The 243,793-nt window shown below is 44.2% G+C and overlaps 2 protein-coding genes across 2 annotated transcripts; both read left to right on the forward strand.

Annotated features, from left to right (window-relative positions):
- The first annotated feature begins 60,315 nt into the window (after positions 1 to 60,315).
- Positions 60,316 to 63,351, forward strand: LOC143974162 (zinc finger MYM-type protein 1-like). The gene is made up of 3 exons (XM_077475283.1): positions 60,316 to 61,853; positions 61,939 to 62,041; positions 62,526 to 63,351. The coding sequence occupies exons 1-3, from the start codon at positions 60,358 to 60,360 to the stop codon at positions 63,051 to 63,053; spliced, it is 2,127 nt and encodes a 708-aa protein (XP_077331409.1). The 5' UTR covers positions 60,316 to 60,357; the 3' UTR covers positions 63,054 to 63,351.
- Positions 63,352 to 133,198: 69,847 nt separating this feature from the next.
- On the forward strand, positions 133,199 to 240,572 carry LOC143974163 (stimulated by retinoic acid gene 6 protein-like). Its single transcript, XM_077475284.1, has 18 exons — positions 133,199 to 133,395; positions 149,920 to 149,995; positions 153,763 to 153,863; positions 155,750 to 155,880; positions 157,602 to 157,722; positions 158,765 to 158,810; positions 159,007 to 159,135; positions 167,412 to 167,479; positions 182,518 to 182,626; positions 187,224 to 187,374; positions 191,817 to 191,892; positions 196,380 to 196,461; positions 206,781 to 206,829; positions 206,911 to 207,028; positions 219,083 to 219,202; positions 221,707 to 221,870; positions 223,312 to 223,452; positions 240,203 to 240,572. Exons 1-18 carry the CDS (start codon positions 133,376 to 133,378, stop codon positions 240,442 to 240,444), a joined length of 1,944 nt encoding a protein of 647 aa, XP_077331410.1. The 5' UTR covers positions 133,199 to 133,375; the 3' UTR covers positions 240,445 to 240,572.
- Positions 240,573 to 243,793: the final 3,221 nt, after the last annotated feature.

A 243,793-nucleotide genomic window follows, 5' to 3' on the forward strand; every position in this document is an offset into this window, starting at 1 on the left:
AGTGGAGGACAATTGTGAGGAGAGAGGAGAAGGAGAAGTAGAAGACGAGGCTGGACGGTGAGAGCCTGCAGTGTGGCTTTGTGTGTTCCGTTGCTCCCACTGGGCTCGGTGATGGCTGCTCATGTGCCTTCTTAAGGCGGTCGTCCCTAGGTGAGTATTGGGCTTACCGCGACTAACGCGTTGACTGCAAAGATTGCAGATGGCAACGCTATTGTCAGCAGCGGACACGTTAAAAAAAGCCCACACTGCGGAGCCATGTGCCGGTGTCCTGGGAGCGCCAGATGTGACCGTACATGGTCGATGACTCGCTCCTGATACATTTGCAGTCTGCTTTGTCCCTGCTGTGCAATGTAAGTCATTGCTGCTTCTCCTCCCTATCTGCTGGTCCATATCTCCCTCTGAACTCCCCTCCTCTTCCTCTCTTGTGGGCACCCACGTGACATCACTAGACACGTCATCATCAACGTCACCTTCCCCACCGCTATAAGTAGAGATCTCGGAGTAGGCAGCAACACCGGGGACCAACCTCCTCCTTGGGCTGATCTGGGTACTGGCGTCAGACTGCTGAGTAGCGCTTGTTGCTACCTCCTCTTCCTGATCCAATACCAAGAGTGGCTGCGCATCAGAAATGTCCTCTTGATATGGATCGGAAAATAATTCCAGTGACTCAAGCGGAAGGTATGTGGTGGTGGTGGTGGTGGTCGTGTTGTTGGTGGTAGTGTCTTTGGGGGTGCACATAGCAGAGAGTGAAGAAGAGGGTGCAGATCGAGAGGATGAGGAGGGTGCAGAAGAGTAAGGCTGAGCGAGCCACTCAACCAAGTCTGGTGCATCCTTTAAAGTAATTGAACGCACCTTCTGCAACTTCCCACTTTGGCTCAAGCCTGTTGCTCCTGCCCTACCCCTACCACCCCTGCGGAAGGGCCTGCCTCTTCCTCTGCCTGTCATTTTTTAAATGACCCTGTGACAAAACTCTTAGTCCCTATACCGCTGAAGGACTGCTGCAGTATAGGTGAGCGGTCAGCAGTGGTGCACGTCAACCCTATCTATTGTGGACCTATAGCGGTCCTTACAGAACAGCAGACTGTACCGCACTCAAGCCTATGTACCGTAGCACCCTATACCAAGTTACCAGTCCTTATAAGAACTTTTGTGGACCAAGCAGGTTGTGTATTAGTGTTTAGCAGACTGTACGTCAGTCCCTATACCGCTGAAGGACTGCTGCAGTATAGGGCAGCGGTCAGCAGTGGTGCACGTCAACCCTATCTATTGTGGACCGATAGCGGTCCTTACAGAACAGCAGACTGTACCGCACTCAAGCCTATGTACCGTAGCACCCTATACCAAGTTACCAGTCCTTATAAGAACTTTTGTGGACCAAGCAGGTTGTGTATTAGTGTTTAGCAGACTGTACGTCAGTCCCTATACCGCTGAAGGACTGCTGCAGTATAGGGCAGCGGTCAGCAGTGGTGCACGTCAACCCTATCTATTGTGGACCGATAGCGGTCCTTACAGAACAGCAGACTGTACCGCACTCAAGCCTATGTACCGTAGCACCCTATACCAAGTTACCAGTCCTTATAAGAACTTTTGTGGAACAAGCAGGTTGTGTATTAGTGTTTAGCAGACTGTACGTCAGTCCCTATACCGCTGAAGGACTGCTGCAGTATAGGGCAGCGGTCAGCAGTGGTGCACGTCAACCCTATCTATTGTGGACCGATAGCGGTCCTTACAGAACAGCAGACTGTACCGCACTCAAGCCTATGTACCGTAGCACCCTATACCAAGTTACCAGTCCTTATAAGAACTTTTGTGGACCAAGCAGGTTGTGTATTAGTGTTTAGCAGACTGTACGTCAGTCCCTATACCGCTGAAGGACTGCTGCAGTATAGGGCAGCGGTCAGCAGTGGTGCACGTCAACCCTATCTATTGTGGACCGATAGCGGTCCTTACAGAACAGCAGACTGTACCGCACTCAAGCCTATGTACCGTAGCACCCTATACCAAGTTACCAGTCCTTATAAGAACTTTTGTGGAACAAGCAGGTTGTGTGTTAGTGATTAGCAGACTGTACGTCAGTCCCTATACCGCTGAAGGACTGCTGCAGTATAGGTGAGCGGTCAGCAGTGGTGCACGTCAACCCTATCTATTGTGGACCGATAGCGGTCCTTACAGAACAGCAGACTGTACCGCACTCAAGCCTATGTACCGTAGCACCCTATACCAAGTTACCAGTCCTTATAAGAACTTTTGTGGACCAAGCAGGTTGTGTATTAGTGTTTAGCAGACTGTACGTCAGTCCCTATACCGCTGAAGGACTGCTGCAGTATAGGGCAGCGGTCAGCAGTGGTGCACGTCAACCCTATCTATTGTGGACCGATAGCGGTCCTTACAGAACAGCAGACTGTACCGCACTCAAGCCTATGTACCGTAGCACCCTATACCAAGTTACCAGTCCTTATAAGAACTTTTGTGGAACAAGCAGGTTGTGTGTTAGTGATTAGCAGACTGTACGTCAGTCCCTATACCGCTGAAGGACTGCTGCAGTATAGGTGAGCGGTCAGCAGTGGTGCACGTCAACCCTATCTATTGTGGACCTATAGCGGTCCTTACAGAACAGCAGACTGTACCGCACTCAAGCCTATGTACCGTAGCACCCTATACCAAGTTACCAGTCCTTATAAGAACTTTTGTGGAACAAGCAGGTTGTGTGTAAGGCCGCGTACACACGGGCGGACTGTTCGCCCAACCTTGTCCGCTGAACAGTGTTTGGGCGGACAGTCCGCTCGTGTGTGGGCTTTCAGCGGACAGTTTCAGCGGACAGTTGGACGGACAAAGTCTTTCGGAAATTCCGAAAAACTGTCCGCTGAAACTGTGTTTGAGCGAACAGTCCGCCCGTGTGTGGGCCTGTCCGCTGTACTTTCGAAATGAGCGGACTGTTCCCGCTCGGAAAGTCCGCCCATTTCGAGCGCGTGTACAGGTAGGCGGGGCCCGCGAAGGAGACGTCGCGGGCTCCGCCGCCTGGAATGGGCTTAAAGGGGAACCCCAACGCCGAAAAAAATCGGCGTGGGGGTTCCCCCCAAGTCCACACCAGACCCTTGTCCGAGCACGCTACCCGGCCGGCCAGGAAAGGGGGGCGAGCGAGCGCGCCCCCCCTCCTGAGCCGTACCAGGCCGCGTGCCCTCAACATGGGGGGGTGCCTTGGGGAAGGGGGGGGCCGCGCGGCCCCCCCACCCCAAAGCACCTTGTCCCCATGTTGATGAGGACAAGGGCCTCTTCCCGACAACCCTGGCCGTTGGTTGTCGGGGTCTGCGGGCGGGGGGCTTATCGGAATCCGGGAGCCCCCTTTAAGAAGGGGGCCCCCGGATACCGGCCCCCCACCCTATGTGAATGAGTATGGGGTACAATGTACCCCTACCCATTCACCTGTGAAATAAAGTACAAATAAAAACACAACACAGGGGGAAAAAATATTTTATTGCACAGCCGGGGGTCTTCCGTCTTCGGGGGTCTTCTCGCCGGACTCCTCCGCTATGTGTGTGTAGCTCTTTTGCCAGCGGAGGAGTCCGGCTTTCTTCCTCCCCGCCGCCGGCCTCTTCTCCCGACTTCGGGGGTCTTGTCCCCCTCTTCGGTTCTTCTGCCGGGCCACCGCGCCTGGTCCGGTGGCCCGGTCTTCTGTCGCCGTCTTCCGTTCTTCTGTCGCCGCCTTCGGTTCTTCTGCCGGGCCACCGCGCCTTCTTGTAGCTCTTTTACAGGCGGTGGCCCGGTCTTCTGTCGCCGTCGCCGCCTTCCGTTCGTGTTCTTCTTCTTGTTCTTCTTGTTCTTCTTGTTCTTCTCCTGGAGATGTTGACTCGACGAGCTCTCCGGCCGGAATGCCGGGGACGCGCTGTGCGGTCACTTATATAGTGACAATGGGGCGGGGTCACATGGTATATGTCACATGGGTTGGTCACATGGGTTGATGTCACATGGGGACTATGACATCGTAAGGGGGCGGGGTCACCATGTGACATCAACCCATGTGACATATACCATGTGACCCCGCCCCATTGTCACTATATAAGTCACAGCGCAGGGCGGCTCTGGCATTCCGGCCGGAGGGAGCGACGTGTCAACATCGCCTGGAGAAGAACAAGAAGAACAAGAAGAAGAACACGAACGGAAGGCGGCGACGGCGACAGAAGACCGGGCCACCGCCTGTAAAAGAGCTACAAGAAGGCGCGGTGGCCCGGCAGAAGAACCGAAGGCGGCGACAGAAGAACGGAAGACGGCGACAGAAGACCGGGCCACCGGACCAGGCGCGGTGGCCCGGCAGAAGAACCGAAGAGGGGGACAAGACCCCCGAAGTCGGGAGAAGAGGCCGGCGGCGGGGAGGAAGAAAGCCGGACTCCTCCGCTGGCAAAAGAGCTACACACACATAGCGGAGGAGTCCGGCGAGAAGACCCCCGAAGACGGAAGACCCCCGGCTGTGCAATAAAATATTTTTTCCCCCTGTGTTGTGTTTTTATTTGTACTTTATTTCACAGGTGAATGGGTAGGGGTACATTGTACCCCATACTCATTCACATAGGGTGGGGGGCCGGTATCCGGGGGCCCCCTTCTTAAAGGGGGCTCCCGGATTCCGATAAGCCCCCCGCCCGCAGACCCCGACAACCAACGGCCAGGGTTGTCGGGAAGAGGCCCTTGTCCTCATCAACATGGGGACAAGGTGCTTTGGGGTGGGGGGGCCGCGCGGCCCCCCCCTTCCCCAAGGCACCCCCCCATGTTGAGGGCACGCGGCCTGGTACGGCTCAGGAGGGGGGGCGCGCTCGCTCGCCCCCCTTTCCTGGCCGGCCGGGTAGCGTGCTCGGACAAGGGTCTGGTGTGGACTTGGGGGGAACCCCCACGCCGATTTTTTTCGGCGTTGGGGTTCCCCTTTAAGCCCATTCCAGGCGGCGGAGCCCGCGACGTCTCCTTCGCGGGCCCCGCCTACCTGTACACGCGCTCGAAATGGGCGGATTTGCCTCCTCCTTACGTGGGCGAGTCCGTTCATTTCAAAAGTTGAGCGAACTGTTTGCCCAACCTTGTTCGTCAAACAGTCCGCTCGTGTGTGGGCAAGTCCGCTCATGCAAATTTTGAGCGGACTGTTTGACAAACTGTTTGCCGAACAAGGTTGGGCGAACAGTCCGCGCGTGTGTACGCGGCCTTAGTGATTAGCAGACTGTACGTCAGTCCCTATACCGCTGAAGGACTGCTGCAGTATAGGTGAGCGGTCAGCAGTGGTGCACGTCAACCCTATCTATTGTGGACCGATAGCGGTCCTTACAGAACAGCAGACTGTACCGCACTCAAGCCTATGTACCGTAGCACCCTATACCAAGTTACCAGTCCTTATAAGAACTTTTGTGGACCAAGCAGGTTGTGTATTAGTGTTTAGCAGACTGTACGTCAGTCCCTATACCGCTGAAGGACTGCTGCAGTATAGGGCAGCGGTCAGCAGTGGTGCACGTCAACCCTATCTATTGTGGACCGATAGCGGTCCTTACAGAACAGCAGACTGTACCGCACTCAAGCCTATGTACCGTAGCACCCTATACCAAGTTACCAGTCCTTATAAGAACTTTTGTGGAACAAGCAGGTTGTGTGTTAGTGATTAGCAGACTGTACGTCAGTCCCTATACCGCTGAAGGACTGCTGCAGTATAGGTGAGCGGTCAGCAGTGGTGCACGTCAACCCTATCTATTGTGGACCTATAGCGGTCCTTACAGAACAGCAGACTGTACCGCACTCAAGCCTATGTACCGTAGCACCCTATACCAAGTTACCAGTCCTTATAAGAACTTTTGTGGACCAAGCAGGTTGTGTATTAGTGTTTAGCAGACTGTACGTCAGTCCCTATACCGCTGAAGGACTGCTGCAGTATAGGGCAGCGGTCAGCAGTGGTGCACGTCAACCCTATCTATTGTGGACCGATAGCGGTCCTTACAGAACAGCAGACTGTACCGCACTCAAGCCTATGTACCGTAGCACCCTATACCAAGTTACCAGTCCTTATAAGAACTTTTGTGGACCAAGCAGGTTGTGTATTAGTGTTTAGCAGACTGTACGTCAGTCCCTATACCGCTGAAGGACTGCTGCAGTATAGGGCAGCGGTCAGCAGTGGTGCACGTCAACCCTATCTATTGTGGACCGATAGCGGTCCTTACAGAACAGCAGACTGTACCGCACTCAAGCCTATGTACCGTAGCACCCTATACCAAGTTACCAGTCCTTATAAGAACTTTTGTGGAACAAGCAGGTTGTGTGTTAGTGATTAGCAGACTGTACGTCAGTCCCTATACCGCTGAAGGACTGCTGCAGTATAGGTGAGCGGTCAGCAGTGGTGCACGTCAACCCTATCTATTGTGGACCTATAGCGGTCCTTACAGAACAGCAGACTGTACCGCACTCAAGCCTATGTACCGTAGCACCCTATACCAAGTTACCAGTCCTTATAAGAACTTTTGTGGACCAAGCAGGTTGTGTATTAGTGTTTAGCAGACTGTACGTCAGTCCCTATACCGCTGAAGGACTGCTGCAGTATAGGGCAGCGGTCAGCAGTGGTGCACGTCAACCCTATCTATTGTGGACCGATAGCGGTCCTTACAGAACAGCAGACTGTACCGCACTCAAGCCTATGTACCGTAGCACCCTATACCAAGTTACCAGTCCTTATAAGAACTTTTGTGGAACAAGCAGGTTGTGTGTTAGTGATTAGCAGACTGTACGTCAGTCCCTATACCGCTGAAGGACTGCTGCAGTATAGGGCAGCGGTCAGCAGTGGTGCACGTCAACCCTATCTATTGTGGACCGATAGCGGTCCTTACAGAACAGCAGACTGTACCGCACTCAAGCCTATGTACCGTAGCACCCTATACCAAGTTACCAGTCCTTATAAGAACTTTTGTGGAACAAGTGAGTTGTGAATGTTTAGCAGACTGCAGCAGAAGGGCAGCAGTCAAGTATAATATCCTTTCTATATTTGGAAGAAAGAATATTATACATGTACAAGCCTATTACTGTACCACTGATACCAGTCCTGAAAAGAACCTTTGTGGAACTAATAATAACAGCAAGTCTTTAAAATTACCCTCACTGCCTGACAACACTGCTTCCTTCCTGTCCCTATACAAATTGGCAAAAAAAGAGAACGATTAGTGGTTACTGGAACAGCTCTTTTGTGGACCTTGATAGTAACAGCTAATGATGATGATGATGATGATGATGATGAAAGACTAATCTGGCTGTCCCTGTAGCATACACCGTCCTTTCCCTTTCTCTAAACTAACAAAAGACACTCAGGCTGCTGCAAGAATCAGCAGCACAGCAAACCTATCAACACCTAACACCTATACCAGTCCTGAAAAGAACTTTTGTGTACCAAATAGCTAGTGGTTTATCTCTCCCTACTCCACACAGGAACCTGTCCCTATCGTAACAGAAGAAAGAATGTAAAATGGCCACCGGATCGGGTGTATTTATAGGTTAGGGGGAATGTCCAAGTGTCCATGTGCTGTCATGTCTCAATTGGCTGTCCTGTATCACATGATAAACGTGTCACCAAAGGTTAAAGTTCTTGTATACATTAAACACGTAAGTCCGCCGCGGCGAACGACGGAAAAAGGCGTTCGAACGTGCGGACCGCGAATGTCGGAAATTCGCCGCGAAACGACCGCCGGGCGAAACGTTCGTCCATCACTACGGACGTGTTCACGGGATCTAAAGCTCTGGTAAGCGGCCCCTCTTCTCACTGGTGGAGGATTGTTTTTGAAAAAAATTTTTTTTGTTTTATATACACGCATTTGTGGATATTTTTGCACCTTAATGTCAAGTTTGAAGAACCAATATTAATCTTGGGACTATAAAAAAAAAATATTTTTTTCTTCATCACATATGAACTTTTTATGGTTTTTTGAATATTATTTTAGTTAATACTATTCGTTTAAATCTAGCACACATTATAACCCTTTTTTTGTGTCAATCTACATTAATTATTGTGGGGGTTTTCTTTGTAATATTCACATCAATGTTATTTTAGGTCTAGTATACACTTTATTCACTTTATGACAATACGTTAGTATTCATGTATACTATTCACTAATCACATTTTTTTGTCAATTTAATATTGTTTTTACGTCTATTGGTATAGGTTGATTAGGTTTTTTGGTGTTTGATTATTTTCTAGTTTCATTGTTTTTAGCGCAGCTCATTTTGTTCACCTATTTAATTAAGAATATATACTTTTTATATTTTACAGTTTATTTCATGTTATTGCTGTTAAATGGATGCTTTTTTCATATTTCTAAAACTTATATTAAGTCTAAATTTCAAGCTGAACTGATACATTTTGAGGTGCAATAGATAGCAATCTATCTAAAACCACAAGAGAGTTCTACACTACACACATATGTTTCCTCTCTTATTTCATTAGGTAAAAGTGTATTGTCTTAATGGGTTAAAGTGTGCCAGATTTCCAATTATGCCTGAACTGGAGGTTCTGTAATCCTTGTTGTATACCACTGTCTATCCTTAAGCCAATCATAGGCAGTGCGATTTTCTTTACGATGGATCAACTTAGGTACAATCAGCCTGCCCATACATGGTTCAAATCGTGGCCGGTTCCTGCTGAACAAGCTGAAATTAGAACCACCTATGGTTGGCTTTTAACTGGCCATATGTGACTCAAAGCATTTAAATGGGTGCGCCCCCTCTGTCTGTTTTCTCACGACTCAAATTCCAGCTGATTAGAGGCAGGGCCTAATTTAAGTACCTTGAGTTGGGGGTAACCAGCCACACAGTTCATATAAAGCAGAGTATTCTTTATCTGAATTCTTGTTATTATGGAATACACCCAGGTAAATAGTCTTTGGCACAAATCTGCAAGTTTGTACAGAATATGCAAAGCAATGTATAGTAATGGATTCATCAACTGCATTACCAAAGGACAGCTTATCAACAATAGTGATGGACGAACTTCCGACGGGACGTTTTGCGAACGCGGCCGATAGTTTGCGAACCGTAACGTTCGCGGCAGGCCCCATTGACTTCAATGGGAGGCGAACTTTGCAAACCTACAGGTCAAATTTGCAGCCACAAAATAATTACTAGCTGTGCAAACATAGTCCCACCACATGGCCAATGACAAACACATGTATGAGGTGAATCTGGGATCGACAACTACAAGCATTCTTTTTTTATATGTGAAATTGTTGTGACAATTCAGGACTGTGGAGCGCATGAAGGCAATGGAGGAGAGGGAAGGTCAGGGTAGGCAAAGAAGAGGGTGTAGGAGATGACATACAGCAATGACACCTGCACCGTGATCAAGTGATCTGACACCAGCACCGTGATAGAGAGTGCTGACATCAGCAGCATGACATACAGCAATGACACCTGCACCGTGATAGAGTGATCTGACACCAGCACCGTGATAGACAGCACTGACATCAGCAGCGTGACATAAAGCACTGACACCAGCACCGTGATATACAGCACTGACACCAGCACCGTGATAGAGAGCACTGACATCAGCAGCGTGACATAAAGCACTCACACCAGCGCCGTGATATACAGCACTGACACCTGCACCGTAAGCAGCCCCAGGAGGAAGTCAGCATAGCACAGGGATGGTGGGAGCCCCTCATAATGAGCATAGCACAGGGATGGTGGGAGCCCCTCATAATAAGCAGCCCCAGGAGGAAGTCAGCACAGCACAGGGATGGTGGGAGCCCCTCATAATGAGCATAGCACAGGGATGGTGGGAGCCCCTCATAATAAGCAGCCCCAGGAGGATGTCAGCATAGCACAGGGATGGTGGGAGCCCCTCATAATAAGCAGCCCCAGGAGGAAGTCATCACATAACAGGGATGGTGGAAGCCCCTCATAATGAGCATAGCACAGGGATGGTGGGAGCCCCTCATAATATGCACAGCAGAGGTACAACCCCAGGAGGAAGTCAGCACAGCACAGGGATGGTGGGAGCCCCTCATAATGAGCATAGCACAGGGATGGTGGGAGCCCCTCATAATATGCACAGCAGAGGTACAGCCCCAGGAGGAAGTCAGCACAGCACAGGGATGGTGGGAGCCCCTCATAATAAGCAGCCCCAGTAGAAATATGACACCGCTCAACCTCTTCAAACAGGAGGGTACGGGCATATAGTACGGTGTGGACAAGGAAATGAGCCAAATGAAGAAAGAAGGTCTGTGTGCTCGATTAAAAAAATCGTTTATAGACATATACATGGTCTACTGGTCACATGTGTTGAATTCCTCCGAGATCCATGCCTCATTCATTTTTAGAAATGTGAGGTAGTTAACACTGTCATGAGCTAGGCGAGTACATTTTGTGTTTGTACCGGGGGTCTAAGTACATTGCCACCCAGTACTGGTCCTTGACCCTTATGCTTTTTATACGGGGGTCCCTATTAAAACACTGGAGCATGAAGGCCCCCATTTGCACTAAACTGGAAGCGGTGTGGTGGCCTGGCAGAGTTCATACAGGTAGACGTTAACTGCACGTTTCTGCTGGAGCAGCCTATCAAGCATATAGAAGGTTGAGTTCCATCGCGTCGGGCAATCGCAAATAAGACTGTGTCGATGAAGATTGTGTCGCCGCTGAATGTCAGCAAGGCGAGCCATGGCCGTGTAAAATCTTCTGAAATGGGCCGAGATTTTCCTTGCCTGCCGCAATATGTCCTGGACCCCAGGGTATTTGACAAAGAATCGCTGCATGACCAAGTTTAAGACGTGTGCCATGCATGGCACGTGCGTCATTTTGCCCTGTTTCAATGCGCTAAGCATATTGGCACCGTTGTCACACACCACTTTACCAACTGTCAAATTGAGCGGGGTTAGCCACTGATCTGCCTGTAAACGCAAAGCTGAATGGAGTGCCGGGCCAGTGTGGCTCTTGGCTTCCAGGCACAACAGACGCAGCACGGCATGGCAACGTCTCACCTGGCATGTCGAATAGGTTCTGGGGAGCTTGGGCGGCGCAGCGGAAGAGACGCTAGCAGCGGAAAAGGAGGAGTCAGCCGAGGAGGAGAGGGAGGAGGATGGAGTAGGAGGAGGAGGTGGAGAAGAAGAGCCAGGCCTGCATGCAATCCGTGGCGGTAAAACCAAATCTACACGGGTGCCACAGGTTACATGCTTGACGGCCGTCAGAAGGTTCACCCAGTGGGCAGTAAAAGTGATATACTTTCCCTGCCCGTGTTTGCTAGACCACGTGTCTGTGGTCAGATGTATCTTGGCACCAACACTGTGTGCCAGAGATACATTCACTTGCCGCTGAACATGGTCATATAGCTCTGGGATGCCCTTCTCTGAGAAATACTTCCTTCCTGGGACCTTCCATTGTGGTGTTCCAATGGCCACAAATTTGCGAAAGGCCTCTGAGTCCACCAGTTTATATGGCAATAGTTGGCGGGCTATCAGTTCTGACAAGCCAGCCCGTCAACCGTTGGGCAAGAGGGTTATCCGGCGTCATCATTTTTTTACGCTCGAACATTAGGCACACGGAAGCCTGCCGTTTTGCAGAAAAACGTGAGCTTGGCGTGATGGAAGGTGGAGTGGAGGACAATTGTGAGGAGAGAGGAGAAGGAGAAGTAGAAGACGAGGCTGGACGGTGAGAGCCTGGAGTGTGGCTTTGTGTGTTCCATTGCTCCCACTGGGCTCGGTGATGGCTGCTCATGTGCCTTCTTAAGGCGGTTATCCCTAGGTGAGTGTTGGGCTCACCGCGACTAATGCATTGACTGCAAAGATTGCAGATGGCAACGCTATTGTCAGCAGCGGACACGTTAAAAAAAGTCCACACTGCGGAGCCATGTGCCCGCGTCCTGGGAGCGCCAGATGTGACCATACATGGTCGATGACTCGCTCTTAATATATTAGCAGTCTGCTTTGTCCCTCCTGTGCAATGTAAGTTATTCCTGCTTCTCCTCCCTATCTGCTGGTCCATATCTCCCTCTGAACTCCCCTCCTCTTCCTCTCTTGTGGGCACCCACGTGACATCACTAGACACGTCATCATCAACGTCACCTTCCCCTCCACTATAAGTAGAGATCTCGGAGTAGGCAGCAACACCGGGGACCAACCTCCTCCTTGGGCTGATCTGGGTACTGTCGCCAGACTGCTGAGTGGCGGTTGTTGCTACCTCCTCTTCCTGATCCAATGCCAAGAGTGGCTGCGCATCAGAAATGTCTTGATATGGATCGGAAAATAATTCCTGTCACTCAAGCGGAAGGTATGTGGTGGTGGTGGTGTTGTTGGTGGTAGTGTCTTTTGGGGTGCACATAGCAGAGAGTGAAGAAGAGGGTGCAGATCGAGAGGATGAGGAGAGTGCAGAAGAGTAAGGCTGAGTGAGCCACTCAACCAAGTCTGGTGCGTCCTTTAAAGTAATTGAACGCACCTTCTGCAACTTCCCACTTTGGCTCAAGCCTGTTATTCCTGCCCTACCCCTACCACCCCTGCGGAAGGGCCTGCCTCTTCCTCTGCCTGTCATATTTTAAATGACCCTGTGACAAAACTCTCAGTCCCTATACTGATAAAGGACTGCTGCAGAATAGGGCAGCAGTCAGCAGTAGTGCACCTCAACCCTATATATTGTGGACCTATACCAGTCCTTAACCACTTTCAGACCGGACCATTTTGCTGGTAAATGACCAGAGGTCTTTTTACACTTTGGCACTGCGCTGCTTTAACTGGTAATTGCGCGGTCATGCAATGTTGTACCCAAACAAAATTTGCGTCCTTTTCTTCCCACAAATAGAGCTTTCTTTTGATGGTATTTGATTGCCTCTGCGATTTTTATTTTTTGCGATATAAACGTAAAAAGACCGCAAATTTTGAAAAAAAATGATATTTTCTACTTTTTGTTATTAGAAAAATCCAATAAACTCAATTTTAGTCATACATTTAGGCCAAAATGTATTCAGCCACATGTCTTTGGTAAAAAAAAAGTCAATAATTGTATATTTATTGGTTTGCGCAAAAGTTGTCACATCTACAAACTAAGGTACGTTTTCTGGAATTTACGCAGCTTTTAGTTTACGACTGCCTATCTCATTTCTTGAGGTGCTAAAATGGCAGGGCAGTACAAAACCCCCCCAAATGACCCCATTTTGGAAAGTAGACCCCCTAAGGAAATTGATAAGAGGCATGTTGAGCCCATTGAATATTTTATTTTTTTGCCTCAAGCGATTGAATAATGACAAAAAAAAAATTTTTTTTTTTTTTTTACACAAAGTTGTCACTAAATGATATATTGCTCACACATGCTATGGGCGTATGTGAAATGACACCCCAAAATAAATTCTGCTGCTTCTCCTGAGTATGGGGATACCACATATGTGGGACTTTTTGGGAGCCTAGCCGCGTACGGGGCCCCGAAAACCAAGCACCGCCTTCAGGCTTTCTAAGGGCGTAAATTTTTGAGTTCACTTCTCACTACCTATTACAGTTTTGAAGGCCATAAAATGCCAAGATGGCACAAAACCCCCACAAATGACCCCATTTTAGAAAGTAGACACCCCAAGCTATTTGCTGAGAGGCATGTTGAGTTCATGGAATATTTTATATTTTGCCACAAGTTGCGGGAAAATTACAAACTTTTTTTTTTTTTTTTTTTTTTTCACAAAGTTGTCACTAAATGATATATTGCTCACGCATGCCATGGGCATATGTGAAATGACACCCCAAAATAAATTCTGCTGCTTCTCCTGATTACGGGGATACCACATATGTGGGACTTTTTGGGAGCCTAGCCGCGTACGGGGCCCCGAAAACCAAGCACCGCCTTCAGGCTTTCTAAGGGCGTAAATTTTTGAGTTCACTTCTCACTACCTATTACAGTTTTGAAGGCCATAAAATGCCAAGATGGCACAAAACCCCCACAAATGACCCCATTTTAGAAAGTAGACACCCCAAGCTATTTGCTGAGAGGCATGTTGAGTCCATGGAATATTTTATATTTTGCCAAAAGTTGCGGGAAAATTACAAACTTTTTTTTTTTTTTTTTCACAAAGTTGTCACTAAATGATATATTGCTCACGCATGCCATGGGCATATGTGAAATGACACCCCAAAATAAATTCTGCTGCTTCTCCTGAGTACGGGGATACCACATATGTGGGACTTTTTGGGAGCCTAGCCGCGTACGGGGCCCCGAAAACCAAGCACCGCCTTCAGGCTTTCTAAGGGCGTTACAGTTTTGAAGGCCATAAAATGCCAAGATGGCACAAACCCCCCCCAAATGACCCCATTTTGGAAAGTAGACACCCCTAAATTTAGGGGTACACTAGTGAGACTAGGTAATAAATGGCGGGTGCCCTGAAACTATAAAAAAATAACTAACCAACCAGCGTCACCTGTAACAGTTATATGGTGATCACTGGTGAAAGGGTTAACTAGGGGGCAATTAGGGGGCTTTATGCGGTAGTATATGGGGGTCCCTGGCGCTATAAAAAGCTGCAGCGAACCTAAATACCTACCTGCCTAACTAGCGTCACCTGTGACACTAATACAGCGATCAGAAAAACGATCGCTTATTAGGCTGGGTTCACACTGGAGCGATGCGGGAACGCCACGAATGCGCGGCGGGTTCCCGCATCGCATGCCTACCGGCGGCAGTTCACACTGCCCTATGCGAACTGCTGGGAGTGTCAGTGAAATGTTACTGACACCCCCAGATCAGTTCGCATATCGCAGTGCGATCTGCAAACTCGGATCGCATGGTGTGAACACCCATGCGATCCGATTCTGCTGCGGGCCAAAAAAAGGGTCCCGTGCGAATTTGCGGCGGGTGCGGCGATTGGCTGAACTCGAATCGCACAGAGATCGGATGTGATTTGCACTGCAGTGCGGTGCGAATCACATCCGTTCTCATAAACCGCTGCAATGTGAACCCAGCCTTAGTGACACTGGCGATGGGGGGTGATCACGGGGTTAAACCTTTATTGGGGGGGTTAGGGGGGTACCTTAGAACTAAAGGGGGCTAACCCTAACTGCCCTAACAGTTATTAGTCACAAATGACACCCGCCGGGTGATCAGGGGGTTAAACCTTTATTAGGTAATAAATGGCGGGTGCCCTGAAACTATAAAAAAATAACTAACCAACCAGCGTCACCTGTAACAGTTATATGGTGATCACTGGTGAAAGGGTTAACTAGGGGGCAATCAGGGGGCTTTATGCGGTAGTATATGGGGGTCCCTGGCGCTATAAAAAGCTGCGGCGAACCTAAATACCTACCTGCCTAACTAGCGTCACCTGTGACACTAATACGGCGATCAGAAAAATGATCGCTTATTAGGCTGGGTTCACACTGGAGCGATGCGGAAATGCCGCGAATCTGCGGCGGATTCCCGCATCGCATGCCTCCCGGCGGCAGTTCACACTGCCCTATGCGAACTGCTGGGAGTGTCAGTGAAATGTTACTGACACCCCCAGATCAGTTCGCATATCGCAGTGCGATCTGCAAACTCGGATCGCATGGTGTGAACACCCATGCGATCCGATTCTGCTGCGGGCCAAAAAAAGGGTCCCGTGCGAATTTGCGGCGGGTGTGGCGGGTGCGGCGAATGGCTGAACTCGAATCGCACAGAGATCGGATGTGATTTGCACTGCAGTGCGGTGCGAATCACATTCGTTCTCATAAACCGCTGCAATGTGAACCCAGCCTTAGTGACACTGGCGACGGGGGGTGATCACGGGGTTAAACCTTTATTGGGGGGGTTAGGGGGTACATTAGAACTAAAGGGGGCTAACTCTAACTGCCCTAACAGTTATTACAGTCACAAATGACACCAATGCAAAAAAAAAAAAAAAAATGACATTGGTGTCACTGTGACTGGGGGGCAGGGGTAATTGGGGGGGGTGATCGGTGGGTAAAGGGGGGGTGTGAGTGTGCCTGGCATGTTCTACTGTGTGTGTAGAGTGTTGGTGCAACTCACCGATCCGCTCTCCTCCGTGTCGGAACGGAAAATACCGACACGGAGGAGAGAATACATCACTTCCTCTCCTGTGTTTACATTACAGGAGAGGAAGTGATGTCACGCTGCCATTTCATTCGTCGGGAGCGATCGCGAGGGGGTGGCCATGAATGAATGGCCGTCCCCTCGTCCGGGATCGCTCCCGAACCAATACCGACCGCCGCAGGCACCGGGTGGGGGCCCGATCGGGCCCCCGACCCGCGGGAGGCAAGGGACGTACATGTATGTCCTTATGCCTGCCCGTGCCATTCTACCGACGTACATCAGCGTACGGCGGTCGGCAACTGGTTAAGGAATAGCAGACTGTACCTCACTCAAACCTATGTACTGTAGTAACCTATACCTTACCAGTCCTTATAAAGACCTTTGTGGAACTAGTAGGTTGTGAATGATTAGCAGACTGTACCTCAGTCCCTATACTCATAATGGACTGCTGCAGTATAGGGCAGCAGTCAGCAGTAGTGCACCTCAACCCTATATATTGTGAACCTATACCAGTCCTTAAGGAATAGCAGACTGTACCTCACTCAAACCTATGTACTGTAGTACCCTATACCTTACCAGTCCTTATAAGGACCTTTGTGGAACTAGTAGGTTGTGAATGATTAGCAGACTGTACCTCAGTCCCTATAGTGATAAAGGACTACTGCAGCAGAAGGGCAGCAGTCAGCAGTAGTGCACCTCAACCCTATATATTGTGGACCTATACCAGTCCTTAAGGAATAGCAGACTGTACCTCACTCAACCCTATGTACTGTAGTACCCTATACCTTACCAGTCCTTATAAGGACCTTTGTGGAACTAGTAGGTTGTGAATGATTAGCAGACTGTACCTCAGTCCCTATACTGATAAAGGACTACTGCAGAAGAAGGGCAGCAGTCAGCAGTAGTGCACCTCAACCCTATATATTGTGTTCCTATACCAGTCCTTAAGGAATAGCAGACTGTACCTCACTCAACCATATGTACTGTAGTACCCTATACCTTACCAGTCCTTATAAGGACCTTTGTGGAACTAGTAGGTTGTGAATGATTAGCAGACTGTACCTCAGTCCCTATACTGATAAAGGACTACTGCAGCAGAAGGGCAGCAGTCAGCAGTAGTGCACCTCAACCCTATATATTGTGGACCTATACCAGTCCTTAAGAAATAGCAGACTGTACCTCACTCAACCCTATGTACTGTAGTACCCTATACCTTATCAGTCCTTATAAAGACCTTTGTGGAACTAGTAGGTTGTGAATGATTAGCAGACTGTACCTCAGTCCCTATACTGATAAAGGACTACTGCAGAAGAAGGGCAGCAGTCAGCAGTAGTGCACCTCAACCCTATATATTGTGGACCTATACCAGTCCTTAAGGAATAGCAGACTGTACCTCACTCAACCCTATGTACTGTAGTACCCTATATCTTACCAGTCCTTATAAGGACCTTTGTGGAACTAGTAGGTTGTGAATGATTAGCAAACTGTACCTCAGTCCCTATACTGATAAAGGACTACTGCAGCAGAAGGGCAGCAGTCAGCAGTAGTGCATCTCAACCCTATATATTGTGGACCTATACCAGTCCTTAAGGAATAGCAGACTGTACCTCGCTCAACCCTATGTACTGTAGTACCCTATACCTTACCAGTCCTTATAAAGACCTTTGTGGAACTAGTAGGTTGTGAATGATTAGCAGACTGTACCTCAGTCCCTATACTGATAAAGGACTACTGCAGCAGAAGGGCAGCAGTCAGCAGTAGTGCACCTCAACCCTATATATTGTGGACCTATACCAGTCCTTAAGGAATAGCAGACTGTACCTCACTCAACCCTATGTACTGTAGTACCCTATACCTTACCAGTCCTTATAAGGACCTTTGTGGAACTAGTAGGTTGTGAATGATTAGCAGACTATACCTCAGTCCCTATAGTGATAAAGGACTACTGCAGCAGAAGGGCAGCAGTCAGCAGTAGTGCACCTCAACCCTATATATTGTGGACCTATACCAGTCCTTAAGGAATAGCAGACTGTACCTCACTCAACCCTATGTACTGTAGTACCCTATACCTTACCAGTCCTTATAAGGACCTTTGTGGAACTAGTAGGTTGTAAATGATTAGCAGACTGTACCTCAGTCCCTATAGTGATAAAGGACTACTGCAGCAGAAGGGCAGCAGTCAGCAGTAGTACACCTCAACCCTATATATTGTGGACCTATACCAGTCCTTAAGGAATAGCAGACTGTACCTCACTCAACCCTATGTACTGTAGTACCCTATACCTTACCAGTCCTTATAAAGACCTTTGTGGAACTAGTAGGTTGTGAATGATTAGCAGACTGTACCTCAGTCCCTATACTCATAAAGGACTACTGCAGCAGAAGGGCACCAGTCAAGTATAATATTCTTTCTATATTTGGAAGAAAGAATATTATACGTGTACAAGCCTATTACCATACCAGTCCTGAAAATAACCTTTGTGGACCTAATAGTAACAGCTACTGATTAAACTGACTGTCCCTCACTGCCTCACACAGCTTCCTGCCTGTCCCTATTTAAACTGACAAAACACAGGCTGCTGGAACAATAACTTGAACAGCACTCAAAACTATATCCTGTACTACTTTACCATACCAGTCCTTAAAAGGACTTTTGTGGACCTAATAGTAACAGCTAATGATTAAACTGACTGTCCCTACTGCACACAGCGTCCTGTCCCTCTCTTTACACTGACAAAAGACAGGCTGCTGCAACAATCACTAGCATAGCAGTGGCTCAAACCTATATCCTGAACTACACCTAACACCTATACCATACCAGTACTGAAAATAACTTTTGTGGACCTAATAGCTAGCGATTTGGGTCACTGAAGTCTCTCCCTGCTCCACACAGCAACCTCTCCCTATAGTGACATACGAAAGAATGTAAAATGGCCGCCAGATCGGGTCTATTTATAAGTTAGGGGGAATGTCCAAGTGTCCATGTGATGTAATGTCTCAATTGGCTGTCCTGTACCCCATGATGGATGTGTCATCATAGGTCAAAATTATTTTACACAGTAAACACGGAAGTCTGCCGGGTGAACGGCGGCAATAGTCCGCCGATCGGGCGGACGGCGAACAGCCGAAATTTGCAGCAAAACGACCGCCGGGCGAACCGTTCGGCCATCCCTAATCAACAATAACCAGGTAGCCTGCCCTGAGCTGTCCCTACTCCACAGAAACCTTTACCTATACTGTACACTCTCCCTCACAAAAGGGTCCTGTTCCTGACCATATACTCACCAGAGGCATGCTAAAGTGATGTGGTTCCTCTTAATTAAATGGTTCCTTCACTCAAAATGGGAGCAAAAGTCTGCGGAGAGTCCAATCAGACCACTTCTACTGGAGGGTATGAGGAATTTGATTATAGTGATGGCTGTTTAATCCCAAATAAGGAGTACAATAGCAAACTTAGAGAAATGGTCCACAAACAACAGAACATACAGGTACCAAGAAGTGGCTAAAGTTAGTAAATCCATGGTTACCAGTTTATATGGCTCTGGACTCTGATATAGAGATTTCCAAAGGCATAGTTTTTCCAGGAGCCCTTTATGAAGGATACAGTTTTGACATTCTTTACAAACATTGTGCTGATCATGAGGTTCCATACGCTCCACTCCAAAATGTACAGTTATATTATGGATCACTTGACAAATCCCCATGGCAACAAACTGTGGGATCACCAACTGAAATATCTCTCTTTGTTCTGATGGAATATAAGTTCTCCTGTATAGCAGTTTGTCTCATATTTATCATTTGCCACTGAACTTACATGGAGGATCTGTGTCAGGGTCCTTCCGTAGAGGATTGCTGCCTTTCAAAACTTGACCTAACTCCTACTTTACAGCGGAAACTTTCTGCCACATGGAAGAGAGAGCCTCAGCCAGCCCTTGAACATCCACAGATGCTGCAGCTGTCTGAATACAATTGACAGAGGAGATTCCTCCATCCACCGTATTTAATGTGTATAAGGGAATCAATTTGATTTCTTTTGCTCAGCCAGCTAGTTTTACTGGCTAGCTTTAACATACTCACTAGTTCTGTAACATCTGCTGTCATTTGTTTTGCTAATATTGAAAGGGCAAGTGTCATTTTTAGATAATTGCATTACCTCATTAGAACTGTAAGTTCCTTTTTGCAAAAACTGTTCTTTATCCAAGAGAATGAAATATACAGATTTCAGACCCGTAATACAGTTTGACATGTAATGTTTTATCTCTCATAGGATATGGAAACAAGGCTAAGCAACTCAACTAAGCACGAAAAAAATAAGCCTCATAAGTAAAAATTAGACATTTTGGCTGTAGCAGGGGGCAGTTTGTTTGCTGAAGGGCTTTAGAGAGGTACAGTAATGAGTATCTGCAGGCAACAGTGAAGCATGGTGGAAGTATTTTGCAAGTTTGGGGCTGAATTTCTGCAAATGTGTTGGAGATTTGGTTAGGATCAATGGTGTCCTCAGAGCTGAGCTATACGGACATATATGTATGGAAATGTATCCAGTTCCACAGGGACTGGCCAAGTTTTGATCCATGTATGGGCAGGCTGATTGTACCCAAGTTCATTGATCGATCAACTTGGGTACAACCAGCACATCAGATTTTTCTACATACGGTTACTACCAGCAGCTATAGCTACAGCATTGTATTCTGCTGGCTGGAATTGCTCCCTGCTTACAGAATACAATAGCGCAGCAGGAGGCATTCCCCCATCAACTCTGACTAAGTTGGGTGAGTCAAGTGTTTTTTTTTTTGAACTTCCACCTGTGTTGGAAGGGAAGAAAATCATATCATCTATGGCCAGCCTTATCCATCATGCTATACCATCAGGAAAGTGTGTGATCGGCCTCAAATTTATTCTGCAGGAGGACAATGACCCCAAACATACAGCCAATGTCATTAAAATTCTTCAGTGCATGTAAAGAAGAACAAGCAGTTCTGGAAGTGATAACTGGCCCCTGCAGAGCCCTGATTTCAACATCATCGTGTCTTTTTTTTATTACATGAAGAGGTAGAAGGATTTGAGGAAGCCTACGTCCACAGAACAACTGTGGTTAGTTCTTCAAGATGTTTGGAACCACCTACCAGCTGAGTTCCTTCAAAAACTAAGTGTCCATAGAAGAGTTGATGCTGTTTTGAAGGCAAAATGGTGAAACACACCAAATATTGATTTGATTTGGATTTCTATTCTGTTATTTTCTTTTCCATTTAGTTAATAGATATAAAACGAACTATTAACACTTCTATTTCTGAAAGCATTCTTAATGTACAGCATTTTTTTAAGCTTGTCTAAAACTTTTCCACAGTACTGTATGTAGCACTGACCCCCGAAGGAACTGTTGGTTTAATTGGGCTTACCGTTACCTTCTGGACCTCGTGTGCGTCTAGGGGTTTCCCGTGGTAGATAGCCCAAAGAATTGCAAAAATTGACACTGAATCCTCTTTTTGGGATATTTATTGCAAAAGATAACACAGTTTATCAATGAAGGGTAGAGGGTTAGGAAAGGTAGGTCAGGTACTTTTGGAATTGCAATGAATAGGAAGTCTCTCACAATAGAAATCAAGAGAACTGCTGTTTCACAACTGGATTCTCACGACTACTGGATATGCCTCCTCTCACTAAGCGTAGCAGCCAATAGAATGTTAAGTAAAGCAAAAGTCTCTGCCACAGACTTGAATGTAGAACATTGGAAAAAAGTCTCTGCCACAGACCTGGATGTAACTGAGGGATATAGATAAATTTAGAGAGCTATCATATGGTACCAGTATCTTGCAGCCGGTCCGACGATACCGTATGAGTGTAGATCGACTTAATTTCCTTCAAATAAGCCTCCAGCCTCTTTCAGAGAAGCCAGCCTTATGCAAGGCCTTCTCCCGAAGAGTCCTCTCCTGGGTGCGTCTCCAGTTGCTGGGCCTCTCCTCAGGCGAGACGGCACCAGACCACCTTTGAATCCTCCTCTCAGTTACTTTGCCTCGGGCTATCCAGCCCAGAGACTTGGAATTTGGTGGATCCACACCCCAGGCTATGAGGGCCATGGGGGCTGGTCAGGAGGACCAGGACCAAGCCGACAGAAGGATCTTCTGGACTGGAACACAGAAGCATGTGATGTCAGTACCTTACATACCCTCTCCCAGAATGAACAGCAGGGTGACACTCCCACTGGGCTGGTTCCGAGAAAGAATGGCACTCAATACGCCTAGCTAAACTGCTTTCTCACACTTGCCAGGGGTGACAGCGACACCTGTGGCCAAGGAGAACCCAGTGCAATCCAGCTAGACTAGTACTGAAACCATAATTTGGCATAATTAACCCTAAAACCCAACTATGGTTTTAGGAACATTAAATTGAAAAAAACACATAGCACGTGCTTGTCAGGAGCCGGCGCTACATGTATATAGTTGACAGACTGGGGTTTATTTACTAAAGCTGGAGAGTGCAAAATCAGTTCCAGTTCTATATACAAACCAGCTCCCAGTTTGTGTTACCAAATCTGAAGTTAGAAGCTGATTGGTTTCTATGCAGAAGTGAGCCTGATTTTGCACTCTCCAGCTTTAGTAAATAAACTCCATAGTGTCTAGATCACAAATTCTCTCCCCTAGCCCCCGCTGCCTTCTCCCCCATAGGTCGTGCTGTAGGTAATGTTTTAAGTTGCAGTTTACTATTCAGGAAAAAAAAAAAAGAATTTGTGCGAATATTATCATATTTGTAATACCTTTTCAATTTACTAAGAAACATTTTACGTGGAGTTGGATATCTAAAAAAAAAATGAACACGTCTTTCTGAATATACGCATCAATAGAATGCTTTAACTTTCCACTTTTGCAGTCAAATTCAAGAAAAAACTCTCTATTTGTGTTTTGTGTTCCTATTCAACCAGCATACTTAAATATATGTATATATTTTTCTTACCTTTTAGATGCTTCTAAGAGAAGGTGTTATGGCTGGGGGGCGTGGCCGGTGCGTGACTGGAATGGCCACCTGAGACTTGAGCTCTCCGCATCCACAGCGGCGATAAGCGACTTCCCGCACACCTCAGCCCATACCGAGACCTTGGAGACCAGCGCAACCTCCCAGTCTACCTCGAGAGGATGTCGCTGAAGCGGAAAGATTCCAGGCCGCCCCGCAAACTGACGGCTTTTATGTATCAGCCATCAGCGCGGCGAGGCCAAGACGGCGCCGCTCCGTCCGGGAGCATTACATACGCAGAGGCCGCATCCTCCCCTCACAGAGGAATTGAATACAGCAGTTCACCTGCAGCATTGGTAACTACACACAGCTCGGTCAAAAGCAAAATGAGACTGAATGCCTCAGAGTCAGTCAGAGAGGGATGTAATGCAGGTGAGCTGCCCTATGCCTATCCATTGCAAAGCCCCCAGCCAGACGCCATCACCTCTTTCCCCACCATAGGACAGGCTGTCATGGATACTACTCTTAAAGAGATGCCCATATCACTCCGGAGCTCCTTACAATCTGACATGCTTTCATTCATGCAAGGCTTCGGCACTAAAATGGGAATAATGGATAACAGGGTCACTCACTTAGAAACTAACATGGATGCCATGACTGCCACTATTCATGACATAATTGACTCACAAGAAGCACAGGCCCAGGAAACTAAATGGCTGACTGACAAGTTAGCAAATTTAGAGGACAGAGCCGGGCGCAATAACTTTAAGATTAAAGGAGTGCCAGAATCTGTGCAAAACGCTGATTAACCCGCCTTTGCAAAAGGTCTCATGAAATCTGTGCTGCCTGAGGCAAAAAACATGGAGCTCCTTGTGGATCGTATACATAGGTTGCCAAAACCTGCGCTTCTGCCAGACTCAGTACCCAGAGATGTTATTCTCAGGGTACACTTCTTTCACATCAAGGAACAGTTCATGCAGAAGGTGAGAGCGATGCCAACACTCCCTGACCCATATGCTCACCTACAAATTTTTGCTGATCTCTCCCAGCATACCCTGAGCAAACGAAGACAACTCAACAACATTACTAAAACCCTGCGCAATAACCAAATTCAGTATCAGTGGATTGCGCCTGCCAAAATCTCAATTAACCATGCAGGTTCCAAACATCTACTAACCTCAGTGCAACAAGGGTTGCAGTTGCTGCAGGACTGGAATATTGTCCCGTCCAACAACAAAGTATTGTCTATGGATCAAAGCAACACGGGCACCATTTTGCCGCACCCCCTACCTCTGAGGGGTCATGGTCAAACTCCATTTCCATAAATAACTGAAGCTCGCCTACATTGTATGCTGTGTGGATGTGACTCCTGCTCACGCTCGGTTTGACTAGACTTTTACCCCCGTCCAGGGTCCCTAGACGCTGTTGTGTCGGGCTTACACCCTGAGAACTGTTGTGTTTGGAATTATTTATTTATTTATTTATTTTACTGCAGTTTCCCTGGTAGCTTGGGAGCACCTTTGTCTCATCAACCAATCTCAGCGTTAAACACCCCGCCAATTGCTTAGCTCCCTATTGTGACTTTTGTTTCATCCCCCTCCTCTTCCTACCCCCCCCTCTTTTTTTTTTTTACAGGTACCTCGGATCTGCTACACACTTCTCTCCCAGATCCTGCTGTTGTCACCTTCAAAAGGACACCACAAGAAATTAGTTGCAAACCTTCTTCCCAACGACACTGATCTCTTCAAGTACCACTCGGTTATATGAGACTCTGTTGCCGTCTGACCTACCGACCAGAATAAAGGTACCTCTACTCATCACTGCTGTAACCCACTATACACCATGACAACATTTTTTTTTCACTATTAACACCAAGGGATTAAACCATCCTGCAAAAAGAGCCTCTCTATGGGCCTTGGCTAAACAATCCAAATGCAACATTATTTGTGCACAGGAGACACACTTTTTGGCTAGTAATCCTCCTTCCTGCACAAATAGAAATTTTAGCAATGTTTACACTGCTAATGCACCTCAAAAAAAGAAGGGAGTACTAATTGCTGTTAACAATTCTCTGTAATTTCAAAAAGATCACTGCCTTTCAGATCCTAGTGGTCGCTACTTAATTCTAAACTGCCATATCAACAACGTACCCTATACCATTGTTAACGTTTATGTCCCGAACACCCACCAAGTCCAATTTCTTCGGAAACTACATAAAAAAGTCCAGTCACTACAACAGAGTACAACTATTTGGTGTGGTGACTTCAATTGCACCCCTGATCCAGAACTAGACTCCACTTTTTGCTCCAAAAGAGGACATCCAGAATTTAACTCTTTTTTACACGATCTGGGACTTTATGATGTATGGAGATGCACCCATGAAGATGAAAAGGACTTCACTTTTTTTTTCCCCTGCCATAATTTGTATTCCCGAATTGATCTCTTCCTCACAGACCAATGGACTTTACAAAAAATCTCTGCTTCTACTATACATCTAACATCGTGGTCTGACCACTCCCCTGTAAGTATAATTGTTGAGGACACTGTCAGAAGTGCTCCGACCTACCTGTGGAGGCTGAACACTAAAATTCTGCAATCTTTGCCTTATGCCCAAATACTAGAGGACAGTCTGATCCATCTGTTTTATGGTCCGCACATAAGGCATTTATGCGTGGACTCTTTATACAATTGGGAGCTCGAGATAGGAGGCAGAGGAGGCAGCGAATGAACGAGCTACTAGCAGACATACACTCTACTGATCTCCTTAACAAGCAGAATCCTACATAAACGCTTAAATCAAAACTTATTGCTCTCAGACTGGACCTTAGATCTGTACTCTTAGAATCCCATGACAAATACCAAAGGCCGCTTAAAATGAGGTTCTATGCTGAGAGCAATAAGCCAGGTAGATTACTCTCCCACCGGATCAAGGGATACTCCTCTAAAACCCAACCGCCCTTCATTTACCATCCTCATACTAATGCTAAATTGACCAACCCACAAGCCATTGCCAATGCTTTTAGTGCATACTACAGCTCACTTTATAACTTAAAAGACAATCCAACTCAACCCCAACCCTCATCAGCGCAAATTAAAGCATTGCTAGACTCAATTAGTCTACCTAGCTTAACCTCCCTCCAACTAGATGAACTAAATGCGCCATTCACATCAGCAGAAATCACGAGGGCTACCCAATCACTACCCAACAACAAGGCACCAGGCCCTGATGGTTTTGTTTGAGAGTATTACAAAAAATTCGATCACATTCTTACTAAACACATCACCCCATTGTTCAATTCTGCTGCCTCCTCGGCCTCTTTCCTCCAGGAAATGTTGAAAGCACTAATTGTCACTATACCGAAGCCAGGGAAGGAATCCACTTTGACACAAAATTTCCGACATATTTCCTTACTCAACCATGACGTAAAACTCTATGCCAAAGTTATAGCACATAGACTAAATTACTTAATGCCACTATTGATCCACCCTGACCAATCCGGATTTATTAATAGACATGTGCATTCGTTTTCGTCCGAATGCATTTTCGTCCGAATTTCAGCTATTTTCGTTTTAGTTTTGACAAACGATAACGAAAGCACAAAATCCGAAAAACGAAAGATCCGACATAAATAAATGCTTTATTTTCGTTTTCATTGTTACAACAGTTCGATATAGAATAGGAGATTCGACATGTCCAAGATTATATAGAGAAAATATTCGACAGAGAAAAAAGATTTGACAGAGAGAAAAGATTCTGCAAGATACTGTCCTAAAAAGTGTTTGGGGACCCGGGTCCTGCCCCAGGGGACATGGATCAATGCAAAAAAAAGTTTTAAAAACGGCCGTTTTTTCGGGAGCAGTGATTTTAATAATGATTAAAGTGAAACAATAAAAGTGTAATATTCCTTTAAATTTCGTAGGGGGGGGTTGTCTATAGTATGCCTGTGAAGGGGCGCATGTTTCCCGTGCTTAGAATTGTCCCTGCACAAAGTGTCATTTATGCAGGAAAAAAAGTCCTTTAAAATCACTCGCAGCTATAATGAATTGTCGGCTCCCGTAATACAGAGAACACTCATTGAAAGTCATTGATAAAAAAATAAATAAATAAATAAAAAAAAAAGCGTGGGGGTCCCCCAAATTCAATTACCAGGCCCTTCAGGTCTGGTATGGATATTAAGGGGAACCCTGCCTCAAATTTAAGAAAAAATTTGACGTGGGGTTCCCCCTAAATATCCATAACCAGACCCTTCAGGTCTGGTATGGATATTAAGGGGAACCCCGCGTCAAATTTAAAAAAAAATTGACGTGGGGTTCCCCCTAAAAATCCATACCAGACCCTTTATCCGAGCACGCAACCTGGCAGGCCGCAGGAAAAGAGGGGGGGACGAGAGAGCGGCCCCCCCTCCCTCCTGAACCGTACCAGGCCACATGCCCTCAACATTGGGAGGATGCTTTGGGGGTCTGTGACCCCTCAAAGCACCTTGTCCCCATGTTGATGAAGACAAGGGCCTCATCCCCACAACCCTGACCGGTGGTTGTGGAGGTCTGCGGGCGGGGGGCTTATCAGAATCTGGAAGCCCCCTTTAACAAGGGGACCCCCAGATCCCGGCCCCCCCCCCTGTTTGAAATGGTAAGGGGGTACAAAAGTACCCCTACGATTTCACAAAGAAAGTGTAAAAAATGTTTAAATAAAACAAACACACTTTTGAAAAATTCCTTTATTAAAAATAAAAAAATAAAAAAAAGATTCCAGCGGCGGTAATCCACTCTTGCTATCCAGCGACGGACGGTCATCTCTCCAGCGATGTCTCATGTCATCCAGCGCAGCGAATCCTCCGTCCTTCTTCTGTCTCCGTGGAGGAGACACTGCAAGGATTCCGGCGGCTGACGTTTCTAATATACGGAGGGCGGGGCCACCCGTCACCTGACCCCGCCCCCCTCTGACGCAAGGGGAAACCCGGGTTCCCTGTGACGTAGGGGTGACCCGCACCCCTCTGATGTAACACAGGCAGGTTTCCGTTACATCAGAGGGGGGCGGGGTCACCCATACGTCACGGGGAACCCCGGGTTTCCCCTTGCGTCAGAGGGGGGCGGGGTCAGGTGACGGGTGGCCCCGCCCTCCGTATATAAGAAACGTCATCCGCCGGAATCCTTGCAGTGTCTCCTCCACGGAGACAGAAGGATGGATCGCTGCGCTGGATGAGATGAGACATCGCTGGAGAGATGACCGTCCGTCGCTGGATAGCAAGAGTGGATTACCGCCGCTGGAATCTTTTTTTTATTTTTTTATTTTTAATAAAGGAATTTTTCAAAAGTGTGTTTGTTTTATTTAACCATTTTTTACACTTTCTTTGTGAAATGGTAGGGGTACTTTTGTACCCCCTTACCATTTCAAACAGGGGGGGGCCGGGATCTGGGGGTCCCCTTGTTAAAGGGGGCTTCCAGATTCTGATAAGCCCCCCGCCTGCAGACCTCCACAACCACCGGCCAGGGTTGTGGGGATGAGGCCCTTGTCTTCATCAACATGGGGACAAGGTGCTTTGAGGGGTCACAGACCCCCAAAGCATCCTCCCAATGTTGAGGGCATGTGGCCTGGTACGGTTCAGGAGGGAGGGGGGGCCGCTCTCTAGTCCCCCCCTCTTTTCCTGCGGCCTGCCAGGTTGCGTGCTCGGATAAAGGGTCTGGTATGGATTTTTAGGGGGAACCCCACGTCAATTTTTTTTTAGATTTGACGCGGGGTTCCCCTTAATATCCATACCAGACCTGAAGGGTCTGGTTATGGATATTTAGGGGGAACCCCACGTCAAATTTTTTCTTAAATTTGAGGCAGGGTTCCCCTTAATATCCATACCAGACCTGAAGGGCCTGGTAATTGAATTTGGGGGACCCCCACGCTTTTTTTTTTATTTATTTATTTATTTATTTTTTTATCAATGACTTTCAATGAGTGTTCTCTGTATTACGGAGCCGACAATTCATAATAGCTGCAAGTGATTTTATTTTTTTTGTTTACAAACGATTTTTATTATTTGTAAGGTCAGAGTATAAAACAGTTAAGTGAAGGTACAGGTATAAAAGTATATGATAATAACAATAAATGTAGTACAGGAATATAACAAGGATTATGGTTGAATGAATAATAGAAAAGAATCTGTAAATTTGCACATTGTTGTATTATTGGCTATATATAAGTGGTAGAGGTGGGAAGGGTTATATAGTAATTGATACTTGAATGTTGCGGCGGGGGGGTGGAAGATAGTAAAAAGCTGAGCCTAGGTTCCCCTTTTCTCACCCCATACCTCCCATTCTCTCTTAAATTAAAAGAGCGGTATCCCATGGCATCCACTTCTTTTGGTAAAGGGGCATTGAGTCGTATAGCATGTGGTGAATTCTTTCTGAAAGTTTGATGTTCATCATGCGGTTGAGGATTTGTGGCCAAGGTAACGTAGTGGAGCGCCAATTAAAGGCTATGGCCCAATGTATTGTGCTTAGGAATGTATGGATTAGGGTAATGTTGTTCTTTGGGATATCTTGTAAAGGGAAGAATAGGAGACATATTTGGGGCGTAAGAGAGAGCTTTTTACCGGCTATTTTTTCTATAACTTTGCTGGCCTTATGCCAAGTGTTTTTTATGTGAGGGCAATCCCAATAGATATGTAATAGGGTTCCCTGGGAGGGGCAACCCCTAAAGCAGAGAGGAGAAATTGAGGGATAGAAAGTGTTAAGTTTGGCAGGGGTAAGGTACCATCTATGTAACAATTTGATGGAAGATTCTCTAATTGAGGTTGTTTTTGTGCATTTATGTAGGTTTGTAAGGATAGAGTCCCACTGCTCAGAAGTATATGTGGTATTTAGGTCAGATTCCCACTGTAGCATGGGGAGTGTTTTCTCAGGCATATTGGACTCGTTTAAGCACTTATAAATCTTGGATATTATGCCCCTATCTCGAGGGAAGGAAATGCAAATTTGCTCGAATTGTGTGTAAGGGGGGTGGAGTGTGAGTGAATAAAATTTCTGATAGAAGTGCTTTATATTGGTATAGTTCTCTAATTCCGAGGGTGGGAGATCATATCTTATTTGTAGACTAGTGAAGGTGAGAAATGAGTTATTGTGAGAGAGTGATTTTAGGTGCGTTAGATTATGTAGCTTCCAATGAGATAGAGAATTATGATCTTGGGCTCTTTCTGGGGGGGAAAAGCGAGGGTCGCCTAGAAAGGAAGCAAGGGGGGGAGTATCAGAGGATAATTTAAATTTAGTGACCTGTTTATTCCATAGTTGAAGAGTGTGAGTGACGATAGAGTTTAAATGCCTTAGTTTCTGTGGAGGAATAGATTTGGACCAGAGGAGTAGTGATGGACGAACGTTTCGCCCGGCGGTCGTTTCGCGGCGAATTTCCGACATTCGCGGTCCGCACGTTCGAACGCCTTTTTCCGTCGTTCGCCGCGGCGGACTTACGTGTTTAATGTATACAAGAACTTTAACCTTTGGTGACACGTTTATCATGTGATACAGGACAGCCAATTGAGACATGACAGCACATGGACACTTGGACATTCCCCCTAACCTATAAATACACCCGATCCGGTGGCCATTTTACATTCTTTCTTCTGTTACGATAGGGACAGGTTCCTGTGTGGAGTAGGGAGAGATAAACCACTAGCTATTTGGTACACAAAAGTTCTTTTCAGGACTGGTATAGGTGTTAGGTGTTGATAGGTTTGCTGTGCTGCTGATTCTTGCAGCAGCCTGAGTGTCTTTTGTTAGTTTAGAGAAAGGGAAAGGACGGTGTATGCTACAGGGACAGCCAGATTAGTCTTTCATCATCATCATCATCATCATCATCATTAGCTGTTACTATCAAGGTCCACAAAAGAGCTGTTCCAGTAACCACTAATCGTTCTCTTTTTTTGCCAATTTGTATAGGGACAGGAAGGAAGCAGTGTTGTCAGGCAGTGAGGGTAATTTTAAAGACTTGCTGTTATTATTAGTTCCACAAAGGTTCTTTTCAGGACTGGTATCAGTGGTACAGTAATAGGCTTGTACATGTATAATATTCTTTCTTCCAAATATAGAAAGGATATTATACTTGACTGCTGCCCTTCTGCTGCAGTCTGCTAAACATTCACAACTCACTTGTTCCACAAAAGTTCTTATAAGGACTGGTAACTTGGTATAGGGTGCTACGGTACATAGGCTTGAGTGCGGTACAGTCTGCTGTTCTGTAAGGACCGCTATCGGTCCACAATAGATAGGGTTGACGTGCACCACTGCTGACCGCTGCCCTATACTGCAGCAGTCCTTCAGCGGTATAGGGACTGACGTACAGTCTGCTAATCACTAACACACAACCTGCTTGTTCCACAAAAGTTCTTATAAGGACTGGTAACTTGGTATAGGGTGCTACGGTACATAGGCTTGAGTGCGGTACAGTCTGCTGTTCTGTAAGGACCGCTATCGGTCCACAATAGATAGGGTTGACGTGCACCACTGCTGACCGCTGCCCTATACTGCAGCAGTCCTTCAGCGGTATAGGGACTGACGTACAGTCTGCTAAACACTAATACACAACCTGCTTGGTCCACAAAAGTTCTTATAAGGACTGGTAACTTGGTATAGGGTGCTACGGTACATAGGCTTGAGTGCGGTACAGTCTGCTGTTCTGTAAGGACCGCTATAGGTCCACAATAGATAGGGTTGACGTGCACCACTGCTGACCGCTGCCCTATACTGCAGCAGTCCTTCAGCGGTATAGGGACTGACGTACAGTCTGCTCACTTCCTTGACCCAAAAAAGCACACCGTACTATATGCCCCTACCCTCCTCTTTGAAGAGGTTGAGCGGTGTCATATTTCTACTGGGGCTGCTTATGATATCCCTGTGCTGTGCTGACTTCCTCCTGGGGGTTCTTATTATGAAGGGATCACACTATCCCTGTGCTGTGCTGACTTCCTCCTGGGGGTTCTTATTATGAGGGGATCACACCATCCCTGTGCTGTGCTGACTTCCTCCTGGGGCTGCTTACGGTGCTGCTGTCAGTGCTGTATGTCACGGTGCTGCTGTCAGCGCTGTATGTCACGGTGCTGCTGTCAGCGCTGTATGTCACGGTGCTGCTGTCAGCGCTGTATGTCACGGTGCTGCTGTCAGCGCTGTATGTCACGGTGCTGCTGTCAGCGCTGTATGTCACGGTGCTGCTGTCAGCGCTGTATGTCACGGTGCTGCTGTCAGTGCTCTGTATTACGGTGCTGCTGTCAGATGCCTCTATCACGGTGCATGTGTCATTCCGGTATGTCACGCTGCTGGTGATCATCTCCTGCACCCTCTTCTTTGCCTACCCTGGTCCCTGACCTTCCCTCTCCTCCATTGCCTTCATTAGCTCCATAGTCCTGAATTGTTAGAACAATTTCCCAAATAAAATAAAAATGCTTGTAGTTATCGATCCCAAATTCACCTCATACATGTATTATGTCATTGTCCAGATGGTGGGACTACGTTTTACCCCCTAATAATTACCACGTGGCCGCAAATTCGACATGAAGGTTTGCAAAGTTCGCCTCCCATTGAAGTCAATGGGGCCCGCGGCGAACGTTCGGTTTCGCGAACGTTTGGGTCCGTTCGCATTTCGCTTTCGCGAAACGTCCCGTCGGAAGTTCGTCCATCACTACAGAGGAGTCCTTGTAGATTATAGGGTAGGATAGATTCTTCTTCAAAGCGAAGCCAAGGGATATGAGGTGAATGTGCATACCATTGAGCTAATTGGGTGAATCTGGCCGAAAGATAATATTGCCAGAGGTTAGGGATACCTAGACCTCCCTTAATTTGGGGTCTAAACATAAGAGAATTGCTAAATCTATTTTTTTTGTTAAGCCAAATAAATTTATTGATGTCCCTTTGTAGGGAGTCTAATGTTTTTTTAGCTAATGCAATGGGAAGAGCTCTAAAAAAAAACAATAATTTTGGTAAAATCATCATTTTCACGGCAACTATTCTGCCCGAGAATGAGATGTGGTATGACGACCAAAGTTTAAGTAGATTTTTAATCTTGTTGATTAATGGGGGGTAGTTTGCTTGGTATAGTGATTTATATAATGGTGTAATCTGTATACCTAAATATCTGAATGAGTCCTCATTCCAGTTAAATGAGAAATTGTCTTTAAGCAAAGAAATTAAGGTTGGGGGAATATTAATCGGTAAAGCCGAGCACTTGGACAAGTTTACACAAAGACCTGTCAAGTCATGAAAGATGTCTAGGGTTTTTGTAAGGTTGGGAAGAGAGATGAGAGGGTCGGTTATAAATAGAAGCACGTCATCAGCATAAAGACTTAATTTATATTCTCTGGTTCCTTTGGAGTATCCTTTAATATCTAGGTTGTTTCTGATAGCGCAGGCTAGGGGTTCTATTGCAAGTGCGAAAAGTAGAGGGGAAAGGGGACATCCCTGTCTTGTGCCTTTGGTCAGGGGGAAGAATTCAGAATTGTTGCCAGGGAGTTTAATACGTGTTTGTGGGTTGTGATACAGAGCCTTAAATCCATGAACGAAGTTATTGTTAATGCCATATTTGGGAAGTAGAATGTCTAGATATGACCAGGATACGCTATCAAAAGCTTTGTGTATATCTAGGCTAAGTAGTAGAGTGGGTTTGGAATGTAAATTGGAATCTTGAATAATATTTGAGGTCAATCTTATGTTATCTGTAATTTGCCTGTTTGGAATGAAGCCTGTTTGATCAGGGTCGACTAAAGGAGAGATAACTCTGGATAGTCTATCTGCCAAGATACGACCAAATATTTTCAAGTCATTATCTATCACTGATATTGGGCGGTAGTTTTGGGGGGCCGTATGGTCTTTATTTGGTTTGGGAAGAAGGGACATGTTGGCTAAGAGCATCTCAGATGGAAATTGGGCGCCTTGTAAAATATTGTTATATAGTTTAGTAAGGTGTGGAGTAATAATAGAGGAAAATTTTTTGTAATATGACGTGGAAAAGCCGTCTGGGCCAGGGGCTGTGGATATCTTTAAAGTGCCAATGATTTTATTGATTTCAGTGTCAGTGCAAGGGGCATTGAGAGATTCAACTTGTTCCGTGGAGAGGGTAGGTAGTGTAATGTCATTAAGCCAATCTAAAGAGGTTTGATTAGGAGAGGGTTGTGGAGTAGAGAGGAGATTTTTATAGTAGTCTAAAAACAGTTTCATGACTTCTTTGGGGTGAGACACTGTGTTTCCAGATGTATTTCTTAATTTATATGTGTGGGGTGGTTTCATGGATTGATTTAATTTTCTAGCGAACATAGTGGAATATGAATTACTGTTAAGTAGAAATCTAGCTTTAGACCATCTAAGGGCTTTTTCAGTATCAGAGGTTAATAATGAGTCTAAAGTTGTACGTTTCTCCTGGATTTGTTTAAGAAGGTCGCTAGACGGGTTCTGGTTATTTCTATGATATAGATGGTCTAGATCCTTTGTGAGGGACCTGATGTCTGCTAGCTTGGACTTGTTTTTGAATGAGGCGATATTAATCAAATGGCCTCTAATCACCGCCTTATGTGCCATCCAAACATTTGAAGGAGACATGTCCGGTGTTACATTATTTGCAAAATATTGCTCAAGGTGAGATCGAATTTGCTGGATGCATAAAGGGTCAGTAAGTATAGAGTCGTTAATTCGCCATGAATGTGTAGTTTTGGCTAGACCTATGCAAGAGGTGTCAAAAGAAACTATGTGGTGATCCGACCAGGAGCATGTGTGGATGTCAGCCTTGGAGGAGTTGGCAAGTAGGATTGGGGAGCAGAAGATATAGTCTAGACGGGCGAAGCTGTTGTGTGGGTGGGAATAAAATGTGTAGGATTTGATGCCAACATTGTGTGCTCTCCAAGAGTCTATTAATTGGTGGTTATATAATAATTTATTAAGAGACTTGGGGAAGGCTTTTGAAGATGGGACAACTCTACTTCTGTCAAGGGCAGAATGGGCAGCTAGATTGAAATCACCTCCCACAATTAAGTGCGTGGAGTGATATTTATCCAGAGTGTCAAAAAATGTATTGAAAAAGTTTGAATGGGCGTTATTGGGAGCATAAATCGAAGCAATGGTGATGGAGCGGCCCTTAATTGAGCCTTTCAGAATTAGATAACGACTATCAGGGTCTTTATAGAGACTCTGAATTTCAAAAACTACTGAGTTTCTAATGAATATGGCGGCTCCTCTAGATTTCGTGTTGTAGGTAGTACAGTAATATTGACTAAAGCTTTTGTCAAAAAATTTGGGGTGTTTTTCTGTAGCAAAATGGGTTTCTTGCATTAAGATTATGTCCGCCCCCAATCTTTTGTAGTGGCGAAAGGCTTTCTTCCTCTTATGAGGTGAGTTAATGCCCTGGGCATTGTGAGAGATCACCCTGAGACCCATTGTGGAGGCATTAATAGGCTACAGAGGTTATTAAATAGTGGCAGGGGGTCATGGGGCCCAGGGATTGATCTGAGGCTGAGTTGATTTGATATTGGTGATGTGGTTGATTCCTTCAACAAGGTGTAAAGCAAGATGGAGATACTACCTAACGAAGGGAGGAATTCTGTGGTAACTATGTGGCCGACTGTGATATCAAGTGTATATATTAAATACTTCATCAAAACCTTGTGTATGTATATTCTAGTTATTCTTTTAGTAAGAGATATATTGTACCTATACCCGTAAACAATGTACATAGGGGTTCTTAAAGTGTAGAACCAAACAAATTCTAAGATCCTGAACAGTGTGAGTGCTACCCAGCATAAAATCTCACCATCATATTGCATTAAATAACGTAGAGAATATTTGTTTGACCTAATCAAATGTATCAGAACATAAAGTATAATACTGTAAATAAATGAATTATAGTCATTAATAACATGGGGGTCAGTGTGAGAAGCACTAACTGACCAAAAATAAAATTGCTGCGGACAATAATGTCCATAACTCACAAATGGAGCATCCTCCAAAAAAAAATGGAAAGCAGGTTCATTAGTAGAAGCGTATCCACCAGGTGAATCATGCTTATGGAGTCCTTTGTGAGTAGGGGAACAAACTAGCAGAGGCGGAGAAGAACAGCCTCAGCGAGGATTTTATAAACTATAAAAAGAATAAACCAAGAGTGTGCTATTACCCTATGGAGAGAGGAAGAAAAGGGGAAGAGAAAAAAACAAAAAAAATTATATCTTTATCTTTAGGAAATTCCCCTTCTCTTTCACCATACCACAGGTGCACAGTGTCATATAGAAACATGCATAGGGGGTTATATAAAACCAACTCGAAAAATCTTAACGGTGTGTAACTGCTAAATATAGATCATAATGATACAAATATTAAAATTTAGAATCATTTGGGCTATAAAGGTTATGTTTTAGGGACCAGTAGGGAATGGGGGAGAAAAAAAAAAAAAAAAAGGGAAGGAGGGGGATGTGATAAGTGTATACAAACACATGAAATCCCATAGAAAAGATTATGTAAATACCGAACTGATAATTTCTGAAGGAATAGAGCTGCTAAGTACCAATCGCAATAAGTCAAACTTTAGTACTTGCTGAATAAAAAACTGTCTTAGGATCAAGCGTAGAAAAAAAAAAAAAGGGGGGGGGGTTTTCCACTGCTCCTGTAAAAGAATGGAGACAAAGCAGTCGGCAGAGCGTAAATATAGCTTCAGGGGTCTAAATTTCTGAGTGAGGGGCGCCATCTTCCTTGTCCTCGACGTGTGGCTGGGGTGGCCCAGATAGGTGAGGTATGAGGAGTAGAAGGTGGTCTTGCAACTGTGCCCGGGTCCAGGAGTCCCAACTTTACTAGAAGATCTTTGCCTTCTGAAATGTTGAAGACTGTGTAGGTAGTACCATTGTGAGGGACTGTTAATTTAAATGGGAAACCCCACCGGTACCTGATATGAGCTGATTGTAATACCGATGTTATCTCTTTCATTTTGCGTCTCCTCTCCAGGGTGGCTTGTGAGATATCTGGGAATATTTGGATTCTTGAGCCATCTAATTCAATATTTTGCATGTTCCTAGATGCTCTAAGTATACTTTCTTTTACTATGAAGTCTTTCATGCAAAGTATAATGTCCCGTGAGGGTTTATCTGGGGGAGGCTTGGGACGCAGGGCCCTATGAATCCTATCACACGTGAATGAGGATGGAGGTAAATCTGGGAGGAGGTTGTGGAACAGCTTGGACACCGCAGGTAACAATTCCGTGACAGACTCTGGGATGCCACGAATCCGCAGGTTATTTCTGCGGTTGCGATTGTCCAAATCCTCCACTTGTGATTGTAAGTAAGAGTGGTTTTCTGCCAAGAGTTCAAAGTCCCTTCTAAGATCGTTGTGCGCGAGTGAGAGTTCGTCGTGTTTGGTTTCTAGAACATCTGTGCGATTTCCTAGAGTAGCAATTTCTTGAGTAAGTGTGTTTGTAGTCTTTTGGAGTTCGCACTGTATTTTGTCTACAAGTTTTTCGTAGATCTTGGTTAAACTGGAATCTAGGTCAGCCTTTGTGATCTGGGAGGGGAGATCGCTGATATTTTGTTTTGAAGGAGACTTTACTTGAGGGCCAGAAGCGGCCGTGCAGGGTTGCTCCTGTGATGAGCTGGTGCCTTTTTGAGCCATATTCCTTTGCTCTTTATTGCGTAGTGGGTATGTGGTTAACAAGTGCTGTTGCGCACGGCGATTGTTCGCCTTCCTGCCCGACGGCATGCACTAGTATGAAATGTATGGATTTTTATATGAAATATCACTATTAAAGGCAATAGAACACTATCTTTCGTATTGAATCCTCGCTGAATCAATGAGGTTATTGGATACGTATGCTGAACTGCATCGCGGCTCGCAAGCGTCCCCTATTGTATGTGAATATATCTTCAGTTCATTTTATTTCACGGTCTCAGGGTTATAGCCTGTATCCGGATCATTGTGCGACTACATTTTGCCTGATGAGTATAGGGTAAGAACCAGTAGCCAGGGTTTGTGGTAAAACAGTCCGGGAGATGTAGAGTAATAGCGGTCACTGGTCGCAACACAAAAGGGAGTTCTCTCCAAGAAGATAAACTTGGGGGTTGCTCTTGGGGACCCACAGAGAGCAATTCCGGACTGTTATGGTGGCTGCAGCTGGTAGTGGGGATAGGGTAGGGAGGGGGTGTGGACTTGTCTGCGCCTTGGCCCGGGAGAGCCCCCAAGGTGATGTATTGCTGTGATATATCAGGGAGAGGATCTGATTGTGATGGGGCAGAGGGGCTACAGGTGGATCAGGGTGTACCAAGATGGCCGCCTCTCACCTTGATGTTCAGATGTGATGCTCTGCTGTTGATCCTCCAGCCGACCTTGGGGTTCAAGGGAGATGAGATGCTGGACCTTTGGTGCGGGAGAGTAAAGGGGGGCCGCCGCAAACCCCACGGAGCACAGCAAATAGGCCTAGAGGATGCCTGGTAGGCCGCAAAATGGTGGACGGCGCCTGAAGGCCTGATGTATGAGCGTGTCAGCAGCCTTAGGGCGCAGAGCCCCCTGATCACCTGTCGTGGTGCGGGCGCTGTTAGCAAAGGGTAGCTGTAGGTCCGGATAGTGGCTACAACAGGCTTGGAGTCTGCAGTAGGCCCCGATGGCCGCAGGATGGAGGCCGTGTGTTGGGGGATGGATCCGGCCGCGAGCCGGGGTGTAAAGTGAATGTGCCGTCCGGTGCCAAGAAGACCATCTGTCGTCAGGGGGCCGCCGCTGATGATGAAGATCCCCGATGGTCCGGCCGAGCGGTGAAATCTAGCCCGGTGGGCACGGAGGCCTCATAGGCCGCAAGATGGCGGCCGGAGGTCCGGAGAAGGCGCCGGCCGCGGGCCGAGTTAAAATGCGGGGCGGTAGGTAATTTGGCACTGATCGGGTCAGGGGAAGCCCGGACTACAGTGCGGTGGGTCTGTGAACTCGAAGGGCTGTCCGATGGCGGTGGATGGCTCTGGATTAGGTCCGGGGTGAGGGAGCCTCTGCAAGGTGCGTCTGATGTCTTCTCCGTCCGGACACGCCCCCCCAGCTGCGAGTGATTTTAAAGGACTTTTTTTCCTGCATAAATGACACTTTGTGCAGGGACAATTCTAAGCACGGGAAACATGCGCCCCTTCACAGGCATACTATAGACAACCCCCCCTACGAAATTTAAAGGAATATTACACTTTTATTGTTTCACTTTAATCATTATTAAAATCACTGCTCCCGAAAAAACGGCCGTTTTTAAAACTTTTTTTTGCATTGATCCATGTCCCCTGGGGCAGGACCCAGGTCCCCAAACACTTTTTAGGACAGTAACTTGCAAATTAGCCTTCAAAATGAGCACTTTAGATTTTGAACGTTGGAGTCCCATAGACTTTAATAGGGTTCTAAAGTATGCTATATACTAGCTCCGTCGAATCTTCTTTATACATTCGACAGACACCATAAGCCTTCAAAGACAGATTCGACCGTGATTCATGTGGATTTTCGGACGAATGCAATTTTTGAACGAAAAACAAAATAAATAAAAACGAATTTCGGGAGTAACTAAATAAATTAAGTTTTCAGACGAAAACGAAATTCCGAAACGAAATATTTTACTCTGCACATGTCTATTTATTAAAGGATGCCAAACATCTGATGCGAACTTCCGAATGATTAATATCATTCACTATACAGTGACCCATCGAGTGCCTTCTCTGCTTCTATCTTTGGATGCAGAGAAGGCATTCGTAGGCAATATCTTAAACAAACATTGGAAAAATTTGGATTCCAAGGCCATATTCTATTAGCCATCTTAGCCCTTTACTCCTCCCCATCAGCACAGGTATACTGCTCATCCATGCTATCCAATGAAATCAGTATAACAAATGGCACTCGTCAGGGATGCCCCCTCTCCCCCTTAATCTTTGATTTACTAATAGAACCCCTTGCAGCTAAAGTCAGATCCCAACCAAATATCTCAGGTATTAGCATTGGAGACAGAGAAAATAAAATTAGTCTTTATGCCGACGACGTGATCCTCTCATTGACCAACCCTTCCTCTTCCCTGGCTTCGGTACAAAATGTATTAAATGAATTTGGTTGTGTATCCTACTATAAAATCAATGCATCCAAGTCTTACATATTGCCCTTAGCATTACCTCCAAAACAGCAACAGCACCTATGCGACCACTACCCTTATACATGGTCTGCAAACTCCATCACTTATCTGGGCATTAACCTAACAAGCACTACCAAAGATCTATACAAATCGAATTTCATTCCTTTCCTCCCTCACCACACTTTCCACTGATCTAGCGAACATCTCCAAATTCACACTATCCAGCTCAGGTAGACTTGCAGCATTCAAAATGCTCAAGCTTCCCCAGCTGCTATACTTATTTCGAGCATTACCCATACCTATACCGACTTCCTTCTTCAAACAGATTCAATCAATACTTCACAAATTTATATGGCAAGGGAAGAAATCTAGAGTGGCGCGACACATACTCATGAAACACAGAAAAGTAGGTGGCCTGGGATATATCATAATTAGAGACTACTACATTGCGGCTCTCCTGGCTCAGCTCAAGGCCTGGTTTACTCCTGACCCTCACACTCACTGGAGTGCCATAGAAGCTTCTCAGGTATTAGGTAATAATTTACATAATTGGCTAATATCTACTTCTCAGAATTAAGTTATCTGACCATCTACTATCACCAACCATAAAAGCATCGGTAACAGCATTCACTTACCTATCATCGCACTTTCATACTTCGGCTCCCACTTGCACAATCCCCCTCCCCATTGAAGCACTTTCCCTTCTGACCCAAGACATACAACTTTCCTCTTGGAAAAATAAGGGTATTAGACATATAACTGACCTATACGATAATGACTTCGTTCATTCTTTCACCTCCTTGCAAAATAAATTCTCGCTCCCTGCTAAGGAATACTTTAATTATATCAGAATATCACACTGCCTAATTCGAACCCCCTCCCTACGCCGTACTATATCTAAAATGGTTTGGGCATACTTTTCCAACGCTTCAACGTCTACCAAAGGAATTTCCCTCTTCTATACATTATTAGATGGTAAAGACATCTTCGAGAAATTACCCCCTATGCTAAAGTGGGAAAGAGAGCTAGGTACCTCATATTCCTCACAGCAATGGCGTACTGCACTGCAAGCCACTTTTCTAGCAACAAAATCAGTGAATTTATGGGACCTCTCCTTTAAGATAAATCTTAGGTGGTACATCACCCCAACGCAGATTCACAGATATAGCCCCACAACAGATCCTGCCTGCTGGAGACTATGTGGCCTCCCTGGCACCTTATTTCACATTCTTTGGTCCTGCCCTAAACTAACCCAGTTTTGGAAAGTTATCTTCTACATCATATCAGCTCTCACTCACATTGCCTCCCCACCTAACCCAGAACTGGTGCTCCTGAATATTGGAATTGAAAATGATCCACACCATCTCCATTACATAGTTACACACATATGTTTAGCAGCAAGATTGACCATTGCACGTAGCTGGAAATTCCCAGACCAACCATCACACACTGAAGCCATACGAGCGACACACTTGCATGGCATGTATGAAAGCTTGTATGCCACAGCGGAAGGTTTATTGCCTAAGTCAATCAATAGCTGGACAACCTGGCTGGAATGGTATAAAACGACCATGCCTGTCAACCCTTGAACATTCATACTATTTAGTGAGAGAAGCCTATCACACGTGTCCTCATACGCCTCTCCCACTTCCCCCTTTTTTTCATACACCTCTCCCACTCCCCCCCTTTTTTTTCTCTTTCCCTCTCGCCATTCTCCTCCTCTCCCCTCTTCTTAAATATAGAACCCGCACGATAGCCAAATGGCCACTAATAGTTCATATCATTCGGGTATCTCTTCCTTGTCCTTATCCCTTGGGTTTACTGTTACTGTTTCCTGTTTCATATCCATATGTTGATTTACCTTTCTCATAACAATTACAGAATATACCAGGGATGTTACAACTAGTGATGGCCGAACGGTTCGCCCGGCGGTCGTTTCGCGGCGAATTTCCGACATTCGCGGTCCGCACGTTCGAACGCCTTTTTCCGTCGTTCGCCGCGGCGGACTTACGTGTTTAATGTATACAAGAACTTTAACCTTTGGTGACACGTTTATCATGTGATACAGGACAGCCAATTGAGACATGACAGCACATGGACACTTGTACATTCCCCCTAACCTATAAATACACCCGATCCGGTGGCCATTTTACATTCTTTCTTCTGTTACGATAGGGACAGGTTCCTGTGTGGAGTAGGGAGAGATAAACCACTAGCTATTTGGTACACAAAAGTTCTTTTCAGGACTGGTATAGGTGTTAGGTGTTGATAGGTTTGCTGTGCTGCTGATTCTTGCAGCAGCCTGAGTGTCTTTTGTTAGTTTAGAGAAAGGGAAAGGACGGTGTATGCTACAGGGACAGCCAGATTAGTCTTTCATCATCATCATCATCATCATCATCATTAGCTGTTACTATCAAGGTCCACAAAAGAGCTGTTCCAGTAACCACTAATCGTTCTCTTTTTTTGCCAATTTGTATAGGGACAGGAAGGAAGCAGTGTTGTCAGGCAGTGAGGGTAATTTTAAAGACTTGCTGTTATTATTAGTTCCACAAAGGTTCTTTTCAGGACTGGTATCAGTGGTACAGTAATAGGCTTGTACATGTATAATATTCTTTCTTCCAAATATAGAAAGGATATTATACTTGACTGCTGCCCTTCTGCTGCAGTCTGCTAAACATTCACAACTCACTTGTTCCACAAAAGTTCTTATAAGGACTGGTAACTTGGTATAGGGTGCTACGGTACATAGGCTTGAGTGCGGTACAGTCTGCTGTTCTGTAAGGACCGCTATCGGTCCACAATAGATAGGGTTGACGTGCACCACTGCTGACCGCTCACCTATACTGCAGCAGTCCTTCAGCGGTATAGGGACTGACGTACAGTCTGCTAATCACTAACACACAACCTGCTTGTTCCACAAAAGTTCTTATAAGGACTGGTAACTTGGTATAGGGTGCTACGGTACATAGGCTTGAGTGCGGTACAGTCTGCTGTTCTGTAAGGACCGCTATCGGTCCACAATAGATAGGGTTGACGTGCACCACTGCTGACCGCTGCCCTATACTGCAGCAGTCCTTCAGCGGTATAGGGACTGACGTACAGTCTGCTAAACACTAATACACAACCTGCTTGGTCCACAAAAGTTCTTATAAGGACTGGTAACTTGGTATAGGGTGCTACGGTACATAGGCTTGAGTGCGGTACAGTCTGCTGTTCTGTAAGGACCGCTATCGGTCCACAATAGATAGGGTTGACGTGCACCACTGCTGACCGCTCACCTATACTGCAGCAGTCCTTCAGCGGTATAGGGACTGACGTACAGTCTGCTAATCACTAACACACAACCTGCTTGTTCCACAAAAGTTCTTATAAGGACTGGTAACTTGGTATAGGGTGCTACGGTACATAGGCTTGAGTGCGGTACAGTCTGCTGTTCTGTAAGGACCGCTATCGGTCCACAATAGATAGGGTTGACGTGCACCACTGCTGACCGCTGCCCTATACTGCAGCAGTCCTTCAGCGGTATAGGGACTGACGTACAGTCTGCTAAACACTAATACACAACCTGCTTGGTCCACAAAAGTTCTTATAAGGACTGGTAACTTGGTATAGGGTGCTACGGTACATAGGCTTGAGTGCGGTACAGTCTGCTGTTCTGTAAGGACCGCTATCGGTCCACAATAGATAGGGTTGACGTGCACCACTGCTGACCGCTGCCCTATACTGCAGCAGTCCTTCAGCGGTATAGGGACTGACGTACAGTCTGCTAATCACTAACACACAACCTGCTTGTTCCACAAAAGTTCTTATAAGGACTGGTAACTTGGTATAGGGTGCTACGGTACATAGGCTTGAGTGCGGTACAGTCTGCTGTTCTGTAAGGACCGCTATCGGTCCACAATAGATAGGGTTGACGTGCACCACTGCTGACCGCTGCCCTATACTGCAGCAGTCCTTCAGCGGTATAGGGACTGACGTACAGTCTGCTAAACACTAATACACAACCTGCTTGGTCCACAAAAGTTCTTATAAGGACTGGTAACTTGGTATAGGGTGCTACGGTACATAGGCTTGAGTGCGGTACAGTCTGCTGTTCTGTAAGGACCGCTATCGGTCCACAATAGATAGGGTTGACGTGCACCACTGCTGACCGCTGCCCTATACTGCAGCAGTCCTTCAGCGGTATAGGGACTGACGTACAGTCTGCTAAACACTAATACACAACCTGCTTGGTCCACAAAAGTTCTTATAAGGACTGGTAACTTGGTATAGGGTGCTACGGTACATAGGCTTGAGTGCGGTACAGTCTGCTGTTCTGTAAGGACCGCTATCGGTCCACAATAGATAGGGTTGACGTGCACCACTGCTGACCGCTGCCCTATACTGCAGCAGTCCTTCAGCGGTATAGGGACTGACGTACAGTCTGCTAATCACTAACACACAACCTGCTTGTTCCACAAAAGTTCTTATAAGGACTGGTAACTTGGTATAGGGTGCTACGGTACATAGGCTTGAGTGCGGTACAGTCTGCTGTTCTGTAAGGACCGCTATCGGTCCACAATAGATAGGGTTGACGTGCACCACTGCTGACCGCTGCCCTATACTGCAGCAGTCCTTCAGCGGTATAGGGACTGACGTACAGTCTGCTAAACACTAATACACAACCTGCTTGGTCCACAAAAGTTCTTATAAGGACTGGTAACTTGGTATAGGGTGCTACGGTACATAGGCTTGAGTGCGGTACAGTCTGCTGTTCTGTAAGGACCGCTATAGGTCCACAATAGATAGGGTTGACGTGCACCACTGCTGACCGCTCACCTATACTGCAGCAGTCCTTCAGCGGTATAGGGACTGACGTACAGTCTGCTAATCACTAACACACAACCTGCTTGTTCCACAAAAGTTCTTATAAGGACTGGTAACTTGGTATAGGGTGCTACGGTACATAGGCTTGAGTGCGGTACAGTCTGCTGTTCTGTAAGGACCGCTATCGGTCCACAATAGATAGGGTTGACGTGCACCACTGCTGACCGCTGCCCTATACTGCAGCAGTCCTTCAGCGGTATAGGGACTGACGTACAGTCTGCTAATCACTAACACACAACCTGCTTGTTCCACAAAAGTTCTTATAAGGACTGGTAACTTGGTATAGGGTGCTACGGTACATAGGCTTGAGTGCGGTACAGTCTGCTGTTCTGTAAGGACCGCTATCGGTCCACAATAGATAGGGTTGACGTGCACCACTGCTGACCGCTGCCCTATACTGCAGCAGTCCTTCAGCGGTATAGGGACTGACGTACAGTCTGCTAAACACTAATACACAACCTGCTTGGTCCACAAAAGTTCTTATAAGGACTGGTAACTTGGTATAGGGTGCTACGGTACATAGGCTTGAGTGCGGTACAGTCTGCTGTTCTGTAAGGACCGCTATAGGTCCACAATAGATAGGGTTGACGTGCACCACTGCTGACCGCTCACCTATACTGCAGCAGTCCTTCAGCGGTATAGGGACTGACGTACAGTCTGCTAATCACTAACACACAACCTGCTTGTTCCACAAAAGTTCTTATAAGGACTGGTAACTTGGTATAGGGTGCTACGGTACATAGGCTTGAGTGCGGTACAGTCTGCTGTTCTGTAAGGACCGCTATCGGTCCACAATAGATAGGGTTGACGTGCACCACTGCTGACCGCTGCCCTATACTGCAGCAGTCCTTCAGCGGTATAGGGACTGACGTACAGTCTGCTAAACACTAATACACAACCTGCTTGGTCCACAAAAGTTCTTATAAGGACTGGTAACTTGGTATAGGGTGCTACGGTACATAGGCTTGAGTGCGGTACAGTCTGCTGTTCTGTAAGGACCGCTATCGGTCCACAATAGATAGGGTTGACGTGCACCACTGCTGACCGCTGCCCTATACTGCAGCAGTCCTTCATCGGTATAGGGACTAAGAGTTTTGTCACAGGGTCATTTAAAAAATGACAGGCAGAGGAAGAGGCAGGCCCTTCCGCAGGGGTGGTAGGGGTAGGGCAGGAGCAACAGGCTTGAGCCAAAGTGGGAAGTTGCAGAAGGTGCGTTCAATTACTTTAAAGGATGCACCAGACTTGGTTGAGTGGCTCGCTCAGCCTTACTCTTCTGCACCCTCCTCATCCTCTCGATCTGCACCCTCTTCTTCACTCTCTGCTATGTGCACCCCCAAAGACACTACCACCAACAACACGACCACCACCACCACCACCACATACCTTCCGCTTGAGTCACTGGAATTATTTTCCGATCCATATCAAGAGGACATTTCTGATGCGCAGCCACTCTTGGTATTGGATCAGGAAGAGGAGGTAGCAACAAGCGCTACTCAGCAGTCTGACGCCAGTACCCAGATCAGCCCAAGGAGGAGGTTGGTCCCCGGTGTTGCTGCCTACTCCGAGATCTCTACTTATAGCGGTGGGGAAGGTGACGTTGATGATGACGTGTCTAGTGATGTCACGTGGGTGCCCACAAGAGAGGAAGAGGAGGGGAGTTCAGAGGGAGATATGGACCAGCAGATAGGGAGGAGAAGCAGCAATGACTTACATTGCACAGCAGGGACAAAGCAGACTGCAAATGTATCAGGAGCGAGTCATCGACCATGTACGGTCACATCTGGCGCTCCCAGGACACCGGCACATGGCTCCGCAGTGTGGGCTTTTTTTAACGTGTCCGCTGCTGACAATAGCGTTGCCATCTGCAATCTTTGCAGTCAACGCGTTAGTCGCGGTAAGCCCAATACTCACCTAGGGACGACCGCCTTAAGAAGGCACATGAGCAGCCATCACCGAGCCCAGTGGGAGCAACGGAACACACAAAGCCACACTGCAGGCTCTCACCGTCCAGCCTCGTCTTCTACTTCTCCTTCTCCTCTCTCCTCACAATTGTCCTCCACTCCACCTTCCATCACGCCAAGCTCACATTTTTCTGCAAAAAGGCAGGCTTCCGTGGGCCTAATGTTTGAGCGTAAAAAAATGATGACGCCGGATAACCCTCTTGCCCAACGGTTGGCGGCTGGCTTGTCAGAACTCATAGCCCGCCAACTACTGCCATATAAACTGGTGGACTCGGAGGCCTTTCGCAAATTTGTGGCCATTGGAACACCACAATGGAAGGTCCCAGGAAGGAAGTATTTCTCAGAGAAGGGCATCCCAGAGCTATATGGCCATGTTCAGCGGCAAGTGAATGTATCTCTGGCACACAGTGTCGGTGCCAAGATACATCTGACCACAGACACGTGGTCTAGCAAACACGGGCAGGGAAGGTATATCAGTTTTACTGCCCACTGGGTGAACCTTCTGACGGCCGTCAAGCATGTAACCCGTGGCACCCGTGTAGATTTGGTTTTACCGCCACGGATTGCATGCAGGCCTGACTCTTCTTCTCCTCCTCCTACTCCATCCTCCTCCCTCTCCTCCTCAGCTGCCTCCTCCTTTTCCGCTGCTAGCGTCTCTTCCACTGCACCGCCCAAGCTCCCCAGAACCTATTCCACATGCCAGGTGAGACGTTGCCATGCCGTGCTGCGTCTGTTGTGCCTGGAAGCAAAGAGCCACACTGGCCCGGCACTCCTTTCAGCTTTGCGTTCACAGGCAGATGAGTGGCTAACACCGCTCAATTTGACAGTTGGTAAAGTGGTGTGTGACAACGGTGCCAATCTGCTTAGCGCATTGAAACAGGGCAAAATCACGCACGTGCCGTGCATGGCACACGTCTTAAACTTGGTCGTGCAGCGATTCCTTGTCAAATACCCTGGGGTCCAGGACATCTTGCGGCAGGCAAGGAAAATCTCGGCCCATTTCAGAAGATCTTACACGGCCATGGCTCGCCTTGCTGACATTCAGCGGCGACACCATCTGCCGGTCAGACGTCTTATTTGCGATTGCCCGACGCGATGGAACTCAACCTTCTATATGCTTGATAGGCTGCTCCAGCAGAAACGTGCAGTTAACGTCTACCTGTATGAACTCTGCGAAAGAAACGGTTCTGGGGAGCTGGGTTTTTTTTCACCGCGCCAGTGGCTGCTCATGCGCGACACATGCAGACTTCTGCGGCCATTTGAGGAGATCACCAAACTGGTCAGTCGCAGCCATGGCGCCATCAGTGACATGGTACCTTATGCCTTCTTTCTGGAGCGTGCATTGCGTCGTGTCATTGATCAGGCTGTGGAGGAGCAGGAGCGGGAAGATGAGGAAGTCGCAATGCTGGATGAATTCCCAGGGGGGGCTACTCTATCTGAGACAAGTCAACAACAGGAGTCTGATGAGGAGTCAGAGGAGGATGGTGCCGGGGCGGATGAGCAGGAGCAAGAAGAGCATGCTTTAAACCTTTCTGGGATCCCTGTTGTGCGAGGATGGGGAGAGGAGAATGAAGAGGACGACATTATCCTGGATGATGAGCAGGAGCCAGGCCACCACACCGCTTCCACTTTAGTGCAAATGGGGGCCTTCATGCTCCAGTGTTTTAATAGGGACCCCCGTATAAAAAGCATGAGGGTCAAGGACCAGTACTGGGTGGCAACGTACTTAGACCCCCGGTACAAACACAAAATGGCGGAAATGTTACCGCCGTCGCAGAGGGCTGTCAGAATGCAGCACTTCCAGGCCTTGCTTCGAGAAATGCTGCATTCTGCTTTTGCGTGCGCTGGCAGAGGAGCAATTCCCACTCCCAGAGAAGGATTTGCGGGTACCAATCCAACAGCGCCTGCAAGAAGAGGCCGGTTTGAAGATGTGTTGGTGACTTCGGATATGAGGTCATTCTTTCAGCCGACCCATCGACAGGTGTCATCCGGATCCAGCATCAGGGAACGCCTAGACCGTCAGGTGTCCGACTACATTGGGTTAACGGCCGATGTGGACGCTCTGAGGAGTGATGAACCCCTAGACTACTGGGTGGGCAGGCTTGACCTCTGGCCAGAGCTTGCCCAATTTGCAATCGAACTGTTGGCTTGCCCCTCATCCAGTGTCCTGTCCGAAAGGACGTTCAGCGCAGCAGGGGGGATTGTGACCGATAAGCGTACTCGCCTAGCTCACCACAGTGTTAACTACCTCACATTTCTAAAAATGAATGAGGCATGGATCTCGGAGGAATTCAACACATGTGACCAGTAGACCATGTATATGTCTATAAACTATTTTTTTAATCAAGCACACAGACCTTCTTAATTCATTTGGCTCACTTCCTTGACCCAAAAAAGCACACCGTACTATATGCCCCTACCCTCCTCTTTGAAGAGGTTGAGCGGTGTCATATTTCTACTGGGGCTGCTTATGATATCCCTGTGCTGTGCTGACTTCCTCCTGGGGGTTCTTATTATGAAGGGATCACACTATCCCTGTGCTGTGCTGACTTCCTCCTGGGGGTTCTTATTATGAGGGGATCACACCATCCCTGTGCTGTGCTGACTTCCTCCTGGGGCTGCTTACGGTGCTGCTGTCAGTGCTGTATGTCACGGTGCTGCTGTCAGCGCTGTATGTCACGGTGCTGCTGTCAGCGCTGTATGTCACGGTGCTGCTGTCAGCGCTGTATGTCACGGTGCTGCTGTCAGCGCTGTATGTCACGGTGCTGCTGTCAGCGCTGTATGTCACGGTGCTGCTGTCAGCGCTGTATGTCACGGTGCTGCTGTCAGCGCTGTATGTCACGGTGCTGCTGTCAGCGCTGTATGTCACGGTGCTGCTGTCAGCGCTGTATGTCACGGTGCTGCTGTCAGCGCTGTATGTCACGGTGCTGCTGTCAGTGCTCTGTATTACGGTGCTGCTGTCAGATGCCTCTATCACGGTGCATGTGTCATTCCGGTATGTCACGCTGCTGGTGATCATCTCCTGCACCCTCTTCTTTGCCTACCCTGGTCCCTGACCTTCCCTCTCCTCCATTGCCTTCATTAGCTCCATAGTCCTGAATTGTTAGAACAATTTCCCAAATAAAATAAAAATGCTTGTAGTTATCGATCCCAAATTCACCTCATACATGTATTATGTCATTGTCCAGATGGTGGGACTACGTTTTACCCCCTAATAATTACCACGTGGCCGCAAATTCGACATGAAGGTTTGCAAAGTTCGCCTCCCATTGAAGTCAATGGGGCCCGCGGCGAACGTTCGGTTTCGCGAACGTTTGGGTCCGTTCGCATTTCGCGTTCGCGAAACGTCCCGTCGGAAGTTCGTCCATCACTAGTTACAACGATAGACGTTATTGTTACCCTCCGAGCGGAGTTGTTCCCTTGCCCTTGCGTACAGTGTGTTCCCATTTGGGGTACCTGGGGCGAAGGATTGATCTCTTTTAATGCCTATATTCTGTCATGTTGATTTTATGACTTTACTGACATCGTGCTATGTTTACTCTATGTTTTATAGCAAGTTGTTATCTTATCACATGTTGTATTATTATGGACACTTTGCGAATGTAACTTCCTTGTCCTGTAACATGCATATTTACTTTCAATAAAAAAATATTGAACATTAGAAGGTGTCATGGCTGACTGCAAGCGTTTCTCAGCTAGCTCGGATTGATCTGTCCCAATAGCTGGGCTGGGGTTCAGTTCTCATTAACATACAATGGAGAAGTCTAGTTCTAAACCTTTAACCCTTTGCTAAGACAGTCAGTTTTGAAATATAGTACAACTGATAATATATCTGCCTCCAGACATGGTTAATTATGGCGAAAACAGCTTCACAGCCCCCCTGATAATAAAGAGCACAAAAAGAATTTCCAGAAAGTTCCAGAAAAGATCTTACAAAAAGATAAGTTGCAATTTTGACATTTTGCTATTTGAATGGGGACACCTAACAATAACAAATATGAAGAAACTATTGTCCCAATTTGGTTGAAAAATAGAAAATACCCTTTAAAGTGAGTCTGAGGGCATTTTTCTCAGGACAGAGTTTTGTAATTTTTTTTCAATACAACATACAATTCAGATACGCATATATTTATCTCTATACATACACAGTATACTGTATATATATATATATATATATATATATATATATATATATATATATATATATATATATAGATATAGATATAGATAGATAGATATATAGATAAATATATATATTTATACAGTGTCTTACAAAAGTGAGTACATCCCTCACATTTTTGTAAATATTGTATTATATTTTTTCATGTGACAACACTGAAGAAATTACACTTTGCTACAATGTAACGTAGTGAGTGTATAGCTTGTATAATAGTGTACATTTGCCATCCCCTCAAAATAACTCAACGCACAGCCATTAATATATAAACTGCTGGCAACAAAAGTGAGTACACCCCTAAGTGAAAATGTCCAAATTGAGCCCAAAGTGTGAATATTTTGTGTGGCCACCATTATTTTCGAGCAGTGCCTTAACCCTCTTGGGCATGGAGTTCACCAGAGCTTCACAGGTTGCCACTGGAGTCCTCTTCCACTTCTCCATGACAACATCACGGAGCTGGTGGATGTTAGAAACTTTGCGCTCCTCCACCTTCCGATTGAGGATGTCCCACAGATGCTTAATAGGGTTTACTGCTTTACCCTTTAGCTTTACCCTCAGCTTCTTTAGCAAGACAGTGGTCCTCTTGGAGGTGTGTTTGGGGTCCAGGGGCTGACTGACCATTCGGGCACTCGGACACTGCCCGAGGGCCCCATGCCACTAAGGGACCCCATCAGGGTTGCCATCTCAATAAAACCAGGGACAGTATGTAAAAATCTGTGTTTTTTTAAAAAATCCCAATATTATAGCTGCCCCGCCTCTCCAGTACCTTTTCAGTGTGTGTATGTGTATTCTGTGTGTGTATTCTGTGTGTATATTGTGTGTCTGTGTGTGTATACTGTATGTGTGTGTGTGTATACTGTGTGGCCCCATAATCTCCTATTGTCTAGGGGCCCCATAATCGTCTCCTATTGATCAGGGGCCCCATAATCCCTTATTGCCCGGGGGCCCCATGAGTTGTCAGTCCGCCCCTGTGGGGATCATTATCATGTTGGAATACTGTCCTGCAGCCCAGTTTTCGAAGGGAGGGGATCATGCTCTGCTTCAGTATGTCACAGTACATGTTGGCATTCATGGTTGCCTCAATAAACTGTAGCTCCCCTGTGCTGGCAGCACTCATGCAGCCCCAGACCATGACACTTCCACCACCATGTTTGATTGTAGGCAAGACACACTTATCTTCATACTCCTCATCTGGTTGCTGCCACACATGCTTGACACCATCTGAACCAAATACGTTTATCTTGGTCTCATCAGACCACAGGACATGGTTCCAGTAATGCATGTCCTTAGCCTGCTTGTCTTCAGCAAACTGTTTGCAGGCTTTCTTGTGCATCATCTGTAGGCCAATTTGATGCAGTGCGCGGTGTATAGTCTTAGCACTGATAGGCTGACCCCCCACCGGGAAACTGCATAAAAAGGCTTAATCCCTTACTAGCCTGAGCAGCCTGTCTTACTTGATAACAGAAAATGTTTCCCGTGTAGGCAGCCTGCCTACATGCCCATTGCAGGCTTCTTGCTGAATCTTATATATTTAACCACTTACGGACTGCCCACTGTGGATATACGTTGCTATTTTAACATGTTAGCTGATAGCTGCCATAACCCCTGTATTTTTTTTAATGGCGGGCGGTCCGCTTTAAGATAAACCCACCCCCCTCCTGCCGCATCCAGGTTGTCTCTACCGCTTACTGGATCCATCAGTAGTGTCGGAGACGACCCAATGGCAGGAAGTTGGGTGAGGGAATGACGGCTCCCACTCGACTCTATGTCATTGGATGACAGGAGCGACGTCAAACGTCACTTCCACCCAATGGCCTTAAAGGGACAAAAGACTTTTCTTTTTTTTTCTATTGCTTTTAAAGTGTAAGTAAACCCCTCTATCGTTTTCAGTCAATGAAGCTGCCATCTTTGCTTCTGTTTAAGCTACAACTGCCATGATGCTGCAAAATATCCAGCCATTGGATATTTTGACAGTTTAGTTGAGAGCACAAGCATTTCCATCACATGCCAGAAATAAAACTGTTTTATGGATGAGTTTACTTCCGCTTTAAGTGTAAATGTCAGATCTGAGGTCTTTTTGATCCCAGATTTCATATTAAAGAGGTCCTGTCATGTTTTTTTTCTATTACAAGGGATGTTTACAGTTTAAAGTGATCAAAACACAGTGCAAAAATAGAAAATTAAAATTAAAATAAATAAGAAAAAAAAATATTTAAAGCGCCTGTCCCTCCGTGATTGCGCTAAGAAGCGAATGCACTACGCAAGTCTCGCTCGCATATGTAAATGGTGTTCAAACCCCACATGTGAGCTATCCCCACGATCGTTAGAGCAAGAGCAATAATTCTAGCAAAAGACCTCCTCTGTAACTTAAAACTGGTAACTGTATAGATTTTTAAATGTCACCTATGGAGATTTTTAAGTGTCAAAGTTTGTCGCCATTCTACGTGTGGGCACAATTTTGCAGCATAACATGTTGGGTATCTATTTACTCGGCTTAACATCTTTCACATTCTAAAAAAAAAAATGGGCTAACTTTACTGTTTTTTTATTTTTAATTTTAAAAAAGTGTAATACTGTGCAAGTATTGCAACGACCGTCATTCTAGGGTATCTTAAAGATATATATATATATATATATATATATATATATATATAATGTTTGTGGGTTCTAAGTAATTTTCTAGCAAAAAAAACTGATTTTAACTTGTAAACACCAAGTGTAAAAAAAAAAAAGGTTTGGTCTTTAAGTGGATAAAAAACTTTGTTATAACATGATATACTGTAACTAAGACATTTCTCTCTTTCACCAGACTGAAACATGATTGGAGTTGTTAATGTGACTTATGTGGTTATACAGGAAACATAGAAGGAGGTGATCAACCTTTCTCAATTTTTTAACCCCAGAGGGACTATTGAAATAATTTGCAGAATCTGAATTCTGATACAATACCTTTTAGCTCTCTTATGGCTTGTTCAGATATGCAGCCAATGGTCAGTATAAACTGGTTAGTGAGCCACAGTTTTACCTCCCCGTACCACCCACCAAAGTCTCTTGTCAAGACTATATACATGCCAAACGGCCATGGTAAAAACAAAACCCCCGTCACATTCATCAACTGGTACTGCCACCAAATGTAGTTAATTATATTATTAATTATTATAGTTAATAGGGCCATGTTGCAACTTCCCCTACAAACACATGCAATGCATGCAATTGCTGCGAGGTAGTTTGCCCTTTTTAGTGCTAAAACAGTTGGTGAAGAAGCAAAATATTGCCTGACAGCAGACTGTCAACCTCCCCCTTAATAGTCATCCACCAAACTGCTTTTCAAAGGGGCAGCAAGGGGTCATGCAACATGTGAGATTGAGCCCTGACTCATAATTCCTTTCTACTGGATTATGGATAAAATTCAGTAGCGCTGCTCATGAAAAATCTGGATTAGAGGTATCAGGGGATGCAGAATTTCATGACAGATATTATTTTGTGAAGCTAAGCCAGAGGGCTGGATAAAACAGAGCAAATAGAGTTATACACAATTACACAAATCTCTTAATATTCATCAAAAGGCAGAAGGGTGTTTGTGACATTTTTTTTTATAGATTTATTGTCACTGTCCGGGATTTACCGACACAATTTGTCTTGGCTATAACAGAGCCATGCATTTGATTATTGACATAGTTACTTTAAGCCCTTGTACACACGGTCGGAAATTCAGACGGAAAATGTCCGATCGGACCGTGTTGTCAGATAATCCGACCGTGTGTGGGCTCCATCTGACTTTTTCCGTCGGAATGTCCGACCAACAAAGTTTGAAAGCTGGATATAAAATTTTCTGACAACATGATTCGATCGGACTTTGTCTGATCGTTTGTAGAGAATTACGATCGGACAAAGTGCCACGCATGCTCAGATCAAATTACGAGACCAAAGCTATTGGCTACTAGCTTGAACGTAGTCCCATCGTAAAAAACGAACATCATCGCGTTCCGAATGATCGGATTTTCCAACCACTTTTGGACAAAATCCATCGGAAAAAATCTGACGGATTTTGTTATCGGAATGTCCGACCGTGTGTACAAGGGCTTAGACTTAATGTGCTTTAATTGTGTAGAGATGACTCCAGAGAGGGGCTGCTGGTAATTTTGGGTCCCCCTAACTGTCCATTGGCTACCTGACCTGTCACTGGTCCTAATAGCCCACCAACAAACTCAGGCTCCAGTCCAGAGGTCTTTGTATGGTTTATTGCTGAACACAAACAAATGCAGGGAAGAGGGTTTGGAGCAGTGGCGGCCCGCCCATAGGGGGCGCCCGGGCGCCGCCCCCCCCCCCCTCCCCCAGGTGTAAAAAAAAAAAAGTTAAAAAAAAAAAAAAAAAAAAAAAAACGGGCCCTTTAAGACATTTAAAAAAAAAAAAAATGTCATTTAACAATTTTACATAGTGTACTGTGGCGCCGGTCACAGTGCACTATGAGAAACGCCACGTCAATGCAATCACAAGATTGCATCCATGTCGCTTCATTTGCGGGTTAAAAACCCGCCTTGCGGCGCACTGCAGAACGCCGACTGGCTTCCGCCCGTAAAATCACTGTGATTCTACGGGCGGGAGCATTGTCATTCTTAGACAGGCACGTCACTTCCGGCTTTCGGCTGCTTTGCGAAACCCGGAAGTGACGTCGGCAGCTCCGTTCCTCAGCCCGAGCGGAGCTGCAAGACAGGCAGGAGGTGAGTCAAGTCACCGCATAAAGACCTTAGTTTCTACTTTGTTAAATGTTCATGCATTTAGCTGAATGAATGGAAAAAAAGCTTTCACACTTCAGCCAGAAAGGTTTCCCCAGGCCAGGCGACTTTTGCCGTGGCCAATCAGAGAATGAGCTCTGAAAGGGAAACTCCTCGCCAAATTTTTGAAAAAAAATTGGCGTGGGTTCCCCCTCCGAGAGCATACCAGGCCCTTAGGTCTGGTATGGATTCCAAGGGGAACCCCATATGCCGAAAAAAACGGCGTGGGGGTCCCCCCCAGATCCACACCAGACCCTTATCCGAGCACGCTACCCGGCCGGCCAGGAAGGGGGGTGGGGACGAGCGGGCGGCCCCCCCCCTCCTGAGCCGTACCAGGCCGCGTGCCCTCAACATGGGGGGGGTGCCTTGGGGGAGGGGGGGGCGTGCGGCCCCCCCACCCCAAAGCACCTTGTCCCCATGTCGATGAGGACAAGGGCCTCTTCCCGACAACCCTGGCCGTTGGTTGTCGGGGTCTGCGGGCGGGGGGCTTATCGGAATCCGGGAGCCCCCTTTAATAAGGGGGCCCCCGGATACCGGCCCCCCACCCTATGTGAATGAGTATGGGGTACAATGTACCCCTACCCATTCACCTGTGAAAAAAAGTACAAAAAAAAAAACACAACACAGGGTTAAAATATTTTATTGCACAGCTCCGGAGGTCTTCCGTCTTCGGGGGTCTTCTCGCCGGACTCCTCCGCTATCTTCTTGTAGCTCTTTTGCTAGCGGAGGAGTCCGGCTTTCTTCCTCCCCGCCGGCCTCTTCTTCCGACTTCGGGGGTCTTGTCCCCCTCTTCGGTTCTTCTGCCGGGCCACCGCGCCTTCTTGTAGCTCTTTTACAGGCGGTGGCCCGGTCTTCTGTCGCCGCTGCCGCCGCCTTCCGTTCTTCTTCTTCTTCTTCTTCTTCTTGTTCTTCTTCTTCTTCTTCTTCTCCTCCAGGAGATGTTGACTCGACGAGCTCTCCGGCCGCAATGCCAGAGCCGCGCTGTGCTGCCACTTATATAGGGACAATGGGGCGGTGTCACATGGGTTGATGTCACATGGGTTGGTCACATGGGTTGATGTCACATGGCGACAGTCCATGTGACATCAACCCATGTGACATCAACCCATGTGACACCGCCCCATTGTCCCTATATAAGTGGCAGCACAGCGCGGCTCTGGCATTGCGGCCGGAGAGCTCGTCGAGTCAACATCTCCTGGAGGAGAAGAAGAAGAAGAACGGAAGGCGGCGGCGGCGACAGAAGACCGGGCCACCGCCTGTAAAAGAGCTATAAGAAGGCGCGGTGGCCCGGCAGAAGAACCGAAGAGGGGGACAAGACCCCCGAAGTCGGAAGAAGAGGCCGGCGGGGAGGAAGAAAGCCGGACTCCTCCGCTAGCAAAAGAGCTACAAGAAGATAGCGGAGGAGTCCGGCGAGAAGACCCCCGAAGACGGAAGACCCCCGGAGCTGTGCAATAAAATATTTTAACCCTGTGTTGTGTTTTTTTTTTGTACTTTTTTTCACAGGTGAATGGGTAGGGGTACATTGTACCCCATACTCATTCACATAGGGTGGGGGGCCGGTATCCGGGGGCCCCCTTATTAAAGGGGGCTCCCGGATTCCGATAAGCCCCCCGCCCGCAGACCCCGACAACCAACGGCCAGGGTTGTCGGGAAGAGGCCCTTGTCCTCATCGACATGGGGACAAGGTGCTTTGGGGTGGGGGGGCCGCACGCCCCCCCTCCCCCAAGGCACCCCCCCATGTTGAGGGCACGCGGCCTGGTACGGCTCAGGAGGGGGGGGGGCCGCCCGCTCGTCCCCACCCCCTTTCCTGGCCGGCCGGGTAGCGTGCTCGGATAAGGGTCTGGTGTGGATCTGGGGGGGACCCCCACGCCGTTTTTTCGGCATAGGGGGTTCCCCTTGGAATCCATACCAGACCTAAGGGCCTGGTATGCTCTCGGAGGGGGAACCCACGCCAATTTTTTTTTCAGAAATTTGGCGTGGAGTTCCCCTTTTAGGGGTGACCTGAAGTCGGATCGCAGTCGCCCCTGTGAGAATCGAGCCTTATGGTGTGTGTCCAAGGTCATGGGTGGAAATTAATCGCTTTAGAAAACTGGTATCTCATGATCTGCTTGTCTAGAACATTTTTTGCACAGAGGTTGAAGAATCTTTTGTATACCACATTGAAATTTAAGATAATAAAATACTATAGACACCTTTTTTCCACTGAAGAAAGTTTTTACTGTTTTAAAAAAAATGTCTTCAGTCAGGACTCCTGGCCTCCCTTCTTGCCACTGCTCCTAATCACACGAAATATACATTTTAACCTTTGCTTGTCCTTAATAATACCACTATGTCACCTAAAGCTCTCCTGCTACATGCATCCCATTTAGGAGTACTCAAGAACTTGCCTTATATTCTCCTGACCTGAGTGCTGTTCCTGCTTTGCAGCATGACATGGGAAATCCCATACACAGGGCGAGCAGTCTAGCTGTATTGGGTCCCTCCAGCTCTAAATCCCCTAATAGTTCCCTCTGAGGCTGGGTTGTCACCGCTGCGGCAGCGAGAACCGGATGTGATTCGCACCGCACTGCAGTGCAAATCACATCCGATCTCTGTGCGATGCGAGTTCAGCCATACAGATAGTATGGCTGAATTTGCATCACACCCGCCGCAAACTCGCACAGGACCCTTTTTTTGCTCCGCAGCAGAATCGGATCGCATGGGTGTTCAGACCATGCGATCCGATTCCTGTCCGAGTTTGCAGATTGCACTGCGATATGCGAACTGATCTGGGGGTGTCCTTAACATTTCACTGACACTCCCAGCAGTCCGCATAGGGCAGTGTGAACTGCCGGTGGGAGGCATGTGATGCGGGAAAACGCTGCGGATTCGCGGCGTTCCCGCATCGCTCCAGTGTGAACCCAGCCTCAATGCGGTATTCTTATTCAGCAAAGTGCAAAAAGTAATGGTGTGCTGATGCTCTGTTGCTTGTTGTTACTCACAGTTAATTTGCTGGCAAAGACATTTTATAAACCTTTTTTGTATTTTAGTGTAAATGTGAGATCTGGGGACTTTTTGACCCAGATCTCATATTTGAGAGGACCTGTCATGCTTTTTTCTATTACATTCCTTGTAATAGGAATAAAAGTGACACCATTTATTTTTTAAAACTGTGAAAAAAATGTTTTTTAAAGCACCTAGTCCCGACGATCTCGCGTGCATAAACGAACGCATACGTGAGTACTGCGCCCGGCCGCCCGCATATGAAAACGGCGGTCAAACCACACATGTGAGGTATCGCCGCGATCGTTAGACTGAGCTCAATAATTCTAGCCCTAGACCTCCTCTATAACTTAAAAGATGCAACCTGTAGAATTTTTTAAACGTTGCCTATGGAGATTTTTGAGGGTAAAAGTTTGACGCCATTCCATGAGCGGGCGCAATTTAGAAGCGTGACATGTTGGGTATCAATTTACTCGGCGTAACATTATCTTTCGGAATATATCTAAAAATTGGGGTAACTTTACTGTTATCTTATTTTTTTATTTAAAAAAATTATTTTTTTTCATAATAAAGTGTGCTTGTAAGACCGTTGTGCAAATACAGTATGACAGTAAGTATTGCAATGACCGCAATTTTATTCTCTAGGGTGTTAGAAAAAAAAAAGGGAAAAAGGGGCAGCTGCCCTGGGCCCTGGCATTGTTGTATGTCCCCAAGCAGCTGACTCATACTTGCAAACTATCCCAGTTTAAATTCCCTTGTCCCTTGAGGTTTTAGTCCTGTGCTTTGTCCCAATATCTCAGTGTGAAGTTCTGTTACTAAAGCTGCCCAGCCCTATTGTTGTGTACAGATAACTCACCTGCAGAGTGCAGACCCTGTGTTTACATGTAAATACAGGCATTCATATGTAAATAGCGGCGGACTGGTGGCATTGATATGTAAATAATAGAGTGGCCATTCATATGTATATCATACCAAATACAAATTTTTGCCCAGGGTCCAATCAATATTAAAGCTTTTTTATTTATTTATGTATTTATTTCTTTTTATGTAAAAGGATGAACTTCCGATGCAAAAGGCTGGACCCACAAATCTATATATGATGTGCAGGGTCCTGTGTATAATGTAGAGCCTGGTATGGTGTATAATAATAACTGATAGCTATTGTTTTTCCAAGATAAACTTCAAATTTCTGGCTGTGTTTTTCACATGGCAATATTGAATAAACATGCATCCAGAACAGCAGGAAAAATGTTGTGATCAGATTGAACCTACATTATGTACCCTGTACACTAGTCCTCTGAAGTCTATTGCCACTGTATAAAAGCCAGCCAGGAACTTAGCACAGGGATGGGGGGAACCCCTTATAATGGGCACAGCAGCCAGCAGCTGTACAGGCCCGGGAACTCAGCACAGCCATGGTGGGAACCCCTCATTATGGGCACAGTGAGGCTGCAATTGATGGGCAAGGTGAGGCTGCATTTGATGAAATAGACACTTGCATTTGGCAGCACCATAATCTCTCTTTTAAACTTACCCATACTTTCATTTGACTCATAGGTATTGAACATTGTGCAATTTATTTTCAAAATGACTGAAAATTCGGTTCCATCTTTGAAACTATTTCCCTTCACAAGGCGTACAGATGAGGAAAAAATGAGGTTAAAGGAGCTTGGACCATATCAACCCAAACTGCAAATTCAGCAGAGGTCAAGTGATCGTGGTCGAGTTTACACGCGAAGCTTTTCCACCACTTCTTATAATAAATGGAGTTGGCTAGCTGGATGTGATGTGACTCATGCATATTATTGTTTTCCATGTTTGCTATTCCAAAGTCATGGCACCGACACGCTGTGGATATCAACAGGGGTTAACGACCTAAAGCATCTCACTGAAAAATGCAAGCGGCATGAAACTACCCAAAGCCATCTTGACAATGTTATGAGGCTCGAGTTTTTTGGAAAGCGTAGCATTGGTGAACAGCTAGATGCAGGCTACATAATTTCCATTAGAAGACACAATGAAGAGGTCACAAAAAATCGACACATCCTGTCTAGGATAATAGACTGTGTGAAATTTTGTGGTGCATTTGAGCTGGCTTTGCGTGGTCATGATGAGAGTGAGAGCTCCGAAAATCGTGGGATATTCCGTGGCTTGGTTGATTTTGTTGCTTCTCTTGATGGAGTTTTGAAAGAGCACCTTGAGAATGCCACTGTTTTTAAGGGCACTTCAAAAACTGTGCAGAACGAGCTGTTGGACTGTATGCTGTCTGTAGTGAAGGAGCACATTATCCAAGAAGCACAGAGCAGCAATTTCATCTCAATCCAGGCCGATGAGACCACTGATATTGCCACCCATTGCCAACTTGTGCTTGTACTGCGCTACATAGATGACAAAAACAATGTACAAGAGAGGTTTTTTGAGTTTATTTCTCTACATTCCGCTAATGCAGATTCCATTGCTACAGCACTACAAGAGCGCCTTGCTGTCATCCTTCCAGGGGATCAGAAACATAAGCTCATCTCCCAAGCATATGATGGAGCCAGCGTGATGAGGGGTGCCACTTCAGGGGTTCAAAAGAAGATTCAGGATATTTACCCAAATGCCCATTACATCCACTGCTATGCACATCAGCTCAATCTGATAATGCAACAGGCCACTTCTCAAATGCCCAAAGTGAGACTTTTTTTTTCAAACCTTGGAGGATTTGCCAGCTTTTTTGCCAGATCACCCAAGCGCACAGATGTACTTGATAAAGTAGTTGCCCATAGACTACCAACATCAAGCAGTGTTAGATGGAACTTCCACAGCCGTGCCGTCCATACAGTGTTTGAGCACAGAGAGGACCTCATCCGCTGTTTTGAAACCATAAGAGACTCAGGTGATTTTGACTCAGTTACCATGAGAGAAGCAGCAGGCTTTGCCGTGCTGCTGGAGGATCAGGATTTTAAATATTTTCTTGCGCTTTTCCACAACATTATGCCGCATGTTGACCTCCTTTATGCCAAACTCCAGAAGAAGGACATAGATTCAGTCCACATTAAGGGGAGCATCCAGCAGTTCCAGCGGGACATACAGATGATCAGGTAGCAGCCGTAATCCTCCTTTTCCATGTGTTGTTGTTGTTATTATTATTATTTTTTTAATTATTATTGCTCATACATTTTGCAGAGATTCTATCCCATGCCTGGTTGACGAAAGCAGTCAAGGTGGTTCTCAACCGAAGAGGCGGGGCTCACTGAATCCAGGAGACCATAAACGCATTGCATCTGAGGTGAGTGTTTATTTGTTGCAATATTTGTCTTTTTGATAGCTCCCTTATAGATATGAAGATTGGAAAGAAAAATATTTTTCTTACAATAGTCATATAAAAATGATGTGATCTAAAAGGATTTGTTATTCCCTCTAGTGGATAACATTAGTATTACAACCTTCATCTGTGTTAGCTGCCTGAACATCAGAAATGCATGAAACTTGACATATTTACTAAGAATGTCTTGTTGTCCAATGTCCATGTGTATGGAGTGCTGAGAAATTATGGATTCCAAACCACTGAAACTGATCTCCCTTTATAACTTTAAAGTGAACATTTTAAAATGACCAGTTTTAAGTTATGACTCCATACACATGGACAAGAAATTCTTAGTAAATATGTCAGGTTGCATGCATTTATGATGGTCAGGGAGCTAACAGAGATGACATTGACACCCCTAATTGACATCACTGCCTAATTTTTGTTTTTATCCTTCACTCTATAGGTCTGTGATACCATACTATTGCACACCATGCAACGTTTCTCCTTCACAAAACACCTTGTTAGTGCCACTTTGCTTCAAGCAGACAGGTTTGAACAGTACGCAGTGGAGTTTCCCGAGGATGCACTGAGTGAGACTTTGAAGGCCTATCCAGTTCTGAATAAAAATAAGTTAAAGACAGAGCTTGGTCTCATCTACCGCACACAAGAGTTCAAAAAGTGTAATGGTGCTTTGGACCTATTCAGGCTGTTTGTGGGCAACAATCTTGCTCATGTATTTAGAGAGACTGTGACTTTGCTAAAGATCCTCATCACCACACCCATGACCACAGCAGAAGCTGAGAGGTGCTTCTCAACCTTAAAAAGAATAAAGACTTTTCTGAGAAATAGCATGACCCAGGAAAGGCTGAATGCATTGGCCATGCTGTCAATGGAAAAGAGAGTGGTGACAGAGATGACTGACTTCAACCAGAAGGTCATTGAGAAATTTGCAAGCCAGAAAGAAAGGAGAGCAAAATTTATTTTCAAATAGTTGGACTGTTGCTAACGTGAATTTGTATTCAGTCACCTTTACTCTGAGTCTTTTTGTTGTTTGTTGTACAATAAAGTTTGTTTTCTGTTGTAAAAAAAAAATCACTGATTTGTGGTACTTTTATTGCATTCTTTAACAGTTGGTTTAAACATTGACATTTTCAATATTTTATCCAGATATATAATCTGTCCTGTGATTCTGGGGCTGTATACTCTGTCCTGTGATCTGAGCTGTATACTCGTGACACTATGGGTGGAAGGAAGTGGAATACAGGGGACGGATTAGGTGGATTACATAAGGGGCGTGGTTTGTGAGAAGTGGGAGGGGCCAAAATGATGGGCGGGGTCATGATGGGTGGGGTCTTGCGCCCCCCCATCCAAAAACTTCACCAGCCGCCACTGGTTTGGAGTGCAAAATGCCTTAGACTCAAAACACAAAAGACAGCTTCCTGAGAATCCCAGCAGCAAACAGTCAAGTATCTATGACTCTGTAAAAGCAGTCACAGCTCTCCCCTGCAACACTTTACAACAAGAAGATCCCTTCTTCAGCCCAACTTTCACAGGTGTCTTTTCCTTAAGCCCCCTGCCCATAGCACATTCTGAGGCCTAATACAAATAGCAGCTTCCCACATACAAGCCTCATCCTAACGGACGCCTCCAGGAGAAGAGAGCATTGACAATATACTTTAAAACATTTAACAGGCAGGAGTATTCAACCAACAAGGATTAGGAAGAACCCTGGAAAAATTGATTTCCGCTTAGCTTGTTACAGCTTAGCCATAAACACTTTCAATTCAGCAGATGTGCTACAATTAATAACTTTAATTTGGAAAATGTCTGCTTTTCTTATGAAGTCAGCAGGACTAATTACACTGTTAAATTACAGACCAGTACAGGGCTGGCTTATAATTCGGCAAAGTTTTGTTACCAAAATGAAAGCCCCCCTACATTGAAATGAAAAATGCATGAGCTTCCCCTTAGTGTTCCAACAAGACCCACCTTTCATTATTGGGGGATTACTTGAGGGAAGACATTGCAAAGCCTCCCTCTGCTTGCAAAGTACCTTTGTCCCAATGTTGAGGGTGGAGAGGTTCTTCCCCACCTTCTTATGCCCCCAACAGGAGGTGGGGGTAATAGTAAAATTGGGAACTTATAGTGGAATCTGGAAGCCCCCTTTATAATAAGTAGGCAACCTGATATCCAACCTCCTTTCAGGGCATTGACTACAAAGATATGTTAGTACCCCTATCCCATTCCCAAAAAAAACAAATAAAAAATCCTTTAATAAACCAAAACATAAAAACATACATATTGGCTTTCAAAATATTTTTTTTTTTTAGTAATCTTTATTTTACAAAACATTTTTTACAACTTTTTATATAACATTTACATATTCACCTGTTGACTATTTACTCTATATGGATTACTTTCTATTATCCTCATATCATTAGTCATTTCCTTAAACATATTAACCTCTATTTGTGTATTTATGTTTATTTACTTATTGAATCCATATCTATAATGATACTTCCAATTATTTCAACATTCATCCCGCTACTCACACCCACACATTCCTATCACATCACTTCATTCTCCCTTCCACTACATCTAACGAGAAAAAAAAAAATTTTTAAGAGGGGGAGAGGAAAAAACCCTCTTCTCTCCTCTTTCTCCCATGCCCACATTTAACGCCCCTTGTCCTATACCTCCCTCCACATCGCCTGTGAGGTACTAAACTCTTTTCACCTCTGCCACACTGTTATCTGTTTTTTCCATCCTTTTTCCATCTCTATCCTCTCCTCCAGGACACACATTTCGCCCATATCGGACTCCCATTCCTCTATACTTGGTATTGTTTTACTTTTCCATTTCCTGGCTATGATGGTTCGTGCTGCAGTTAAAAAATATTTTAGAATGCCTTTTTTATGTTCTTCACTGAACCCGGGATCATTAATAATACTGATATTAATATAATCGGGCTGTAGCTGTATCCCTGTCATTGCAGTATATATTTTATATATTTTTTCCCAAAAGATCTGAACCACAGGACAGTAGTACCAGATATGTGACATTGTGCCTCTAGCCCCTTGACACCTCCAAAAACGTCTTCATTCTCTGGGCTAATTTTATGCATATCTACTGGGCATCTATACCATCTGGCTAAAATGTTGTAATTCCTTTCTTGATGTCTGTTGGATATTGATAGTTTATGTGTTGCTGTAATTCCTTTTTCCCATTTAACTTTGGGGATAGTGGCCCCTATTTCTTCCTCCCATTTTTTTTTTATACATTATCTCCTGTATGTTATTCCTTGAACTTAAGTACTTATATACATTAGACAAGGTATGAATTGTTCTCTGTTCTTTTACCAATATTTTTTCAAGGTCGGTAAGTGGTCTATTAATTACTCCCTCCTTCGTTAGAGAGAGCATGAATTTTTGCAGCTGCCAGTATTGCATCCATTTAGCTTTATATTCCGTACCCAAGGAATCCAATGAGAGAAATCAATTCTGCTCCATTGTCTCTACCAGCCTAGTATCTTCTTGTCTCTGCCATTTCAAAAAAGATCCTATTTCCAATGCTGGTGGGAACTCTGGGTTGCCGAAAAGATGGGTCATTGGGCCTATATACGTTGACCCTATCCCCTGTTTTAGCAATCCATCCCACACTTTCATTGTTGCTACAACCAAGAAGGGTATATCCTGATTAGGGGGACGTTTCTCTCTCCTTATCCATGGTAATGATTTTAATTTAATAGCTGTAACCTCCTCCTCCAGTTTCACCCATTGCTTACAATCTGCATTATGAAACCAGTCCGCTATTCTTGTTATAAACACTGCTCTAAGATATGCCGATATATCTGGGAGGGCCAGGCCTCCATCCTTTTTTGGCCTAATTAATGTATGTCTGCTAATTATAGCAGGCTTACCCTTCCAAATGAAGCTCCCTATAGCCTTTCGTAATTGGTTCAGGATATTTGTTGAGGGAAATATTGGGATGGTTTGAAATATATAAAGGATTTTGGGTAATATGTCCATTTTTATGATATTTATCCTACCCGTCCACGAAAAAATCCCCCTATCGTATCGTTGGAGTGTCTTTATTATTTTTTGCGTGATTGGGAGATAGTTGAGTTCCTGAAGCTTTCCTATTTCTCTAGGGATAAACGTTCCCAAATATTTGATTGCGTTTACTTGCCATTTGAAAGAAACGTTTTTTTTAAGAAGTTCCATTGTATTATTTGATAATGTTATATTCAGCGCCTCTGATTTATTATAATTCACTTTGAAATTACTTACTCTAGCAAAAAGTTTAAATTCCTATATTAAACTTGGTAAGGTCACCTGTGGATTTGTAATATATACCAGCAGATCGTCCGCATATATGGACATTTTGTATTCTTTTTCCCCCACTTTTATTCCTTGTATATCTCTGTTGTTATGAATGGCTACCGCTAGATGTTCCATAGCTAATACATACAGCAGAGGAGACAATGGACAACCCTGCCGGGTTCCGTTGGCTATGGTGGTTGATTCAGGTATGTCTCCATTTGCACCTAACCCTAGCAGTGGGACTGTGATAAAGAACCATTATTTTTTCCAAGAGCCTAGGACCCAGTCTCCATTGTCTTAACGTTTCCTTGAAAAAACACCATCCCACACTGTCAAAAGCTTTCTCTGCATCAATTGTAAGCAGACAGGATGGGACGGTGTGTTTCCTGACGTATTCCACAAGTGTTAATGTCTTCAGGGTGTTATCCCTTGCCTCTCTTCCTTTTATAAATCCTACTTGATCTAAATGTATATATGTTTAGAGTATCGGAGTGAGTCTATTGGCTATGATCTTTGAATAAATTCAAAGATCGACGTTTGTCATGGAAATTGGTCGATAATTTCCACAATTAGTATGATCCTTTTTGGGCTTCGGTATACGAGAAATATATGCTTGCATTCCCTGTGGAACAAAGGGTTGGGATGCAGATACTGCATTAAAGTTTGTTTCATTATAGGGATTAGCTGTTCTTTAAATTTCTTACAAAATCGAGGGGTAAAGCCGTCTGGACTGGACTTTTCCCTAGCGCTAGTGAGTCAATTACTTTTTGTACTTCCGTCTCTGAGGAATTCCTGTTCTAGATGCTCCACTTCTACTGCTGTTAAAGTTGGTATAGGAGTATCCTTGATACATTGGTATATATTTTGTTGATATAGTTCAGGGTCCTTCTCTACTAATGGGTTTGGTATGTTATAAAGTCTAGAATAAAAGGTATGAAATGGTTTCAATATCCCTTTTGGATCATATACCATATCTCCTAATTCGGTTTTAACCTTGACTATTCATGCTCCATTTATTAGTTGGCGGAGTGCTCTAGCTCGGAGTTTACCAGGTTTATTTCTTTGTTGATATATAAGGACAGCGTTTTATCTCTAATCCATGTTTGTTCATTCAATGAGGTTTGTAGCTCTGTTCTCTTTGCTGTTAGCTCTACTAATTTCTCTTGTATAGGATTTTGTTTATGTTGTTTTTCCAGTTTGATTATATCCTTTGATAACTGTACTACTCTAATCCCCTTTATCTTTTTTAGCCTTGCACCGTGTTTTATAAATAGCCTTGTATTATACATTTCAATGTTTCCCACTGGATAGATAGAGAGGTAGTATCCTTCAGATGGTCCCCCATAAAGTTTGTTATTGCTACTCTAATCTCTGATGTACATACCTCATTGAATAATAGATGGTCATTTAGCTTCCAAGAGCCTCTTGCCCTATTTCCTCCAGACATGTCCATCCTCAGAAATATCGGCATATGGTCAGACCATATGATACTACCTATCTCAGAAGAAGAGGCTACAGCCATTCCTAATTGGTTTACCAAAAAATAATTGATTCTGTGGTATGCTCCATGTACTTTTGAGTTAAAAAATAGAAAAGACTATCATTCGGACCCCAGCATTTTTCATTCTTGTCCCAATCATTTTTGGCTATTACTGTCTATTGATATGTAAACCTTTAACTTTGTTAAATCAGAAATTTGTGATCAATAACAACTAGTTAAAACCATTCAGTTTTTGACAAGAAATATGTTCAACAATGCTATACCTGGGTCAAGCTGAGCTCCTCCACATCTTCTTCCTGTTTTGGTCTTCAAATAAGTGATGTCTGCTGTGGGATATACAGGCTCCACTAATTCCAACAGTTTCTCCAGCGTTGCCTTCCTCTTTAGCTTGTTGGAACAGTCCCTGCATTGTACTTGCCAGAGACATGGCAGCTCCCTGTAGTTTTCAATAAAGTCTGGCAGAAAAACTAGGGCTGTAAATTTATCAACCATTTTATCTGCAAGACACAACACAAGACAAACCCTAATGTCAGGCTAAACTCTCCTAATCTTGTCTTAATATAGGCCTCAATCTATAAGCAGTATAGGCCACTAACCACTGATGCCTCAAGTTACACTCGTACCTTAGTTTGAATGATCAGCGATAACGATCCTCCGTCCTCTACTCACAGATCGTGCATACGTCCGTTACATCGCCCACGTGTTATGCTTTATATACACTGCACATGTGTGAAACTCCGCCCTGTCTTTCTTTCTAGTGTATTCCCCACCTCTTCTCTTTCACTGCCTCATCAGATGTTCCCCCAGAGCAAAGGCCTCATCCGCCACAAACACGAACTTGAGGCCCGCAACATTCTCCTCGGAAGGTGGCAAGGTACCATTTTGTGGATAAAACTCCATCTGTGCAATCACTCCTCCATCAGAGATGCAGCCATTCTTCCCTACATCCAGGTATATGAATTCATAATTTGCCATCACCACCGACAACATCACTATACTACTGAACCCTTTATAGATAAAGTAGTACGACCCCAAGTTGGGTGGTGGAACGATCATGACGTGCTTCCCATCGATAGCCCCACAATTGGGAAAGTCCCACTGGTGGTGAAACTGGGAAGCCACAGTCTGCTATTCCTGTGGGTTGGAAGGAAACTGTGGAGTCAAACAACAAAAAAATTAGTACTTTTGCACATAACATTGCAAGCAGATTAGACACAAACATTCTTGCTCAACATAAGTATAACATGTTTTGAAATGAATATTTAAAGACAAAAGTATAAGGTCAACTTATCAGATTCCTCACCCCCTCTGGTGGCCCATTGTAAAAATTTTATAGTGGGGGGTAGATGTTTTGGACAGGTAACCCTCTCCACTTCATTGAGAGCTGAATGCATAAATAATGTGTGTTACTTTGGCCAGCCCCTCCTTACTTACACTATTGGCAGCCCACTGGACAGGTAAGAAGTGTCATAGTCCAAAAATATGAATACACACTGTCCAAATTGAAGCACATTTTTACATTCTGCAATTACCTATCAAGATAATAGGAGAACGGAACTTTAAACGGTACCATTTGAAAGTATTCAGGCAGGCACATGCACTACATGCTTTGGTGAATTAATCCATAAATATTAACACAAAAGGGGTAGGTATAATGTATATGGGTTTGGCAAAATCAGAAGATAGAGTATTGGTATCGGTTGACTTAGCGGTTGGGGGGAGGGTTCCAAATGAGTTTGGGGCCCAAATAAAAAGCCTTATGCCCTCTACCTGTATTTAAAGACAACAATAACATTTGGAAACATTTTAGGAGGTGTTTAGGGTAAGCACTACAATGGAGCTGACAAAATACATTGTTAAGTGATTATTCTAGATGTGTATGGGCCCAGGATAGCATGCTGGGGAGGTTAGTGAAGGCAAATATTCATGAAGGACAAAACATTAGCAAACATTAAATACATAGAATGTGATGTTAAAGGATAAAACTTACCCTAATATAGTCCTTCTGCAGGATTTAAATTATGGCAGAACAGGTCTCTGGAATAATGATTCCCAGATCCTGGGGGGAGATCCCACACATGAACTTGACGTCCTGGAGATTTCTCCCCATCGCCAAGTACAGCAAGGTGGCGACGAGCCTTTACTCGGGAGAGCTGGCTTGCCGCATGCAGGTGTCCTGCGTCCTAATATAAGTTGACAGCAAAGCCAATAGATGGTAAAAGACAGGGTCTGTCATCTGGAGATAATCCCTGAAATCATCAGGATTATTCTCCTGGAGCTCCTGCAGCAAAGGCATATGATAGAATTGGTCATGATTAAGCAACCAATTCTTGGACCAAGAACTCCCCCCCCCCCCGTTCATGGACTGGACATGGGTCAAAACAATAACACCAAGCCCAACAACAGCACTATATCTTCGAGGAGAACACAACCGTAACATGGCTAGAAAACAAACGGCTGCTCAGAACAAACTGACAGAACGCACTGAAAATCATAAAAGAACCTGACAAGAATGGCTTGACGATCGGAAATGACCGAACAAGCACGCACTGAAAATCAGAAGCGAACTATAAATGTAACACACTGAAAGATAGAAACGACCTGACAAGCACGCACTGAAGAAAAGATATGAACCGACAAGCACAAACTGAAAAGCAGAGGCTGAAAATCGTGAATCGTCACTCACCAAACGTTTACTAACATGAGATAAATATGAGATTAGCAGAAGGAGCCCAAAGGGTAGTGCATGACTATTGAACTTCCATTTTATTGGCTCGTCATACAACTTATGCAACGTATGCAAGACAAGTTGGAACCAACCGTCTTTGAACAAAAATCCACGATTTTGTTGTCAGAAAGTCCGATCGTGTGTATGAGGCATAAGGGTTTTTGTGAATTTTTGGCCTGTTGGACCAAACTGACAATGAATCAGACAAGGACATTTTTATGCATTATCAATTATTTCCTTATCATTAATCAATGGCACACAAGTATACATTGGCTGGCGTGATGCTAAAGTTCTGGGGAAAACCATGCCAACCTATGATGACTACAAATTCCACAAAGCTTGTAAAAACCCAGTATTTGATAAATGATTCATTCTGACAGTGTGCACACAGTTGCCTGTAAGGTCTTTAACCTTTCCCTGTAAGGTTTTTTTTTTTACTTTTTCAACTTTCTGTCCAGAATAACCTGTAGCCGTATTTGCTAATGTTTTTTCAGTGACAGAAAGTGATGTCATATTGAAAACGTTTCTCATTTGTAACATTTTATAATAGCTGTCATAAATTCCTGCACAGACAGGTCAAAATAAAGAGCATATTACTGTTTTGTGATATGTACTGTGGTATGGAATTTATGAAGGAAAATTCCAGTTTATAATGTGTGTTGTTTTAAGATGTTTGGGCAGTAGATCCCTTACTTGTAAAACAACATTTGCTATTCATATTTCACCCTGTCAATGGTGCTGATGTTTCATATCACTTGGAGAAAATATCACATTTCTAATAGGACCCTAAATCTGTTAGCATTGTTTAGGTTCATAAGTGAGACTGGATGAATTATGATTTTGTATACATCTTTTGAGCAAAAACATACCAAGATCACATAGAGATACTATTCTATAAAGGAAACTGGAATGGTTTGGGGTTGATCACATTAATTTGTTTTAAAATTCATATATTTATTTAAATTATATTTTATATATTTTTTGCGATGTATGTAAAACTTTTTGTTTTAAAAATGCATATTTAAAGCAGGGAACACCTTATTAATGGATCACAGACAGTGCTGTGTTTTGGCCCAGGCCTAGGGCAGCACTTTGCGGGGGGGGTCAAAAAAGACGCCCCCCGCATGGAAAAAAGCACCCACACACGACTCCCATCTCCCACACACAGGGCCGCTATCAGGAAAGTACAGCTGAATCCCAGAGCCCAGTGCCACAACAAGGTCTGGCACTGAGCTTCAGTAACTGGCCAGACAGAGCTGCTCTAGTGTGAGGCACCAAGGATATTTGCCATCCGGGGATCCACAAGCTAAATGTAAAATATGAGGGTTCTTCAAAATGTTTTGGGACTTTTTTAGCACTGTTATATACGGTTTATAAAAGTGCATAAAACTTTTTGAAGAACCCTCATATACAGTTGTGCTCATACGTTTACATACCCTGATAGAATTTATGATTTCTTGGTAATTTTTCAGAGAATATGAATGATAACATAAAAACTTTTCTTTCACTCATGGTTAGTGTTTGGCTGAAGTCATTTATAATCAATCAACTGTGATTACTCTTTTTAAATCATAATCACAACAGAAACTACCCAAATGACCCTGATCAAAAGCTTACATTCCCCAGTTCTTAATACAGTGTATTTAACCCTTTAACATCAATGACAGCTTGAAGTCTTTTGTGGTATTTGCAGATGGGGTTCTTTATTTTTTCAGATGGTAAAGCTGCCCATTCCTCTTGGCAAAAAGCCTCCAGTTCCTGTAAATTCTTGGGCTGTCTTGCACAAACTGCACTTTTGAGATCTCCCCAGAGTGGCTCAATGATATTGAGGTCAGGAGACTGAGATGGCCACTCCAGAACCTTCACTTAATTCTGCTGTAGCCAATGACAGGTCGACTTGGCCTTGTGTTTTGGATCATTGTCATGTTGGAATATCCAAGTACGTCCCATGCGCAGCTTCCTGGCTGATGAATACAAATGTTCCTCCAGTATTTTTTGATAACATACTGCATTCATCTTGCCATCAATTTTGATAAAAGTTTGTAGACTCTATACCTTTCGCACAGTCTAAATAATATAAACTGATTATTTATTTATTTCATTTTTTTACGACAGCTTTAAGACATGAAGTAGAATATAATTTGCCCTACATTTTTAAAGAAAGATCATTTATTTGAAAGGTTTATAACAGAAACAAACATTTTTATTTTTTATATTCTTTACAATTCCTGTGTTTTTCCCTTTATATAATAAATAATAAAAAACCCAGTGGTGAGTAAAGATCACTAATACCGTGCACACACGGCCGAACTTTTTTCAGCAAAGGTCCGACGGAACGAATCCGTCAGACAATTCGATCGTGTGTGGGCTTTATCAGACCTTTGCTGTCGAAAAATCAGACAGACTTTAGATTTAGAACATGTTTCAAATCTTTCCGACGGACTCGAGTCCGGTCGAAAAATGCATTTGTCTGTATGCTAGTCTGACGGACAAAAACCGACGCTAGGGCAGCTATTGGCTACTGGCTATGAATTTCCTTATTCTAGTCCGGTCGTATATCATTACGGTCAAATCCGTCAGACTTTGGTGTGATTGTGTGTGACCAAGTCCATTCATTCGGAAAGTCCGTCGGAAGTTCGCCGAAAGTCCGTCAGGAAGACTGTCGAACCTAGTCTGCCGGAAAGTCCGGTTGTGTGTACACGGTATATATAAAAAAAAATCTATTTAGGTACAGTGTTGTATGACTGAGCATTTGTCAATAAAATATTAAAGTGCTGAAAAATGAATAATGGCTGCACAGGAGTGAGATTTAGCATGTTGGATGCACTCAACCTATGTGAAATGTTGCATGTTTATGATGTCTTATGCATGTCTTATAAACCAAAACTGACATTTAGAAAGGAAAAAAAATGTTGTTTAAATTGCAGATTAAAGCGATTGTATACCCCGCTTTCACATTTTTTCCTATAATAAGGCTTACCTGTAGGTAAAATGAATATCTCCTAAACGTGTACGGTTTAGGAGATATTCACCTTGCATGCACCTGTACGGTTTATGAGATATTCACCTTGCATGCAGCCGCTGACGTCAGTGGTGCATGCACTCTGAAGATCCGGTGGATGCGAAACCATTGCGCCACTCACAGCACCGGAGCCCCGAACTGGGAAGAAACACAGAGGGAACATGTCAGCTCCCTCAGCGGTGACCGGGTGGCCCGTGGGAGCTTTGTTCTAAGTTATTTCATAATGAGCTAGTATGTGGTGCATACCCCTGCATACCCCTGATCAGGTCCACATGAAAAACTGACAAGCAGACCTTTGTGTTAAAGGGGCCTAATCCTAGATGAGGGTCTGATATAGACAATAATTGGGGATGCCACACACAAAAGAAAAAAAAAAGCATAGGAACTCCCTAAAAACACATACTAGACCTTTATTCTTGAAGTCTTGGTATAGATGTCAAGGGTGACCCCACACAAACTAAAAAAAAAAAACTCATTGGGTTGTGAGCCCCCCCCCCCCCAATATCAATGCCAGACCCTTGATCTTAGCATGCAGCCTATCAGGTCAAAGAAAGAGGGGGTGGTGGTCCTGGACCATATCATGTCACAAGATCTCAACATGAGGAGGTACCTTGCCAGGGGCAAAACAACTCACCCACATGTTGATGTGAACAATTGTCTCTTACCCACAACCTTGAACCAGTGGTTGTGGGGGTCTGGAGGTATGGCACTTATCAGATTAAAAAAAATAAGGAGCCTCCAAACACTTCCCCAAAAACAATGAGGTACAAAAGAGTTAAAGGTAGAGATACATGGTAACACCATTCATTGACACAAAAAAACTGAAATTGTAAATAAAACTCATACATTTTAAAAAGTCCTTTACTAAAAAATAAATATACCCAAAAAGTCCCACAATGTAAATTCATCATCAATCACATCATCCAGCGATGCAGATTCCCCTAAATCACAATAAATAATGCCCAACACCTGCTGAAAAATAAAACCCTGCCGACTGACGGACACATCTGATCTCATTGCTATATTTCCCATGAATGATATGTCATAGCCCGCACCACTAACTGTAAACAAGGGACATGGGTCCCCCAGGTGATATGATTGAGCTGATATGGCAATGGCTATATCAGGTGAATATCATTGCCCAAAGATATAGCCATGTGGCCACATTTGGTCATAAATTTCATTGTTATACCTACATTTTTGTTAAAATGGCCAGGTTACTAAATTAATGGGTAACCAAGGATGCAGTGGGTGAGCCTTGAGTTCATCCCCAGTTAGGGCATACTGTATATATGGCTAACATTTTACTTGAGTTACAATATGTGTGTCATGAAATGGTGTAAGAAATGCATTTCTCTGATGTTTTTTAAAGTATAACTATAGAAAAAACTTTTTTATTCCTTTTGGATAGAGCAAGGGAGGGTTATAATCCCTGTCAGAATTATTTTTACTATCGGTGTCCCATTGCAGAGATTTCCCCTCACGTTCTGTCCCATAGCCAAACAGGTAGTAAAAGGAAATCCCTGCAAATTAAAGTAATTCTTTGGGGACCCCCAGGTCACCAGAACTAGTGTCCCCATTGGAAGATTTCTTCTCTATTACTTTTCTGGGGACAACCCAAAATTTGGGATATTATTTTACTGTCCCTTTCAATGATAATGGTAAACAGGACAAATAGAGAGGGTGAATCTCCCTAATGGGGCTTAGACAGCAATAAAAACTGACAGGGGTTCTAATACCTCTCCACTCTATCCAAAACTATAAAAAAAAGTTGTGCCTTTAGTTATGCTTTAAAGCCTATGTTTAGCTAAAGTCAAAAAGCAAAAAAGTCATCAACAGGGACATAACTTACAGTTAGTATGATGTGTCCCTTGTGCTCATTCTTCTTCTTTTAGGAGAAGTCTTCCTCTGTGCTACTTACCCACTTCCTATGTTGTAATTTTCCAGTGAGGTGGTGGTTAATACAACCAAAGGGCTGTCAGGAGCTCTCATAAAGAGAACTATGCCCATCCACCCCAGATTTTTAATAGAGACATTTTATAAAAAGTTTAGTGATTAGCACAATTCGTCAGATACAACATATTGATATTTGTTCCACACCTCCTAGGTTGTCCCATATCCAAAAGAAGGAATTTGGTCTTTTCAGTTATAGGAATACATGTCCATCTCATCACCCTTTGAAGCACATGTTGTGTATAACCCAGGGGCGGACTGACAACTCATGGGGCCCCCGGGCAATAGAAGATTATGGGGCCCCCAGGCTTACAGGTGGCCGCCATGCCAGGAGTAAGTAACATACAAAACAACAAGTACAGTCAGGATGAACGCCAGGCTCACATCAGCCCTACCTTACACCATAGTCCTAACATTCTCCCTATATATCACAGTCCACAGAGTACTAACTTATGGCAGAGCCCCCCCAGTGTGTCATCTTCTATCAGTGTCCCCTTACACACACCTTTGCACCTTAATTTAAAGGCCTTTCAATTAGAAAAAAAAATCCACTGTTCCATCTCTGAACTGTGCAAGTGAGTCTTAGCCCTTGTACACACGGTCAGAGATTCCGACAACCAAATCCGTCGGATTTTGTCCATCGGATCTTGTCCGAAACTGTTGTATACACACGGTCGGACAAATTTGTCAAAAAATCAGATCTTTCAGAACGTGATGACGTAATTTCGTTACGATGGGACTACGTTTAGGCTAGTAGCCAATAGCTTTGATGTAGGAATTTGATCTGAGCATGCGTGGCACTTTGTCCGATAGGAATTCTCTACACATGATCGGACTATGTCCTATCGGACCAGTTTGTCGGAAAATATTTCCAGCAAGTTGGAAAATTTGGTCCGACGGATATTCCGATGGAAACAGTCCGATGCAGACCACACACAGTCGGATTATCCGACAACGCGGTCCGATAGGACACATTCCGACGGATTCTCCGACCGTGTGTACAAGGGCTAAGAGCCAGCGAAATAGTGAACTGCTGTGGTTGGCCTCAGATCTGGCAGTGGGGCGTGTGAATAAAAGCCATACTTTATGTGTGCCAAATCACGGCACGCACCCAGACCTGCCCTGCTGCCTGATCCGAGGCCGGGCTCAGCAGTTCACCATTCAGCTGCCTCCGAATGGCTGTGGATTTTTCAGGGGCATAGGATTGTTAGATTGACTTCTGTTTGGTGGCAGTAGGCACAAATGAAACATACAGTATACATATACACACACACACACACACACACACACACACACACACACACACACACACACACACACACACGCGCACATTATACATATATACACATATACACCAGTGGTGGCTGGTGCTCAAAATTTATGAGGGGGGGGGGGGCACAAACAAACTGAAAAACACAAACAAAAAAAAACCCATCAATTGCAGCCACTGTGCCCATCAAATGCAGCCACTGTGCCCCATCAAATGCTGCCAGCGTGCCCATCAATTGCCGCTACTGTGTCCCATCAAATGCTGCCAGTGTGCCAATCAATTGCTGCTACTGTGCCCATGAATTGCTGCTAATGTGCATCGCCCTGTACTTACCTGTCTTGGAGCGGGTCAGCGGCGGTGTCCTGTACGCCCCTTGATGTCTTCTTCCATCCTCTGTCAGGCATCCAATCACAGTGCCTGACGCTTCAGCCAATCAGGTGACAGGTAACAGACCCGAGCACCTGATTGGCTGAGAGGCGGTTCAGTGTTAGCAAAGTGAATTCCTTTGCTTTTCTAACACACACACACACACACACAGCTGAGTGAACAGTGAACGCCCAGCATGACGCCTGCTGTTCACCTTTGTGGGCGTCTATTAGAGCCCAAGGCTCTAATCAGGTGCTTCCCAAAAACACACCCGCCGCTGTAATTCAGGTGCCCGAAAAGGAGACGGGTATCTGAATAGGGGGTGTCAGCGGCAACCATAGATAGATTCATGCAATGCATGAATCTATCTATGGTGATAGAGAGGTGCCAGGAGAGTGGGGGCAGCGCCCAAGCGCCCCTTATGGACGCACCGCCACTGATAGACACACAGTATACACATAGACACACAGACACACACCATAAACACACACACATATATATATATATTAGGGCTGGGGGAAAAAAATCGATTTAAATCTTGAATCGAGCTGAGAGGTCAAATCAATTAAAAATGTAAGAAAGCATCGTGGACTAAGCCAAAGCCGTAGCCTCGCCTAAAAACTCCTGCCCGCAGCTCCTCAGGACCGGCGCAGTGTCCATAAAAAAAAAACAAACAAAAAAAAAACAACAACACCTTGATTCAAACCGTGTTTTTTTTTTTTTTTAGTTATCGCAGATATTTTTTTTTTTTTTTTTTGAAAAAATCGCCCAGCTCTCATAATAAAAAAGAAAAAAATAAATAAATAATTAAAAAAAAAAGAAAAAAAAATATTATATATATATATATATATATATATATATATATATATATATACATATATATATATATAGACACGAGCACTTTTCACCCAATGAATCAGCCTAAAAAACACACTGCTGCCACCATCTCCAGGCATGCTGGGACTTGTAGTGCCCCAGCAGCTCACAGACACTTTAGGTGGTAATGCAGGAGAGGAGGGGACTGTGCCTGTGTACTGGTGGGCAGCTAATGAGTAGGCAGGGTAGCAGAGATTGGGGGAGGAAGTTCCTTCCTCCAGAAGCATGGCACTTCTCACATAGAAAATCGATCTAACAGCTTCAGAGCCCTGCTAGAGGAAAAACACATCCACCCTCCCTCCTGCTCACTAGGTTAAGCCACTGACACTCAGTTCATCTCAGCAAGCTTACCTTCCAGCAGGTTGCAGCCCTTCCCACACTGCACGTTGTGTCCCCTCCTCCAGCTGTTGGCAGTCTCCTGCTCTGAAATCAAATGAGCCGCGGAGAGGAAGGGGGCGTGTACACTGTTTCCATTGGCTGAGGAGGCAGTACAGAGGCGGGGCATCTATAGCTTCCTTTTTTTTGACAGCAAAATTATGTCGGCATGGGACATTTCAGGGACAGATGTAAAAAAACACAGATTTTTACATACTGTCCCTGCATTTACCGAGGCTGGCCAGTCTGATGGGGCCCCCTAGTGGCATGGGGCCCTCGGTCCGTGACCGAGTGCCAGAATGGTCAGTCCGCCCCTGGTATAACCCAAAATAAAATAATGGTAATAAATCACTTTCAATTTTTAACAGCTGGATAATTTATTTTGTTACAAAGTTGATGAAGGTCAGTAGCTCTAATCTGCTGTAGTGATTTCAGTACCATTGAAATAATAAAGAGGATAATCTTTATAGATAGATAGATATAAATCCAGACAATTCATTCTTTTTCATGTCAGGAATTGTCCCTCTTATTCTGCATGCAGTACTTGGCAATTAAATGGAGTAAAGCAGCAAAGGATAGAACCATAATGGGGAGATTTGTATCTGCTGTGCTTTAAATTATCCTGCATATGAAATATGTACATTTTATAAAGCTGCATAAATGTGTATTTTTTTACATTTTGGAAAAATGCAGTTAGTGATTTATGGGGCGAATAACTCCACTTTTATACTTAGTTAAATGACTTCCCTTTTAACATCACTTAACCTCCACACAAGGCATACTTATCTCTTGTATATGTCTATCAATGAAGAAGAATGCCTTTAAATAACCTATGAAAAGCAGTATGATGAAAAGGATGTGTGCATAATAGGTCATCATTGATGTCAAACTGCAGCATGGCCTTTCAGCTCAGTAAAAGCTTAAAACATATACACATCATTGTGCGCAGCTACTTAGCATTTTAGATGTGCCTTGTGATCCATCAAAACCAATTCTTCCTTCCAAGTTAAAAAAAAAACTTTGAAATTGCTGCAGAGAATTCAAACTGATGGGATAAAGTGGTGCTATAAAATTGATTATGCTTTCATGTTGCTGAGGCCCTCCTCCACCCCTGGACTTTGAAAGATTTTTCTAGTCTAATGCAATTAGGTGATGTGAGAAGATCAGAGACTAAAAATATATGTATGCATAGTTTATATAGGAGACATGGAAATTGATATGAAAGGCATACATTACTGAATTTTTTTTAGTAAGCTGACTGGGTGAAAATTGTTTAAGCTCAGCGGTTTCATATGGACCAACCACTTTGTTATGCTGATAAGAGACAACTTGATTTCCCAACCGGGAGTAAAGGCCATTTCATTAATCTTTGTAAGTGTATGGAATGGGACCCAAAATATATGATGATCATTGCCTGTTCTGGATTAGCATGCATATTTATACCACAGATTTTTTGATTTTTAAGCAGCTGTTTGTCGGTGTGTACTTTTATCTGACTGTGATCTTGCAAACTATCCGCAAGTGTCATTTTACACACGGCTGGCTGCATTTTGACCGTCTGGCCTGCTATGTAAAATATGTGTGACATAAAATGGTGTAACAAAGGTATTTTCTAAATGCTTGTTAAATTCTAAGTTTAGATAAAAATAAAAACACAAAAGTCAGCACCGGGGACATAACCTAGAGTTAGTATGTGATGTGTCCTTTATATTGATTCTTCTCCTTCCAGTAGAAATCTTGCTCTGTCCTAGCAATCCTATTGGCTGCAGGGAGGGTGTGGAAGGAACCAAAATATATTGCATGGCAAATATACACTCTCTCTACTTAATAAGAGGTCTCTGATATACTCAAGAAGGGATGATGAAAAGTCTATAGTTTCTGGGGATTTTCTGCCAGTGAAATTGAGCTTACCAAGCCCTCCCAGAGCACCTGCAGTGGTGACAGCGGGGCCGTTGCTAGGTCTACAAATGATTTGGGGCTAGAGCCCATAGCAGCGAAGTAAAGAAAGTCATACACATATATACACATGTGTGTGTATGTATCTGTGTATGTTATATATAAAATATTGTTACATATCTGAGTGTGGATCCCCACTTACATCAGAGCCCCCCTCATTACATCAGAGTCCCCAGAGAGCCCCCCCCTTACATCGGAGGGGTCTGCGGGTCCCAACAATTATATTGCCCGGCAGATTGGTACAGAAGTGGATGCCTAGACAATGTTTAAATTGTATGAACTGCTGAATATAGATAAGAACTTGTGCCTGATAACATTAACTAGTCATGTTCCTCCCTCGGCCACCAGCGGAGCAGATGAAGCCTGAGCCAACCCTAGTTAAGAGGCCCAGGGCTATGGGCCCCAGATTCAGGGCTATAGCCCAGTAGCCACCCTCTACTGGGTGACAGTAATAGCAACCCAACAGAGGTTCCAAACCTTGCCTACAAAAACGAATGTACAAGTATTGACAAGCGGTCTATGAACATTAGTAGTTCCACTTTAAATATTGGTACAGATAAGGAAGCCATACTGTCAATGCATGCAGTAGTGATTGGAGTTGTAAACATTAGAAGAACCCACTGCCCCCAAAAGTCACATGAAAAAAAAAAAAGTTTAGATCAGTAAGTGATTTATTTTATAAACAAGTCTCTTTTAGATTTGCAGGTAAATTCAAAGTGTATATAAAGCCAAAATGTTTTTGGAGAGAGCTAGGACATGGCAGGTGTGCAGGGGCTGTGCTAAGGAATTTTCTCTTCCTGGAATACACTCAATCATTTTTTAAACAGAATGCTTTCTTTAAAAAAAATGAAATGCAGAATATAAAAAGATAATTCCTAATGTGTTTATTTGGTCACAGTCTGAAATGTGCATCCCTTCAACCTAAAACCTTAGCTTTAAACCCTTCCACAACTTCTTAATCTCTGATTTATCTAGCCGCAAAAGCAATATATAAGTGCTGTTGGGTACAATCTGCACTTATATTTTATGTAGTGTGGATCCAAGCTATTCTGCATCATATACATTCACATATAAAGAACGATCATAAAGGAGGGAGCTTGGATGTGGCAGTACTAATCCCCATCTGGCTTAGATTCCAGGTGAAAGCAACACTTGACCTATATTTCTGTACTGAGCTACTCCAGACAATATACTCATGTATTCCAGCATTGCAGATTAGGAAATAATTAAAATATTTGCCTAGATTTTGAAACCTTTCAACTCTTGCCATTTGTTGAGCACATAAGGAATGCTATGAAGTCTCTTACTTACAGTACAAGGGACTACAGCATAATCCCTTTGGGATTAAGGAAATATATATATAAAACTACATACATTCACCTACGACACAAAATGCCTTTTAAAAAAATTGGAAAAACTGGACATTTTGAAAAGGCAAACATCAGTCTTCAAGAAATATTTAATAAGGTTCAGTAAGATTCACTCACTCAGTCATACAGCAAATTGCTATATCCCTAAAAGTTCAGGCGTTAGCTTCTTGCTAACCATTAAGCCACAAAGCATAAAAAAGGAAAAAGCACATTGTTGTAGCGCTACACTCAGAAGAGTCCCTAAATTGCTTTGTGATTTCTCTGCACACCTGAAGATGACACCTCTCTTACTCAGCACTTACCAACATACCTTGAGGTATGTCAAAGAATTTATTAGGCCAAGCATAGCCTAAAAGGTGAAATGACTAGCAAGTGTACATATGCAAACAATCAATAAGACAATAACATTACTCTGAGAGATATCGTTAAAAACCTGCAGTTTTATGAGCAACTGTAATTAACAGAACTTAACTGCATTAACATAGCACTAGTATATAAATAGTCTTAACTTGCTATAACAGTCCCGGTTTTGTCACACTGACTAGTAAATGCTAATTAAAAAAAATGTGGGGCCCTTGAAGAACACACAACAGCTCACAGCAGACAAAAGAATAACTCGTATGATGTTCATTTCTTACCAGACCAAGGGCACATGCTTCTGAGTCTCTGGACATGTGCTCTGATTCAATAAAAGTCAACTCTAAGGCAGACAGGTATAGAAGTTGCTGTGATCTCTCGCTCTTTCAATCCAGCTGAGACAGTCCCTCTTTTCATTCCTTACAAGTAGTGGAAGCACTCTCTTGTACAGTGTTTGTAATATAAAGGGGCACTGGATTGTTCCCTAATAAAGAGGAGTTAAGGCAGCTCCAGGTGGGACAGAACTATTTCACAGAACCAAAAAGCAAAAAAAGTCGGTGACAGTAGGAACTCAAGCATTTCCAGGTAGCTTTTTGAAAGGGTCCTCTTTTACAAGCTAGTGCCCTTCAGTAGTAGTCAGTAGTCCGCTCCTGATGGTCAGGGATCTGCTGATGGTCACAGTCACTCACTCTCCGCATCCAGAAAGTGAAACACTGATCTCCAGTGTGGGTTCTCAGGAGCCAGGTCACTACAGATATAGCATTGCACAAAGTACATTGGCAGCAGCAGTCCCTGATCGGCACTTTTCTCCTAGGCAGCACAGCATCAGATAACTCCAACAGACCCTCTCCCCTTGTTTTGTTGCCTCCGCCAATGACTGTCCTCTAGGAATTAGACCCAGCCAAGATGGAGGTCCCCTGCACTGGAGATACTCCATAGATGAGCATTGCAAAGTGGTCTCCTTAAAGCGGAGGTCTACCCACCCCATGAAAAATTAAAAGTCAGCAGCTACAAATATTACAGCTGCTGAGTTCTATTATATGTGTCCATAGAGCCCGCAATGTCAGCACTGCAGCTGATCTTCGAATCGGCTGTTGGGTGCAGCCGCCACCATTGCTGGTAAGGGAACCTGGCAGGGAAGCCTTTCAGCTTCACAGCTGGTTCCCTAATACACTTGGTCAAAGCGTGCTGCACTTTCTAATTGGCCTGGCAGCGGAGGAAGGAGGAGGGGGCCAAACTTCTGAGAGACAGCACCGTTCCCTCCACCCCCCTGAAAGGTGCCAAATGTGGCACCAGGAGGGGAAAGAGACAAACAAGTGGAGGTTTCACTTTTGGGTGGAATTCCACTTTGAAAATGGTTGCTGCACTTCTGCATTAATGAATATTCAGTTTAACCCTGTCCACACTGCAGAAGGATTATACAGTGACAACAAAGGAAAAAGTTCCACAACAGTTATCAGGTAAAGTCCAGGTTACATACCCGGCACAAAATAATCTTTGGTCCTCCAAAGAGGTGGAAGACAAAAAGGAAATAAGTGCAAGTTATTAAACAAGTTACCTAGAAATTAAACAGACACACATTGGGTAAAGGAGGCCTCTGGCTTTGTTATGGGTAGCACTGAAGCATCAGAGAACTGATGCACAGTCAGGATCATCTCTTATGAATAGGGATGAGCTGCGTGTTGGAGTCGAACCTATGTTCGACTCGAACATCGTCTGTTCGCCCATTCGGCGAAATCCGAACATTATGGTCCGTTCTCACCAAATTCGAGTGGCGCTCATGGCCCATAATTCACTACGGCATCACAGTGCATTGCTGGCTGATGATTGGCCAAGCATGCACTATGACCCACATGCTTGGCTAATAACACCGCCGTCAGCAAAGAGAACCATAATTGGCCACAGGCAGGATGCCTGTGGCCAATTATGGTTCAGGGGGTTTAGTACACACTCCACACTATATAAGGCTGCCTTGCGTAGTGTGTTGTGTCGGCTAAGAGAGAGAGAGATAGACGGAGAGACAGTGTATGAATTTCCTTTAAAGCTGTTGCAATTACAGTCGGTGTATTGTGCCACCTGCACAATGTACACCTAAAGCTACCCCAATTGCTGGTGTTCTTCTGATCCTATACCACAGGCAGCTGCTGCATCAATTATAGTTGGTGTATTGTGCCACCTGCACAGTGTACACCTAAAGCTACCGCGATTTCTGGTGTTCTTCTGGTCCTATACCACAGGCAGCTGCTGCAGCAATTACAGTCGGTGTATTGTGCCACCTGCACAGTGTACACCTAAAGCTACCGCAATTGCTGGTGTTCTTCTGGTCCTATACCACAGGCAGCTGTAGCAGTTACAGTCGGTGTATTGTGCCACCTGCACAGTGTACACCTAAAACGACCACAATTGCTGGTGTTCTTCTGGTCCTATACCACAGGCAGCTGTAGCAGTTACAGTCAGTGTATTGTGCCACCTGCACAGTGTACACCTAAAACGACCACAATTGCTGGTGTTCTTCTGGTCCTATACCACAGGCAGCTGTAGCAGTTACAGTCAGTGTATTGTGCCACCTGCACAGTGTACACCTAAAGCTACCCCAATTGCTGGTTTTCTGCTTGTCCTATACCACAGGCAGCTGTAGCAATTAGTCGGTGTATTGTCCCACCTGCACAGTGTGCACCTAAAGCTACTGCAATTGCTGTTGTTCTGCTGGTTCTATACCACAGGCAGCTGGAGCAATTACAGTCAGTGTATTGTGCCACTTGCACAGTGTACACCTAAAGCTACCTCAATTGCTGGTGTTCTGCTGATCCTATACCACAGGCAGCTGCAGCAATTACAGTCTGTGTATTGTGCCACCTACACAGTGTGCAGCTAAAGCTACCCCAATTTCTGGTGTTCTGCTTGTCCTATAGCACAGGCAGCTGTAGCAATTACAGTTGGTGTATTGTGCTACCTGCACAGTGTACAGCTAAAACTACCCCAATTGCTGGTGTTATCTTTGTCATATACCACATTCAGCTGTAGCAATTACAGTCAGTGTATTGTGCCACCTGCACAGTGTACAGCTAAAGATAACCCAATTGCTGGTGTTCTGCTTGTCCTATACCACAGGCAGCTGTAGCAATTACAGTCGGTATATTGCGCCACCTGCACAGTGTACAGCTAAATCTACCCCAATTGCTGGTGTTCTGCTGCGCCTATATCACAGGCAGTTGTAGCAATTACAGTCGGTGTAAAGTGCCACCTGCACAGTGTACAACTAAAGCTACCCCAATTGCTGGTGTTCTGCTTGTCCTATACAACAGGCAGTTGTAGAAATTACAATAGATGTATTGTGCCACCTGCACAGTGTACAGCTAAAGCTACCCCAATTGCTGGTGTTGTGCTGGTCCTATACCTCAGGCAGCTGTAGAAATTACAGTGGGTGTATTGTGCCACCTGCACAGTGTACAGATAAAGCTACCCCATTTGCTGGTGTTCTGCTTGTCCTATACCACAGGGAGCTGCTGCAGCAATTACAGTCGGTGTATTGTGCCACCTGCACAGCGTACAGCTAAAGCTACCCCAATTGCTAGTGTTCTGCCTGTACTATACCACAGGCAGCTGCTGCAGCAATTACAGTCGGTGTATTGTGTCATCTGCACAGTGTACGCCTAAAGCTACCCCAATTGCTGGTGTTCTGCTGATTCTATCCGCAGGCCGCTGTAGCAATTCCAGTTGGTGTACTGTGTCATCTGCACAGTCTGAACCTAAAGCTACCCCAATTGCTGGTGTTCTGCTGATCCTATACCGCAGGCAACTCCAGTAATTACAGTTGGTGTATTGTGTCATCTGCACAGTGTACGCCTAAAGCTACCCCAATTGTTGGTGTTATGCTGATTCTATCCGCAGGCAGCTGTAGCAATTAGAGTCGGTGTACTGTGTCATCTGCACAGTTTGCACCTAAAGCTACCCCAATTTCTGGTGTTCTGCAGATCCTATACCGCAGGCAACTCCAGTAATTACAGTTGGTGTATTGTGTCATCTGCACAGTGTACGCCTGTAATGCTTTTTTGGCTATCTATTAGGTTCTTGTGGTAAAACCAAGGAAGCTTAGACTTCTGAAGTGTATCAATGCTTTACTAAACAGGGAAAAATCTGCACATACAAACTGTAGGATGAACAATACAACACAACTTATAGCTTACAAAATATATGCCTACACATATAAGTATGTACAATTTGTACACATTAAGTAAACTAATCAATTACTCAACTTAGGGGTCAAGATGTCCTCCAACGTCCTTTTGCTCAGTCCAACTCACAAAGTTCTCCAGCTTCTGGCAGCCGTGTCTCCTCTTTGTCCTTCCAAACACCACTCCGTTATCCGAACACAAGTTTCTTTCAAACCCTCTCCATGCCCCTCCCACCCATTTCCTGCATACACCAACTTCCTCTGCTCAGCTCCAAAACCTATCCATCTGGTTTATTTACATATCAATGGAGGGGGAAGGGCCTCTGTAAACATATGCTCTTACCAAACCTATAATAACTATATTATTGCTATCAAGACAATATACAAAATTGGCCATAGCAACACAACGCCTAAAGCTACCCCAATTGCTGGTGTTCTGCTGATTCTATCCGCAGGCAGCTGTAGCAATTACAGTCGGTGTACTGTGTCATCTGCACAGTTTGCACCTAAAGCTACCCCAATTTCTGGTGTTCTGCTGATCCTATACCACAGGCAGCTCCAGTAATTACAGTTGGTGTATTGCGTCATCTGCACAGTGTACGCCTAAAGCTACCCCAATTGCTGGTGTTCTGCTGACTCTATCCACAGGCAGCTTTAACAATTATAGTTGGTGTACTGTGTCATCTGCACAGTTTGCACCTAAAGCTACCCCAATTGCTGGTGTTCTGCTGATCCTATACCCCAGGCAGCTCCAGTAATTACAGTTGGTATATTGTGCCATCTGCACAGTGTGCACCTAAAGCTACCCCAATTGCTGGTGTTCTGCTGATCCTATACCTCAGGCAGCCAGCTACAGTCTGTGTATTGTGCCATCTGCACAGTGTATACCTAAAGCTACCCCAATTGCTGGTGTTCTCATAGTAATAATACTACAGGCAGGCAGTTGATTCTGCTAGCTGCAATATAATCACTATATTCATCCCAGTTTTGTGCAGCTACATCTCCCTGCAGGCCATTAGTATGTCCGGAAGGCCAACAAGGACAGGCAGACAGTCATGTGCCAATAAAAGAGGGCAAGCAGGCTCTGTGTCTAGAGGCAACAGTGATGGTCGTGGACACGGTGCATCCTCATCAGCACGTGGCCATGGGACACGCTTGTCCTTAGTTTCGGCAGCTGGACGTAATGAGCTGCAACATGCCGAAGACTTGGTAGAATGGATGACCAAGCCATCCTCATCCTCCTCATTCTCTCTCACCCAGGCTCAGGGTACTGGCAAAGCAGCTGTTAACACGGCCTCTTCCCTCGTCTCAATGGTATCAGTCATTCCTTCCCTAGCCCCATCATGTCCTCCTCCTGAGGAGTCCCCCGAACTGTTTGAGCACAGTGTTGGGTACATGCTCCATAAGGATGCCCAGTGTTTTGAAGGATCTGATGATGATACCCAGCTAGAGGAAGGCAGTAACGTGAGCCCAGAGAGAGGGGATGCCCAAGAAGGACAGCAATCTGGCAGTCATGTTCCCCCAGCTGCAGCTTACTGCCAGGTTTGCTCCTGTGATGAAGAGGGAGGGGATAATGAGGTCACTGACTCCACATGGGTGCCTGATAGGAGAAAGGAGGAGGCACATCTCCAATGAGGCAGGATACCCTCCAGGGGCCAGCTTAAGGGCATCATGCTGACTGCATCACACCGCAGAGCTCCGCCTGTGCAGGGCGCTGCCTCTGCGCATTATTCCAAAAGTTCTTTGGTGTGGGCTTTTTTTGAGACAAGTGCATCAGTTCGCACCACTGCTATTTGCAACATATGTCTCAAGCGTATCTTGCGTGGCCAAAACATCAGCCGCTTGGGCACCACATGCTTGACCAGACATATGTCGACCTGCCATGCAGTTCGTTGGCAAGCGTACCTGAAAGACCCACACCAAAGAACAAAGCAGACCTCTCCTTAATCCTCATCAGCTGGGATCTCCAACCCCACTATGCCTTCAGTCCTCTCTGAAACCTGCACTGAGAGGAATGAAGGTGTAGAATTAGGTGTGTCACAGCCAAGTACTTGTGGGCAATCTGCTAGCGGTACACTGACGTCCGATTGTACCAGGCAAACATCCCTGCCCCAGTTGTTGGACCATTGAAAGAAGTTCACTCCCAGCCATCCACATGCCCAGCGGTTGAATGCTAGCTTGGCTAAACTGCTAGGACTTCAACTGCTGCCTTTTCAGTTGGTAGACTCTGCCCCCTTCTGTGAGTTTGTGCAGTGTGCGGTTCCTCAGTGGTAGGTTCCCAAACGCCACTTTTTCTCACGGAAGGTGATTCTGGCTCTCTACCGACATGTGGAAGGCAATGTCCATGCCTTGCTGGACGGGGAGGTCAGCGGTAAGGTGCATATTACCACTGACTCATGGTCCAGCAGGCATGGACAGGGGCGTTACCTATCTTTCACGGCGCATTGGGTGACTCTTCTGACAGCTGATAAGGATGCAGGACAAGGTGCAGTAGTGTTGAAGGTTGTTCCGCCACCACGCCTCCAAAATGCTACTACTGGTGATTGTGACACACCTCTCTCCTCCACCCTCTCCTCTTCTTCTTCCTCCATGGTCTCTTCCTGTGCTTTTTCCTCAGAACCAGCGGTGTTCCGTAGGTGTTCAAGGGGCTACGCAAGTACGCAGGCAAAAAGATGCCATGGCGTGCTTGCACTGGTGTGCTTGGGGGACAGGAGCCACACTGGGGCAGAGATTCTGTCATCTCTGCAGGGGCAGGCTGAGAGGTGGATGACAGCATGCCAGCTTAAGCCAGGAATGGTGGTTTGCGACAATGGCACCAACCTCCTCTCTGCCCTCCGACAGGGACAACTGAACCATGTGCCCTGTCTGGCTCACGTCCTTAACTTGGTGGTGCAGCAGTTCTTGGGTAGGTACCCGGGTTTACAGGATGTCCTGAGGCAGGCCAGGAAAGTCTGTGTGCATTTCCGCCAGTCATATAATGCCAGTGCTCCGCTGTCTGACCTCCAAAAGAAATTGAACCTGCCCAAGAACTGCCTAATCTTTGACTTGCCCACCAGGTGGAACGCAATGTTGGCCATGCTGCAGCGGCTGCACATGCAGCACAGGGCCATCAATGAGTACCTGTGCAACTACGGCTCCAGGACAGGGTCAGGGGTGCTTGTTTTTTTCCCCACGCCAGTGGGCCATGATCAGGGATGCATGGACTGTCCTGTCACCATTTGAGGAGGCCACGAGGATGGTGAGCAGTGACAGTACATGCATCAGTGACACTGTACCTCTTGTCCACCTGTTGGAGCACACGATGCATGGAATAATGGACAGGGCACTTGAGGCAGAACAGAGGCAGGAAGAGGAGGACTTTCTTGCCTCTCCCCCTTTATCCAGACAGTGTTCCTGCTGGCCCACCGACAGGAAGAGGAGGAGGAGGATTGTGTCAGCATGGAGGTGGAGCCTGGCACTCAGCATCAGCAGCAGTCTTTTAGGCATCATTTATAGTCCCAAGGAAACCAAGGGACTTGTACGTGGCTGGGAGAAGGTGGCTGCGGATCATGTCATCCTTAGTGACCCAGAGGACTCTGGACCAAATGCCTCAGCTAACTTACGCTGCATAGCCTCCCTGATACTGCAAAGCCTGCGGAAGGATCCTCATATTCAGCGGATCAAGCAGAGGGATCATTACTGGCTGGCAACTCTCCTTGATCCACGATATACAAGGTTAAGGTTGCGGACCTCATCTTGCCGTCACAGAGGGAACAGAGGGTGAGACATCTTTGGGAGGCCTTGCAGAAATGTCTGTGCAACGCGTTCCCAGAGACTGGGAGGTTACAAATTCCTGGACAACGTGTTGCTGAGGTTTCGGTCAGTCAAAGAAGGAGCGGTGGAGAAGGTGACCGTCTGACCGATGCGTTAAGACAATTTTTTAGTCCGCAGCCCCAAGGTATGATTGGTTCCAGCAACCATCGCCAGTGTCTGATTTATATGGTGCAGGAATACCTAGGGGCAAGATCAGACTTGGACACCTTTCCCACCGAAAATCCTCTGGGTTACTGGGTCTTGAGGATGGATCACTGGTCAGAGCTTTCACAGTATGCAATTGAGCTACTGGCCTGTCCTGCATCCAGCGTTCTTTCAGAACGCACATTCAGTGCTCCTGGTGGCTCTGTAACCGATCACAGTGTGCGCCTGTCCACTGACTCGGTTGATCGACTCACCTTCATAAAGATGAATCAGTCTTGGATCACCACCAGCTACCGGGCACCTGAAGCTGATTTAACCAAATATTTTTTTTTTAAATGTCAGATCCCTTCAAGACTGCCTATGCTAATGCTGAGTGATTGTCCTGTTATGCTGACTGACTATCCTCTTCCTCCTCAATGATCCTGCTGATATGTTGGAAGAACATTTTTGGTTCTGGGCACCGCCACCAGTGGCTAAGGCCCAATTTTTCAGCCCCTGTTTAACAGGGGTGTGTAATTACAGTTTTTGATGCAATACTTTGCAGCAGGGCTCATTCCTGTGCTCCAACTAGAGTATCTGTAAGGGGTTGCAGTGTCGTGGCACCAGCACCAGTACCTAAGTCCCAATTTTTCAGCCCCTGTTTAACAAGGGCGTGTAATTATAATTGTTGATGCAATACTTTGCAGCAGGACTAATTTCTGCTCTCCAACTAGAGTTTCTGTGAGGTGTTGCAGTGTTGTGGCACCAGTGCCTAAGGCCTAATTTTTCTGCCCCTGTTTAACAGGTGCATGTAATTACAATTCTTGATATAATATTTCACAGCAGGGCCCGTTCAGTGCCCACCATGAGTATATAAAGGAAGATATGGTCCAGAAATACTTAGATAGAATAAAGGTGGATAAAGCACCTGGCCCTGATGGCATCCACCCACGGATCCTAAAAGAATTGAGCTCTGTAATTTCAGAGCCATTGTATCTAATTTTTAGGGACTCATTAATGACGGGAATAGTCCCACTGGATTGGCGCAGGGCGAACGTGGTGCCTATATTTAAAAAGGGATCAAAGTCTTTACCAAGTAACTATAGACCTGTTAGCTTAACTTCTATAGCTGGGAAGATACTGGAGCGTTTAATAAAAGACCACATCGACGAGTTCTTGCTGAACAAAAACACTTTAAGCAACAGACAACATGGATTCATGAAAGACAGAAGTTGTCCGACAAATCTGATTTCTTTTTATGAGGAGGTAAGTAAAACCTTGGACAGAGGGGTGGCGGTGGACGGGGTATACTTGGATTTTGCAAAAGCATTCGATACAGTTCCCCACACACGGCTCATGTGTAAGGTAAAGTCTACTGGTTTGGAAATATCAGTTTGTAAATGGATAGAAAATTGGCTAGAAGACAGAATTCAGAGAGTAGTGGTTAATGACTCTTACTCTGAATGGTCTAAGGTTATCAGTGGTGTACCCCAAGGTTCAGTGTTGGGACCCTTACTTTTTAACATCTTTATAAATGATATTGGGTCTGGGATCAAAAGTAATATTTCTGTCTTTGCAGATGACACCAAGATATGCAGTGGAATAACGTCTTTACAGGATGTCTCCAATTTACAAGCCGACCTCAATACACTGTCTAATTGGGCGACTATGTGGCAGATGAGGTTTAATGTTGATAAATGTAAAGTTATGCACTTGGGGCCTAAGAATATGCATGCATCATACATGCTAGGGGGAGTACAACTGGGGGAATCCATAGTGGAGAAGGATCTGGGGGTTTTGGTAGACCATAAGCTCAATAACAACATGCAATGCCAAGCTGCTGTTTGCAAAGCGAGCAAAGTCCTTTCTTGTATTAAGAGAGGTATGGACTCCAGAGAAAGAGATATAATTTTGCCCCTGTTCAAATCATTAGTAAGACCTCACCTGGAATATGCCGTTCAGTTTTGGGCACCAGTTCTCAAAAAGGATATCGGGGAACTGGAGAAAGTGCAGAGAAGGGCAACCAAACTGATAAGAGGCATGGAGGAACTCAGCTATGAGGAGAGATTAGAGGAACTAAATTTATTCACTCTTGAGAAGAGGAGATTAAGGGGGGATATGATCAACATGTTCAAATACATTAGGGGTCCATATAGTGAACTTGGTGTTGAGTTGTTCTCTGTACGGTCAACCCAGAGGACACGGGGGCACTCTTTACGTCTAGAGGAAAAGAGATTTCATCTTCAAGTACGGAAAGGTTTCTTCACAGTTAGAGCTGTGAAAATGTGGAATAGACTCCCGCCAGAGGTGGTTCTGGCCAGTTCAGTAGATTGCTTTAAGAAAGGCTTGGATACTTTCCTGATGGTACATAATATAACTAGGTACTAACATAGGTAAAGTTGATCCAGGGAAAATCCGATCGCCTATTGGGGGATCAGGAAGTAGCAAATTGGAGCATGCTCTGCTGGTTTTTTTTTTCGCCTTCCTCTGGATCAATTGTGGGCATAAAATTGGGTATCTGGATTGTACGATTATTTTTTATTTAATTTATTTGTTTTTAAGGTTGAACTGGATGGACTTGTGTCTTTTTTCAACCTGACTAACTATGTAACTATGTAACTATGTAAGTTCCACAGCAGTTATCAGCTACAGTCCAGGTTGCACTGTTTGCCAAACATGAATGTGCAATATACAAGAACCCAAATGGAATATTGCTGTACAGTGTGTACTATAATTAGAGTAATAATATAATTAGATTAGTGCTTGTAATAGATCACTGCCTTTGCATTTTCAAAAACTTGCACCTGTACATGAGAGTATATAATATATGATGAATTATTTAAGTCTGCTACACATTAGATATAAGCTTAATACAATGTTATCATACCTTTATTCTATATATACTGTATATATGACTACATTTATGCTAACATCCTCCCTTATTTAAAGTGGTTCTAAAGGTACAAGGTATTTAACCTTAATGCATTCTATGCTTTAAGGTAAAAAACCTTCTCCATGCAGCTCCCCCTCCCCAATACTTACCTGAGCCCGATCTAGATCCAGCAATGTGCACGAGAGTAGCAGCTCTCTCAGCTCGCTTCCTCCTCATTGAACAGAGAGGCAGCATCGAGAGCCATTGGTTCATGCTGCTGTCAATCACAGTCAGGAGGGAGGGAATGGGGGAACACACAGAGCTGGCTTGAGAGCAAGCATGCATGAGAGCCCCCAGGGTCATTGGTCAGGAGGGGGAGCCAAGAGTACTGGCAGGGGACCCAGAAGAAGAGGATTGGGGCTGCTCTGTGCAAAAACCATTGTACAGAGCAGTCAAGTATGACATGTTTAATATTTTAAATATATATATATATATATATATATATATATATATATATAAAATCCTAGATGGTAGCCCGTAATCGTGTAATCTGGCCACCTAATATTCTTTCTGGTGAAAGATTATTGAATACATAAGGGGAAAACCTATACAAAAATGTGGCAGAGCAAAACTGGCTGAACAGAATAGCAAAACCTTAGATCAGGGGTCAGCAACCCACGGCCCACGGGCTGCACCTGCCCACCATCGCTAAATCTCTGGTCTTTCAGTGCCCGTGATTAATTCACGGGGCGACCCGGCCCGTAGAGAAGTGCGTCTCAGTTTTCCAGATGACACTTTTTCAGATGACATTATTAAATGCTGGGCAAGCATTTTCTTGTATCCTCCATCCACAGCCACCACTGTACCCCCCCGTCCACAGCCACCACTGTACCCCCCTGTCCACAGCCACCTCTGTACATCTCCCTGTCCACAGCCACCACTGTAGCCCCCCCTGTCCACAGCCACTGCTGTACCCCCCTGTCCACAGACTCCACTGTACCCCCTGTCTACAGCTGCCGCTGTACCCCCCGTCACCTCTGTACCCCCCTGTCCACTGCCACCGCTGTACCCCCCATCCACAGCCACCCCTGTATCCCCCCTGTCCAAAGAAAGCACTGTACCCCCCCATCCACAGCCACCTCTGTATCTCCCCCCATCCACAGACACCTCTATATCTCCCCCGTCCACAGCCACCTCTGTACCCCAATGTCCACAGCCACCTCTGTACCCCCCATCCACAGCCACTGATGTACCATGTACCACCCCTGTCCACAGCCACCTATATCCCCCCTGTCCACAGTGACCGCTGTACCCCCTCCTTTCCACAGCCACCTCTGTATCCCCCCCCCCCACAACCACCTCTGTATCCCCCCACAGCCACCTCTGCATCTCCCCCTGTCGACAGCCCCCTCTGTATCCCCTCCCCACAGCCACCTCTGCATCTCTCCCCTGTCCACAGCCACCTCTGTATCCCCTCCCCCCGCACAGCCACCTCTGTATCCCCCCTGTCTATAGCCACCTCTGTATCCCCCCCTGTCCACAGCCACCGCTGTACCCCCCCCCCCCCATCCACAGCCACCTCTGTATTCCCTCCCCAACTCCACCTCTGTATCCGTCCCTGTCCACAGCCAGCTCTGTATCCCCCCCCCCGTACCCCACCATCTTCATTTGTTGGCAGGTGAATGTGGTCCTCCATTCGTTCACATACATTGATTTCAGCCCTTCAGTGGAAAAAGGTTGCTGACCCCTACCTTAGATAGGTAAAACAGTAATCACATATGTATTTCAACTGTGTATTTTGCTACAAGAAAAACAGAACTGGAAGGCGTGCACACTTAGTGCATTACCAGAGATAATTTATTAATAATAAATGTTTTTATAAAAGTGGGTACTCACAAAATGCAACTGACAAAAGGCCATAAACACAGTGCATGGACATGCACAGAACACGGGGTGCATCTAATGCGTTTCGGGGGCGCACCACCTTCCTCATGCACTGTGTTTATGGCCTTTTGTCAGTTGCATTTTGTGAGTACCCACTTTTATACAAAAAATTCTTATCATTTAATTATCCCTGGTAATGCACTAGGTGTGTGTGCCTTTCATTTCTGTTTTTCTTGTAGTTCCTTTCGGATTGCCCCATCAGAGGAAGGCAGCATCCACCTAGTTTTGGGATACAATATATACCTTTCACACCACCATTTTATCTGACATCTGTTACTCCTCACCTTGGAAGACCTATTAGCGCTGGAAGTGACTGTGTTTTGTGTATTTTGCTGTTTTGTAGAGTTTTACAGTAAAGCCCCATACACACTATCAGATTTTCTGCTGAGTTTTTCCTTCAGATTTACCAAAACCATATAATATGAGATCAAACCTTAGGAGTTTCAATGTGTATGTAATCAGGTAGGCCCTTCTACTACATGGTTTTGGTAAATCTGAAGGAAAAGCTCAGCAGAAAATCTGATAGTTTGTATGGGGCTTTAGGATCACAGATATCCATGGCTAATCTACAATGACGCTAATTAGGGTATTTAGTGATTGATGACCTGAAGAATTGCAACCTTGTGTTTCCAGTACAATATTTTTTAGCAGTCAAAGGATTTTACATAGGTAAGTGGCCTGGTGTCATAATGTTGCTAGACTAGGCATGTAGACTTGGTTCCCTATATAAATATATAAAAATATTTGTCCACATCATGCCTTTAAATATGTGTATTTATTATATTTGCCATCCCATCTATCATATCTGGTCTCATAGTTGACTTTTAATATTTTCTCACATTGCAACTTAGGGAGTCATGCATCTTTAACAACTTTTACTGCTAAATATTTGTAACACAAGCAATGTGCTTTTTGAGTGTGCTATTATGAAGCTTTGCCTTATTCCTACAAAGTCCCTTTATAAAATAGTGTAAATGTCATCAAAGACATCACAATTCTGTCTACAGCATTAATGTCTATCCCTCTAAATGAAAGAATAAAATTCAGTGACTTGTGGAAGGAAATTACTCATATGACTGCTATTCTGTTTGACTGCTTGAGAAGGAAGATATGGAATGTAGAAACTCATTCACAAAGAATAAATGACATCTTAATCCAAAAGAAAGAGGATTTATGTACAGTAAGTGCAATCTTCTCTACTGTCTTCCAGAGATATCAAGTAGTAGAAACTAAGAGCTGACATTTGCAAATGGAACTGCACATTTCTATACAAGAGTTGCACAGTGCGATGTGCGTGTCATGTATGCACATGTCATTTGATTGATCTTTTAGGGCTAAGTCACACTATTGTGCTTTACATGTGTTGGTGTGATGTACCATTCATTATAAATATCACACCAATGCACCTTGCGCACAGTGCCTTGTGATGCCGTGTGCAGCCAAAAATGCTACATGCACCTTATAAGTGCCTTCTGGTGTATTGGACAACGCAAGCAGAATTATGACATTTTCATCGGTGTGAGATTGCAAAAATTCCAAATGAAAGATTGCTTGTTTATGGGAGTGTTTTATTAGGTGTTATTTAGAGCATTTGTACCTGTGAATTAATTGTAGAAGGGTCATTTCCAGATTTTTTTTTTTTAAATCTCTTTTTTATCTTACCTTTTCTTTATATGTATCTGATTCATACCAGAGTAGTAAAATGTCATAATCATCAAAAATCTACACTGGTACTTCTACATAATTAGGTTTGCCATACACTAACAGATTTTTTGAATGAACATTTATGTGAACATTCTTACAACCATTCATACAAAAATTCTCATCAGTACATTCAATGATAAATGTAATTTGAAAGTACTTTAAAAAAGTTAGTTAAGTGATTTTAAATGCTTTTTTTTAAAAAAAGGAACAAACACATACTTACGTGCTGTGTACAATGGTTTTACACAGAGTAGCCCCAACCTACTGATACACGCAGCACGGTTCAGCCTTGCTCTCACTCCCTCCTCACAGTATTTGGTTGACAACAACAGGAGTCAATGCCTCCTGCTGCTGCCTCAATGTCTCCACTCCAGTGAGGAGTGAGAGAGAGGAGAGTACCACAGCTCTCGGGCACAGCATTGGATCGAGATCTGGCTCAGGTATGTTTTTGGGGGGCTGGGGGAGGTGATCATAGAAGGTAAACCCCTAAGCCTTTTCAACCACTTTAACATTCGATTTGGACTGAATGGACTTTGACAAATGAAAACCACATTCATGTTAGAAATTCTTGAATTCAAGAAAATTCCATCCTGCTCTTTCAATGTTCTCATCACTGTGGTCAAAAATAAACATTCATTTGACCCCACTAATCAATAGAAAATCAAACAAACATTCTTTCTTCCTATGTTGATGGGGACAAGGACCTTTTCCCAACAATCTTGGCCATTGGCTGTGGGGGTCTACAGGTGGGGGCTTATCGGAATCTGGAAGCCCCCTTTAAAAAGGGGGCTAAACAGATCCCACCCCACATGTGAATGGGTATCGGGTACATTGTACCCCTACCATTCACCGAAAAAAGTGTCAAAAATTAAAAACCACAATAGACAGTTTTTAACAATTCCTTTATTAGAAAAAAAAAAAAGGGTCCAGCAATGTCCATCCATCTTCAAATCCCTGTTTTTAATGCAGACTGTTGGACGGGTTAATTCAGTTGTACAACAGACTGGTTGGTGAGTTGAGCTATGGAATATTCTGTTTTTGTCTTTTATGCATTTGCCCTTCCATGTGATCATTGCTGTGAAGGCCAGATATAGGTGGGAGCAGTGGCCATTTGTTTGTTACTGGTGTAAATATGATCCGAGGATACACTGGGCACCTTTGCTGCCATTGTGCTACGTGCTGGTTGTCCAGTGTGCTCCTCTTCCTTTAAGGGAGATTGGGCTGCAAGGGAGATTTAAGGGAGATTGGAGATTCAATCTATCCATTGAATGCATGTGCTCCCACCATGGAGACTCTCATAAATTCAGTAGCGTTTAGGACTGCAAGCATACACAGGGTGCCGTGAAGAGGCCTTGCAGCATATGCATTCGTTTGCTAACTAAACCCCTGTTTTTTAACTCAGACTGTTGGACAGATTAATTTGGTTTGTCAGCAGACTGATTGGTGAGTTGAGCTATGGAGTGTTCTGTTTTTGTTTTTTACACTTGCCAACCACTGCATGTACATTTACGTTGGCAGAATGGCACGGCTGGGCAAATGGGAGTACAGGTATGTCCCTTTGAATTTGCTGGCGCATGGTCATGTGTGTGCCAGCGGTGGCGCACATGCATGACCCTAACAGGAGCTCCATTATTAGGATCGCGGGTCCTGCGGACTCGATGTCCACGGGCATACCTGTGATTGCCTCACGGAGCTGAGAACGGGGAAATGCTAATGTAAACAAGCATCTCCCCATTCTTCCTAGTGACATTGTCACTGATCATAGTTACCTGTGATAGGGAGCTATGATCAGTGATGTGTCACACACAGCCCCTCCCTTAGCAGCTAGAATTACTCCCCAGGACACACTTAACCCCTTCCTAACCAACTAGTGGTTAACCCCTTCACTGCCAGTGTCATTTTTACAGTAATCAGTGCAATTTTATAGCACTGATCGCTGTAAAAATGACAATGGTCCCAAAATGTGTAAAAATTGTCCAACGTGTCCGCCATAATGTCACAGTCCCGATAAAAGTTGCTTCACTAGTAAAAAAAAAATGAATAAAAAAAATGGCGTAAAACAAGCCCCTATTTTGTAGATGCTATAACTTTTGCGCAAACCAATTAATAAACACTTATTGCAATTTTTACAGTAATCAGTGCAATTTTATAGCACTGATCGCTGTAAAAATGACAATGGTCCCAAAATGTGTAAAAATTGTCCAACGCGTCCGCCATAATGTCGCAGTCCCGATAAAAGTTGCTTTACTAGTAAAAAAAAAATGAATAATAAAAATGCCGTAAAACAAACCCCTATTTTGTAGATGCTATAACTTTTGCGCAAACCAATTAATAAACACTTATTGCAATTTTTTTTTACCAAAAATATGTAGAAGAATACGTATCGGCCTAAACTGAGGAAAAAATTTTTTTAATATATATTTTTGGGGGATATTTATTATAGCAAAAAGTAAAAAATAATGCGTTTTTTTTTCAAAATTGTCACTCTATGTTTGTTTATAGCACAAAAAATAAAAACTGCAGAGGTGATCAAATACCACCAAAAGAAAGCTCTATTTGTGGGAAAAAAAGGATATCAATTTTGTTTGGGAGCCAAGTCACACAACCACGCAATTGTCACTTAAATCGACAAAGTGCCTAATCAGAAACTATGCTCTGGTCTTTGGCCAGCAAAATGGTGGTTAAGACTGGGCTGTTGCCCGCTCACCACACTGGAAGAGGAGATGATGATGACGATGATGGTTATGTAGATGATGATGATGATGATCTCTCAGGAATGTGGCTCAAGGACCGCACCCGAATCTGATACCACTGCAGGATGAATTGAAGGAAAGCTGTATTCTGCGAAGCAGACCGCAACTCAGCTGCAGCTCAAACCATAACAGATTCCCTGCATACATATCCACACCAGGTCCCAAGAAAGTCCGCCAGGCCTCAATCCCTCCTTCTTATAGTCTCTCCCAGTGGTCTGCTCTTTCCCATGAGCCAGCTGGTAGTTGTAGTTCCACATCACACGCACATCCCATCCATACGGACTGCATGTCCCAAGGTGCTTTACTCTGGCTTGCCTCTGAATAAGAAGGTAACAGGTCAGCATCAACTCAACACTAGAGAAAAATAGCTCCCCCCTGCAGCAATGCCACACAGTGTCTCCTGATTGCAGGAATAGGTAGATATCCAGCTCCTGGCTACATGTGTTTTCGTGCATTCAAAAACATGCTTCTTGCTTTGAGCATTTGGGATGTTGTTAAGAATGAATGGCACCTCAAACATGTTTTTGTGCATATCACATGCTACACTAGTGTTAACATGGGCATTGGGTTGCACTTGCAAGTGGACCTGACAGTGGCTGGTGCTGAAACACAAAAAGACAGCAAAAGGGAATAGGGAAGATGCAGTATTTTTTTCAGGGTGCATTCACACTTGCACCCTGCCTGCAATTACATGCAAGAACCTCAGTAGGGGTACCTGCGATGAGAGGCAATCCCATTGAAAGCAATGGGAAGCTAAATGTGCCCTCTTGCATGTAATTGCTCTTGCGAGTGATCAGCCATGGTGTGCAATTAGCCCAAGATGGTTGGAGAAAAGTGATCAAAGCAGAACTCTGCTGGATAGCTCTGTTTTATGTTGCACAGCCGATAACAATCAGAAACACCACTGAGGCCGGTTGAGAAGTACATTATATTTAAAAAGAGTTTTAAATATTACATCCTTCGCTAAATCTCCAATATAGTCTTACACTACACACTACTTCAGGTCCATTATAATTTATTGATTATGAAACATTCATAGTTTCATTGCTAACTTGGTTGAAAAGAACATATCTAAACTCTCAACCTTTTAGAAATCTAGCTGTTTTGGTCGACTGAAAGGAAATACAATCCCCCCCAACCCCCCCCCCCACACACACACACACACACACACACACACACACCTCAGGCCAATTATGCAACACAAGAGAAAAATCAATTCCTTCTAAACCCCCAAAAAGCAATCAGATCAATGTGTTGGATCCATATTTGGTCATACCAATATTATAAATGTGGATACCCTAATGATGCCATACACATAATCGATTACATTATCTATATTCTGTTATGTCATTCAATCATTTTGAGTGAAAAATCATTTTAAAACAGCTAATCCATAACTGATTGATTGTTTATTATGTTGTATTAAGTACATGGCCCTCATTAGCCTAAAGAAAATCAACTGTTTTATAAATTTTGTTATTGACGCTACCATTACTACCTCATAAGGTAGAACGTTCTCAAGCTTAAAGAGGAAGTAAACCCTTTCAAACCACTTTGACCTACAGGTAAGCCTAGATTAAGGCTTACCTGTAGGTCCAAGCAATATCTCCTAAACCTATATGGTTTAGGAGATATTTGCCCGAAAATGGGCACCGCTGTCTACGGCGCATGCGCCGTAGACAGCGGCGCACAGGCGCACTAAATGCGGCAAGTCCAAGAATGGATTTGCCTAATTTGTCGACTCCCGTGCGCATGCGCGGGAGTGACGTCATCGCGGCTTCGCCGAATGGCAGCGGCGGAGCTGCGAGACGCGACTCCCGTGCGCATGCGCGGGAGTGACGTCATCGCGGCTTCGCCGCTGTGATTCATCGGAGCTGCGAGACGCCACCAGCAAGATGGATGCGGCGGACTACAGGGGACAGCGGCGACTTCGCTGGCTCCTGTGTCAGGTAAGTGACACATAATGAGCTACTATGCGATGCATAGTAGTCCATTATGCTTTACCTTTGCAGGGAAAAAAAGAGGAAGTAAACCCATCAGGGTTTACTTCCTCTTTAACTACTTTTATCTAAAAAAAACGTCCTGTCTATACTATTGGTAAAGCATCATTTCTTCCATAGGCAGTTGATGTTATATTTACAGTATATCCCATGTATTTATAAGTTTACATCAGTCTAAACAATAACAGTTTTTCTCACTTTCTCAATGTTCCTCTTGTGGCACTTATAATTGTATTGAAAACTTCAACTTTTATTGTAGATATGACCTTATGAGTTATTTATACAGCTGCAATGCTACAGTTGAATTACACTTTGCCTTTTTTTTTTGTACTTCTCAAGATTTTGTCTCCTTTTGCAGTTGCTTCTAGGCATTTTGTAGTATTTTTGAGCTTACTTAAAGGGGTTATAAAAGGGTTTTTTGCTTTTTTAATAACATGTGTTATACTTACCTGCTCTGTGCAAGGGTTTTGCACAGAGTGGCTCCAATCCTCCTTTTATGAGGTCCCCCCAGCGGCGCTCCTCTTCATTGAGTGCCCCCTCAGAGACCTGCATTCCCTGGGGGCACTTGTGCGGGCGCGCTCCTGAGTCCTGCTGCTGCGTCCATTGACACAGACAGCAGGACTAGGCCCCGCCCCCCGACTCCCACGTCATTGGATTTGATTGACAGCAGTAGGAGTCAATGGCTCCTGCTGATATCAATCTATCCAATGAGGACCCGAGACAATGGCTGGAGCTGTGTGCTTGTCCCAGTCACTGGAACGATCAGGTTCAGGTAAGTAAAAGGGGGGCTGCTGCACTACAGAAGGTTTTTCACCTTAATGCATAAAATGCATTAAGGTGAAAAACCCTGAGGGTTTACAACCCCTTTAGGTGGTCTATACACTAGTATTCAAAACATTTCAAAATCCAAATACATAAAAAATTCAAATTCAAACATTTTGGTTTTAAGAACATTTCTTCAATTTTCTAATTGTTAGTGGGATCAAATCAACAATCGTTTTCTACCACAGCGACTAAAAATTTGAAGTAGCAGAATGGAAACTTTTTCTTAAATGGATTGTGTTTCTTGTGTACTGATGAGAATTTTCATACAAATGTTCCTTTGAAAATATACTACTGTTTGGATAGCTTTAATGTTCCCAAATTGCAGTGGGGCTATGATCAGCAAAAGAAAAAAAGCAAAGAAATAGTTGATAATAGATTGTCTTAGGAGTCCAAAGTCCTTTAAAGTGATTGTAAAGTCTCCTTTAAAAAATAAAATAAATTAATAAACATGTTATACTTACATGCTCTGTGCAGTGGATTTGCATAGAGCAGCCCCGATCCTCCTATGGGGGTACATGAGCTGAGTCCGAGCTCTCTGTGTCCATTCAGACACAGAGCTGTGGCCTGGCCCCCTCTCTCTCCTGATTGGCTGGCTGACTTTGATTGACAGCAGCAGGAGCCAATGGTGACACTCAGAAGGGAGTGTTTTGGATGAGATACTCATGGACTTCGCTGGACAGAGATGGGACTTGGGTAAGTATTCGGGGGGGGGGGGGGCTGATTGGTGCTGCTGCACACAGAAGGCTTTTTTTATCTTAATGCATAAAATTACAACTCCTTTAACTTTAGGTCTTTTAGGTAACTACAGGGTCACTGATAAGGCAGTACAACCAGCCCTCCTGTACTGGGCCTGAGCACCATCAGTTCAAAAGGGGGACCTAGGCACCTGTTGAGCAGGAGGGCCGGCTGTACTGCCTTACTGCAGACACCGATCCTCTTCTGCCTCCCTCTGCAGCTATGCCAGCTTCTCCTCCTCTTTCTCCCTCTGGCTGCACTACAGGAGGGGTTGATGCTAGCACATTCGCCTCTTCCACCTGCTGTCTGGGCCCCCCGTGAGCCCCTTTCCCCTGCAGCGCTTCGGCTTCCCTCCTCTTCTCTCCCGCCGGCAGCTGCTGCGGGCGCACAGGGGGATGTTTTAGGATAGAGAGTGGAGGACTGGTAAATATGTAATTTACTTATTTTCCTGTAAGAACACAGTGAGCGATTGGTATCAATCACTCATGTGTCCATTCATCAATGAAGCACAGTATTGAACAGGAGGCCTCAGAGTGTTTCCTATTCATTCATATGTGCTGCTGAGGCTGCAGAGAAAGGGACTGATAAATCTATGTTGTTAGTCACTTTCGACCAGGGAGGGCCCTGTCAAGTAGGCTGTATGGGGCCCTGTGAGTTCTAACAGTAGCCCTGGGTAACTAGCATTTTCTGACATTGCAGCATGATGAGAGGTATCTGTACCCTAAAACTATTATTTTGTGTTATGTGTGCTGTATATTTTAATGCATTATAGTGCAAAGTCTAATAATAAGCAGTGGTAGCAGAAAAATAAAAGCAGGGGGGGGGGGGGATAGGTAGTAGGAAGGTAAAGGAATTGAATGAATTAACTTTTATTTTAGGCTTTATGTGTTAGCAGATGCATGATCTGTATTGAATTATATTGTAACTGTACTGTCCCCCTCCATTTTTTAAAGTGCTGCACAAACTGTTGGAGCTATTTAAATCCTGAATAATAATAATAATTATTATAATATTAGCTTGGGAATAGGCTATGGAGATGGGAATGTCAGTGGAACATTGCTTACTCAAAAAAGTAATTGTCCAGTCATGACTTTTATCAAGCTAGTTTTCTATTATACTCACTGTGTTACAATCCCTGACCCTAAATAATGGCAATTCATAGATTTAGAACTACACATTTTGCATTTGATTAACAAATAACCTTTTTACCATTCTAGTATTACACACCCCAACTGTATCCCTGTTAACAAATGTTATTTTTCAATCTCTAACTTCCCTATTTTGCCCATTTTTTATTATTCCTGTCTTCCCCAGTTCCTAGCCTACTTATTGGCCAAACTGCCAACAGTACTTTTGGATGGCTTTAGCAGGCACTGTGATGCACCCATAGGTTGCTCTGCTCTTGTGCACTGGTGCACCCCCTGGATCATGCACCAGTGCAATCTGTGACCCCCTTACACAACAGATTGCAGTACAGATGGTCCCCTAGTTACAAACATCTGACTTACAAATGACTCCTACTTACAAATGGAGGGAGACAACAGGAAGTTAGAGGAAATTTACCCCTAGGAAGGGAAATTCACTCCTGTAAGCCCTTGTACACACGGTCGGAGATTCCGACAACCAAATCCGTCAGATATTGTCCGTCGGATTTTGTCCGAAACTGTTGCATACACACGGTCGGATAAAGTTGTCGCAAAGTCCGACCTGATGACGTTATTTTGTTACGACAGGACTACGTTCACGCTAGTAGCCAATAGCTTTGGTGTAGGAATTTGATCTGAGCATGCGTGGCACTTTGTCCGATCGGAATTCTCTACACATGATCTGAGCATTTTGTTGGAAAATTTTACCAACAAGTTGGAAAACTTGGTCCGTCGGATACTCCGACGGAAACAGTCCGATGTAGACCACACACAGTCGTAATATCCAACAAAACGGTCCGATCGGACACATTCCGTCGGAATCTCCGACCGTGTGTACAAGACATAACAGTTATTATGGGAAAAGGGTACCCCCACTGATGCTTCATCACCAAGGCACAGTAAAACAAGTGTTACAGGGGTGTTAACTCTTCTCTATGCTATCCAAAAAGCTTAAAAATATTTTTTTGGCTAAAGCTACACTTAAAAAATGTACCTCTGACTTACAAACAGATTCAACTTAAGAACAAACCCTTCAGACCCTATCTTGTTTGTAACCAGGGGGCCGCCTATACTTGGTTGTGGGCCGCATTGACAGGCCCAGATACCACTTAAGCCATTTATGACAGTTCAAACAATTGCTGTTACAGTGATTATCACTGTAACAAGCAATCACGGTGTAAAAGCAAACAAAACTACTCTGATGACAGTAAAAAAAAACTGTATATAGTACAATACTTTGTAGACTCTATGACTTTCGCACAGACTAAATCATTTACACAGATTTGAGTTATTTTTAACAAAGAAATTCAGTAGAATATATTTTGGCCTACATTTATGAAAGATTATTTGTTTGCAAAAGTGTGTAACAGAAAAGAAACAAAGAAAAATTTGTTTTTTCAAAATTTTCTGTATTTTTTTGTTTATATTTCCATTAGCTTTTGCCAGTGTGCACCATGACAGCTTTGTCCCCCACAACCTTATGCAACAATTTGTGCATCCAGTCTGCAATATATCAGACCTGAACACCACACCTATGCCGCGTACACATGACCAGACTTTCCATCAGAATAAACTCTGACGATCTTCCCGATGGAGTTCTGACCGAACGGACTTGTCCACACACAATCACACCAAAGTCAGTTCATTTCGAATGCGATTACGTACAACGGGATTAGAAAAGGAAGTTCAATAGCCAGTAGGCAATAATTGCCCTTGCGTCGTATTTGGTCCATCGGACCAGCATACAGACGAACGGTTTTCCCGATAGAAATTGATTCCGTCTGAAAAATTTAAAGCATGTTCTATTTCTAGGTCCATCTGAATTTTTTAAGAAAAAAGTCAGATGAAGCCCACACACGATTGGAATATCTGACGGAATGATTCCATCTGACCTTTTCTGCCGGAAAGTCCGGTCGTGTGTACGCAGCATTACAATTACAATCACGGAGGCAGATTATTCCTTTCCTCTATAAGCGTTATTAGTGTGTAAATATTTTTTGGTTTTTGGTTATAATAGCAAAGGATATTTAATAAAGAATAATATGTATATGCATAAAATATATAAAATTTGGTATAAGTCAATTTTATATACAGAACCACAGTTTTTAAGACCCATTGCCTTCCGTATCGAGACCTCACTTTATGACTTACAGATAGCCATCTTCTGCAATTTGCTTTTTGAACATCTTGCACAGAGAGTGATTTCCTGCATCAGCTCTATGTCAGATCTTCTGTGATAAGCTGTCTAAAATACATGACATTAAAAGACCTCATCTTTGACAAAATACCAAGGGCAGATAAGAGATTTTTTGAATCTGCCAGTCTTGTATTCTCAGTCACCTAATATTTTTCTTAACAAACATGTTCAGACAATTTGGGAGGTTTAAATTACTACACTAACTATAAGGTAGAATGACAACTTATTTAGGAAAAAGCTTTTAAGTCAAATGTGTTTTTTCTTTTGTATGCAGTTTGTACATGGTCACCATCAATGACAAAATAACGAATGTACCTTAGTCTTGACAAAGGCAGCTGTTCACTTGATTTCCAACCAGGTCAGATGCCCTCCACAATCAGGAACAGCATGTGGGTGTAATACATGGATCGGTATTCATTTCCATTTATTGTTGGTTTTTCCATACATCTTATTGCTTTGCTTTGATTCATACATATATATCAATGTGAAAGCTTAATGAATGCATCTTAAACACACCCTCAGCTGACCTCAAACTGATCTCACTTACAAGGAGCCTTTCTGCAGAGTTGTACCGGTTACATTGCTATAGTGCCCTAGTTTATTCCATTCCATTGGAAATCTGCTGATCCTGTAACACACTTGCTTGTGGTGTTGGTACAGAAAAAAATACAGGTAGCACTACACCCCTAGGAATATTGTCCAAGTCCTCCCCAAAAGCTTTGCCCCACAGCCAGGTACACAGGTTCATTCACACATTTCTTTAACGATCAGTCTAGGTGTTTGGTTTTTATTTTTGGAGGACTTGGAAAGAGTTGAGGGAACTGAGTGGGATACTCCAAGAACAGGAACTATGTACAACTTGAGGACTTATGCCGCGTACACACGATCAGACTATCCGGCGGACTTAGTCTGGTGGACAAACCGCCGGTATAGTCTGCCAAATTTCCGAACGAGCAGACCTGCCCACACACTGGACTTTCCGGCGGACTAGGTCCGGCGGACTATGGCAGGAGTCCACCGTACTTTTGAAATTAACGGACTTGCCCACACACAGAGAAAAGTCAGTTCATTTTGAAGGCAGCTCCAGGTAGCCGGGACTAGCGAAGGAAGTCAATGTCGCCGCCTTCGGTGGTGAGATTGACACGTCGCTGGCCCCGTCACCTGGTATGGACTTAAAGGGGAAGCCCTACACCGAAAAAACAGCGTGGGGGTCCCCCCTAAGTCCATATCAGACCGGCCGGTCAGGAAAAGGGGTGGGGACGAGCGAGAGCCCCCCCGCCTCCTGAGCCACACCAGGCCGCTTGCCCTCAACATGGGGGGTGCTTTGGGGAAGGGGGGAGTACCTTGTCCCCATGTTGATGAGGACAAGGGCCTCTTCCCAACAACCCTGGCCATTGAGTGTTGGGGTCTGCGGGCGCGGGGGCTTATCGGAATACGGGAGCCCCCTTTAATAAGGGGGCCCCGGATACCGGCCCCCCACCCTATGTGAATGAGTATGGGGTACAATGTACCCCTACCCATTCACCTGTGAAAAAAATGTAAATAAAACACAACACACAAGGGTTTAAAATAATTTATTGCACAGCTCCGGGGGTCTTTTTCCATCTCGGGGGGTCGTCTCGCCGGACTCTTTCGCTATCTTCTGCTCTTTTACTAGCTCTTTTACTAGTGGAGGAGCCTGGTTTTCTTCTTCGTCACCGCCGCCCGGGGGTCTTCTTCCAACTTCGGGGGTCTTGTCCCCCTCTTCGGGGGTCTTGTCTCCCTCTTCGGTTCTTCTTGCCGGGCCTCCGCGCCTTCTTCCAGCTCTTTTACAAGCGGTGGCCCGGTCTTATATTGCCGCTGTCGGGAAGAGGCCCTTGTCGTCATCAACATGGGGACAAGGTGCTTTGGGGTGGGGGAGGCCTCACGGCCCCCCTTCCCCAAAGCACCCCCCATGTTGAGGGCACGTGGCCTGGTACAGCACAGGAGGCGGAGGCGCTCACTCGTCCCCACCCCCTTTCCTGACCGGCTGGGTAGCGTGCTCGGATAAGGGTCTGATATGAACCTAGGGGGGACCCCCACGCTGAGCATACCGAGCAGACCTAACTTGTAGAATGCAGCTGCACTGATTACAGTGAGCAAACTAAATTTAACCAAAAAAATAATTACAGCTAGACTGGGTACAGTGAGCCAGCTAAATTTACCTATCCAAACACAGCTCAACAAAATACAGTGAGCCAACACTAAATCTATCTAATCTTAGCACCTATCTAGAGGGGTGCTACATACAAAGATTTTTCTGACATTCACTAGGCAGTCATTCTGCTTTTTGACGTCTAAATGTGACTGATTATGTAGGAAAATGAGATGCTACCAACCACATACTTCTAAAGTACACTTAATCTGCTCTCCTACAGACTCTGAGGTTGTCTGTGTTTGCCGTTGAAGCAGTGAATCACATATAACTATAAGCATAAGGTGAACTGAGTGACAATTTTATTTTAGTACAGCTGCATTGTGCTAGAACACATTTGCAGCTCAATGATTGTTTTCATCTATCAATGACTTCATTTGACAATGACTATCAATCTCAAAGTTTTGATGTGAGAGACATTTAAGCTGGCTATACACAAAGAGATTTTTGTCTGGTTCTTTATGAACCTGCCAAAGTTCGCTCAGTGGATGGCCCTGCCAACTGCCTCCTGCCCAAAATTCTTTGAAAAACCAAAGGAGCCAGTCAGATACAGGCACTGTTTGGGTATTATGACAGCTGGCGGGAGGGGCTTTCAAAGTACAATAGCTTCAGTAGGAGATTTATCCATCCACACTGTAGCATGAATGGAGGAATCTATACGTGTATGGCTTTAGGGAAACTAGCATTTTTGGAAGCAGGCCATCTACCTCAGTATTTCTTATAGTACAGGCTTCCTTTACAAACGGATTCATGATGATGAAACATATGCCAGCCAGTATCTGGATCATTACAGACATATAGAAAAAGTCCCCAATTAGAAAAATTTGAAAAATTTGCAAACCCTTTAACCACTTGCCTACTGGGCACTTAAACACCCTTCCTGCCCAGACCAATTTTCAGCTTTCGGCGCTCTCACACTTTGAATGACAATTACTCAGTCATGCGACACTGCACCCAAATGAATTTTTTGTCCTTTTTTCCCACAAATAGAGCTTTCTTTTGGTTGTATTTGATCACCTCTGGGGTTTTAATTTTTTGCGCTATAAATGAAAAAAGACCGAAAATTTTGAAAAAAAACGCATATTTTTTTGTTTCTGTGACAAAATTATGCAAATTATAAATTTTTCTTCATAAATTTTGGCCACAATTTATACTGCTACATATCTTTGGTAAAAATAACCCAAATTAGTGGATATTATTTGGTCTTTGTGAAAGTTAGAGAGTCTACAAGCTGTGGTGCGAATCGCACAAAATTGATCACACCTGATGTACTGGTGGCCTATCTCGCTTCTTGTGACCCGAACAAGTCAGGAACGTACAAATACCCCCCAAATTACCCCTTTTTGGAAAGTAGACATTCCAAGGTATTTAGTAAGAGGCATGGTGAGCTTTTTGATGTTGTCATTTTTTTCCCACAATTCTTTGCAAAATTAAGATTTTTCGTTTTTTAATTTTTTTCCACAAAATTGTCATTGTAATAGGTTATTTCTCTCACATGGCATGTGTATACCACAAATGACACCCCCAAAAAAATTCTGCTTCTCCTCCTGAGTATTACAATACCACATGTGTGGGACTTTTTCACAGCCTGGCCACATAGGGGCCCAACATGCAGGGAGCGCCATCAGGTGTTCTAGGAACATAAATTACACATCTAACTTCTTGACTACCTATTACACTTTTGAAGGCCCTGGAGCACCAGGACAATGACACGTGGCACTGATGACAGATGGCACTGATACGTGGCAATGATGAAACGTATACGTGGCACTGATGACAGATGGCACTAATATGTGGCACTGATGACAAATGCACTTATACGTGGCACTGATGACACGTGGCACTTATACGTGGCACTGATGACAGATGGCACTAATACATGGCCCTGATGACAGATGGCACTAATACGTCACACCGATGACGCGTGACACTGATGACAGATGGCACTGATAAGTGGCATTGATGACACGTGACACTGACAACAGATGGCACGTGACACTGACAGGTGGCACTGATATGTGGCACTGATAACAGATGGCACTAATATGTGGCACTGATGACAGATGGCACTATGTGGCACTGATGACACATGGCACTGATGGCAGATGGCACTTATACGTGGCACTGATGACAGATGGCACTGGGGACAAATGGCACTGACAACAGGTGGCACTGGGGACAGATAGCACTAACAGGTGGCACTGGGGACAGATAGCACTAACAGGTGGCACTGGGGACAGATAGCACTGGGGCGGATGGCACTGGGGCGGATGGCACTGGGGTGGATGGCACTGGGACAGGATGGCACTGGGGCGGATGGCACTGGGGCGGATGGCACTGGGGGAGCATGGCACTGGGAGCGGATGGCACTTTTTTTTTTCCTGTGTGAGGAGGGAGAGCGGCGCTGTGAGAGGAGGGAGAGCGGCACTGCGAGATGATCTCATATGTTTACATATGAGATCATCTCACATTGCACAAGCCGATCGCGCTGTAAACGGCCGCTGTGATTGGCCGTTTACAGCGATCTGTGTTTGCCTGTCTCCGGGGGACACGGCAAACACAGAACTTCCCCGATGCGCGCCCGCGGCGGCGCGCATTGTGGAAGTAAACATCAGGATGTCCAGGGACGGCCACCCGGATGAGAGCATCTGCTCTATAGCCGTCATTCGGCTATAGGGCGGGCGCGAGGAGGTTAAAGCCCAACTCCAGCAAAATGTTTTTAACACATTTTAGTAGAGTGAGGAAGGGTATAAACTGAAAATATTTCTATTTCTATCTGTGTCTTAAATTTATGGAGATATCCACACCCCAAATTTTCTAGCGCTAAAGTGTCACAGGGACAAAAATTGAGTGAAAATACCACTTACTGTGGACATGGGTAGAAATGCGTTGCAAAAACCTGATAAAATTTGTTCCCTTTGTCATGTTATCCAAAACTAGACTTCCTCCAGAGGTGGTTCTGGCCAGCTCGGTAGATTGCTTTAAGAAAGGCCTGGATTCTTTCCTAAATGTACATAATATAACTGGGTACTAACATTTATAGGTAAAGTTGATCCAGGGAAAATCCGATTGCCTCTCTGGGATCAGGAAGGAATTTTTTCCCCTGCTGTAGCAAATTGGATATTGCTTTTCTGGGTCGTTTTTCGCCTTCTTATGGATCAACTGTGGGTATAGGATTGGGTATATGGATTGTATGATATTTTTTATATTATTTATTTATTTATTTTTTATGGTTGAACTGGATGGACTTGTGTCTTTTTTCAACCTAACTATGTAACTATGAAACGTAAAAAAAAAAAAATGACTTCTTAGCCTTCAAGTAGGTATTGGAAGACAAAATACTAAGAAAGGTAAAAAACAGAGGTAATAGGAATCTTTAAAATTGATAGTAGCAGCAAAATGTAAATTATCATCTTCAAAAATATTTTTTCGATTAACAAACATTTTTATATATCTTATATTTCTAAAATAGGATACCACCTAATGAGTTGCTTGAAATGACTGGATTGCTCTACAGCCATAAGCTTGTTTTAACCTATTGAGTTCCTTGATATATCCCATTTTGGGCAAGTCATATTATCTCTATAAATCTGAGACTTTGGAATTAATGCATAGTACAATGTATACTTATGAAAGCAGAAAAACTAGGTTATGCAAGTCTCACATGTAAGTAGCTACTGCCATCAAGTGGTCATACAGCATTTCATATAGCACAGTACTAGTTTATATTCAGAGCAAAATAGTAGCCCTTTTTTAAACATTAACATTATTATATATAATTTTAAAGGGTAACTATCATTAAATATATTAAACTGTTCAAATAAATATGGTGCTATGAAAAAAGTGAAAGTGAAGAGAAAGTACCTGTTATATTAATCATAAAGTAAAAGTATTTAATCTGCTGAGATAGGTCAGTGCAGCAAGATCAACTCTGCACGTGGATTTTTTTATTTTTTAAATTTTTTTTATTTTTTTCCCCAAAAGTTGATGTAATGAGCACTATATAAAGCTATTTGCTAATTTAATTTAATGCAAAACCATACAGATGTGCTGTCCCTTTAAAATTTTATATCATGATATGACACTTTAAATTGTTATACATGTAGCCCCGAAGGAGCTGCTGGTATTTGAGTGGGCTTACCATTACCTCACCATTCCACCGTGTCCGTCATAGAGGTCCCATTAAAGAATTTCTCACAGATTTCAGCTCCGACACTTAGTCCTATTTTCCAATGCTTTACTGACAGAAAAGATATTTCAGTAGAGGCACCTTATAATTGTGAGTCAGGGATACTTCTTGAGTCTGAGGACAAACAGCTCCACAACTGGATCCAGCAACCACTGGATAGGCCTCACTCACTGATCTAGCAGCCAATGTGATGCTCGGTCATAGTCTCTGCCACAGACTAGAAGAATTAGTAGAACTGTTGCACAATCCTCTGCCACAGGATTGTGTAACCAGCAACTTTTGCAATATCAAAGAACAGTCACACAGTACCAGTTTCTTTCAGCCGAGTCGTCGATACTGTGAGGTAGATGACCTTGGATGCATCCTCCAACTGAGTCTCCAGGCTTTTCTAGAGGCACCAGCCTTGCTGCTTGGTTCTCTCTCGGAAAAGTCCTCCCCTGGTTTCTCCAATTGCTTGGCTTCTCCCTGCAGGCAAGACAGCTCAGGACCACCCCTGGATCGGTAGGCCCCAGGACATCTGGGCCTACCTTTCAATAACGAAGCCTTGGGCCAGCCAGCCCTGAGACAATTTGACTGGCAGCAGCACACCTTAGGCCAGGAAGGCCATAAGGTCGGAACACACCTTATCACAGGGTCTGTCCCATAAGTACCTTCTCCCAGAATGTACAGTGGGTAGACCACTCCCACTGATTGTTTCTGGGCAAAGAGGCACTCCATACACCCAACTTGTTCCAATTTCCAACCTTGGCCAATAACGAGACTGCCACCCCTCGGCCAAGTGGAAAACCACACAACCCAGCTGAATTAGAACAGAACCAGGATTTTGACATAATCAGTCTGAGCTTAAACTACAGCTCAGACAAACTAGCGTCTGCCCATCAGGAGCAAGGTGCTACATACATATAACACATGTGTTAACGCCATACGTGATACATGCTGTATGCCTAAACACAAACAGTGCAATAAAAAGTCCACACGAATAGAAAAATATTTTTGTGACACAATCTTGTAACAAGTGAACTACAGGTGCCAGCAATCCTTGATGCAACCCCAGTGCTCCTTCACCACACAGGGAAATTAAAGTAAAACTAAAGGAATTTTTTTTTCCTTTTGGATAGAGCAAGGCAAGGTTTTACATCGCTGTACTGTTACAGAGATTTCCCTTCACTTCCAGTCCCATAGCCAAAACAGGAAGTGAGTAGAAATCCCTTCAACATGAGGGAATGCCTGGTTGTCATCAGGGTCATCAGAACTACTGTTCCCATTGGAAGACTTCCCTTCTATTCCTATTCTAGTGAGAGCCCAAAATTTGGAGTTTTCTTTAACTTTCATTCTCTGTGATAAGGGTAAACATGACAAATAGAGAGGATGCATCTCGCTAAGGAGGATGCAGACAGCAATTCAAACCTGACAGGCATTCTATTCTAAAAATGTAACACCACCAGCACTCCAAAGATGTTTTTGTGTGTTTATTGTGAAGACAGTGTAACATAAGGCTTAAGAAACCAATGTTTTAGATACTTGCTGGGTGCTTTGAGAAATTGACGGTGCAAGGTCTCAGAACATAATTTTCTTATACCTTATATGACTCTGTCTTCAAAATAAATGAGTGAAAAACATCTTTTTGGAGGACTTTTGGTCCTGGCATGGCACCATCAATGGCAATCACTTGGCGCACCCATTATCATATTGTCAAGAACAGCTTCTATTTGGACTTTATAGGTGTTCTAATCCCTCTCTACTCTATCCTGAATTTAAAAAAAAGTTTTCCCTTTAGTTATACTTCAAGCCTGACATGCATATAGAGAACTCACCCTACACACTTAGTAGTTCGGTATTTCAATAAGGAATTGTTGTAGTGCACCAAATCCGACCCAGTCCTTATTGTAGCTTATATAAGAACCCTTTTGCTCATTTGAATGGGCTGCTGTGCCCATGTTTCCCACAGGAAAAAGGCTCATTCACCTTTTTAAATACACGGCAGCAAGGAAACCGCATGGTCTTTTTGACTATGCGAACGCGCTGCTGGCTGACATGTGTGGGGTTTCATTAATTCTGAATGGCAGCCCTGTACATCTCACAATAGCAGTGCGATTTGGCTGCGGGTGGGTGTGGGTGCCTGAACAGATGCTATTCCTGCACCTACAACCAGCCTGAACACTGCAGGCAGGTATGAACTGAGCCTAACTGGGTCTACTAATACAAAAAGCCTACTATAACAAAAATATCAATAAGACCCCTTTCACATTGGGGCCGCCTGTGCGTTAGCGGTAAAGCGACGCTCATTTTAGCTGCGTTTTACTGCTTTTAACCCCCGCTAGCGGCATTTAGCTGCGTTTTACTGCTTTTAACCCCCGTGTTGCAGCGCTTTGGAAGAGCTTTTCAGGTGCTTCAGAAGCGCCGCCCATTCATTACAAAGGGTAGGGGCGTTTTAGTTCTCCCAAACCGCCCCAAAAGATGCTGCTTGCAGGGCTTTTTCTAACATTCGGGCAGCACGAGACGCAGTTTTCAGATGCTTTACAGGCGTTATTTCTGCCTCAGTGTGAAAGGGGTCTAAGCCCTTGTACACACGGTCGGAGAATCCGTCAGAATGTGTCCTATTGGACCGTGTTGTCGGATAATCCGACTGTGTGTGGTATGCATCGGACTGATTCCGTCTGAATATCTGTCGGACCCAATTTTCCAACATGTTGTAAATATTTTGCGACCAACTGGTTTGATTGGACATACTCCGATCATGTGTAGAGAATTTTGATCGGACCAAGTGCCACGCATGCTCAGATCAAATTCCTACATCAAAGCTATTGGCTACTAGCCTGAACGTAGTCCCATCGTAACGAAATTACGTCATCACGTTCTGAATGATCGGATTTTTCGACAACTTAGTCCGACCGTGTGTATGCAACAGTTTTGGACAAGATCCGACGGACAAAATCCGACGGATTTGGTTGTCGAAATCTCCGACCGTGTGTACAGGGGCTTAGACATTTCTCACCATCACTAGTCAGATTCACACATGCCTTGGAAGGGAAGAATTTACTCAGCATAGGCATCATGGAAAATTGTAACTGGCTCATGCTTAACTATACTCTTGATCTTCCAAAATGTTACCCTAAATTTAGCCATCTTTGGACACATTGAATTTTTTCAATAATTAATTAATTATGCTATAATAGGTATTAAGATGTCATCGTTTTTTTTAGATGGCATAGTAGCTATTGTGATGTTATAAATAGTATGAGTATCAGTCACTTTATGTGGTGACGGCTTTATCATATATTATAAAATCACAGTTATTATTGCACTGTTCCTGTCAATATTATGATGTCATGTCAAGTTTTGTGATTTCAGAAATTGTACTTGTAGTCTCTGTCGAAGGCATACTTTGGACTACAGATGCACAGACCGGACTGTCACTGACAGTCTCACAAATGCTGCAGCATTTCCAGGGCTGTGTGCAGCCACAGAGAGAGAAGAAGAAAGCCCCACCCACCACCTGGGAAAGGACCAAGGCTGTGCAGCCTGGGAAAGAACCAAGCCTGCTGGGAGAAGCAAGGACTTGTGGGCAATATAGCCTCCTGAGAGACTGTACTTTTGAAACTACAGATCCCAGCACTACCACTGGAGGAGAGGAAAAGGAAGGACACTTCCTGGTCTCCGGTTTGTCATTGGGAAGACATTGTAGAGCACATACTATGCAGCAGGCCAGCGATGCAGATTTTCTGCAGTGTCAGAGATACAGAGAGGCAGAGTTGCTGGTCTGTGGAAAATGCCACTGTCCCATCTTGCATCACCACCGGGTCGAGGGGGGGGGGATAATAGCAGCTGGCATCGCTGAGCCCCAGATAGAGAGCAGGAGTCATCATTCTTTGTGTTGGAGAAAGGTCACTGGCCATTACCCTCTGCACACTATTTAAGGAACAGTATCGCTGCTTGAGACACCATTTAGGATCACCCGGGTTTGTGGAACTCACTTTTGAGCGATCCAACGCCGGATTTGAGCTGCAATGCACTGGCCAATGGGAGAGAGTGTTTTCTATTTTTCCATTTCCCATTAGTCAGGACTTTTTTTATTATAGAGGTTAGGGGTAAAGTCAATTGATATTTACTGATTAGCACATTCTTTTGTAACTGTTACTGTATACTTGTTTATTGCTACTTTTCCATCCTTTGGTTATTGCTTTACTGTGTGTTGCAGTCAGCCTTGGTGTGTCAGAGGGTGTGCTATTGATGCCAAAGGCATTTGGAGACAGAGGACCCAAACATTTGCGGCTCCTTTGAGGGTAAGCTCTACATGCTCTAATGTCACTGTTAGTATTACGATACCAAAGTATTTATTGTGGTAAGCCATAAAAAGCAACCACTTTTGAAGATAATTTCTTCATGGTGAATACAGGATAAAAACCATATAGATGCTCAGTGGCATACTAAGCATATCTTCCACTTTGGGCAAATCATTTTTTAACACCCCCACTCCAAATAAATGAATCACAGTAATGAAGCACCACGCTGAATGCTGGATGTGGCCAGATTGGGAGGGACCCAAAGGGGTACGGTTATATAAGACTTGATCCTACTTACTTTATGCACAGCACAGATATGCATTAGTCCTTTTAGGGACAGGTGTGCTCTGATTTCTGACACAAACCTAGGCCTAATCAAAGTTAAAAATTAAACTATTCCATTATTATGCTTTTCTTTACACAGCTTACCTTTAGGAGAAAATAATGTACTTAGAGTGCAGTGTATAGAAAGCGGTGGTCAGAAGAATGGAATGTATAACATAGTGTCGATAGTGAAGGGCTCAGGAGTGTGTAATGCAAAGAGTGCAGGAGTGCATATCACACAGAGCACAGAGGTCAGAAGTAGGCAATGCAGAGAGAGAATAGGGGTCAGGAGTGCATATGACAGGGTGTTCATTGCTCAGGAGTGTGTAACACAAAGTATAATGCAGAAAGTGAAGGGCTAAGAAGTGTGTAACACAGAGAGTCAGTGCTGTTTCTTGGCCTAGGCCAACAAGGCCCAGGCCTAGGGCGGCACTTTGCAGGGGGGGCAGCAAAAAAAGAAACAGCCGCCTGAGAAAAGCCCCCCCCAACCCATCCTCTCGTGTCCTGCCTTGCACGGCTGCCTCCTGCACATATACAGTCCCCAGTGGCCGGGGGCATGCTGGGCATTATGGAGCATACTTGGCATGGTGGGGGCAAGGGACTGGCCATTCAACTGGTGGAGGCAGAGCCTAATGCTCTGCCTACCCTCCTCCACTGGCATCCTTACACATTTTAACTCCTCCCCGGGGCAGGGTCTGTCATGTAGTCCCATTTTTCTCCAGAGGGAGCCAACTACACCCCCCAGCATGCACTCTGCTGGGGGAAGAGAGAGAAAGAGAGATCCCAGGAACAAGCTGACGGAGTGAGTGCCACATTGTAGCAACCGATTACAGGAGACAGGAAAAATAGAGGACTGTGCTGGGGGAAGCCAGAAAGAGTGCCACACTGCCCAGCGCCACCAGAGAGAGCGCCACACTGCCCAGGGCCACCAGAGAGAGCGCCATGCTGCCCAGCTCCACCAGAAAGAGCGCCACATGGCCCAGCCCCACCAGAGAGAGCGGCACGCTGCCCAGCGCCACCAGAGAAAGCGCCACACTGCCCAGCGCCGCCAGAAAGAGCACTACACAACACAGGGTGAGCAAACATCCAGCCGGGGGGATCATTGCTGCTGTTTGCTGGGTCTGGTAACAGGGCCTGCCGGCCATTATGCATTACTAATCCTAGGGTCTGAGGAGGGGTGACACCATGTTTTACCGCACCAGGTGACATTCGATCTTCGCATAGAGGAGAGCGGGGCTCTGACAGGTTCATCTCAATGGATTGACCCCATGTGAAAGGGGCCTTACAGTGTCATCTCATGAGATTATTTACGAGATCGTGTTTAGGACCAGTGCAGGGTAGGGTTTGGGTGGGGCAACTGGTGGCGAGTAACTCTTAAGGCCTAGCTAGTGGCTCAGGACTTGAAATTTTGAGGCTTGCGTTGTACATTCACATCAGTCCCTGCCCTCAAGGAGCTTACAAGTAGACACTTGGTACCCACTTTTAATGTACAGAAAGGAAGAGGTGGAGCTCTATAAGGAAAAGGTGGAGCCTAAAGAGAAAGGGGTGTTGTTTACAGATGACCGGGTGGGTCTCAAACAGAAAGGGGTGTGTCCTTGACAGGAATGAGTGGGTCATATTTAAATTAGGGGGTGCACAAGTTTAGTCAGGCCTATAGAAGCACAAAACCTAAATACACCACTGTAGAGCATACAGGGCTCAATTATGTGTAACGCACAGTGCTCAGAAGAATGTAGTACAGAGAGTGTAGGGTTTCGTATTATTTAACACAGAGAGTACAGGACATGGGAGTATGTGACACAGAGAGTGCAAGGTACAGAATACAACCCAAAATGACCCTATCTTCCCAAAGTAAATCCACTCCCCCATCCGAGTCCATATCCCATAAAGTATAGATCTCCCACAGCAGCCCCATCTCCACCCCCGCACAGTTTTCCCTACACAGCTTTAAATTGCCACTTAGTACAAATCAGTACAGACCCCTCTCCCCCCCACGATATGGACCCCTCCTTCAATACAGACACACTTCAGTACAGACTCTCTCCTAGCTCACCCTTGCAATACAGACTCACTCTCTTAATGCAGACCACCCTTTCTCAGTATAGAACCCCCTCCTTGTTCATTACCACCTCTCTCAGTATAGACCCCCATCTCTTTCAGAAAAGCCCCCTCTCTTAGTTCACAGCCCCTACTAGCCCACCTTCACACTAAAAAATCCCCTTCCCTTAGTACAGTTCACCCCTCCCTCAGTATAGCCCCTCGTCCCTCATTACAGACCTCTCTTAGCCCACCTTTGCAATACAATATGCTAGCCCTGCAGCCCCCCTCGCCAAAGCGCCGGATTGCATCCCTAAGGTATGTCACTGCAGACGCTGACACAATTCCACCAACCTTGGCATTAGCCGTAGCAAATTATGCATGGATTCCCCTATTTTTATATTCCCACCCGCTAAGATAGGCAATTAAAGATAATGGTCATCACTGAACCTGATTACCAATGGGATCCCAAAACACACATATTTAAAAACATCAACTGCTGGGGATATTCCTTGACTCAGAACTAGATAAATTCACCATGAAATATTAATTTTGGCTAGGAAAATTATAGCCAAACAATGGATGAGACAGTTACCACTCCGCTTTAATGATTAAATGATAGAAATAAACAATACGTTACCGTATTAATAAAAAATCCTGTATATTAACAGAGGATGCCCATCCAAATACAACAAAATTTGGGACCATTGGCTAAAAGCTGCGGAAACTTGTGTATCAATAGTGCCTTAACCATCTTGGAAATGTTATACAGCTTATTTTTAAGTATCATCTCCAATGATACGTGGGAATCGACAACTTTTTCTTAACAGGTGCTTTTGATCTAATGTTGTGTTTAGATTCTGTTCTTTATCCCAGATGTATCCTTGTATTTTACATGTATTTGATGTATTGCATCTTGAATACCCAATGTTATATTGAATATGTATATTGTTTAATAAAAACCTTTTTTGGAAAAAAATAAAATAAATCAACACTATGGGGGCAACTTACTTAAGGCAAAGCACAGTGGTGTAGTGGTTCGCACTCTCACCTAGCAGCAATCAGGTTGCTGGTTCAAATCCTAACCATGATACCATTTGCCTGGAGTTTGCATGTTCTCCCTGTGCCTGCATGGCTTTCCTCTGGGTACTCTGGTTTTCTCCCACACTCAAAAGACACGCTGGTAGGTTAATCAGATCCTGTCTATAAATTAGCCCTAGTATGTGTATGTGTTTGTAAGCATGTCAGGACCCTATGGGGTAAAGGACCATGCTATATTAAGATTCAACTCAAATCCACTGTGCACTTGGAAGTTCAGTTGCCGTAGATCTGAGGGGAAGCTCTGCTGATTTTATCATCCAATTATGTGCAAGCTAAAATGCTGTTTTTTATTTTCCTTGTGTGTCCCCCTCAGATCTACAGCAACTGCACTTGCAGTGCAAAGTGGATTTGCCTTTAGTAAAAAAAAAAAACCTATATACAGATAATATTGCAACATTGCATATGAACAAAGGGAAAGTATGAGACACATAGCAAAATTAGATATGGGGATCGATATTCTACCTAAAGTGAAGACATAGAAGCTTTCTGGTTTTAAATTTAAAGATCTAAATTGCTTTTTAAGTGAATAATGGCCTGAATCTCCCCCACATACAGAACCATCAATATGTTCAATAGCGTAGAAAGAAAACAAATCCATATTGCCTCCATGCATGTTTCAAAAATGTTTAGATTTTCAAGACATGGTGAGGCACTGACCTGAACAATAATGCAGGCACTGTTTCATCTCTACATACATGCTGAGCTGATCATGTGAATTTTATTGTTTGCTGCTGTTTTCTGCATCATGCTGCATGCTGCAGTGGAAAAGTGGATTATCTCTAGATGGAGACACATTAGAAGAGCGGCTGAATAGATAAACAGTATTTGGACAAACTGGTTATTCAGCTGAATGTAGCACTGACCCCCAAAGGAGCGGTTGGTTTTAATGGGCTTACCGTTACCTTCTCTCGCTCGCTCCTCGTGTCCAGGGGTTTCCGGTGGCCCAGAAACTTTAGAGACTGATGACAGATCCGCTTAAAGGGGTTTTTATTTACTAAAACGTGGTTAACAACAGTCTCTAGTGTAGGATCAGAGGGTTAGGTGAAAAGTCCAGGTACTCTTATGCCATGTAAACACGATCAGACAGTCCGGACTTTGAAGCGGAGGTCCGCCGGACTTTCCGAACGAGCGGACCTGCCGCCGGACTATGACTATGGTGGGAGTCCGCCGTACTTTTGAAATGAACGGATTTGCCCACACACAGAAGAAAGTCTGTTCATTTTGAACGCGGCTCCAGGTAGCCGGGACTAGCAAAGGTAGTCAATGTGGCCGCCTTCACCAGAGAAATGGTGTGGGGGTCCCCCCCAAGGTCCATATCAGACCCTTATCCGAGTATGCAGCCCGGCCGGTCAGGAAAGGGGGTGGGGACGAGCGAGCGCCCCCCCTCCTGAGCCGTACCAGGCTGTGTGCCCTCAACATGGGGGGTGCCTTGGGGAGGGGGGGCCGTGCGACCCCCCCACCCCAAAGCATCTTGTCCCCATGTTGATGAGGACAAGGACCTCTTCCTGACAACCCTGGCCATTGGTTGTTGGGGTCTGCGGGCAGGGGGCTTATCAGAATCCAGGAGCCCCCTTTCATAAGGGGGCCCCCAGATCCCGGCCCCCCACCCTATGTGAATAAGTATGGGGTACAATGTACCCCTACCCATTCACCTGGTGAAAAAAATGTAAAAAAAAAAAAAACACCACACAAGGGTTTAAAATAATTTATTGCACAGCTCCGGGGGTCTTCTTCCGTCTTGGGGGGTCTTCTCACCGGACTCCTCCACTATCTTCTGCTAGCTCTTTTACTAGCGGAGGAGCCCAGCTTTCTTTTTCATCACCGCCTGGGGGTCTTCTTCCGACTTCGGGGGTCTTGTCCCCCTCTTCGGTTCTTCTTGCCAGGCCTCCGCTTTCTTCCTTTAGCTCTTTTACTAGCGGTGGCCCGGTCTTCTCCCACTTTCAGACCGGACCATTTTGCTGGCTTAAGACCAGACCACTTTTTGCGATTCGGCACTGCGTCGCTTTAACTGACAATTGCACGGTCGTGCGATGTGGCTCCCAAACAAAATTGATGTCCTTTTTTCCCACAAATAGAGCTTTCTTTTGGTGATATTTAATCACCCCTGCAGTTTTATTTTTTTGCACTATAAACAAAAATAGAGCGTCAATTTTGAAAAAAAAAACGCATTATTTTTTACTTTTTGTTATAATAAATATCCCCCAAAAATATATAAAAAAAAACTTTTTTTCCCTCAGTTTAGGCCGATACGTATTCTTCTACATATTTTTGGTAAAAAAAATCGCAATAAGCGGTTATTGATTGGTTTGCGCAAAAGTTATAGCGTTTACAAAATAGGGGATAGTTTTATGGCATTTTTATTAATATTTTTTTTTACTAGTAATGGCGGTGATCAGCGATTTTTATTGTGACTGCGACATTATGGCGGACACATCGGACATTTTTTACACATTTTTGGGACCATTGTCATTTATACAGCAATCAGTGATATACAAATGCAGTGATTTCTGTGTAAATGACACTGGCAGTGAAGGGGTTAACCAGGGGGTGGCAGTGTAGGGGTTAAGTGTTCCTAGGGGCGTATTACTAACTGTGGGGGGCTGGGCTTTGTGTTAGTGAACACTGATCTCTGCTCCAATCACGTGGAGCACAGATCAGTGTCACTTGTTGCTAGGCAGAACGGGGAGATGCTGTTTACAACGGGATCGCGACCGGACTCACGGGGTCCCAACCGGCACGTGAGCACGCCGCCGGCAGGGCGGCATATGAAAATGGACATACCTGTACGCCAATATGCCTGCCCGTGCCATTCTGCCGACGTACATCGGCATGCGCCAGTGGGGAACTGGTTAAGTACCCTCTCCCAGAAAGCACAGCAAGAGTGACACTCCGACTGGGCTGCCCCCCGAGAGAAAGTAACCTTAAAGCACCCAATCAGACTGTGCTTCCATGCCTGCCAGAAGAGACAGCACCCCCTATGGCCAGGCTGAACACCCTATAGCTCAGTCAGACTGATGCTGAGGTCAAAATTTGGAATAATTATACCCAAACCAAACTGTACTTCAGGTGTAACGTTAAATTTCAAAAACACATAGCGCGTGCTCTTCAGGAACCGGCGCTACATGAAGATTCCATAGATACCTGTAGTGTGTATGTTATTCTTGCCAGATACAACGTCCATATCTCTGATATAATTATATTGAATAGTTGCCAAACAGCTAATTGGCATGTGAATTTACTACGTATTCAACTGAGAGTTGTTTTTGTGTCTGTGCTGTGTAAGCTGCAGAAGCTAATTATATGTGAGTTCACCGTCTGTCTCATTGCAAGTATAGATGAGCTTGGGGGGGTCCTCTATATGCATCTCTAAAACAAACTCCATATTCCGGCCTGCAACTCACTGAAATACAAAATAATGGGAGCACAGAGTTTGAGTTAGAGGTGAGTTCAGAGGTCATTTGAGCGCATCTCTGATTGCAAGCTGCATTTGCGTCTGTGCTGCATTAGCCATCAGATGAACAGGTTGTTTCCACATGTGCTGTATTAATACTGTTACTACTACCGTGTTTCTCCAAAATAAGACCAGATCTTTTATTAATTTTGACTAGAAAAAACACACTAGGGCTTATTTTCAGGAGATGTCTTATTTTTTTAAGGTATGTACAAAAAAGTTCCTGCGTCTCCTGTCTTCTATCCCCCTGTCAGCTCAGAAGTAAGCATTAAGACATTCTGTAATACAAAATCCTTGGTTAAAGTCCTTTAAAAATTATGTAATCCGCTCTGTAAAAGGATTATATAATGTGCAGTGTGTCTCCTTGTGTAACTTTATTGTGGAAAATACCTTATTTACAGAACCGCTGAGCACTCACGTGACCTGCCGGGGCTCTTCTTCCACGCTCTGAATACTGCAGATGGAGGGGCCGCTGACGTCAGCCAGCAGAAGAGGAGAAGTTCTCCAGTGGGTCAGGTGAGCGCTGTAAATAAGGTATTTTCCACAATGAAGTTTCACAAGGAGACACACTGCACATTTTATAATCTTACACATACATACAGAACGGATTACATGTTTTTACAAGGACTTTACCCCCAAAATGTATGCTAGGCCTTAATTTTGGGGTTGGGCTTATTTTCAGGGAAACACTGTAATAATAATACAACTAGAACTTATTTTATATAGCACCTTCAAAGGTACCTTTTCAAAGCGTTTTACAAAAAAACAAAAACAAATGATACAAAAGAAAAGGACATGCTGTATTAATAATATTGGGCAAGTACAGGACTAAATCTAATATAATTCAGTAAAATTGCATATATGAATGTAGAAAGAATATACAAAGTATTATTGTACCCAAAGAATAGCTGATGCTTGAAGCAGACTTCCAGTAGAGGTAGTGACCAAGTCAACAGTTGGTGGATTCAAACATGCTTGGGGAAAACAAAGATCTACACTCAGACAAAAAATCTAAAAGATATATATAGAGATAGATAGTTAGATGGTTTCCTGGGTCACAAGGGGGCACTTGTCAGATTGGATTTTGGCACCCCATATGGCTTTGGTGGCCATCTTGGGTCAGACAGAGTGCACTTAAGATCCTGGCTTCCCATCTTGGTGTTCGTTCTGAGAGTGGAATTCTAGGGACAGGATACTTGTCTGTCAGGGACAGGGCTTAGCATCAGGGAAAGTTAAGGCGGAGGTTCTTTGTCCATAGGCAGCAAGAGGACAAAAGCCTAACCCACTTTGCAGTAGCACTTCAGAACCTATGGAAGCACAGAGAGAAGAAGGATGTATGCAGCTGTGCCAATATAACCACCTCAGACCATTTACCAAGGGATCAGTTTGTTGTGGGCATGAAGGCCGGGCCAGTCAGGAGAGCTCTACAGGAGCGGATCAAAGCGTAAACCCACCATCCCATTCAGCGATACTGTTGAGGACATGGTTGCGTGGGAACAGGAGGATGCGGAAGAAACTGTGGCAGTGACAAAAACGCATTAATCATTACACCTGAAGTAAGAGGCCTTGGCTTCATCACCCTTGTCAGTCATACAGATGACTTTAAGGGAGCTCGCCCAGGACATGGCTTCCTTGAAGCAAGAAATGTCCACATTCAAACAGGTTACGGCCCACCCCTCTAAGGGCGAGAATCGTTGCAGAGGGACCTGGAGGAAGACCGGAAGTGTTAGCAGTGTGGCTGCTTTGACTATGTATCACAAGAACTGTGGTCGGCCTGAATCTAAGAGTACCCACAGGCCACCAGCCACCATTAAAATAGTGGCTCCCGGGGCAGAGGCAAGACCCCTGGGGCTGTCAGCATAAAGTCCCATCAGATCAGAGGCCATGGTTGTACTAAATCCAGTAGTGAACATTCTCGTCAATGGGCAAGAGGTCCCTTGCCTGATCGACATGGGATCTGAGGTCACTGTCATGAAATACGAGTTCTACACCCAGCAGTTTGGGACGTGGGACTAGTTGAACCCTTTTGGCTGTTCCTCAGGGATGAAGGTCTGCCCAAACTCTCCAAAAAGGACTTGCAGAGAGACCAGTTAGGAGACACTCTTTGTAGCTTGGCATTGAAGGCTTTGGAGAGCCCTGTTGCACGCCTGTTGCACAGAGAATGGGTTCGGGTGCAGCTGCACCAGGGAGTGGTCTACTGAAGGGGCCCCTCTGATGATCCTAAAGAAAAATGGCAGTTATATCTACTGGAAAATCATAGGGAGACAGTATTAACTGCCCTACATGACAACCATGGCCACCTAAGGCCTGAGGACTTTTCACCTGGTGAGGGACCGGTTCTACTGACCCTGCATGCTGCTGAAGTTGAGGGTTATTGTTGCCACTCCTGTATCAGATGTATCTAAAAGACTTTGCCTCACAGAGCTGCCCCAATGAGCAATCTTCAGAGTCAGGGACCCATGAAGCTGGTGTGCATTGACTTTCTATGCTTGGAGCTTGATCTGAGCGGGCAGGGAAACATCCTGGTGGTGACTGATCATTTCATTCCGTATGCCCATGGTGGCCAAGATCTTAGTAGAGAAGTTCCCCCAACTAATCCACTGTGATCAAGGGAGAGACTTTGAGAACAGCCTCATCAAGAGACTTTTAGACCTGTTAGGCATTAAGAAGTCCAGTACCACCCCGTACCATCCTCAAGAGATCCTAAGCCACAGAGGTTTCATTCGAACCCTCCAATATATGCTTGGGACTCTGTCTTCAGAACAAAAGCAGCACTGGAGCAAGCATATAGCCACTACCATGCATGCTTATAACAGCACCGTAAACTATGCCACAGGATTCTCTCCCTATCGTCTGATGTTTGGACGAGAGGCCGGCTGCCATTAGACTTGGCCTTTGGCATGTCTTCAGACCATACCTCAGAAACCTCCCACAGAGGGTATGTGGGCCGCTTACAGAAAAGTCTGAAGACTGCCTATGACAAGGCCCAAGCTACCTCAGATGCCCAAGGACAGAGAAACAAAAGAAACTTTGACCTCAGGGTATGAGTGCAGGACTTGCAACCAGGTGACAGAGTATTGCTGACAAACCTGGGTGTCCCTGGAAAGCACAAGTTGGCTGACCACTGGAAGTCGCAGCCCTATGTCATTTGCAAACAGCTGCCAGGATTCACAGTGTATCAAATCTTGCCAGAAGGGAGCACAGGCCCACTGAAGACTTGGCACCGCAACCACCTGTTACCTCTGTCGGAAGCAGTTCATGTGCCACCACAGTCAGATTTACAGTCCACATCCATAGCCTCTCAGAGATCCAGAACAGTGGCTAGGTCCCAGTTGGTGCCTCTTGCTGAAAAGCATGAGACTAGCGAGGATGAAGAGATGGGGATGGATTGGCTATGGCCGTCCCAATGAACAGGACCTGCCACCCCCCCCTCTACTCCTCCCAAAGTGACTGACATCAGGACACCCAATCTTCTATGCTGACAGCAGATTCCAAAGACTTTCCATCCCTCATTGAAGAGGAAGCTGAATTTGATGTGCAGGAAGAAAAAGATAAAGCTGTTGAGGAAGAAGAGACCAGTGTGCCTATAATCTCAGAGCCTAAAGAACAGCGAGAGCGAAGAGTCATTCAACCACCAAAAAAGACTAACATATGACACTTTGGGTGAAAGCTCTGAGGAGGTTGTTCTTACTGCAAAACAGACTCTTGGAGCGCCTGGTCCTTCCACAGTTGATTACCCCCTGGCACATCTATACAGGACACTTCAGTGTCAGTGGTGTGTGGACAGAACAGCCTCTCTTCCTATGACACTTGGTGGGAGGTTCCTCCGTCAACTCTGTGCCATGATATGAGCAGTTTGAGTTTGGACTCTTTTTATGCAAATGCAAATTGTTTAATTTCTTGTGTGAATAAACCTGTTTTCCTCCACGTGTAAATATAAGGCATGTAACAGGTCAAAACTCTTTCCTTCCTTTGGGGACCAAATGTCTTTTGGTGGGGGGAGTGTGTAGCTGGTGTCCCACTCTGTCACCCACTACCTCTCCCAGCTGGCCATTGCGAGTACACAGGCTTTCCACTAGAAGAGTCAATTATTGAAGCCAGTATCAGGAGACACTGCAATATTGCTGCAGTGAGGCTTTTTTCCCTCTAGTGGCAGCTAAGACTGGGTGTCATCATATCCTGCCAGCAGAAGCAAAGCATACAGGGAATTGTAATCCCAGGGCTGAGGGAAGACATTCTATTTAACTGCTTGGGAACTACAAATCCCAGCATGCACAGCACAGAACAAGAGAATTGTGGGGGAGGTTAAAAAATGGCGTGGTGCAACAGCTAGATCTCTCTCTGGGGACCCGACCTGGATCTGTGAGCAGAGACTATGTGATCGCGTGTGCTGTGGCTGAGTCACAGCCTGTGCGAGAGGAGTCATCAAGCGGGTGATCAGAGGAGCATCTGTGGGCAGCATCACCTCACTGTTTGGTGGCAGCCGGGAGGCCATTCCAGCTCTTCTGTACTACCACCACATCAGATGCGGGTAGGCCATGCTGCGGTGGAGGTCAGCGCTATCCCCTGAGCCGGGACCCTGAGGGAGGATCCAGAAGGAGCCACTTTCATCCGGAAAACCTTCTGCATCTTCGGTCACAGGATTGGTGAGCGGGCATTTGCCCATTTAATTGTAATAGAGACATCTCTGTTATTGTTGCTTTGCTGGTACCAATAGTGCTACAGGATACAGATTCATTTAAACCCATAGACACTTTATACAGAGATCTGTGTTTCTATCCATACTGCTAGCATTTACAGTCCCTTTGGATACAATACCTTTCCAGCAAGCAGTCACAGTGCCACCTTGTGTTTAGTTTACACAGGAAGATCAAGCATTTTCTTTTGGCTAAGTTCATATCAGCTTAACTGCTTTGCTCTACCATCCAGGATTACAGTTTTCTTCAAGTGCTAGCCGAATATCTGCAAGATTCATTTTTATTGCGGAGTTACTGTTTACCCCCTTTTGCTCTTCCTTACCCTTTTCCAACATATTGTTGCCTAACCTAAAGGTGATCCTTCAGGTAGCTGGACTCTGCTTAGAAGGAGCCAGTCAAGCCACGGTTATAACTGTTCTTACTGAATGTTTGTTATTTGCCTTGTTGTGGACCTGTGGGTTGAGGTGCAGGGAGAAGAGGTTTGACAGCTTAAAAGAGTCGGTCCTCAATAGTGTGAACTAAGGTTCTGTTGTGTTTAATCACACTGTGTTTCCCTGAATCATTAACAGTAATTTGTCACTTAAATTAAGATTCTTATCTGACATACATGTTTATGTTATGTATTTCTATGTGTCATTTTTGTCTCAGTAACTATACCTTCTGGTTTACCACAGTTGTTTTTTTTTCTCTACTGTTGTGTTCTGCACTAATACTTCAGATTAGGTGTGTCAGAGGGGTTGGGACTGATTTTGGGGTTGAGAGGCAGTGTACGGAAACAAATATACTTAAGCGGCTCCTCTGGGGGTAGCGCTACATAACAATGCAGTTAGCAGGCTTGAACATGCATTGCAATATGTGTGAATCCCCATATGTTAATGTGTATTAGGCAGGGCCGTCTTTAATATTTATTGAACCCTGGGCAAACATTTTCTTGGGCCCCCCTCCCCGCCATGCAATTTCACTCTCCACCTGCTCTGAGACATGCAGTAAATAGCAGCTAGACTCAAAATCAGTTTACAGAATCAGATCAGGCAGCAATTGCGAAACCTTTGGTTGCCAAAGGTTACAGTGTATGATTACTGCTCACTGACTGGCTGCTAGAGGTTACAGCACACATTATGGTTCACTGATTTTTTGCTAGAGGTTGCAGTACATGACTTTTGCTTGTTGATTGGTTGCTAGAGATTACTTTACATCAATACTGCTCACTGATTGGTTGCTTAATGTTACACACATAATCTTCTCACTGCCTTCACACCATAGATAGGGGAGGTGAGGGCACCCATCAATAGACAGAAACCTCCTAGGGATCCTAGGACTCCTGGGATCAGTGGCAATGCTGGGGGGGGGGGTGTAATCAGAGGCAATTTGGGGAGATTGCTTGGATCAGTGGCAGTGTTGGAGGATGAGATTTGTTAGGAGGCAGTACACTGTGGCAAATTCTGAATCGTGTAGAGTAAAGCTGGAAATCTTTGGCAAGTATATAGTGGGGATTCTACACCGATCACCAATGTGATGGGGAATTTACAATGAGGGGGGTTTTATAATGACCACCAATGTGAGGGGGAATATGCACTGACCACCATATAAAGGGGATTTTACACACCCACCAATATAAAGAGGGATTTCTACACTGACACCAATGTAATAGGAGCATTCACACCAACCCCCATTGTATGACGGAATATACAATGACCTCCATGTAAGGAAGAATTTACACTGACAACCATTGTCGAGGAGATTTGTACTTACACTTTTACACTGACCACCAATGTTAGGGGAGATTTACACTGGCCACCAATGTTAGGGGGGATTTACACTGACCACCAATGTTAGGGGGGATTTACACTGACCACCAATGTAAAGGGGGATTTACACTGACTACTAATGTAAGAGCAGTCCTACACTTACCACCAATCACCAATGTAAAGGAAAATGTCCACTCATCACCAATATAATGAAGAGTTTACACTGACAACCAATGTAATGGAGGATTTTACATCAACAACCGATAAAGGTGGATTTCTACACTGGCCAGCAATGTAAGGGGGGATTTACACTCACCACCAATTTAAAGGGGGCTTCTACATGGACCACTAATGTAAGGACGTATTTGAAACAGACTACAAATGCAAGTTTGAATTTTTTTTTACTGATTGGAGTTTCTCCACTGGCCACCAATGTAATTGGGATTTACACTGACCACTAATGTAATAGGAGCATTCACAGTAACCACCAATGTAATGGGTTTTTACACTGACCACTAATGTAATAGGAGCATTCACAGTAACCACCAATGTAAGGAGGGATTTACACTGACCACCAATGTAAGGGGGACCTTCACACTGGCCACTAGTGTAAATTAAAGGATTGTACACCAAGCTCCAATGTAATGAGAAGATTTACACTGACCATCAATGTAACTGAGACATTTAGCCTGTGTTCACATTTGTGTGTGTTGGGAATGCATGCAAAATCCCTTTCCTGACACTACGGAAACGTGCTGCCCTTTAGCAGATACACAGCATTGTCATTAATTGTTAATGACACCCTTATGCATCTGCTAAATGCTCGTATTCACATGCACCACAATTCACTGTGCTGTGGCACGATGTTATTTTGAAAAAGGCTTCCACCTCAAATTTGCTTACCTTTGCAGAACAGGCTCATGTTAGACCTAATGACCACATTTGTAGGCAGGACTTTCCAGCATCCCTCCCCAGTGGGCAGCATTCAGCAGAAACTAAAGTGGATATGACCTCCAGTCCGCGACTATTTAAATATTAATGCTACCGCTATTTACATATCAATGCAAGTTGTTTACATATAAACACAGGGTCTGCAGGTGAGTCATCTGTACATGGCAATAGGGCAGAGCTGGGCAGCATTAGTAACAGAACTTCACACTGAGATATCGGGACAAAGCAGAGGACTAAAACTTCTAGGGACAAGGGAATTTAAACTGGGATAGTTGGCAACTAGTATGCGGCAGTTGCTTTGGCCTCCACAACAATGATGGGGCCCAAAGAAGCTGCCCCTTTTGCCCTGCCTTAAAGACAGCCCTGGTATTAGGGTGTGTATTGGTGTATTGAGACAAGGCCAGTCTGAAGAGAAACATATCTGATTGCTGCATAACTGCTCTTTTATTAATACCTAGCACATTTTCTGCCAGGTAGCGTTAGAAATCTCAATGGCTGCATAGAAGATAAGTGTCATGATCTTGGTAGGAGGCAGAGATGCCAGGAGGGATCCCCTTGCGGGCAAGTACAGCACAACCCTGAAGATGACACAGGGATGCGGTGCCCACAGAAGCATGGGTTGCCTGGTAGTAGCAGCTGGTGCCAGGAACTGGGTAGAGCAAGTCTCTGGAGGCAGTCGTGCTTAGGATGTCCAAAAGAGAGGACAAACGGAAGTCCAATAGCAGAGTCAAGGCCAGGCCAGGGGTCAAACATGGTAAGTCAGTCCACAGATCGGAGCCAGAAGTCCAGGAACAAGAGACAGGAATACTCGGAGTCCGTTAGCCAAGCCGGGATCAGATGCAGGGAGCAGACAAGGAGGGGTCGGATGCAAGCCGGTAAGAAGAGCCAGGAGGTCAGCAGGAGCAGGTCAAACAAGCCGGATCGGTACACAGGAGATCAGCTAACAGGAATCACGAACACAGGTATTCAGAAGAAGCTGATGATAATCCAGCAATGCAGCACTGTCAGAGCAGTGTTTAAATAGACAAGGCGCCTGTGTCACGTCGTGTGTGCGCTGTTGCGTACGTGTGTTCGCATGACCGCGGCGATGTTGCACACACGCGTTCGCCCAATCGTGGCACCAGGCGTTCGCTTGGTAAAGACATTGCGCATCCGTGTGCGCTGATGCGCGTTAGTGCGACCTTGCCTATGCTGATTCACTAACCTTGTGGAATTGCGCATAGGGATGCGCCTATTTCCCTGGCAATAAGTCACTGAAATTGTACTAGTATGACCTTATTTACATGGACAACTGGGACAGCTGTGATTTTACCATATCCATCCACCCAGCTTCAAGTTAATATGGCCACCAGCCCTGTTAGAACACAATGACCCGGTGCGGCAAAAATTATATCACGGGTCTCGTTTCTATCAATGTGAATGGGCCATGCCACAACTGCCCTGCAACCGTGTGTAAGGCACACTGTGGCAATGTGGTGCTGTGGGCTTTAAAGGGTTAAAAAAAAGTGCCTCAGCGACGCCTGTCATGCATCTGAAAAGTGGTTCAATACAGATCACTATTCAGAGGGGCAGCAATGGTGGTCTCAAGTGTAAATGAGCCCATATCCTAAAAACTGGAATTTACTTTGATGCAATCTTTACACATTCCACACAATGTTCTTCTTAAGCTATTATCGACTGCACTGACAAAGAGGAAGAGTGAGGAAATTCTGATCTCATAGTCTGGTAAATATTTAACTGTATGTTTACTTTCACATTATGTGTCAACAAGAGCAGCAAAAGAAAAAAAAAGTTAATCCTTGTTGATATTAACTTTCAGAGACACCGATACCTTGCTCCACTGTATCACAGACTAGAATGAAAATGACCTCGGAATGACTATTTTCAGCATTTTCAACAAAGGGACGTGAACATCTTCGGCCATTCCCCATGCATGGAACTGTCCTCCGTTACAGCTCTGCATATATAACATAAAACGATGGACGTCAGTAATGAAAGGTAATTCTTTTCACATATGAACAAAACTCCAGTGTACTTAATATATAACGTATAATAATTTGTGCTCAGGTTTTTTTTTTTCTTATTATATGTATTCATTGTATTTTGTGCATTAATAATAATAAGCATTAATGATAGACATATGAATTTGAAGTAGTAAATTACACCAAGTTTATTCACTAATTGCCTTTGGTAGAAAGTATCAATTAAATGACAGCCTCTAACAGGAAAATTCATGATAGGTAGAGCAATTAGTGTATCCAGTAGTATAAAGTTCAAGCTTTCTATACTTTCTATACTAAACAATCTGGCAAACAATCTGCCAGACTTTATAACGAACGGACTTGGCCACACACGGACGCTCCAAAAGTCCAGCGAGTTCTAACGCAATGACGTACAGCACGTACGACGGGACTGGAAAAAGAAAGTTCAATAGCCAATAGTCAATAGCTTACTTCTCGTACTTGCTTCAGAGCATGCGTCATTCTTAGTCCGCCAGACCGAGTCTGCCGGACAATTCGATCGTGTTTACGCGGCATAAGAGGAATAAAATGGGCACAACACCATGTTCATCATCATTTATTAATTCTGCATTTCAGGAAAGTTCACATTGAAAGAGCCAATACAATGTTTATATTACATTTAAAATAATATATGTAATATAAATTAACATTTACATTTTTTTTCTTTTTCTTAATTTTTCAAGTAACCTTATCACAGGGTATATTTGTATATTTGTAGGTTTATGTACCTAAAAGGTCCACTTTCCTTTTTTCTGTCTTACATTTCATTGGAGTATTTATGGGGCTGTCAATTAGAAACCAGGAACTCCCAGGACATCTAGTTTCTCAGCTGATCCACGCTGAGCAGACAGATAACAGGTCCATGTCCACTCTGCACAGCCCACTGCTCTCTATGGGGCGGTCAGATGGAAACAGACTGCATGTCCATTTCTATCCGATTGTCATCCGATCCGTCAGACAGGTGCTGAATGTATCCCAATCCATCTGTTTTTAGCAGATCGGATCGGATGCCAGCGGGTTACAGCTTACCCATGTCAGCTGACATCCTCCACTCCATAGAGAAGAATGGGTGGTCCAATGGGGTCCGCCTAAAAAATGGTGGTTCTGGTGTGAAAGGGGCCTTTTTCAGAACTTCCTGGGCACTGCAGGTCCTAGGACACCTGTCAGGTTCTATTGCTGTCTGTGTCCCTGTTAGGGATAATCACATTCTCTATTTGTCTTTTTGACCATTATCACTGAAAAAGTTAAAGAAAATCCCAAATGAGTTGAGTTGTTAAGAACATGAATAGAGGAGAAATCTTTTAATGGGGACACGAGTTCTGGGGACACTAGCTAATACCAGGGATTTCCCTCATTTTGGAGTGATTTGCTCTCACTCGTAGCTATGGTGGCTATGGGACAGGAGATGGAGGGAAATCTCACCAGTGGGGCACAGATGGCAACATTTTTTTACAAGGGTTGGGAGTGCAGGTAATGCAGGGTGCCGTGAAGGGGCCCTGCAGCTTGAAAATGTGTGATAACTAAACCCCTGTTTTAATGCAAACTGTTAGACAGGTTTTTTTCGGGTTGGTTAGTTGAGCTGGGAATTTTCTCTGGTTTTGTCTTGCATGCGTTGCCCTTCTATGTGCTCCTTGCCATAAAGGCCAGTTATAGATGGGGACAGGGGCCATTTTGTTTGTTACCGGTGTAAATATTGGTGCTATGTGCTGGGTGTCCAGTGTGCCCCTGTGCCTTTAACCACTTAAGCCCTGGACCATTTTGCTGGCCAAAGACCAACGCACTTTGTGCGATTCGGCACTGCGCCACTTTAACTGACAATTGCACGGTCGTGCGCACGTGATGGCACGGTGGCAAATTTAAAGGGACGAACAGGTACACCCATTTTCCCAGCCATGCCATTCTGCCGACGTACATCGGCGTGCGCCGGTCGGGAACTGGTTAAGGAAGACTGGGCTACCTCCAGGCCCACCTCTCCCCTATCTATTCATTATAATGCATGTGCTCCCACTGTTGAAGACTCTCATAAACGTACAAGGATTAGGACTGCAGGTAATACAGGGTGCCGTGAAGGGGCACTGCAGCTTAAGAATGTGTCTGTAAATGTGTGCTAACTAAACCTCTGTTTCAACGCATATTGTAAAACAGGTTAATTTGGTTGGCAAGCAGACTGGATGGTGAGTTAGGCTGGGAATTTTCTGATTTTGTCTTGAACCCTTAAACTGTCATAACAACTTGATAAACAGTAATGTTCTTTAGGAAGGAATATACATTCAACCTTAATAATTATGCTACTAAAATTAGTGAGTGCTGTAAATTGCCCAGAGCCCCTGAGCTGCTCTACATTTTTAGGCTGCCACAGTGCCTAAAAATAGAGAGCAAATGAGCATGTGCAGAGCAGGGTGAGGCAGCTCAGTTTATAAAAACAAAACAAAAAAGACAAGCTGAAGCCTGGTTTAAATACCGAAACTCTGAAGGTTATCAAGACCTGGTGCAAGATAATGGTTAGCCTGAAGGCATTGTGGGTTCTTACACTACATACTGCCCTGCCAGAAGTAGATGGAGAGGCAGCTGGTGGCCATCCCCCTCTCCTACTATTAGCCTTTCATTACACTCCCCCCCCCCCCCGCCTCTCTCTTTCCCTCATCTTTCACTCGCTTCCTTATCCCCCCCCCTAAATAATTCCCAAGGAGCAGAGAGTCTGGGATAAGGGGCTGATTTAACAGTTGGCCCCTTCGCCTATTCTTCTCACAATGTGCAGACAAGCAGAAATCAGTCCAGGAACCTTGCCAGAGCCCCAAATTCCTACTAACTCACTGACATGTCTATAGGCACCTGAACTACCTTATACAAACATGACAACGCAATGACATCTCGATGTACACTTTATTTCTTTCCATGTTGATTGTACTTTATGCAGGGAGTACCTTATTGACTATGTCATTGATGTGTATCTTTTGTTTGTACTCCAGTTGGAGCCGTGTCCTTTTATATTGATATTTCTGTAATGTCTCTTAAAATCTCGAATAAAATCTTTATGAAAAAAAAAAATCCAAGCTGAATGCATTCCTAATACAAAATATAACTGAATATAAACATTAATAATGGCACTGAACATTGTTAATCCAGGGAATATCAGATAGAGGGCCAGGAGTGAACTGGACCATGCTTCATAAGGGTTTTTTTGTCTTCCTCTTGATCAACTGTGGTTATAGGATTCTTCTGTATATGAAAATTGTCTATTTATAATTTTTTTTCAGTTGGCTGAACTCAATTGACTTCTGTTGTCTCTTTTCAATGACTATGTAACCTTATAAAGCAACCCAACTGCATCAGGCAACCAATAGAAAGCAAGACACTACTGTGGCTGAGTTTATCTAAACAGCCACAGGAAGAGAGTGATTGTACTATCCCACTGAAAATGTTCTCTATAATTCTCTAGATATTAGAAAATAACAAAGATATTATAGTAAAGGTATAATAAGCCACCCATGGCATTGGAAAAGATAATAAAAGGTTCTCCCAAAACGCATATTTCAGAATTTGATAGATGCTAAAGAGATAAACTACCTGGCAATTTGTTGAATTCTGGATCTGTTTACCTGCTCCATCCATTTTTTTGGGTTAACACTCTGCCTGTCCACTTATTTTATTTATTTTTTCATTACATGGGCAATGCAGGAACTTTAAAAACTCCCAGGTAGACGCAAATAGGGTTGGGCATTGTGGTACTGGGACCTCACTGTTAAAAATATGTGAAAGATTTGGCGTAACAGGCTCCACCAATACCAAAATCTCACTTTTGGGTAGCCTAATGCCGTGTATACACCAAGGACTTTCCGGCAGACTAGGTCCGACGGTCTTCCCGACAGACTTTTTGCGGACTTCCGATGGACTTTCCGAACGAATGGACTTGGCCCCACACAATCACACCAAAGTCCGACAGATTTGACCGTGATGACGTACCGGGTGACCGGACTAGAATAGGGAAGTTCATAGCCAGTAGCCAATAGCTGCCCTAGCGTCAGTTTTCGTTTGTCAGACTTGGCATACAGACAAACAGATTTTTCGACTGAACTCGAGTCCTTTGGAAAGATTTGAAACAAGTTCTAAATCTAAAGTCCATCTGATTATTCGACAGCAAAGGTCCAATGAAGCCCACACATGATCGAATTGTCTGACAGATTCGTTCTGTCGGACCTTTGCTGGCGAAAAGTCCGGCCGTGTGTACACGGCCTAACTCTTTAGAGCTGAATTCAAGGCAAACAGCTAAATGCCCTCTTCAAATACATATAAGAAAGCTGGTTTACATGCCAAAGTATTTATATTTTTGCTCATCCAGTCCTGAGTTTTCCTACCAACAAATCTCTATCACACAGCCCCGTCTGGAAGGACTAGAGACCTGATTTTTCTCTGTTGCAGAGAGGTTATACAGTGGGTATAGAAAAGAATCACACCCTTTAAAAAGTCTAATTTTGTTTTTGCAGCCAGTTTTTGTTTTATCCAGCTGTATTTACTCAGTGCAACTTATTATATCCAAGTGAAAGATATAATACCAACGTCAAATTTAAGACAGAATCACTGAGTTTGGGGATCACCCCCTTTGTGTCAGTATTTTGTTGAACCACCTTTTGCTTTAATCACAGCCTTTAGTCTGTTGGGATTTGTCTCTACTAACTTTGCACATCTAGACTGCAATATTTGCCACTTTTCTTTTCAGGATAAGGTCTGGTGTCACTGGTAACACACCTCCATCCCTGTAATATGCAACAAAAATGAGAATTTCACCCTGGGACTTTAGATGAGGTGAGCACCACTAAGCCATTAAAGTAACAAGAGTAAGTACAGTATATGTTTTTATTCAGTAAAAGTATTACAAGCATATTGTCATCAAAAAAAGCCACTTAGTACAAGGTACATAAAACTGGATTGAATAAAATTGGTAGTATTAGTAGTACAATTGTGTATGAACAATCACATAACATAACATACAAACATCAGGTGTACCTGACATGTTTCACGAGTCCCAGCTCGCTCTTCAGGTGTAGATGTGTATGAATTGTACCTAAGGTAAAAGGATGCAGTTTGGTATATGGCAAACACTAGGTATTATAAGGCAGAGGGTAAGAGGGGCCTAATAAGTAGAGGCCCCATACTCACCACTACACATAGCCGAGCCAACAAATGTGAAGCCTTCAGACAGTGGCAGCAAATGCATCGCCAGGCAGCTGAGGAGGCAGAGCCCGAAGAAACCCCACACAGGGCAGATTGGAGGGAAAGCATTGCATGGATGGGAAATGTGTATCCCTATTGGTCTTACTATGTACATGGTAAGTATTGACTGTAAACATAAAAGTGTGTGTCAGATAATCTGGAGTAGTAGGTAAAATATAAGAGTAGCAACATGGACAATTCTATATATAATATATAAGACTAGAGCCATGAATGGCATGGACAAAGGACTATAGGGAAATGTGGTAGAGAAACACCAGAGAATGGCATGAGTGGAAATAAAGAAGGTAAGCAAAAAGAGATGAAGAAGAAATGAAGTGCAAATATGGGAGAAAGTCAATATGGTCAAAGACAAGCTACAGGTGAGCACTTGAGGAAAATCAATGAGTATACCTGAGTGAGATAGGTGTATAATTGCATCAGTGGTAGATTCCAATAAGAGCCATCCACAAGCATGAGTGTTCAGTGAAAGAAAAGCTGCAAATGAATCCATGCATGATATCCGTGATAAACCTCTAATTTATATCCAGGAAGGGCTCAAGAGGCTCCGCCCCCAACATCATGTGTGGATGACAGGAAGGTGCACAAGCACTCCTATAGGTCATCCAGATGGTACAATGCGTGCAGCCGTAAAAACGCCGCAAAATCGCAGACATTGAGCGGCTGGAGCATGCTCATGGCGCCGATGTGTAGGTGGCCCCACCCGCACAAAAGAGCAGATGGGGGCAGCAGGGTACAAGAAATCCCCCTTTGTACTCATCGCAGCTCTCAAAGCAGAAACAAAGCCACCAACAGCAAGAGGCAACACATCAAATGGGTGGGGATATGAGCCCTAAATTGAATAGTGTATTAACCAGTACATTATAATGACGTAGAATGCAAGTATAATGCATGTATTGGCAGAGGTGACAGCAGACCAGTTTTGGGCTGTATGGGTGTCTTCCACCCGAATTCAATATAGAAAACAAGATAAGGTCTGGTGTCACCGGTAACACACCTCCATCCCTGTAATATGCAACAAAAAAAGAGAATTTTGCCCTGGGACTTTAGATGAGGTGCCATGTGCATGCGCTAGCTGCTCAATGTCTGTGATTTTGCGGCGTTGTTACGGCTGCACGCATTGTACCATCTGGATGACCTATAGGAGTGCTTGTGCACCTTCCTGTCATCCAAACATGACGTTGGGGGCGGAGCCTCTTGAGCCCTTCCTGGATATAACTTGGAGGTTTATCACTGCATGGATTCATTTGCAGCTTTTCTTTCACTGAAAATTCATGCTTGTGGATGCCTCTTATTGGAATCTACCACTGATGCAATTATACACCTATCTCACTCAGGTATACTCATTGGTTTTCCTCAAGTGCTCACCTGTAGCTTGTCTTTGACCATATTGACTTTCTCCCATATTTGCACTTCATTTCTTCTTCATCTCTTTTTGCTTACCTTCTTTATTTACACTCATGCCATTCTCTGGTGTTTCTCTACCACATTTCCCTATAGTCCTTTGTCCATGCCATTCATGGCTCTAGTCTTATATATTATTTATGGCCGAAGCCCTATGACCGATACGTATCCGAACAATACAAACTTATCATAAGATACCCTATGAAATGGACCTGAAAGTGTGCCCTGGTCTAATGGACGGTATACCAAAATAAGGGGGCAAAAACACTTAGGTAGGGGTAAGAGAGTTTTATTGTTTCCAGCTTTATCTTTATTGAGCCAGTTGGGTGAATGCCCGAGACATCTCTGCCTGTGGGTTAGGGATGTATCGAGCGAAGCAGGCCGATTTCCACCTGCCCAATCTTTTGATGACGTGGTCCGGGACCCCGTGCCGGGATGCGGATGAAGCTGCTCCGATGCGGAAGGAGTGGCCGGAGTACTCACCGGGATTGAGGAGCAAGTTGCGGAGGAGAATCCTTACATGTTTAATGAACTGGCAGTTCGTTAATGGTTTGACCGGGAAGAGCAAAAGAGAACTAGAGTCCGGGAGCTCGGGTAGTAGAGAGAGTAACTGCGTAAGCACAGCGACTGGGCACCAGGCGTTGTTGGTTTTTTAGAGGTTGATATCTACGCCGGTGCCTGCCTGCTGGGTCTTGGTTATGGAGGATGAAGTGGTCCTGGTGACGGAGCAGATGACGTCTGCGAAGGACTGGACTGTGTGAGCTGTTATATGGCCGTAGAAAGCCATAGTAGGCCAGATAAATGGCCGCCTGTATGACCAGACTGGGGAGAACACCGAAGGGGTAGCTGGTGAGCATGGTGGACATGCCCCTGAAGATGGAACTGGTGATGGGGAGCCGTTTGACTTTAACTGGCGGTTGCTGCTTTTGGATGCCGCGCAGGACGGCTCGGATCGCGTGGGACGAGAAGATGGATGGTTTGGTAGGATCCTGAAGTGAGAGGAAGTGCTGTATGCCAGCTAAGTATAACCGGATGGTGTTGAAGGACAAGGCCAGTTGACTATGGCAGTATGAGGTGAAGGCTAGTATATGCCTGGCATCTGTGGGGGTGCCTACTGTGGAGGCAACCAGGAATGTATTAAACGCTTTCCAGGCTACCTGGTAGGCTTTCAGAGTGTTGTCTGAGAGTGATCGGTTGATGAGCTGAGTGGCTCCATGTAGATGCGGCTCTAGTCCAGGGTCAACTGAGACCAATGCGGGATAGGAGCTGGCACCGTATCTGCTGCCGAAAGAAGGACAGGAAATTAAAGCGAGACAGTGCGTCAGCTGCAAGGTTGTACTTTCCTGGGACAAACGTGCAGTATACATTAAACTGATGCTGCAGAGACAGCTGCACCAGCCTGCGTAGGAAGGACATCACAGAGAGAGACTTAGACCTGCCTTTGTTGACAATTTCGGCTGTGGCCTGGTTATCGGTGGTAAAACCTACGGTTTGTCCTTTCCAGGTATGACCCCAGAGCTGGGCGGCTGCTACAATGGGGTAGAGCTCGAAAAGGGATGAAGACTGGCTAAACCCAGGGATCAAGAGTATTTGAGAAGGCCAGGGTCTGACGAACCAATGGTGGCCAAAAATAGCCGCAAACCCTGTGGAGGCTGCGGCATCTGTCACTACCTGTGGCGAGAGAGGTGAGATGGACGGGATGAACAGGGAGATACCGTTCCAGGTAGACAGGAACTCGTCCCACATTGACAGGTCTGCTATGGCTGCGGTATCCAGGCTGAGGATTTGATCCGGGTCTTGTGCCTGAGAAAGGTAGACCAACAGGCGCGAAATAAAGGAGCGACCTTGTGGAATTATTCGCATGGCAAAGTTAAGCATGCCCAATAGGGACTGTAGCTGCCTCCTTGTACATCCCCTGGTGCGGGTGAATTCGCGGAGAACTGCCCTGATGCGGGTCAGTTTGTCGAGGGGCAGGCTGGCCTGCATGGAGCTGGTGTCGAGATTGACTCCGAGGAAGGTGATAAATTGTGCGGGCCCGTCAACCTTATGTTCGGCGATGGGGACGTTGAGGTTCCCAAAGACGGTCCTTAATTTGTCGAGGTCCCTTGGAGGTATGCCCGGCTGTTCAATCAATAGGAAGTCGTCCAGGTAATGGATAACTTGCTGCCAACAAGCCTTGTGCAGGAGGATCCAAGCAAGAGACTGTGCAAATGTGTCGAACAGCCAGGGGCTGCTTTTGGAGCCAAATGTTAATTTAGTGGCGAAATAATATTGGTCTCTCCATTTAATGCCGTGCCAGCACCAGAGGGACGGGTGGATAGGCAACAGCTTAAAGGCATCGGATATGTCGGCTTTGGACAGCCACGCACCTGTGCCTACTTTAAGGATGGCCTGAATTGCCATGTCCACAGAGGCGTATTTTAATGAAAATTCTTCGGAAGGAATCAGGGAATTTAGGCTGGGAATGTGGGAAGAATGAGGCGCAGACAGGTCGTACACCAAACGGTTTTTATTCGAAAATTTGCCCTTGACAAGCCCAATAGGGCTAACTCTCCATGTAATGAAGGGGGGCTGTGTGAAGGGACCTATGACGAAGCCTCGTTCCACCTCGGTTTGCAGCAATTGGTCAATGGCCTGCTCGTCGGAGGCTGCTGAGCGGAGGTTTCTGCACTCGTGGGTTGTGTGGGGCAGGGAGATGAGGCCGGTATGAAAGCCTGTTGTGAAGCCACAGATGAGGAAGGTGGCTAGTGAAGGAGTGGGGTGCATGGTGAGGTAGAAGCCCAACCATAGGACATCTATGCGGCTCAGTCATGAGCCCTTGTGAGCTTTAACCTCACACAGATTCATGGGGTGCGCTCTGTGGCATATGACACAGACGTGCAGTAGGCGGCACTGGCTAAAGTTACATGAGCCATAGTTGTAATTATTGCAAATGGCCGCTCCCTCTATGGTTCGAACCGAACGTCCAAACTTGTCAGCTTGAGTCTTTGGCGCAGGGCCTGACGGGCCTTGGGCTGTACCGGAGGTGGAGGGGAACTCTACTGGGCGGCTAACCGTCATGTTGGCGCACCAGGAGGCGGTGTGGGTGGAGGACTGGCAGATGGCACACAGGGGTGAACGAAGGCTGGCAAAATGCCGGCAGAACAATTCGGTGTCCATAAGGCTCCAGTCTGTGGGTGACTGGAACTGTGCCAGCTTAGCGGCTGCTTTGGCGGAGAAGGAACGATGGTAATCGTAAAAGGAGAAGCCTCCGTATTTGTACCCTAGGTCCACCACTGTGTGGAGGTACAAGTCCAGCTCTTCCCTTCTGGCGGGGGATGCTGAGCAAATGACGTCTCTTAGCATCCCAAAGGCTAGAGCAAACTCTGGGATGGAAAGTTTGCGGTTCAGCCTGGGATCCTTGGCCTTGAGGACTATGGAGACATCTCCCCAGGTGTAGGCCTTGTTTTCTGCGAGGTCGTGGACCGAAATAAGCAAGGAGGCAAGGTTGACATCCTTGCCGTCCAAGATGTCCTTCCTTATGCCGGCCGGCACCAGATGTGCTGGGCAGACAACGGGAAATGTCCCTGCGTTACCTGTCGGCAGTGGTGATGGGACTGAAACTGGAACAGGGGTGGTTGTGGCTGGGTGAGCCTCTAGGAACGTCACTCTGGCCTGACTCATGACCGTGTTGGTTAAGGACGACACCATTGAATGTAGTTGAGCTATAGCCGCTGAGATGGACTGGAGAGAAGCCTGAGGCGGGGTACTGGGCCCGGCCGTAGCTGGCTGGGTAGAGAGGAGCCTGAAAAGCTCTGCCTTCCTAGCCGTAGCGGGGAAGGGAATGCCCCTGCGTCTCAGCTCTGCTGTCAGCCAGGGGATAGTTCAACCCCTGAAGGACTGTACGCTGTCGCTCACTGAAGGCGGGCGAGGAGACAAGGGGGCGGTAAGATCTTCGCTGCCGACTTGGGACATGGCTCCAGGTGAATCGTGCCGTAGGAGTGATGTCCTATCTCTTTGGGGTCGAAAGATGGACGACCGGAACCTATAGAGGGTGACATAAGTCAAGACTGTTTCTCCATTTTACCAAGCGAACCCACCTGTTGCTGAGTACTAAGGTGGGAGCGAACGTGTATACATATATATATATCGTCACGTGCCTTCATATATATATATATATATGTATGCCAGCATGGTTGCTGTCGCATTTTGCCTGCGCCTTCCCCTCTCTTCTTTTTTTTTTTTACCTGGGAAGGATAACGTCCAAGCTGGTGCAGGGTGGACCTACTGAACTTGACTGACCTGGAGAGAGAAATAACAGATGACAACTGGTGAGGAGCCTAACAAGTAAGCTAAAGAGTAACGTAAAGGGCTGGCTAATATGACCGAGGTGTACCGGTGAGTAGACAGTTTTCGCCATAATTCTTTCTTTATCATCATCATCATTTTCATTTTTTTTTTTTTTGTATTCTGCTGTCCTAATCCGACGTATTATTTGCGTAAAGGACGAAGTGTGGGATGATCCGTGTCAAGTGCGAGAGCACGAATAAGTGTTGTAACTGTGACCGTAAAATAAGGTAACCTGTGGAAAAAGTGAAATGTGGCCGATCCATCTGGGGCACGCCGAACCGAATCGATGCATCACGGATGCTACTGGATTCAAATCGGAGCGCGGTAAGTGACAGTGAAATGAAGTACGATTGCCATGACAGAGGCACGAAATGGTCGTGTCGCCAGTGCGACTGACAACAAACTGGACTCTGGAGCATGTATTGAAATGTGGGAAATAAACCTGGGGCGGACCGGAACGAATCGGTGCGTGTTTAGGTGCGACTGGATTCGAACCGAAGCGCGGAGCGTGACAGTGAAATGAAATGAACAACTTATGTCATGACAGAGGCCTAGATTGGCCGGCCGCGAACTGAGACTGGAAACCGACCTGGTCTCTGGAGCATGCACTGAAATGAGGCTGAAAAAATACCTGGGGGGCGTCCAGACGAATCGATGCACAGGGATGCGACCGGATTCGAACTGAGCGCACTACGTGATAATGAAATGATTCCCATGATAGAGATGCGAATCGGAGAGGACGCAGACCTGCAACCGTCAATGAGCGGGCTCTAGAGCATGCACAGAAATGAGGCCAACGCAACTGGGACACGTCGATTGAACCTGTGCGTTGAGAATGTGACTGGTTACGATTTAGGACATAATAGGTGACAGTGAAATGATTCCCATGACAGAGACCCGGATCGATAAGCCGAAGGCTACGACTAACAACGAGTGGGCTCTGGAGCATGTACCGAAATGAGGCCGAGCAACTTGGGGCACACCGGGACGAATCAGCGCATTTTGCGGATGCGACTGGATTCGAATCGGAGCGCAGTGTGTGACAGAAATTAGTAAAATGATGAAATGATCCAAGAGAGCCAGCCGTGGCAGAGGCACGAATCATTGTGCCGTGTGATGCGACTGGCAACGATTTGTCTGTGGAACACGGTGATGAGGCAGACAATATAACAAGCTACGAAAATAGTGCAACATTTTTAGTTCAAGCAATTTCTACTGAAATGAGGCCCATGAAATGAAGGGGGCTGCGATAATAGTGCGTTTGAGTGACTAACGACCCGGTTTCACAACGAATGACTCGAGAGTTTAGGGTTTTAACGACACTCAAATAGAAATGTTTTTAGTAAAGGAAGGTCAATCGAGACCCTTACCTGCGGCAGCCAAGCCAGAGACGTTGTACAAAAAACATGAACAGGAATGAAAACCACGAGACTTCTAGTAGAGAGAAGTTATCCGAATGGCAACGAAACTCGAGCAGTCGGCCTAGTGACGTAGTATTGCGCACAGGAAACTGACAGAGACCACAGGCGAGTAGGCTGGTTAAATACCCCCCGGGCTCCTCCCATAAATTCAGGCCACCATACTGGCCTTCTTACATATAGAATTGTCCATGTTACTACTCTTATATTTTACCTACTACTCCAGATTATCTGACACACACTTTTATGTTTACAGTCAATACTTACCATGTACATAGTGAGACCAATAGGGATACACATTTCCCATCCATGCGATGCTTTCCCTCCAATCTGCCCTGTGTGGGGTTTCTTCTGGCTCTGCCTCCTCAGCTCCCTGGCGATACATTTGCTGCCACTGTCTGAAGGCTTCACATTTGTTGGCTCGGCTATGTGTAAGTGAGTGGTGAGTATGGGGCCTCTACTTATTAGGCCCCTCTTACCCTCTGCCTTATAATACCAAGTATTTGCCATATACCAAACTGTATCCTTTTACCTTAGGTACAATTCATACACATCTACCCCTGAAGAGCGAGCTGGGACTCGCGAAACATGTGGGGTACACCTGATGTTTGTATGTTTTGTTATGTGATTGTTCATACACAATTGTACTACTACCAATTTTATTCAATCCAGTTTTATGTACCTTGAACTAAGTGGCTTTTTTTGATGACAATATGCTTGTAATACTTTTACTGAATAAAAACATATACTGTACTTACTCTTGTTACTTTTATTGGCTTAGTGGTGCTCACCTCATCTAAAGTCCCAGGGCGAAATTCTCTTTTTTTGTTACTTTTCTTTTCAGAACTGCTCAAGTTCAATTAAATTGGATGGGTGACCATTTTTGGACTAGTCTTCAAGTCATTCCACAGATTATCAATGTGAATTAAGTCCATGTTGTGTGGGCTAAAATCCCACTGCACGAAATACAAGTACTTGTGCAAATGTTTAGCATCTGCATCAATATTAGTATTGGTGCAACCCTATAGAAACCTGTGGAGGAACCCTGTTGGAGAATGGCTGCTTAGTGTGTTAGTCCATGGAATTGTATGTACCCGAAAAATAAATGTTTACTTATCATAAATAAACAATAGAGAACATGAATAATCATAACTGACATTGGCTGCCTAACAATATTTGTACAAAAAGGCAGATAAAGTACAAAAGTTCAGCTGTATTATCTGTAGTTACAATGTAGTTTACTTTATGACGCATATGTCACATTCTGATCCTGCTATCTGTATGTTACAGCATCAGGCTGAACAGCTTATAGACAGAATGGATCCAAGGATTCATGCAGTATATGTCATGTTCTGATCAGGGACGTGAGGTGAGGTCAGTGGCTGGTGAGGCACTTTTCAGCACCTTTAATCAGAGCCAGATACACACAGGTTACATTTGCCGCTGTCGTTGGAGCAAAAGCAATAATTCTAGCACTAGACCGCCTCTGTAACTCTAAACTTAATCTGTAAAAATATTTAAAATATTTAAAGCGTTGCCTATGGAGATTTATAAGTACTGAAGTTTGGCGCCATTCCACAATTTTAAAGCGTGACATGTTAGGTATCTATTTACTCGGCGTAACATTATGTTTCACATTATACAAAAGAATCGGGTTATCTGTAGTGTTTTTTTTTTTTATATTCATTTTTTTTTTCCCCCCAAAAAAGCGTTTTAAAAATTGCTGTGCAAATACCATGTAAAAGTTTCAACGACCACCATTGTATTCCCTAGGTTGTCTGCTAAAACAATATATATAATGTTTGGGGGTTCTGGGTAATTTTCTAGCAAAAAAAATATGATTTTTACATATAGGAGAGAAGTGTCAGAATTGGCCTGGGTGGCAAGTGGTTAATTACCATAAGTAATATACAGATAATTATTATATATTGTTTTTAAAGTAATTTACTATATTTTCAAAAACTGTACATGGCTTAACGGAGAAATTACTGAAGTTTGAAGTTATAACTCAAATTAGTAATTTCACAGTAAATAGATAAATAATAAATTATTATCTTATAACATAGAGCATAATAATATATGATTTAGCTTGTACCTTTTCAGCAGAAGATTCTCATTCTCTCTCAACTGTGTGAGAAAAACCCATGTATTTCCTTGTAATTAAGAGGGCTGGGCTAGAAGGGAACACTTGTGTTTTAGATACATGCCCCATCTATGACATTACAGTGAGAGGTGTGCCTCCATTGCAGCATTTTTATTGGACAGCTGGGGCTAATGGTACTTTAGCATTGGTCCAAGACTCCAAGCTGTCCATTGAGCTCAGTGCCTCTTACAAGCAGTGAGGAGAGGCACTGTGAGTTCATCCTCTCAGTCTGCTGCAAGCAGAATGTGCCAGCTTGTATTTAAACTGGCCGCTCTGCATGTAGCTTCTGACAGGCTGCGCAAGGATCCCTGTATCTCCGGAACCATAGGTCATAGGAGCCACCACTGGTGGGGTAGGTATTACGCAAATTTGGGGTCTCTGTGACCTCAGGTTGCCGAGCTACGACCCTCAAAGCTTGTTTTTTTTTTATTTAAATGTTCATGGCAGGTGAGGGTCTGAGTTAGTTAACAAGAGTGGAACCTTCTTCTATTGCTGTAGTCCTTCTTTCTCAAGATCCAGCGGGTTTGATTTACTAATGGCAACTAGATTGTGCACTTTGCAAACTGCAATTGCTCCAAAGCTTGGTAATTGAGCAAAAGCTCTGATAACTTCCATCATCCACTCATGTGCAAGCAAAAAGGCTGTTTTTTTTTTCCTTGCATGTGATTGGGTATTCTTTTTAAATTTAAACTTTACCTAATTTACTAAGCTTTTGAGCAACTGCACTGCACAGTCAATTTGCTTTTAGTAAATCAACCCAGTGTGTTGTGTGTGAAAGGGATCCCCTTCAAAGCACCATTTTTGGAATGAGTGAATATTTGAGCATTTGCGTCAGGTTGAACATGTCTGACTATGTATTCCAAGGACTTTCATTAAGAAAGTAATTTCACCCACAGAACTGACATTCCCTGAAAGTGTCATTTTTTCCCCCGGCAACAAGCTGCGTGAGTCGGGTTGTGGGTCCCTTGGACTCGATCACCGTGGGGATACCCGCGATCACCGGAGATGCTAATGTAAACAAGCATCTCCCCGTTCTGCCTAGTGACAGTGTCATTGATCTCCGCTCCGTGTGATTGAAGCAGAGATCATTGACGTGTCATACACAGCCATGCCCCCCATAGTTAGAAACACGCCCCTAGGACACACTTAACCCCTACACTGCCACCTAGTGGTTAACCCCTTCACTGTCAGTGTCATTTACACAGGAATCAGTGCATTTGTATAGCACTGATTGCTGTATAAATGACAATGGTCCCAAAAATGTGTCAAAAATGGCGGATGTGTCCGCCATAATGTCGCAGTCATGATAAAAATCGCTGATCGCCATAATTGAAAAAAAAATGATTAATAAAAATGGCGTAAAACTATCCCCTATTTTGTAAACGCTATAACTTTCACGCAAACCAATCAATAATCGCTTATTGCTAAATGTTTTACCAAAAATATGTAGAAGAATATGTATTGGCCTAAACTGAGGAAAAAAATAGTTTTTTATATATTTTTGGGGGATATTTATTATAGCAAAATGTAAAAAATAATGCGTTTTTTTCAAAATTGTCGCTTTTTTTGTTTATAGCGCAAAAACTAAAAACTGCAGGGGTGATCAAATACTACCAAAAGAAAGCTCTATTTGTGGGAAAAAAAGGACGTCAATTTTGTTTGGGAGCCAAGTCGCACAACCGCAAAATTGTCAGTTAAAGGGACGCAGTGCCGAAACGCAAAAAGTGCTCTGGTCAAGAAGGGGGTAAATTCTTCTGGGGCTGAAGTGGTTAAGACCCTGTATCCCAGGAGATCAGAAGGTTCTAAGATGACTTCCATGTCTGCCATACTCTCCACAAGACCAGTCTGGTTGAAAAATATCATTTCCACAGCATACTGTATATCGCTTGAATAAGTGTTTGCTATGACTGTGTTATATTTGTAATCTAAAGATGACTGATAACATAATAATACAATAATATTACAACTGTTTTCACAGAAATATCCTGGAAAATGGCACCTGTAACCCTCAAATCGATATGGATTTGTTTTTGCATTATTCTATTATCCCATCAGTGAGTATTTGAGGTTGTAAAAGTTAAGAATTATGCCACATTAACAGGGTAAAGTAATTTTGCATCCAATATTTCAGTGGGTACTCAATATATAGCTTATTAGGTGGTCTCAGGAATTGTTATTTGTTACGAAGAACAGAGCCCTTTACGTTTAGAAAAAGAAAAAAGACATCAAATGCATCAAAACCACCTCTCATTGAAAAGAGCAAAGAAATTTAGTTTATCTGGGGACCTGAGAAAGATACCTACCTTATTAGAATATAGAAATGCAAAACTAAAGTAGCCCATAGATCAGCTTTTTTTTTATTATTATTATTATTATTTAACCAGTCTATAGCCTGCAGCACTGATTGAGCAGGAAAACTCAGACAGGGCGGTTGTACAGAAGACGGTCGGTATATTTTCTGTACAACCACAGTGCCCATACATAGATCAAAATTTGGCCTGTTCAGCAGGTACCAGCCAAATTTTGATCCATGTATGGGCACTGTGGTTGTACATAAGTCAATATATCACTCTATGTATGTCTGATGTAGGTCAGAAAATATGCTCATAAGCATGTTTTTTCAATCTGCTTTTCATTTAATTTTTGGCATGATACAAAGAACAGAGTAAACTAAGCATTTGTTCTCAGTGTGACAGCAACATCTCGGCCCATCTTAATCTTTGAGCATAGACGGATATTAAGTAAAGATGGAATTAGGCTCCATTCACACCAATGTGTTTTTTCATGCTTTTTGCAGGATATTATTCTTTAACATGGGTTCCTATGGAAAACATTAACATCAATGCATTTTTGAGCCTCTGCATTTTTGCAAAGGGCCAGGGACTTTTTTTCCCGCAGCATGCAGCACTTTGCATGTAATAGCCTTCAATGGACCCGCATCCAAAATGCAAGCACTGTGTTTTTATGATTTTGCCTTGATTTGCGTTTTGCGTTTTGTGTTTTTTTTGGCTTTACATTCACTGGTTGCTGGTTGCTAAAGAATCATTCTGGAAATCCGGCCACGGCACCCTTAACAACCAATGAGTCATCAGCTATCAGCAAGCTTTCCGGCTAAAAAAAAATCATGAAAAGTAAAAAAGGCACGGGGTTCCCCCCCCCAAACCATACAAGACCCCTTAGTCTGGTATGGATTTGGAGGGGTCACCCCCATGTCAAAATATTTTTTTTAAATGACGTGGGCCCCCCAAAATCCATACCAGACCCTTAGCCGAGCATGCAGCCCAGCAGGTCAGGAAAGGGAGGGGACCAGCAAGCGCCCAGCCCCTCTGAACCATACCAGGCCACATGCCCTCAACATGGGGAAGTGCTTTGGGGCAGGGGGGCTCCCATCCAAAAGCCCCTTGTCCCCATGTTGATGCAGGCAGGGGGCTTATCAGAATCTGGAAGCCCCTTTTAACAAGGTGGCCCTTGATCCCAACCCCCCCTATGTGATTGAGTATGGGGTACAATGTACCCCTACCCATTCACCAAAAAAAAGTAGTGTAGTATGACAAAAGACCAGAGAGTTTTCTACAAGTTAATTATTAAAAAAAAAAAATTCTTCCCCCACTTCTTACTCCGGTGTTCTTCTTCCCCCGCTTCTTCCTCCAGTCTTCTTCTTCTTTGTCCGGTTTTCTTCTTCCTCCGCCATCAATTCCCTGAAAATGAAAAAAAACTACCCTCTTTCAACGCTGCGTCCCACCGATCTGTCTGCTCCAATGTCGCACATTTCTTATTTAACTATGAAGCGTGGTCATCGGATGGCATCATCCAGAGAACCCACCCCCCTTTGACATCACAGATCCATTATGCCCCGGCCAGTGACATCACAAGATGGTGGGTTCTCTTGATGACATCATTTGCCCCATAGTTATATAAGAAATGTCCGACATTGAAGCAAACAGATTGGAGGAAGGAAGAAGAACACCGGACAAAGAAGATCGGAGAAAGAAGAAGACCAGAGGAAGAAGAAGACAGGGGAAGAAGACATCTCTAATAAAAGACGTGTCAAAAATTGTCTTGTCTTTTGTCATACTAGACTACTTTTTTGTTGAATGGGTAGGGGTACAATGTACCCCATGCTCATTCACATGGCTGGTACTGGGATCTGGGGGACCCCTTGTTAAAGGGCGTGTCAAGGTTCTGATAATCCCCCTTGCCCGCAAACCCCCACAACCACTGGTTAGGGCTGTGGGGAAGAGGCCCTTGTCCCCATCAACATGCCCCATGTTGAGGGCATGCAGCCTGGTATGGCTCAAGAGGGGGGCGCCCGCTTGTCCCCACCCTTTCCCGACCTGCCAGGCTGCATAGGGTCTGGTAGGGATTTTGGGGGGTACCCATGCCATTTTTATTTTTATTTTTTACATTTTGGCTTGGGGGTGTCCCCTCAAAACCCATACCAGACCCAAAGGGCCTGGTATGTACCTGAGGGGGGACCCCACGCTGTTTTTTTTCCACACTTATTTTTTTCCAGCAATTCTTTTTTTTACATTCAGCTGACATTACATGACAGCTGATGACAGATCAGTTGTTAACCACTTCAATACAGGGCACTTTCGCCCCCTTCCTTCCCAGCCCATTTTTCAGCTTTCAGCGCTCTAGCGCTTTCAGTGACAATTGCGCGGTCATGCTACACTGTACCCAAATGAAATTTTTATCATTTTGTTCGCACAAATAGAGCTTTATTTTGGTGGTATTTATTCACGACTCCGTTTTTTATTTTTTGCGATATAAGCGCAAAAAAGCGGAAATTTGGAAAAAAAAAAACAATATTTTCTTTTTTCTACTTCAATAAAAATCCAATAAAATCAAATTTTGTCATAAATTTAAGCCAAAATGTATTCTGCTACATGTTTTTGGTAAAAAAAATTCCGTTAAGTGTATAATAATTGGTTTGTGTGATCACGGACATATGTACGCAAATGATCATGTACATATGTGTGCAGGTGATCACGTACATATGTGTGCAGATAATCATTGGGACATGTGATTTTAGTGGGACATATGTGGGGGACATGTTTTTATTATTAGGGACATGTGTTTTTATTATTTGGGGACATGTATGTTTTGGGGACATGTGTGGGGACATTGTGTTTATACTGTGTGATGTGTTTACTGTGTGGTGTGTTTACTGTGTACACTAGACTGGTGATCAGTGAGTAAAAAGCTGTAAAAAGCAGCTCATACTCACTGATCAGCAGCCGGCTGCAGCGATCTGCTCTCCTCTCCACAGCGATGACTTCTGTGTGAGGAGAGGAGGAGCCGATTGCCTAGCAACCGGCTGTTTGTTTACATCACATGACGGCCGTGATTGGACACGGCCGTCATGTGATCAGGAGGGCCAATCACAGAGCCCTCCTGCCGATCTGAGATGCGCCGTGTCCGGGTGACACGGGCGCATCGGGATCGCGCCGCTGCGCGGGCGCGCGCGCGCGCGATCCCGCTACTCCTGAATGACGTTCCTGAACGTCATATCAGGAGTAGGCGGCTCCCACCCGGCCGTATATGTGCATTGGCCGGGTGGGAAGTGGTTAAGGACGTGGTGGCAGGCTTCTTGGTCTGCTTCTTAGCAACCAGCTATATACAGTGAATGTAAGAAAAAAAAACACAAAAGCAAAATGAAAATCGTGGCAAAATTCATCACCATAGAGCTGGTGTAACATCTTAATTTCTGAAGCTAAACAGTGACCATTCTCTAGATTATGTTAGCGTAAAAAAATAATAATATTGGTTGCTTCTAAGTGTATTATGTGAAAGCCAAATCATGTTTTCCTTTTTAAAGGTTCTAATAATACTGGCACTTTCCTTTCTGGAGAGACGCATTAATAGGACACGATTCGATGATAAAATACAATTACTTGATAGAAGGTTTGGATTTGTAATGTAAGTACATACAACATATTTCTCATACAAGGACTTTCAAGTCTACTACAAATATGACCAGTGGCCTTACCTGCAATGGTTTTGACAATGTATCGCTGCATTTCTGCCTAAATTATTTTCTTCAGTTCCAATTTATAAATATCCTATCCCTTTAAAAACCTGCAAAATGTAATATATGGCAGCTGAAAATAACAACAATAAGGAAATATTTGCTGTCATTCACCTTCTGTGCTTAAATTACAGGAAAGTTTTTTGTAGCCAATTATAATGCATGGCAATAGTTTACCGAAGACACAGGCCATTTATGTTTTAAACTAATTTCTCTAGTCCCAGCATTAAATTTTAATTTATGATCTATTTGATAAAATATTGTAAGAGGAAGTGAACCCAAAGCTCCATAATAGCAAGAATGGGAGAGATTGTAAAGTACAGTTCTCTGCTGGTATTTTTGTGTTAAAGAATTCACTCTTGATTTAGGGCTAAACTCCAGCCAAACATCTAAACACACAGTTGGCATTTGCAATCATGCCAAGCCAATATTTACATATACTCCTACCATATAGCACAATCAGGAGGGGACAGCACTTTCTTTGTAAAGCCCCATACACACTACCAGATTTTCTGCTGACTTTTTCCTTCAGAATTACCAAAACCATACGGTATAATATGAGGTCAAACCTTAGGAGTTTCAATGTGTATGCAATCAGGCAGGCCCTTGCACTACAAAGTTTTGGTAAATCTGAAGGAAAAACTCAGCAGAAAATCAGATAGTGTGTATGGGGCTTTAGAGGTAAGCAATATTATGGTCATATCGCACTAATAAATCATCATCTGTACTCACTCTGCTCTCTCCTAGTGTCACCATGTTCCATGGTACATGGAGCATTACAGCCAGATTGGCATTTAGTGTTACCCTTCCCTCTCCCAGTTATAAGGAGATAAACTGTATCTGAGCACCACAAGCTGAAACTTCTGTTTAATTCAATTTTAATGTTCACAGCAAACTCACTCATCCACCCATGTCTCTATGTTTTATTTTATGCAGAAATCACTTTGAAAAACACCTCTTAGCATTTCTAGCATTAGCCAGAAAATTCATGTAGCATTTACTGCCTGGACTCCATCTGCCCTTAGCTCATGCATGCAGGCAGGAGGGTGTGCTTAGCTGAGAAAGCCCTTCTCTCATCCAGATGAAAGAAAAAAGAAAAAAAAAATCCCATGAAGGCTCCTGGGATGTATGACATAATTTTGGCCTAAAATAACAAACATGTCATACTTACCTGCTCCGTGCACCAGATAGCTCCAATCCTGGCCCCTCCCTCCTGCCGAGTGCCCCCCTAGCAAGCATTTGTTCTGTGTGTTAATTCACACATGGTGTGTGCCTCTAACATGATGTGCACTTTCTAAAGAATATATAAAGCTGAAGGCAGCAGATATACATGTTAAACTTATGTAGGGAGATTTGTTTCATCCCTATGTATCATCTGAGGCTGTTCACTTCACTGGATCACTTCACTGGATTTTTTACATCCACTTCAAGTTTAAAAATGATTTCAACAACAGTCAAACTGATAGAATGAATTTTCACTTATGTTTTGCTTTCTGTAACAACATAATAAAACACAATAAGGGACTGTGTGGATGGTCTTTTGCTCAAATGAGTATTGCATCTGCATACAAGTCTGCGGCAATGCAAAACCCACTTGAAGCATGTCAGAAAGAGGTCAGCTACAGGTCAAATGTACCAGTCAATGCCATTGACAGAAGCCCAAAACCTGTCGACAAAGTCCCTAATAGTGTCAGCAGAAGCCTTCATGTTGTCTTTTACTTTGTATGTATTCTTTAAGTGCCAATGCTCCTCTAATCCACTGCTTCTGTGTGGTCAGTCCTCTAGATCTTATAGGGACCTTTAAAAATAGATGGACATTTGGCTTTGCCTTCGGGGCAATTGCAAACAAAGTAATGTCACTGTTTTCTGAGGAATACCTGCCACCGGGCGTGCCACCATGGGCAAAAGGTAGGAGTTTTACTGAATGCAGTCACTTTGATTTACTTTGTCAGTTATCTTACCCAGTTTGAACAAGCCACACTGGTCCACGCTATAAAACAGCCAAGACTTTAACCAATAATTGTCTGGTATTATATGCAAAAGTAATGCCAATGAAGAGCCACAACTTAAGCAAGTGGGCCAATGGTAAGAAGTGGCAAGGAATAGTAGTAAAATTGGCAGCAGACACAACATCCTGCAGGTACACTGTTATGTGATTGAAATCAACTTTACCCAAATGGCAATGCAGAAGGAGGACATGCATAAATATGAAGGAACATAGATAGATTCTGGGGACGGGTGGGTGGGGATATAAAGTAATTTCCTATATATACTTCTTACGTAATTTATTTCTCTGTGAAATAAAGTAAAGGCACACCCTGTGTATGGTAATGACCCTGTACAAAGTGGCTAGTGTAGTCATGAAGAACCCATCCTGGGGTAGGCCTCTCGTGTAACCCTTTCTTAGTGTGACCCTTGCTCAATGAGGAGGGAAACATGGAGGATGTGATGACCACCCTCTCACATGACCTGCCACCTACCCTACATATTTTGGCACACAACAAGGGTGGAAACAGGGAGGACATGATGACTACCCTGTCACATACCTGACACCTACCCTACATACCTGACAAGATAGGAAACAAAAGGCTCCCTTTTCAGGGTATGTCTTCTACCAGCATCTTGGAACTGTCTCCCACCATCAGCTGGCCAAATTGCAAGGATTTTGGGGTTCTTAGGGGAACACAGTATTCTCGACACCTCCTACAAGGGAAGTGTTCTCAGGCATTCCGTGGTCTGTAAGACCATATTAAATTGCTGCTGAAAAAGTTCCTTGGTGATGAATATTACCTTTCTGCTTAATTAAGTGTGTAACCTACAACTAATATGATTCAATTTCTGTAAACTACCCTATTCCTGTGATCATTCAATTCCTGCAATATAAAGTAACGTCCAGGCATTAACGCCTTTTGACTCCTCCCAGTTCCCGGGTGCACTGATTAAGCCCCACCCATAAATGGATTTAGTCCCATTTCTCACATGCGGACTGTTTGTCTGTTTTTCATCCACTTGTTGATGGATGAAAAACAGACATCAATGCATCTCAATGGAAAAACAGATGTAAATGGATGCATTTACATCCGTTTACATTCGCTTCCGTCAACATCTGTTTTTTGGAATGGATCAAAGCCCTATTTTTCTTCCGTTACAAAAACAAATCGGACGAAAAACGTATGTAAATGGTCCGTTTTTGCATGAATGAATGGCTCCAGGACTCAAGGGGTTAAGGGCTCTCGCTGGCAGATGTAAAAAACTGATGTAAAAATGGATTAAAAACTGATGACAAACTGATGTAAACTTAATTCTTTTTTGCTTTAAAAAAAAAGTGACTGAACTGATGAAATTAACGGTCTGCATGTGTAAACGGGCCTTAGGCTTAGTGGATTCTAGCATGTGATGTTGAAGAGTAGGGTAATGGAAAGAAAAGGTCAGCCCTCTTGTAACAAGATTTTCCCAATAATATCAGGAAAAATTATACATTATATACAATATAAAATATTATAACCTTACAACTAAATATCTTTTTACAGTAATATTTTATTGATGTCATTATTATTGCTCTTGATTGTAGTGTAGAATGTTTTTGTATCTTTGCCCAGATATTTACCCTGTTTCTATTTATTTTCTAGCACTTGGCCTTTTAGTGGGAGCTATTGAAGTTGGACTGTCCTATTACCCAATTTTTGCATGTCTCACTACCAATAATAAAATAATCGGATCCCTAACAGGATTTCTTTATACTCTTACCTGGTGTGTATTAATTCTCTACTTTGCATAGTTTCCTATATCTCATAAAGCTGACTATGCTACCTGTTCACTGATCACGAATGCTTGTTTTTAAAGTGTTTGATTTTGTGATGATATAAGTAAATTTATAACAGAACATGCAATAATAAGGCAATACTTAAAAAAAAAAAGAAAAAAACGGGTTTGCAGTTTTATAAATAGAACTAAAGTACTTGTGAAAATTGGTTGTTAATAAAAAGGGCTGGCTGTACCATAACTTGGTCAAACAGCCTGAATTATGGTATGTTATAAACAGCCTAGGTTAAGTTAATGCTTATTATGGAAATTAAATCATTTTACTTTTGTAATGATAGTGGAACCCCGGGCAAACAGCTGAATGCACACTGTTGTTAGTCACTCTTTCCATTTTCACAACTCCATTACTTTGCATTGCCATAGCCTCTGCTCTGCTGTTTTCTAATTCTGGCTTCCTGGGTTACCTACCTGCTGATTAGAGAGACGATGGTGACGATTGATTGTCCAGTGAACAGACTGGTGTCAGAGAGGTGACAAAGCTCCAGCATTTGTGTCACCTGCCTAGTTGGCAGGAGTGTGTTATTTACAATACTTGCTGAACGAAACTTGGAATGGGTAATGCGGTCTACACATTTTCATTTCTTTTTAGCTGTTGGCTGGGAGTACCAGGTTAGGGCTATATGGGTATGGGAGTATGGATATGGGTTTGGATATAATTCTGGTAGAAACTTACATTGAAGGAGACTACAGAGAACCTATCTGGGTAGAAGTTCTATCAACTTGCTTCTGGAGCTGGTTTTAAGTTATTATTCAGACTGCAGAAGCATTCCATATAAAATGCATTAACTTCTACAAACAGCACATGGGGCCAAACGGAGAATACATCAAAATGACCAGGGAATACAGCAGAGCATCTTCTTAAACGTATTTTAATGTATACAGCAGTCACCATCAATGCAGTCTGATGACTTAATTAATATATTTTATATATATATGTTTCATTTTGTACTAATTCTAGAAATATTTTTAGGTTTATAGTGACAATGATTGCCATTGCATCATGCCCTCATGGGGAGGTAAGTGTTATGGATTCTTTTTAGTCACAGGTCTTCTCTAAGTTTTAAACTACAGTATTTTTGCTGTAGAAACTTTTAAATGTCTTCAGTTATATACTAGAGATTGAATACACAGAAGATGATTTATTAATGTCCTTTTCTCTTTATTCAGTACATATACAGTATAAATGTGATACATTTTTATTGGGTTTTTCAGATCGTAGGTCAGTATGAAAAGGTTATTTTTTATTGGCCAGCTCTCTTGTGCTTGATCTTCTTAATGGGACGGTTTGTTCACATATTTATAAAATCCATTAGAATACTGCTTGGAGCTGACATCAGAGATGTAAGTATGAATGCAAAACATTTACATGATAACTCTACCATTAAACAATTTATCATTGTGTCAGATTAGACATTTAACATTTTATCCACAAAAAAATACCATTAAAGCAGTGGTCATCAACCCTGTCCTCAGGCCTCACTAACAGGCCAGGTTTTATGTATTACCTTGGAGAGATGCAGACTAGAATACTGCAATCACTGAGCAGAAAATTATATCACCTATGATGTATTTCAGTTATCTTGCAAACCTGGCCTGTTAGTTGGCCTTGAGGACAGTGTTGGTTTTGCTTTAAAGTACATACAGATGTTAGATTCTAGACACCAGATTCCAATCATATCTTCATATAATATCTTCCAAACTATGGGAAGAATTGTGCGACTGGGTGGGATTCTTCTGGCTGATTGTTTTTGTGCCCCAGAGATAGGACTTTTGTGCTAAAGATATCTGTATAGTACATAAAACACAGAGTGATACAAACATTAAAGAAAACATTTATGTATAAAGCTGGAAAACATGCAATGAACTGCTATCATGGTAATGAGTAGTGATGGACGAACTTCCGACGGGACGTTTCGCGAACGCGAAACGCGAACGGACACAAACGTTCGCGAAAACGACCGTTCGCCGCGGGCTCCATTGACTTCAATGGGAGGCGAATTTCGCAAACCTTTAGGTCGAATTTGCGGCCACGGGGTAATTATTAGGGGGTAGCACGTAGTCCCACCACCTGGACAATAGCATAATACATGTATGAGGTGAATTTGGGATCGATAACTACAAGCATTTTTTTTTTATTTGGGAAATTGTTCTGACAATTCAGGACTATGGAGCTAATGAAGGCAATGGAGGAGAGGGAAGGTCAGGGACCAGGGTAGGCAAACAAGAGGGTGCAGGAGATACAGAGCACTGACAGCAGCACCGTAATACAGAGCACTGACATCAGCACCGTGACATACAGCGCTGACAGCAGCTCCGTGACATACAGCGCTGACAGCAGCTCCGTGACATACAGCGCTGACAGCAGCTCCGTGACATACAGCGCTGACAGCAGCTCCGTGACATACAGCGCTGACAGCAGCTCCGTGACATACAGCGCTGACAGCAGCACCGTGACATACAGCGCTGACAGCAGCTCCGTGACATACAGCGCTGACAGCAGCTCCGTGACATACAGCGCTGACAGCAGCTCCGTGACATACAGCACTGACAGCAGCTCCGTGACATACAGCGCTGACAGCAGCTCCGTGACATACAGCGCTGACAGCAGCACCGTGACATACAGCGCTGACAGCAGCTCCGTGACATACAGCGCTGACAGCAGCTCCGTGACATACAGCGCTGACAGCAGCTCCGTGACATACAGCGCTGACAGCAGCTCCGTGACATACAGCGCTGACAGCAGCTCCGTGACATACAGCGCTGACAGCAGCTCCGTGACATACAGCGCTGACAGCAGCTCCGTGACATACAGCGCTGACAGCAGCTCCGTGACATACAGCGCTGACAGCAGCTCCGTGACATACAGCGCTGACAGCAGCTCCGTGACATACAGCGCTGACAGCAGCTCCGTGACATACAGCGCTGACAGCAGCACCGTAAGCAGCCCCAGGAGGAAGTCAGCACAGCACAGGGATGGTGTGATCCCCTCATAATAAGAACCCCCAGGAGGAAGTCAGCACAGCACAGGGATGGTGGGAGCCCCTCATAATAAGAACACCCAGGAGGAAGTCAGCACAGCACAGGGATGGTGGGAACCCCTCATAATAAGCAGCCCCAGTAGAAATATGACACCGCTCAACCTCTTCAAAGAGGAGGGTAGGGGCATATAGTACGGTGTGCTTTTTTGGGTCAGGGAAGTGAGCCAAATGAATTAAGAAGGTCTGTGTGCTTGATTCCAAAAATTGTTTATAGACATATACATGGTCTACTGATCACATGTGTTGAATTCCTCCGAGATCCATGCCTCATTCATTTTTAGAAATGTGAGGTAGTTAACACTGTGGTGAGCTAGGCGAGTACGCTTATCGGTCACAATCCCCCCTGCTGCGCTGAACGTCCTTTCGGACAGGACACTGGATGAGGGGCAAGCCAACAGTTCGATTGCAAATTGGGCAAGCTCTGGCCAGAGGTCAAGCCTGCCCACCCAGTAGTCTAGGGGTTCATCACTCCTCAGAGCGTCCACATCGGCCGTTAACCCAATGTAGTCGGACACCTGACGGTCTAGGCGTTCCCTGATGCTGGATCCGGATGACACCTGTCGATGGGTCGGCTGAAAGAATGACCTCATATCCGAAGTCACCAACACATCTTCAAACCGGCCTCTTCTTGCAGGCGCTGTTGGATTGGTACCCGCAAATCCTTCTCTGGGAGTGGGAATTGCTCCTCTGCCAGCGCACGCAAAAGCAGAATGCAGCATTTCTCGAAGCAAGGCCTGGAAGTGCTGCATTCTGACAGCCCTCTGCGACGGCGGTAACATTTCCGCCATTTTGTGTTTGTACCGGGGGTCTAAGTACGTTGCCACCCAGTACTGGTCCTTGACCCTCATGCTTTTTATACGGGGGTCCCTATTAAAACACTGGAGCATGAAGGCCCCCATTTGCACTAAAGTGGAAGCGGTGTGGTGGCCTGGCTCCTGCTCATCATCCAGGATAATGTCGTCCTCTTCATTCTCCTCTCCCCATCCTCGCACAACAGGGATCCCAGAAAGGTTTAAAGCATGCTCTTCTTGCTCCTGCTCATCCGCCCCGGCACCATCCTCCTCTGACTCCTCATCAGACTCCTGTTGTTGACTTGTCTCAGATAGAGTAGCCCCCCCTGGGAATTCATCCAGCATTGCGACTTCCTCATCTTCCCGCTCCTGCTCCTCCACAGCCTGATCAATGACACGACGCAATGCACGCTCCAGAAAGAAGGCATAAGGTACCATGTCACTGATGGCGCCATGGCTGCGACTGACCAGTTTGGTGATCTCCTCAAATGGCCGCAGAAGTCTGCATGTGTCGCGCATGAGCAGCCACTGGCGCGGTGAAAAAAAACCCAGCTCCCCAGAACCGTTTCTTTCGCAGAGTTCATACAGGTAGACGTTAACTGCACGTTTCTGCTGGAGCAGCCTATCAAGCATATAGAAGGTTGAGTTCCATCGCGTCGGGCAATCGCAAATAAGACGTCTGACCGGCAGATGGTGTCGCCGCTGAATGTCAGCAAGGCGAGCCATGGCCGTGTAAGATCTTCTGAAATGGGCCGAGATTTTCCTTGCCTGCCGCAAGATGTCCTGGACCCCAGGGTATTTGACAAGGAATCGCTGCACGACCAAGTTTAAGACGTGTGCCATGCACGGCACGTGCGTGATTTTGCCCTGTTTCAATGCGCTAAGCAGATTGGCACCGTTGTCACACACCACTTTACCAACTGTCAAATTGAGCGGTGTTAGCCACTCATCTGCCTGTGAACGCAAAGCTGAAAGGAGTGCCGGGCCAGTGTGGCTCTTTGCTTCCAGGCACAACAGACGCAGCACGGCATGGCAACGTCTCACCTGGCATGTGGAATAGGTTCTGGGGAGCTTGGGCGGTGCAGTGGAAGAGACGCTAGCAGCGGAAAAGGAGGAGGCAGCTGAGGAGGAGAGGGAGGAGGATGGAGTAGGAGGAGGAGAAGAAGAGTCAGGCCTGCATGCAATCCGTGGCGGTAAAACCAAATCTACACGGGTGCCACGGGTTACATGCTTGACGGCCGTCAGAAGGTTCACCCAGTGGGCAGTAAAACTGATATACCTTCCCTGCCCGTGTTTGCTAGACCACGTGTCTGTGGTCAGATGTATCTTGGCACCGACACTGTGTGCCAGAGATACATTCACTTGCCGCTGAACATGGCCATATAGCTCTGGGATGCCCTTCTCTGAGAAATACTTCCTTCCTGGGACCTTCCATTGTGGTGTTCCAATGGCCACAAATTTGCGAAAGGCCTCCGAGTCCACCAGTTTATATGGCAGTAGTTGGCGGGCTATGAGTTCTGACAAGCCAGCCGCCAACCGTTGGGCAAGAGGGTTATCCGGCGTCATCATTTTTTTACGCTCAAACATTAGGCCCACGGAAGCCTGCCTTTTTGCAGAAAAATGTGAGCTTGGCGTGATGGAAGGTGGAGTGGAGGACAATTGTGAGGAGAGAGGAGAAGGAGAAGTAGAAGACGAGGCTGGACGGTGAGAGCCTGCAGTGTGGCTTTGTGTGTTCCGTTGCTCCCACTGGGCTCGGTGATGGCTGCTCATGTGCCTTCTTAAGGCGGTCGTCCCTAGGTGAGTATTGGGCTTACCGCGACTAACGCGTTGACTGCAAAGATTGCAGATGGCAACGCTATTGTCAGCAGCGGACACGTTAAAAAAAGCCCACACTGCGGAGCCATGTGCCGGTGTCCTGGGAGCGCCAGATGTGACCGTACATGGTCGATGACTCGCTCCTGATACATTTGCAGTCTGCTTTGTCCCTGCTGTGCAATGTAAGTCATTGCTGCTTCTCCTCCCTATCTGCTGGTCCATATCTCCCTCTGAACTCCCCTCCTCTTCCTCTCTTGTGGGCACCCACGTGACATCACTAGACACGTCATCATCAACGTCACCTTCCCCACCGCTATAAGTAGAGTAGGCAGCAACACCGGGGACCAACCTCCTCCTTGGGCTGATCTGGGTACTGGCGTCAGACTGCTGAGTAGCGCTTGTTGCTACCTCCTCTTCCTGATCCAATACCAAGAGTGGCTGCGCATCAGAAATGTCCTCTTGATATGGATCGGAAAATAATTCCAGTGACTCAAGCGGAAGGTATGTGGTGGTGGTGGTGGTGGTCGTGTTGTTGGTGGTAGTGTCTTTGGGGGTGCACATAGCAGAGAGTGAAGAAGAGGGTGCAGATCGAGAGGATGAGGAGGGTGCAGAAGAGTAAGGCTGAGCGAGCCACTCAACCAAGTCTGGTGCATCCTTTAAAGTAATTGAACGCACCTTCTGCAACTTCCCACTTTGGCTCAAGCCTGTTGCTCCTGCCCTACCCCTACCACCCCTGCGGAAGGGCCTGCCTCTTCCTCTGCATGTCATTTTTTAAATGACCCTGTGACAAAACTCTTAGTCCCTATACCGCTGAAGGACTGCTGCAGTATAGGTGAGCGGTCAGCAGTGGTGCACGTCAACCCTATCTATTGTGGACCTATAGCGGTCCTTACAGAACAGCAGACTGTACCGCACTCAAGCCTATGTACCGTAGCACCCTATACCAAGTTACCAGTCCTTATAAGAACTTTTGTGGACCAAGCAGGTTGTGTATTAGTGTTTAGCAGACTGTACGTCAGTCCCTATACCGCTGAAGGACTGCTGCAGTATAGGGCAGCGGTCAGCAGTGGTGCACGTCAACCCTATCTATTGTGGACCGATAGCGGTCCTTACAGAACAGCAGACTGTACCGCACTCAAGCCTATGTACCGTAGCACCCTATACCAAGTTACCAGTCCTTATAAGAACTTTTGTGGACCAAGCAGGTTGTGTATTAGTGTTTAGCAGACTGTACGTCAGTCCCTATACCGCTGAAGGACTGCTGCAGTATAGGGCAGCGGTCAGCAGTGGTGCACGTCAACCCTATCTATTGTGGACCGATAGCGGTCCTTACAGAACAGCAGACTGTACCGCACTCAAGCCTATGTACCGTAGCACCCTATACCAAGTTACCAGTCCTTATAAGAACTTTTGTGGAACAAGCAGGTTGTGTGTTAGTGATTAGCAGACTGTACGTCAGTCCCTATACCGCTGAAGGACTGCTGCAGTATAGGTGAGCGGTCAGCAGTGGTGCACGTCAACCCTATCTATTGTGGACCGATAGCGGTCCTTACAGAACAGCAGACTGTACCGCACTCAAGCCTATGTACCGTAGCACCCTATACCAAGTTACCAGTCCTTATAAGAACTTTTGTGGACCAAGCAGGTTGTGTATTAGTGTTTAGCAGACTGTACGTCAGTCCCTATACCGCTGAAGGACTGCTGCAGTATAGGGCAGCGGTCAGCAGTGGTGCACGTCAACCCTATCTATTGTGGACCGATAGCGGTCCTTACAGAACAGCAGACTGTACCGCACTCAAGCCTATGTACCGTAGCACCCTATACCAAGTTACCAGTCCTTATAAGAACTTTTGTGGACCAAGCAGGTTGTGTGTTAGTGTTTAGCAGACTGTACGTCAGTCCCTATACCGCTGAAGGACTGCTGCAGTATAGGGCAGCGGTCAGCAGTGGTGCACGTCAACCCTATCTATTGTGGACCGATAGCGGTCCTTACAGAACAGCAGACTGTACCGCACTCAAGCCTATGTACCGTAGCACCCTATACCAAGTTACCAGTCCTTATAAGAACTTTTGTGGAACAAGCAGGTTGTGTGTTAGTGATTAGCAGACTGTACGTCAGTCCCTATACCGCTGAAGGACTGCTGCAGTATAGGTGAGCGGTCAGCAGTGGTGCACGTCAACCCTATCTATTGTGGACCGATAGCGGTCCTTACAGAACAGCAGACTGTACCGCACTCAAGCCTATGTACCGTAGCACCCTATACCAAGTTACCAGTCCTTATAAGAACTTTTGTGGACCAAGCAGGTTGTGTATTAGTGTTTAGCAGACTGTACGTCAGTCCCTATACCGCTGAAGGACTGCTGCAGTATAGGGCAGCGGTCAGCAGTGGTGCACGTCAACCCTATCTATTGTGGACCGATAGCGGTCCTTACAGAACAGCAGACTGTACCGCACTCAAGCCTATGTACCGTAGCACCCTATACCAAGTTACCAGTCCTTATAAGAACTTTTGTGGACCAAGCAGGTTGTGTATTAGTGTTTAGCAGACTGTACGTCAGTCCCTATACCGCTGAAGGACTGCTGCAGTATAGGGCAGCGGTCAGCAGTGGTGCACGTCAACCCTATCTATTGTGGACCGATAGCGGTCCTTACAGAACAGCAGACTGTACCGCACTCAAGCCTATGTACCGTAGCACCCTATACCAAGTTACCAGTCCTTATAAGAACTTTTGTGGAACAAGCAGGTTGTGTGTTAGTGATTAGCAGACTGTACGTCAGTCCCTATACCGCTGAAGGACTGCTGCAGTATAGGGCAGCGGTCAGCAGTGGTGCACGTCAACCCTATCTATTGTGGACCGATAGCGGTCCTTACAGAACAGCAGACTGTACCGCACTCAAGCCTATGTACCGTAGCACCCTATACCAAGTTACCAGTCCTTATAAGAACTTTTGTGGAACAAGTGAGTTGTGAATGTTTAGCAGACTGCAGCAGAAGGGCAGCAGTCAAGTATAATATCCTTTCTATATTTGGAAGAAAGAATATTATACATGTACAAGCCTATTACTGTACCACTGATACCAGTCCTGAAAAGAACCTTTGTGGAACTAATAATAACAGCAAGTCTTTAAAATTACCCTCACTGCCTGACAACACTGCTTCCTTCCTGTCCCTATACAAATTGGCAAAAAAAGAGAACGATTAGTGGTTACTGGAACAGCTCTTTTGTGGACCTTGATAGTAACAGCTAATGATGATGATGATGATGATGATGATGAAAGACTAATCTGGCTGTCCCTGTAGCATACACCGTCCTTTCCCTTTCTCTAAACTAACAAAAGACACTCAGGCTGCTGCAAGAATCAGCAGCACAGCAAACCTATCAACACCTAACACCTATACCAGTCCTGAAAAGAACTTTTGTGTACCAAATAGCTAGTGGTTTATCTCTCCCTACTCCACACAGGAACCTGTCCCTATCTTAACAGAAGAAAGAATGTAAAATGGCCACCGGATCGGGTGTATTTATAGGTTAGGGGGAATGTACAAGTGTCCATGTGCTGTCATGTCTCAATTGGCTGTCCTGTATCACATGATAAACGTGTCACCAAAGGTTAAAGTTCTTGTATACATTAAACACGTAAGTCCGCCGCGGCGAACGACGGAAAAAGGCGTTCGAACGTGCGGACCGCGAATGTCGGAAATTCGCCGCGAAACGACCGCCGGGCGAACCGTTCGGCCATCACTAGTAATGAGCTATTGACATGAAGATGACTTCCAAGCATTACAGTAACTGTGAAGTTTGCCAAACCTTTAATGCTGTGTTGTGTGCCCCATCAGGACTTGTCAACTATTTACATTAAATATTATGCCAGTTTTACGTTATCATGTTAAAAACATTTGTTTAGGCACTTGAGATGCTTGTTTCTGTTCAAATTTCTCTTTCTAATATTTTATTTTTTAAATTTTCCAAGGAAGAAACATGTTTTCTACCAATCCATCAAGCTGAGCATGTAAGACGACTCTTCAGGAAACCTGTTGAGTATGTTTACACTTAATGAAATTTTGGTTTATGATTTTTTTTGGTACAAGAAGTAAAAGTGATTTAATAGTCATGCCCAGAGATCACTCACAAAGCAGAAATTTCAGACCTGTCGCCTCATTTTCCTCACTCTCCTTCCATGGACTGTTTAGTAAGGGTATGCAGAATAAAGGTGGAAAATATAAATTGCCAGTGAATATCTTAAAGTGTGTGTACAGTATTAAAGTGTGTGTAAACCGTAACAATGCACTTCTTTTATTTGTTCCTTGTTTACCCATTCACTCTTTTTTGATCTGTTAAATATACCATATGAAAGCATACCTCCTGCATTTGTCCAAAATCCAGTGCACTCATAACTTCCTGTGCACTTTGCCCATGCTGCACTGAAATCACAAGCACTGTTATCAGCTCTGCTCAATAATGAATAAATGGAACCGGTGATGTATCAAATAGTGTCCCCCCCATCGGATAGTGTCTTCCCTGTACTGTGCTTGCACAGTACGGAGGACAAGGAGAAGCCGAACATCTCCAAAGATAAACGGCACCTGCGCATTGTGTCCAGGTTCAAGCCCCACTATCCAAGCGGACACAGAGTTAGAATAAAAAATAGCCGAGCGAAGCGAGGCCGTGCCCGAAGCGTGGCGAGTGAAGTGAACCCGCCGGGGGCCCTGTTACTATGAGCAACGGTATGTCCACTGGATGATGGGGCTTCAACCTGGACTCGGTGCGCAGGCGCCGTTCTTCTTCTGAGACTTTCTGAGTCTCCTCCTCTGTACTGCGGAAGCACTGCGCCTGCGCAGTACGGAGCGGACACTATTCGATGGCTGGACACTTTTGGACAGAACACTGGCACCAATAATAAAACAAAAAGGAAAAAAAAGGTTGCTGCACCTGAAATTAGTGAAGACTAATGAAGAATGAATGCAGTGGTAAAGGGCGCTCCCAATGCAATCATTAAAATGCAAAAAGTGATTTATACAAATAATATGTATACATTCAAACCTTGTCTAAATGTGTATTAGTGAATGCCTTCACTTTATACATGTGCACAAATGTCTCAGAAAAAATGTATTAATATATTTATGATTGCTCAAACAATTATATCATGAAAAGTTCAAAACAGCTCCAAAATTCTTTCTGGATGATTCCACTCCAACACCATGTGAAAAATAAAATCCGTGTGCCAAATAATATTCGTGACTTTTCACCCAAAGTGACAACAAATGGCACTCACCAGATGGCCCTGGCCAGCAATTGACCATAAGATATGAAGTACCTCCTCAAATCCTGGAAACCATTCAACGATCTTTTTCCAATCAATCGTTCATGTATGATGAACTTGGTCGAATGAGCCCGGGAACAGACGGATCAGTTCTTTGTTGTTTATCCTCCGCTCCAATCTCCCATATCTGAAAATCAAGCTCCGCCAAAAAGAGCCAGGGAAGGCAAATATAGTGTATCATCATTTGTTTAGTGTTACAACATGTCACTTACAATATATCCAGCAGGGGAGTGCATCAAATATCGGAAACACCTAATGCGGTGGAAGTCCGTTCAGACAGGAATATCTGACCAGCGGTGTGTGCTATGTATTAGGCAACCCCCCAGCGGAAGTGACATAGAGTGCGTGTCAGACCTAGTTTCTATGCATTTTGTGTTCCAGCATGCGTCATCAGGAAGTGGGGAGATTGGAGCGGAGGATAAACAACAAAGATTTGATCTGGCTGTTCCCCGGGCTCATGCGACCAAGTTCAACATACATGTGAACGATTGATTGGAAAAAGATCATTGAATGGTTTCCAGGATTTGAGGAGGTACTTCAGGTCAAAAGCCGCGTACACACGGGCGGACTGTATGGCCTACTTAGTCCGTCATACAATCCGACGGACAGTCCGTCATACTTTCGAATGAACGGACTTGACCACACACGGATGCACAAACAGTCCGTCGAAAGCTTGCGCGATGACGTGTACAGCACGTTACGACGGGACTAGAAATAGGAAGTCCAATACACAGCAATGCACCCTTCCACCGTGTAAATCCTTTCTGAGCATGCGCCATTCTTAGTCCGTCGAACTAGCCTACTGACGAGCGGATTGTCCGCTGAAACCAAAGTATGACGGACAGAATTTCGAAAGATCCGAAATACTTAGTACGCCAGACTGCACGCTGAAAAAGTCCGCTGAAGCCCACACACGAGCGGACTGTCCGCTGAAATGTGTTTCGACGGACTAAGTAGGCCATACAGTCCGCCCGTGTGTATGCGGCATTATGGTCACTTGCAGTCCAGGGCCATCTGGTGAGCGCAATTTCTTGTCACTTTGGGTGAAAAGTCAAAAATATTATTTGGTACACGGATTTTATTTTTCACATGGTGTTGGAGTGGAATCATCCAGAAAGAATTTTGGAGATTTTTTTAAATTATATATTTTTTAATCATGATATAATTGTTTGAGCAATCATAAATATATTAATTAATTTTTCTGAGACATTTGTGAAGCTATTCACTAATACACGTTTATACACGGTTTTGAATGTATACATACTATTTGTATAAATCACTTTTTGCATTATAGTGATTGCATTAGGAGCGACCTTTACCACAGCATTCATCAGCCCTGCTCAGTTTACTTCTGTGAACTACAGAACACCTCAGCCCTATGATATATAGAAGTCCACTTCCTTACTCTTGTTTACTGCAAACTTAAAGAATATCTAGTCGAACCACCATACCGTTCTTCATCCCCTTCACTTACAGAAACTGTACTGCTAAAACTAACTAATGACTTACTATACCCTAAAACTAATGGACACTATTCCATACTCTAATGCCGCGTACACATGGTCGGACTTTCCATTAGAAAAAGTCAGACGGAATAATTTCATTGGATATTCCGATCGTGTGTATGCCTCATCGGACTTTTTTTTTCTAAAAAATCTGACGGACCTAGAAATAGAACATGTTTTAAATCTTTCCAACGGAATCAATTCCTATCAGGAAAACCATATGCTGTTCCGACGGACCAAAAACGACGCATGCTCTGAAGCAGGTACGAGACGGCAGCTATTGGCTACTGGCTATTAAACTTCCTTTTATTAGTCCCGTCGTACGTGTTGTACGTCACCACGTTCTAGACAGTCAGACTTTGGTGTGACAAAGTTTCAGCGGAACTCCGTTGGAACTATGTCAAAAAAAACATCAGAGTTTATTCCGATGGAAAAAACGGTCGTGTGTACGTGGCATTAGGCCTTTCTGCTGCCTTTGATTAAGTTGAGTTTCCGAGACTCTGGTCTTTGCTAGTTCTCCTCTTACCTACCTCCAGTGTCAACAACAACTTTACCTCCTCCTCTCCTCTTTCTTTTTCTTCAGGGGTCCCTCAAAGCTCTGTCCTCGTACCCCATCTATTTGCTATCTAAACCCCCCCCCTTGGGTTGGCTGATAGTCTTCCGCGGCTTCCAACACCATCTCTATGTTCATGACAACCAAATATATCTCTGCTCCTCTGTTTACCCTGCCAGTCTACTTGCATATTACTCATTTACTAACTGACATACTGTATGTACTGTATGGATGTCACACCACTTCCTCAAACTCAGTATTTCCAAAACAGAACTCCCCTTTCCCTCCTGCCCCTCTGCCCTGACCTTTCCATCATGATAAATAGCACAACTTTCAGTTACTTCCTGTCATGTCAGGGGGCTAGGTTTAATTATGGACTTTCCCTATAGCCTCACATCCATTTGCTGTTCAAATATTGCCTCCTTATTTTCTGAACATCTCTAAAATCCTATCCTTTTTAACCAATGACACCACAAAGCTTATTAATCACTTAATTTTTGTCTCTTGCCTCGAATATTGCTAATGTCTCCTCGTTGGCCTGCATTTACATGGCTTATTCTCCTTTGAATTTATTATGAATGCTGCTGCTAGACTTATCCATCTTGCCAACTGGTCAGTATCTGCCATCCCTCTTTGCTAACCCTCCACTGGTTTCCACTTGTCCAACAATTAAAATTCAAAATGCTAACAACAAATTACAAAGTTATCCACAACTCTGCTTCAAGCTACATCACCTACCTCATCTCAAAATATTGCCAAAACTGTCCTCTTCACTCTTTATGAGACATCCTGCTCTCTAGCTCCCTCTTCACCTCCTCCCATTGTCACCTCCAGGACTTCTCCAGGGCCCCTCCCGTCGTCTGGAACTACTCACTCCAATCTTTATGGCTCTCCAACTTTTCTCACCTTTAGGCAATCTCTTTCTTCAGAGAGGCCTATCCTGCCTCCACTTAAAGTAATACTATAGTCTTGTTTGATTCAGTTTAAAAATAACAAACAGGGCATACTTACCTGCTCTGTGCAGTGGTTTTGTAATATTACCAAATGGGATTTATATAGTGGCAACAGTTTGTGAAGCCCTTTAGAAAATAAAGGTATACAGTACAATTACAATACAGTTCAATACACGAAGCCTCAGGGGGCCCTGCTTGTGAAAGTTTATCATTTAAAAGGGATGGTCAAAAGGCATAAAGGGTAAGAAATGTGAGGAATGAGCTGATTACGGAAGTAAAAGTACTGTTTATTAATGTGCTTGTAAAGTCAGAAGGTATTTTTTTTATTTTAATGCATTTTATGCATTAAGATAAAACACTTTTGTGTTCAGCAGCCCCCCTCAGCCCCCCCCCCCCCCAATACTTTCCTGAGCCTTCTATTGCATGAGAGACTCGGCCGTGCGGGGTTCTCCCTACTCATTAACTGAGACAATAGTGGGGCGCCATTGGCTCACGCTGATGTGAATTAAAGTCAGTGAGCCAATGAGGAGAGAGAGGGGGTGGAGCCACAGAGCTGCAGGTTGGCTTTGGGTGCCCCCACAGCAAGCTGCTTGCTGTGGGGGCGCTTGGCAGGAGGGAGCGCTGAAGAGGGACCCGAGAAGAGGAGGATCAAGGCAGCTCTGTGCAAAACTCTTTCACAGAGCAGGTAGGTATAACATGTTTGTTATTTTTTAGAATAAAAAAAGAGACCTCAGTATCACTTTAACCTCCCTGCCGGTGATCCCGAGCCTGGCTCGGGTTGGGATTTCAGTACCACGAGTGGTAACCCCGAGCCAGACTCGGGATCGCATCGCTGGATTACAGTACTGTATAAAAATATTACACACCCCCTTTGTCCCTAGTGCTCTGTCCAGTGCCCTGCATGCACTTTTATATTATAAATACTGTTTTTTCTGCCTGGAATTTGGAGATTGTCCATAGCAACCAAAAAGTGTCCCTTTATGTCAAAAGTGATTTTAGACCAACTAGAAAACAGCGATAATAAATTATAATCACTTGCAGAATTGAGCGATTTGTGGGGAAATTCGTCATCAAACACTAAATCTAATGACATCGACAATTCTGCAAATGAGCAAGTTTCAGTGTTTTTGGATTTGATTACATTATTGAATAATTTTTATTATTATTATTTATTATATTATAAACTTTATCATACCCGGGATGTCTGCTAGACTCTGGTTTGAACAGATTTAAGAGAGTTATTCCTAAGAATTACAGGACTACAATATAAAACGCTAAATTTCCATGCAAAATAATTGTATCGCTTGCAGCACCTAAAACCAGAACTAATCATACCACCAGGGAGGTTAAGACCTGATGGCCACTCCTTCAGCATGCTTGCCACCTTTGAAGGAAGTTATGCAGGTCTGCACTGTACTTAGGTGCATCCAGGACTAAGCACCAGTTTATCAGAACTTTGCAGGAGGTTGTTCCCTAGTGAAGGTGAGCTAAGAACTATGAAATCTCAAGGTAAGTAGACAAAAATCATTGCTAGGGGTAACAAGAGCCTAGCTCCCAACCGTCCCTGATTTTGAGGGACTGTTCAAATTTGGAACACAGTCCCTCTGTCCTTTTTTTCTCCTCATTTGTCCCTCATTTTAGTCTGATCTATATAGTTGTATATAAAATGCGCTTTTTATCTTTCAAAAAGTGTTTCCCAGTGCTAAACCCTTCATTACATTTCTAAATTGCTGCATTTGCAAATTTCAAAAGCCAGTTTAAGAGAATAGTAGTGTTTAACCATGTCAGCCCCGGAAGATGTGGCTGCTCAATGACCAGAGCACTTTTTGAGAAACGGCAAACCTCATTACTGGTGATGAGTAAGAAGCACAGTGTAGCTGTGCGAAACTAGTCCACCTCTGTTCTGGCTACTGCAACAATGGTGTGTGTCATTGTTTGTATGGAACATTCAATAAAGGGACTTGAATAACTTTGGTGTGCAGCCAATTTCTTTCTTTATTCAGTCTTCTACGGCAGGCAAGCTGGGGCTTGCACCTATGTGAAGAGTCTCACACTATTCGTTGTGCCTGGAGTTTCTCATCTGGAGTGGCGATTTTCCTTTGCTTTTCCTTTGCTGTCTACTATCAGAATAGCCAAATACTGCCTGTATCTGATTGGATGCAGGTGCTGTTTGACCAATTACTTTTTACACGGCTCCTTGCTCTCTGTTCAATCAAGTTTTGATAAGCTGGTTAACTTTGCACTGCAAGTACACTTGGAAGTGCACTCAATCTATATCTAAGGGGTAGATCTGAAATGAGTGGAAGTTCTGCTGATTTTATCATCCAATCATGTGCAAGATAAAATGCTGTTTTTTATTTTCCTTGCATGTCCCCCTCGGATCTACAGCGACTTTACTTCCAAGTGCACTTGCAGTGCAAAGTGTATTTTCCTTTCCTAAATAACCCCCATTATCATATACTGTCACATTTGTATTTTAAATCTTTACTGTTAGGAATTTGTAAAATTTTGCCTGTATGCTAACTTCATTGGGGTCAATATGGAAGACAACATTTGGTGATTTCAGGTTGTTTTGAGGCTTTTTAGGAGTTTTAAAGAGAAAATTCAATTCTCTTATATTTTGGGCCTGCCTGTTCTTTCCTGCATTGAGAGTCACGGTCCAGATCTCCAGACTAGGGTAGCACAGTGTCTTTTAACCTTTATGCAGCACTTGCAAGTTTAAGAAACAGTACAATGACATCAGTTTATCACTGTATATGCAGCCTGGCTGCATTACGGTAATAAATTATTAAAGTTCATTTGGGCATTAAGGTGAAAACTAAATTTGCATAAGATTGAAAACATAGTCCGAAATGTTTGGGAGTATCCTTTTTTTTTTAAATGCAACTTTGGCCATCATGTCTGTGTTGCAACACTGCAGAAATTCAAAGCTGCAATCAAAAATAATGTAATACCAAACATCACCACAAGATGGCAGTGAAAGAACATAGTTGCGAAAAATACTATCCACCATACAATGCTCTAATGTAGTTTTTTTGTGTTATATGTCAAATGTCATATAAATGTCATATTTATAAATGCAGAAAATGTGAGAGGTTTACCGAATATGTACAAAGGACATGCTACTTATGCCCTGTACACATGGGCTCAACAGGGGTGACCATTGGCTCCAAGATGAGAAGCCTTAAACTGTGCCAATACAATTGCTATCAGTCTTATGCTGGTCCCATGCAATCAATTTGGTTTAAAATTTGGAATGTCAGATCAACAGCATTTACTTACAGTGGTCTACCCCCTGGAAATAATTGTATTGGACTGGTTTAGTATGCCTCCTTATGCAGATTGAAAATGTTGTTCATATGAAAGATTACATTTCTCATGGAATGTGGCCTAAAAAGGGCCCAGAAAATATCTAAACCCTGCACATACATCATAACAGATTAGGTACCAGTGCCATAATGCCAGCAGAAATGCCAGATAAATGGTGCTGAATTATCCTTTACATAATACTCCACTGAGGGACTTAATGGGAAAGTGACAGAACAATTATTGTACTATGCAGTGTGTAAGAAGTTAATATATATATATATATATATATATATATATATATATATATATATATATATATATAACAATGCCTTTCCTTATTCTTGATTTCTTGATCCTCAAGAGGTTATTCATTCCTCCTGACAGTTTTGATGTCCTGTACCCAGGGCTGCTGATCGCGGGACCCCATACAGACTACCTGATAACCCCCCCCCCCCCCCAAGAAAATATTATAGTTATATTTTGCTAAAAATACAATAAAACTATTAGCACAAATACAACATAACTCATAGAATTCCTGCTAAATCTAAAAGATAAAACTGAGTTAATAAATAAAAATGAAGGTGAGATGAAAAAAAATATACAGGCTGCGGGATCAGAGGGAGAGAAACAAAGTTAGGTTCTTGACAAAAACTCCAATTCACCTAGCAGAAAAAAATGCTCATATAGAGCATTTTTTTGTACAAAGTTTAGCCGAGTTTAGGAGAGTTTTACATTTTTTTCTGACAGTAATCTCCAATCAGAGACGCGAACCAGAAGGTTTTTTTTTTCCTGCCTCTAAACGTTGAGCTTGTACCCAAATCCGATGTGGATCTGACCATTCTTATACTAAATAATCATGGGCGTCCGCAGGTAGGGGCAAGGGGGGTCAAGTCCCCCCCCCCCCCCCTGGAATCAGGGATCGGATCTTAAATTCAGCACAGTTGCGTCGCTATTGGGGTGCGGGCAGCCCTCACCCAGGTGCCACCTGCCAGTGGGGTGACACCATCAAGGTGCTGTCAAGCCCCCCCCCCATCAGTGTAGTGTGACCTCTTTTACCTACTCAGTCCAGCAGAGAACTCGGCGGTGCTGTGACAGGAGAAATGCGAGCTGCAGGTTTCCCCTCGCTTGCACCCCCCTTTCTCCTGTCAGGGAGAAGAGACAGCGGGTCTCACCAGGTTCTCTGCCCAGCTTCCTGCCCACTCCATTCCTTCCCTATTGTCCATAACTGTGGGCCAATCAAAGGAGACTAGGAGAGGAGAGCATCATGGGACATGTAGTCCCAAAGATTGGCCCCATTTTCCACAGGGAGGAGGCTACAGCTCGATCAAGAGAGAGACTGAGAGGGAGAGAGTGCTACAGGACAAAGAATAAGGAGTGTGCTGGAAGGAAGTCAGAGAGAGTGCCACGCTGCCCAGCGCCACCAGAGAGCGACGCTGCCCAGCAGCACTGGAGAGAGGAACACTGAGCCACTACCAGGGTACAGGTATGCTACACTACTGACCAGAGTTGTCCCCGGGGAACCCAGAGTGAGCGATCGTCCTGTTGGAGGAATCACTGCTGTCGTTTCGCTGGGTCTGGTAGGAGGGCCTGTTGGCCATTATCCATTACTTATCCTAGGGACTGTACTATGTCTTCAGTCTCTGACCATGATAATGTGATAATGACATTGTCGAAAAGGGGTGGTGCATGGGTGACCCTAAAATGATCCCCCCCCTGAAAAAAGTTCTGCGGACGCCCATGTAAATAATCAATTTACTGTATCTATTGAGCATTCCTTTCTTTAGGCTTGTTTTACACTGATGTGGTGCCAATTGATGCGATTTTACAGTGTAATTTGTAATTTGACAGATGCAAAATATGATTTTTAAGGGGATTGGGCATAGCTAGAGATTAAATGTGCACCGTACCCACACTAAACTCACTCAAGACACTTTTTTTAACCGGATCAAAATGCACCACATTGATGCGAACGGCCTTCATAGAAAACAAAATATTTTCAGATGACATGCGAATCTATGAATTGGATTGCATCAGATTTAGGGGATAAGAATTTGGAGATGTATTTGTCCTCCTGGCAGGTCCTACAATGCAGCTGGTTGTTGCCACTTTGTCAGTTGCCCAGACTATGGCAAACTGGATGGAAAAACTCAATAAGGGACTTACTCCTGATACAAGTTTATTCTTTCTACAAAGAAAGTCTTGCCCTCCACTATATTATTCGATGTAGACACCACAGGAAGTGTGATTCCTCAAATCCTCATAATCATTTTACTTTCTGTGCACATGCACAGAATTGTATGGCCTAAAACTTGGTTGGCTGATATCCTTAGAAGACAAGCTTCTCTTTGGGAATTCCCTTGATGAATACATTGAGGCAGCTCCTGGAAGAACAGGGTTCCTGTCCCACTATCCACCTCCCTATTAAATGGGCCTTCTCTACTTTATATGTACAATCTGTTTACCACCCCAACCCCCCTCCCCCAAGCATTATCGGGGGGAACGGGTACCTGATTTTGAAAGGTTCCCATCCCCACTTCCGAGAGATCTTGCCATGGCGAGATCACTCAGAATTTCAGCCGCCTCCTCCTCCCCCCCGTCGTCTGGCCATTCAGAAAGTGCAGTGCACATGCACAGTAGGGAACAGGCTGTGAAGCCGAAAAGGCTTCATTGGCAGTTTCCCTTACCACGAATGCTGGCGGAAGCACTCGAGAACAGATGGAAACCCCAGCTGGGGTGCCAACAACATCGCTGGATTCCAGGACAGGTAATTGTCCTAATATTAAATGTTTTAATTTTTTGCTGGGGGTGGAGCGGAATTCCACTTTGACCTTAGCTATTTGTAGGCAAATGCGTAGTAAATGATGATGTCAGTGGCTTTGTAATTACATGAAGTACCAAAATAGCCTTGTGGAGGCTAAGCATGTGTGTACGCTATATTTTCAAATGTATTGGGACACCTGCCTTTACACACACATGAACTTTAATGGCATCACATTCGTAGTCCATAGGGTTTAATATTGGGTTGGCCCACCCTTTGCAGCTATACCAGCTTCAACTATACTGCGAAGGCTGTCTACAAGGTTTAGGATTGTGTCTATGAGAATGTTTGACCATTCTGCCAGAAGCACATTTGTGAGGTCAGGCACTGATGTGGACGAGAAGGCCTGGCTCGCAGTCACCGCTTTGATTCATCCCAAAGGTGTTCTATCAGGTTGAGGTCAGGACTCTGTGCAGGCCAGTCAAGTTCCTCCACCTCAGTCTGGAGATGTTAGTATTTTTTGGCATATTTTAAGAGGTGAACAATTTTTTCCAACATCTATTTTTCTATTTTAAAATAGATAAACCTTTGTGGACAATACACAGTAAACATCAATCCATTGGGGTTATTTACGAAAGGCAAATCCACTTTGCACTGTAAGTACACTTGGAAGTGCACTCGATCTATATCTAAGGGGTAGATCTGAAATTAGTGGAAGCTCTGCTGATTTTATCATCCAATCATGTACAAGCTAAAATGCTGTTTTTTATTGAGGTGGTTCCTCCACCTCAAACTCGCTTTAATGTCTTTATGGGCCTTGCTTTGTGCACTGGTCCAAATCATTTGGTGGAGGGGGGATTATGATGTGGAATTGTTTTTCAGAGATTAGGCTTGGCCCCTTAGTTCCAGTGAAGGGAACTCTTAAGGTGCCGGCATACCAAAACATTTTGGACAATTTTATGCTCCCAACTTTGTGGGAACAGTTTGGGGAGGGCCCCATTCCTATTCCAACATGACTGTGCACCAAGCCAGGTCCATAAAGGCATGGATGAGAGAGTTTGGATTGGAGGAATTTGACTGGCCTGCACCTCAACCTGATAGAATACCTTTGGGATGAATTGATTGGAGAGTTTGAGCCAGGCCTTCTTGTCCAACAGCAGTGCCTGACCTCACAAATGCGCTTCTGGAAGAATAGTCTAACATTCCCATAGACACACTCCTAAACCTTGTGGACAGCATTCCCAGAAGAGTTGAAGCTGTTATAGCTGCAAAGGGCGGACCAACTATTAAATCCTACAGAGTAAGCCTGGGGTGCCATTAAAGTTCATGTGTATCTAAAGGCAGGCACCCCAATACTTTTGGCAATATAGTTTATATCTACTTTATCATGTTCTAGAAAGAACTTAAAAAATATATGAATACACTGTTTGGCATTTTAGAGAATGCTGTTCTGTGTGGTTGAATTACCACCTTAAAAGTCCCAATAAGCAAACAGTTTTTGCCTATGTCCTTTCCATTCAGGAAATATTACAAGGAATTACTAAATCCTACACAGAGACCCTTGCTTGTTTAGGGATGCATGTTCCATCATGCCCTAAAAAATCTCTCTTAATTGCTGCAGTAGGCTGCTGAAAGCTCTACCTGCCACTATATTTTTCATGAGAGATATTTATACCTCTAATGCCGTTTACACACGATCAGAATTTTGGTCGTGAAAAGCTCTGATGGTTTTCCCAACGGAATTCCGATGGGATTTTGCTCAAGCTGTCTTGCATAAAAACAAATTCCGACCGTCAAGAACATGGTGACGTACAACACGTACAACAGGACTAGAAAAAGGAAGTTCCATTGGCAGTAGCCAATAGCTTCTGTCTTGTAGTTGAATCTGAGCATGCGTGAGTTTTTGCGTGTCGGAATTGCATACACACGAATGCATTTTTGGATAGGTACTTTTTCCGACCGAAATATTGAGAACATACTCTCAATCTTTTTCTGGCCAAAATTCAGCCAGCAAAAGTCCGATGGAGCATACACACGATCGCATTTTCTGACCAAAAGCTCTCACCGGTCTTTTGCTGGCCGAATTTCCGATCGTGTGTACGCGGCATAATAGAAAACACTGAGTGATGTGCTATACTCCCTTTCCATCCACACATCGATGTAGAGTAGTTCTTGCATTGCTGAAACAATCGCCACATTGTGGGCTGCTACTTTATTAGACCCTTACTTACACTTTGAACAATTTTTTCCCAGGGTTCCTTGGAGACATTTTATTACAATGACCCTGAATCTAAGGCCGCGTACACACGGGCGGATTGTCTGCCCAACTAAGTTCGTCAGACAATCCGACAGACAGTCTGTTCAACTTTTGAATGAACGGACTTGACCACACACGATGAACAGACAGTCCGCTGAAAACTTGCGCGATGACGTGTACAGCACGTACGACGGGACTCGAAAAACGACGTCCAATACACTGCAATGCAACCTTCGGCCGTGTAAATCCTTTCTGAGCATGTGCCATACTTAGTCCGTCCAACTTGCCTACACACGAGCGGACTGTCCGCTGAAACCAAGTTTGGACGGACAAAACCAAGTTTGGACGGACAAAATTACGGAAATTCCGAAAGACTAAGTCCGTCAGACTGTCCGCTGAAAAAGTCCGCTGAAGCCCACACACGAGCGGATTGTCCGCTGAAACACGGTTCAGCGGACTAAGTTGGGCAGACAATCCGCCCGTGTGTACGCGGCCTAACTCTATAAACCGTATGCCCAAATGCTGATGCTCACACTTCTCCCTTTTGATTGATCCTGCATCCTTCTTTGGCTCCTCCCCCAGCCTTACATGGCCCAGGGTCTAATCCTGGCATTATCCTTCAGTATGACAGTTCAATTAATGTCTAGTCCCATGTTCAGGAACATGCTTCCATTGGCATGCTTCAGTTTCCCCTCCATGAGAATTTTACCAGGTTATGCTGGTGAGACAGCCCTTGCTCGAGTTTCTCCACACTGATTCATTGGGATTTTCCACTGACCCTCCACTACCTAGAGCCTTCTTTAATTCCTTATAGCGCCCCTTTCCTCCTTGGGTTGTGGAGTGCCAGCTATACGTTATCAGAAACCACCCGGCTTCCATGTACTCAAACACTTGGCTTTGATACTGATCGACTCCATTCACAAGCTTAGTACTGGAAAAGGTGGCATTACCCCTGTTCTCAGTGCTAATATGTTTTTGTTTCCCTTTCTACATGCAGTCTGTAAGTACCCCAGCACTTGCCTGCCTCTCTCACCATACATGTCCAGTTATGTAACTTCTCTACAGACTTTTGCACCTAGATCTAACATCTCAAGATCACTGATATTCACTAGTTAGGCACATTTCAACCTCTATGTTGGGTGCCCCTCTTTCCTTGAAACTTGTAGATTGCTTTTCCTATGCTCTGCAATCTTTCATGTTAGCTGACATCTATTGCGAGGATGGGGAACTTCATCCCAGAACGTGTTCCAGTTTCCCACCCTACAACCTATTTTCATACTGCAAACTAAGTTAGTTCCCATTCAACTCTTACATACTTAACGACTCTCACTGCTGCATTGCATTCTACATTCGTTTTTCATTACTAAGAATGGAACAGGAAAAGTGGGATTCCTTTGTGTTTCTTCAAAAGGTCTGTTCTGTTTCTTCAAAGGTTTCCAATGCAGTCAAGAAGAGTATCAAAATCCAGCTGATTATTAACCCTCTGTCAACCACCTGAAGCAAAATATACATTTTAATCCTTAAAGTGTATCTAAAGGCATTTTGTTTAGTTTTTGTATAGAGTAGGGAAGGGTTACAATCTCTGTAAGGTCTTTATTGTTGTCTATGTTCCTGCAGGGGAGATTCAGGTTGTGTGTCCTTGTCACCACTGGGACTAAAAGCGAGGAAAAATTCAAAATTGTTGGTTGTCTATGGAACGCAAATAGGGGAAAAAATCTTCCAGTGGGGACACTAATGCTGTGTACACACAATCGAATTGTCCGGCGGACCACAGTACAGCGGACAATTCGATCGTGTGTGGGCTCCAGCTGACTTTTTCATCGTAAAAGTCCGGTGGACTTAGAAAGTAGTTTTGACTCAAAATTTGTCCGCCGGACTTGGCTTTCAGCGGACAATCCGTTCGTTAGTGTGCTAGTCCGGCGGACTAAGAATGACGCATGCTCTGAAGCAAGTACGAGAAGGAAGCTATTGGCTACTGGCTATTGAACTTCCTTTTTCTAGTCCCATCGCACGTGCTGTATGTCATCACGTTAGAAATCGCCAGGACTTTCGGAGTGTCCGTGTGTGGCCAAGTCCGTTCATTATAAAGTCCGGCGGATTGTTTGCCGGATTTTTTGCCGGACAATTCGATCATGTGTACACGGCATTACAGTGACAGTTTGACAGGAGAGAGAGTTCCTTCCTTCTCATTGTGCCTTCAGGAGAGGAAATAAAGGGAAATCTCTCCAAAGGGATTTAGACTGGGAAAAAAAACGTACGGGAGTTTTAATCCTCTCCTACTCTAAAAAGTTTGTACTTTGATACACATTACAGTAATTAGTTTAAAGATTAATAAATCTCAGGGTGTAAAATGTATTAGAGTATTTTTTTCTCTTTTGTTTTATTTACATGCTCCTAATACAATATGCTTGCTTATTGCAGGGTGAAGAAAACCTGGTTTGAAAAGAAAATATACACATGGGATCCATGTTTTAAGTTTCCAGGCAGAATGATTGGTACTACTATTCTGTCGCTGTTTTGCCTTTACATTGTGAGTCACAGATCAAACAGATACAACAAAATCCTTCAATGTTTTATTTAACAGGCCAAAAATGAACAAATAAAATGTATTTATTTACGATTTATTTTTTCAAATGCTATTTGCTCTTCCCACAAATGAATCATTAATATGAGATCCTGTACTCGTATGCAAAAAAAATCTGAGTCTGGTACTTGTCCTGTGGCTGTTAAATTCCATGTTCCTACTGTAGGCTGAAAGGGATTACTGAGCTGAACTACTCTATAAATATGAGCAGTAAGCAAAGTAAGGCCGGCCATAGACAGTTCTCGTTTCGACCAGGTTCCCGGATTTGAACCGTGTGTGGCAGGGGAGGGCTGGGCCAGGGGGCAGGGATGCAATTGCCCCCTGGGCTGCTCTGATATGCGGTGGCAAAGGCTGCTGTGTCCTCAGCTCAAAACCGCAACATGCACAGTTCTTGAGCTGGCCGAGTCCAGTACTGTGAGCCAGCGATGTCTTCATGTCAGGGCTGACAGTCTGTGTTACACAGCACAGCCCCGCCCAGCCCCTCCCTACTCCACACCATTGGCTGGCAGAGGCTGGACCTGCTCTCTGCTCAATCTGGCAGGAATCCAGTGAGGCTCCTGGGAGGCTGGGACCATCCAAATAAGTGAGCTCCTCCTCTCTCCTCCTCTCTGCAGCCAAAGAGTTTTTTTCTAGCAGCCTGTGCCCTAGGAGGGCAAGGTGGTATGATGTGGGCTCTCACTGACATGCTGCAGTTTGGCTGCAGTGCTGGTGTACTGGCAGTCATCATGCATGTTGCCCCTGGGACATGGATGCACATTTTTACTGCATGTTCTGAAAGTGCACAAAACGTCCTGCATGCTGCATGTTTGGTGCACTTTCAGAACATGCAGCAACAATGAGTAACCTAAAAGAAGTCTGAGGGGGTGTGACACCCGCCAGTACACCCGCACTGCAGCCAAACCGCAGCACACCAGTGTGAGCCTAAATGCTTGTATTCACTTGCAGCAGCCACTGCCACTCCTCTGAAAAGTGATCCATGCTCAGGTCACTTTTCATAGGCATTTGACAGGCAGTGAATAGTTGATATCACATTTCATCCCTGCCTGCTTTAACCTTTCTAAATGCCAATCCCTGCAGGTAATGACACAGTTCACTTTGAACTCCACCTTATTTCCATTACTCTCTGTAGGTATTAGATGTGGTCTCACCTTTTTGTTGGCACATCTAATACCAAAGGGTACTTTCACACTGGGGCGATGTGGGCGGTAGTGGTACAGCGCTGCCTGTTTTAGTAGCGCTTTATCATTGTTTTAGTGGCGCTAGCGGGGCACTTTTAACCCCCACTAGTGGCCAAAGAAAGTGTTAAAAAACGGCTGTGTTGCATTCATTTTAATGGGCTGGGCACCTCTCCCAAACTGCCCCAATAATGCTGCTTGCTGGACTTTTCAGAATGTCCTTCAAGCGCACCGCCCCAGTGGGAAACCTGGGGTGGCATAAGAAGTGCTTTACAGGTGGTATTTTTTAGCACTAAAACACCTGTACAGCGCCTTCAGTGTTAAAGGACCCTAACGAGAGTTCTGGAAATAAGGTGGACTTCAAAGTGAATTTCTACACCTAAGTGGAGCCCCCCTTTCAGAAGATTTGAGGATATTATTAAACCCAGAGACTGGTGGACTTAGGCCACAATAGACAGATTGAAATTCTGCCGGTTCAGCAGACATTTCAATCTATCTCTGTGCAGACTGGTTGTACAGAATTTGACTCCATCAACTGACAGTACAACCAGCGTGTCTTTATGTTTTTTAGCAATCAGTGCTGGCTGCTATAGCTGCCAGCAGTGATCACTGTATTCTGATGGCTTGGAAACTTTCACCTCAGAGCACACACCGACACACGGCTCTTATGGAAGCTTGGTAATTCAAGTTCTGGGCTTCCCTAACATTACAGCCCTGTGGGGCTGTGACCAAGTCTGGGCAAGAGCTGGGATATGACATTACTTACCTCATATCCCTGCCACTCCTAAACCTGCTCCACTGCAGGAAGAGGCCCACAATGCCTTTAATCTGTCCGGTGCTCCAGCATGCGTCTGCATGTGCATTTCTTACTATCCGCAATTGAGACAGGAGGAACCTGCAGCCTTGCGAATCTGGTGTTCATGCCGGGAAGACAGCAGGACTTGCGTGTTTAGCCTGCTGCGCTCACTGTGACTCTCAGCTACTCTGCTTGCTTGGCTTGCCCAGTGGTGTGGTGCTCACTCACCAGAGAAGCTCCGGACTCCACAGGTAGTGCTTAGTGTGGTGGCAGTGACAGCACAGTCTTTAGTCTTCATCTTCCTGCAGTCTCATTGGTCTGTGTACTGGGTGTGGGGAAGGGGAAAGCTCTTTTTCTCAGTCTCTCTGGGGGCAATCATGCAGTCTCTTTCTGAGAGACTGCTCCACTTCACACTGCCTGTACAGAGACTGACTGCTTCACAGTGCCTGCACAGAAAGTGACTGCTCTCTCTGTGCAGGCAGTGTGAAGCGGGGTCTTTGCAAGCAGTGTGAAGTGGGGTCTCTCTCTGTGGAGGCAGTGTGAAGCGGGGTCTCTCTCTGTGCAGGCAGTGTGAAGCGGTCTCTCTCTGTGGAGGCAGTGTGAAGCGGGGTCTCTCTCTGTGCAGGCAGTGTGAAGCGGTCTCTCTCTGTGGAGGCAGTGTGAAGCGGTCTCTCTCTGTGGAGGCAGTGTGAAGCGGGGTCTCTCTCTGTGCAGGCAGTGTGAAGCGGTCTCTCTCTGTGCAGGCAGTGTGAAGCGGTCTCTCTCTGTGGAGGCAGTGTGAAGCGGTCTCTCTCTGTGGAGGCAGTGTGAAGCGGGGTCTCTCTCTGTGCAGGCAGTGTGAAGCGGTCTCTCTCTGTGGAGGCAGTGTGAAGCGGGGTCTCTCTCTGTGCAGGCAGTGTGAAGCGGTCTCTCTCTGTGGAGGCAGTGTGAAGCGGTCTCTCTCTGTGGAGGCAGTGTGAAGCGGGGTCTCTCTCTGTGCAGGCAGTGTGAAGCGGTCTCTCTCTGTGCAGGCAGTGTGAAGCGGTCTCTCTCTGTGGAGGCAGTGTGAAGCGGTCTCTCTCTGTGGAGGCAGTGTGAAGCGGGGTCTCTCTCTGTGCAGGCAGTGTGAAGCGGTCTCTCTCTGTGGAGGCAGTGTGAAGCGGGGTCTCTCTCTGTGCAGGCAGTGTGAAGCGGTCTCTCTCTGTGGAGGCAGTGTGAAGCAGTCTCTCTCTTTGTGCAGGCAGTGCCAAGCAGTCTCTCTCTCTTTGGGGCAATGTGGAGCAGTCTCCCTCTCTCTCTGTACGGGAAATGTGGTGTAGATGGGTGGTGAGCTGATTCAGTGGTTCAATAGGCCACTTGATTGGACTTGCCCCCCAGGCCTAAGGCTGCCAGCCCTCCCCTGGTGTGTGGGCAGGCTGAATGTACCAAATTGATCGATCACTTCCAATTATCACTGGCAGTTGCTGTAGCTGCTAGCAATAATCATTGTCTTTTCCTGGTGGGCACAGCTTCCCCCACCTGCCCCTGCGTGAGAGCAGACAATTGCTCGGCAGGAGGGATTACCCTGTCAGCACTCTGTATTGATGGGAGAATGGTGTGAATTTGTTTCCTGCAACCCGAAATGGTTGCAGCCCGAAATTTTCAACAGTGAAATTTGCACCATCTATGGCCTGCCTTAGCAAGAAATACGTTTTTCTTTGCATGCTGATGAAGTGCCACCCATGGCTTTTATTTTAATCGATTAAGAAGAAATTGGCTAAAATTTGAGCCCTTTATGGCTAGCTAGATAGGATAGATAAAGAAGACACTTAATATAATAACAACAGAATGAAAATCAGAGAGCTACCATATAACTGGCTGTTGCTTGTCAACTCTCGGATTAAGTCAATTCACCAGGTTCTATATGGCCATACATGGTGAAAATGTATTTCCTGCAACCATGGTTTGCAGGAAATAAATTTGCACAATTCACCTCATCAACAATCCCCCATCAAAACAGACAATGCTGACAGGGAACTCCCTCCTGCCAAGCAATTGTCTGAGAAGACAGTGATTAATGCTAGTGGCTATAGCAGCCGCTAGCGATAATCGCAAGAGAACCCAGCAGGCTGGTTGTACCCAAAATAATTGATCGATCAACTTGGTACATTCAGTCTCTTCATTAAGGTTTCGAACCTGCTGAGATTCAGAAAGACCCAGCCGAGAATCGAACTGTGTATGGGCTGGCCATAGTGAATATTATCAACTACAGTATGTTGTTTTTAGTAGTGTTAATAGTACTTTCCCAAAGGTATTTTATTTAAAATGTACCACTAATCACATTAAATTTAGGTTTTGATTTTAAACAAGAAGGTAAAAAAAAAAAAAAAAAAGACACAGTGCTACATGATTGAGTATGTGATTTGTATTGGGACACATAAATGGCAATGGATGGCAAAAAATGGACAAGGCTTTTAAAGTAAATATTGTTCTTGTTACAAATTTAGAAAAAATATAAAACCATGTAATGATATGAGATAGTTTCAGTTGTTATAATGTTAACTAAATATATTTTCACACACTTGTTTTAATAGTTTTTTTATTACCTCATCAGTTTGTCACTATAGAGTACAGTGCATTTGGCATTATTGTAGAACTGCTCCGTGGTTGGGAGGCACAGATGGAAGAAATGGCACCTGATATATCTTGGGATGCATACAATAACACCCTTGCCTCCTTTAAGGAGTTTAAAGGCAACTTAGTGGGTAAGCAGCATATCAGAAATTCATATTTTCGGTGCAATCCTAATTTTTATCTAATACTTTAATGTAAACAATGCACTTTTTACAGAACCCCTTTCTCTGGGGCACATGCCATATAATATGCCTCCAACATTTATAGATGCAAAGGCAATTTGAATCTACATAAACTCCCCTTACCAGCTTTCCTTGGCATGAGGGAGCAATTAAAGTGGTTGTAAACCCTCAAGGTTTTTTATCTTAAAGAGGAAGTAAACCCTGATGGGTTTTACTTCCTCTTTTTTCCCTGAAAAGTAAAAGCAAAACGCATTGCACACTAGTCCATTATGTTACACTTACCTGCAAACAAAGACCACGATGTCTCCGAGGTCCCCGCTGGTGGCCACATCTATCTTCACCCCTCTTCCTTGCAGCTCTGTGACTGGCCAGAGTCACATGATGTCAATCCCGAGCTTGCGCATGGGAGCTGACGGTCATGGCACGGGCCCTTTAGGAACAGCGCGACTGTGCCCTTTCTTCAGTGCGCATGCACCGATGATGGCGCAGGCATATATGGTAAATATCGTGCAGGTTTAGGAGATATTTCCAGTACTTACAGGTATGCCTTATTATAGGCTTACCTGTAGGGAAAAGTGGTGTGTACGGGTTTACAACCACTTTAATACATTCTATGCATTAGGGAGAAAAACCTTTTGTAGTATAGCAGCCCCCCCAGAGCCCCTCTTCTACTTACCTGAACCCATTCATTCCAGCAATGGTAACAAGCACAGCAGCTCCAGCCACTGTCTCAGGTCCTCACTGAATTGATTGATAGCAGCAGGAGCCATTGGCTCCCACTGCTGTTAATCAAATCCAGTGACACGGGAGTCAGGGGGCGGGGCCAAGTCCCATTGTCTGTGTCAATGGACACAGCAGCAGGACTCTGGAGCGTGCCCGCACGGGTGCCCCCATGGAAAATGGCTCTCCGTGGGGGCACTCAAGAAGAGTAGCCAGGCGTGTCACTGGGGCACCCCAGAAGAGGAGGATCGGGCCGCTCTGTGCAAACCCCTTGCACAGAGGAGGTACGTATAACATGTTTGTTATTTGAAAAAAAAATCATGATGAATAAAACTAAAATTCTATTTCTATTTTTTCAAAATGTTGTCTTTTCATGTGCATATAGTGTTGCATGATTGCGCATGCAACAATGTGTTTCACTCTGCCCCAGATGAAGCTCTAGGGGCAGAGTGAAACATGTTGGAGCCATGGTTGAGGCTGTTACACTTTCTTACATGGGGTTTGAAGAGATGTGCAGCTCATATGGACATTTTATTCCCTGTACATCACTGTAGGGAAGGGGTGCATTCCAGGGACTGGAAGTCATCACTAGGCTCCACCCAGTCATGTGATCCAGTCAGCAAATCAGGGCACACAATTGTGACCAGTTCCTGTGTGCTGACAGCTACTATGCAGATATGTGCATTTCGCAAACTGGATGCAACCATCACACAGTTCCAAGTACAAGGAATCATTGCTAAGCTCCACCTATTCACCTGACCTGGCTCATTTTGCCAATGTGATCTGGATTGTCATGGGAACCTGAGATTCTGATACTGGCTTGTCATCTGCACGTTAGTGTTGTGTTACACTGCAACCAAATGACATATACCTAAAAACATATATAAACATGTATAAATAATTGAACAACAAGCATTTACAACATGTTTGTTCCTAAAGTGGGGTAGGGTGACAAATAATGAATCAATAGTCAGGCAGAAAGGGCAAATAAGTCACTATGGTGTTGAGGCTCCTCACACCATAGTGACTTATTTGCCCTTTCTGCCTGACTATTGATTTTTTATTTTTATATTTATCTGCAGTGTATGAAAACAATAGGACTATTTTTGTAGTAAAAACAGATTTCTATCAACTCCATGTGTAAAAGGTAACACATGAGTCTTATGTTGTGCCTGTACAAAATGTACAGCTACTGGTAAGTCAGGATTGATAGGTTTCTGCAGGCTCTGGATGCCAAGGCCCTCCTGATGTAATTGCAATGTTTTTTTAAATCGACATTTAAAGCGACTGATAGTCTTTCCTAAGTTCACAAGGGAGTTTTTCACGGTATAGATGCAGTAATTAGTATTACAATTAAAGTATTCCCACCCTTTGAAGTTATACTACCTAATAGTTATAATAGCTTCAACTCTTCTGGGAAGGCTGTCCAGAAGGTTTAGGAGTGTGTCTATGGGAATGTTTGATCATTCTTCCAAAAGCGTATTTTTGTTGGCACTGTCAGGCACTGTTGTTGGATGAGAAGGCCTGGTTTGCAGTTTCCGCTCTAATTCATCCCAAAGGTGTTCATGTGGGTTGAAGTCCGGACTTTGTACAGGCCAGTCGAGTTTCTAAACCCCAAACTAGCTCATCCATGTCTATATGGACCTTGCTTTGTGCACTGGTGAGCAGTCATCTTGTAACACAAAGGGGCCATCCCAAAACTGTTCCCACAAAGTTGGAAGCATGAAATTGTCCAATATGTCTTGGTTTGCTGATGTCTTACCAGTTCCCTTCACTGGAACTAAGGGGCCAAACCCAACCCCTGAAAAACAACTCCCACACCATAATTCCCCCTCCACCAAATGATTTGGACCAGTGCACAAAGCAAGGTCCATAAAGACATGAGCGAGTTTGGGATGAGGAACTTGACTGACCTGCACAAAGTCCTGACCTCAACCGGATAGAACACCTTTGGGATGAATTAGAGAGGAGACTGTGAAGCCACAGCCTGAGTAGAGAGGTCTGTCCCCTGCCAGCATGCTGCATAGAAGGGTATTTGTTCACTGTTTGGAAGAGTGGTCTCTCTGACTCCTCCTGAGTTAGATGTTAAACTCTATATTCATCAAAACTCATTCAACCTACTGATTGAAGAGCTCTAGCTCTGACATAGCAGGGGGTGTGTTGGACTTCTGCAGAGACCACTGCTTCCACACAAAGAGCATGGGGATAAGCTTTACTCCTCAGATTGTGCCTGTTTTTTTTTAAAGCCTAAGTGCACCAGAAAATTATAGTGGAATGGGGTTGGGGGAACATGATTGGAAGACGATTTCTACTAACATGAGAGGTATTAGACCTTGCTGTCTTTTCTGCTTTTGTTTTGGCTGTACTTGCACATGTTGTTTTTCAGATGTTGTTTTGATGCACTTGGAGTGTATTCATGGGCTTTAACATTTTGTACCTATGCCCTTTATGCACCAACTGTGTGATTTGATGAAAATTATTCCAAACCATGTGTTTAGCTGTCCAAAAAATACAATGGGAGCTGTACATTTGGCACCCTGCCACAGTTCTGTTGGCCTGTGATGATGCTGCAGTTAGAACAAGAATTGGGGCTGGTCATTCATTGTGTTCACTTTAAACATCCAGTGATTTGAAAAATAAGCTGCGTGTTTTCTAGATAAATAGCTCTGCCATTAAAAGGTATAGACTTTTTTTGCTTTTTAAATAATGCTTCTAATTTATTTATAAATCAAGGTACCAGAAAGGCTGATGCTGGCCATACATTATACAGTTTTTTTAATTGACCTACGGGCTGCTTGAAAAATAGTGAACCGATTGCTGCATCCACACATCCAAGATGGATGGGGAATGCTTCCCTAATGTGATATTGTATTCTAACCGTAGGACTCTTCCGCTGTCAGAATACACTGATCTGCACTGCAGCCAATTGGTTGCATGTGCTGATTGAACATACATTTTCCAGCAGTCCCATTCAGGGAAATGGGAATGGCCATAGGGCTCATGCACACTGCAGCTTAAAGGATTTTAAAGAAGCGGCTCCTACAGGCTTTTGAGCTCTTATTTTTTCTGCCAAGAAACTCCCCTCCCTTTTAGCCAATGTGTCTATGCACACTAAGGCTTTTTCAGGCGTTTTCAGACATATGCTTCTACAGGCATAAAAAACCCCCACCAAACTTGCGTTTTTGAGAGGAAATGGTGCCCCAAAAGAGCTCAAAAGAGCTCAAAAACATGTGCAAACACACAAAAATGCTTGTTCCAGCTTTTTGTTTTGTTTATACAGTGGTTAAGAAAATACTAACTAGGAAGGTTTGTGAAAAAAAAAAACGCTTATGCTCAAAAAAGCTTGAAAGAGCTCAATAAAAACACAAGAGAGCACAAAAAAGAACAAGCTTCTTCAAGCTTTTATAGGCAGAAATAAAAGCTCAAACGCCTGTAAAAAAACTGCTTTTTTTTGAGCTGTAGTGTGCATGAGCCCATAGATGGATTGAAATTCAGCTGGTTCCTGCTGAATCGGCTGAATTTCAATCCATCTATGGCCAGCTTTAGGTATGTAAAGTATGTAAAAATACATTGGCGCAATGATTAGAGAATAGAATTGCTACAGATAAAGTACAAATAAATTTGCACTGAGCTCCATTAAATGAAACTCTTTGTATTTTATTCTTTCTCAGGTGTCTGGTTTTTCACTACTTTCTTATCATGCGCAGTCACTGTGTCATATATCTTTCACATTTTAGTTTGCTACAGGTAAGACCCTGATGTTCAGAAATGTGTTCTAAATTGTATATGTTGTGCTTTCATGTTTAATTTGATTCTAATTGGTTTACGCAAGCTTAAAACATTATGATAAAAACCATAAGAAGAACCGCATTAGAGAATAATCTAACATAAAAAATATATAGTGTGTATATAAGCAGCAAACCTCCTGTAAGACATATATACAGTGAAAAAAACATAACAAAAAAAATAGGTTGCGCTAATCAATCATATTAAACCAATAAAAGTGATTCAAAACAGTCCACAAGTGATGTAATATGTAATCCTGATGTCATTCTGCATCATCCACCACCATAGTGATCGTTAAAACATCAGTGCCTCCACCAACACCTGAATGGCTCACTTTCCAGCTCCAACTGATCCCCCATTACAAGGAATCGTATGCGCTTTTGGCTTTAGCCCAGCCAAGGCCTTTATCTGGGTCCAGATGGTCTCCTGCACAGGATCACCCCTTGGCCCCATATTAAATAGGATTTCTCCAAAAAAACAGAATGCTCCACATAGTGTGAATTCCTTATAGCGTATATTTAAATGTAAAAAAATGCACTTACAGCTGCCACTGATAACATGCGCCTTTTGTTTCTAGTGTATCGGCCGGTACACAGAACAAATCCATCCTTCTAGATTACATGTGGGATTGGTGACGTCAGCGCATCACTCTGCCCTACTTGTTTTGTCATAAGATGAAGGTGTCCAGGGGCATGGGTAGCGCGCAGAGTCACCAAACTTTATACACTGCACAAGCAACCAAGCCTCAGTCTGAATCTATGTGTATTGTACAGCACACAGATAGCAAAGCCTCGATCTGGGCATCGGTCGGCTATATTATAAAACATACCAAGCCTCATTATGGAATGATATATTTGCAAAGGGGAATTCATGATACACATTAAATGTAATCAACAAACTCATGAGACACCTGACAATTTGTCATATATAGGGGTTTATTTCCTAAAGGCAAATTCACTGTGGGCTTAAAGAAGGTAGATGCTACAGAGATGCTACAGATCTTCCTTACTGGCCTCAAAATTGAGAACAGTCCCCCTAATATTGATATTTAGTTGTTCCATGAACTCACTAAATTCCATCTCACTGCCATCCCAAAGGAAGAGAACATCTATATATGTAGTCCATAGGATCACCTGAGGTCTCTGTTGGGCATAGATGGCTCCCTCCTCCCACTTGGCCATAAATAAGTTGGCCAAACTTGGGGCATCTTTAGCCCCCATGGCCACCCCTTTATCCTGGTGATAGAATTGATTACCAAACCAGAAATAATTATGCATTGCTGCAAATTCCAATAATTCCATAATAAAATCCAGACTGGGTGGGAGACAATGTGAAGGAACTGGAGGCACTGTCAGCAACCAAATCTACTATCACCTGTACTTGTCCTGGCCTCAACATTCGTAGAGCCGCATTAGGTCCGAACAAATACCGCGGCAGGCTCTGTTACCTGGGGAAGGTGTTTCACTTGTACGTGTAGCTGGCACAGATCGACCACATCCTCTCCCTGCAATAGGAGCTCCAACATCAGCACCATGACCGGGGCCAGGTCCCTTCTTTGACTTTCTTAAATGGGTGTTTTTTGAATAGCAGAATAGAAGAACAGTATCTAAAGTGTGTATCTCACACATACAGGTATGCAGGAAACACTGTAAAATATTTTTTTTGGTCCTAAATGGGTGTTTTTAGAATAGCAGAATAGAGCAACAGTATTGAAAGGGTATATCTCACATGTACAGATATGCAGAAAATGCTATTCAAAAAACATTTTTTTGCCCAAAATTATTATTTTTTGCATAGAAGAACAGTATCTAAAGTGTGTATCTCACAGGTACAGATATGCAGGAAACACTGTAAAATATTATTTTTGGCCCTAAATGGGTGTTTTTAGAATAGCAGAATAGAGCAACAGTATCTAAAGGGTGTATCTCACACATACAGATATGTAGAAAATGCTATTCCCCAAAAAATGTTTGGACCTAAATTATTATTTTTTTGAATAACACAATAGAAAATGCTATTCAAAAAAACATTTTTTGCCCAAAATTATTCTTTTTTGCATAGAAGAACAGTATCTAAAGTGTGTATCTCACAGGTACAGATATGCAGGAAACACTGTAAAATATTATTTTGGCCCTAAATGGGTGTTTTTAGAATAGCAGAATAGAGCAACAGTATCTAAAGGGTGTATCTCACACATACAGATATGTAGAAAATGCTATTTCCCCCAAAAATTTTGGACCTAAATTATTCTTTTTTTGAATAACACAATAGAAAATGCTATTCAAAAAAAAATTTTTTTGCACAAAATTATTCTTTTTTGCATAGAAGAACAGTATCTAAAGTTTGTATCTCACACGTACAGATATGCAGTAAACACTGTAAAATATTTTTTTGGGCCCTAAATGGGTGTTTTTAGAATAGCAGAATAGACCAACGGTACCTAAAGGGTGTATCTCACAGTAACATATGCAGTGCTGGTGCACTGAGCTTGCATAAAATGCCCGCCGACGCCAACCTAACTAACAGACAGATAAAAGTTATCTTTTCTCTGGCACTGGGCTCAGGGCAGTGTAAAAAGAATGTCCACTGCACCCACACAACTAAATCAAGGTAGATCGTTGAGTAATTCGATTTCTGATGCAGGACTCCTATCTAATTCTCTCCCTCAAAACAGTATCAGCAACCTTTCCCTACACTATCTATCGTTTCTCTGGCACTAGGCTCATGGCAGTGTAAAAACATTGTGCACTGCACCCACACAAGAAAATCAAGGTAGATCGCTGAGTAATTCGATTTCTGAAGCAGTGCTCCTATCCAATTCTCTCCCTCAAAGCAGCAGCAGCAACCTTTCCCTACACTCTCTATAGCAGAGTGACGTGCTGTGCTATGTGCCTCTAGCTTATATAGAGGCTGGGTCACATGCTGCACTGGCCAATCACAGCCATGCCATTAGTAGGCATGGCTGTGATGGCTTCTAAGGGCACAGGAGTTAAACTAATGTTGATTTGTTGCCCTGCAGCTTTTTAAAAAGGGCCGTTACATTCCCGAACACCGAACGCAAACCCAAACATACAGTAAATTGTTTGGGTTTGGGTCTGGGTACCAAAAACCCAAAAGTCCGTTATAAACCCGAACTTTAGAGTTTGGGTTCGCTCAACCCTAGTAGGGACATTATACCCATAATCCATGTTGTTATTTCTCCCACCAAAGTGGTGGGGTGTGACATATTGATCCCAACCCTGTCCTTGCAATGGGGATCTTTGTCCATATTGTAGACAAAAAAAACATTATGACTTAGGTCATTTCTCATGGTCGTTATCTTTCATGAGTAAGGAAATTGGTGGTTTATTAACATAATTCAGTGAATGTATCTGCATGTCTCAATTCCACCACAATTGCAAAAAAAGGGTTTATTCCTAATATTAGTTTAGTGGGCAGAGCCATGCAGAACGTTCCTTTTTGCCCTTGAGGCCAACTTGGCATTTGGAATAGCTGGCTAAAAGTATATATACAGCCTAATGTTATAGTGCCATTTACTGTATTTACTGTATTCGAAAATGTACAAAGTTGTTTCAAACTTAGCCATCACTAGGGATGAGCCGAACACCCCCCTGGTACGGTTCGCACCAGAACTTTCGAACGGAGCGCAAATTCGTACGAACGTTAGAACCCCATTGAAGTCTATGGGACTCGAACGTTCGAAATTAAAAGTGTTAATTTTAACGGCTAATATGCAAGATACTGTCCTAAAAAGGGTTTGGGGACCTGGCTCCTGCCCCAGGGGACATGGGTCACTGCAAAAAAAACTTTTAAAAACTGCCGTTTTGGCGGGAGCATTGATTTTAATGACGATTAAAATTAAAAAAAAGTGAAACATTCCTTTAAATATGGTGCCTGGGGGGTGTCTGTAGTATGCCTGTGAAGTGCCACGTGTTTCCCATCTTTAGAACAGTCCCTGCACAAAATGACATTTAACGGAAATAACGTCATTTAAAACTGCTTGCGGTTTTAATGTTATATCTGGTTCCTGCAATATGGTTGAAAATCATTGAGAAAAATGGCATGGGTAGCCCTCCCTGCCCATTACCAGCCCCTTTGTGTCTTGTATGCATATTAAGGGGAACCCCGTACCCATATTAAAAAAAAGGAAATACGTGTGGCCCCCAGGCCCTATATACTCAGAACAGCAGTATACAGGCGGTGCAAACAAGACAGGGACTGTGTAGGTTTGTTGTGTTAAGTTGAATCTGTTTGTAATTTTCAACTGGTAAAATAGCTCCAGTCAAAAAAACTATTTTTAAGCTTTTTGGAAAACATAGGGAAGGGTTGTTTTTTTTTTTTTGGTCCAGTCATTAATATTGCTCAGATAATAAAGATCCAAATAAAAATCTTGTTTTCTACCATAAAATAAAATAAGTTATTTTTTTGCTTTTTTTGTTTTTTTACAGAAAACATATGAAAAGACTGTGGATTGGAGAAAAGGGGTTTCTTCCTATAAAATATCACAACCCTTCACCTTCTGAGTCAGTTGTAAGTATTCTTTCAGTGTGTAGCACTCCTTCTTGCATTGTGGTAGAACTAGAGGTGAATTTCTACTTTTGCAGCCAAATTGGGATAAAGCCTACTTTCAAGTGTAAACCCTCACATATACCCAGTGAAGTGAACATCCTCAGATGATACACAGAGATGAAACAAATCTCCCTACATAAGTTTTACATTCATATCTGCTGTCTTCAGCTTTATATACTGTTTAGAAAGTGCACGTCCTGTTAGAATTTTCTCTTCCTGATTCACCTGTGGGTGTGGATTCTTGGCACACTAATTGGAGGAAAGGCACGCCCCCCCTCCCCCTCCACATAGACAGACACTTGCAGAGCTGTGCTATGAATTGACCAGCTCTATGCTTATCTATTTATAGCACCCACCCTGACATAAAATTCAGCCTGGTTTTATCACAGGTGGCGGCAAACTTTTCAGAAGTTATCATGCTGATAACAGAAGAACGGAGCAGGAGAAAGCCGTGGGACTTAGGGTTTTGAAGATAGATAAGAAAACAATGCAGATATATGTGCCCAGCTCAAATTTCATGAATGGGGTTTACATCCACTTTAAATTTGTTACACGTTGTTGGGAACTGGATCACCTGCTGGTGACAGTGTGGTTCCTAGAGCAGAGCTGAAGTTCTAGTGGCCACCAGTTGGTGCCTCCCAGCAGCCAGCAAATTCCAGTAATTAGGTTCCACCTAATGCTGGCTGCTGAGAAGGTATATGATCCCTCTGTTATTTGCATCTTTGCTTCATTATTTTTACTATTAATCCTGATGTGATCCTGTACGCTGCTAACTCTCATCTGCTCCCCTTCTTCCTGACCCCAGTCCTAGTTATAGCCTTTTTGCTGGGATAGCCGACTGTACTTGTACCCACTGTGAAAATGGGCACTAGGCCACAACACTACTAGGCCTTTTGGCAAAGACCAGGGTAATTTTTAGCCTGTGATACCTTTTTATTTTTTATTTATTGCTCTCCAATGTGTCACTACACTTTCTATGTGTGTGTTTTGTTTACACCGACAGGATTGTACGGTGTGGGTCCTTGGATCTTCCCTGAAGTAGAGGGAGAGGATATGCAGTTCCTTGCCTTGGGGGTCTCATTTCAAGGAGCCCACTAACCTAGAACTTGATGGTTGGCTTTGGCTGACCACAAGGAGGGGGGTTCTCCAGGCCTTTTGGCTAGGTTGACCAGGGTGCCTTGCCCCGTCAGGAATCTTGCACAATCCTGTTTCCCTTTGCCTGGTGACACCTTAATACGTTTGACTATGCAGAATTCCATTCGTTACAATTAGTTATTTTCACACTTGCACCCTCAGTCACAGTGAACTTTTGAATTAGTGTGTCTGTATTATAGACGAAATTGAGTACTGTCCGTGATACTTTTGTTATTTGCACTAACATATAATTTTTCATGGACGAGCTTTCCGGGTGTATCCTCTTCTTCAAGTCCAAGCAGTATGGATTCACAAAAGTTAAACTGCAGGGCAACAGCATATTGAGATATACAGTGCCTTGCGAAAGTATTCGGCCCCCTTGAACTTTTCAACTTTTTGCCACATTTCAGGCTTCAAACATAAAGATATAAAATTTTTATTTTTTGTGAAGAATCACCAACAAGTGGGACACAATTGTGAAGTGGAACGAAATCTATTGGATTTTTTAAACTTTTTTAACTAAGAAAAAAATGAAAAGTGGGGCGTGCAAAATTATTCGGCCCCCTTGCGTTAATACTTTGTAGAGCCACCTTTTGCTGCGATTACAGCTGCAAGTCGCTTGGGGTATGTCTCTATCAGTTTTGCACATTGAGAGACTGAAATTCTTGCCCATTCTTCCTTGCAAAACAGCTCGAGCTCAGTGAGGTTGGATGGAGAGCGTTTGTGAACAGCAGTTTTCAGCTCTTTCCACAGATTCTCGATTGGATTCAGGTCTGGACTTTGACTTGCCCATTCTAACACCTGGATACGTTTATTTGTGAACCATTCCTTTGTAGATTTTGCTGTATGTTTGGGATCATTGTCTTGTTGGAAGATAAATCTCCGTCCCAGTTTCAGGTCTTTTGCAGACTCCAAGAGGTTTTCATCCAGAATGGTCCTGTATTTGGCTGCATCCATCTTCCCCTCAATTTTAACCATCTTCCCTGTCCCTGCTGAAGAAAAGCAGGCCCAAACCATGATGCTGTCACCACCGTGTTTGACAGTGGGGATGGTGTGTTGAGGGTGATGAGCTGTGTTGCTTTTACGCCAAACATATCGTTTTGCATTGTGGGCAAAAAGTTTGATTTTGGTTTCATCTGACCAGAGCACCTTCTTCCACATGTTTGGTGTGTCTCCCAGGTGTCTTGTGGCAAACTTTAGACGAGACTTTTTATGGATATCTTTGAGAAATGGCTTTCTTCTTGCCACTCTTCCATAAAGGCCAGATTTGTGCAGTATACGACTGATTGTTGTCCTATGGACAGACTCTCCCACCTCAGCTGTAGTTCTCTGCAGTTCATCCAGCGTGATCATGGGCCTCTTGGCTGCATCTCTGATCAGTCTTCTCCTTGTCTGAGCTGAAAGTTTAGAGGGACGGCCAGGTCTTGGTAGATTTGCAGTGGTCTGATAGTCCTTCCATTTCAAAATGATCACTTGCACAGTGCTCCTTGGGATGTTTAAAGCTTGGGAAATCTTTTTGTATCCAAATCCGGCTTTAAAGCGGGAGTCCGCCGGGACTCCGCATTTATTTATTTTTTTAAAAGCCAGCAGCTACAAATACTGCAGCTGCTGACTTTTAAAATAGTGAAACTTACCTGTCCAGCGCGCCCGCGATGTCGGCACCCGAAGCCGATCTCTAGATCGTCTGTCGGGTGCTGCCGTCGCCATCTTGGGTATGGGAATCAGGAAATGGAGCCTTTCGGCTTAATTTCCCGGTTCCCTACTGCGCATGCGCGAATCGCGCTGCGCAATAAGGGCGGTCCCCGCTGCCTCTGGGATCTGTGTGTTTCCCAGCAGGCAGCGGGGCACTTGCGGAAAGGGGCGGGCACTTGTGGAAAGGGGCGTAATCTACGCCCCTTTCCGCAGAGAGCTATCCCGGAAGTGGGTGCAGAATACCTGTACTTTACAGGTATCTGCACCCCCCTCCCCCCTGAAAGGTGCCAATTGTGGCGCCGGAAGGGGGGAGGGTTCCGATGAGCGGAGGTCAACTTTAGGGTGGACCTCCGCTTTAAACTTCTCCACAACAGTATTACGGACCTGCCTGGTGTGTTCCTTGGTCTTCATGATGCTCTCTGCGCTTTCAACAGAACCCTGAGACTATCACAGAGCAGGTGCATTTATACAGAGACTTGATTACACACAGGTGGATTCTATTTATCACCATCAGTCATTTAGGACAACATTGGATCATTCAGAGATCCTAGCTGAACTTCTGGAGTGAGTTTGCTGCACTGAAAGTAAAGGGGCCGAATAATTTTGCACGCACCACTTTTCAGTTTTTTATTTGCTAAAAAAGTTTAAATTATCCAATAGATTTCGTTCCACTTCACAATTGTGTCCCACTTGTTGGTGATTCTTCACAAAAAATTTAAATTTTATATCTTTATGTTTAAAGCCTGAAATGTGGCAAAAGGTTGAAAAGTTCAAGGGGGCCGAATACTTTTGCAAGGCACTGTAGTCTCTGCCGCGATTATAATCTCCTCCGGAGTTCAGCTATTGCGGTACTCTGACCATACAAGCTCTCTAGACAAACCACAATAGCTGTTTTGCTGTCTCTGTTGTTTTCTGACATAACCATCCCAACCTGGCGGGCTTCACCTTCTAGTGCATTATTAGCCAAATCTGCAATGTGCTCAGCGGGTATTTGGAACAAGCAGGCTGAGCTGTCCGATCTCTCCGCCCAGTCTGCCAGGGAGATATTAAATTTACGGATCAGTGCCACATTTGCTCCATAAGGTGCCATGGTTAACCCTATAGCTACTCCCACCACCGGGGATGATGGTTCTGACATTCTGCCAACTACGCCATAATGTAAGCAGGGGAATTAGCTTGGCTGTATTATAGAGGGAAATAAACTGCGTGGTATAGTAAATGAAGTAACTTTAATTGCCAGATAAGCAACAGTGGAAAATTATATTTAAAAAAGTGGAGTAAACATCTTGTTAGTATATAAGGCACAGATTCACAGTCAATTCACCAAAGATACATAATGTAGCTCAGTAAACTGGCACTGTAGTTATTGTTCCTCTCTTCAGGCACATCAGTTATATGCAAGGCACATTTTATTAATAGCAATAGGCTGGTGTCCATAAGCAGGGTCCACTGATGCAGCAGAGATGATTTAACAGGAAAATACACTGTCTTAGATGATCTTCTATCACAAGCACAGCAGCAGCGCTGATAGGCAGGACTCCTGAGGATCCCTGTTTTGTCCCTACGGGCTGGAACAATCTCCTAGGCCTACCTTTCCCTCACTCAGTCAACACACATGTCTCTCAAAATGGTGGCTGGGCCCATTTTTATATGGAAGCTAACAGAAAATGGTGGACAAAATCTCGAGATTACTTGGTACCAATCAGAACATGAGGCTTCTTCAAGGTGGCTGCTGGAGACAAGTTAGAGAACAGTTACAGCCTCAACAGGATTCCACAAAACAGCAGGAAAACACAAACCCATTCTGAATATAATATGACATTTCTGCAAGTAAGCATGATACAATTGTAGTCCCACTTCTCTCAGCCAGCAAGACTGTCCTGTCACAGTTAACTGTATGTGAGGAGGCTACCTACAAGTGTATTCAGATATTTTTTGTCTTACGGGCTTCAATGAGAGTACCTGTAAACAGGTGACAAGCACATTTATGCATGACTTTTTGTGCCTGAAGAATTCCTCTCCTTCTTTAGAACTGCATGCCTCTTCTTGCACAGTCCAGGAAATAAACTACTTGAAGCTTGATACATGTGAAAAAACACCTGTAAAATGCCTGAAAACAGACGGGAAAAAAAACTATTTGAAAACCCCAGCAAAATGCTTTGCTCAGGTGTGAATGCAGGCTAAAAAAGTTTTTAGGACCATATCATTATTGCTCTTTGCTGACTAAACTGAGATAACCAAATACGACCTCTTACATCCGTTTCTAAAGGGAGCCTGACATGAGCAGCACAGTGGATGTTTGTGTCAAGTAACAATTAAATAAATTGACTGATAGACATCCCCGTGCTTTGCTAGCCTAAAGAAGTATTAAACACTCAGCTTTTAGTTTAAAGTGATATTAAAAGCAGTTTTAAAAAAAATAATAAACATGTCATACTTACCTGCTCTGTGCAAAGATTTTGCACAGAACAGCCCCAATCCTTTTCTTCTCGGGTCCCCCGCCGGTGCTCTTGGCCCCTTCCTCCTGCCGAGTGCCCCAATAGCAAGCAGCCATGTGTCCATTCACACATGGAGCGTGGCTCAGCCCTGCCCCACTCTTTCCTCATTGGGTCACTGGTTGTGATTGACAGTTCCTGTTGTTTCAGCCAATGAGGAGGAAGAGACCTGGGATCACATGCCTGGATCGAGATCGGGCTCAAGTAAGTATTAGGGGGGTTGCTGCACACAGAAATTTTAACCTTTACAACCACTTTAACAGATTAAGCACAATAAAATAAACATTTCTCAGTTAAAATTCTAACCCCAGTACTTGCTGTTTAAATTTTCAATACTGCTGGCTCCTGCTCTCTCAATTCAGCTTCCCTGAACTTTTGGTCTTTACAATAAACATCAGACAGTGCAGTCTCCAGTGAGTCTGTCAGCTTGGAGAAGAGAGGAGAAGGAAGAAGCAAGGGGGTTCCTTCCCGTCCTAGGCTATGGGGCTGTGTGTGTCTATTAATACACTAATGCAGCGTACACACGAGCGGAATGTCCGACAGAAAAAGTCAGACGGGAGCTTTTCATCATATATTCCGATCGTGTGTATGCCCCATCAGACGTTTTACGTCGAAAATTCTGACGGACCTAGAAATAGAACATGTTCTAAATATTTCCGAAGGAACCAATTCCTGTCGGGAAAACCGCTCGTCTGTATGCTGTTCCAACGGACCAAAAACAACTCATGCTCTGAAGTAAGTACGAGATGGAAGCTATTGGCTACTGGCTATTGAACTTCCTTTTTCTAGTCCCGTCGTACGTGTTGTACATCACCGCGTTCTTGGCGATCGGACTTTGGCAAGACATTCTACGACGGCCTCTAGTGTTGAGCTATTCCGAAGCTTCAGTGGGGTTAGTGAAGAAAAGTGCTTTCCCATTTTCCACAACACGGAGTTTAGCAGCATAAAGCATGCTGTACACCAGAGAGAGATCTCTCAGTCTCTTTTTTATGGGTTGAAAAGAAGCTCTCTGCTTCTGGGTGGTAGCAGAGAAATCCGGATATATCGACATGCGACTTCCATCCATCATTAAGTCAGGTCCTGTTCTAGCTCCTCACAGTATGTTCTTCCTCGGGGGAGTTCCCTTTGGAGGTGGCCGGCCCGGCAAACAAATTTGTAAAAGTGTCAGGAGCCATGTGTTTAATCAGCCACTTTTCTAAAAATTCCTCCGGGCGTCTGCCTTCCACTCCTTCTGGGAACCCCACCGACCTGATATTGCTCCTTCTTATGCGATCTTCCATGTCAGCCATCTTTAAAGTGTGCTCAGACAGAGTCTTCCTTGTCACCTTCCTTGCAGCCATGATCTGTGTCAGGGATGGCTCATCCTCCCCCTCTATTTCTCTGTCCAGCCTGGCTCTAGAGTCTCTGAGCCTATCCAGAGATCTCCCGGTCCAGTGGAGGAGACACCTGTTGCTGGATACTGGCCATTCCTCTTCCTCCTCTTTCTCGTGCTGCTGATTGGCGCCATTTTGGGAGCTTAAGGCATACTTTGCCAGCCGTTCTCCGGTCGTTTTGGGCCGGGGGGGCCATATTTTACTATCCCTGGAGGTCCCCGGGGGGTCCCAGCACACATCCCCAGCAAGCTTAGGCAAAATCTGATTGCCGGTTTCCCAGGATTTCAACAGGATCTAGTGCCTGCAGACTGAGCTCCAGTCCTGTGCTCCTCACATATCGGCTGCTGGCTCCACCCTGTTTATTATTCACTCTAGTAAACTCTTTGAGTGGTTCAGTGACATTGTTTGAGTTTCTCATTGATAACATCCTGTTACAGCATGGAACCCAATGTGTCAGTGTGTAAGAGAGGATCTGCAGAGTCAGAGCAGCCATTGGGGTATTGAGTCAATCAGCAGCCCCCAAGGGGATACCACTACACTAGTTACCATTAGTAGAACATTTATTGGTTTTATTTGTTGGCGGAATTCCTTTTTAGCCATTGCACTTTATTTCAGGGACATGCCAGGGCCTCACCTGTCATGAACATTGATGTAGCGCCCTGAGGTTTAGTCAGGGAGCTCCTCACCAAATTCCTTGTCAGAGCTAGCTACCATAGTTAAATTGTTAAAGATCCATTGATTTCTCCCTAAGTTTTGCCTTGTTGTACTTTTCTCTTCTACCAATAGGTGGCTGGGCACTTGGTGGTACTAGATATGAGAAGGTCAACTCAAGGTCAGGTTATGTGTATATGGGGTATCTCAGCCAATGGGCAAGGGTTTTCTTGAATCCCTTGGCCTGCTGGGAGAGCCGATATATTCGGGTGGAGTCAGGTGATCTGTGTTGTGTGCCACTCGGACTGCCATCTGGGTGCACGTGTATCCTCTGCCTTGGGCTGCTAGGCCAGAGATTGGTCCTATCCTGGGGGCATCTGGCTGCCAGGCTGTGTGAGGGCCTATCCAGAAGTAAGAGGGCAGCGCAGGGTTGGGACTGCGGCTTGCAGTCCAACCAAAATGGATGGTTCTGCCGGCTGGAGAACCTGACGTGGTTGGAGGTAGAATGGAAGCTGTCGCCACTAGGGACCAACCACCTTTTCCAGAATCGGGAAACTTCAGGCAGTGATCAAGTCAGGGATCCAACCAGCGGAGTTGATGCTTGCAGAGCAGCCTTGTGTGTCAGTTCAGGGACCAAGCCGGTCAGCCGGGGTGAAACTTGAAAGGTATCTGAAGTGCCAAGCTAGGGACCCAGCAGAGAAGTGTTGGTGACGCTTGAGGGACATACCCCCTCAAAAGCCTTGAGGAGATCACGATATTTATAGTTAGTGAATCAGAGGGTCCGGTGAAAGACCAGGAGCTTATGGGGCTGAAGAACTACAAGTAGAAGTTGTAGTAAAGCTGAGAGAACTGTTATGTTTGAATTAGGAACTGTTAAGTACTGTAGCCATAGGGAACAGCAAACCTGCATGTGCAGAATTGGCACCTTGCTGGGGCCTTTCCCTGTATGGCTGTCCTCCTTTTGAAGTTGCGGAGTCTGCCTATTGAAATTGCAACTACTTAAGGGTGTCCTGTCCCTAACCCTCTTTCTCATACAAAATATAAAAGGACTGTTAAAATAAATAAAACCTCTTTTGCATCCAAGAAGTGTCTGGCACCCAATGACTTACACCAACTGAAGGATGTTAGCGGTCTGTTGCCGCCTCCAAGGTTATCATTAGACTGAAAGAGGTTAGAGATTCTGCTACATTAAAAAATATATATATATAAATTGAGCTCCAAGGGTCATAACTCCCTGAGGTCACAGGGATCCCAAATTTAGGGGGTAGGCACCCTGAGTCCTACCCCACCACTGGTAAATTTGGTGCTCCTACGACCTATGGTTCTGGAGATACGGGGCTCCTTGCGCAACCTGTCAGGAGATACAGACAGAGCGCCAGTTTAAATACAAGCTGGTACACTCTGTTTGTAGCAAACTGAGAGGATGAGCGCCCAGTGCCTCTCCTCACTTCTTGTCAGAGGCAGCGAGCTCAATGGACAGCTTGGAGTCTTGGACCAATGGTAAAGTAACATTAGCCCCAGCTGTCCAATAAAAATGCTATAGTGTCATAGAAGGGGCATGTGTCTAAAATGCTCCCTTCCAGCCCAGCCCTCTTAAAGTGGTTGTAAACCCTTACAACACACTTTGACCTACAGGTAAGCCTATATTAAGGCTTACCTGTAGGTCCAAGAAATATCTCCTAAACCTACACGGTTTAGGAGATATTTGGCGAAAGACAGGCACCGCGATATGCCACAAGTGGCGGCTCCCGTGCGCATGCGCGGGAGTGACGTCACCGCAGCTTCGCCGAATGACAAATGACAGCGGCGGAGCAGTGAGACCCACCGAGAAGATGGATGCGCCGGACTACCGGGGACAGCGGTGACTTCGCTGGCTCCTGTGTCAGGTAAGTGACAGATAATGGACTACTATGCGATGCATAGTAGTCCATTATGCTTTACCTTTGCAGGGAATGAAAGAGGAAGTAAACCCATTAGGTTAGTTTACTTCCTCTTTAACTAGAAGGAAATACATGGGTTTATGGGTATACGATTTACCCATAATCCCATGTTTTTCTCACACAGTTAAGAGGGAGAATGAGAATCTGCTGCTGCTGAAAGGGTACTCTTATAATCAAGCTAAATCATATATTTATATGCTATACGTTGTAAGATAATAATTTATTATTTATCTATTTACTGTGAAATTACTGGTTTGAGTTAAACTTTCAAACTTCAGTAACTTCTCCGCTAAGCCATCTGCTTGAGTACAGTTTTTGAAAATATAGTAAATTACTTTAAAACAATATATAATAATTATTTGTATATTACTTATGGTAATTAACCCCTTGCCACCCAGGCCAACACTGACACGTCTCTCATACATGTAATAATCAGAATTTCTTTGCTAGAAAATTACTCAGAACCCCCAAACATTATATATATTGTTTTAGCAAACACCCCAGGGAATAAAATGGTGGTTGCACGGTATTCACGCAGCAATTTTTCAAATGTATTTTATTTTTATTTTCTAAACTTTCATGAATATAAAAAAAAAAAAACAGTAAAGTTAGCCCAATTTTTTTTGTATAATGTGAGGGATGATGTTATGCCGAGTAAATTGATACCTAACATGTCACATTCAAAATTGCGCAGACTTGTGGAATGGCGCCAAACTTCAGTACGTAAAAATTTCCATAGGTTACACTTTCAATTTTTTTACAGATTACATGTTTATTGATCTCGCTCTAACGATCACAGCATATATACCCCGTGTGTATCTGGCTCTGATACTAGCTAGTGCCTCACCAACCACTGACCTCACCGAACGTCCCTGCTTTTCTGGTATTGGTTATCAATACAATTACATACATAATACATTATAACCAACTATATACCAAAATTCAAGTATATTGTGATGATAAAAATGACTGTTCCTGATTTTGTCATGTTGCAGGCTGCTATAGCAAGATACACTGGCTGGCAGTTAGCGTATATTTTATGGGGTAAGTTTTTTGTGCAAACTATAGAAAAATTCCATGGTGTTTTGTTCTTTAGATTAATTAAATTGCCATCTTATATTTCAGGTTACTTGATACTACACACAGTTCAGAGCATGTTTGGCATGGCTTTTGTGTATGCATTTGTTGTTCCAATAAAACATGGACAAGCTCTAATTTTTCTAAAAGGTTTGGGAATCACCGTGTAAGTACAATGTGCATTTTTTTTTTTTTTTTTTATCAAAACTGATTTTATTAACACACAAAAACATACACAGGTCATCACATAAACCACAAAAAGAAATACATAGTCAAACAACACACACAGAAAGACATCTATTACATAGCAGAGTCACATATCGCAGGAGGTAGTACATATCCCATTAATCAATCATGATACCACAAATATAGGGCAAAATCTTAACTAAGCAGCCGTCCCATAACCAGCTCCAGGGGCGACAGCCCGGGAGTATCAAGCCATGGTCCCCACAATCTCTCAAAGCGTCCCGCCCGGCCTCGGTGTTGGTAAATGTACTTTTCCATACTCAATACATTCCCCATCTGAGTTATCCATTCCTTCAACCTCGGAGGGTCGCTCGCTCTCCAGTGTTGAAGTATGAGTTTGCGCGCCTGAAAAAGAGCTCTCCCCAGGGCCTCCCTAACCGGCGCCCCCAACGAGGGATTGTCCAGCACACCCAAAAGGCACACCTTCGGATCCTGTGGAATCCGCACCTGGAAGGCCCCGTTAAGAGTAGCAATGACCCCCGACCAATATAAATGTAATTTGGGACAACGCCAAAGTAAATGTATGAGATCCCCCCTATCCCTGGCACATCTGGTACAAAGGTCACCCTCCCCAATCCCCATCCTATACAGTCTAGCTGGTGTTCGGTGCACCCTCATAACAATATATAGTTGCGATAAGCGCTGTGCCGTGTTCAATGAGCAGCCTTGTATTGCCTGTAAGGCTTCCGCCCATTGGTCCTCCTCAAACACTCCCACATCCCTCTCCCAGGAGGCAATCACCCTGGCGGGGAAACCCGGCATAGATGCATTCAGTAACATGTTATAAGAACTGGATATAAAACCTTTAAAGCTGGTAACTTCAGTAACAAACCGAAAAATTGGGGTAGGGGATTGCCTCCAGGGATTGTTTCCAGCTTGAGCCTTGACAGCGTGGCTCAATTGCAAATAATAAAAGTACATACCCTGAGGGACGCCATATCTTTCCCTTAATTCTGCAAAAGAGAGCAGTGATCCCCCAGAAAAAATTTGAGACATAAGAGTCACTCCACAGCGCCTCCAACGTTCAGCACAAGTCAAACCGACCATCTCCCCATAGTACCGATTATGCCATATCGGGCTATACTCCGTAAAGCCCTCCACATTCTGCAATTGACGTGTTTTATTCCATATTTTTTGAATTAGGGCAAACGTTGGAAAGAGTCTGTTAGACTTGGCGAACGAAAGAGTCTCCAAACCCGCCACCACTCCATCCGACCCCGTGCCATGGCTCAGAAGGGCAGCGGCTGGATTCTCCACCCCCTCCCCCACCTCCCGGCTATCCACCACGGAGCGGGCAATATGCTGCAATTGAGCCGCTATGTAATACAGCCATGGGTTGGGCAGAGCCAGCCCCCCCGCCTCCTTCGGCTTCTGAAGCTGCTCCAAACGTATCCTAGGAGGTTTGTTAAGCCAGATAAATGATCTGAATAAGGAGTTAATAATTCTAAATAATTTAAGCGGGATCACCATGGGAGTGTTATGTAAGATATACAGTAATTGTGGCATAAAAATCATTTTAATAAGGTTCACCCTGCCCACCAGTGACATCTTCAATTTAGCCCACACTTTCACTTTATCTCTGATCCTGCTCAGCAACGGGGAAAGGTTCAGTGATAAATAGTCACAAGGTCGCGGGGTGACCCATATCCCCAAGTATTTGAATTTATCAGCGACTGGAATATCATACCGCGTAGGATCCCGAGGGGAGGGAGCATCTAGCAACATAAGATGTGATTTGGTCCAATTAATCACCAGACCCGAAAAAGACCCGAAGTGCCGAACCACTCTCATAGCCTCAACCAAAGAACCAGAAGTATCCCCTAGGAACAACATAGCGTCATCTGCATATAGCATCAGTTTTTCATGTAACTGCCCATATTTAAAACCCGTTATCAAGGGGTTGCTTCTCACCAGAACAGCCATAGGCTCTATGGCAAGAGCAAACAGCAGAGGTGACAGAGGGCACCCCTGCCTGGTTCCCCTAAATAAAGGAAAAGGAGTTGACACCCTCCCCGCCTCCCTGATGACCGCCGATGGGGAATTATACAGTAGCTGTACCCAGGACAAAAAGCCAGGCCCAAACCCAAACCGCTCGAGAGTCGCCCACAAATATCCCCATTCAATGCTATCGAAAGCCTTATGGGCGTCGAGCGACAGCAATGCCCTGTCCCCCATATTATCAGCCCGGGACTGTACATTAAGAAACAAACGACGAAGGTTAATTGCCGTAGACCGCTCAGGTATAAAGCCCGATTGGTCCGGGTGAATGAGGGAGGCGATCACCGTGTTCAATCTCCGAGCCAGCACTTTAGCAAGGATCTTGATATCATTCTGTAGCAGCGAGATCGGCCTATACGAACCGGGATCCAGCGGATCTTTCCCTGGCTTAAGAAGCAGCACAATACTGGCTCTTCTCATGGACTCAGGAAGGCAGCGGGATTCCCTGGCCAAATTCAGGGTACGGAGCAGTTGGGGCATAAGTACGTCCCCAAACTGTTTATACACCTCTATTGGGATGCCGTCATCCCCCGGGGCTTTAGAGTTAGGGAACGAGTTGGCAGCCAACAACATCTCCTCTAGTGTAATAGGCTCCTCAAGAAACTCCACCTGGGAATCCGCCAAACTCGGTAGCTCTATCCCCCGTAGAAATTCCCGAACTTCAGCCACATTACGTGTCGACTTGGACTCATAGAGTTCAGAGTAGAAACCTACCAACTCGCTCATCACCAAATCCGGAGTGTTAACCAACCTGCCCAACCTGCCACGCACAGCCCCAATAGATGGGGAGGACCTTTGAGAGTGCACCAACGTCGCCAGCAGCTTGCCCGTCTGCTCCCCCTCCTCAAAAAAAGCCAGCTTATTAAAAAATCTCTTTTGGTTCGCCTTGGAGGCATCCATCCTATTAATAGCATCCTGTGCAGCTACCCAGGCCTCCCGAGTGGTCCCTCCCGAGCCAGCAATATATTCCACCTCCAGTCGTCTAACCAACTGGTCCGCTTGATCCCTCTGGGCAGACGTAGCACGTTTAATGGCATTGACCTCAGTTATGAACAGCCCCCGTAGGAAGGCTTTAAAAGCGTCCCAGGCAGCGTTCGTGTCTACAAATGCCTCATGTCTCTGCCAGTAGGCCTCTATGTCCGCTTCAAGAGTGTTAGTGGGAGAAAGAAGATGTAACCAAAAAGCATTAAGTTTCCATGGGGCCCTCTGTAAAGTAGAAGCCGGGTTAACCGTTATGTGAACTAGCAAGGGGGAGTGATCAGAGATACTTCTAGTCAAATACTGCACTTTTTCCACATGTTGGAACGCTGCATCCGAGCACAAACACATGTCAATCCTAGACAAAGAAAAGTGCGTCTTGGAAAAGCATGAGAATTGCCGCTCGGTAGGGTTCCTGAGCCTCCACGGATCCATCCAGCCCACCTCCCCCAGGAATCTAGCCAAGGACGTGGAATGCACACCCCCACCCCCCGGAGGGGGAGGGTGTCTATCCAGGCCATGGTCTAGGACACCATTAAGATCACCCACCAACACCATAGGGGTCCCCGGGTTAGTTAGCAAAAAAGCCAATAGGGCACGGAGAACCGGGGGACTAAACGGAGGGGGCACATAAACCGCAGCAAGAATGAATTGCAAACGTGACACTCTACACATCAAAAATACATATTTCCCCTCCTGATCAACCTCCAATGCCAACAGCTGAAAATCGAGGGCACGATGCACCAGCACACTCACCCCCCTGGAGTAGGAGGTGTGTGTGGAGTGATGCGCCCAGCCCACCCATGCAAACCCCAGACACGACACCGTCCCCGGGGTCAGGTGGGTCTCCTGCAGCACACAGATACCCGGCATATGTTTTCTAATGGCCGTGGAAACCATAGTACGTTTCAGGGGATCCCCAAGGCCCCTCACATTCCAGGACAATATAGGAATAGATGTCATCCCGGCACATCAGTTAAATGGACTATACAGAATAATTCTTCCATAAATACAATATACTGCATTCGGCATACCCAGTTCCCACACCTCCCAAAACCACCCACACCTCCATGGAAGGAATACCACAATATACAGTCCCGAAGAAGTTCAAAAATCAGGCAGCATCCCCAATGAAAAAAAACATCTAGGCCCCCCCTCCCCCACCCAGGGACCATGCGGCAGTCTGTCTGCTGGGCTTGACCCGGTGTACTCCTCTGTGTGATTCTTCCACAATGATATAGTGATGACCCCTCGCCCCCCTCAGGAGCGAGAATAATGCTAGAAAGAAAAAAACCAAACTGAAAAAACAACAAAAAAAGTCTAAGGGTATAAACATAACCCCTCACCGGTCCATGTTGCAACAGGCATACCACGGCCAGTGGTTCCGTATCGACAGTGCGCTCCTGCAGCGAAGGCACCTTCTTCAATAACATCAATAGCGCTTCCAAGTGTTCAGTCCTGTATAAACTGCTCCCGGCCGATCATGTTACCGGCCACTAAACAGCCAATAGTTGCAAAAGTCCTCAATCAAGATAATCACTGGTTTGTAATCCACAAAGATGTCCAGCACGGGCCATAGCCAAAAATGTCACAGGATCAATCCACCCCCTCCTCGTTCACTCCATCCTGACGAAAAAGATGCTCATTCACCTCAAGCCACACAGAGGCCTCTGTAGCAGACTCAAAAAATTGAGCCTGCCCTCCTGCAATCACACGGAGCTTGGCGGGATACAGCATGGCGTACTTGGCGCCTAAACGTTGCAGCCTCCTTTTCACATCCCCAAATTTCGCTCTGCGCCTCTGAACTTCCGCTGAAAAGTCAGGGTAAAAGGAGACCCTTGCCCCGTTGTATTGAACACCCCTCTTCTCCCTGGCCAAACGCAGTATAATTTCCTTGTCCTTGTAATGAAGCAACTTAGCCAGCATGGTGCGGGGGGGATTGCCCGGAGGTAAGGGCCTAGGAGGGACCCGATGAGCCCGTTCGATGGAATAGAAAGGGGAAAACGCCTCACGGCCGAAAACTTCCACCAACCAGTTCTCCACAAAGTCAGTAGGATCCCTACCCTCCGTTTTTTCTGGTAACCCAACAATGCGGATATTACTCCTTCTCAAGCGGTTCTCAATGTCCTCATGCTTAAGCTCATTAGCATTCGCGGCCCTGGCCGTGATCTGTAATTCCCTGACCATGGGCACCATTCTATCTTCCACTTCGCTGATCCGGCCCTCCACCGCCGTTGTGCGCTCCCTAATTTTCTGCATGTCATGTCTGATCAGCCCAACCTCCTCTTTCAGGCTTCCAAAGTGTTCCTGCAGAGTCTGTACCGTTGCTGTGCATTTCTGCACCGCTCGCAAAATATCGGCCAGCGTGGGTTGTTCCGCAGTGTCTTCTTCCTCCAACACCTCCATCGCAGGGGTATAGTGCTCCCCCTCAGCCTGCTGGGCCCGCTCAGAGGGTTCCCCCGTTTGTTGTACCCGAAAAGCAGCGGGGGTGGCATCCAACTCTGCATCTTCCCGGGGCCTCTCCGCCCCCTTCAACTTCTGGGCATAATAAAGGATATCTTTCCCCTGGGCTTTAGGAGTCTTAGGGAGCGCCTTACCCTTCTCCTTGCTGTCCCCTCGTGCGCGCTGTGATGACGCGGCGCCATCTTGGATATTCAGCACAGGGCCTTCGTCTCCCCTCGACGGCTTGCGGGCCGGCATGGCAGCTCCGGAGCCAGCAACTGAGCCAGATGATGCCCGCAGGATTCCCCGAGGCGGTGGAATGGTTCCGCGCCCGGTACGAGCCCCGGTTCGGCCGGGAGAAGGATCGTAGTCAGGATGTACTCAGGGAGCTCTGTGAGACACGTCCGCTCACATGCCGCTCTTGGCCACGCCCCACAATGTGCATTTTGGATGTTTCCCCCTAACTTTATGAAACTGCAGGGTGGTGCAATTATTATTATTATTTTACAGGATTTATATAGCGTCAACAGTTTACGCAGTGTTTTACAATATAAAGGGGGACAGTACAATTACAATACAGGTAAATACAGAAGTACTGTACAATAGTGATTAACATTTTTTAGCAGAGAACTAACTGTTGTCACTACTGATGGACAACGTTGTGGAAATAGTGGGCCATTTTTAGTAGCGCACATAAAAATCACTGCTGAATGGCTGAAGTACCTGTAAAGGCAAGTGACAATTAAAGCAGAATAAAAGGATCTTTTTTTGAAAAGAGAAGTTTGGGATTGTATCAATCAAATGCTGAATCTGTCCCCCACCCTCTTTGCAGTAAGAAACAAACACGGCCAATTGCTCAGTTCTCCCCCCTCAATTCTGAGCAGAGAGACATAATTGTCAGTGGCTCTCTACCCTCCCCTCCAGCGCTCACAGGGGCGCTGGGCTGTGGAGGGGTGGAAGGGGCTGGCTCAGGCTCTCAGCAGATCACTGAGAAGCTGATGTAAGAAAAAAACAATTCCATAGCTCAACTCACCAACCAGTCTGCTGACCAACCAAATTAACCTGTCTAACTGTCTGTTAAAAGCAGGGGTTTAGTTAGCAAACATTTGCAAACGCATGTGAAAGCTGCAAAGTCTCGTCAAGGCACCCTGCGTTGCTTGCAGTCCTAACACTACAAATTTATAAGTGTCTCCACAGTGGAAGCACATGCATGGAATGGATAGATGTGGGACAGGTGAGCCTGGAGGCTGCCCAAGCCCCTTTAGGGAGCAGGAGCACACTGGACACCCAGCAAGAGCACAAAGGCAGCGAAGGTTCCCAGTGTGTCCCCCAGATCACTGATAAGCTGAGCCATATGGTCGGGATCCTTACTGAGTCTGGACAGCACTGGCGTCAATAGGGTTGGTGTCACCTGGTGCGGTAAAACATGGTGTAACACCCCCCCCCCCCCCAATAATTTTCCCCACAATTTACTTTTTTTTTTCAAACTGTACTCAAGCAGGTAGCTTACTGGACAAATTTCTGAAGTTTAAAGTTAAAACTTCAAACCGGTAATTTCACAGTAAATAGATAAATAATAAATTATTATGTTATAACATATATAGCATAATAATATATGATTTAGCTTGATTAAAACGGTACCTTTTTCAGCAGCAGAAGATTCTCCCTCTTAACTGTGTGAGAAAAACATGGGATAATGTGTAAATTTTATACCCATAAGCCCATGTTTTTTCCTTGTAGTTAAGAGGGCTGTGCCCCTTCCATGACATTACAGTGAGATGAGAGCCTCCACTGCAGCATTTTTATTGGACAGCTTAGGCCAGTGATGGCTAACCTTGGCACCCCAGATGTTTTGGAACAACATTTCCCTTGATGCTCATGCACTCTGTAGTGTGGGTGAGCATCATGGGAAATGTAGTTCCAAAACATCTGGGGTGCCAAGATTCGTCATCACTGGCTTAGGCCAATGGTACTTTACCATTGGTCCAAGGCTCCAAGCTGTCCATTGAGCTCACAGAGGCACTGTGAGCTCATCCTCTCAGTCTGCTGCAAACAGAGTGTGCCAGCTTGTATTTAAACTGGCCACTCTGTATGTAGCTTTTGACAGGCTGCGTAAAGAGCCCCATATCTTTTGAACCATAGGCCTGGGGAGCTAAAAAACGGTGGCTTAGGACTACTGGTCTGTGACCCCAGGTCACCGAGCTGTGACTCCTTCGAAGCTCAATCATTTTTTTTTTTTATGTTCATGGCAGGTGACTGCACGTCCCTGGTGTACAGCAGCAAAAACATATCCCCCTTCTCTGTTATCAGACCAGCACAGGGCGCCGGTCATATACACTCCTCCCACACCAGCTCTCAGGTGTAACTAGTTGGCGTGGCGACACCATGGCAACCCCCCCACCCCTCACCTATCACATCTCACCTCGGGGCAGCGGTGGATAACCCCTCATCACAACCCGACCCCCCCACGCTCACTACCGCACCAGCTTGGGGCAAGGCAGGGCGGGCAGCTCATGTAAACAGTACACCCATTCCAGGTGGCAGCTGGAGAGGAGAGAACAATGCATAGCCATGCCACCTGAGCGTTGATAGTGACAGGCTCAGCAGCGAAGTAGGAGGAGGAAGACACAGGCCAGGCACGGCCGCAGCGCTGGAGGTTTTTTTGGGTCTGCTGGGAAAAAAATGCCAAAGGGAGCCAGGGCTTTCATCACCCTCGGGAAAGTCGGGGTGGTGTCATCCCTGTAGCAAGTATCACTTGAGTGCGGACCGCACCCCCCTAGCGATGCCACTGCGATGTTGGCTGAAAACGGGTCACAGGAGTGCAGAATGAACTGCACTCCTTGATCCATTGGAGAAGTATGGCTAAAAAAGCTTTGGCCTTACTTCCCCTTTAATGCAAACACTTTGAAGTTGCAAGTAAAAAAATGTGCATGCTTGCATAATAGCAAATGTGAGCTAATAATTGGTAAATGTCATATTACCTACAGTATATTCGATCTTGTAAAGTCTGTTCATCAGCGTTAGTTTGTAGTGATGAAGGAGTGCTACCATCTGACGGAAGTGATGTAATTATTCCTTCCCATGAAGTTTTCTATATGAATTTTTTTTTGTCTTTGCCAGTAGCTGGGTGGTGGGTATAATCCTCTCTCCTGCTCTTTTATGAGCCATTTGTACTTAAAAAACACACTTGTGGAAATCCTATGACCTCTTAGGGAGGCTGAAATCAAGAGGTCACAGAAAATCGAAGGTCCTGTAGCCATGATTGTGGTATTGTTTTTTTCAGCTGGAAATCGGCATTCATGTAAAAGTGATCCAGGTGGATTTACAGCCGCTTTTTCACTTTTACAAAGACTCATCCTTCTGCTGCCACCTGTGGTAGATCCCTGGCTCTCCCATTCCTCTGTGGTAAATAGTTAAGACAGCTGCCTACAGAGGAGATGGAGAAACATTTATTCCCTGATGATCTCCTCTGTGATGAAGGATCTTGGAAACTAGGAGGATTTCATCACTTTTTATAGCCATTATTTCCTGGCTCTTACAGCCAGGAAAACAGCTGCTTTGAAGGGCAGGAAAAACAATGGGGGGGTCTAATAGACCCCTGATGTGTCGATAAGGAGTAGCTGTCACTGCCTAAAGCTATCACAAGGGGGCTTGTTCACCCCTTTGTGATAGCTATACATTAAAAAAAAAAATAATAATTAATAAATACAAAATGAAAAGCATGCCCGCCTCCCTGAAAATGCAAAAGCACACGTAGTTCCATTAAGCATATGTAAACAGTGATTGCACCACATATGCAAAGTATCCTATTAAGCGCATGAGTGAGTGCAATAATTCTAGGGCCATATTTCATGATTAACTGTACACTGATAACATGTAAAGGATTTCAAAATGTCACCTATGAACAATTTTAGGTACTGTAGTTTGTCGCCATTTCACAGGCATGTGCAATTTTAAATCTTGCAATGCTTGATATTTACTTTTACTTTCCTGATCCCTTACTCTTCTGATCCGCTAAACTCTACTCTCTGACGCTTCAGGTTGTGGGCAGTCCCTCTGTGTTCTCCTGTACAATGCAGGGCTATTCTGTAGATTCAAAGCTATTGTTTCTAACTTTTCAGGACACTTTAAGCTCTGGAATAGTACCACTGGATTGGTGTAAGGCCAATGTGGTGCCTATATTTAAAAAGGGATCAAAGTCTTTATCAAGTAACTATAGGCCTGTTAGTTTAACTTCTATAGTCAGGAAGATACTGGAGAGTTTAATAAAGAAAAGGCATAGATGAGTTGCTGGAGAAAAATATTTTAAGCAACAGACAGCATGGATTCATGAATGACAGAAGTTGTCAGACAAATCTGATTTCTTTTTTTGAGGAGTTAAGCAAAACCTTAGACAAAGGAGTGGCTGTGCAAGTAGTATATTTCCATTTTGCCAGAGCGTTTAACACAGTTCCCCACGCACGGCTAATGTATAAAGTCTACATGCTTGGAAAGTTCAGTTTGTAAATGGATAGAAAACTGGATAAAAAACAGAATTTAGAGAGTAGTGGTTAGTGACTCATACTCTGAATGGTCTAGGGTTGTTAGTGGTGTACCCCAAGGTTCAGTGTTGGGACCCTTACTTTTCAATATATTAATAAATAATATTGGGTCTGTCATTAAAAGTACTATTTCAAACTTTGCAGATGAACACCAAACTATGCAGTAGATTATCATCCTTACAGAATGTATCCAATTTACAAGCCAACCTTAATGCACTGTCTATTTGGGCAACTATGTGGCAAATGAGGTTTAATGTTGTTAAAAAATTTAATAATGTAAAGTTATGCACTTGGGGGCTAAGAATATGCATGCATCATACATGGGGGAGCACAACTGGGGGAATCAATGGTGGATAAGGATCTGGGTGTTCTGGTAGCTCATAAGCTTAAAGAGGAAGTAAACCCTGACTAGATGTAAAAGAATGGTCTTTTTTTTTAACCAGGCTATATAACTACACTACATTACCAAAAGTATTGGGGCGTTTGCCTTTCCACACGCATGAATTTTAATGGCATCCCAGTCTTAGTCCATAGGGTTCAATATTGATTTGGCCCACCCTTTGCAGCTATAACAGCTTCAACTCTTCTGGGAAGGCCATCCACAAGGTTTTGAAGTGTCAATGGGAATGTTTGACCATTCTTTCAGAAGCGCATTTGTGAAGTCAGACACTGATGTGGACGAGAAGGCCTGGCTCACCGTCTCCACTCTAATTCATCCAAAGGTGTTCTATCGGGTTGAGGTCAGGACTCTGTGCAGGCCAGCCAAGTCCCTCCACCTCAAACACGTTCATCCATGTCTGTATGGACCTTGCTTTGTGCACTGGTCCAAATCATTTGGTGGAGAGGGGATTATGGTATGGGGTTGTTTTTCAGGGGTTGGGCTTGGCCCCTTATTTCCAGTGAAGGGAAATCTTAAATTGTCAGCATACCAAGACATTTTTGACAATTTCATGCTCCCAACTTATTGGAAACAGTTTGGGGATGGCACCTTCCTGTTCCAACATGATTGCTCACCAGTGCACAAAGCAAGGTCCATAAAGACATGGATGGGCGAGTTTGGGGGGGAGGAACTTGACTGGCCTGCACAGAGTCCTGGCCCCAACCTGGTAGAACACCTTTGGGATGAATTACAGCGGATACAGCGAGCCAGGCCTTCTTGTCCACATCAGTGCCTGACCTCTGGAAGAATGGTCAAAGATTCCCATAGACACTCCTAAACCTTGTGGACAGCCTTCCCAGAAGAGTTGACGCCATCAGTGGCGGCTGGTGCTATATTTTTAAGGGGGGGCTGACATACAAAACACCCGACCCCCCCCCCCGTTCGTTCGGTTGGTCAGGTCAAATCTCCCACCCCCTGACGCTCGCCTGTTTGTCTACCCATCAGCCCCGCACTTGCCCTATCCAGGCCACAGACAGCTTCTGCATCTCCTCCTTGGTGCCTTCCCCCTGCTCCCAGCCAATCCGATTGCTTCTCCTCTCGGCCAAACGGTTCCTAAGACCCTGTTCCTGATTGACATGGGGGAGAAACAGGAAGACAATAACAAATATGAATTCACTATTGTCACACAACTGGGTGGACTTAGGGATCAGTGCTCTGTGCCCTGAGCACATCCATTTTAAAGACTATTAGAGCCTCAGGCTCTAATCACGTGCTTTAAAAAAAAAAAAAGAGAGAACATCCAGCGCCCTGCATGTAGATTAGAGACCGGGCACATGGATTAGGGGGTGGCACCCCTGCGGCCCTAATGGAGCCACTGGATGCCTTTAAAGTTTATGCGCGCGTCCCAATACTTTTGGTAATATAGTGTATGTCAGAGTATCTGCGACCGACAGATTGCCTTAGAATAGGTTGTGAGAAGCTGGTCTCATCAGCCCCATACAGAGCTTGGATAGGCTTTGCACAATCCTCAATGATGACAAATTATTTTTATTTTTCAAATATAATTCTGTGACGTTTAAGTTACAATTGTTCCATTACTTATGATTTTTTTTTTTTTTTTTTTTACAATTACAAGCCTAACAATTTTAATCGTTATTTTGCTGATGATTCTGCAAGTTGTGTTAGCTGGGCAGTTCTTTCTACAAAAGAAAATATCACCAGAAGATAAACAGAAGCCCCTAGCTCTAAATAACAGGTATTATTTCTACTCTATAATTTGTAAATGCAATTTATAACATATGTATTCTTGAGGAATACACATTTCTCAATTACAGGTAACCTCTTAGCCCTTGTACACACGATCGGACATTCTGATGGAAAATGTCCGATCGGACCATGTTTTTCGGATAATCCCACTGTGTGTGGGCTCCATCGGACTGTTTCCGTCGTATTATCCGACAGACAAAGTTTTAGAGCTGGGCTATAAAACTTTCCGACAACATGATCCGATCGGACTTTGTCCAATTGTGTGTAGAGAATTCCGATCAGACAAAGTGCCACACATGCTCAGATCAAATTCCTAGACCAAAGCTATTGGCTACTAGCCTGAACATAGTCCCGTCGTAACGAAATAACGTCATCACGTTACAAACGATCGGATTTTCCGACAACTTTGTCCGACCGTGTGTATGCAACACCAGTTTCGGACAAAATCCGTCAGACAAAATCCGACGGATTTTGTTGTCGGAATGTCCGACCGTGTGTACAAGGGTTTAGGCCTGCCATAGACAGATCAAAATTTGGCCGGTCCCCATCAACATTGAATGTGTTGATGGGGGGTATCAAACTATTTTCTATCCTTCAACCACAGGTTGAAGGAAATAAAATTGCTTAATGTATGGCCTGCCTTAGGAGGGGTCATACCAACATAGCAAAGGCTAAAATCCATTACTAAAGGTGACTACTGTATTACCCAACTCTCGTGGGGCACAACTGGTGCTAGTTCCAGAGCAAGTGCATCATGGCATCATGGCTCTGCCAAAGGCCTGCTTCATAGAGATCCTAATGGGAGTGCTGATTGCCACAATAAGGAAGCTGTTAGCAGGCTTCAGCAGGCTTTCAACAAGCTTCAAGAAGTGCTGAAGCCTGCTGGCAACTTGTTTAAAGCATCCCCATTACGATCTGTGTTTAACATTTACAAACTGGAGTTGAATGATACTTTAAAAACTTCAACAATTCTTGCTGAAAGCTCTGTCATTGCTTTGTCAAAACTTGTTGTTCACAGTGCTCTTAAGGCCCATACACACGATTGGACTTTTTGACAACAAACATGCAAATTATCTGTTTTAAGGCAACATCCTACCGTCTGTACGCTCCATCGGACAAACTTTTTCGGTTTTCATCAGACTTTTGTTGGCTGTACGAACGGACAAACTTTCTGGCAACAAAAGTCCAGTGGAGCAAAGTCTGATTGTGTGTACAGAAAACCATAGGACTTTTGTACAAAGTACAAACACGCATGCTCAGAACCAATGCAAAAGATCAGACAACAATACACAAGTTGACCAAAGGTGGCAGTAAAGAGCAGAAAAACCACGTAATTTGGTGAAAGTTGGCTGAAAAAGTCCTGCCGTTTGTATGCAATACAAGTTCACGGCCAACGCCCTTTGTACAAAAATCCACAGGAAAGTTTGTACAAAGTCCAATCATGTGTATGAGGCTTTATACCAGTTGGAGTCTGCATGAAACAGGCCCTATGCCCCGTACACATGATCGGACTTTCCGCAAACAAAACCGTGGATTTTTGTTAAAAGGTTGTTGGCTCAAACTTGTCTTGCATACACACGGTCACACAAATGTTGGGCAAAAATTACAAACATGGTGACGTACAAGACGTACGACGATCCGAGAAAAAGGAAGTTCAATAGCCAGTGCGGATCCTTCTGCTTAATTCCGAGCATGCGTGAACTTTTGTGCTTCGGACTAGTGTACGCACGATTTAAAATTCCAACAACAAAGTTCTGTTGGTGGAAAATTTGAGAACCTGGTATCAAAAATTTGTTGGCCGAAAGTCCAACAGCAAATGTTCGATGGAGCATACACAGGGTCGGACTTTCTGACAACAAGCTCACATCCAACATTTCCCGTCAGAAAATCTGACTGTTTGTGTGCGAGAATTAAGCCTCATACACATGATCAGACTTTATACAAACTTTCCTGTGGACTTTTGTACAAAGGGCGTTGGCCTCGAACTTGTTAAGCATACACACGATCGGACTTTTTCAGCCAACTTTCACCAAATCACGTGTTTTTTCTGCTCTTTACCGCCATCTTTGGTGAACTTCTGTATTGTTGTCTGATCTTTTGCATTGGTTCTGAGCATGCTTGTTTGTAAAGTCTGATGGTTTTCTGTACACACGATCAGACTTTGCTTCATCGGACTTATGTTGTCGAAAAGTTTGTCTGCTCGCCCAGCCAACATTTGTCCGATGAAAACCGAAAAGGTTTGTCCGATGGAACGTACACACGGTCGGATTTTGCCTTAAAAAAGCTCATTTACATATTTGTAAGATTTGGGCCTTGAGTTCTACAAATTGTTGGAATTTTGGAAGAACTGGATTGTTTGAAGAACAATCAATTACTACTCTAACATAATAGATAAAAATATCTCACAACATCACAGCAAGATATAAAATAGTAGTATTACCAGTTATTTTACCAGTTATTTCCCAATTTAATTATTTGTTGTTTTTTTTTTAGGAAAGCCTTCCATAATTTTAATTATTTCTTCTTCTTCTACAATGTAATCCTTGGTTTGAGCGCTTGCCTATTTCGACTCTTCTGTAGTTTGATTTTGGGGACTTGGCTGATTGCAAGGATTGACAGGACAATACTGCAACGTGGATATGAGTCAGCTGATATGGGTAAGATAGTTGATTGGTTAGGGTGATTACTTTTACATAGAATTCACATAGAGACATTACATTTTTTTCCAGGCCAAGATGCCCTTTGTTTTCCAGCAGGAGTGTAGGTAGCAAAGATGGTGAGGGCTGTGCTGCATGTTTATATACCCTGATCGGGAACTAGGAGTCTGGTTGGAATAAAATTTTTAGACGATAAGGTTTTTTGTTTTTTTTTTGGGGGGGGGGGGGGGCGGCGGGCAGAGAATCCCAAAATTATATCCAGAGATCAGCAGTCTGGCTGGTTAAATAAGGAAGTACATCTTTTTTTTAGGGTTTAATATCAAGTGTTGTTATTGTCATTATTTTTTACACTTTTATATTTCAAGTTCAACAGTTTCAGCATCTGAAATAAGCTTTTTGACCCAGTAAAACAAAGCTTTGTGAATAAGATATTAAAGGGACACTGGAAAAAATCCAGGTATTATGAATGCCTAAGGCTAGGCTGGTGCGGGAGGGTATGTAAATCGCACACGCAAACACGTGAACCTAGCCTAAAACTTGCCTCTTTCGATGATTTAAAAGTGTTTGTGAGCTTGTTTACATTAGAATCAGTCCTCTGATTCCTCTTCAGAGGGTGTTTGGCAGGCAGTGAGGAGAGGTTATGTCTAGTTTAATGGTGGACCAGTATGGAAATTCTTGCCCACTCACCCAATCAAGATTTGGGGGATATAACCAAAAAGGGCATACTTAAAAATACTCAATACCATGAGAAAGACCCCAGAGCAAACAGCAGTCAAGGCCTCCCCATGTGGCTAACCAGCAGATAATTAATAGGAAAAATCACTAGGAGTTATACTTGAAAAAAAAATCTCTTTATTAACAAAATCCATAAACTTTACTGATTATACAAAAATAATCAACCATTTATAAATCTACCAACCCTAATGATTCAAAGCAAAAACCTTCACCGTAGTCTGAAAAAAACCCTCATCAACACCTCATCACTGCCTGTTTTAACCACTGAAAATCAGTATCACCAGCTGCATTGCATGTGGTTGCAGGGCCCCACTTAATTTAATCTTTTTCATTTGTACTTACCTGGGACGTGGGCAACAGTCACCCAGTTCTTCCATGGTGGATACAGAATTGCTACATTTGAATGGATCATGTTGGGTGGGCGGTACAGCCCATTGATCACATCAGGGTGGGAGGGCTTGGGGTCATTTTTGCTATACTGTGTGGGAAAGCATCGATTACTGCATGTGTATTCACCTGTCCTTTACAGTTTAAAGGGGAGCACTTGGGAAACAGAAAAATGTGGCTACTGCGTGTTTTTTGTTTTTTTAAAGCAAAAAACAGAAATGACTGAAAACCATTACTGTTTGCCTTTAATATGTACTGTATTAGACAGCATAATTTACATATTGGAAATACTAACTAATTCTGTTGAATTTTTTTCAAGGTTACAAAACATGGATTGGGATGATATTTGTGGATCATTATCATACAAACCCAGTTCTTGTATGTTTTTGCAACATTCTTCTCACAACAACAGCTGAAAGAAGACTGAGAGCATTGACAACATATTGTAATGGTTCATCAAGTAAGATTATTAATTCATTTAAAACGTATACCATAATTTCAGTCCCCAATAATTATTATGTTCTAAACATTGTGACATTCTAAGTCATGATTGTTGGAACTAGTGTTACAAATACTATTAAAGTCTATCAATGATAAATTTTTAGCATAAACCTATTCTAATGCCGCGTACACGTGATTGGAATTTTGGTCGGAAAAAGCTCTGATGGTTTTCCCGATGGAATTCCGACGGGATTTCGCTCAAGCTATCTTGTATACACACGGTCACATCAAATTCCAAGAACGCGGTGACATACAACACGTACAACGGGACTAGAAAAAGGAAGTTCAATAGCAAGTAGCCAATAGCTTCCATCTCGTAGTTGAATCTGAGCATGCACGAGTTTTTGCGTGTCGGAATTGCGTACATACGATCAGAATTTCCGATAGAAACTTGTTCAGTCGGAAACATTGATAACCTGCTCTCAATCTTTTGCTGGTGGAAATTCGGCCAGCAAAATTCCGATGGAGCTTACACATGGTCGCATTTTCAGACGAAAAGCTCTCATCAGTCTTTTGCTGGCCGAAATTCCGACCGCATGTATGCGGCATTACAGTTTTTCCAGGATGGCTATGTGGCAAAAAGTTAGTGCATTTAATATGTGCTGAATATTGGGAGTGGTTGAAAAGGAACTCCTAAAATCATATACTTACAATGGCTGCATTTAAAAAAAAAAATAATAATTTTATATGAATGTGCCTGATGTTTAGCTTTATTTATCTTCTAAACAGCTTTATTAAGAGAAGGATAGGGGCAGCCTTTAAACAACATGTACTGTATATGGAGCCCTTACACAACGCAGAGCTTTAATTTCCATGCTAATCTTTTTTGCAACATTAAGACCAGCCATAGAAGGTTTGAAGCTTCACCAGTTCAGCAGGAACCTGCCAAGATGCAAACCATGTATGGTCAAAATTAATTAACCAATCAACTTGGGTACAACTAGCCTGCCGGATTTTATATATGATTATCGCCAGCGGCTGGTATGGGGAAATCAAGCAAATTTCTTTCCTGCAACTCTGAATCTGCAATTATAGATGTCATAATTTGCTTTGAAGTCGGAGAAGTAGACATAAGGATGTAACTAGTTAGTAGAGGGTCTGCATTGACAGTGCACGGCACTGACTCCGACATTGGAAACATCAACCTTGGGAATTAATGGTAGGGTAAAACAATGTGGGTTAAGATAGGTGCTGAGACAAATGCTTCTTGAGCTTTTGGAAGCCAGACAAGGCTTCAGTGGAACAGGACAAGGGTTTAGCCCTCTAATGGTGAGGACAGTAAAAGAGGCCATGATAATAGAGAAGTTCTTGATAAGTTTCCAGAAAACTTGTGGTGCCAAGAAAGCCTTGAATGGCTTTAAGGCCTCAGGGTTGAACCCAACAGATGATCGTTTGAAATGTGGCAGGGTCCATTGTGATTCCTGAATCATAGATGATTATTCTCAGAAAGATATACTTGGTTAGCTTGGCATATAGAGAGTGCTGGTGGAGCCAAGAATTGCCTGAACATAGTCATAAGGTTGTAGAAGGCGTATTCTTAGAGAATGAGTATATCAAAATTTCATTGAGGTATACCATAACAAAATGACCCAGGAAATCTTGAAATTTTTTTCTTTAAAAACTCCTCCTGAAAATGACTGGTACTGCCCAGTCTTTCTTCCATCAGAACACAATAACACAGCTAGTGTGTGGATGGGGAAATTGGATGTTTTTTTTTCGTTCAACCAGCGAAAAATTAACCACTTAAGGCCCGGACTATTTGGCTGGTCAATGACCAGAGGACTTTTTACAATTTGGCAATGCGCTGCTTTAACTGGTAATTGCGCGGTCATGCAATGTTGTACCCAAACAAAATTTGCGTCCTTTTTTTTTCCACAAATAGAGCTTTCTTTTAAAGGTATTTGATTGACTCTGCAATTTTTATTTTTTGTGATATAAACGTAAAAAGACCAAAAATTTTGAAAAAAAATTATATTTTCTACTTTTTGTTATTAGAAAAATCCAATAAACTAAATTTTAGTCATACATTTAGGTCAAAATGTATTCAGCCACATGTCTTTGGTAAAAAAAAGTCAATAAGCGTATATTTATTGGTTTGCGCAAATGTTATAGCGTCTACAAACTAAGGTACATTTTCTGGGGGTGCTAAAATGGCAGGGCAGTAGAAACCCCCTCCAAATTACCCCATTTTGGAAAGTAGACACCCTAAGGAAATTGCTATGAGGCATGTTGAGCCCATTGAATATTGAATATTAACCCTTTCATGACTAAGCCTATTTTTGGAATTTGGTGTTTACAAGTTAAAATCCATATTTTCTACTAGAAAATTACTTGGAACCCCCAAACATTATATATATTTTTTTAACAGAGACTCTAGAGAATAAAACGGCGATTGTTGCAATATTTTATGTCACACGGTATTTGCGCAGCGGTGTTTTAAATGCAACTTTTTGGGAAAAGGTACACTTTCATGAATTTAAAAAAAACAAAACAGTAAAATTATCCCATTTTTTTTGCATAATGTGAAAGATAATGTTACGCCGAGTAAATAGATACCAAACATGTCACACTTTATAATTGCACGCACTTGTGGATTGACGACAAAGTACGGTACCTAAAAATCTCAATAGGCGACGCTTTAAACATTTTTTACGGTTACCAGGTTAGCGTTACAGAGGAGGTCTAGTGCTAGAATTATTGCTCTCGCTCTGACGATCGCGGCGATACCTCACATGTGTGATTTGAACACAGTTTACATACGCGGGCGCGACTTCCGTATGCGTTTTCTTTGCTTTGCGAGCTCGCGGGGACGGCGGGCGCTTTAAAAAATTTTTTTTGATTTTTTTATTTATTTTATTTATTTTAAAATTACTAAATTGTTTAAAAAAAATAAAAAATTTTGATCACTTTTATTGCTGTCACAAGGAATGTAAACATCCCTTGTGACAGTAATAGGTGGTTACAGGTACTCTTTATAGAGGGATCGGGGGTCTAAAAGACCCCCCACCCCTCCTTTACACTTCAGTGTATTCAGATCGCCGAAAACGGCGATTCTGAATACCGGATATTTTTTTAAAACCGGCGCCATTGGCAGCCGAGTAAACGGGAAGTGACGTCATGACGTCGCTTCCGTGTTTACTATGAGGAGACTGGAACGAAGCCGATTACGGCTTCGTTCCAGTTCCTCCCCAGCGGCCGGAGGCATCACAGCAAGAATCGGTGCTCCCGATCGAGCGGGAGCACCGGTAACAGCGGCGGGAGGCGGCGGGAGGGGGGGACGTCCCCTCCCGTTCCTCCGGCATAACAGCCGAGCGGCTTTTAGCCGCATCTGTTGTTATAGCTGGAAAGCCAATCGCCCGCTGTAAAAAACGGTACCGGGATGATGCCTGCAGGTGCGGGCATCATCCCGGTATACCCCCCGGAAGCCGAGTACGCAGATCTGCGTACGCTCGGCGGGAAGGGGTTAATATTAATATTATATTTTTTGTCCCAAGTGATTGAATAAGGACAAAAAAAATGATATATTGCTCACACATGCCATGGTTATATGTGGAATTGTACCCCAAAATGCATTCTGCTGCTTCTCATGAGTACGGGGATACCACATGTGTGAGACTTTTTGGGAGCCTAGCCGGTACGGGGCCCCGAAAACCAAGCATCGCCTTCAGGATTTCTAAGGGCATACATTTTTTATTTCACTCCTCACTACCTATCACAGTTTTGAAGGCAATAAAATGCCAAGATGGCACAACCACCCCCCCCTCCATGACCCCATTTTGGAAAGTAGACACCCCAAGCTATTTGCTGAGAGGCAGGTTGAATCCAAGGAATATTTTATATTTTGCTACAAGTTTGCGGGACAAATGGCAAACTTTTTTTTTTGTTTTTCACAAAGTTGTCACTAAATGATATATTGATCACATATGCAATGGGCATATGTGGAATTACACCCCAAAATAAATGCTTCTGCTTCTTCCGAGTATGGCGATACCTCATGTGTGGGACTTTTTGGGAGCCTAGCCACGTACGGGGCCCCAAAAATCTAGCACCGCCTTCAGGATTTCTAAGGGCGTAGATTTTTGATTTCACTCACCCCTATCACAGTTTTGAAGGCCATAAAATGCCAAGATGGCACAAACCCCCCCAAATTACCCCATTTTGCAAAGTAGACACCCCAAGCTATTTTCTGAGAGGCATGTTGAGTCCATGGAATATTTTATATTTTGCCACAAGTTGTGGGAAAATGACAAACTTTTTTTTTTTTTTTTGCCCAGAGTTGTTACTAAATGATATATTGCTCACACATTCCAGTGGCATATGTGGAATTGCACCCCAAAATAAATTCTGCTGCTTCTCCTGAGTATGAGGATACCACATTTGTGGGACTTTTTGGGAGCCTAGCCACGTACGGGGCCCCGAAAACCAAGCACCGCCTTCAGGACTTCTAAGGGCGTACATTTTTGATTTCACGCCTCACTACCTATCACAGTTTTGAAGGCCATAAAATGCCAAGATGCCACAAACCCCCCCAAATGACCTTATTTTGGAAAGTAGACACTCCAAGCTATTTGCCGAGAGGCATGGTGAGTATTTTGCAGCTCTCATTTGTTTTTGAAAATGAAGAAAAATAAGAAAATTTTTTTTTTCTTTTTTCAATTTTCAAAACTTTGTGACAAAAATCAAGGTCTGAAAAATACTCACCATACCTCTCAGAAAATAGCTTTGGGTGTCTATTTTCCTAAATGGGGTCATTTGGGGGTATTTTGTGCTATCTGGGCATTCCATGGCCTCCGAAACTGTGATAGGCAGTGAGGAGTGAAATCAAAAATTTACACCATTAGAAAGCCTGAAGGCGGTGCTTGGTTTTTGGGGTCCTGTACGTGGCTAGGCTCCCAAAAGGTCTCACACTTGTGGTATCCCTGCACTTAGGAGAAGCAACAGAATGTATTTTGGGGTGTAATTTCACATATAACCATGGCATGTTTGAGCAATATATCATTTAGTGACAACTAATAAGGTATTTTTTCCGCAACTTGTGACAAACTATAAAATATTCCATGGACTCAACATGCCTCTCAGCAAATAGCTTGGGGTGTCTACTTTCCAAAATGGGGTCATTTGGGGGGTTTTGAACTGTCCTGGCCTTTTATGCACAACATTTGGAAGCTTATGTCACATATCACTCACTGTTCTAACCACTTGAAGAGAAGAAGCCCTTTCAGACACTTTTTTTTGCAACAAAATTACTTTGAACCCCCAAACATTAAGTATTTTTTTAAAGCAAAGGCCCTACAGATTAAAATGGTGGGTGTTTAATTTTTTTTTTCACACGGTATTTGCGCAGCGATTTTTCAAATGCATTTTTTGGGGAAAAAACACAATTTTAATGCACTAAAAAACACTATATTGCCCAAATGTTTGATGAAATAAAACAGATGATCTTAGGCCGAGTACATGGATACCAAACACGACATGCTTTAAAATTGCGCAGAAACGTGCAGCGGCGACAAACTACATACATTTTTAAAAGCTTTTAAAATGCCTTTACAGGTTACCACTTTAGATTTACGGAGGAGGTCTACTGCAAAAATTAGTACCCTCGATCTGACCTTTGCGATGATACCTCATATGCATGGTGCAATTGCTGTTTACATATGACGCTAGACCAACGATTGCGTTTGACTTTGCGTGAGAGCAGGAGGGGGCAGGGGTGTTTTTTTTTGTTTTGTTTTTTTATTATTTATTTTGCTTTTTTATTTTATTTTTAAACTGTTCCTTTCATTTATATATTTTTTTTATCATTTTTATTGTTATCTCAGGGAATGTAAATATCCCCTATGATTGCAATAGTTAGTGACAGGTACTCTTTTTAAAAAAAATTAGGGTCTGTTAAACCCTAGATCTCTCCTCTACCCCTTAAAGCATCTGACCACACCAAGATCTGTGTGATAAAATGCTTTCCCAATTTCCCAATGGCGCTGTTTACATCTGGCAAAATTTAAGTCATGAAATGCTTGTAGCTTCTGGTTTCTTAGGCCATAGAGATGATTGGAGCCATTCTGGTCTCTGATCAGCTCTATGGTCAGCTGGGGGAACCACCGGCTGCATTCTCAGGTTCCCTGTTGGGACAGGAGAGCCTGAGAAAACCATGGAAGACGGTGGGGGGGCATTCCCTCCCAGTGCTTGTAAAAGCAGTCTAGAGGCTAATTAGCCGCTAGGATTGCTTTTACATGAAAGCCGACCGCTGGCTGAAAAGAATGATACCAAGATGATACCTAAACCTGCAGGCATCATTCTGGTATAACCACTCAAAGTCCAGCAACATCCTTGTTGGGCATATATTGTAATCTTTTTTTTCATGCAGCCTGTGGGCTGAACGAAAAAAAGATATTGATCGGTGGGTATGCCCACCATTAGAATGCCTCCCTTTAGCCACCCACTTCTAATGGTGGGCATACATGCACCATTTATATATGCCGAAGCATGGGGGCATCCGCCCCAAAAGGTAAGAGCAAATCGCTCCTCCACCCCTGTTGCCCCCATGCTTCGGCATATATGCTCTTTTTTTAACTGTGGTGGTGAAATCACCTCCGACAATTCTGGAGTCATGGCTTTATGTATCGTGGGAGCAAACGCTGTTGCTGTCAAGATAAATAAATCCACGCTGCAGCCGAATGACGTATCTGCTAAGCAAATGATGGTTAACAATAAAACAAAGTAACATTACAGTATAACAGTAAGACTTACCATACCTGCAAAGCAAATACAAAAAAAAATAGGAAAAAATAAAACATTTTTTAACACAACCTGTGCCTAAAATATATATATGCCGAAGCATGGGGGCATCCTCCCGCAAAAGGTTAACAATAAAACATTGCAGAATAGAATACAGTACAAAGGAGCAGAACAATAGAGAGAGAATAGAGAGAGAGAGAACAATAAAACAACAACTATTTTTGTTTTTTTTATTTTATATTTTGTTTTTGTTTTGTTTTTTTGTTTTTTTTTACACTTTTTTTTTACACTATAACAGTTCTAACCGTTGTAACGGTTCCAGCGGTTTGCGTCTCTCAAAATGCGATGGCATCTTGGGAGACCCTGTGAACGTGGGCCTAGCCTGTGCAATGCTGTACCCTACTCTAAAACTCAACTAGTGAATGGTAGCGTTCAAAACATTCACCAATGCAAAAAGCAGGATTGTCAGGACAGCAGGGACAATAATAACTGGTGTCACGCCTATATCCGCTCTTTCTGCAGACACAACATTTTTTGGGGGGGCTCGTTGGGTAGGGGTACTTGGGAGGACATAAGGAAAATGCCTCTCATGCAGCCGGCTTACTGCATCTGGTTGGGGAAAGTGAGATGGAGCATCGTCTGGATACAGAAGGGCTCTGACAATATCTTCCTGGAATTTAAGGAAGTCTGTCCTGAATCTCTGTGTAGCACATGAGCAGTCAGCATAACCAATTGAAATAAATAAACAGACACTTTTTTGTATCGGCGTCTGGCCTTACGGGCAACTAGGTACGGCGCCAACAACTGGTCATTGAGGTCCACCCCTCCCATATTTTGGTTATATTTGTGGACACAGAGGTATTTCTCCACAACACCGGTCGCCGTAGTAATTTGGACCGTCGTGTCTGCATGAAGCGAGGTAAGAACGAAAACATTCTTATTATCCCTCCACTTCATAGCAAGCAAGTTATTACACTGCAAGCAGGCTCTCTCCCCCAGCATAAGACGAAAAGTTTGCCGAGCGTGTTCTACTGTAATGTGCTGTGTTGGTGCAACTCACTGTGATCTTCTCTCCTCGAGGAGAGATTGCATCACTTCCGCTGCTCCTGTTTACATTACAGGAGCAGAGGAAGCATTCGTCAGGAGCGATCACGAGGGGGTGGCCATGAATGAATGGCCTCCACCTCATCTCTGAACGGATTGCGACCACCGCAGGCAGGCACCTGTACGCCAATATGCCTGCCCGTGCCATTCTGCCAACACACATCATTGTGCGGCGGTCGGCAACTGGTTAATGTATGGCCAGCTTTAGAATTGTTTTTAGTTGTACTATAAAAAATTTACAAAAAACACTATATAATTCCTTTAATGAGACCTGGTCACCATCCTAAAAAGTACAGGTAAAAGCATAGAAAAATCAATCTTATTGGAAGATTTTTGTTGAAAGGTCTGGCAACAGGGTCTCTTTAGGATGTGCACATACAGAGCCCCTGAGGTCATCACCTCTCAGCATCAGACAACAATAAAGGACTATAAACTTTAACAGCATCTTATCTTGATTACATTCCCCTTGATCCATCAATCAGAACTTTAAAACTTTTGTTTTGAAATGTGCATGTGCTTCTCTATTTGGAGATGTCATCCTGGTGACCGTAAAAGCTTTGTTGTTTACATAGGTGTGCAAAGTTTAGAGTTATTCATGAAAGTGATTGTAAAGCTACATTTTTTTTTTTTTTAAATAACAAACATGTCATACTTACCTCCACTGTGCAGTTGGTTTTGCACAGAGTGGCCCCGAACCTCATCTTCTGGGGTCCCTCGGCGACGCTATCAGCTTCTCCCCGCATCCTATAAACCCCTAGGAGAAGCGCTCTCTGATGAGCCAATCCCTCCTGGCACTATTGTGTTCTGCCCCGGGGGAGCCTTTCCTGCCGACAGAACACAACGATTAGTAATCATTTAAGAAAGACCCAATGGACTGGCTATACAAAGCTGATCAATAGATTGACTTGTGTATAACCAGGGTGCCCATACTTCTATCGAAATTCGATCAGTCCCCGCTGAACTGGCTTAATTTAGATCCATGTATGGCTGGCTTAAAAGTTGTTGCGCATGTGACTTGAATGTCTATTTATCGCTTTGATTTAGACCACCTCCTCTGCAGCTTGGATTGTAAATTAAAGTGACACTGAACTCACATTTTGTCCTTATAAAATAAAATAATCACTTGATTTCCAGAAGATTTACCCCCCTTTCAGGACCAAGCCGTCTTTGCTAAACGTCATTGCGTTATTTTAACTGATAATTGCAGTCGTGCAAAACTATCCATAAATTTAATTTATGTCATTTTTTCCCATGAATAGAGCTTTCTTTTGGTGGTATTTGATCACCACAGGATTTTTTTTTTTTTTGCGTTATAAACAAAAAAGGCCAACATTTTTTAATTTGTGCTATAAAACATATACAATAAACAAATTAAAAAAATCTAATTCATTCATAAATTTAGGCCAATATGTATTCTACTACATATTTTTGGTAAAAAAAAATCCCAAAAAGCGTATATTGATTTCAGTTGGACTGTGCAAAAGTTATAGCGTCTTCAAACTATGGTATAAACTGTACAGTATACTGGAATTTTTATTTATTTTTATTTTTTATACTAGTAATGGCGGTGATCGGCGACTTGTAGCGGGACTGCTATATTGCGGCGGACAATCTGACATACACTGAACCAGTGACACTAATACAGTGATCAGTGCTAAAAATATGCACTGTCATTGTACTAATGGCACCGGCAGGGAAGGGGTTAACATCAGAGGCATTCATAAGGGTTAACTGTGTGCCTAACCAGTGTTTTTATGTACACAGTGTGGTGTTTTTCCTAACGGATTTGTTGGATTTTATGCCCTGCTTTGCACCACATTCCTGCTGACAGGACGGAGCTCTGCATTGTTTACATGCACACAGGTCCATCCTGTGTCTCTGCCCAAAGATCAGCAGGTGCCAGTGGTCATCCATTGGCCGGCACCTGCTGAATCACAGCAGAAACGGCGCGCCAGAGACGCACGCGCACCCTGTGCAGAAACACGTACTGTATACTGTATATACTAGAGCTGCACGATTAATTGTTAAGAATCGCAATCTTTTTCCCTTCCCGATCTTCAAAACAGCATGTCACGATCTTTCTAAGAAGTGCAGAGAGTTCTCACAGCTGGAAAAAAAATCCAGGCAGGCTGCCAAGTTTTATATCAACACGCGAATAACAGTGTGTAGATGAGGAACGTTTAACCATTTAAAGACCAAACCTTTTCTGACATTTGTTGCTTACAAGAAAAAATCATTATTTTCTGCTAGATAATTACTTGGAGCACCCAAACATGATATATTTTTTTTCTTAGCAGAGACCCTAGAGAATAAAATGGTGGTTGTTGCAATATTTTATGTCACACCGTATTTGCTCAGCGGTTTTTCAAACAAAATTTTTTTGAAAAAATACACTTTAATAATTAAAAAAAAAACGAAACAGTAAAGTTAGCCCAATTTGTTTTTTGAAAGATGTTACAGTACATTGCGAGAATTGTGAGAGAATCGTGATCTTTAATCTAAGCAAAAAAAATTGTGATTCTCATTTTAGCCAGAATCGTGCAGCTCTAGTATATATATGATTCTGCACAGAACAGCCAACCTGTAGAAGTAAATGCTATAGGGCGGTTGTGAACTGTATAAATGGAATATGTTTGAATATATTATAAGTAGAATATACCCTTTATCTCTTTCTTGCTTGGTGCCACCCTAGAACAGGTCCCTTTCTTATACCGCGTACACATGACCGGACTTTCCGGCAGAAAAGTTCTGACGGACTTCCCGACGGAGTTCTGACCGAATGAACTTGCCCACACACGAATGGACCAAAGTCCGTTTGGTTTGAACGTGATGTCATACGACGGGACTAGAAAAGGAAGTTCAATAGCCAGTAGCCAATAGCTGCCTTTGCGTCGTATTTGGTCCGTCGGACCAGCATACAGAGGAACTGTTTTCCCGATAGAAATTGATTCCGTCGGACAGATTTGAAACATGTTCTATTTCTAGGTCCATCGGAATTTTTGAAGAAAAAAGTCAGATGAAGCCCAAACACGATCGGAATATCCGACGGAATGATTCCGTCTGACTTTTTCTGCCAGAAAGTCCGGTTGTGTGTACGTGGCATTACTTGCCCCAAGATGGACATCCAAACATCTACATGCAGACACATTCAGCTCTATGGAAACTGTGGTATGCATAGAGCATGTGGCTAGAAATAACAACACTGCTTGCTCTACATTAATAGCTGCGAAGTGCATCAGTGGAGGAGAGGGAGGATGCAAATGACAAAAAAAGAAGACTAAAAAACAATGGAAAGAGACTTAAAAAAAAAGCAGAGCAATGGTATTTTTGATATTTTACAACAATTGATATGAAAAAAATGAGTTTGACAACATGCTTGAAAAACTGTTCAGCCACTCAAATTTTCCCCAGAGACTTGAATGTACTTTTGCAGCCAAACTGGGATAACACATTTGTTACGTGTTCCCATTCACATGGTCTGATTGTAAGCTCTAACGAGCAGGGCCCTCTAAGGCTTGATTCACACCTATGCATTTTTAGTGCTTTTTGCATTTTGCCGATTTGCCCTACAGTCCATTTAACATGGTTTCCTATGGAACACATTCTGTAGTGCAAATCTGCTAAATGCAAAATGCACTAAAAATGCATAGGTGTGAATCCAGCCTAATTTCTCCTGTATTGTATTATAACTATACTGTCTGCCCTCATGTTGTAAAGTGCTGTGCAAACTGTTGGCACTTTATAAATCATGTATAATATAATAATAATGCACCAGACTTTCTTAACCAGGATTATGCAGAACCCTAAAGTTATTGTAAAGGCAAATAAAAAAACAAAAACAAAATACGTATATACTTACCTGCTCTGTGAAATAGAGCCCTGCCCTCTGCTCCCTCATCACTGTCTTTGATTGACAGTACTGGGAGCCAATGGCTCCTGGTTCCCCAGCAAAGCCAGCAAAATTCGGAAGTGAGGGAATAGAAGATCTGCAGATGTGCACAGTGCTGGATCTAATGAGGGCTCAGGTAAGTAAAAGGGTGGGGGGAGATGCTGACACCTAAACATTTTTCACCTTAATGCAAGACATGCATTAGGGTAAAAAATGTTTAGACTTTATAACCACTTAAGGTTCCTCCAGAGGTTGCTAGGAGTTCCTTAACTATTCACTAATACTGTATAAAGGACATTCCTCCTCCAACTGGGCCCCTGCCCTACTGACTACAATTAAAGGGTTCCTTCTCTGCTGACTTCCACTATCAAGGAGGTCCTTCTCCACTGACATGTAGGAGTGCATTATTCCACTGACCACAAATGTAAGGGGGGGGGGGGGGGTCTTCCCCACTGGTCACTAATGTAAAGGACATTTTTTCTGTCCCCCGTTGAGTAGGGTCCTTGTTAAATAATCATGTAAACCCAACATTTCATATTCAGAATACTTGCCTGCTGTACCCTGTAAAGCCTCATACACACGATAGGACTTTGTACAAACTTTTCCTTGGATTTTTGTACAAAGGGCGTTGGCCCTGAACTTGTATTGCATACACACGGCAGGACTTTTTCAGCCAACTTTCACCAAATCATGTGGTTTTTCTGCTCTTTACCACCACCTTTGGTCAACTTCTGTATTGTTGTCTGATCTTTTGCATTGGTTCTGAGCATGCCTGTTTGTACTTTGTACAAAAGTCCTATGGTTTTCTGTACACACGATCAGACTTTGCTCCATTGGACTTTTGTTGCCAGAAAGTTTGTCCGTTCGCACAGCCAACAAAAGTCTGATCAAAACCAAAAAAGTTTGTCCGATGGAGCGTACACATGGTTGGATGTTGCTCCAAAACAGCTAATTTGCATGTTTGTTGTCAAAAAGTCTGATCATGTGTATGGGCCTTAATTGTACAAAAAAGTATACAGTTCTCTTTGTATTGCTTCCTTTGTGTGAAATCCATGGCGTTTCTGCCAGTTCCCCTGCTTTCCTATTAAAACGGACCACACTAGAGCATAGAGTGGTCAGTTTTCTCAAGGGTGAACCATAGAACCCTGATATCTCACCCAAAAAAATGTGTAAAACTTTTTTTTAAAATACTATTGTAAAGGAATATATATATATATATATATATATATATATATATATATATATATATATTCCTTTACAATAGTATTTAAAAAAAAAATATATATATATATATATATATATATATATAATTTTATATATATAAAATTGTAAAAAAAAAAGAAAAAATAGCAAAAAGAAAAAACTACTGACACCAGTGGCAGAACTACCAGGGTCACAAAGGTTGCCCTGGTGTTCTGCCACTGGGCCCAGAGGAAAAGTCCTTGGCCTTGCCTCTTGCTCTGGGGCCCTGAAGGTTCTAGTTATGCCACTGGTCTGATCTATATACTTATATATAAAATGCACTATTTGCCTTTCAAAAAGTGTTCTACGGTGCTAAACCTCTTATCCAAATTCTAAATTGCTGCATTTGTAAATTTCAAAAGCCACTAAAGAAATAGTAGTGGTAAACAAAAAGCACTTGCAGGTTTAACTAACCATTTCAGGACAACCCACCATACTTATATTGCAGCAGGGCGACCTCACTGTGCCAAATCACATACATGTAAGTAATTTGGCATTCCCGGGTAGTTTGTGGATGCTATAACTTTCAAGCACACCAATCAATATGCATTTGCAATCAATCAATACACATTTTGGCCAAATTATATGAAGAAAATCAATTTTTTTTTTTATTGGTATATGTTTTATAGCAGGAAGTAAAAAAAAAATATTTTTTTCTAAAACACTTTGCTAAAAATAAAAAGCCCAGTTGTGATCGAATACCACCAAAAGAAAGCTCTATTTGTGTGAAAAAAATTATATGAATTTTGTTTGGGTAGAGTGTAGGGTTGCTACCTGTCTGGGATTCACCCGGACAGTTCAGGTTTTGAATCATGTGCCTGGGTTTCAGTCCACCTGAAACCCGGACACATTATTCAGACCTAATCTTAATAGGATTGCGCCTGTAACAGCCCAAGCTCTCCCCCTCCATCGGCACTTTCAGTTTACACTCTACCCCCCTGCACTGTTTCCTTTCTCACTTGACTGCCTCCCCTACTCCCCATCCACCCATGCTTTGGTTTAACTCCACTGTAACACAACATAACTGTCTTTCATTCACATTACATGCTGCTCTATATCCCACTAGCAATGCCACATCTCACTTCAGATCTGCCACTTTCCCATTTATTCAGCCTCTTCCTTGCCCTCACCACTAACTCTGGTCCTCCTCTGATCATTGCCTCCTTGCTCACCTCCATCCACATCTCACCTTATAGCGCAAGCTCCCTTCTCTCTGCAAGTCTCACTTGATTCCTTCCCCCCTTACCATCCTTGTCTGTATCTCCCCCAACTCCCCCAACCTACCACCTATCTTTGCTGCATCCCCTCTTTCCATTCCCAGTCATCCCCTTTATTCACCCCCCCACCTTCCTGTCCTCGTCATCCCCCCACCCCTCCCCTTGCAGCCCCTCCTATCAACCCACAACCTCCCCATCCTTCCGCATTATTACTCTCCTTGGTGCACCCAAAGGTGTCCCAAGACTTTTACTAATCCTACAGTGTATACTACACATTTTTTTTATTGCTCTGCGCTGCTAAAGTGTTTAGGTTTGGCGTAAAGAAAAAGTGGCAACCCTAGCATAGTGTTGCATGACCGTGCAATTGTCAGTTAAAGTAACACAGTGCTAAATAACAAGAAATTGGCTGGTCCTTAAGGGAATAAAATCTTCCGGTACTCAAGTGGGTATTGTTTTTATTTTTTGGATAATTTCCCTTTAAGGGGACATGGCAGGGGGTGTGGTGTCCAGTGCCTGAATACTTTTACCAATAGGTGTCCCTCGTGCCCATCTCAAAAAGTTGGGAGGTATGGAGTTGGGGGAACAGCATTTTTCCTGTTTAAAAGAATAGTTTTCTGGCTTAAAAAAGAATGAGTCTGAACATAGGGGTTGATTTACTAAAGGCAAGCAAACTGTGCACTCTGCAAAATGCTGTTGTCCTCTGCAAGTGCAGATAGGAGATCAAGGGACTTCAGGGGAAGTCCAAGCAGCATTTAACCACATGGGCAGCAGAAGAGATATTTACTATGTGTCAGGAACCATCAGGAATCAGACTGAGACAGAAGTGCAGTACAAACCACACTTTTTAATAAAATGGTACAAACAGAGCAAACGTAGCCAAAACATAGCCAGGGTTCGCTAAGAACGGGTAGTGAGGACAAGCCAGTGAAACAGGAATTCAGAGATCAGTGTAGTACAGGCAATAAATAGGGAAGTCAGCCAGGCAAAAGTCTTTAGGAGGAAAATACAGCAGAGAGTATCCGGATATGTTGATCAGGCGAAGGCACAGCAGATCTAATATAAGCAGTTTAAAAAGCCAGCAGGGCTAGCTGATGAGCAGGAAATGAAGACCAGGTGAGTCACTGTGGAATGAAGAATACTGGCAATTAACTGACACCTGAGCACAGAGCTCTGAGAAGGAAAGGCTGAGCCCAGCCCTGATAATATATTCTTTTGCAGGGAAAGCTTTTTGGTCTTTTTAATTTTAGCAATGGTCAGTTTAAGAATACACTTTGCCCATTCAAAATGGTGTCAGTTCTGGCTATAAGTGCCGCCTATCAGTTCTGCCCATCAGTGCCCATCACTGCTGTCATCAATGTCCATCAGTGTCGCCAATCAGTGCCACCCATCAATGATCATCAGTGCCCATCAGCTACCACCCATCCGTGCTGCCTATCAATGCCCACCAATGCCGCCTATCAGTGCCCACCAGTGATGCCTATTAGTGCCCATCAGTGCCCCCCATCAGTGCTCATCACTGCCACATATCAGTGCCACCTATCAGTGCCCATAAGTGCGGCATATGTGTGCCTCCTCATCAGTGCCACCTAATCAGTGCCTATAAGTGCCACCTCATCAGTGCCCATAAGTGCCACCACATCAATGCCCACCAGTTCAGCCTATCAGTGCCCATCAGTGCCGCCTCATCAATGCACATCAGTGAAGGAGAAAAATTATTATGTTACAAAATTTACTGACAGAAAAAAAAATGTTTTTTTTTTAATTTTTGGTCTTTATTTATTTATTTATTTATTTATTTTGTAAAAAATAAAAAACTCAGCAGTGATTAAATACCACCAAAAGAAAGCTCTATTTGTGTGAAGAAAATGATAAAAATATAATCTGGGTACATTGTAGCATGACTGCGCAATTGTCATTCAAATTACAACAGCGCTGAAAGCTGAAAATGGCCTGGGAAGGAAGGGGGTGTAAGTGCCCTGTGGGCAAGTGGTTAAAGAAGATGAGCATTTTGACATTTCATCAATTGCCACGTCACAAATTTTAATTCTAGATTACGAACAGTAGTTTACAAGACCAAACACCTCCCAATCGTTCCTTGATTCCGAGCATGCGTGTTTGTACTTTTGACTTTTGTGTGACGGATTTCTGTACTGACCATCTGAAAATCAGAAGTTGAGTTCACATCAGACAAAAAATTTATAGCCTGCATATCCAGCTTTTGTCTGTTGTAAAAGTCAAATTGTCTGTCGAATGCACCGTACTAACGATTTGAAAATCCACAGACAGCTTGTCTTCAGACTTTTCCCTTCTGATTTTCATACCGTGTGTACAAGGTCTTAAGCAAAACAACACATGTATCATAAAATGCAATGTCTTTCAATAAGGCTACTCAGATCTCTTCTATGCATTGTGCTGCAGTTTAAAAAATTAGGCATGTCCTTTTTTTTTGTGCATTTTCAGCTTTGTCTAACAGAATAATTTGTCCTGTCTATTCACCATCTTAACCATTTCTCTCTTAATAGGACCTCACACATCAGTTAAAGCGAGAACAAGATGGCTTCTCTTTTACACCCTTTTGAAAAATCCCAGACTTATAATACAAAGGAAACGAAAAGAAATGTGTGACACAGACATGGACAATACTGTGATACAGTCCAGACTTATCCAGGCTTCTGTAATGGAAGTTGAAATAAGAAGTACCCAAGAAAAGCCAATTGATCTAAATAATGTGGAAATCAGGGAAAGACATTCAATACTTGAGTAGGACCTGCCATAAAACAAGAGATGTATTTAACATAACTTTATAGAATTTGTTATATGTGATGAAGTATACAGGCATACACCACTTATAAGTACACAATGGGATTTATTTACTAAAGCTAGAAAGTGCAAAATCAGGCTCACTTCTGTATAGAAACCAATGAGCTTCTAACCCCGGCTTGTTTAATTAAGCTTTGGTAATAAAACCTGGAAGCTCATTGGTTTCTATGCAGAAGTGAGCCTGATTTAGCACTTTCCAGCTTTAGTAAATAAACCCCATTGTGTACTTAAAAGTGGGGTATGCCTGTAATGTGTATATTACAGGTGTAAGAACACAGATGTCAATAAATATATTCTACAACTCAGTCACAGACTCTGCACTACACTGTCTGAACATATTTACCAGTTATTGTTTTGGAGCACTGACCATGGCAAAAAAGAGGATGGTATTTTTAGAAGGATGTCTGAAGCCTCTGCACATTGGAAGCTTTGTATCAATCAAGGACATAACGTTAGCCATATAGGATTATGCACCTCATATGGGACCCAGCATTGTCTGACTGCATAGTGTTAAACATGGTAAATGTAACAGGTTCCTCTGTCCACGCAATGCAATCTTCTGCTGCAACTACTGTAGTAACTTAGGTTAATAAGTTTCAGAATTTGCTATCATTGGGTAGAGGTGCTTCCCAATCCTTCCCTGGCTCCCCATGGTCAAACTCCCTGTCCCCGATGTGAACGACCACCATTACCAAATAATTTATACTGCACTGGGAAGCTACAGTGACACTATAAGCCCCTGTACACACGGTCGGAGATTCTGCCAACCAAATCCGTCGGATTTTGTCCGTCAGATTTAGTCTGACGGATTGTGTCCGAAACTGTTGCATACACACAGTCGGACTAAGTTGTCGAAAAATCAGATCTTTCAGAACATGATGACGTAATTTAGTTACGATGGGACTAGATTCAGGCTAGTAGCCAATAGCTTTGATGTAGGAATTTGATCTGAGCATGCGTGGCACTTGGTCCGATCAAAATTCTCTACAAATGATCGGAGTATGTCCAACCGGCCCAGTTGGTCGGGAAATATTTCCAACATGTTGGAAAATTGGGTTGGATGGAGATTCGGACGGAATCAGTCCAATGCATACCACACACAGTCGGATTATCTGATGACACGGTCCGATAAGATGCATTCCGACGGATTCTCCGACCGTGTGTACGCGGCTTAAGACATTCTTATTTTCAAAAAATAACCCATATACATCTATTACCTAATGGCCCCAAAATCTATTTTTCATTAACTTGTTTCTAAAGCTTGCTATACACTATTCAATTTTTAACAAATAATTGTAAGAAAATTGTAGTAGATAACTGGATGAAAGTTGTTTGAAGTACTCAAAATTTCACTTGTCTTCATTCGAATTTAGAATGAATGGACTTTCCCAAACAAAACTACTGATACTGCTAGAAGTTTGTTTGTTCGAGAAAAATGTTCTATTCTACACCTTAGAATTTTCTCTTTTTCTGCGGTCAAAAAAATGAATGTTGTTTTGAACCCACTAATAATTAGAAACTTGAGCGAATGTTCTTTGAACAAAATTCTAAATGTTACTAATGTAGCCAGCTTTACTGTGTTTTTCTTTCTCCTTGTAATGTCCCTCAGATTTTGCCCCTCTCTCTTCAATTTGTTTGGAATGAGCAGTGAATGTTAGTTGCTGTCATGGATACTGCTCTAAACACACTACAAATTTGATATTTCATAGTCAATAGCCCAACTTGGGAACTGTCAGGATCACATAGTGCTCCTGCTCCTCATTCCACCATCCAGGTGTTGACTGTTGCATTCCCCCTGTCTGTGTTCACCAGTGCAAGTTGATCTAGTCAGTCATCTGATATAAGCAAACCGAACACTCTATCCCTTGCTTGTGATAGAGACAGAGTTACCTGCATTGTTCCTGATCAAGCCTCCCGTTTGTCTGCCCTGCTTTGCTGTTGGATTTCCCTGTGTATGACCCGGATCGGATATTGGACTATTCCCTGAACTCAGCCTGCGTTTTACCTGGACTTTTATAGAACCATGCTATCTGTCTGCTAAACTGCAAGTAGTCTGTTGTTTGCTCTGTTCGCATCTGCCCGGGTGTGGTGGCCAGGCACTATACCATTGTGTATAAGTTCTGGGGGCAACCAAGTACCGTAGGCCTGCTTGCCTTAAGGGAAAGGGGGCTGCTATGGGTGAAGCACACAGTAGCTAGCTATAGTGTCTGACCACCTGCATTGAGGTAGACATGACATTCGTGACAGGAATAAGCAAGAGAGTGTGGGTACATTCCTACATGCAGTGAGACCTACAGGAACAAACATAGTCATCTTCTAACAGGAAGTAAGATCACAGCAGCAAAAAAAAAAATTATTTGGAGGAAGTCGAGAGCAATAGAAGAGATTTTTTTTTTTTAGTTAAGAATATTTTATATACTTTTATAGATTTTTTTTTCAAAACCAGAGTTTAGTGTCAGTTTAAGTACTGCAAAGCCTCGCTTCACCTGATGGGCCAGAGTGAAAAAAACACATCTGCTGACCTATTGTCCTGGATCCATTGGCAAATTGATTGCATATATTCCTCAACACATTTGGCCATTGGGTCCTGTATGCAGCATCCATAGCACCAACATCTTTACTGCCCTGAGCTTCAAGAATTTCACTCATGTTCTCCTTTGCCCATGTTTTTAGTGTAAAAATTCCTCAAGAACTATCCAGATTTGAAGAACATATTCCCCATGAACATGAGATTTAGCTAGAACTTCCTCAGACCCACAAGAAACATTTAACCTAAGGGATGTTAACAACAGGTAAGTGCATTGCCTGTGTAGTGATATGGGCTGTTACCAGAAAGCTTTGTACCTTTCAGTGTTCGAAACATTGTTTGTCCCCGTGATTATTCGTTCAGCCAGTGACCTCATACCTGTGTGCCAAGGAGTAAGTTATGGGTAGTGTCATCAAAAGGTCCACCCGTTGGTGGCGCTGTTGGTCTCTTGGATTGCAATACCAATGTCCACCAGCAGGTGTCTTCTAATACCTAGGGCCTGTAATGAGAGGACCTACCTCCTGGTGGCACTGTTGGATCCTTGGGCTGTAGTACCGGAGTCCACCAGCGGGTGTACTCTGGCAGTGTGGAGCACCTTCTGTGCTGTTACGTGAGGTTAATCATTGGCAGTCTTATAAATACCCAGCAAGCCCTCACATGCTTGCCTTGATATCGCTCTCTCCATGTGCCCTGACCTTGTTGCCTGTACTCGTACCTTGAGCCTGCATCTACCTGACCTGATCCCTCCCGATCTTGAGCCCATCCT

Source organism: Lithobates pipiens, unplaced genomic scaffold (assembly GCF_037356315.1).
Source record: "Lithobates pipiens isolate NorthernLeopardFrog02 unplaced genomic scaffold, aLitPip1_a1.2 Scaffold_13, whole genome shotgun sequence".
Taxonomy (NCBI): Eukaryota; Metazoa; Chordata; class Amphibia; order Anura; family Ranidae; genus Lithobates; species Lithobates pipiens.

Bases quoted from the DNA above. Each gene is read 5' to 3' on its own strand.
- LOC143974162 (XM_077475283.1), top strand. From the start codon at position 60,358: ATGACTGAAAATTCGGTTCCATCTTTGAAACTATTTCCCTTCACAAGG. The intron at 61,854-61,938 runs GTAGCAGCCGTA...TACATTTTGCAG, and splicing joins CGGGACATACAGATGATCAG to AGATTCTATCCCATGCCTGG. The intron at 62,042-62,525 runs GTGAGTGTTTAT...TTCACTCTATAG, and splicing joins ATAAACGCATTGCATCTGAG to GTCTGTGATACCATACTATT.
- LOC143974163 (XM_077475284.1), top strand. From the start codon at position 133,376: ATGGACGTCAGTAATGAAAG. The intron at 133,396-149,919 runs GTAATTCTTTTC...CTGTTTTCACAG, and splicing joins ATGGACGTCAGTAATGAAAG to AAATATCCTGGAAAATGGCA. The intron at 159,136-167,411 runs GTAAGTATGAAT...AAATTTTCCAAG, and splicing joins TTGGAGCTGACATCAGAGAT to GAAGAAACATGTTTTCTACC.